The sequence below is a fragment of the Staurois parvus genome, unplaced genomic scaffold, assembly GCF_062004578.1.
Source record: "Staurois parvus isolate SC_StPar_1 unplaced genomic scaffold, SC_StPar_1.0 ptg000324l, whole genome shotgun sequence".
NCBI classification, from domain to species: Eukaryota; Metazoa; Chordata; class Amphibia; order Anura; family Ranidae; genus Staurois; species Staurois parvus.
In genome coordinates, this window is record NW_028318120.1 from 57274 (window position 1) to 302187 (window position 244914).

At 42.1% G+C, this 244914-nt stretch overlaps 1 protein-coding gene and 2 pseudogenes across 1 annotated transcript; 2 read left to right on the forward strand and 1 right to left on the reverse strand.

The window, feature by feature from the left end:
• Positions 1 to 7504: 7504 nt before the first annotated feature.
• On the forward strand, positions 7505 to 236614 carry SHROOM2 (shroom family member 2). Its single transcript, XM_089683832.1, has 9 exons — positions 7505 to 7646; positions 74486 to 74617; positions 81835 to 84385; positions 99287 to 99390; positions 175861 to 176598; positions 182393 to 182935; positions 201701 to 201872; positions 218268 to 218540; positions 235167 to 236614. The coding sequence occupies exons 1-9, from the start codon at positions 7534 to 7536 to the stop codon at positions 235431 to 235433; spliced, it is 4893 nt and encodes a 1630-aa protein (XP_089539958.1). The 5' UTR covers positions 7505 to 7533; the 3' UTR covers positions 235434 to 236614.
• LOC149457346 (uncharacterized) lies at positions 58330 to 60150 on the forward strand (annotated as a pseudogene).
• On the reverse strand, positions 104417 to 104580 carry LOC149457347 (U2 spliceosomal RNA; annotated as a pseudogene).
• Positions 236615 to 244914: the final 8300 nt, after the last annotated feature.

Sequence of the window (244914 nt, forward strand, 5' to 3'; positions counted from 1 at the left end):
TGTGATTTTGCATTTCCGGGTAGGGGGCGTGCTCCCTCCCCGCACCGCCATTTGCGGAAGCGGCATCTATGACAGTGAGGAAGACTTTTGTTTACAAAAAGTCTTCCTCCCTGTCAGCTCAGGCACACTTTTCTGGATGGCTGTGCACAGCACAGCCATCCAGAACAGTGTGCTTACAGTAAAGCACATACCCCCCACCCCCTAGTAAAACACTACCTACACAGTTAACCCTTTTATCGCCCCTCATATTAACCGGTTCCTGTCCAGTGCCATTAGTACAGTGTCAGTGCTTTTTATTAGCACTGATCATTGTATTGGTGTCAATGGGGATGTCAGTGACACCAAGTCAGTTCCCCCCAGTGTCAGAATGTACACTACAGTCCCGCTAAAAGTCACTACTAGTAAAAGAAAAAAAAATCCCAGTATCTATACCGCCCATTTGTAAATGCTATAACTTTCATGTAAGCCAATGAATTTACACACATTGGGGTTTTTTTTTTTTAGCAAAAATATGTCGCAAAATACATTTTGGCCTAAATTTATGCCGAAATTTGATGTTTTTAATTTTTTTTACTGGACTTGTTTAATAGCAAAAAGTCAAAAATATTGTTTTATTCTCAAAAGTATTGGTCTTTTTTTATAGCGCAAAAAATAAAAACCGCACAGGTGATCAAATACCACCAAAAGAAAGCTCAATTCGTGGGAAAAAGAGACGTAAATTGCATTTGGGTGCAGTGTTGCATGACCGCACAATTGTCAGCTAAAGTAACGCAGCACCGTAATGCAAAAATGGCCTGGTCAGGAAGGGGGGTAAATCCTCAGGAGGGTAAGTGGTTAATATCACTTTAATGTGTGCTGTGTTAAGAAAGCCCATTCAAAATACCTACTGACAAAAATGCACAAAAAAAAAAAACAGAATTGTAGCTTTTGTTCAATGCATCAGTACTCATCTTTATGTTGTAGTGCATTTATAAGGTATGTTGGAACACCATTAAAAAAAAAAAAAAAAAAAGGCACTGCAGGATTTAGTGTTGGAACTTAAACGTAATGATATCACAAAGCAGAATGGTAAATGACTACCTTTGTGCACAAATAGGCCATAACCTAGTTCTGTATCCTGATACAAAGATAATCATCAATATAAACTGTAATGGGTATGGTCTGAGCCAGTGGTGACTAGTCCTAACATTATGATAAGCTTGTTGTTTTAAACATTGTATTCTTTGATGTAATCATAAAACACTGCAGGAGGTGGAATTCCCAGTAGAAGGATCTAACTGTTCTAAATATCTTAGAAGTAATAAAAGAGATGGATAATGAGATAAAGGTACCAGTGTAAGTGATGGTAACATATGAAGGGTTCCTTTCAAGGACATGACAGCTGTATAAAAGTTACATCGCTGTTGTCCATGAGGGCTCATTTTCACATTAAGAACATAGAAACACTGATGTTACATCATAAATGGATCAGTGTACAGTCCCATGCTACATTGCATTTTGTTAAAGTGTATGTTACCCTAACTATTTTTTTCTGCATATGTGTTCCAATATGTGTATTTTATAAATCATAGTCTATCATTTTCATGTACTTCTATCTGAAATACCTAGTTGATCCTACCCGTCACCTAGTGTGGTCAGTTTTCATCCTTTTTGGCTGGTTGTTCAGAGGTACAGGACACTGTGCAGATACACAGCATGCCTGTATTGGGTAGTTAGTTCAGCCACCCCCCCCCCCCCCCCACTTACCAGTCACAGCCTGCCTCTGTCATGAACACCCTCCCAAATACAGCCTGCCTTTGGCAGACACCCCCTCCTAATCACAGCTTGCCTCTTGAACATGCCCCTGTTCAAGCACAGCCTGCATCTTGACTCAGGCTAAACAGGCTATGGAATACAAGCGTACTGCACTAATGTATTTTCAAAAATGGCCTGTTCTTTATTGTTGTAATAAGGTAAATCTGTATAAAATTCCCCATTTATCTATACTAATTGGAATGTATATTTTATTCAGTCATTTTAGCGTTGTACAGGCACCTCTCCCTACTGAAATTGCTTACTCTGACTTTGCACACTGAGCGCTCACAGTGTGCATTAGAACCTGTAGCAACTCAAATATTATTATTATTATAATACAGGGTTTATATAGCGCCAACAGTTTGCTGAGCGCTTTACAATATAACGGTAGACAATACAGCAACAATACAGTTCAATACAAGAGGGTTAGGAGGGCCTGATCCTGGGAGCTTACAATCTAGGAATAGAGCTCACCCTATTTCCTGTTTGAAGGATGTCTGGCATCCTCTAGCCATTTCTTCCCTAGCCTTACTGTCCTTGGTCTGCTTTCATTCATTTAATTTCGATACTTTCACTCATCATTATGAAGGCTCAGCATCACGTGTGGACATTACCTAGGGCAGTCTGCATGCAAATACAGTCTCCCTAGGAATTCCCAGTCTTACAGACTGATATCTGTCCATCAAAGCATGTTGACATTTACGTAGCTGCTCCCAAATGCTAGCCCAATGCTTGCATCAAGAATGAAGGCTGCAAGTACTGAGATATGGCGCTGTGATATTTTATAAGAAGTATGTATAGGACTCTACTGGCCCCTTCAACCAGTCATGATTTGCCTGCATTACATAGAGAATCACAGAAACCTAGGTAATACACCACTGGCTCTAAAATTAAGTTTTTATAAGGAAATATTGTATTTAACTACTTCCCTACTGGGCCAATTCTGACATTTTTCTCCGTGTAAAGATCATAATGTTTTTGCTAGAAAAAAATAAAAAATAAAATACAAATATATATATATATAAAAGCAGAGGCCCTAGAGAATAAAATGGTGGGTGTTGCAATCATTTTTATGTCACACAGTGTTTGCGCAGCAGTTTTTCAAATGCAATTTTTTTGTAAAAAAAAAACTTTGATAAATTTTAGTTCACATAAACACAATATAATACCCATTTTTTCGTAAAATATAAAAGATGTCGTGCTGAGTAAGTGAATACATAACATGTCAGGCTTTAAAACTGCATCTGCCCATAGAACAAATGCCAAACTACGGTACCTGAAAATCTCCATAGGCGACTCTTTGAATACTTTTACAGGTTACCAGTTTAGAGTTACACAGGTACTAGAATTATGGCTGTCACTATAGCGTTTGCAGCGATACCTCATATGTGTGGTACAAACACAGTTTACATATGCTTGTGCGACCTACGTATGTGTTCATCTTTGCACATGGGGGACAGGGGTACTTACACATTTTTTTTTTTTAACATTAATTTATTTTTTTTATTTTTACATTGTCCTTTTATTTTTGTAAAATCACTTTTATTGCTATAAGAAGGAATGTAAACATCCCTTGTGATAGTAATACGCAGTGATAGGTACCCTTTACTGAGAGATCTGGGGTCTATTAGACTCCAGATCTCTCCTCTGCCCTTAAAAGCAGCTGATCATGCCAAGATTAGTGTGATCAGAAGCTTTCCCAAGCCACAAATGGCTTTGTTTACATTCAACAAAACCAGAAGTAGTGACAGAATACTTCTAATTTCCGGGTTCTAATACCATAGAAATGATCGTGGATGCTCTGATCCTCGTTCAACCCTAGGGTAAGCCATCGGTAGTGCCGGCTTCAGTCTCAGGCTCCCTGAAGGGACAGGAGAGCCTGGGGTAGGCATTGGAGAGTGACAGAAAGGGAGCACCCTTCCTGCGGCTTGTAAAAGCAATCCAGCAGCTAATTAGCCCCTAGGATTGCTTTTACATTACAGAGGATCAGATGCTGATAAAAAAGATATAGGGATGATGCCTGTAGCTGTAGGCATCATCCAGGTATTTCCACTCAAAGTCCATGACATCATATAACGTCCTACGGGCTGGAAATGGTTAAAAATTTTATTAGAATGTTGATGAGGGGGGGAAAGCATGAACCAAAATGGAAGGCAAAATATAAAGAGTAAACTACAGCAAGATCAGTTTGATTTTAAATAATCCTATTAATGTTATACATGTACAAGCCTCTCTTTCAGTGATATACTGTATTTGTAATGATATTTACAGTATACATGGGGGCATCCATATTTTCTTGTCTATATGTAGGTTCTGCTTTTGCTTTGTAGTGTCACATAATGGTTGTGTTTAAGCCAGCCACAGACAGAACAAAATTTGTCTGGTTCAGCAGGAATCGGCCAAATTTCTATCCGTGTATAAGCAGCCTGGTTGTACTGAAGTCGATCTATTGATCAAATTCAGTACAACCAGCTTGTTTGATTTCTTTTTATATGATCACTGCCGCTGGCTATAACTGGCAGCAGTGATCATTGTATCCTGACAGCGGGGAACCCTCCCACTGTTAGACTACAATAGCGCAGCGGGAGGCATTCCCCCATTAACACTGACTGTGTTGATGGGGGAATCAAGAGATTTTCTTATCTTCAGCCCATAGATGAAGGAAAGAAACAGGCATAATTTTGGCCAGCCTTACTGCCACTTCCACCAATGCAAACCTGTAAGGTGTCTGGCTCATTGAAAACCATATACTCCTTTTGTGGCTGATATGTTATTGGTTGCTTAGTTGTTAGTGCCATTGCAGTAGTTTTCTCTACCTTTAGTGGGTAATCTATAAATTTGTAAAGTGTATCCAACAAAACATTTTTTTTTTATTCGTTATAGAGTAGCGTAGAGTTCTCTGTCAGTCTCACCTGGATTATTAATGAGGGAATCTCAAATCTTTGGTTTGTCACCAGCACAGGAATAGAGGGGAAATTTTCCAATGGGGACACTTGTTGCAGAGACCACTCGGTGAGAAGGGCTCTCCCTCGCTTTTTTGGGATTTCCTCTCACGTCCTCTGTATAGAGGTCAGAACGTTAAGAGAAATCTTTCCCATGGGAAAAAAATTGGCAGGGGTTTTGAATTTTTTTTTCTCCCATGCCCCACTGTATTAGTTAACTGCTTGTTTTGTCTAGGGGTGCACTGAAAGGCTGTACTTATCCAACCCTTCGATCCTTCAGAAAACCACGCTCCCCCATATCCGATGGTGGACTGTTCCTGCTGTCCTTCTGTCTGGAGCCTGTCTTTGGTCATGAAGGAGCCAGGAGCATTCCATTCACAAGACCGCTAATGTGCGGGGGGGGGGGGAGGGGGCAGGAGTGCCGGGGACTGGTCTTCTGGTCTTGCGCTTGGAGGATCAGCGGATTAGGTAAGTATATCTCTGCTCTGCAATCCCCCAATCGAAACGAGCAGTTAACCCATGCAATACAGGCACAGTCTCACTGCATGGGAGGAAACATTTTTTGCTCCGAGTTCTTCTTTACTATTTCTTACTTTATACAGAATAAAAAAAAGTGTGGCTCTTTGTATCTTTTTTTTTTTTTTTTTTTTTTAATATATATTAAAATATCAAGTGATATCCAGTCATGATAGAACTTTTACTTATTGAACTGGGCTCTTCTTGTGATGACATTAGGGGACCCTCTCCTTCACGCACTTCTCCGGTGTTTGAAATTCCTAATGGACTGAAGTCCAACCATAAAATAGGGTATACTATGTCATGACCTTGCTGAAATAAAAGCATAATGTATGACATTCTCATTAGTAAGTATGTTGGCCATACATCTGTAACTTTTTAATTTAAACATTTTTGTTTTAGAACATTTGTTTAATTTTCTAATGGATAGTGAAGTCAAATTGAAGTTTGGTTTCGATCATCCTGACAGGAAAATCCTAAGGAGCAGGATAGAAAATTTTTCTCAAACAAACATCTAACTGTGAATGAGGTTTTCACATTTAACACATCTGAGATTCCATTTAAGTAGCAGATCTGGGCAAAATTTCAGGGCTTTGGAACATTTAAACTTTCTGTGGTTTTGAAAATTGATTCAATGATTGCAAAATCAAATGCTCTGGTGAACGATTTTTCAGACCATCCATACGAACGCTTGAACGAAATTCCACTGTTTGTGGCCAACTTTACTCTTGAGAAAACTCGGAGCTGTGTGAGGTGCAAGCATACCTTCTAGAAATGCATTTTAAACAAAACACAAATTGATGAATGCTGTTTTTCTGTATGTGTATAATTAACCACTTAGCGATCTCAATGTACTGCAGATGGGCGGCCACTGTAGGCAAAGTGGCGAACCCGTACGTCATCGCCTAAATGTGGATTTCGTGTGTACATGATTGTACACAGTGAGAGCCTGTCAGCAATTCCCAGCCAATGATTAACGGCTGGGACCTGCTGATCAGCTGTGTACAATCACAGCCCAAAGCTCTGTATTAACAAACAACACAGAGCTCTGTACAAAGGGGACAATCTGTTTTTATTATCCCTGCAAAGCAGGAATGAGAAAGCTAGAGATCATTAGTAAAAAGCAGCACACTATACACATGTTACACATAGTTAGGCACAGATTTAACTCCTTGATTGTTGTAGATGTTAACCCCTTCCCAGCTATTGTCGTTAGTACAGTGACAGTGTATAGTATTATCACTGATTGCTGTATTAATGTCACTGGTGATGTCAGTGGCAATTGGCCAGTTCCCCCAGCATCAGTTAGTGTTAGATTGCCCGTAGCACTCTCGCAGTGCCGTTATAAGTTACTGATCACCGCCAATAGTTGTATAAAAAAATAAACATTCCAGTATATATACTATAGTTTGTAGGCGCTATAACTTTCACGCAAATCAATCATTATGCACTTATTTGGGATTTTTTTAAATTTTTTTTTATCAGACAGGTATCAGAATACATTTTGGCCAAAATTTATGAAGAAATTTGATGTTTTTACTTTTTTTTTTTTTTTGACGTTTTATAGTAGAAAGTGAAAAATGTTTTTTTTTTGTTTTTTTTAAATCGTTTTTTTTTCATTTATATTGCAAAAAATAAAAAACCCAGTGGTGATCAAGTACCACCAAAAAAAGTTCTATTTGTGTGGAAAAAAAACAATGTAAATTTTGTTTGGGTACAAGTGTTGCATGACTGCGCAATTGCCAATTAAAGTAACGCAGCACAGTATAGCAAAAAATTGGCCTGGGCATGAAGGGGGTAAAATGTTCCGGAGCTTGAGTGGTTAAACAGATGTTAAAATGGAACCAATGTTTATTTTCTTTGGGACAAAGTGAAGCGCAGAACATCTATCATGTTTTTATGAATATCGTTGTCCCGACTGGGGATAATTTTCCTTTACTTTCTTTACCAGTGACAGTGGTCACCAAGATATGAAATGATGTCATTGGTGTCACTAATATGGACACGGTTTCATAAAAAAAAACAAAAAAAAAAACCCTCTTTTTTTGGGGGAGGTAAAAATCATTGGCATACAGTGAAAACTTGGGTGAGATTCTTACCCTTACCCTTGTAATCAAAAGCTTAAAGAAAACATTTTGGCTGGAGCTATGGTTTTAGTGCACATTAATGGAGACCGCACTAAACTGTATCAATACATTCCATAACTTAATTATTTTAATCACCGTTACTGTTCCATTTTGTGTTTCAGGTTGAAGAAGGGAGTAAAGCTGCTGAGATCTTAATGGCAGGGGATGAAATTGTCAATATAAATGATATACCACTCTCAGGTTATCGCCAAGAGGCAATCTGTCTGGTGAAAGGATCGCATAAAACATTAAAAATGGTTATTAAAAGGTAAGCAATCTTTTTTCACATTTTGTTTATGTATGATGTATAATAACTACTTTTTACAAGGTGAATTGAATTCAGGGGTTTAATAGAGAAGTGTAGGAATCTAAAAAAATAAACATACTTACCCCGTTGGCTCTAAACCTGAGAACTGAGGGATTTCATGACCGCTGATCACTCCGTTCTTGGATCTGCTCTGGCACAAAGCTATGACTGTCAGACACCACTCTCTACTCTGCCCCTCCAGTGCTCACTGGAGAGCTGGGCTGGAGAGGGTGCAGGCTCTCAGTGGTGCTGAGAGGCTGAGCCAGCTGTCTGTGGGCAGATCCCAAAATTATTGTCGAGATACATCCAGAGCCTGGAGCGGCTCTGTGACGTCTGATTCTGTGTGCTCTCCTGTGACCCACATGAGAAGTATGGCCAAAAAAGCATTGCCCATACGTCTCTTTTATTTAGTTTTAAGGATTAGTTTAAAGCCTTACTCCAGCCTTACTTTCACTTTAAATAATTTGTTTGAGCCAAGCTGGCCCTAAGAAACTATTTCCCTTACTAATTGTTTCAGTTAGCGCTGTATAAACTGTACAATGTATGCACAATTATTAGCCAAGTTGTATTTTTGAGAATCAATTTAATTAATGAACAACTACAGTGCTCTCAGTCAGTCCAAAATGTTAATAAACCTCAAACCTGAATATTTAAGAAAGTAAGAATAGGGTTTTGGCTTTCCTAGGAGAATATCTATATGTACACAATTATTGGGCAACTATTAGTGAGCAGAATTAGGCAACTAAATGAGAAACAAAAATTTTCCCACTTTTTTTTTCATCTGTGAAAGTGGTACTGCATTGCATCTGAGCACCACAAACCAAAAATGCTATTTAATTAATAGTTAATATTCAGAACAAACTCAGCCATCCACCCATGTCTCAATGCTTTATTTTGCTGAGAAATAATTTTGAAAAACAGCCCCTTGCATTTCTGGTAGTGGCCATCTTGAGTAAGGGCAGATGATTCATGTAGCATTTACCTGCTGGGACCGATCTGCCCATAGCTCAGGCACTGGCTGAGCTGAGAACCATCCCTCCCCTCCTGAAGACTGCTGGGATGTATGACATCATTTGCCTAAGCAGGAAACCAGCAAGTAACTGAAGAAATGTAGAAAACAAAAGTTTAAAACCAGAAAATATGATATACTTCCCTATCAATATACTAAGGCCAGCAGGATAAGGATTAAATCAGTCAATGCTGATTGAGAGAATGAAGTTCCACTTTAAGGCTCCATGCACACTAGCATTTTTGTAAGCTAAAAAAATCTGGTAATAGCTTTCTTTTAGTAGCTGCTTAGAAGCATTTAGGAGCATTAGTGTTTTATTAGCATTTTGACAGTAGACATAGAAAAAGCTAAAAAAAAAAAAGCTATTAGGAGTGTTTTAGTAGCGTTTAGCATTTTTTTTCTTCTGGAATAAAGCTCCAAAAAGCTCTATAAAAACTATTTTATTTCTGCTTCTAGAAGCTGACGCTCAAAAAACGCTAATAGCCTGAAGTAGTGTGCATGAACACATAGGATAACACTATTTAGCTTCTGGGAGCAGAAAAAAATGTTAATTTCGAAGCGCTTACAAAAATGCTAGTGTGCATGGAGCCTAAAGTGAGAATAATAAACAACTCAAACTTTACAAATAAACATTTCTGACACAAAAAAAAAAAAAACAGTGACCAATAATGGCCTGATTGCATTGTGCCAAGTGTAAAGTTTGGTGGAAGGGGGTTTATGCTGTGGTGTTGTTTTTCAGGGGTTGGGCTTGGCCCCTTAGTTCCAGTGAAGGGAACTCTTAAGTCATCAGCATACCAAGACATTTTGGACAATTTCATGCTCCCAACTTTGTGGGAACAGTTTGGGGATGGACCCTTCCTGTTATGACACAAAACAAGGTCCATAAAAGACATGGATGAGCGAAATTGGGGTGGAGGAACTTGACTGGCCTGCACAGAGTCCTGAACTCAACCTGATAGAACACCTTTGGGATGAATTAGAGCGGAGACTGCGAGCTGGGCCTTCTCGTCCGACATCAGTGCCTGACCTCATAAATGCACTTCTAGAAGAATGGTCAACCATTCCCATAGAAACACTCCTAAACCTTGTGGACAGCCTTCCCAGAGCTCCAAATGGTGGGCCAACTCAATATTGAACCCTACGGACTAAGACTGGGATGCCATTAAAGTTCATGTGTGTGTAAAGGCAGGTGTCCGAATACTTTTGACAATATAATGTATGTGTCTTGTTCAGTGATGGTCGGGTTTCAGCCTACCTTAACTTGGCCATCTCTCTGAGCACTGAACACCTTGTACTTCTGGGCACTCCAGGTAGGTTGCTTCACGTTTGATTTTTCTCAGATCTTTGGCAGTTATTTTGCCTCTTCTTTTTTTTTTCTCAACATGTTTCTTGCGACCCTGTTGACTATTTGCAACAAAATGTTTGATGGTTCTGTGATCACGCTCATATATCTTAGCAATTTCAAGAGTGCTGCATTCCTCTGAAAGACTTTTTACAATTTTTTTACTTTTCAGAGTAAGTTAAATCTCTTTTTTGGCCCATTTTGCTTGAGAAAAAAAGCTGCCTAATAATTATGCACCCCTTGATATAGGGTTTTGATCTCCTTAAGCCCCACCCTTCCTCATTACACATGTACACATCACCTGATATGCTTAAATCCAATAGGCATTCAAGTTTATACAGCTTGGAGTTGGACAATATGCATAAATATGTGATTGGTCAAAATACTGGCCTAATAATTGTGCACACAGTGTATATAGCATTAGCTACATACATTATGCAGTGCTGTGTTCCCAGCAGCGATACTAGGACTTCCTAGTGCTACCTTTACAAAATTAGGTCAGGCTACTCAACCATTCACAGTAAGCATTGTATTTTTATAATTTTATCTTTGAGCACTCAGCCCAACTCGATTTTGGTCCGGCAGCAGATGGGAAATCTCTGTACTGCTGCCGGAACACAAAGCTGTGTATAGTTTATAGGCAGCAACTACATCAGTAAGGGAAATAGTTTGTTTGGGTTGGCTGGGCCCAAACAAACTCCCTAAAGTGAAAGCCAACTTGGGATTCGGCTTTAAAGAGTAACTCCACTTCTACTGAGAACAAAATCTTCCTCCCTGGGTGATAAAATGTTCATTGCATTGCAATGATTTAAACATACTTTGTTGCAGATTGCTACCTGTCCTGCTCAAAGAGAATGAGCAAACGATCCTCTCCAGGCGAGTGCCTAATCTGTATGACCCCTCCACAAACACGCAGGTGCTGGCCCGATCCGTGATCACAGATGCAATGGAAAAATAGAATGGTTGGCTGCACAAACAGTAATGTGGTGGATGAAATCCTTTATTGGAATCCTTTACATGCACTCTGATAAGAACATGACAGCTCCAAGACAGGACAGAGGAGCAGTAGACACGTTTCACATAAACACGAGCATAGTCATTTAACTGGTTGTTAGATTGTGTTTTGTGCAAGACTGATTCTGAATAGGAGGGACCAATTCACTACAAGCAACTGATGCACTCTCAGGGCTGTGGTGAGAATAGTTGCAGTGTTAGCGTCTCCATAGAAGTGATTAACCCTTAGGGAGTATACCACCAAAAAATACATTTTTGTTGCAGAAGATGGCCAAAACCTGACTTGTTTCGTAGTGCAGAGTTCTTCACACAAGCTGGAAATGACACTTCTGAGGACAACAATTCAAGGTTGTCATATTCCATTGAATTTTACAGAAAATTACAGAGTTGCAGATTGAAATTGAAAGGTAGTTTAATGACAAATTACAGTATGGCTTCTGTAGCAACTATATATGCTATATAGTTTATTTGCTATATTTTTTTTCCTATGAAAGTGATTAGGTTAGTGTTAAATTTAGAAGCTTAAAGAGTTTGGATCTAAGGAGAGGGGTGCTTGATAGGTTTAGTAAACTGTCTTTTAACCACTTCCTGTACGGCCGTTGCATATAAACAGCCGGAGGGTGGCAGTGCAAGGGCGGGTGGCCTGCTTGTGCGTGCTCCCTGGGAGCGCGCAGCACCACAATCCGGTGCCCGCTGTGTCCTCTGGACACAATGGAACATTGATCGTTGTACGGGACCTCTGTGCGAGGTCCCGATCATGTGATCACTGATTGGCCAATCAGTGATCACATGCAGAGTAGTAAGCAAGATGTCACTTCTGATCTAAGGAGAGGGGTGCTTGATAGGTTTAGTAAACTGTCTTTTAACCACTTCCTTGCCGGCCGTTGTATGGCCTGCTTGTGCGTGCTCCCCGGGAGCGCGCAACACCGCATTCTAGTGCCCGCTGTGTCCTCCAGAACACTGATCGTCGTACGGGACCTCTGTGCGAGGGCCAGATCATGTGATCACTGATTGGCCAATCAGTGATCACATGCAGAGTAGTAAGCAAGATGTCACTTCTGACATCATTGCTTACTACGTGTGAAATCTGTGAATGATCACAGAGGTCACATGGTACAAGGCTATTCACAACAGCCTTGTACCATGTGACAAGCTGTGACCAATCACAGCTCACACAGTATTTCTCAATGGCTGCAAGAATGGACCCAGAGAGGAGAAATGACTGCTTTTACAGCCTTTATGGGTGTAAAAGCAATTAGTGTAAAAAAAAAAAAAAATCATCATCCCCACAAGTAGTACAGTGTCACCATGGTGACACTGTACTGCTAGGGTGACAGTATGTAAAAAAACCCCAATAAATAATAATAGAAAAAAATAAAATAAAAATATAAAAAAAGTTTTAAATTATAATTTTTGGTTATAAACTAATTTGGGTAATTTTTTTTACTATAAAGATAACTGAATACATTTTGGCCAAGATTTATGATGAAATATTATTTATTTGCAAAATTTTATAAGAAAAACACTTTGTTTCAAAATTTTTGGACTTTTTCATTTATATAGCAAAAAAAATTAAAATCCCAGTGGTGAATAAATACCACCAAAATAAAGCTTTGTGTCTCAAAAAAATGCTAAAAAAATTCATATGGATACAGTGTTGCATGACCGCACAATTGTCATTCAAAGTGTGATAGCGCTGAAAGCTGATAATTGGCCTGGACAGGAAGGGGGTGAAAGTGTTCGGACATGAAGTGGTTAAAGACTTCTTCTCTATAGGAGGAACCACTGAACTGTTCAAGCCCCAACATGCACTTTGCAACAGACTACTTATATTGGTGTCTGCTTCCCACTGTTATCTGCAAGGAATAGATTACTATTGCAATAATCTCTTGCCTCAGTTAGATATATGGCAGAGCTCCAACATAACCACTGGAGCTCACAGGAAATCCTGATGATGTCACAGCATATCCCTTGCAGACACTGTGTGAAAGCATTGCAGTACATCGTGCTATAAAGTGTAACAGGATCAGAAACGTATTTGATCACTGTCGACGGCCATAGCTACCAGCAGTGATCATTGAATTCTGACGGCTGGGAAACCTCCCGCTGTCGGAATAAAATAGCTCCGCAAGAGGGATTCCCCATCAACACATTCAGTGTTGATGGGGGAATCGAGCATTTGGTTAATCTATGGCCTGCCTTACATGGAAAGGTAACTTTTTTAATAACTTTAAAACCTCTGGCATAGGTTCCTCTTGTATATGCTGACGCAATTATTCCTGATCAGTTGCCATACTTTTGATACTGAAGCAAAGGAATATGTAACATGGCTGAAGTTTAGAGAAAACCACGCTGATAGATCCCATGACAGATACTGTATATGGATGGCTATAGCTGCCTGTATTCTTTTGGCTGTACTAGAATTTGTAGCTCTCCTGTGTTTTCTTAAAAAACAGAAAACAATTTTCCTGTTGTTGTGTTTAATAAAGGGGTTAAATATACATTAAAAGTTGTGACAGCTCACAACTGGTTTAGCATATTCCAATAAATTAGATAGCGTCCACTGCTTCCTGTAGTTTTAACATTATCTTTTTTTGACCATTCCATCCGGTCTTAACCACTCAATAGTATTCACCAGTTTGAGTAGTAGTCTGCTTTGTGTTTATGATTGTTTGTTTTTATATTTAAATCCTCTTTTTTTTTTTTTTTTTAACATTTTTGCTGAATTCAAAGGGATTTTGTATGCTACATACGTGCTTATAGATCATCAGCTGACCCTTTTATAACCAGCTGAGCCACCTAAAAAATAAGATGAAGTTTGTGAAGGGGGAAAAGGAAGACACTCAGACCTGTACAAATATATATTGTTAACTTGTTAAAATGACATTCAGACCAGCTGGTTTCCTGTTATAAATAATGCTTTTCTTTTTGGGAGGACAGCTTCCTTATGATAAGATAGCCAGTGCTAAACAAAAATAGAAATGCTGTAAAACACTTCCACAATTGTAATGAGACCAAAAATGTATTCTCTGTACTTAGTCATACAGCATGTACTATATGTACATTTTGTTCGTGTCTTAGCTTGTACACAAAAGATGCCCATAGGTTCAGCAACTAAGGGCAATACAATATGATAATTGATGCATACATTCTGGATATTTCACAACAAACGATCAGTGCTTGTACAATGTACATATAGTACTCCCCATGGAAAATGTTGACTTTTTAACATTTTTCAACAAGCAAAATATCAGATCTTGGGTCTAAAATTCCCCACAGATGAAGATGTTTTACAGATCACAGATAACTTTGTTGTATTAATTCTCATAATCTAAATTTAGGGTCCCCAAACTTTACAAGCAAGGGGCCAGTTTATTGGCTTTAGGGGGCCAGAGTGTGGCCAGTGGGAGTTGAAAATTCTCTGGCATCAGTGCCCCATCATTGGTTTTAATAGGCGGAATAGTGTCTCATTGTTGACATTACTGAGATGCATAGTACCCCATTGATGGTGTCAGTTGGAAGAATGGTGCCCCATCATTGGTGTCAGTTGGTGGAATAGTGCTCCAAAGGGCAGATGTAGGCAAGCAAAAGGCCACATCCAGCCCCTGGGCTGCAGTTTGTAGACCACTGATCTAAATTAACGAAATGTATATTGTCATGTAGAAAATGTAAGTACACTACTACATTTACTGCCACTTCAGATCCACAAAAATAAAATCAATTTTTCCAGATTAGCTGCCAATATTTGGAACCTTCTTAGGGAGTATGCAGATGGAACCTGTCTTATTTAACATCTAAGGCATAGTGTTCTCTTTACTATTGACACGTTTAGTGTAGTCATGCCAAGATTAAACAATTCTCCAAGACCTCAAGAAAGAAGGTTGTGGATGCCTATGGGTCTGGCAAAAGTTTTAAAATGATTGCAAGACTATTTGAAATCAGTAATTTCATGGTATTTGCCCATGATTTGCCAGCTCAGTCATGTCAGCCCAAAAGCCAACCATTTGATGCTAAAAGAATTCTCCAAGAACTTCAAAATTGAATGGTAGGATCTGAAGATAACTCTTGTAACCGTTGCTTTCAAAGTACATCTACGGGCTTGGAAGAAACCCTCTGTCTAGTTTTCTGCAGTGAAGAGCATTTTGACCAACATTGTGGTTAATGAAATAACTAGAATTTTACACTCCTTAAAAATGTTTTAAAGTGTGGACACCTTGGTGGTCCTATGCTCTCCCCACCCTGCATCCAACCAGTCTGGGCAACCTATAATTGACTCCACTCAAACCCAGGCCTGTGGAAACTCTACCTAACCCCTTCCCAATTGGTTTATGCCTGCTCTCTATTCTCAACTTCCCACTGTATATTCCTAAGTCCCAAGACTTGGGTCACTCATGCAGCCCCATGGCTCACGCCGCAAGGTTGGGAAGTTGACATTTTATACTTCAAAATTGCTATGTTGTATGTGATCCTACCTACGTTACTACTTTATGCTTCTTCATTATGATCCCCCTGTGTGAATGACCAGCTGCTTTGTTATTATCAAATCTTCAATCAAAAATTATTGGACCAGAAAGTACATGTATCTAAAATCAAAAAGTGTTGGAACAAATTAAACTGCAAGGGAGGTGTGCCAGGAGAAAAAAACAGTTTCTGCCCCCCAAAAAATTAGAGCAAAACTACAATTTGCCTTTGAATATATCACCTAAGACCTGGCCTTATCCGTGCTGTGGATGGATAAATCAAAGTTAAAGTTGGCCAGAGGTTATTTACTAAAACTGGAGAGTGAAAAATCTGGTGCAGCTCTGCATGGAAACCAATCAGCTTGCAGATTTTATTGACAAAGCTTAATTGAACAACCTAAAGTCAGAAGCTGATTGACTACTATGCACAGCTGCTCCAGATTTTGAGTACATCAGTTTTAGTAAATCCCCTCCATACCGAAGACAGTATTTCAGAAGAGCCACCACATACCAACTGTAAAACATGGCAAGGGAAATGTTATGATTTGGGGTTGCTTTGCTGCTTCAGGGCTTTGACAGTTTAAATTAATCAGGTCAATTATAAATCCTATTCTTGATCATATTTTGGGTTCTGGCTGAGTTTCACCAAAGCAACCAATTGTACTAGCAATAGGAACACTACATAATAATAATAATAATCTTTATTTATGAAAATAGCCATCAGGAGCAAGTTCTATTCCGACATGTTTCACACTAGACATGTCGCTTTCTCAAAGAAATTCTGTCACCCTAAAATTGTGAAACTTCTCTTGGCTGGGAATAACAGATTAAGTATACCGAACAATTTTATTTGTTGTACAGAGACATTGACTGGCTAAACTGGTACCATATTGAGCATACAGGAATGTAAACACACCAAGTGAATAAGCCTGTACTTTGCCTCTTCATGTTATCAGTACAATCCTAAAAACCTATGCAACGGAGTCATTGTTCTTCACTGTTAACTTGGTTAGTTTTAAAAAAGACTAAATATATACACCTATAAATTTCACATAAAATCAAAGAGAACTTGATAGAAATATGAGGCCAACAAGGTAAAAGTTGAATCCGAATTGATTTTTCAACATGTTAACGATCCAAAACATACAAGTTAATCCACCAAGGAATGGCTCAAAAAGAATAAATGAACTGGCCTAATTAAAGCCCTGATTTGAAATCCATTTAAATGTTTTGGGGGTATTTGAAATGGGTAGTTCATGCATGAAACTCACAAACCTCTTTCAACTGAGAATTTTTTATTGAGGAATGGTCCAAAATTCACCAAGAGTCATGGGCATTTAAGCAGATCTACAAAAAGTAATTTCTACTAAACGGATCAATACCACCTTCTGAGGCCAATAACGCACTAACCTTTTCCACAGTACATCATTATATCTGTTGATATTTTGGTTCAATAAAGGTAATTTTTTCTTTTGTTTGTCACCTCTTGTGTTTATCACCTCTGAAGCACTGTTTGGATGAAGATCTAATGTTTGCCTGTTCAAATATTTGGGAAAAATCAAACATTTCCAAGGGTTTGCATAATCTTTCACATAACTGTTTTCTACAAAATCCAGCCTTGGTACAGGCATAATATTATCTAGAGCACCTAAATTAGAAACTCTGGGGGAGATACTAAAACTGGTGCACGTAGCATCTGGTGCAGCTGTGCATAGTAACCAATAAGTTTCCAGGTTTTATTGTAAAAGCTTAACCCCGTCACGCCTAAGGGTAAAACAAATCTTAAAGCCTAAGTAATATTTTACAACTTTGACATGTATTAGTAAAACCGTACATATCATCACAACTACTTTGTACATCCCGGTGAATTATTCCTTGTTTTTTTCAGGACAAATTGGTCTTTCATTTGGTGGTAAATGGTAATGGATATCTCCTGATTTTTTTTTTTTATTATCAAAGGAAAACTGGCCCAAAATAGCTAAATAAAAAAAAAAATTTCTTTTTTACTGTGTGTTTCTTGTTACTACCATAACCTACCACCAAAGAACAACCCAAAATAAATTTTCCAGCTCTTGACGATTGCAACAATACCATATATGTGTGATATTTGTTGTTTGTACCTTTACTACAGCCAAGAAACAGTAGTGTTAATTTTTTTTTGTTTTTTTTTACCTAAAACACATTGACACTAACTGACACTGATACCAATTAAAAAAAAATAAATCCTGGCCTTTGATCCTGACCTTGACCCAAACACTAACCCTGGCACTGAACTAGATCAAACTTTGATCTAGGCATTTTTTTCTTTATTTTTTATTTTATTTTTTAATTATTTTTTTTAATATATATATATATATATATATATATATATATATATATATATATATATATATATATATATATATGCATGCGCTGAGCAAACTGTTGGGGCTATATAAATCCTGTATAATAATGATATATATATATTTTTATTTTTTTTACAAACAGTTGTTTTGTTTTCTCTATGCAAGGAGAGAGAGAGATACATCTCACTCCTCCATTCAGAGAGGAAAAAAAAACAAGGGGGCAGGCTTCACAGTGACTGATCACTGTGATATCTAATCATAGGCTCTTACAGCAGTCATGTGACCCAGAATCGGAAGTCCCAGGTCTCGATCGTTAGAACGGAAACCAGGGCTCTCAGTGACATTCCGGTCTTTGTGCTGGGAGAGCGCTGTGCGGCATGCTCCCAGCACAAAGACAGGTACGCAACTATGCGGCCCCGCGGAAAAAAAAACAGTTCTGTGAGGCCACATATTTGTGTGACGTCGGCGTCAAGGGGTTAAAGCATAATTTCACCTTTTTAATGAAAAATTGATAAATGCACATTTTTTTGCAGGCAAAAAAGTAGCATTTACTATTTTTTGTTTTAGGAGCCATGCAGGTCTCCTACACACTGGCAGTGTAATATTATCTGTACAGACAGGCAATTTTACACTGACAGGAAGAATCAATGAACTACCAGAGTGCTCAACAGTGCCATGGTAGTTCACTGAGAACTACAAGCCAACAGCCTCAAAGGCTCATAGAATGGCTGTTTTTTTTTTTTAAATTTATGACAGCTAGTGGGGGGAGAAGATCCTTCGCTAGCTGTCACAGGGCCCTGTTGTACAGTAACGTGTTATACCCTGAATATGGGGGTAACCTGTTACTAAAGGTGAACGTATCCTTTAATTGAGCCAGCTAAAGTTAGGAAATGATTGGTTATGTTGCACAGCTCCACCAGATTCTGTGTTTAATAAATCTTCCCCAATTAAAATAAACCTTTTTCTATAACAAAAAAGGAACACTAACCACTCCTGTAAAGCTAGATAGTTTTTACTTACCTGTTCTGATGTCTGTTTATAAAGAGTAACTTCACTTTTTTTTTTTTTTTAAGAAAAAATGGCAATCCCTTCTGGGTGATCAATGTACATTGCAAGAGCTTTACCAAACTTTGTTGATTCCTACCAGTTTCTGCTCTGAAGAAAAAGCCATTTCACTTTGAGTCTTTGGATACTAGTTCTGAATAGGAGTGACTAATTCATTTTATTCAGCTGGTGCACTTTTTGTGTTCTGATGAGAAAAGTTTCAGTGTCTGCATCCTTTTAGAAGTAACTATCCCTTAGTGAGTATCTGCAGCAGAAATGTCATTTTTAGTGAGAGGAAGTCTAAAATCAGACTTGTATCTTCATGCAGAGTTCTTCACCCCAGCAGGAAATGAAATTTTTAGGGGCGTTCTCTATATCAACTGTGTACAGAACACTGCCAGTTTGCCATATTGCATTACATTTTACAGAATTGATAGTGCTGCAGTGTAAAAAGGAAAGGTAATTTTTTAAGTTACCCTTTAAATCTTCCCTCTTCTGGGTGTGTTAGATGCCTGAGTCTCCCTATGCGCTCCCTCCAGTCCTTGAGTCACTACTGTGTTCATTGACAGGGGATGATGGTAGGAACACAGGCAGTAAGACTTCATGCACACTGAGCGTCATTTGCACACTGAGGGCATTTGACCTTTTTTTTTTTTTTTTGTTGCTGCCTCTAAAAGCCCCTCCATGTTTGCCTACTATATGTGCCCATGCATATATATACATTTACAGATGTCTAGAAGCAGGAGCGTTTATAATCAGAAAAAAAAACATCAGTTGCGTGTTCAGAAGAATAGAGTTTTGGTGGAACACCAGATGTGCCTAAACAGGTCTAAACACTAGGCACATTTTAGCATTCATTCATCTCAATGCCCAGAATAAATGAATATTTTGCCCAATAGAATGAATGAACTCCCAGATGCTTGACTCGCGGAAACGCATTTGCAAAACGCAGCTTTAGGTGCGTGTTTTACGCCGCTCTTCTCCTGCCAAGTGAAAAGGCATTTGGAAGAGCTGGGCAAGTGTCCAATGTGCATAAGGTCTAAAACAAAAAGTTAGCACAGGTTTGGAGAAGTACACTACAAATGGGCTGCAAGAGACTGCATTTCAGGTAGAACTCTGTTTACGGTAAGGCTCCATGTACACGGGACACTTCTGAACGATGAAAACTGCTGGAAACGTAGGTTAAAAACCGTCTGTTTAGCCGCGTTTGCATAATGCGTTTATGCGCGTTTGTGTATCTTTTTTAAAGATAAGCACAGGATAACCTCCCAAATGCCCAGAATGCACTGAAAAGTGGTAAATTAACTATTTCAGACTGTTTTAGAGAAATACAGAGAGTAGAAGCAGAGACAGCAGTATGTGTTGACATTATCTTAGGTGTGAGTTTCTCATTAACATTTCTTTTGTTTCCAAGGGTGGGAAAGGTGTCTGCTGGAGTGAGTCATTAAGGTCACCTGGCAGGGGGTTTTCATGAGGAATTTGAGGTGTGAATGGTCATTAACATACCTGTTGTTTCCAAGGGTGGGAGAGGTCTGAGGTGTGAATTGGTCATTACAATGTGTGACAAGCTTGGTAGGAACATCCTGAGTTCAGTGTTTTGTCCATCTGAGTACCTTGAAAATGCTTTGTATGCATTTTTCATGATGGAAAAAGGCTCTGGACAGCATCGGGAACTGGAAGAGTAAAAAAAAATTGCATACGCTTATAAATATGATTTGACGGGTTTAGCCGTGTTTACAAGCGTTTTGCGTTTGAAACGCTGATAAAATCGACTGCTGAACGCAAGTTTTCTGTGTTCAAAAAAAACAACTGTAAACCCAAATGCCTGTAAATGACTGTAAACAAAGATGTGTACATGGACACATAGGAAAACATTAGGGTGCGTTCAGGGGCTGCTGAAAAAAACACTGAACAGCTCCTAAACGTGCGTTTATCAGCTGCAGTGTACATGAGCCCTAAATTGAGTGAACTTTCTGACATTAGCGCATTTGCGGTGTTTGCAAGAAAGTGTTTGTAGCTTACTGATGCCTTTCACTTGTTGCCTGGAATTGCTTTTTAGGGGCAGCAGTGAGAGGCTCCAATTAGTGTGTTACTTTTGTTATAAGTCAGAATTGTGCTAAGGATAACATTAACCTCCCTAACGGTATTCCCGAGTGTAGCTCGGGGTAAAATGTCAGTACCAAAAGCGGTAACCCCGAGCTACACTCGGGCTTACCATGCGGCGCTGCATAGGGATTTCCTGCAGAGCTTGCCTTGTCCTTCGCTCCCGCGATGTGTCCCCTGCAGCGTCCCCGGCCATCTCCTCCGGCCGATGCCGGCATCTGGCTTCTGTGTTCCGGTCCCTGTGATGTCGGGACGTATGGGCGCCGGCGGCGGGAAATTTTTAAAATTTTAAAAAATTTAATTTTTTTCCAAACAAATTTAACATAGTAAAACATTTCTGTTTTAACCCATTTCACATACATTTTGTCCCTAGTGCTTTGTCCTGTGCCCTGCCTGCATTTTGTCTGTTCTTTCTGCCTGGAAACTGAGAAAAGTCCATGGCGTCCAAAAAGTGTCCCTTTAGGTCAAAAGCGGTTTGAGACCAGCTAGAGAACAGCGATAGTAAATTAGAACCACTTGCAGAATTGAGTGATAATGATTCGTGGGGAAATTCGTCATCAGACACTGAAAACGATTTTGCGACTTTGCTCAGTGATGTGCGAACTTGGCGCTATATTTCAAATTTCAGTGTTTTTGGTTTGATTATATTATTGAATTAAATGTATTATTATTATATTATTATTTTTTATGATTATTTATTAAATTATAATTTATGATTTCGTGTTTCAAATTTTATCATACCCGGGGTGTTTAATAGACTCTTGTTCAGACAGATTTCAGTGAGTTATTCCTAAAAATTACAGCCTACAATAAAAAAACGACATATTTCCATGCAAAATAATGGTACCGCTTTCAGCACCAAAAAGATGAAATAATCATACCGCTAGGGAGGTTAATAAGCATAGGTTTTCTTAAAGAAAATAAATGTTGCGACAGTATATTATCACCCTGGATATCTTCTTGTGCAGTATATAATGATTGCCATTTACATACTTCTACTATTAAAGGTGTGTCAAGTTATACTGCAATGCTGTCCCCAAGTTCTAATACAGGACAGTGCCTGGGATAGATATGCTTCCCAGAAAATCTCCTCCTTAGTAAGCTACATGCAAATTTTAGCTGGGTTGTGGATTATAAAGATGCAAATGCTTGTTCATATATTAATATGTGTAGAATTGGCATGCATTATGGAAGGATAAGGGTTTTCTTACAGATATTACAGTTCATAGGTAATCAACATTTGGACAGTACAGGTCCTTTTTATTCTTTATTGCAGTGGTTTCCAAACCGCGGCCCGGGGGCCGAATACAGCCCTTTACGTGCCTTTATCTGGACCTTGCGGCACTATTCCTCCCATTGACACCAAAATGGGGTATAATTCCTGCCAGTGACACCAACTGTGAGGTCTGTTTCTCGCACTGACACCAACAGTGGGGTACAATTCCTCCCATTGTCACCAGTAATGGGGTACTATTCCTCTCACGGACACCAATGATGGGTTATTGTTATCAAAGCCAGGACATTTTCTACTCCTACTGGCTACAGTCTGGCCCTTCTAAAGTCTGAAGGACAGTAAACTGGCCCTTTGTTTAGAAAGTTTAGAGACCCCTGTTTTATTTAATAGCCGCCTTTAAGTTGGCCATATATTATACAATTTGCCACCATGCACACACCTAGCGCATCTTGGCCCCACCCCCCACTCTCTCCTCATTGGCTCACTGGCTGCAGTTGACAGTCTCTGCCAATGAGGGAGAGACCCAGGAGAGCCAAGGCTCTCATGCACGTCGTCGCTGGATCGAGATACGGCTCAGGGAAGTACTGGGGGGGCTGCAGGTTTTTTTTTACCTTTGTGCATAGAATGCAGGAAGGTAAAAAACCTTGAGCCTTTACAGTCACTTTAAGCTGCACAATTCCAGAAGATCACTGATGGGGAGAGTATTGATTTTAAGCTCCAAGGAGCAGGGCCCTCCTATCCCTCTTGTACAGTTGTGTCCAAAATTATTCAACCCCCACTGAAATTGAGTGTTTTGGCCAGTTTGACATTGCTTTTGATCATTCAGTCATCTTGCTTACATTTACATTAAAGAGGCACTTGTAGGTCAGACAAATATAACATAACAGTTATAATGAAATAACCACAAATGTCTTTTCTGTGCTCACAGCATTATCAGTTTTATTCAACCCCCAAGTGACATTCAATCTTAGTACTTAGTACAGCATCCTTTTACAGTTATAACAGCTTTTAAACGTGAAGCATAGCTTGACACAAGTGTCTTGCAGCGATCTACGGGTATCTTCGCCCATTCTTCATGGGCAAAGGCCTCCAGTTCAGTCACATTCTTAGGCTTGCGCACTGCAACTGCTTTCTTTAAGTCCCACCAGAGGTTCTCAATCGGATTTAAGTCTGGTGACTGCGATGGCCACTCCAAAATGTTCCAGCCTTTCCTCTGCAACCATGCTCTAGTGGACTTGGAGGTATGCTTGGGATCATTGTCCTGTTGAAAGGTCCAACGTCTCCCAAGCCTCAGGTGTGTGACGGACTGCATCACGTTTCCATCCAATATCTCCTGGTACTGAAGAGAATTCATGGTACCTTGCACACGCTGAAGCTTCCCTGTACCTGCAGAAGCAAAACAGCCCCAAAGCATGATTGACCCTCCACCATGCTTCACAGTAGGCAAGGTGTTCTTTTCATCATAGGCCTTGTTCTTCCTCCTCCAAACATAGCGTTGATCCATGGGCCCAAACAGTTCTAATTTTGTTTCATCAGTCCACAGAACACTATCCCACAACTTTTGTGGTTTGTCCACATGGCTTTTGGCATACTGCAGTCGACTCTTCTTATTCTTTGGAGACAGCAAGGGGGTACGCCTGGGAGTTCTGGCACGGAGGCCTTCATTACGCAGTGTGCGTCTTATTGTCTGGGCTGAAACTTCTGTACCCACATCTGACAAATCTTTTCTCAGTTCCTCAGCAGTCACACGGGGACTTCTCTCCACTCTACGCTTCAGGTAGCGCACAGCAGTCGAAGTCAGCATCTTCTTTCTGCCACGACCAGGTAGCGTTTCAACAGTGCCCTTTGCCTTGAATTTGCGAATGATGCTTCCTAAGGTGTCTCTTGGTATGTTTAACATCTTTGCAATCTTCTTATAGCCATTGCCCTTCCTGTGAAGAGAAATCACCTCTTCTCTTGTCTTCCTGGACCATTCTCTTGCCTTCACCATGTTTGTAACCACACCAGTAAATGTCTAGAAGGAGCTGAGTATCACAGTCATTTTAAAGCTGCCTAATTGGTGCTTATTATGCTTGATTGCTGCTCGGTGACATCCACAGGTGTTTTCAATACCTGATGGAAAGCACCTGTATGAACCTCTGTTCTTCAGAGTGGTAGTCTTTAAGGGGTTGAATAATTGTGGCAATGAAGAAACCACATAAGAACCATTTACTACTGTATTACATAAACAATTGATGTCATTTTAGTTGCATTTGGGTAGTTACAACGTCCTTGTAGGATTTGATTCTGAATACAATTCCAAATGTACACTATAGTCCCTAAACCCCTTTACAGCATTGGGGGTTGAATAATTTTGGACACAACTGTATTGAACTGTATTGTTGCTGTATTGTCTCCTGTTATGTTGTAAAGTGCTGAGCAAACTGTTGGCGCTATATAAATCCTGTATAATAATAATAATAGCTGTGATTGGCCTGCATTACATAGAGAGGAACAGAGATCCACTGATGGTATGATTGGATTTTAAAAAAATTATATAATGAAAAGATGATTGGTTTTTTTGTTTTGTTTTTTAAATGTCATTGTTGATGAAAGGAAAAAAATAAATCAGGGAAGCCAGGATATATAAGCAGGTAAAATTTCAGCTTTAAACAATATCTAAATCCCAAACAAACTTTTACTATACTGCGGCTTTTCAATTCTTAGCTGTGATGGCTTTCTTCGTTTTTTTTTTTTTTTTTTTTTAATTTTCTGGCTAAAAACATTTAAGGAAATACCTGTTAATTTTGCCAGAAATTGCATGTCCTTGTCACATCCTGTGAATTGTTCTAAAAGCACAAACTTCCTCATCTTCCTTCCAAGATATCATCTATAAACTACAAGTCCCCCTCCTCCCCATATAATTGAGATGAAGGGAGGGAGGCTTGTTTGTAGTCCAAATCAGATGAGCAGCCTGGGTGGCAATCATGGCTTTCTACATAGATACAGTCAAGTGAGTGAACAGGAAGTGTGTTGTACGCAGGATAACCAGGTAAAAATTAAGGCGAAAAAATAAATAAATAAATGCTAATCTGCTAAGATGCAATATATTGCATTTTTTGGGTGGGGAGTTTTATTATTATTATACAGAATTTATTATTAGTCCCAGTATTTCTGAATTTTGTTTTTCAGCACGCTTATTCATTAACCAGTCATAATTCATCAATTCAATTGAATGAAGTAGGTTATGACCGTTTGTTCTGTCTTATTAAATTAGTTTGATGTAGGTGGATGAAAGGCCTCATTCACACATACGCGCAGAAAAAGTCATGTGCAGATTTCACTTGCAGAGACATCAGTTTACATCAGTTTTCATGCGCACTTCAATGACTTTTATACACTTTGCAGATTCCTGTGCAGAAAAATTCTAGTGTTGTGGTGTGAACAGGGAACAATTGATTTCATTGTGCCCTTGCAGAACACATGCAGAAAAACTGACCTCTCTGTACCATGGTATGAATGAGCCCTAAGGCAGCTGGAGAGGTAGAGGCCTCATAGCCCTTGACGTTTGGTTTGTTAAATAGCTGTGTGCTGAATATCATACTTAATATGCATTGTGAAAGTGGTTGTAAACTAATGTATATATATATATATATATATATATATATATATATATACAGTTGCAAGAAAAAGTATGTGAACCCCTTGGGATTACGTGGAGTTTTGCATGAATTGGGCATAAAATGTGCTCTGAATGTCATCTAAGACACAACAATAGAAGAACACAGTCTGCTGAACATAATACTACACAAACATTAGATGTTGCCATGGTTTAATTTCACATAACATGTAAACATTCACAGTGCAGGAAGGAAAAAGTATGTGAACCTTTGGACTTAATAACTGGTTGACCCTCCTTTGGCAGCAATAACCTCAACCAAACGTTTCCTGTAGTTGCAGATCAGACCTGCACAACGATCTGGAGTCATTTTGGACCACTCCTCTTCACAAAACTGTTCAGTGTAGCAATATTCTTGGGATGTCTGGTGTGAATCGCTCTCTTAAGGTCATGCCACGGCATTTCAATCAGGTTGAGGTCAGGACTTTGACTGGGCCACTCCAGAAGGCGTATTCTGTGCTGTTGCAGCCATTGTTTTGTTGAATTACTTGTATGCTTTGGGTCATTGTCCTGTTGCATCATCCATCCTCTGCGGAGCTTCAGTTGGCGGACAGATGGTCGTACGTTTTCCTGCAAAACTTCTTGATAAACTCTGGAATTCATTTTCCCATCAATGACAACAACCCGTCCAGGCCCTGAGGCAGCAAAGCAGCCCCAAACCATGATGCTCCCTCCGCCATGTTTCACAGTGGGGATGAGGTTTTGATGTTGGTGTGCTGTGCCTTTTTTTCTCCACACATAGTGTTGTGTGTTCTTCCCAAACAACTCAATCTTGGTTTCATCTGTCCACAGTATATTCTGCCAGTAGTGCTGTGGAACATCCAGGTGCTCTTTTGCAAACTTTAAACGTGCTGCAATATTCTTTTTGGACAGCAATGGCTTCCTCCGTGGTGTCCTCCCATGTACTCCATTCTTGTTTAATGTTTTCCTTATTGTAGATGTGTCAACAAAAATGTTAGCATGTGCCAGAGATTTCTGTAGGTCTTTAGCTGACACTCTGGGATTCTTCTTTACCTCATGTAGCATTCTGCGCTGTGCTCTTGCAGTCATTTTTACAGGACGACCACGCCTAGGGAGAGTAGCAACAGTGCTAAACTTTCTCCATTTGTAGACAGTCCGTCTTACCGTGGACACATGAACATCAAGGCTTTTGGAGATACTTTTGTAACCCTTTCCAGCTTCACGCAAGCCAACAATTCTTGATCGCAGGTCTTCTGAGAGCTCTTTTCTGCGAGGCATGGTTCACATCAGACAGTGCTTCTTGAAACCAGTAAACCCAAAACAGGTGTGTGTTTTTTAAGGGCAGGAGAGCTGTCAGCAACACATCCAATATCATCACACTGATTGGAGTCAAGGTTGGCTCACTCCTGGCTCCAATTAGCTCTGGGAGAAGTCATTAAGCTAGGGCCTCACATACTTTTTCCTTCCTGCACTGTGAATGTTTACATGTTATGTGCAATTAAACCATGGCAACATCTAATGTTTGTGTAGTATTATGTTCAACAGACTGTGTTCTTCTATTGTTGTGACTTAGATGACGTTCAGAGCACATTTTATGCCCAATTCATGCAAAACTCCACGTAATCCCAAGGGGTTCACATACTTTATCTTGCAACTGTATATATATAGATATATAGATATATATATAGTGAAGGAAATAATATTTGATCCACTGCTGATTTTTAATGTTTGCCCACTCACAAAGAAATGATCAGTCTAAAAATCGAATGGTAGGTGTATTGTTACACTGAGAGACGGAATGGCAACAAAAAATTCAAAAGAAATGCATGTCTAACAAATTATGCACTGATTTCCATGTTCATTAGGGAAATAAGTATTTGATCCCCTATCAATCAGCAGGATTTCTAGCTACCAGGTGTCTTTCATACAGGTAACAAGCTGAGATTAGAAGCAGTCTCTTAAAGGGAGTGTTGCTAATCTCATTTTGTTACCTGTATAAAAGATGGACAAAATTGTATACCTACACAAGGCTGGACTGGGCTACCAAACTATCGCCAAGCAGCTTGGTGAGAAGGTGACTACAGTTGGTGCAATCATTCGCAAATGGAAGAAAAACAAAACCACTGTCAGTCTCTCTAGGTCTGGTGTGTCATGCAAGATCTCACCTCGTGGAGTGTCAATGACCATGAGAACAGTGAGGAATCATCCCAGAACTACACATGAGGATCTTATCAATGATCTCCAGGCAACTGGGACCACAGTCACCAAGAAAACAATTGGTAACACACTACGCTGACAAGGATTGAAATCCTGCAGTGCCCGCAAGGTCCCTCTGCTCAAGAAAGCACCTGTCCAGGCCCTTCTGAAATTTGCCACTGCACATCAGAATGATGCAAAGGAGGACTGTTTGAAAGTGTTGTGGTCAGATGAGACCAAAATCGAGCTCTTTGGTATAAATTCAACTCGCCATGTTTGGAGGAGGAGGAATGCTGCCTATGACCCCAAGAACACCATCCCAACTGTCAAACATGGTGGTGGAAATACACCTAACATTTGATTTTTAGACTGATCATTTCTTTGTGAGTGGGTAAACATTCAAAATCAGCAGGGGGTCAAATACTTATTTCCTTCACTGTAGTTCCCTGGAGTTCCCTGACAGCACTCTCTGCTCCTCCTCTTCTCTTTGCACTCCCACAGGAAGCTGCTTCCTGTGGTGGCGCACCTGCAGGCTCACTTCCGAGCTGGGTTTTGTTTGTCCACAGATGCATACAGCATACTCCACTCCTTCCCCACAGGATTTGTCAGCAGAATGAGCCAATGGTTCCTGCTACTGCCTCTGTCCCCTGTGCGAGGAGAGCATAGGTGCAGAATGGCACAGCGCTGGACTGAAATGGACCGCAGCTAAATATATGGGGGGTGTGGGGGTGATACAACTGCCAGGACGTTTCTTTACCTTAATGCAGGGAATGTATTAACCACTTCAAGTCCGGACACTTTCACCCCCTTCCTGTCCAGGCCAATTTTCAGCTTTCAGCGCTGTCACACTTTGAATGACAATTGCGCGGTCATGCAACACTGTACCCATATGAATTTTTTAGCATTTTTTTTGAGACAGATAAAACTTTATTTTAGAGGTATTTATTCACCACTGGGATTTTTATTTTTTTTGCTACATAAATGAAAAAGTCCAAACATTTTGAAAAAAAGTGTTTTTATTATAAAATTTTGCAAATAAATACTCTTTCTTCATAAATCTTGGCCAAAATTTATTAAGTTATCTTTAGTAAAAAAAAAAAAAACAAAACAAAAAAACAAATTCGTTTATAACCAAAAATTTATAATTTTTCAAAAATGTATTGTTACATTTTTATTTTTTTTATATTATTATTTTCTTTATATTTTTATTTATTATTATGTTTTTGTGTTTTTTTTAACATACTGTCACCCTAGCAGTATAGTGTCACCATAGTGACGCTTCACTACTTGGGGGTGATGAAGATTTTTTTTTTTACACTGATTGCTTTTACACCATAAAGGCTGTACAAGCAATAATTTCTCCTCTCTGACTGCATTTTTACAGCTATTGAGAAATACTGTGAGAGTTGTGATTGGTCATAGCTTGTCACATGGTACAAGGCTGTTGTGAATAGCCTTGTACCATGTGATCATTCACAGATTTCACAAGTAGTAAGCAATGATGTCAGGAAGTGACATCTTGCTTACTACTATTCATGTGATTGATCACTGAATGGCCAATCACTGATCACATGATCGGGATCTCACACAGAGGTCCTGTACAGCAATCGGTGTTCGGAGGACACAGCGGTCACGGGATCGCAGTGCCGCGCGCTCCCAGGGAGCATGCACAGGCTGTGAATGCGGGCGCCGTTTATAAACAGCAACCCACTCCTGCACTGCTCCCATCCGGCCGTTTATGTACATGGGCTGGACGGGAAGTGGTTAAGGTAAAAAATGTCATTTTGCAACTCCACTGAAACTGCCCTACTAAAACTCACTAATGATCTACTAACAGCTAAAACCAATGGCCACTACTCCGTACTCTTACTACTTGACATCTCTGAGGCTTTTGATACTGTTGACCATCCCCTCCTCCTCAAAAAACTCCACTCTTTTGGTCTCAGAGACTCTGCTCTCTCCTTGTTCTCCTCCTACCTATCGCAGCGCTCCTTCAGCGTTACCTATAACGCTGCCTCCTCCTGTTCACTCCCTCTTTCTGTAGGGGTCCCTCAAGGTTCTGTCCTTGGACCCCTTCTCTTCTCCATCTACACCTCCTCCCTTGGTCACTTGATAAACTCCCATGGCTTTAAGTACCATCTCTATGCTGATGACACACAAATCTATCTTTCTACTCCTCACCTCACCCCTTCAGTCTCCTCTCGCATTACTAACCTACTAAGTGACGTATCGGCATGGATGTCACTCCACTTCCTCAAACTCAATCTTTCCAAAACTGAGCTCTTAGTATTCCCCCCAGCCCGTGCCCCCTCCCCAAGATCAATAACACAACCATCAGTTCATCCCCTCATGCCAGGGTACTAGGTGTAATCCTAGACTCCCATCTGTCCTTTCACCCCCAAATCCAATCACTGTCCATATCTTGTAGACTTCACCTCCGCAACATCTCCAAGATATGCCCGTTCTTAACCTCGGAAACCACAAAGCAACTTATTCACTCCCTTTTATATCTCGCCTTGACTATTGTAACTCCCTCCTCATTGGCCTACCGAATCGCAGGCTATCCCCTCTTCAGTATATCATGAATGCTGCTGCCAGACTTATCCAGCTTACTAACCGTTCTGTATCTGCCACCCCTCTCTGCCAATCCCTCCACTGGCTTCCTGTTGCCCAACGGATAAAATTCAAAACATTAACAATAACATATAAAGCCATTTATAACTCTGCCCCAAATTACATTAACGATCTTGTTTCTAAATATCACCCAAACCGTACTCTCCGCTCCTCGCAAGACCTCCAGCTCCCTTGTCTCCTTCTCCCATGCTCGTCTCCAGGACTTTTCCAGAGCTTCCCCCATCCTCTGGAACTCTCTACCCCAATTTATCAGACTATCGCCTACTTTGCTCACTTTTAGGTGATTTCTGAAAACCTATCTGTTCAGGGAAGCCTATCCTGCCCTCAGCTAATAATGGGATATTCTACTCTTCCAACCAGTCCATCCCCCACAGTTACTACCTTTTGTACCACTAGCCCCTCTCTCCTAGATTGTAAGCTCCAAGGAACAGGGCCCTCCTATCCCTCTTGTATTGAACTGTATTGTTGCTGTATTGTCTTCCGTTATATTGTAAAGCGCTGAGCAAACTGTTGACGCTATATAAATCGTATATAAAAATAATAATAATGCCTTTAATGTTAGTAAACCCTGCAGGAAAAAGTTGCACTATTTATTTTGTATTAATTTTGTCCTTTTTTTTGGAATGCTTTTGTTAAGGTGTTGTTGCCTGACATTACCCTGTACACTAGCATGTACTGCACAACCCCGCCAACTGTTGGGAATATATAATATAGGAGCTGTTACCTGTTTCTTTCTGTATTAAGTGTAATGCCAGAAATGGCTCTTTGCTTTTGTTGTTTTGTTCAGTAACTTTCCACATTTCCCAATATGCAGGAACCTGCAATATCTCTGCTTTCTATCACTCACACGCTGATATGGCCGAAGCCCAATATTAATACTCTTGTCAGAGCTTTAGTGTTTTCCCATTGAGTAGTCTCTTTGTGTCTAGTTTAAACAGACTTCTCCTTAAATGCCTACCACTAATAAATAGCCTGCATTCCTGCACCATCCACATCCTGATAACCTTGGAAAGGCAGATGCAGCAGGTCTGCACCTTTATCCACATGGTTGTTTTCTGAATTTGAAGGCTTCACACACCCTGAGCTTGGAAGATTTTATTAATACGCTTCTGTGTCTAGAAAACGTAAAAATCGATTTGTTTTTGTCTGTTCAGTTTTGAGATTTACATCCTGCCCTGCCACACAGCACAGACTAGCGATCTTATTTTTCTTTGCTGTGGTTTTGCTATGCATGTTGATCACCTCCCTTTCCACAAAAGGAATGAGCTTTTTCTGGTTTATATCAACCCCCAACACAGTTTAGCGTTGTCAACCCCCAACGCAGTTTAGCGTTGTCAACCCCCGACGCAGTTTAGCGTTGTCAACCCCCAACGCAGTTTAGCCTGAACGCAGCCTAGTCACAGTTAAACCAAACGCCAAATAAACTGGCAATATTTTGCTAATTTGCCTGCCCGAATCCCCGGCTGATGTTTGTAAACAAACTGACTGGAAATACCAGATGATGTCTTTGAACAAATATGGTCATGACATCACCCAACATCCACAGCTGGTTTATTTACATACAGCAGATGGGGATTTGCCATATAGTACAGTAGTACTGTGGGCCCGACATTGTCAGGTGACGGGTCATTGTCATTGATGATGGATTTACATTGCTGTACATGATTGATGCTGGTTTGATATTGTGCGAATTTAGTTAGTTTTTTTAATAAAGGTTTTTTTCACAGCAGATTTACCGTTACACTAATGTTTTGCCTTTCATTTCTATTTTAAAGTGAATGGGATGTTTTGCAAGGTAAGGGTTTACATGTACTTTAAGGCATCCACCATGCTTGTCAGGTAAAGGATTTGTGTTTTTTAATGTTGCCCTTTAAGTCAAAGGAAAAGCCCCTCTCCTAGCTTTACAGTGTTTGTTTTACTGTTGTAGTTTTTTTTCAGAAATATTTTGCAGTGGTACATGTCCCCATCACAATGGCGAGTTACCCATGTCATGTTTTTTTAACAAAAACTTGCAAATTAACCTTAAAAAAAAGAAAGAAATTCCAGAAGAAATTCCCATAGACTGCAGTATGGTTTGGTGCAGTGTTTGAGGTTTGTGGATTTGCTCTTGGGTTCACCAAACCTCAGGCAAACAAAACTTTAGTTCATTCATCCCTAATTGCCAGCCTGGGATTAGATAAATAAGGAACAGAAACAAATCATTCATCCTTGTGTTCCCCACAGTCTGAGTTTTGATGTACAGTGGATTACTAGACTCTGAAATCCAGTCAAAGTTGAAAGTGGTTTTAAACGCTCAAGGTTTTTTTTACCTTCATGCATTCTGTGCATGAAGGTAAAAAACCTTCTCTGTGCAACATCCCCCCCTAATACTCACCTAAGCCCTCTCTTGATTCAGCAATGTGCACTGGAGTCTTGGCTACCCCGGGACTCCATCTTCCCATTGGCTGAGACAGAAGCGGGAGCCATTGGCTCTCACTGCTGTCAATCACAGCCAGTGAGCCAATGAGGAGAGGGGGCGGGGCTGGGCCGTGGCTCCATGTGTGAACGGAGCAGGGGATGCCCCCATATCAAGCTGCTTGCTTTGGAGGCACCCCACAGGAGAGAGGGGCCAGGAGCATTGGTGGGGGACCTGAAAAGAGGAGGATCCGGGCTGCTCTGTGCAAAACCACTGAACACAGCAGGTAAGTATTGACATGTTTGTTATTTAAAAAAACAAAAGCCTTTAGAATCACTTTTAAATATTTATACTAGTCACATTTAACCACTTGAGGAACGCCTACAGTACTTTTTACTGTGGGCAGGCGGCACGAGCTGGCTCAGCAACTTAGAAATACGTTGCTTCGCACACTGGCATGCCTCTCCCATAACCACTGTGTCCACCAAACACAGCGGATTACTGTTCCTGGAACCTGGCCACTTTGAGCAGCCAGGGGATCACCTGATCACTATACAATCACAATGTATACACAACTGTTATGAATTGAGTTTCGTTCATAACAGCTGTGCTTTTTGTAGTAATACTGTGATTGGCCCACAGCTATCGCATGGTACCAGGGTCAATCACAGAACCCTGTACCATGTGATTAGCTATAGCCAAGCACAGCATGTCAACAGAAAGCAAGCCCTCATGAATGGAAACCCATTCACAGTTCAAACGATTGCTATACAGTGTTCATCACTGTAACAGCAATCCGTGTTAAAAAATAAATTAATAAATTAAAATCCCTGATGACCCCCTCCAGAATAGTACAGTGTCACTATGGTGACATTAAACTACTATGATGAACGTAAAAACAAACGGGAAAAAAAGAAAATGTTTAAAAAATGGAATACAAAATTTCTTAATTTTCCAAAACATTGTGACAAAAAAATAACTTCAAAAAACTTGCCATGCCTCTTACTAAATACTTGGGATTGTCTACTTTCCAAAAAAGGGTCATCTGGGGGGTATTTGTACTGTCCTGGCATTTTATGAGCCACACAAAATGGGGTAGGCCATCAGTACAGCAGGATTGATACATTTTCAAATATATTATTATTATTATACAGTATTTTTAAAGCGCCAACAGTTCACTCACCGCTGTACATTACAATGGGAGACAATACATGCGACAGTACAATAACAATACAATGCGATACACGAGGGGTTCGAGGGCCCTGCTCCTCGGAGCTTACAGGGAGGGAGGCGATAGTGGTACAGGAGGAAAAGCTGTGGGGGATGGAGTGGTAGGAAGAGTGGAGGAGGTCGGCAATTAGCAAGGGGTGGGGTAGGCTTCCCTGAAGAGGTGGGTTTTCAGGGTACGCCTAAAGGAGAGGAGAGTAGGTGATAGTCTGATGGATCGCGGTAGGGATTTCCAGAGGATGGGTGATGCCCTGGAGAAGTCCTGGAGGCGGGCATGAGAGGAGGAGACCAGGGAACTAGAGAGAAGGAGGTCTTGTGAGGAGCGGAGAGTGCGTTTTGGGTGGTATTTGGATATTAGGTCGGGGATGTAGTTTGGGGCAGTATGATGGACAGTTTTGTACGTCAGTGTTAGAATTTTGAATTTGATCCGTTGAGCAATCGGAAACCAGTGGAGGGATTGGCAGAGGGGGGTGGCAGAAACGGAGCGGTTGGAAAGGTGAATAAGTCTGGCAGCCGTATTCAGGATCGACTGAAGCGGGGATAGCCAGCGGTGAGGCAGGCCAGTGAGGAGGGAGTTGCAGTAGTCGAGTAGTGATATGATGAGGGAGTGGATGAGCTGTTTAGTGGTTTCTGGGGTTAAGAACTTGCGTATTTTGGCGATGTTGCGGAGGTAGAGTCTGCATGAGTTTGTTAGTGATTGGACTTGGGGCTGGAAGGATAGATTGGAGTCAAGAATGACACCAAGTACTCTGGCCTGCGGGGCGGGCCTGATGGTGGCATTGTTGGACGTGATAGAGAAGTCAGTAGGGGGTGGTGTGCGGGCTGGGGGGAAGAATAGGAGCTCAGTTTTGGAGAGGTTCAGTTTAAGGAAGTGGAGCGACATCCAATGTGATATGTCGTTCAGTAGGCTTGTGATTCGGGCGGAGACTGAGGGGGTGAGGCAAGGGGTCGAGAGATAGATTTGCTTGTCGTCGGCATAGAGGTGGTAGTTGAAGCCGTGAGAGTGTATGAGTTGGCCAAGGGAGGAGGTGTAGATGGAGAAGAGAAGGGGCCCGAGGACAGAGCCTTGAGGGACCCCAACAGAGAGGGGGAGTGGGGGGAGGTGGTAGCGTTATAGGTAACGCTGAAGGAACGTTGTGATAGGTAGGACGAAAGCCAGGAGAGAGTGGAGTCTCTGAGGCCAAGAGAGTGTAGTTTTTTGAGGAGGAGGGGGTGGTTGACTGTGTCGAAAGCCGCAGAGAGGTCAAGGAGAAGGAGCACTGAATAGTGGCCGTTCGCTTTGGCGGTTAGCAGGTCATTGGAGAGTTTGAGTAAGGCAGTTTCAGTGGAGTGTAGGGGACGGATGCCGGACTGTAGGGGATCGAGGAGGTTGTTGTTGTTGAGGTGAGAGCTTAGGCGATTGTAGACTAAGCGCTCCAGGAGTTTGGATGTAAATGGCAGCAGGGAGATGGGTCTAAGGTTGTTCGGGTCAGTAGGGTCCAGGGAGGGCTTTTTAAGTATGGGAGTGACGTGCGCAGGCTGCAGAGGGGAGGAAAATGTGCCGGAAGAGAGGGAGAGATTAAAGATGTGGGTGAGGGAGTGTATGATGGAGGAGGAGTGAGGTCGTAGGAGTTGTGAGGGGACAGGGTCGAGGGGGCAGGTGGTGAGGCGGGCTTCAGAGAAGACCTGGGTTACCTCCTCAATGGTATTAAGGTTGAAGGAGTGGAGTGTTGAGGGGGCTTCAGTGTGAGGGATGTTAGGTGGGGTGGAGGTCAGAACAGTGGTGAGGGAGAGTGGTGATGAGGGGGTTGCTGTGTGAGAGGAGATGGGTGGGGAGGAAGTTTGAGCAGCGACGATGTCCCTGTGGATTGTGTCAATCTTGTTTTTGAAGTGATTGGCAATCTCAAGGGCGGTGAGTGAGGTGCTGGGTGGAGGTGGGGGCGGAGAGAGTAGAGAGTTGAAGGTGGAGAAGAGTCGGCGAGGTTTGGAGGAGAGGGTCTTGATGAGGGTCAGGAAGTAGGCTTGTTTGGCAGCGTGGAGGGAGGAGGTGTAGGTGTGGAAGGCAGATTTATAGCAGGAGAACGCTAGTTGGGATCTGGTTTTGCGCCATAGTCGCTCCAGTGCACGACTGCATCGTTTGAGAGTTTTGGTGTGATCAGTCTGCCAGGGCTGGAGCGGTCAGGGTCTGATGTTTCGTGTAGTTAAAGGTGCTAGCGAGTCAAGAGCGGTTGACAGCGAGTTGTTATAGGCAGTCGGGGCAGGACAGGGGAAGGATGCTGTTGTGTGTGTGTGTGTGTGTGTGTATGTATATATATATATATTTCATAGTTTGTAGACTTTATAACTTGAATACAAACCAATTAATATACACCTACTAAGATATTGGTTTTTATTTTATTTTTTTTACCAAAGACTTGTACTAGAATACATTTCGGCCTAAATTTCTGAAGAAATGTGCTGCTTTTTAACAAAAAGTAGGAAATATTGTTTTTTTCAAAATATTCAGTCCTTTTATATTGCAAAAAATAAAAATACCCAGTGGTGATCAAATAGCACCAATAGAAAGCTTTATTCCTGTGAAAAAATGATATAAATTTAATTTGTGTACACTGTTGCATGACCCCAGAATTGTCAGTTGAAGTAGCACAATGCTGAATACTAAAAAAATTGCTCTGGTAATGAAGGAGAAATAACCTTACAGACCGGAGGTCAAGTGGTTAAATACATTTGGCTATGGCAATGGAAACTTTGGTCACAGAAGATGGTCTTGATCCTGAAAAGGTACACGCCATGCGGACATGCTGGGCAGGCCTTTAGTGATTTTTCCACTTTCTAAACCTTAGTGACAATATAATTGATTCCCTCCTGTTGAGGTATCTGAGAGCGTTTTTTGGAATCTTCTTCCCCTTTCTTGTCACCCATTTTTTTCTCCTTAAAAATACCCCTGTACTGTAAGGCCGGCCATACATGGGTCAATTTTCTAACAACTTTTCGTTCGAAAATCGGACCGAACAACAATCGGCCGATTTTCGTTCTGTTAATGGGGCAATGGCACCGACTGATTTTCGTGGTTCCTCCCCATTTCATTTATGGGGCATGCTGGAAAATTTGTGAATTTTCAAAATCATTGGTGGCACCATTGGATTACAGAACATACAATGTTTTTGATTTTCGATTGAAAAATCGTTCAGAATTCGAGCCATGTATGGCTTGCTTAACACTTTTAATGTTTTCCCTTTTACATGATACAGTATGTTTCCAACTATTGATTTTCTTAGTGGTTTTCAACCATCCCACTTGCAGAAAGGTTATTGTATATCCATGGTATCATTTCAATCCTAGACAGATATGTTCCTTGTTATGGTATTACAATCACGTGCACACACACACACATATATATATATATATATGATTTTTAAGAAGGTGCTTGAATAAACCGTTATTTGATGAAAATACATTTGATTATTATCTAGCAAAAACGTGTACATTGATGTGTTACTTTTTTTTTTTAAGTATCTGTCTGAAGTTTAACTAGAATTGGTCAATTTACACAAGCTGCCAACAAATATACAGGCAGTGCCAAGTTTTCCTATTGGAAAACCCATCATGCTTCTTAAACTTGGTGTCATGGAGGCATCCTGTTTGAAAATGTTATAATATAAAAATTCTGTCAATAAAGGTGGAAAAAGAAAGAAAACATCAGTTCAGTGGGATAGTGGAGATATTCTGTGACTCTTAAAAGGTGGATATAGCCATGAACTGCCCATCTGCTGTTAGAGGGATTATAGAGTCAACTGTTAGGCCAGCTGTACGATTTAGGCCAGCATAATGGATGATGGTGGGTGCCTTGGGAAATTCAGCCAGACATGCTTGACAATTTTTATCCATCTTTCAGCCAAAAATTACCTTTCCTGGTTTTTGAAGGTTACACTGATAATTCTACTTTGAGTGGGATCTAGATACATTTTCACACGAGTTCTGTTGATTGGAGACATCTGTGAGTTACAATGTTCAATTCAGTATCTGTGGTGACACCTGCATGTGAAAAGACAATGGCATTGTTTAAGAGAATGGCCATCTTGGAAATTCCTTTCTCTGTTAACACTCCTATTAAACTGTTCACAGGTTGTTACTATTGCAGGCACTTCTAGTTAACCTCATAAGGACTGCAGCAAAAAGAGTGAGCTTTAACTCCCAGCCTCATTTGCATCCATAGTGGCCTGAGGTTGTGTGCTGAGAGCAGGCTTACTGTGCCCTCCCAGACCATTGACTACGCTGTCACTGACAGCTCTTAATAGCAGCTTCTGATGGGGAAATTACCAGGCAGAAATATGCAGCCCTAGATCATGAACCACAACCTACCCTGAGGCCTTCTGGCATATATATATATATATATATATATATATATATATATACACACACACACACACTGCTTACTGAGTGTCAAAGAGGGCAAATTGTTGGTGACCGCTTAGCTGTGCCTTTGTGACTGATGTTGCCAACCTCTGTAGGGTCCAGGTATCACCTCATGCTACCAGTAGTGACATTGACCCTATCCAAATGCAAAACTAGTGAACAGTCTGAGAAGATGAGTAGGGAAATAAATGTCAGTGGCCTCCGACTGTCAAAGCATTCCTGTTTTGGGGGTCGTCTCATTGTTGCCCATCTAGCAGCTGTTTAAAAAAATGTGAGTTGAAATTTTTATGTGCATTTTGGTGCTTTTTTAACGTGTTTGGCTAATTTTTTACCTCCATTTTTGTGTTTTTTGGAAACACATGCAAAATGCATGTCATGTTTGCAGTGCCATTATTTGTTAATGGCACCCAAAAGTGACCAGCAGATATGCAGTTTGCCAAAATATGCATAGAAACCAAATCAAAATACACATTAAAGAAGTGCCAAAACACCTGCTAAGAAAAGTGCCAAAATGTGCGTTACAAACCACACCATAATGCATGTTAAAATAACCTGTGCCAAAATGTGTGTTAAAGTGCCTAGGGCTAGGTTCACACCTATGCAGGTTGTATTTGAGCTGTTTCTACATTGCGTTTTTTACGCAATTTGATGCGTTTTGCGGTTTTAATTTTTTTATTCTTGTTGATAGGCAGATTAAAACACAAAAATGCAGCAAAACACTGCAAAATTGCAATACATGCTTTTCTGCAGCGTTTCCATTGAAGTTTATTGAACCAAAAATGCAACTTTTTGCATTCAAAAAAGTCCCTGACCCTTTCCAAAAATGCACCAGGTGCAAACGCACAGGTGTGAACATGTCCCATAGGAAATCATGTTAAATGGACTGTACTGCGTTTCTGCAAAACACTGCAGAAAACGCTTAGGTGTGAACCTAGGGTAAATGTTTGTTTAGAAAAGCACCAAAATGCACATTAAAAAAACCCACATCAAAATGCATGTTAAAAAATACAGCATGTTAAAAAGTGTCAAACTGAATGTAAATAATGCTAAAATGTGCAATAAAAAGGAGCCAAAATACAAATTTAAAGAATGTGTATAAAAAATACCAGGGGTCAGTGCTTATTACTTTCATGTAATGGTCTTTTTAACTTTGGTTTCACTGTTTAAACTCAGGTGATCTGTAATCACACAATTATCTCAGATCACATGCAGCTCTCCCCCCTCCACAAAGATCTCAGCTGAAAAACTTCTCTCTGCTCCTTCTGAGAACAAATGTTCTCCTCTTCATAAACAGGGGGACAGAGGAGATTTTTCCCTGAGATCTGCAGAGAACTGAAATGAGATAAATTATCTCTGCTTAATGTATGCCTTAACCTGAGATAATCCTCATTGGAGGTAATGTATTTCACTTGTGCTGCGTTAAAAAAAAAAAAAAATTTCCGGAGTTCTTTTGCAACCTTTTTAGATGTATTTATGAAAAATGTAGGCTCCATTTACACCTATGCAAGTGCGATGATGTGCATGTGTTTTGGTGTGTGGCACTTGTATTTATTTCAGTGGGCTACCCTACGCACGACAGTTGCACAACAGAATTTCCGGTATCAAATTTTGTGTAACACTTATACGCATGACAGTGGGGAGAGTGTTACTAAAACTGGTGCACTTAGAATCTGGTGCAGCAGTACATGGTAGCCAATCAGCATCGAACTTCAACTTGTTCAGTTAAGTTTTGGCAATAAAACCTGAAAGCTGATTGGTTTCTATGCAGAGATGTACCAGATTTTGCTCTCCAGTTTTAGTAAATCTCCCCTAATGAATCCCTATATGTAATCTAAAGTAATAATCCTCTTGCGCTTCAAATGAACACGTGATAAACTAAAAAGCTGCTAACACCCAATCCTGTACCCTTAGGTGCATGTGCTAATAAATACAAACAAATCGGTGCAGTGTTCTATCTTTATAAACATTAATAAATAAATGCGCACCCTGAAAACCCATCTCTACAGGGAAGCCTACCCCACCCTCAGCTAACTGCTGATCTCCACTCTTCCTACCACTCCATCCCCACAGCCACTTCCTCCTGTACCACTATCCCCTCCCTCCTAGATTGTAAGCTCCAAGGAGCAGGGCCCTCGAACCCCTCGTGTATTGAATTGTATTGTTACTGTACTGTCTCCCGTTATGGTGTACAGCGCTGAGCAAACTGTTGGCGCTATATAAATCCTGTATAATAATAAATAAACATAGATATACATAAAATACGTGAAAATAATAACATGTGATCTGATCCTCCAGGGATCAATGACATATTGATACGTACCACCAAACGTGAATATGACAACTTGGTCCCAAATTGGACCCAATATATGGTGAATAATAAATACCCCCCAATCCCAAAATTGGGATTAAAGAAACACAGATAAAGTGAAATGACAGTGAATCCAAAAATGAGGGATAGAACCTAAATAAAGTGGCAAGTGCTCAGACTCCAAAATACAATGTACACATGGAAAGCATACTAAAAAAAAACCACTGTAAAATCTCAACAATCTATATGTAGAAAAAAACTGTATAATGAAATATACATATAAAATAATGAAAAAAATATATAAATAATGAAACGTCCAATAAAGTGCAAAACTGCAAGAGGTGATCCAATGTTCCAAGGACATGCAGGTGATACGGTGCATGTGTGTATAAGCTGCTGTGAATCCTTAAATGGCTAAAATGCCTCCACCTCCTTACCGCAACCCAATGGGCCAACGCGCCTTTCGGATCACACCAGGATCCTTCACGGATAATAACTCCTCAATACACTATATGTAATGGTACAATTTAGTGTGAGTGTGCTTGTTGGGGCATTTGGGGTGCCGTGAAGAATGATGATGGGTCTATTATTGCTTGCCTATACCATAATTATTTGCCATTCCTAAAGAAGCTTGACATTTATGATGAGCAGCTTACAGACACATTACAATGGAGCAGATAAATGGTTTCCCTGTAACACTGAATAAACACAAAACAGTTTGGTGTAAGCAAGATGCTACTGAAATTCCACATTGTTCATGCTCCCCCTAGTGGCACAAATTGAGTATAGCGTTGTTTAGTTTTGTGTTGCATTAAAAACAAAATCTGTTGTTATTATTATTATAATACAGGATTTATATAGCGCCAACATTTTGCTCAGCACGTCATATAAATTGGCTTCTTTTATGTGTGTTTTCTGGGAATTTCTATAGGAAGTAATAATAAACCTTTCAAACAAATACAGTTTATATAATAAAACAAAACCTAATAAGACAATAAAACATTTTGTATTATGCGGTTTTTCATTTTAGGAGAGGGACCATTAAATAATTAATGCTACTTAATAAAAAAAAATATATAACCAAAATACTGCATTTAGAAATCACATTTTCCATTCTGCTTGGAGCTGTATGTAATGTGTAAAGTGTATATTTACACTGAATGTCTGTTAAATTTCACCTCCTTGAGCACACATAATTTGACTTGACAGATCAAAGAGAAGAATGACAGGACTGTGGGAGCATTGTTCATATCACAGCCCTAATTTGTAGCACCGAGTATTTAGTGAGGACTCCAAGCAAGTAACAATCTGCACTCTTTGTGTAGTGTAGATCTTTCTTTTCACCCGTGTCAAAAATAATAAAGGTGTATCGTATCTGATGAATATTTAGGCAGAGCAGATGAGACACCTCTAGAATTTTTAAGAGGGCCTGTACTGTAGAAGACTTGCCTGATAAAAAAAGAGACAGATGAAAGCCTAGCCATCGGATTTTTCTGTAGTCTGCCGGTAGCTGACATTTTCCCTAGGAGTTGCTTACCTTGCTTATGTCTTTATGTGGAGGCAGACATCTTGGTAGGAGCAGGAAATTGCTTCCTTGTGTCAGATTTGCCCTCATGATGGCAGGTGATCTGTCAATTGATAAAAATGCAAGCAGCCGCAGGATAGGTTCAGAAAGTGCAAACCCACTAGAGCAGGGGTGGGCAACTGTGGCCCTCCAGCTGTTGTAGAACTAAAAGTCCCATGAGGCATTGCAAAACTGACAGTTACAAGTATGACTCCCAAAGGCAGAGGCATGATGGGACTTGTAGTTCACTAACAGCTGGAGGGCCACAGTTGCCCACCCCTGCACTAGAGTGTTGGATTGCTGCATGTGTACAACTGGCTACATAATAAAGTGACAGTGCTACAGCGGTAATGCATTGCGGGCAGTGCTAAATTCAAATGGAAGCTGATTCTTTGTATCCATGGTTCCTCGTTGAACAGATCATCTGTTTGATTGTTACATTTGCATAAACTGGTTACATGCTACATGGACTCACAGCTATGGCAGTTGTTTATTGTGGAGGGGATTGAATACTCTGTGGCTTTTTTTTTTTAATTACTAAAAGTACACAAGAACTCTGTGAAGCCTCGTTCACACTGGCATTAGTAACAGGCATTTAGGGCTTTTTTATGGCGCTCCCCAAATGCCTAGTAAATCAGCCTACAATGGATAATATGGACAGAGGACAGAGCTGTCCACATTTATTAAACATGTAGCATTTGCTTTGTATATAAGTACCTGTAATAAAATAATAATAAAATAGTGCAGCAGAAAAAAAAATGCTGCATGGTGAGTCTGGGAGGCATTCAAGCTTCTTCCATTCAAGTCTGTGCCCCTGCTATGGCAGTTCTTTATTGTGGAGGGAATTGAATACTCTCCCTGGCTTTTTTTGTTTTTAATTAGTAAAAGCACACAAGAACTCTCTCTGGCTTTTTTTTTAATTACTAAATGCACACAAGAACTTTGCGAAGCCTCAGTCACACTGGCATTAGTAACAGGCATTTAAGGCGTCTTTTCGCTGCTCCCCAAATGCCTAGCAAATCCACCTACAATGGATAATATGGACAGAGGACAGAGCTGCCCACATTTATTAAACGTAGCATTTGCTTTGTATATACAGTCAGGTCCATAAATATTGGGACATCGACACAATTCTAACATTTTTGGCTCTATACACCACCACAATGGATTTGAAATGAAACGATCAAGATGTGCTTTAACTGCAGACTGTCAGCTTTATTTGAGATTATTTACATCCAAATCAGGTGAACGGTGTAGGACTTACAACAGTTTGCATATGTGCCTCCCACTTGTTAAGGGACCAAAAGTAATGGGACAATTGGCTTCTCAGTTGTTCCATGGCCAGGTGTGTGTTATTCCCTCATTATCCCAATTACAATAAGCAGATAAAAGGTCCAGATTTAATTTCAAGTGTGCTATTTGCATTTGGAATCTGTTGCTGTCAACTCTCAAGATGAGATCCAAAGAGCTGTCACTATCAGTGAAGCAAGCTATCATTAGGCTGATAAAACAAAACAAACCCATCAGAGAGATAGCAAAAACATTAGGCGTGGCCAAAACAACTGTGTGGAACATTCTTAAAAAGAAGGAACGCACCGGAGAGCTCAGCAACACCAAAAGACCCGGAAGACCACGGAAAACAACTGTGGTGGATGACCGAAGAATTCTTTCCCTGGTGAAGAAAACACCCTTCACAACAGTTGGCCAGATCAAGAACACTCTCCAGGAGGTAGGTGTATGTGTGTCAAAGTCAACAATCAAGAGAAGACTGCACCAGAGTGAATACAGAGGGTTCACCACAAGATGTAAACCATTGGTGAGCCTCAAAAACAGGAAGACCAGATTAGAGTTTGCCAAATGACATCTAAAAAAGCCTTCACAGTTCTGGAACAACATCCTATGGACAGATGAGACCAAGATCAACTTGTACCAGAGTGATGGGAAGAGAAGAGTATGGAGAAGGAAAGGAACTGCTCATGATCCTAAGCATACCACCTCATCAGTGAAGCATGGTGGTGGTAGTGTCATGGCGTGGGCATGTATGGCTGCCAATGGAACTGGTTCTCTTGTATTTATTGATGATGTGACTGCTGACAAAAGCAGCAGGATGAATTCTGAAGTGTTTCGGGCAATATTATCTGCTCATATTCAGCCAGATGTTTCAGAACTCATTGGACGCCGCTTCACAGTGCAGATGGACAATGACCCAAAGCATACTGCAAAAGCAACCAAAGCGTTTTTTAAGGGAAAGAAGTGGAATGTTCTGCAATGGCCAAGTCAATCACCAGACCTGAATCCGATTGAGCATGCATTTCACTTGCTGAAGACAAAACTGAAGGGAAAATGCCCCAAGAACAAGCAGGAACTGAAGACAGTTGCAGTAGAGGCCTGGCAGAGCATCACCAGGGATGAAACCCAGCGCCTGGTGATGTCTATGCGTTCCAGACTTCAGGCTGCAATTGACTGCAAAGGATTTGCAACCAAGTATGAAAAAATGAAAGTTTGATTCATGATTATTATTCTGCCCCATTACTTTTGGTCCCTTAACAAGTGGGAGGCACATATGCAAACTGTTGTAATTCCTACACCGTTCACCTGATTTGGATGTAAATACCCTCAAATTAAAGCTGACAGTCTGCAGTTAAAGCACATCTTGTTTGTTTCATTTCAAATCCATTGTGGTGGTGTATAGAGCCAAAAATGTTAGAGTTGTGTGGATGTCCCAATATTTATGGACTTGACTGTAAGTACCTGTAATAAAATAATAATAAAATAGTGCAGCAAAAAAAAAAAAGCTGTATGTCGAGTCTGGGAGGCATTGCAGCTCCTTCCATTCAGGTCTGTGGTAATGAGCTGTAAACGTGCCTGGGTAAAAAGTCTGGGTTCTATTGTTTAATGCCTCTTAAAGGCACATTAAATGCGTCAGAAACGCACATTGGTTGCATTAGTGTCTGCTTTAGAATTTTTTGCATGTGTGAACTTAGCCTGATATAGTTTCTGTTCCTGCATTTCACAAATTCTATTGCTACTTTAGCTGTGTTTTTATGAGACCTTGATTTTATCTTATTCTGAAGCCTGGCCACACATAGTAGATGGACTACATAGGATGGGTTTGAAGAATTTGAGATTTTGGGGTTTGATGTGCTGTAGACAACATTATTTGATTTTAGTGCTAAGGGTATGGGTGTCATGACTTCTGATTTCCTCCCACGATACAGCAATGGGTGCCTGAGTGACCAGTTGCCTCCTGCGGAACAAGGGAAGAGTCCTTATCTCTTTGTAAACTTTGACCCAGACTGTACACAGGACTTTTTCTTGTATTGCAAATGGAGTGGTGGGGAACACAGAAAAGGTTCCTATCAACAGCAGAGAAGGCAGGCTATTATGGGAAAGGAACCTAGGAACCTATTACTTTGCCCTAAATGGGCAAAGTACAGGCTTACATTAATTGACCATTTCATGGAAAAGATCCCAATTATCTACTCATTCACACCAGCCCACAGACTAAAATGTATGTTGTGTAGGGGCAGCGAGGACCAGTATGATGTGTTGTTACAATGCAATGCACATTTTCTTTTTTTTTTTAACTTTATTGAAGTGGCACAAAACTTACTCTTTCTTCAATCATTCATACAACATGGTGTGAAGTTCGCATGTAGTGTGGTGGGTTACCCTGTGTAAAAATCCAGACATGGTTTTTATTAGCACGCTGCTCCTCAGCGTTATCGTGTGAAATGGACACATAGAAAACAGTTGTTTTCCGTGTGTCCTTTAGCTAACCCGTTCGTGATCTACGCAGATCAGCACAACTCAGGATATGGATTAAGCCAGCCAGAGACGGTTCAAATCGCAGCCAGTTCAGAGACCAGCCAAGATTGGAGAACCATCTATGGGTATGCTGATTGTACCCAAGTTGATCTAGCGATTGACTTGGGTACAATCAGCATGTCGGATTTTTACAGAAGCTATAGCTGCTATCAGTAAACACTGTGCTCTCCCGGTAGGGATGGCTCCCCTTCCGCAGTGGGAGAACACAATAGCTCAGTGGGAGAGAGAGAACAGAGTGATGAACAGAGCCTGTGGTTGCAGGAAAGAAAATTGTACCATCTATAGCCTGCCTTATGGACAAGCTTTATGCAGGCCAAAGACGGCTTAAAAACCGGGCGTTTTTTCGTCCGATAAAAGAAAAATCGGTCATTCGTTAAACCAACGTTACCACCAATGATTACAAAAATCGGCTGACCAAGTCATAAAGTTCACCCCATATAACAGGCAAAACTTCTGTTCCTTCCAGCTCACTGCTCATGCGCATATTTGTTTTTCGTAGATGAATTAACCCGCTAACAGTGCGAAAATCGGCCAATTAATCTTTCGGAGGTTGCAGGAAGTCCCTTAGCTGCATATTCTTTTTAACATTGGAATGTAAACTAGAATAGTGGTTTTCTGAACCATTCTAAAGTTTTTGTTGCCCCTCTAGGCTAACACTTCAACACAACTTTGAATCAGCTCCATTAGGTTTTATACTTCCTCCTGAAGTTCTAATTTGACCTAAATGAGCCATAAAAGCTGTTTTCTCATGAATGTCATCTGCTTTGGTGAAATTTGGCAGCTAAATGTAAAAATGGTAAATAACTTTTAGTCCCCATGCACACAGGTTTCAAAATATATGCGTCCAGATCAATTTTGGAGCTAATTCTAAGTCTCAGAAGAGCAAATGTAGGTGCACTACTGTCACCTACAAGAGAAGTATGGCCAAATAAAGCTTTGGCCATACTTCTCTTTTAAAGGAGATGTAAACCTTACCTGGATGATGTATAGGCCTGGTTCACACTAGATCAATGCGATTTTGATGCGATTTCAGGTGCAATTTTAGTATTGTGAGTTTGCAATTTTGACGTGATTTTACTCTTTTCCTTTTTTTTTATTATTATATTATTATTATACAGTATTTATAAAGCGCCAATAGTTCACTCAGCGCTGTACATTACAAAGGGGGACAGAACATGTGACAGAACAATACCAATACAATGCAAAACATGAGGGGATCGAGGGCCCTGCTCTTTCGAGCTTACAATCTAGAAGGGATGGGGCAGTGGTACAGGAGGAGATAATATTTATAATAGTTTATTCCTTGTTGCTGCAAACTACTGCTAATACTGCTGCTTACAACTACTACTACTAATACTTTGGGGAACAAGGATTTGCCTGGAAAGCTAGTTGACAGTTAAAACATGAAATCACCTTCAAAATTGCTTTAGAATCACATGTACATGTGATCTCTGTGCAAGTCTATTGAAGTCTAATTGACCCTGGAATTGCATCACAGTAGTACAGGAACCACCTTTTTTAAAAAGTGTTCTGTGCTGAATTGCATTGCTGTGAATAGGCACTATTGAAAAAATGTGAATTCCATTGTCATGCGACAAGTCGCATCAGAAATCACACTAGCGTGAACCAGGCTTTACTTTCACGAGCATAAACGACTCTACTGTTATTTTTTCATGAAATACTTTTTTTTATTGTTTTATCCATCTTAATGCTGCAGATCTCCTTCAGCCTCTTTCAGCCATTTACTGAGCCCAGAATGCAGCATGGCATGGAGGTGACCAGTCTGTAGCACTGCTGATGAGTTATGAAAGCCCAGATTGCTTTCATAGTGGACTTCAGCTCATCTGCATTGTTGGATCTGGTGTGTCTCATCTTCCTCTTGACAATACCCCACATATTCTATATGGGGTTTAGGTGAGGTGAGTTTGCTATCATTGTCAGATGAATAATGATCCAAAACACACTGCAAAAGCAACCCAAGGGCTTTTGAAGGAAAAAAGTGAAATATTCTGCAATGGCCAAGTCAGTCTCCTGATCTCAACCCAATTGAGCATGCATTTCACTGGCTGAAGGCAAAACTAAAGGCAGAAAGACCCACAAACAAAGAACAACTGAAGACAGCTGCAGTTAGAGCCTGGCAAAGCATCAGAAAGGAGGAAACCCAGTCTTTGGTAATGTCCATGGGTTCCAGACTTCAGGCAGTCATTGCCAGTAAAAGATTCTCAACAAAATATTAAAAATGAACATTTTATTTATGTTCATTGTTCATTTGTCCATTTACTTTTGGTCCCTTGAAAAAAAGGGGGGGGTGACTACTCTTAAGAACTGTAATTCCTAAACCCTTCCTGAAGTTTGGATGTACATACCCTCAAATTAAACCTGAGTGTGTGCACTTTCAGCCCATATCCATTATAATTATATACCGTATTTTTCGCTCCATAACACGCACTTTTTTCCCCCCAAAAAAGGGGGGAAATGTCAGTGCGTCTTATGGAGCGAATATGGAGCGGCCGGTCCGGTATTTCCACCGCCGCCGTGTCAGAATACCGGGCCGGCCGCTCAGCTCTGCAGTGGGACCTTACCTGTTCCTCTATCCAGCGGCGCGCTGTCTTCCCGGCTTCTGTAGTGTGCGTGACAGCCGGGTGCCAAGTGCGCATGCGCAAGAAGCGGTGCTCTTTGTGAATGGTAAGGCGGTACCTGGGACACATGAGAGTTCCCAGAAGCCACCGGACCAATCACAAAGCACAGCGCTTCTCGCTCATGCGCACTGGACATCCGGCTGTCTGCCGAGCGCCCACACTACAGAAGCCGGGAAGACAGCGCGCGGCTGGATAGAGGAACAGGTAAGATCAAAGAACAACTCCACGGAAGTAAGAGCGGGTACCTGTCAAATTCAGGTACCCGCTCCCCCCCCCCCTCCCCAAAGGTCAGCAGTCATCCCCTGTACTGTGTCCGCAGTCTCTGGTCATCTCTTGTACTGTGTCCGCAGTCTCTGGTCATCTTCTGTACTGTGTCCGCAGTCTCTGGTCTTCTCCTGTACTGTGTCCGCAAACTCTGGTCATCTCTTGTACTATGTCCACAGTCTCTGGTCACCCCCTGTACTGTGTCCGCAGTCTCTGGTCATCTCCTGTACTGTGTCCGCAGTCTCTGGTCATCCCCTGTACTGTGTCTGCAGTCTCTGGTCATCCCCTGTACTGTGTCCGCAGTCTCTGGTCATCTCCCGTACTGTGTCCGCAGTCTCTGGTCATCTCCCGTACTGTGTCCGCAGTCTCTGGTCATCTCCCGTACTGTGTCCGCAGTCTCTGGTCATCTCCCGTACTGTGTCCACAGTCTCTGGTCATCCCCTGTACTGTGTCCGCAGTCTCTGGTCATGCCCTGTACTGTGTCCGCAGTCTCTGGTCATCTCCTGTACTGTGTCTGCAGTCTCTGGTCCATCTCCTGTTCTATGTCCGCAGTCTCTGGTCATCTCCTGTACTGTGTCCGCAGTCTCTGGTCATGCCCTGTACTGTGTCCGCAGTCTCTGGTCATCTCCTGTACTGTGTCTGCAGTCTCTGGTCCATCTCCTGTTCTATGTCCGCAGTCTCTGGTCATCTCCTGTACTGTGTCCGCAGTCTCTGGTCATCCCCTGTACTATGTCTGCAGTCTCTGGTCATCTTCTGTACTGTGTCCGCAGTCTCTGGTCATCTTCTGTACTATGTCTGCAGTCCATTAGTTCAGAATTTTTTTTTCCTGTTTTCTGCCTGTAAAACCTAGGTGCATCTTATGGAGCGAAAAGTAACTATAGCTTGAATATGTTTTGGTAAATACCTGAAAAAAACTAAAATTGTGCCTGTGTCCAAATATATATATACCTAACTATATTGTGCACATTGCAACTGCACTTTTTCTCCAGAGCTTAATAAATGAGGCAAAGATTCACTTTGCAAAGAATAGCCAATCACATACAAGGGAAAAAAAAAAAACAACAGCATTTTTGTTTGCACATTATTGGATGACGGAAGTCAGCAGCGCATCTGCTCATTTACTAAGCTTTGGAGCAACTTCACTTGCAGGGTACAACTGCACTTTGCAAAGTACACAGTCTATTTGCCTTTAGTAAATCAACCCCTTTGTGTCCATGAACAGCCAGCGTGTTCAGGAGCAGCAAATCGTTGGCAGAAAAAAACGCTGAGCACATGTAAATATGGACAGCACAGTGGCTAAATGGTTAGCACTTCCGCCTGGCAGTACTAGGGTCACCGGTTCGAATCCCAACCACAGCACCACCTGCCTGGAGTTTGCTTGTTCTCTCAGTGCCTGCGTGGGTTTCCTCCGGGTACTCCGGTTTCCTCCTACACGCCAAAGACATGCCGGTAAGGTAATTGGCTCCTGTCTAAATTGGCCCTAGTATGTGTATGTATGAATGTGAGTTAGGGACCTTAGATTGTACTCCCCTTGAGGGTTAGGGACTGATGTGATTGTACAATATATATGTAAAGCGCTGCGTAAATTGATGGCGCTATATAAGTACCTGAAATAAATAATGTGTTTAGCGGGGGGCATAGCTTGGCCGTCCATGTGAGCGGACACACTACTCTACAGCTCCAACTGAATCCTGCCTGTGATCCTGCACTGAGACCCAAATATCATCGGTACCGCTAAGAGACACTGCTGCAGCTGTGTGGTAGCACCCTGCCTCCTCCACCGTTACTCTGGAGTTCCGTGGCCATGACCAGGAAGAGGGAGGATGGTGCTTCTTCTGTGCGGCCTACCCAACATGGCGGTACCCCACTCCCGCAGCGTGAAAGACCTTCAAGAGGATACAGCGGCTAAACTGGGGAAATATGCATACACACCGAATAAGGTACACTCACCACCAGAGCCCTTGTCCCTTCCTCCGCCAAGTCCTTCCGGTGCAGACCAGCCAGCTCTGATAACTCCGATGCCTTCCTTCTCCCGGGATGCTGTGAGTACGTTACGGCCTTCCTCACCTTCACTCATTGAGAATACTGAGGCAGACCACCCAGAACCCACACTGAAAGAAATCCTTACAGCTGTTCATACCTATGGCTCCTCACTCATGCAACTAACTAGAATTTAAGGGCATGAAGGAGGATATACTTCACATTAGATATGATATGCAGAAGATTAGAGAAAGAGTTACTGCTCTGGAGGGTAGGGTGAGCACCATAGAGGATGAGCTGCTCCCTTTTAGAACAAGATGTTTGCACCATTACAGCTAAAACATCTGATCATGCAGAGTTGAGGATATGGAAAATAGACTCAGACGCAGTAATCTATAGATCGTGAGTACGCCTGACAAAGCTGAGTGTAGAAGCCCTGTTGATTTTATTCAGTCTTAGCTTTCTAACACCTTTGTAAAAGATATCCTGACACCATTTTTCTCTGTGGAAAGAGTACACAGGGTCCAAACCCTCCTACCCCTACTCCATCACCAGGGGGCCCTGATAGACCCTTCTATTGAAGCTCCTTCACTACAAAGACAGGGATATTATCCTACGCGTGGCTAAGCAGAAAATCAATATGGAATTTCAGGGCTCCAAAGTGTCCATATTTCCTGATTTCTCAGCTGAGGTCCAGAGGAAGCGGGCTAAGTTCACAGAGGTTAAGATGCCTATACTCTATCCCAGTGTCATACTCCATGTTATACCCTGCAAAACTGTGTTTTGGTGTTGAACAGATCAGTTAAATTTTTTGATTCGCCTACTACCGCGTCCAGTGAACAGAGTCTCTGCCCAGAACCCACCTGATTACTTTGTTTGGTACCAATAATATTGCTTGAATATGTTCTCACATTTTGCCTACAGTGGAGCTCGGAAAGAAAGAATTGACAGCTTCTACTGATCATTATGGATGCTTACATGGCTAACTGCCTGGCATAGTTGTTTTTACGCCCCCCTCCCAACCCTGCAGGGAGACTTGCGCCCAACCAGCTGTGTCCTGGAATGGGCCTTGACTTTTGTGGGTTGTTACAGTTCCTGTTTTTTTTTAGTCTTTTTTTTGCTGACTTCAAATGTCCATCTTGTTCTACCTCCTTTACATGTCCTCACTACAAGTCCTGTCTATTCTGCTGTATGGATCCCTTTGCCTGCTGTTTATGATTTTGAGGATCCCCTCCAATATATTTTTTCCTATCTGCCTGAATGTGGTACTTGATCCGAAGATTATTTTCATTCTCGGTTTGTACAAATGAACACTCATTCAGACACTGTTCTCTCCTGGAATGTGAGAGGGTTACATGATACAAAGAAGAGGACAGCCATCTTTACTATAGTTGGCCAACAAAAGCAGCCTGCTATCCTATGCCTGCACACAGTGGGTAAGAGATGCTGTTGATATCTGGAAAAGCATGGATAAATGCGCAGCAATTTTATTGTGCTACACAATTACAACATGCTGAAAAAAAAGTGTTTTTTTTTCTCCTCTCAGACCTTTTTTGAGGAGGAAGAGAAAAGAGGCCACCTATGCGTGGTTATAGCCAAGTCCCAACAGCCATCAACCTATGCCTCTCTACATTACAACTGTCTCTAACTCAGGTGGCCGATGACACTCCCACCATTTTGCAGGGCTTTAGTTCCTTCTATGCTTCCTTATACTCTTCTAAAGTTTCATATCCCTTGGAACGGCTAACTGAATTCCTTGCTGACAATCTTCCAAAGCTATTCAGAGGCAGATAGGAAGCAATTGAACGCTCCTATTTCCTTAGAAGAATTACAATCAGCAGTGAATTCTTTTCCCAATTCTAAGACTCCAGGTAGTGATGGATTGCCAATCAAAATTTATAAAGTTTTTGGAGAGCTACTTCTTCCTGAATTACTAAACAATACAGGCTGCTATGATTCAAACATTCCTTCCAGCCTCTATGAACGAGGCGGTTGTAGTAGTTCTTTTGAAGCCAAGAAAGGACTCTACTCAAGCAGAATCATACCGCCCAATTTCCCCGTTGCCCAAAGATTTAAAGATTGCAACACGGCTTTCCAAAGTAATTGCTAAACTCATACACCCGGATCAGTCGTGGTTTATCCCCAACAGGTTGACTGCCATCAACCTCCGTAGGCGGTATCTTAATTTACAACTACCACAGAAAATGTGGGCAGTAGAGCAATTCTCTTGATGCCGCGAAGGCTTTCGATAGTGTTGAATGGGGACTAGATTTATCTCTTGGCTTCGATTTCTTTATAAGGCACCCACAACACGAATACAGGTAAATAATGCCCTATCACCATCTTTTGCATTAAACAGAGGCACAAGACATTGATGCCCACTGTTGCTCTTTGCTCTGACAATAGAACCCTTGGCAGTGGCCATTAGGGGTGATCAGAGTATAGTAGGTTTTATTTGAATAAATCAAAGAGTGCGCTAAATATAAGTAAATACAAAAATTATTAGTTTAAAATGATGTCCATGATAGAAAAAATGTTATATAAAAGTCCATCTACCATAACAAAGTAATTAAACAGTTTTGAAATCTTGTATAAATCAAACACTGTGCAAAAAAAATCCACCCCCGAATGAAATGGGTACACTCACCAGAGCTCCATGCTGGCAAGACTATAAGTCAGCAAAGATAGCATTTGCTCTGGGAGCGATGATCAGCAGAAGTAATCCAAACTGGGAGCAATATACTGTAAGCAGCCAATCAGCACAATATGGAATAGCCTTAACAGCAGGTAGTCATCATGTCTCCATACCATAGATCATGTTCGGGGAATCAAAAAAGGAAATCATGGTGCAGTACGTTTAAAACCAAAATGTTTTATTAAAACGTCAGAAATGCACTCACAAACAGGGTGTCTAGTGGACAACAGCAATGACAGCTTCAAGAAAACAGGGACAAGCCTCGCTCACCGCGATGTCACAGCCGACAGTCTACGAGGAGCGTCCAGATGTCCACATCTTAGCTCTTTTTCCGGAGTTCAGCTCTGATTTTCCAAAATTTTTGATGTAAAAACTATAGAATGTGAAATTATGAATTGGTTAATGTTTGCTCTGTATATTTTATATATTTTATGTTTGTACTTTTTATACTTTAAATATATAAAATAAATATTTTATGCTCTTATATGCTCCTTGTCATTATTTGTATTCAATGTGACGTTTGGAGTGTTTTTCTGTAAATGTTATTTATGAGAATTTAATGTTTTCTGATGTCCTCCTCCCCTAATGATTTGTTGAACAGTTAATGTTGAGTATTGTATGGCCTCACAGGTACAGTTGGTCTGCTTTGTGAAGCTAATTATATCCACTAAGCTTCCACAATGGAGCAGATTAGCCCAGGGGATGGGACTGCTGTGAGTTCACCAGCCAGCAGGGGTTGATGCTTTGTCATACTAGGCTCTTGTTAGGTTTACTAGGTAAACAATGATGTTTCCCTTCTTGGGAGTCACAGTTGTCACAGTCTTACAAATGGTGCTACATTGCTCTGAAGTAAAGCAGTTTCAGTCTTCTAATACATTGTTCACATGGGAAATTCACAGGTCCTTATGCTGAACCCCCCCTCGTAAAAGGCACTTGGAATGTTCCATTGTTGAGCTAGGACTGAAGCTGGTCTCGGTGGAACCGGCTAGTTTCATAACAAGCAGCATGAGTTTGGAGAGCTGCTCTACCTGCACTCAGTGTCGTCAGCCTGGTGTATAGGGTGGTGTGGGCAGTACAGTAAGTAGCTGTGCAAGTAATACATGTTATACGCTATGTAGTTTATTATATTTTGTGGCCTGCTTTTGTGTTGTCACTGTTTACATGGAGTGTTTGAGCAACTTTGCAGGTGTAAGAGCTCATGCTCCGTGACTAAGAGTTCGAGGCATTTTCCTGTGTCATTAGATTAACAATGTTATGTATAGAAAGTATGAGGACTTGTTTTAAGGGTCATTTCATACTTATGTGTGCCGTAACAACAGGTGGTTTGCTTCTCTTGTGTTAACCCTGAACTTCGGGAATGAGACAAAACCTTTGCTCCTCTAGAGGGGTTGAATTCTTGTTCAGTCCAAGGATGCATAGATAGGATGTATTAGAACCCATTCACATGGGACACTTGACCGTAAATCCCCCCAGCATGCATCCCTATACTGGTAATCCATAGTAGTCTGTACCCTGTTCGGGGACCTGCACCTGTACGCAACCACATCATGTTTGGACACAGCGGTTCTGTCCATGCATTGTCCCAATAGACTTCTCCAGAATTCCAACATAGGGATACAAGCAACCACCCCGTGCCGGGAAAACATGGATTTGAATGGGGTACGCAGTCAGGCACCCCATGTGAATGGACCCTTACCTACCATATTCCTGGACCCTCAATCCATGCGACCTGTCCTCCACAGTGTCTTCTCTAAGCCGCTTCAGGCCACAATCACAGGCTCGCCACCTCATATACATTGTAAGGTTAATAGTCTTGCACTTACCTGCAAGGTAAGTATTATACCTTATTTCTAGGCTAAACCCACTGCAAGAGTTGATTTTGTATCATTCTTGGAGTACCTTTTAAAAAGCTAACTTAAAGTGTGTCATGGTGCATATCAGTGATCACCACACTCATAGTCCATTGACACATTCTCCAGCTCTCTAACTAAAAGTCTTTTGCTTAGTATTTTTTTTACTTTTTATTTACCAGTTTTTGTAAATGTAAAGGAGATTAAACAGATTTTACAATCAGATTGCATAGTGTATGGCTATAAAGATATATATTTTATACACACACACAATGTAGAACGGAAAATATTTTTTGAATAAAGGGTAAGGTAGTTTATAACCCCTGTTGATTTTCTTTTGCCATCTGTGTCCCACTGGGGAGATATCTCTTCACTTCCTGTCCCATAGCGAATACAGGAAGTGAGGGGAAATCCCTCGGAAATGAGGGACAATAATCCCTAGCTGCCACCAGAATCCATTGAAAGATTTCCTCTCTAGTACTGGCCTTTGGACAACCCAGAATTTCTTTAACTTTCACCATGATAACAGTAAACAGGACAAACAGAGAGGGTGAATCTCCCTGACAGGGGGGCACAGACCGCAGTAAAAACCTGACAGGTTTACTGCTTCTGTTCTGCTCACTTAAAGTAGAACTATAGGCTTTTTTGTTTTTTCATTTTAGATATAGCAAGGGAGGGTTATAACCTCTGTCAGATGTTTTTTGCCATCCGTGTCACATTGCAGAGATTTTCCTTCACTTCCTGTCCCATAGCTAAAACAGGAAGTGAGAAATCCTTGCAAAGAAAATTTGTTGAGGACCCCCAAGCCACCAGAACTAATGACCCATTGGAAGATTTACTTTTACTACTACTTTTCTGTGGACAACCCAAAATTTGGGATTTTCTTTTAATTTCAGATCCAATGATAACGGTACTGGGGGCACAGACAGCAAAAAAAACAGACAGGCGGTCTAAACCCTCTGCACTGTATCCAAAACTAAAAAAAAAAAACCTTTGCCTTTAGTTATACTTTAAGGCTCCTTCACATCTAATGCCAGTATGCTGCTTTCTGTAACACAAGCAGAAGTTACAGTAGGGTAATGGCCCTATTCATATCTTTGTGGTCTGCTATGTTAATGTTTGTTGCATTACGACAGCCTATGATTCTGAATGGTTTGCGAATGCATGCCAAGCATATATTCTTAAGTTCCGCTCTTCCTTCTCTGCCACATTTGGATTTTCTCTCCTTGCCTTTCAGGACAGCACCTGGAGAGAGCACAGCTCCACCCATAACACAGGAAACACCGCAACTTAAAGGTCCGCCTTTTCTACCATGCCCTCAGTTATGGTGTTTCCTCTGCCATAGTGGAAGCGCTGTAGGAACCTGGGTTATGAGGGGGCTGTGCTCTCTCCAGCGGGGGAGTGCATTGGTCTTATACCTCCCAGATGGATCTTGAGTACCAAGTTCCAGCACCTTTTCTCCTCAGGGGAGCAATGACCAGCCGTGGAGTCCTGCCACTTTCTTTCCCCTCGCAGGGAGCGGGTCTCCCGGGGTTCCGGGCCTTGGGAAGCTTTCAGGCGACTTCCGGAGGTCCTGGGGGGATGCCGTACTGGTGGGTGCGACTTATGGTGGGGGCGTGGCGGCATTGGTTCTGGTCACTGGAATGCAAGGGGAGGAGGCAGGTCGGCAGGTGCTTCCGGTTCTGGGTCACCAGCACTCTGGAGACTAGCAGGAACTTTAAAGGACCACAGGTCTCAGCAAGCTGCGCTCTCTGCAGGATGGAGGAGACGGGTTCCAGCAGCAGTGGTGGAAGCAGGCGCATCATGCACCAGCCTAGCCCAGATTAGGGGGTTACAGTGGAGCCTTCTGTCCTTACTGTGGGGTTCCTTTGATTTTTTTTTTTTTTTCCTGGTATGTTTTTGTTGCTATCCCTGGGAAGCCTGCTGCTGTAGCACACAGGTGACTCCGCTCTGCTCCACGGCTCAGAGGGATAACTTGGGAGTATTGTGGACTAAGTCTCCCCCCTCTCCTCTCTCTCATTCTCTCTCGCACCTTTGCACACCAGGTTAGGAGGGGGGCTGAGGAGGATCTGGCTGGATGAGAGCCTGATTTGGTTTTTTCCGGTTGTCTTGTCGCTTTCCTATATTTCAGGTCAAGACAAAGGGGGTCACACCAGTTAAAAGGAAGTGTCCATCTTGTAAGAATCCCCTGAGAGATTCATGGCCAAGACCACTTTGAAAAGCATGTGTGTCAGATTTAGAAAAAGAAGAATCTTCGCAGCAATGCAGTGACATGTTTGCTTCTGTCAAGAAGGAATTGTTGGAGACTCTGGGTTTGGTCCAATTCTTGTTGGATAAACTACTGCCGCTTCACCCAGCTTTGCAGTAGAGCACCTTGTCTAGTCCACGGCCGTCCTTTTCAGGCCAAAAGGAAATCAGCGACTCAGATGAAGAGAGAGAGAGCGTACTTCCATCTCAGAGGAAGAAGACGGTGAGGAGCAGGTTGCAAGCTTGTCCAGATACAAACTATCGCTGGAGGAGGTGGACGACCTGCTGAAAGCAATATGTATGACGCTGGAAATCCAGGAGGAGACTGTCCAGCTGTCAGTTCATGATAAAATGTACCAGGGCCAAGCTAAATGTAGAGTCTTCCCGGTCCATCAGGTATTATCAGACTCCGTAAAGAAAGAATGGAAGGTTCCAGAAAGGGGCCCTTTCTTTTCCAAATCCCTAAGAAGAAGGTTTCCCTTTGAGGAAGACAAGTCCTTGGTATGGAATAAGAAACCGAGGTTGGATGTGCCCTTTTCACAAGTTTCAGGGCGCCCTGACTTGGCTTTTGAGGATATGGGCATTCTGAAGGATGCAATGGATAAGAGGGCAGACTCGCTCCTTAAAAAAGCATGGGACTCTTCCCTGACCAACCTCAAGCCAGCTATGGCCTTTACGGTAGTGGTGAGAAATTTGGAGTGCTGGTTAGAACAGTTGAGGGATCATGACGAGGCAGGGACCTCCGGGAGGGAGCTTTTGGAGTAATTCCCGGTCCTTCTAAAAGCCGTAAAGTATATGGCTGACGCTTCGGCAGAATCTATCAGAATGACGGCCTGGTCTTTCACGTTGGACAACTCAGCAAGAAGAGCAATCTGGCTCAATACCTGGTCGGGAGACTCGGCTTCTAAGGTGAAGTTATTCGGAATCCCCCTTTTCGGCCCAGATCTGGAATCGGTGCTGGATAGAATGGCGGATAAGTAAAAGGCTTTCCCGCCAAAAAATAAGCAACCGGTTAGAAAGAATTTTCGTCCTTTTTCACAAAGCCAAAGAAATCAGGAACAGACCCAGAAAAGAAACTGGAGTTCCCAGAGAAACAGGGGTAAAGGGGGGGGTACTCTTCAGACCCCCAGGGCGGCCGTCCAAGAGCGAATCTTTCTTCTGGTGGGAGGGAGGCTTCAGGCCTTCTCCTCACTGTGGGAAATAACAACATCAAGTTCTTTTGTCAGAAATATCGTGACCCAGGGGTACAGCCTGGAGTTCTCCCGGACCCCACCAACCAGATTTTGTTTGACCAGTCTCCCAAGGAGTCAGGAGATGGCTTCAGCAATGACATCTCTTTTGAAGGAACTGATGCAGCAGGAGGTCATCATTCAGGTGCCAAGGGAACAAGAAGGCCGGGGGTTCTACTCACACATCTTCTTAGTCCAAAAGCCTTCAGGGAAGTTCTGTCTAATCTTGAATCTGAAGTTACTGAACAAATCCATTCAGTGCAAGCACTTCTGCATGGATACAATTTTTTCATTGAGGAAGCTGCTATCCTCGAGTTTTTTTATGGCAACTATCGATCTGCGGGACACTTACCTTCATATTCTGATAGCACAGCCTTCTCAGAAGTTCCTCTGACTGGTGGCCAATCTGGGATCTTCCATCTGGCACCTGCAGTTCAGGGCACTACCCTTCGGCCTGTCATTTTCTCCAAGGGTGTTCACCAAGGCCATGGCAGAAGCACTAGAGTCTCTGAGGTTGAGAGGAATTTTGGTGGTGCCATACTTAGATGACCTACTCATGTTTGCAGAAACCAGGACGCAGGTGCTGTTAGATCTTCAGACAACTCGGGCTCATCTGAGAAGCTTGGGATGGCTTTTAAATCTGGAAAAGTCCAACTTGATTCCAGCCCAGAGAATACGGTTCCTGGGATATATCATAGATTATGTTCAACAGCTGATATTCCTTCCGGAGGAGAAAATAGAAATACATATGCTGAAACTCCTCTTTAACTTAAAAAGTATCTGCTATTGCTCTCACCCTCCTCTGAATTCCTTTATTTTTGCTGCTTTGGTCTGGCTTTGGTAGCTACGTTTGTTTTCCAAGGTCCCACTGTATGTAGGAAAATAGCCACCCTGCCCTGCTCACTCCCGAGATAAGACGATGGGATATGTAGTGTGCATAGAGCACTGTACTGTACATGACCACAACTGATGTGCACTGTTCATTCTAAACAAGAGGGAGTGAGCAGGAAGAGGAGAGGTTTGGGAGCTTACCGAGGATTTTAAGAGAAGGCAAAAACAACAGTAAGAAATTATCTAATGATAAATAGATTACAGGGCCATAAAGTAGTGGATGTGTATGAATTATTTTGGGAAAATAAAAATATTTTTTAGTGTCACTTTAAATACACACACTACATCATAGGCTTAGCTTTAAAATATTTAAAGCCTAAACATTTTTTACCTTAATGCATTCCTTGCATTAAGGTAAAAATTATTGAGGTATTAGTATTGCCCCCTGGCCCCCCTCTCCCAATACTTACCTGAGCTTTCATTAGATCCAGCACTGTGCCTGTTTGTAGCAGAGTTCCCCAATCTCACAGGCTTTGCAGAGGCAGTGGGAGCCATTGGCTCTCACTGTTGTCAATCACAGCCAGTGAGCCAAATTAGGAGTCACCGGGGGGGGGGGGGGGGCTTGGTTTATGGATACATACAGTGGGGCTGGAGAACAAGCATGCACCAGTGCCCCCATAGCAAGCGGCTTGCTATTGGGGGCACTGAACAAAGGGAAGGAGCTACTAGCATTGGCTGGGGGACCTGAGAAGAAGAGGATCGAGGCTGCTCTGTGCAAAAAGAAATTACACAGAGCAGGTAAGTATGACATGTATGTCTGTTATTTAAAAAAACAAAACAAAGTTTTATTATCACTTTTAACTACTCTAAGCTGCAAGTGTAAACTAAGTCTTATGCTGTTAAAACTGCTATTTTATTGTTTACATTTGCCTTTAAGAAATGTTTTCAGTTTTGTTCTCAAAAACAAGAATACAAAGTACTAAAAACACATTTTAAGTTCATTTATAAAAAAAAAAAAAGCTGTCATAATATTTAAGAAACTGTTTTGCTTAGCCAAATACAATGCCCTGGTAATGCCCATTTTTAGCTAGACTATGCATAGTTTTACATTCCTCAGAGGTTGTACAGTTATCAATTCTTCACTTTTTCCAGTTGGCTGCCAATGTGTTACTGACAGTATAATTAATGTAAACAAGGCAAGAAAGGCTGGATTAACACTTTGTCCTAGAAAGAATTTACACAAGATAAAATGCCTGTAAAGCGCATGATCTGACCAGATACAATAACATTTCTGACATACTTTCTACAGATGAATAGGCTTTTGATGCAAGATATATTAGCAGCACTTAAAGAGAACCAGTCATCATGGGCTTATGCAGAATTTGTTAATTCGAAACTGTAAAACTGCATGGTTTTACTTCTTTGCTTTGTCGGATTGTGTCAGATGACAGTGCCTAAAAGTTCAAAGTTAAACAACTATGGGGCTTTGATATAAAAAAAAAAAAAACCCCAACCTTAGTTTTTTTTAATTTCCCCCGAAGGTTAAAAGAATGAACGCAGCTCTGGCTGCAATATTTACCTTTAATCTGGAGTTGCAGAACAGATATCTCTTGTTCACCACAAGATGTCTTCTGGGTTGAAGGACACCCAGGGCCAGTCAGCTGAAAAGACTGTGAAAAGACTGAGTGCAGGGCATCATGGCCCTGCAACGAGGATCACTGGATGAAGGAGGAAAGTATTTGAGTACGTGGGCTGAACTTGGAGGGGGGAGGTATTGATTAAAGGACAATTGTATCAAAGTTACCTGTTGTCATAATATTTAATGTGACTTAAAGGATAAGTCCACCTTTTTGACAAAAATAATAAGTACACATTTTTTTGCAGATAAAATGCATTTATTATTTTTGTCTGCAGGAGCCTGACAAGCATTGTACCAGCGATCAGTAGATCACTGATGCCATGCAGGTCTCCTGCAGACCTGTCAGAATATCTGCTTGCTGTATGGGATGTATGAGCCAGGGGCGGACTGACAACTCATGGGGCCCCCGGGCAATAGGGGATCATGGGACCCCTGTGTCCTTGCCCAAACAAAAAAGCCTATGAAAATGGTACCAGGGTCATCTCATGGGGCCCCCTACTGACCCCGGGCCCTCGGGCAGTGCCCGAGTTTTTCCAAATGGTCAGTCCGCCCCTGGTACGAGCAAGCGGATATTCTGAAAGGAAGCTTCAGTGAACTACCACGGCGCTCCACAGCACTGTGGCAGTTCATTGAAAACTACAAACTGACAGCCGCTAAGGCTGCCAGAACTTGTAGGCACTCATTCACAGACGCGGCTGTGTGGGTGGAGCCCTTCACAGCCATGCTGTGTTCAAATCTGACAGATAGTATGGGGAGAAGTTCCCCATACTATCTGTCAGCGTGAGGGGGGTGCAGCTACAGCTATGGGAACATGTTATATGTTCCACCCTAAAAACGGCGGAACATGTAACATGTTCCCAAATGTGAATTTATCCTTTAAAGCGGTACTAAAGTCTGCTTTTTGATTTATACCTACAGGTGAGCCTATAACATGGCTTACCTGTAGGTACAGTACATATCTTCTAAACATGCTCCATTTAGGAGATATTTACTTTAGTAGCCGTTGGTGATGTCAGTGTCACATACACACTGTGCTCTGAAAGGATAGTGCCATCCATTCAGAGCTCTGTGCCGTGACCGTGAGTGAAGCCTGTGCAAATGCATGGAACTGAAATCAATATGCTGGTAGGTGAATTGGCTCCTGTCTAAATTGGCCCTAGTATGTGTATGTATGAATGTAAGTTAGGGACCTTAGATTGTACACCCCTTGAGGGTTAGGGACTGATGTGAATGTGCAATATATATGTAAAGCGCTGTGTAAATTGGCGACACTATATAAGTACCTGAAATAAATAAATAAATATGGCACGCCCATTCAAACGGCAAAATCCCTCAAATCCACTAGGAAGACTGTGTGAAGATGGAAACCCTGGCAGCAATGACTCATTTTAAGGTAAGTCTGTCATAATGTGCTAGTATACCGTGCATACTAGTACATTATGACATTATCCTGCAGGGGAAATTTTTTTTATTATTTTTTATTTTTTTGTTTCTTACCACTTTAATCTTATTCTATGTATTACTTATTGTAATGAATTCCACTCTCTCAACCGTAAAAATAGCCCATTACTGTGCACTGCACTTCACTGTACTTTTTTGCTGAACACTTTCCAGCCATTATATGTTGACCCTTACACACTAGTTCCCACTACCCACACATGAAAAGTTCAATTTTAAGGTGCAGGTTGGTGCTCGTTACTTTGCTACTACTTTAGGACATCACACTGTTTACAATTTGTTTACACTTTATTGAGAGTGTATAAATGTACACTCCATTCATGTCTCTGCAACACAGAGCTGTAGCGTAAACGGTACACATAGGAAACAATTGTTTTCTATGTTTACTAGCAGTGACCTGCATTGTTGTGTGCAGAAAAATGCCAGTCAACACACATAACGTGAACGGACCCTTACTGTGCCCATCTATCTCTTAAATGTACATTTATTCTTCAATCCACCCCCTTCCCAATAAAACTCTTTTAAAAATAAGTATTCTCATAGTTGTACCAATCAAATAATCAGGTTCAAACTGGTGTTTATACTGTATTAATTTGAAAATTATTTCTGTATGGGGTAAGGTTTTAATTTCGTGTAGGGGGTGCATACTTAGTAAAACAGTGTTTTTTAATTTTCTGACCATTGTGTTATGGTGCTTTCTTTTGGAGTAGCACACCAGGCAACAGAACAAAAGCACAGCCTAAGGGCAGTCCCTGATAGTGCCAAACTCCCATATGCAAAAGGCAACTCAGTTTTTTAGCCTAGTTTCAAGGAGTAGACCTACTGGGAATCTTGGTTCCCTTTCTTTTTGCAGAGATTTTTTATTTTATTTTTATTAACTCTTTGAGACCTTCAGTCAACAATTGAGCTGATAGGATAATATAGATCCTTGTAATCTCCCCAGCCATTGAGCGTATACAGATTCATAGCTATGTGCAGGTTTCACTGTGACAGCCCTATCCTGGACATAAGGAAAACCAGTGAGTGCTCCTCATGGTTTGCACATATAACCAAGGGACTTATTCACTCCGTCCCATTGTTTCCCAAGACAGACAATGCCCCCTGTTCTAGTAAAGGGTCTGTCATAGGGAGCTTAGTCCCTGCATCCTAGCAGGATAAATCAATGATTTATGAAAAAATAGAACCCTCTTTTCTTTATCCCCTTCCCTGTGGGTGGCCTGGAGTGGTCCATGGGTGCTCCTTTTGTCCCCTTTGCTGTGTGTCTGAATAGACTTGCTGTGGTGCACTTGTTGCTATAAGTTTCTCTGCATTTTGTGGGTGGTGAACTTCCCATCTCTACCATCAGACAGGCTCCAGTACTGCCCATTGGTTCAGGGTGTAGAGAGTCTCTGGGGCCCTTCCTTCCATCCTCGTTGTGGCACCATCCTTTGTACTTTCTGCTGGTCACCCTGTATAATCCCTGGGGCTTCTGCATAGTTGTGGGTTGCAGCCAGACTTGAAGAGTTTATTTCAGTTATATTGCGCGGTGTACCATCTCAAACTTGTGGTTAGTCTAGTTTCTACTATTACAGCTACCTGCCTGGGACTCTTTAGAGCCCTAAGACTCCTAAACTCCTTCTGATGCACAAGTTACTCCCTAGTGCACCATATGGACACTGGGATATTTCTGTTAAGCCTTTTCTTTCATACCAAAGTATGAGAGCCCATATTCCTTTTGAGATATCTTATCAGATGTAGATTGCCACACTCTTGATCTGGCAGTGTTCTGTCCTAATATGCACGCATGTTTCTCATTAGGATTCACCTGTCCCTAGGTTTGGACTTTTGTGGGCAGATTCAGCCTCCTTTCACATTAATCCTATATTGTGTGGTGTGTCAGGAATATATGTCTGCAACCCTGGACTATTATGAGATAATTAATAACTTTCCTGTGATTTCATGTGTGTCTGCTATCTGTGTACATGCAGACATTCTCAGTCAAAATTTGGGCTGTGAAATAGGAATGTGTTAACGATTTGAGGTGCATACTTTTCAAGTGGGCAGTCTTTTGGAGCTGTCCTGGACACTGTCATGTCACTGAGGATGGAGGTGTTTGTCTACCTCAGTCCTGAGGCAACAAAGGATTCATTTTGTTATGCCTTGACCCCCCCAAGACCATGCTTAAATCATGAATCTTGGATCTTTAAAAGCCCCAGGTTTGCAGAAATGCCTGTTTTCAGAAGGAAAACATTTTGTTAGTTCTTGCAAACCTCTGTTCATAGCATCTTGGATGCCTGGTTTAGGACATGGTTCCAGGGGCTATAAACTGAGTTCTGCTATCTGCCTTCTCTGGCTTTGTGTTCTTCCACATGTCCATGTCTCTGCACTGCCTTTCAGTTCTCTGTGCAACTTTATGGATCTTTGGATCTAGAAGCTATTGCTGCTGCTCCTGAGGCAGACTGGTTTAAGTATATTTCCTTCAACTTCTCACTGTCTTCCAACCATCCTCTGAGATCTGCAGAGAGATCTTCAGAAGTGTCTAATTCAGAGCCAGATATTCCACCAGCATTCTGTAGGGCTGTCAAAGCCCTTCTTCTTCAGGGAGATCTTTTGGTTTCTGGGGACATTTGGGATGGATGCTTGCATGTCCCCACCTTTCCCAACACATTAACGCCTACTTGAATTCTGTGGGCCTCCAGCACTTCCAGTGTGTAGACCTGCCATGGCCGATCCTCCACATCCCAAGTGCTCTCCTAGGCTCAGGCCCCATGTTAGCATTGCTACTTTCCCAAGAGCTTTCCCCATGGGGGATATCTGGACAACTTCATCATGGGATATTGTCGGTGTAGGTTCTAAATGACTATCTGCTATGAACTATAAAAGCATTTATACTATATACAGCATTGTAAAAAAAAAAAAAATCAAACTACTCTGTTACCTAAAATGACTATATGCAACATATATGTAACTACTCCTTATGTATACTACAACACTAATCCAATCCTTTAAACATATGCTAACTGCACCTAAAGTGTGTGACATATAAAAAAAGAAATATCTGTAAACACACTATAAACACATAATATTAACGTATAACAAGTGAAAATTCATCAAAACATAACTGCAATATTACCTGTACGAAATCAAATTTAAAATGTGCAATTAAACATAAAGAGGTAATTTACTAAAACTGAAATTGCCAGAATCTGGTGTAGCTGTGCAGGGTAGTCAATCAGCTTTTACCTTCAGTTCGTTCAGTTAAGCTTTGACAAAAAAAATGGAGGCTAATTGGTTTCTATGCAGAGCTGCACCAGATTTTGCACTCCCCAGTTTTAGTAAATTAACCCCAAAGTGTCCAGTGCATATGTAGCCACTCTTTCTATGGATGCATTTTTGCAAAAGCCCCACCTTATATTCAATAGTATGCTCCACCAGGAAAAAACTCAACAAATACAATTTAAATGCATGGATTTATCAGAATATATTATTTGTTGCACTTTGTGATCCTTTAATATGTGAATCCATGCAATACATTTTCTGCAGTTTAGTTTTATTTTTCCGCAGGCCATTGTAGTTTCATTAAAATTGTATCATCTCATGCTGTGTACTGAGCTGAAATTCATGTAAATTAATTCTTGCTAGGAAATATCCTTATGCTAGTCCTATGTGTGAACACAAGAGGGCAGGATTCATCTAATAAATACATAGCCATTGAAACCTCATCTTGGCAGCTTTCCATTACCAGTAAACTTGCTTAGGGGAAGCAGACAAATAGGGTGGTTCACACCGGGTAAGCCATCATTTCCAGTACATATAAATGCACCATAGGACAATAGTTTTTCTGTCTTGTTGGTGTATGTGTTTGTGGGTTTTTTTCTGTTGTTCTGCACTCTTAACATCATTATCATTTAGTAACGGCCTACTTTATTAACAGATTACTGTCTTCTGAAATTGCTACACCTTATTCCTTTTACCCAGCACTGGCCTGATCTCCAATTGCTGAACTGCTATTGCTGGCCTACTGGTAGAATAATTGAAAGGGAACTATTGTATTTTTAAATGCATTTGTGAAATGGAGCTAAGGCTGTATTGTTTTATCCCTGAATGCATAGGGCCTTAAATGTGAGTACCACAGTGTTCATTCCCATCCAGGCTGCCAAAGACTTTGCAAGGCTGCAGGCAGTAGAGCTGGATGTTGCATCTATGCCTCCTGTGATGCATGCACCGCAACTAGATGCCCCTGTGTGCATGGGGCGTAGGTGTGTATGGAGCAGATTAGATACTCTGAATGCATCTAAATACATGTAATTGCACAAAAACACATGTAAATGCAGGTAAATCTAGGGCCCCTGCACACTGGCTGGCTGAGCCACTTCCTTTTCCTCCGCCCAGGCAAGCCACGTGTAGCACACAGCCTGTCATTTACTTGTGTGTACAGCAGTATTATAAACATGAGTACAGTGTCCAGGTTTATACGGAAAAATAGAACATGTCTTTTACTTTGAGAGCAGGGTGGTCTAATGTGCCAAAAGAGCAACTTGTTTACTTAATTTATTTCACTGGAATGCTTCAGAATATTCAAAGTCAACATGGAAAAGTGCAATTTCTTTCTTTGATTTGGTTGGTTCTGAATCTCCAAATGGTTTGTCCCTTTTCTTACTTGGCTGTCCAGAAGGAGGCAAGTGATGGTGAATATTATAACAAAGACCATGCCATCAGATAAAGATCTTCTTTTGGCCAGGAGTTTTCTCATGAACATCTTGAGAAGTTCTATGAGGTACAGTATTGGTACCCTGTGCATTGTTCTTGTAATATGGTTGGGTTGATCCACTGTGTGCTTAGTAGACACCTCATAGAGTGCCTTGTTTTCCCATTGTGTAATTGTTTACCTATGTTGTGACGCCTTTTCAGTGTCTATATGTATTAGAGCATACAATTAAAAATACATACTGTGTGATGGTGCCTTATTTAAATGTACCCTTAAACAGAAGTTAAGTCAACACCTTTAGAAAAGAGCTCTATTAAACCCTGTTTGACTTTAAACTGACTGCACAACAAAACTAATGTGGTTTTTAAAAAACCCTTTCTATCGAAAACACATTAGGAATTATCTTTTTATTTTAGATCTAATAAAACGCAACACAAGGACTTCCAGTGTAAGGGTGACAATCCTGTCTTTCTATATCCTGTACAAAAAGATTTCCCACTGTTACAAGCTCTGATAAGTCCAATACCTCCCTGTGGAAATGCCCACCACAAGTCTGATTGCCATTGAATTTCAGTTAGAGGATTGTGAGCTCCCTCCATATGCACAGAAGCTTGTGGCCATAGTTGGCTGCTTGAAGGGAGGTTTCAGGGGCTCTAGATATTTGTGCAATCATTACAGCAGGGTGTTGTTTTGTAGTCTGCTATTGGAGTGAGTTGACATCACTGCAGCTAGGGTATACATCAGCAGCTTTGTCACTCTCACCTATGAAGTCCTGGGTGCCAAGTTTTTTTAAAATTATTTTTAATGTTTTTTTATGTGTTTATATCAAACTGCAAGCCTAGAATCAAGAATGAAGATAAAGTAATAGACATAACTCATAATTAGCCACATATATTTTAACATAAGGGTGTAGATATACTGTATTAAACTTGTTAAATAAAAGATTTATCTTAATCGTACAGTACAGAACACAGGCATTCAGTACAGGACACAGGCAAAGTATTCATAGACACTCCATGGGTGCCTTCCCTATAACCCTATCCCACTCAAAGGTGGTTGACCTCTTCTTCATGGAGAAATCACTCTTAGCTTAACTTGATGCTACACAGATGTAGGGTTCTGGCCTATCCCTATGGAACCCAGTCCCTGAAGACAACTTTCTGTGGGTATGCGCACCAAAAAGTGCAAAGACTGGACTATATATACAGTTCAACATCATGGACAGGTAAAACAAGGTCAACCTGTATGCTTTTGACAGTTACTCTAAAACAAGCAGGTGAAAATTTGCATTATATTTACTACAGTATACATTTCAATTTGGGTGCCAAAACTCAACCACTCAGAGCTTAAGCTCAGGTGGATGACCAGGTGTGACATCACACCATATTTCACACATTTTATCACAACTGCCTAGAAGCCTTATATGGTACTCAGGAATTTCTTCCTGCCCTTTCACCACCTGGAATCTCTACAGGATGGTCAACACCTGTAGTGGCTGTGTTCTCCTGGACGTGCTTATCCTATTGTTCCACACCCTGATCTGTGAGTACCTCACATGGATATACATTCACGCGTAGCTAAGGCAGAGGGGGGAATGGACCCTTCATCCAGATATCTTCAATCTGATGTGTGATCTGCTTCAAGAGAGAGGGTAACAGTGATTCTCATTACACCAAACTGGCCCAGAGGAACCTGGTACTCTGACATACTTGGACTTCTAGCAGACAACCCCTGGCCTCTTCCCAACAGGCCAGATCTGCTATCTCAGGAACCTGATTCTCAGTCTCTGGCTTTAATGGCATGTCTCTTGAAGCCCAGGTCTTAAAAGGTGGAGGGGTCTGTAAATCCTACCTTGCTAAAGGCCTTGCAATCTGGACTTCCTTGTCTTGACCATAACATGACTTTAAACACTTTGAAAGGACAGATCTTGTACTTGTCCATTCTCTTTCAAAGACCTCTGGCTTCACTCACACTTGTAAAAATTTTTCTTCAAGGTGTATATTGCAATAAACCACCTTACAGCATCTTGTACGTCTTTAGGATCTTGATTCGGTTCTCTCTGCCGTGCAGAAAAACACACGTTGAACCCATCAGGGATATTCCCTTAAAGCACCTCTCCTGCAAAGCTGCCCTTTTGGTTAGTATCGCATCTGTCAGATGTGTCTCTGAGTTGTCAGCCCTCCGTCGTAAGGAGCCATTCATCATACTTCACAAGGACAAGACCATCCTTTCCTCCTATGGCGGTATCAGTCTTCCACCGTAATGAGGACATAGCCCTACTATCCTTATGCCCTACTCCAAAGAATTCAAGGAAATCACTCTTCATTGCCTGGATGCAGTCAGAGCTATTAGAGTCTACCTCAAAACTATAGCTTTGATCAGATGGATTCCTTATTTGTCCTGTTCTCAGGACTTTTGCAAGGTACACCCTGCTTCAAAGTCCTCCATCATGAAGAAGATAAGAAATCTGATTGCTAGAGCTTGCACTCTCAATGACAAGTGTGCTCCTGAACTGTACTCCACTGAGTTTTCTGGCCATTTTGGCACTAGGTTTCTGTACCCCAACTGTGTAAGGTTACCACCTGGTCCTCTGTTCAAAGTTCACACAAAGTTTTACCAGGTGGATGTCTAGTCTTCTGTGGATTCAGCTTTTAGTCCCAAAGTTCTTGCAGCAGGTCTTGTTGTTAGGTCAGTTGGCGCAGTTCTGTTTGCCTACTTGTATGCCCTTCCTTTTCATTCACTGCCCGTGTGCTGTACTGTACAATTAAGATAAGAGAAAATATGACTTATCTGTGAATTCCATATCTTGAAATATAGGGCACAGGCCACCTTCTCTTTCATTCCTGGTTACTCTGCATTGCTTGCCACAAAACTGAAGGCTCACAGAGTGGGATAGAGTTATAGGGGAGGCACACAGGGTGCGTGTCCTCAAAAGCTTTGCCAGTGTCCAAACACCTGAAGGTATGATCCTATAATCCAGGGTCTAAGAATATTTTGCTTGTGTCCTGTTCTGTACTCCAAGATATTCATCTTTTCTTTTTTTTCACCTATTCATAAGGAATGTGTAGGATATGGCATAGACGCATACTTTACGTTCTACTCAGGTCACTGACATAGTTACCTCAAAAAAAATGTTAAATGCTGAGATATATGAAAATAAATGAAATCCAAAATAAACTTCTCAAACAGCAGCATGCAGTAATCCATAGCAGCCATTTTTTCACTTACATGAACTAAAACCTGTATAATGAGTTCTGGTTGGTTGCTTACACCATTTATTGGATTTTCTCCAAACTGTTTTTTTTTTTAAGCTTGTATTTGATTTTTTTAAATAATGAAAATGTAAAAGTCAGCACTATCCAATAGTACAACAAAAAGCTGCATGCATGGGTAGAGATATACAGTACACCCCTTGGAACATGTGAATAATAATTGCTGTTCTAAAATTAAATGCATAAATCACTATATGAATTGAGTGCAAAAATAATAGTGTCCATACAAATTAAAATAAAAAATTAAATTAAAATAAAAGTCTTTCAGCACAATAAATCCCAGCATATATCTCTTGTGCATCCACTGAACAACCAATGTATCCTGGTGGTTTAATTCAACCAACAACATCAATGTGACAAACACCAGCTGTGTTAATCCTCCGCCTAATAGGTAAATTGCAGGCTTACCGCAACACAATGCTGTCTAAGGATAGAACAGCACTATGCACTTGTGATTTTATATCATTCAGGGTCTCTTTCTCCAACTTTGTCAAAAATGAAAACTGTACCTTCTCCATTCCACAAGGGGTCAGTATCAGCATTTCAGCTCCATCCAAAAAAATAAAAAAAAAATCAATAAACGTTGAGCATTTACAAATGTTTAGGCATTCTCATGTTTATTTATTTTGTTTATATTGGTATGACACAAAAAAAGTGGAGAAACCTAAAGCCAAATCTGACACATTCCATGCAAAACCCCAAAACTGGACTGGACACCTTCTCAAAATTGTATGAAATAATTGCATTGCAAGTTTGTGATGCTTCTATAATTTGTAATTAAACTCACTTGTATCAATTAACAGGTGATGACAATATAGAAATCACACTAGGAACCAGTTAGCCCTCATGCACAGTGGATGTTTTTCATAATGTGGTTTTCCATTAGCGGCGGTTTGCTGCAATTAGCATTGTTTTCCCATGTTTGCATTTTTTAGTGTTTTTATTGACCCCAAAAAAAGTTTTTTTGGTCAAAAAAGTCCAAAAACGCTGGTTTGCGGCGTTTAACCGCAGTTTGCCGTGTTTTTCAGCATTTTTACAGCTAAAAAACTCCTAGCAACCCACTAGTCCAGCCAAAAAAAGTTGATTGCAGTCTATGTGTGCAAGGACACATGGGATAACATGCTGGGGGTTTACTAGCTATAGAAAAAACCACCAAAAGCCAAAAACAGCAGCTGTAAAAACAAAGTGTGCATGAGGGTTTAAAATGGTGAAAAATTTACTCAACCTTTCTGTTGCGTGTCTCTGTGTGCCACATGTAGCATGGAGAAGAGAAAGAGCAGCAAAGAATTGTGGAAAAGCATGGACAATCTCAAGGTTACTAGGATCTTAATGTTCCTGTGTTCACTGTGCGCAAAGAAATTTACAGCCAATGGCGCTGTAGCTAATCTCCCTGGATGTGGACGAAAAAGGAAAAATTTAATACAGACTGCAACGAAGGATTGTTCGAATGGTGGCTAAAGAACCTTGATCAACTTCCAGACAAATTCAAGCTGACTTTCAGGCACAGGGTACAACTGTGTCAGCTCACATTATACGTCACCATCTGCATGAAAAGGGATGCTATGGTAGGAGACCCAGGAGGACCCCACTACTGACATAGAAACATAAAAAAAAGTCCGATTGGCATTTGCCAAAACTTACCTGAGGAAGGCAAAATCCATTTGGGAGAATGTGCTGTGGACAGACGAAACAAAATTACAGCTTTTTGGTAAAGCCCATCATTCTACTGTGTTCAGACAAAGCAGTGAGGCCTTTAAAGAAAAGAATACAGTCCCTACAATCAAACATGGTGGAGGCTCACTGATGTTTTGGGGTTGCTTTGCTGCTTCAGGCACTGACTGAGTGCATGGCATTATGACATCTGAAGACTACCAAAGAATTCTGGGATGCAATGTAGGGTCCAGTGTCAGAAAGTTGGGTCTCTGTCAGAGGTCATGGGTCTTATAGCAGCACAATGACCCAAAGCACAGGTTGTAAAACACCCAGAAATGGTTTGAGACAAAGCGCTGTAGAGTACTGAACTGGCCAGCAAATCTCAATCCCATAGAGCACCTATGGATAGATCTCAAAACAGCAGTTGGGAAAAGGAACCCTTCCAATCTGAGAGACCTGGAGCAGAGAAAGAAGAGTGATCCTAAATTCCAGTAGAGAGGTGCCAGAAACTCATTGATGGCTACAGGAAGCGATTGATTTCAGTTATTTTTTCCAAGCGGTATGCTACCAAATATTAAATTAAGGGTGCCAGTAATTTTTTTCGGTCCATTTTTGGGGGTTTTGCGTGGAATGTGTCAGATTTGGCTTTTTGTTTCTCTACTTTTTTGTGTCACACCAATACAAACAAAAGCAGGGGAGCCAATATTTTTGGCCATGACTGTATACGTTTGGGTATAAGAAACACTATGTAACTATGATTACAAGGTTAAGAAACCCTAAGTGTCTATTACAGACTATATGCTCCAGATTGAGAGTTGTTCAGTACTGTGTTTCCTAGTCACATGTGGTTGTCAGTTTTGGCTCAGTTATTGCCGTAGTATTTACCCACCATGCATTTCAACTGTTTCCAGTCTTAAGTAGCTTAGAGTTATCAAGAATTTCCCAAGAGTCCGTTTTAAAGGCGCTTTATGTCAGCATCAGTGTATCTCCAAAACTATGGTTTATGTACCCACGTTACCTGTCAGTCACAATCTTCCCTCATGCCAAACAATATAACTATGGAGCCGAAGGATGAGGCTGCATTTCAAAATGTACAATTTAGGAGGATTTCCTGTTTAAAAAAATGTGATGCTAAACTTGCTAAGCACAGGAAAAAAATCATAGCATAACCTACTTTCCTCTTATATGTAGAATGTCTGCCTCTTTTTAATTATTATGATCACCCTTTTATATTTTGCATTGTCCCCTGAAAATAAAAGATTAATGTTCTAATAATTTTTGCTGACACCATTGTTCTAATGCCAGCAAGCCTCAGATTGGGGGGATCCCCCACCATCATAATATAGTAGAACAGCACGAGAGATCCCTGCATCAGCATTACGCAGTGTAAAAATGGCTTACGCAGTGTAAAAATACTTAAACATTTGGCTATCTCTTACCCTGTGACTGTTTAGGGGCAGAGTGCTGAGGAAATGCTTATTACTGCTTGCAGCAAACTGTGCCTAGACCGAGCCACTTGCCTAGAGTTCAAGGAACAGCTTTTTACACATACTTTTGCTGTGTTTTGTGACATGTCTAGAATTAATTCAACTCACTGAATATGCTTGCTTTCATTTCTTTTTGAATTTATCTTTTTCAGGAAAAATGATATTGCTTATAGACCCCATTCCTGGCATTCAGCAAAGTTAATTGAAAGCCCCATGGAAACTCTGACTGCACAGCTATCAAATTCTAACTTTAATCCTTCATGGAGTTCCCAATACCACTCCAGGTAACCTCCTCTCAATTTATCAGTCTAAATGGTTACTTTAAACCTAATAGTTTTATTTGTTTTTAGCATTTTCTTTAACCCTTTTGCTGCCAGAGCCATTTTTTTGCACATGCTTAAAAAATTATTTTAGGCCTGAAAATTACACGAAATCTGCAAATATATATATTTTCTGAAAGCAGACATTCTAGAGCAGAGCCTAGGGTTCCTTCAGAGGTTGCTAGGGGTTCCTTGAACAATGAGCAATTTCTGCCTCTCAGATAAGCTACCAATGACACTACTGATCTTTTTTACTTTTTAAAAGGAGATATTCTTCCCAAAGACCACAAGTGTTAGGAGCATTCTTCCCACTGACCATCACACTAATGCAGTGTTTCTCAACTCCAGTCCTCATGGACCCCCAACAGGTCATGTTTTCAGGATTTCCCTCAGATGAAACAGCTGTGGTAATTACTAAGGCAGTGAAACTGATCAAATCACCTGTGCAAAATAATGGAAATCCTGAAAACATGACCTGTTGGGGGTCCATGAGGACTGGAGTTGAGAAACACTGCACTAATGTATCATGAGTTGTAGATGTAGTGATTTTTAGCAGGGGTTCCCTGCAACCAGAAAATTATTTCAAGGGTTCCACTGTGTTTAAAAGTATGAGAAAGGATGCCCTAGAGCAGTGGTGGGCAACCTTTTTTTTTCAACTGAGCCAAATCTCGCCAAAACCACGATTGAAATTTATTTTGAGAGCCACATTTTTAAAACTGAAAATACATCCCCCATATAGTAATTCATCCCCCATATAGTAATTCATCCCCCATAGTAATTCATCCCCCATATAGTAATTCATCCCCCATAGTAATTCATCCCCCATATAGTAATTCATCCCCCATATAGTAATTCATCCCCCATAGTAATTCATCCCCCATATAGTAATTCATCCCCCCTATAGTAATTCATTCCCCATATTGTGTCAATTCACTTTCCTTTGCTCCGTGCGTTCCTCTCGCCGTGTTCCCGTGCCGTTCCGGTCTTCAGGGCAGACTGTGAGAGGAGAGGAGTTCGTCACGCTGCCCCGCCTACATCCTGACAGCCAATGTTTGCCACGCTCCGCGGGCCGGATTAAAAGGTCCGCCGGGCCGTAGTTTGCCCATTGCTGGGCTAGCTGCAGAGTCCTGACTTTTGGGGCGGCCGCCCGAGAGGAGAGAGGGGAGCGGGCGCCCGGCACACAGAAGAGCCGCGTTAAAGAGTGTAAAGAGCCGCATGTGGCTCGCGAGCAGCGGCTTGCCGACCACTGCCCTAGAGAATAAAATAATGGTAGATCCAGTTTATGTCAAACAATATTACCACAAAGGTGAATTTTAAGGCAAACAAATGCAATAAGTTACCCACATTTTTGGTAAAATATAAAAGACAAGGTTGCACCAAGTAAAGTAAATAGATACACACCATATCAAACTTTAAATTTGTGTGCGCCTATGAAATGGCAACAGTACCCTATATTTTCTATAGGCGACCTTTCAGAAGCCCCTACAGATCACCAATTTAGTGTTACGGAGGAGGTCTTGTGCTAGAATTATTGCTCTTACTTTGGTGTGCATGGCGATTATGTAATATGTGCATCACAATCAAAATGTTCACACGCTGTCACCCCAACGTGTGTGTTTACATTTGTTCGTTTGGAGGGGGGCCTCAAAAAATTTTTTGATGGGGGTGTTATGTGCTTGAGTATAACTTTATTTTTTTTTGCAATAAAATTATTATTTATTTAAATTTTTTTTAATTTAAAGCAGAGTTCCAGTTGAATTACAAAAAAAACAATAAAAGTCAGCAGCTACAAAAACTGTAGCTGCTGTCCTTAGAAATACAGGCACTTACCTGTCCCTCGGTCCAGCAGTGTCCTCACCACAGCTGGTTTCCATGCCTGTCTTTCCTCCCCAGCGCCAGCATCTTCAGTGTAGGCACCCGGCTGTGACAGCTTGCAATTTCACAGCTGGGTGCCCACTGCGCATGCGCAAGTAGCGCTGCACTTTGTGTATGGTCCCGTAGTCTTCTTGGACCTGTCCCATGTCTACGGGAAAGGAGGGGGGAGGACAACTTCTGCTTCCAATTGCCTTAGGCGATTGCAGCGGAAGTGGGAGTGGGTACCTGTCAAATATGGGTACCTGTGGGTCTAAAAGACCCTGCATGTCTCCTCTGGGCTCCACTGGATGTATTGCAGTACATATCGCATTGCAATACATTTCTCCCCAGCTATTCAGTGAAAGTGAAAACGGTGACCAGGAAGTGATGTCATACATGTTACCTTCTGGGTCACAGCAAGAAGGGGAGGAGAGTGGATATTTAGCCGCTGTCCTTTCTCCGCTGGCACCCGCTCTGGGCCCATAGATGGGTAAGGGGAGCCTGGAATACTTGGGGGGAGCATGCACGGGGTTGGGGCACCGTTACCAGGGGGCTGTGGAAGCAATCGGTTGATAGCGCACCCGTCCGACTGCTTCCACCTGACAGGCAGGAGTCTTCCTGTTAGTTTACAAACTATCCTGGTGGCTACAACCACTGGATTATGTATAAAACACCCTGCTGTTAGGTCCATATGACATATGGACCTGATAGCAAAAAGTTTAGCTAAATCCACAAACGGAAAAATGTTTGCAAGGTTAGAAGGTTGTAATGGTGCACAATGAAAACCTATGGCTTTGTGTAAATAGAAGGCAGGCTTGATTCACCTGCTGGCTTGTATACAATTTTTGGGCAATTTTTAGGCATTTTGCCAAGGCTTCCCTGAAGGAACTCCAAGGCACCGTAGGGTGCCTGGGCACCCTGGTTGAAAAAGGCTGCTCGAGAGAATTTTCCAAGTCTCTAATGTGCCTTATAGGCATGCCTTTTAACAGTGAATGCCTCTGGGGAATTTTTTTATAAATTCATCAAGGAAGACACTGGACCCCACAGGAACATTCCTAACTCTCCCACTTCTACAGCTTCCACCTCTACTCTGTGAATTGAGACTTTTCACTCCCCCCAGACACCAACTTCAAAACCAAGGCTCAGCACTTTTTGTCGCACGTCTTGGGCCTCTAAGTTCACCAAACTTGCTAGGAAGCCCTCTTAATAATGAAAAGGCACACTCACTACCTACTGGGGGATGTCTTTTGGTCTTTGTAACAGTCTGAATTCCAGGCATACCAGACCTCTGGGTCCAGTATGTAATTTGAAAGGGATACAAAAGAGAGTTTCTTTGCCCCCCCCCCCCCACACTCTTTCTACCCTCCAGTATGCCAGCATTAGTTCAAAAACAAGCATATTTTACTGGCTGCCTTGTGCCACCTTCAGTCCCAAGGAGTGATTGTACCAATTCCTTCAAAGAGAAAGTTCCCAGGTTTTTATTCAAACCTATTCACAATCCCAAAACGAAATGAAAGCATTCCCCCATTTTGGACTTCAAATTTCTAAATAGATTTATTTGGGTAACAAAATTCTATATGAAACCAGCAAGATCTGTCATTGCTTTTCTCAAACAAGGGTCATTTTTGGCATAAGTAGACATGCAAGATGCCTACCTATACTATCCCATCTTCCCATCAAAGCAACAATTTCTGCATTTTGCGCTGCAAGACCAACACCTCCAACTTGTATCAATGCTATTCAGGTTCTCCTCTGCATCCTGAGTGTTGACAAATAGTGCTTGCTCTTGTTTTTGCTCTTTTGCAGACCCAGGGCATTCATGTTGCAAGGTGCTTAGATGACCTCCTGCTGAATGATGACTCAGCCATGAACTTGTCTGCCAACATTCAAGGGACAATTCCATTCCTTTAAACCCTCAACTGGTTAATCAACTTTCCAAAGTGTGCCCTCCAGCTTTCTGATTGTCTGACACAGCCCAAGCTAGAATTTTCCTTTCTCCAGAAAAAGATTGCCTCTTTAAGGTCTCACCCTCAGATTCAAAAGCCATCTCCCAGTTCACTTCTGTATGAGGGTTCTGAGCATAATGATGGCCTTCTCTGAGGCAGTTTCCTTAGCCTAGTTTCACTCGGTCACCAGAAAATTTCTCCCTGGCATAGTGGAACTCCAAACATGATGAAGTAAAAAAAAAACTAATTCCTTCTCATGTCCTGGAAGGTGATGACAGTGGATCCCAGCCTTACTATCTTGGGAACGGTCGAGGGGACCTGGTTCTCAGTAGTCAAGACTCTCTATCAACAGTCTGGAACTGAGAGTCATCAATCACACTTCACAACACTGAACCCCCCTTCTGCAAGGTCACGTAGTCAGGGTGCAGTTGCACAATGCCACATAACTTTTACATAAACCATGGAGGGGTGGGGAGAAAAAAATGTTATTCTCTCTTGGGTTGAAACTCAAATTTCATCCACGTTTTTGGTGTGGACAGTTGGAAGGCAGACTTTCTAAACCACCAATGTCTGGAGCCAAAAGTGCATCCTCTGCACTCTGAGATCTCTCTGTCAAAGGTGGAAGAAACCAAATGTGGACATCCTGGCCTTCAGGTTCAACAACAAATTGAACAGATTTGTAGCCAGGGCCAGGAACCTTCTGGCCTTTGCAATAGTTGCCCTCCGATAAAGATTCTCCCTCAATTGCTGCCCAAGATAGAGGTAAAAAGGGTTCCGGTGTTCTTCATTGCATTGAATTGGCCAAGAAAGATGTGGTACACAGGCATACTCGAGCTCCTGACAGATGAACCTAGGTCTCTTCAAAACAGACCAGCAGTACTGGCGCAAGGCCCCACATTCCTGCTTCTCAGTCACTACATGGCTTTTGAAAATCAAGTCCCGAAGAATAGGGGTTTCTTTGATTGGCTATCCTCGCCTTATTTAGGGTAAGAAAATCTGCCTCCCACAAGGTCTACCACATGTGGAAGGCTTAGTTTGCCTGGTGCGAGGACAGACAACTAAGTCCCAGGGGATAATTAAGTTCATATTTTGACTTTTCTTCAATCTTTTCTTGGCCAGCAAATGACCCATTGTACAATTAAGGGACAGGCTTTGCAATCCTCATCAAGACTTAAAGGTGTTGCTCATTCAAATCCCAAATTCGACCACCTGTGTTACCTTGGGTTCTTTGCCTGGTGCTCTCCATACTTCAGAGACCCCTCTTTGAGCCAGTTAGAAATATCCCTCTGGGAGACCCCACATGTAAGTTTGCTTCCTGCTGGCCATTATATCTGTTGGGTGGGTTTCTGACCTGATAGCTTTTTCTTGTAAAGAGCCCTTTCTTGTATTACACAGGGACAAGGTGGTCTTGAGACCAAGAAATTATTTTCTTCACTAGGTGGTCTCCTTTCCTTCTCAATGAGGATCGCATCCTCCCTTCCCTGTGTCCTGCTCCAAAACACTCCAAGGAGATTTTTCTGCATTGCTCGAATGTTTGCCTAATAGCCACAGCTTCTGTTCACAAACCTGAGTATATTTCAGTGCTTCCTGCAGGCTGTTGTAGTGGACACCCTCTGACTACACCATTGCCAGGTTGATCAGACAAGCTTGTCTGCACTCATTCCACCAGGTCTTTTCATGTCTCTTGAGTTTTTCAGCATGAAGCATCCGTGTCCCAGATTTTCAAGGCCACCACCTGGCTCTTTCACATGTTCTCCAGGTTTTTCTAGGTGGATACTCAGGTCATCAGTTGCTGGTGCAAGATTCAGCCGCAAGTTGCTTTAAGCTGTCACCTGAGTGTGTTCTGGTTTCTTAACCTTGTTTTTTTCTGTTGGCAGTTCTGTTTGCTACACCCCATCTCTCATTTTTTTTGCTTTGATACATCCCATGGTCCACCTTGAATACAAGCCCCCTGTCCTGTACTATACTGGGAAATTTGACTTACCTGTACATTCCTTATCTTGATGTACAGAACACAGGACCCTCCTCACTGTGTCACTGTGAGACTGGAGTCTCACGGAGTAGGTGGGGTTATATGAGCATACCCTAGGGGTGGCCCTAGCAAGTTTTTTTTTTTTTTTTTTTTTTTTTTTTTTACACTGTCCAGTCTGAAAGTAGCCTGCATATTACCCACAATCTTTGAATAAAAGCACTGTGTCCTGTACTGTACTTGAATATAAGTCTATTGTTTGATTTTAAAATATGGAAGGTTTAATTATTTAATACATACTCATACAGCTCCCATATTGCTAGGTATTATACTTATTTCATGAAAATTAAAAATAGCACTAGTGTTTATATGTAATATTTATTTTTTAACCTTCTGTTAGAGTTTTTTTTTTTTTTTTTTTTTTTAAATCTTGTTCATAATGATCAAAATGTACAAAACAGGAAATAGGAGTCCTTAGGTGCCAGTACCTGATCCACTTAAACCCACCTTTTTCCAGCAAGGTTCCTCATAAATACCATCAACCATGCAACAAATATCTTTAACCACTTTTTTACCTCTGTATTTAAAAAAAAAAACGCAAATGTGGTTAAACACTGTCCACTGTGCACAGGCAGCTCCATACACAAACGCTGAGTACAGAGCCTATTTGATTTCAGATCGCTCTGATCATAGAGACACTAGTCAGAGTGACCACATGATGTAAACAGTGTGTTTTTACATCTATGTGCCCTCCCCTTTCTCTTACAATAGAGAAAAGGGAGGAAAAGGAGCTAATAAAAGTATCATTCATATTCACTCAGAGTTTTTTGCCAAATTTTTTGGTCTTTTTGTTTCCCTTTAAAAAGTAAAACAGTTTAAAACCACAATGTTCATTACAACAAAAAGAAAGCTCTATCGGTCTGAAAAATATGTAGAATCATTTAGGTACAATTTTGCATGACAGTAATTGTCATTCAAAACATCACATTGCTAGAAATTGAAAAATAGCTTGGTAATGAAGGGTTATTAAAGTCTGGTTCTCAAGTGCTTTAAATATGTTTATTCAAGTAGTAATGCCTACCTCTTTTATGTGGTTTGACAATCTGGAAAATATAGAGCTCTGAACTTATTTTACAACACAGTGTAAGCAACAACATTGTACTATAACCCTGATTACTCTAGAAAATTAACTTTCACTTGCTTACAGTGGACTTGAATTCAGTATTTTTCTTTATAGTTGAGGGAAAATGGTTCACATGTGGGTCGACTCATGTAAGTTGTGTTTTCTGTAAATATTACCATACAGCAAATATGAATAATCTATATTATTTATGCTTAGTTTGTATTAAAATTGATTTGACCCTGACATGACTTTTCTATACTTCTAAAACTTAATATGTTCATGTTTATAGTTCTTCATCGCATGACTTGTCAAGCTCTTGGGACCAAGCCAACTTACAGAGAAGTTCTGGGCATTTCAGCTCTGTGGGAAGTATGGACAGTATTGATCAAACCTACCAGTCTGGAAGATTGTCTTCTTCCAAATCTAATAACAGCATAGACTACTTGGGTAACCAGAATAAGAGGGATTCAGCATATGGTTCTTTTTCTACAAGTTTTATCACCCCTGAACACAGTTTATCTAAAAACAATTCTGTTTCTAGTGAAAATATCTTATATCAAATTAATGAATTGGACAATGGCAAACCAAAACACAGCAAAGCTGGACAGCTTTTACAGGATCCCAGAAGAGCAGACGATAAGCAGGGATACCAATCTCCATCTGTATCTTATGAAAGTAACAAACAACAAAGAACAGAGGACAATGTTGAGTCAAGACATTCTGGACGCTCAAATTTTGGGCCTGTATGGAATGTTCCTGATAAGAGAAAAACAGCTTCTTCACCCCCTCCCCCACCTCCTCCACTTCGCAGTGACAGTTATGCTGTTACAAAAAGCCATGAGAAACCTGCACCTATGCATTCAGAGTTAACAAGCACACAGCACTTTAATGTTGCAAATAGGTCTCATCCACGACCTGACTGGAATTCAGAGATTCCAGATTATCAACAAAGACTTTTAAGAGCCCCTGATAGGAGAATAAGTAATTCTTCGTATCAGTCTGAAATCAATTTGGATCAAATAGCATCTTATAAAGAAAAACACCAAAATAGTGTACCACATTCCAGTAGGTTACAGTCTTCTCAGTCTACAAATGATGTTAGGTTTGCTCAGCCCTCCTATAATTACCATCACCAGCGTCAATACAGCGATGAAAGCACTTTCTTTCAAAATACAAGAGTGTCACAACCACAGCAAGTGGCCTTTTCTTCTGGAAGTTATGAGATGGCTTCAGACCAACCACATGTTTACAGTGTGAATCACACTAGAGCTCCCAGTTCTTCTGAGTGCAGCACTGGGGAAAGGGTAAGAGGGGATAGTAATGCACCAAGCCGAACTACCACTGCAAGTTCAAAACAGCCACCTCAGGTACCCATCTTGCATCATTCATATAAAGAGGAATATGGCAAATCTGAAGTCTCTTCTAATACATGGTCCACACAGCAAGATGTTGAGGACCTAAAGACTGGTTATTCTCTACCTCAGCAAAACAATCATCCTTCATTAGAAAACTGTGACATGTATAATTCAAAAGTGGTAGAGAAAAAAGATATTTACTCAAGTAGTAATGAAAGAATGAAACCTAAAAAAAATAGCGACTACCATGAAGGACACTATAGTAATCATAATACATCACAAGACCTTACCAACAAGCAAGTGTCACCTAATAAATACAGGTCACATCATGAAGATTATTGTTGGAATGATCAGGAGGACAGCAAGATCACACCTCAAATTACACCAATGCTGCATTCTTTAACTCAGGAAGGAAGAAATCGATCAGTTAGCTCTCCAGACACCAATGAAAAATACTCAATCACTGATCTAGCTAAACAATCCCGACGAAGTGATCGGTTTGCAACCACTTTGAGAAATGAAATACAACAAAGAAGAGCTCGTCTTCAAAAAAGTAAGAGTACAGCAACTTTAACAGAATCTAACGAGGGTGACAGTTTAGAAAACTGGAATCAAGATTCTCCAGAAAGTGTGACACCTTCCTCTGATGGCACCTTTTCAAACACATACAAGAACCATTTAAAGGAGGCACAAGCAAGAGTTCTTAGAGCTACTTCCTTCAAACGTCGAGATCTAGAGCCTGTGATTGTGGATTCTTCACTGTCTCCAGAGCAAAGAAACCAGGGATATAGTATTTCAAAACATGCTTTTCATACTGATGTCACTTCCTACCCTAGTGAGCAAGTTCAACCTAAGCAAAATGTACCAGTGAGCAATTCTCAAAATATAACTCGTATTGGTGCCAGAAAAAGGTTTACATCACAGCAAAAGCTTAAGTCTTATTCAGAGCCTGAAAAGATGAATGAAGTTGGAATTTATGAGGATAGTAAAATAAGTGATTCTAGTACATCACAAGTAGCTGTTGGGTCTTTTGCAGACCGATGGAAATTTTTTGAAGAGACTAGCAAGTCTGCACAGTCCAAACCTGCTCCAAAACCAACTCCCCCTATATTTACAGAAGAAAATAATGAAACATACTATGCTAAGGATTATGAAAATGTACCAAAAGAATCTTGGCTTGAGAAAAGGTCTCGTGCTGCTTCTCTGGGAGCTGAAAAAATAATTGATAGGGATAGGAACCCTAATGATCACCATCACGGGGATAGTTCTAGAAGTTTTGATACTGTACAACAGCCTCAGAGGTTAGGGACTTTTGCAGAATATCAGGCATCATGGAAAGAACAGAAAAAGCCCCTAGAAAGGAAAAATTCAGGACGATGTCATTCTGCTGACAATATTCTCGATGCTGGTCTTGACCAAAATGAAAGATCTCAATATGTCCACGAGAGATCCAGATCATCTCCTACAACAGATTTCTACGCACAGGTAAGCTTTATACTTTGAAATCTTTTATTTACCTGTTTTACACACTCCATGTTATAATCTTATAATCCTTGGTGTACATGTAGGTCTTCAGTATAATTTTCCAGTAACAAATTCAAAAGTTAACTCACTTGCCATTTGGAGGAGTCTTAACTTTTTGCATTGGTAATTTGTAAATCAAAATGTTTGATCATCAGCAAATCACTTCTATTTTTTGGACTAATGATATGAACGTCTGTAAGCTAATTCTCCCAAAGCCAGTGGGTTAGTTTGTTTTATTATGATATGATTTTGATTCACTGTATGGCGAAAAGCCTATGGACTCTGGACCAACACACCTTTATTAGTTTGTTCGATATCCCATTCCAAAATCATTGGCATTATTTGAAGTCTGTCCATCCCCCCAGTCTACTGCAGCCTCCATTCATTTGGAAATGTTCTTCACAAATTATTGAAATATCTGTTGGAATTTATGCCTATTAAGCTAAAAGAGAAATTGTGAGGTCAGATACTAATGTTGGGTAGGAAAACCTAGTTTGCAATCAGTTACTTTATATAGGGTTCAGGTCATAGCTCTCTGTGACCATACAAATTTCTCTACATCAAACCCAACAACCTTATCTTTATGAACCTAGCTTAGGGGCAAAGTCATGCTGGAAACGAAAAGGACCTTCCCTATACGGTTGTAACAAGGTTTGAAGTGTGTGATTATCTAAAATGTCTTTGCATGCAGTAACTGTTTCCTTTACTTGAAACATCTGAACTCAATAATTTGGAGGGCTGTCCACATACTTTTGACCACATAGTGTAGCTTTAATTTTGAGGAACAGAGAGACACATCTACCACATGTACCTTTTTAGATTTAAAACAATTGTAAAACTAATGCTTTCTAACTTTACTTCTCAGTCGATATGTACAAAAGTACAGTAGTAGGGTGATACCAGGTAAAAACATTTATTTGTGAATAATCCTTTCCAGAGTGTGGTTTATGCACATAAAAATGATTGCGGGTTTGTGCTTGTTCTCATGACATTTTCCTTCTATCTCTGCTCTATTCTTCTATTAAAAAAATATTAGACAATCTGTTGGTTAGAGTTATGTCTTCCTTTTATCTGCCTGATATCCAATTTGGCCTGACCACTATGGGGATGCATGACCCCCTTCTCCAGAGACTTCAGTCATCTTGATGTATGACCTAATCTGTTTTCTAGCTTTGTAGTATGGCCTGCAAAGCTGTTTAGATGGAATATGCTTGTACACACAGGGTTTGATTTACTAAAGGCAAATACACTTTTCAATTTGCAAAGGATGTTGCGCTTTGCAAGGGAATTTTCCCCAGAGCTTAATGAATGTGATGCAATATAATTTTGTAAAGAATACCTAATCATTTTTTTTCTTGAACTTGATTGGATGATAGAGGTCAGCGTTTACTAAGCTCACTTCCTTTACGAAATTCAACTTCCGTTAAACTAAAGTCTGTATGACTTTAGTAGAATCAACCTCATAGTTTTATTCATATTGCTCTACACATAGATTATGGTAAAAAATATCTGAGTATTAATGTGTCCCTCTCACTATGGAGTAATGTAAAGGCAGCCTGTAAAAGCAGATGCTGTATACTTATCTTTCCGGTAGACGCTGGGGGCGCAGGTAATCAATTCACCCAGAAATGTCAGTTACCTGCAGCAGCTGGGGATCTACTATGCAGCAAGGTAGGTATGCAGCATCCCCTTTCACTGGCTACCTTTATATTACTCTGGACCCCGTATTGACAGGTAACTTTAAAAAAAAAAAAAATAAATGGTTATGAAAAAAAAACTGCGGTCCACAACAACCAACAGGTTTGGACTTTTTCCTTTGTATTCTATCCTAGAGACTTGAAGATTCACAGCTGTGAGTAACAGACAGCTATTTTATAAAGTGCTTCTAATTTTAGGGTACTTCATGTGTTAACATTTTAAGTAGAAATCCTATAAAGGAGAAGTACAGCCAAAGCTCTTTTGGCTGTGCTTCTCCTATGGATCACAGGAATGCAGTTTGTTCTGCACTTCTGTGACCCATTTTCAGCTGACAGCAGGATCCACCCCAGAGTCTGGATCGGCACATGGCTCAGCCTCTCAGCGAGTCACTGCTCTCAGTCACTGCTGACAGTCACCGCTCTCTGCTCAGAGTGGCTGTGAGAACTCGGCGATCAGCAGTCATGCTGAGTTCTCACCCTTAGGACCGATGCTACATCTACCTAAGTAAGTATGATTTAAAAAAATAAAAAAAGCAGTCCCACACTTCTCTTTGACTTGACTCTTTTTCCATTGGGAAGGTTTCTCTTCATTTTCTGTGCTCTAGATACAACAGCAGTGAGGGGAAATCTCTCCAAAGTGAGGGAAATCCCTTCTTAGACAGTTGTCACTGGAACAAATGCCCTATTCTAAGTAGAGATGCACCAACATGTTGGTGGCCGAAACATATTGGCTGAAAATAGCCAATAGTACAAGTGAGCTGATACAGGCGCCAATAATAAGAGACCCGGCCCCAAGGAGGGGTGGACTGACAGCGATAAAATCATAACTTCTATGTGATAGCAATAAAATCATAAGTTTAAAAAAAATAATAAAAACACACATTAAAAGTTAAAAAAAAAAAAAAAAAAAAATTGATCCTCCACATACACAGACAATTCGGTTTTGGTTTTCCGCCAAGTGCATCCTGAATTTTCGGTTTCGGCACCAGAATTTTCATTTCCATGCACCACTAATTCTAAGATTTCCCCTCTATTCCTGTTTCTGTTACAACTTTAAAGTACAGTTGTGCTCAAAAGTTTGCATACCCTGGCAGATGCGGTGACATTTTGGCATTGATATTAAAATTATGACTGATCATGCAAAAAAAATGTTTTTTATTTAAGGATAGTGATCATTTTAAGTAATTTTTTGTGCCTTTTTAAGTCATAATGGAAATCACCCAATTGATCAAAAGTTTACATACCCTGGAATGTTTGGCCTTGGTACTGACACACAGAGATTAAAATGGCCATTAAAGGTTAATAGCCCACATCTATGGCTTTTTAAATTGCAGTTGGTGCCTGTGTATAAATAGTCAATGAGTTTATTAGCTTTCACATGGTTGCACTGAGCAGGCTAGATACTGAGCCATAGGGAACAGAAAAGAACTGTCAAAAGACCTGCATAACAAGGTAATGGAACTTTATAAAGATGGAAAAGGATATAAAAAGATATCCAAAGCCTTAAATATGCCAGTCAGTACTGTTCAATCACCTATTATGAAGTGGAAAATTTGGGGATCTCTTGATACCAAGCAAGTGCCAGGTAGATCAAGAAAGATTGCAGCTACAACTGCCAGAAGAATTGTACCGGATACAAGAAAAAACCCACAGGTAACCTCAGGAGAAATAAAGGCTGCTCTGGAAAAAGACGGTGTGATTGTTTGAAGGAGCACAATACAACAATACTTGAACAAAAATAAGCTGCATGGTCGAGTTTCCAGAAAGAAGCATTTACTGCGCCAGTGTCACAAAAAAAACAGTTACGATATGCCCGACAACACTTTGACATGCCTCACAGCTTCTGGCACACTGTAATCTGGTGTGCCAAGTCCAAAATAGATCTTTATGGTCAGAACAAAAAATGCTATGTTTGGATAGGGGTCAACAAGGCATATAGTGGCAAGAATACCATCCCCACTGTAAAGCATGGTGGTGGCTCACTGATGTTTTGGGGTGTGTCTTGTGAAAATTGATGGTAAGATGAATTCAGCATGTTATCAGAAAATACTGGCAGACAATTTGCATTCTTCTGCATGAAAGATATGCATGGGACGCTCTTGGTCTCTCCAGTACGTCAATGACCCTAAACACAAGGCCATGTTGACCCTACAGTGGTTACAGCAGAAAATGGTGAAGGTTCTGGAGTGGCTATTACAGTCTCCTGATCTTAAGATCATTGAGCCACCTTGGGGAGATCCCAAATGTACGGTTCATGCAAGATGACCAAAGACTTTGTATGATTTATAGGCATTTTGCCTAGATGGATGAGCAGCTATACCACCTGCAAGAAATTGGAGCTTCATACACTATTACAAAATACTGCACACTGTCATTGATGCTAAAGGGGGCAATACACATTTTGTTTTATGATTGTGCCATTCTGTTATGACCTACAGTTTAATATGAATCCCATAAGAAATAAAAAAAAAAGTGTTTTTCTTTAAAAATGGTACATACTGAATATTACCAATTCTCCATGGGTGTGCAAACTTTTGAGCACAACTGTATATATAAAGCAAAAATATTTTTTTTATGTAGAGTAGGAAGGGTTATTTGCCATCTGTCTTGTTATTCAAATTTCTCTTCACTTCTTGTCCTGTAGGTGAGAAAATATCTTTCCAATGTGAGAAAAATCCTCTTTTAGGCAGTTGTCAGGGGAACAAGTGTTCCCACGGGAAGATTTTTCCTCTATTTCCGTTTTGATGGCACAATAGCACAGGAAAACACTAAATATTTACCAAAAGGATTATATTTCAGTCTGATGAGTTGCTTTTGAATTGTATAAATTGTTTAATTGGATGTTATTAATTATTATAAGAACATTTTACTTTATTTTTAGCTCACTGACTTGCATCGTAGCATTTTTTTTACACTTTAAAAATATATTGGCGCTGCACTTATTTTGATTTTATTATTGGTGGTTGTGCAACATACTGGTGTGCTTAGTTTAGATTAGTTTAGACCCGGTGATATTTGGTCACCAAAAGAAATGGGATTATCTCCCTAAAGGGATACAAAGGGATCGCTAAACCAAGAAAGACATATTTGAGAGGTTCTGGGATTGCAGGGCTTATTCAAACTACCAGGCACAAAGAAGCACCTTAAGGTATGAGAATACATAAACAGGCACCAAACCAAAATGTAAAAAAATGTTTAGGTCTAAACGGCCAAAGAGCTCTGGGGGCAATAATATATCAGGACTTAAAAAATGGGGCAGACTTGGATGAAAACTCAGTTCTTTACTGCAAATGTGTCCTGTGGTCAGCGGCAGTACTGCTTAAAGTGGAACTCAAGGTAGACAACAAAATACTTGCTAGTCAAAATACTTGTATGCAAGCTGTTTTTTGTCAAAGGGACTCTGTGGTTGTGGTTTACAAACCATTTACCTGGATTACACATCCAGGCATTAACACTCCTTTATTTTAGGTTTCGGTGTTACCTCTCCACCTCCATCTTGCTCATTGGGCAATGTTGTCTCTGCAGTAAGCTGTCAGGTGATGTAAGAATAACTGGACCTAGAGATAGTGAAGCAGTGTTCCAGGATATGCAGTGTGGCGTAGTGTGTAAAGCAGCAAACTGGCTTATAGTGGTTCTAAAGGCAGAAGGTTTTGTACCTTTAATGCATTCTATGCACCCTTCTGGGTGCAGCTTTCCCCATCACCCTCCCCCTTATACTTACCTAAGCCCCATCTCAATCTAGTGATGTGCACATGAGCCATGGTTCTCCTGGGTCTCTGTCTCCTCAGTGGCTTGCACAGCAGCAAGAGCCATTGGCTCCTGCTGCTGTCAATCACAGCCAGTGAGCCAATGAAGATGGAGTTGAAGGTAGTGCTAAGCCTCGCACTGTGTGTGAATGGACAATGTACTTTCACTAGAGCGTGTCTCTGGAGCGGGCCTGCCTGAGTGCCTCCATAGAAACAGACTTGTTATTGGGGGCACTCAGCAGGAGGGAGGAGCCAAGACTTCCAGCGAGGACCCAAAAAGAAGAGAATCGGGGCTGCTCCATGCAAAACCATTGTAGAACATGTTTTTTTAACCGTTCCCCTGCCACGCTATAGCACAAATACTGCTACAGGGTGGCAGGGCTGCGCAAAATCACTTGTATATATACGTGACTTAGCATTTCTGGGTAGGGGAAGTGCGCGCCACCCAGCCCGCGCCGCCATCGGCAGCTACGGCTGTCAATCACCGAGTCCCTGCCGGAGATTCCCCGCCGGCACTCAGCAATCGCAAAGAACACTGACAGAGGAGAGGTCTGTATGTAAAAAATACAGATCTCTACCCTGTCAGCTCCAGCATGCTGCTTTGTTTTGCTCTGCATAGCGGAGCAATACAAAGCAGCATGCTTACCCAGTAAACCACACAGTTAACCCTTTGATTGTCCCACATGTTAACCCCTTCCTGCCCAGTGTCATTATAATACAGTGTCAATGCTTTTTTTTTTTTTTTTAGCACTGATCACTGTATTAGTGTCACAAGGGATGTCAGTGGCAGTTAGTCAGTGTCAGAATTTTTTAATTCCAGTATATATACTGCCATTTGTAGACGATATAACATTCATGTAAACCAATTGATTTACATATATTGAGAATTTTTTTTAGCAATGACATAGCAGAATACATTTTGGCCTAAATTTATGACGAGCTTTAATTTAAAAAAATTTTTTTACTGGATATGTTTTATAGTAAAAAGTAAAAAATATTTTGGGTTTTTTTTTTTCAAAATTGTCAGTCTTTTTTTGTTTATAGTGCAAAAAATAAAAAATGCACAGGCGGTCAAATACCACCGAAAAAAAAGCCCTATTTGTGGGAAAAAAGGACATAAATTTCATTTGGGTGCAGTGTTGCATGACTGCGCAATTGTCAGTTAAAGTAACGCAGCGTCGTATCGCAAAAAATGGCCTGGTCAGGAAGGGGGGTAAAGAAAAGTGGTTAAGAAAAAAAAAAAAACAACCTTTAGAATGACTTTAAGAGCATTACATATCCTGTAGGTGGTAAGACAGCAAACATACGGTGTGTACTGTATGTTACATAGGATTGACCTCCCAGTTTTTGGTTTTCAGTCAGCCAATCAATGCCCTATATATGCAGATGTCTGAATTAGAACTGAGCCCACAAGTTTGTGTGTGTTATGCCAACTCCTTCCCCACTGCTACACACCCTTGTTGTACTATGTCTCCAGATGACACACCCCTAGCCACAAAAACAGATCCTTGAAAGTAAATATTGAGCATGAGAGATTGATGATTTTCTTTATCCTCCTGGTTTTGAATGGATTATGAAAATGTGTCTGAAATAATTATGTTTTTATGTGGAATTAATCATCACTACATGAAAACCTAATTCTCGAACAACAGTCATTTTATGACACATACGTACATGCAGATTTATTTATATTGCTAAAATGTAGGTTTATTATATGTACACTGTAGTCGGAAGGACCAGGGGACCAAGAAACCTGGCACACCTCCTGGGAGCACCCTGCATGCTTTCCATAGAGGAAGTGGTTTGTTCCTTTAAACAAGTTAAATTAAGCACTGGATGAAATATACTATATTTATAAAAGTCATATAGATAATATCTCTGAAGCTACAGTCATGAAATGTGTCAGCTGGAGGCCTAATTTAATTTTAAATCTTGCCAGCAATGAAGCTCAGCGACCTGAATTTTCCATTCATTCTAGCTAAGAAAGTATTGACCATTTTTCAACATGATGCTTTATCCCCTTAGGTAATGGAAATAACACATCATAATCAACGGAGCACAAGAACATACAGTAAATTAATAGCAGAAAATATGGTCATGTCAGGCTGGTATCATATATTAACATGAACGTTTTTAAATGGCTCTGCCGCCCTCTTAACAATTCACAATTTAAATACCTTTTTATGCTCATCTTTCTGTATGGTAATACGTTTGCATAGCCCCAACTTCTCTGTGTAATGTGCAGGGCTGACAGTAGGGCAGAATGTCCTAGAACTGTGATGTCACCCACTGCTCCAGACATTCTGAGAGGGAGAGAGTTTTCTCCCACTGGTGGTGCCCTCGGTTCGGCTGGCCATACATTATACAATTTTCTGTCCAATTTCCTTTAGATTTATCTTCAACTATGTAGTGCAAGAGCCTGCCTAATTGGATACAATGGAAAGTGTTGTCAGGTTTCACTTCATATTATATGGTTATTGGTAAATCTAAACCAAAAATCTCAAAATTGTATAATGTAATATACTTCCCAGATATATTGACATATATTTGAAATGCTACAATTTTGCCCATATTCAATATATATATATATATACAGTGGGGATCGAAAGTTTGGGCACCCCAGCTAAACATTTGTATTAATGTGCATAAAGAAGCCAAGGAAAGATGGAAAAATCTCCAAAAGGCATCAAATTACAGATTAGACATTCTTATAATATGTCAACAAAAGTTAGATTTTATTTCCATCATTTACACTTTCAAAATAACAGAAAACAAAAAAAATGGTGTCTGCAAAAGTTTGGGCACCCTGCAGAGTTAATATCTTGTACTGCCCCCTTTGGCAAGTATCACAGCTTGTAAACGCTTTTTGTAGCCAGCCAAGAGTCTTTCAATTCTTGTTTGAGGTATCTTTGCCCATTCTTCCTTACAAAAGTCTTCCAGTTCTTTGAGATTTCTGGGCTGTCTGTCACGCACTGCTCTTTTAAGGTCTATCCATAGATTTTCAATTATGTTGAGGTCAGGAGATTGTGAAGGCCATGGCAAAACCTTCAGTTTACGCCTCTTGATGTGATCCCCCGTGGATTTCGAGGTGTGTTTAGGATCATTATCCATTTGTAGAAGCCATCCTCTCTTTAACTTCAGCTTTTTCACAGATGGCATCAAGTTACCATCCAAAATTTGCTGAAATTTTATTGAATCCATTTTTCCTTCTACTCGTGAGATGTTCCCTGTGCCACTGGCTGCAACACAACCCCAAAGCATGATTGATCCAACCCCATGCTTAACAGTTGGACAGAGGTTCTTTTTATTAAATTCTGTGCCCCTTCTTCTCCAAACGTACCTTTGCTCATTCCGGCCATAAAGTTCAATTTTAACCTCATCAGTCCACAGAACTTGTTTCCAAAATGCATCAGGCTTGTCTATATGTTCATTTGCAAAGTTCAAACGATGATTTTTGTGGTGAGGACGTAGAAGAGGTTTTCTTCTGATGACTCTTCCATGAAGACCATATTTGTACAAGTATCTCTTTATAGTGGAATAGTGTACTACAACTCCAGTGTCTGCCAGATCTTTCTGGAGGGATCGTGCAGTCAAACGTGGGTTTTGAATTGTTTTTCTCACAATCCTGCGAGCTGTTCTGTCTGATATTTTTCTTGGTCTTCCAGATCTTGCTTTAACTTCCACTGTTCCTGATGACTGCCATTTCTTAATTACATTCCGAACAGAGGATATTGACATCTGAAAACGCTTTGCTATCTTCTTATAGCCTTCTCCAGCTTTGTGAGCGTCAACTATTTTCAGTTTCAGTTTTCTAGACAACTGCTTAGAAGAACCCATGGTGCTGATTGTTGGGGCAAGGTCAGATGAGTCTGGGCATGTAAAACCTTTGAGCTTAACATCACCTGGTCTTCCCAGATGATGATTGAGAACAATCCATGACACTGGCAGGTCTCAGCTTTGCAAAGGGGGCAGTGCATGCTATAAATTCTGCAGGGTGCCCAAACTTTTGCAGACACCATTTTTTTGTTTTCTGTTATTTTGAAAGTGTAAATGATGGAAATAAAATCTAACTTTTTTCGACATATTATAAGAATGTCTAATCTGTAATCTGATGCTTTTTGGAGATTTTTCCATCTTTCCTTGGCTTCTTTATGCACATTAATACAAATTTTTAGCTGGGGTGCCCAAACTTTCGATCCCCACTGTGTGTGTGTATATATATATATATATATATATATATATATATATATTTATAGGGGACTGGTCTAAAAGTTATGCAAGCAATCTTAGCAAGAGGCTGTCTGAGGCCAGAAAAAGTGAGGGTAGAGGATATGAGTTAAAGGGAAGAGCAGTGTGAGAAGACCTTGAGGCTAAAGTCAATTAGAGTTGGTGAACTTTTTGATTGGAATCATTATGTCCCTCCCTCTATGAAGTTCTCAAAGAGAAAAATATGTGTGGTCATTCACTGTTTGAAGACTAGAGAGGTACTATTGAAGCTCTGATGACCTTGATTCTAGTGTGGCCTTGTCAGTGACAGAGAAAGAGTTATGTGTTGAGTGCACTGGCTGGAGTGAGGTCCCGGGCAGGGACGGACTGACAACTCATGGGGCCCCTGGGCAATAGGGGATCATGGGGTCCCGGTGTCCTTGCCCAAACTCAAAAAAGCCTTTGAAAAACGTACCAGGGGCATCTCATGGGGCCCCCTACTGACCCCGGGCCCTCGGGCAGTGCCCGAGTTTCCAAATGGTCAGTCCGCCCCTGGTCCTGGATTATGTGCTGCCCATCCCCGGTGCTGTCATGGAAGGATGCTAATACATGGCATCCTGAGTTGTTGTGCAAAGAAAACTTTCTCATCCACAGTACAAAAACCCCACAAGAGCTGTCTCTTAAACCCTTGTTTTAAAAAAAATATAACTGACTTATTGAGAGGATTGTTTTCCTTAACAAAACTGGTGTTTCTAGGGTTCATCACTGTTCAGTTTGCCATCACTATCAGGTTTTTAAATATTTATGGTATTTTAAATATGCTGGGGGGGTGCAACTAAACTGTTGTTAACTGATGTCAGTCAACACATGTATTTTAGGTACATTAATATATGGTTGCCATTCTTCCCCGTTTCTCTGTGACAGTCCCAGTAGGGTTCTGGTTGCAGGAGATGACCATCTCCTGGAGCCGTCAGGTAGACCAAAGTTTGTAGCGCATAGGCGCAATCGGTCACACTGCATAAGCGGCAACTCCAAAATAGTGCCACTAGAGCTTCTTGCATGTGCGTGTTGACACATGCTGCCGTGCATACTTGGACTGTGCCAGGCGTGTCATTTAAAAATTAGATTGGCACTTGCAGTGGGAGTTGGGGCCTGCACATTGCAAATTTATTGTAGCTGGTGGACCGGGGACAAGTCCAGAGATGAAGCTGTTAAAAGCAAGTCTGTTACTGTGAGTAACTACTGCTGACATGATCCCTGTTACCCTGTTACAAGTGTGTTACTTATTCTGATCCCAGAACTCTGAGTAACAGACTGAATTTAGAGGTTGAGATTAGATTGCACACAGTTCAGGGTTCAAGATTAAATAGTCCCTTGAACACTATGATTTAGACCATCTTGACCCATAACAGCATGGTTTCAGGTTTAAATTGCCATACCCTTTTAAGCCCCACTCACAATTTGCCAACATCCACAATTTGCCATGGTGCGCTATGCACACCGCAACAGCTTCCATGTAATTTTTCTTTTTTTTTTTTTTTAACTTTAACAAAGAGGATGTAATTTGTGAGTGTGGTTGCAAATGAGAATAGTTTTCTAGGTGTGGTCAGTAGGGTGTCCCTGGATTTCACTTTCAAAACCTGGTAACCCTCCAGTGGAAATCTAGGTAAAATTGGGTGGACATGCAAGAAGTTTAATGCAGAAGAGATATGCTTTGTCTCTTCTGCATTAAAGCTACCTACCTGCCTGTCCACCGCTGTACAGTGAGCCACGCAGGTGCAGCTCACTGTACAAATTCGGCAATGCCAAATTTGGCAGAACTCCCACGCATGCACATGAGCGACTTCATCCCCGGCTGGCCAATGACCAGGAGGCCGGCCACCTGAAGATGTCAGCAGCCAGATGGGGAACTTCCGGACAGTACATCGCAGTATCAGAGGTGAGTATTGTTCCCCTTTAATTAACAGCATATACTTAAGTCTGGGAGAATGACATTCCACCAACAGTTCTTCAGCCTTTTATAATAAGAGCAAGGTCAGAGCTTATTCAGGGGAACCAAAGAGTGAAAATATGGAGAAGGTTCTGCTAAGTAGAACTATTTATACAACAAAAGTATCAACTATGCTAGTGCACCTGTTGTGCTTCAAATACTGGTCAGAACTACCAACCATGGGCTAATGAGGTCCACAAAGATTAGGAGTGCCGTTTATGGGTAGGTCTCATTCAGCAGAGGGCATCTGATTGCTTTAAATGTTTACTTACAGGCCTACAATTATATTAATGTCCTTTTTTTAGTGGAGGGTTATTGTTCATGTTTATGGTTAATGTAATTCTTTCATCTATGAAAGTTCATAATTTACCCAGCCATGTTCTGAGATTGTGCTGGTTTTCCAATAAAAGTTTACATACACCTGTCATATGAGAATTATGGCATTGTTGACCCATTTTCTGAATATGTGAGTTACCCAAGTATCATGTTTTGTGACCTGGAACAAGTATTCAGGAAAGCATTTCTAATGTTACTTTAGTGTGTCAGCATGACAACCATGCAATTAGTATTTTCAAAAGGTCAGACACAGAAATGTCAGCCCCTTTATTTAATTCATGATGGGGTTACTTTAAGGATAGATTTTTGGGGTTTTTCAGTTGATAAACTATACCATTCATTAACAAAAACTCAAAAAGTCCCAACCTGAGCCGAAATCTCTCAAATCTATCATATTTGGTAAAAACCATTGGCCTGTCCATTCCATAATACATATACTAATTGGCATAGTCCTGCTAAAACAGGGAAAGCTAGGAGTTTTGATGTTGAAGTAAACCTACAAACAAGATAGCTTCTCTAGGTTTGTTCTTAAAGCATTGTTCCAGTGAAATAAAAAATAAATTAAAGTCGGCAGCTACAAAAACTGTAGCTGCTGACTTTTAAAAAAAACAGTCACTCACCTGTCCCTCAATCCCGTGGTGTCCACCGACCCACCCCCCCACAGCCCGTTTCACCGGCCTCGCTGTGTTCCCGGCGCCGGCATCTTCAGTGTGGGCACCCAGATGTGACAGCTTGCGGCACATGCCTGAGTATCGCTGCCCTTTTGTGAATGGCCCTGTCATGTGTCCCAGAAGACTACGGGGAGGGAAACTAGGCGATCGCAGTGGAAGTGGGAGCAGGTACCTGTCGATTTCGTGTACCCGCTTCCTAAAGGTGCCAAACCTTAATGGGGAGTGGGGGACCAGTCCTAAAGTGGAGCTGACCCTTTTGGGTGTTTTGCTGTCTGTGCCCCTGTTCAGAAGAATTCACCTCACTTTCTGTCCCTGTGACAATTGGATTTTAAAAATTTGGGATGTCGTGGAAACAAGGATTGGTGATAAAGCTTCAGTGCAGACAATTTTTTCCCATGATAACTCTTAACGGAGTGAATTTTCCTTTCTAGGGGTAGATTTCCTCTCACTTCTTCTTGTCTCCTTCTGTTCTTAAGTATGAATCTTATGTAAGTCAGATGTATGTAACTTGAGGACTGCCTGTACTGGTAAAGGGCTGTGTTTTATTTTTGCATCTAAGCCTGGGTTCACATATATATATTTGTTTATTTCAGGTACTTATATAGCGCCATCAATTTATGCAGCGCTTTACACATATATATATTGTACATTCACATCAGTTGCTAACCCTTAAGGGGCGTACAGTCTAAGGTTCCTAACTTACATTCATACACAAGGGCCAATTTAGAGAGGATCCAAATAACCTACCAGCATGTCTTTGGAGTGTGGGAGGAAACTGGAATACCCGGAGGAAACCCACACAGGTACAGGGAGAGCATGCAAACTCCAGGCAGGAGGTGCCATGGCTGGGATTCGAACCAACAACCCTAGTACTGCCAGGCAGAAGTGCTAACCATTTAGCCACTGTGCCTCCCTATGCGGTTCGGCATATCGCATGTGATTCGCATCCTTTAAAATGTTTTTTAAAGGATAAAGCACTATATTTTGCTTTCTTTTTTGGCACTATATATGTGGAGTTTTGGAGTGAATATAAGGAGGAATAGACCCCTGGAGGAGAGAAGGAGAAATATCCATCCATTTATCCTCAGACCAACATAGGATAGTATAAAGTGGAGAAATACCAGGTGGATGATTAGAAAATCATAGCGTGGAACCATCCAAAGGAAGTTAAGAGCAACATTGTACTCATCTATCATTTTAGGATAAACAGCTATTTTAGCCTATACATTGGGCTAGAAAAGGAGGTGAGCGCACAAGAGAGCATTATTTATTTCGCAGCCATCCATGTGTTGGAACAAATTCATTTGTCTGTTTTTATGATATTTCATGAAAGGAGGACTTTTCTTTATTATATGTTTTTGGACACATGCTGATGGGATATATTGCTTATGGATTGTTTGTTTTTGGTCATTAATACATTTCATTTATTTTAGGAGGATGATATAAATAATTTTTTTTTTTTTTTATACAATTGTATGGTTAAAATATTTTTCATATATAATTAATTAGCACGGGAGCGCAGCACTATTGTTTGATTATTTCTGATTCGCACAGGAACCGCATCGCATTCATGTGCAAATGACATGCGAGTTCTGTGCGGTGCGATTTGAGCCATACATTTTGTATGGATCAAAACGCACCGCATCCGCGCCAATCAGGTGCAGGACCCTTTTTGTGGTCCGGACTAGAATCAAATCGCATGGGTATTCACACCCATGTAATCCAAGTGTGCACATTGCACCGCGTTTTGCCATCCAATTTCGGAGTGTTGTTAACATACACACCCGAAGCGGTTCGCATGAATGGGGTGCAGTTGTGATGCGGTGCAGAATTCGTACAGAAACTGCTGCAAATTCTGCACTACATCAGTGTGAACCCAGGCTGATTTGCTAGTATTCTGCACATTTTAAAACAAGTGGCTGCAAGTGTTTGAAGTTTTCTTGGCCCTGAATTGTGTGCTGTTTACATTTTCCTTGAAGATAAGCGCACGATGAATAATAGCAAAGTCACAGCAAATCTGGTAGTTCACAGCGAGTCATGTGGTACGGTGCTGCACTTTCAGCCAAACCAGGGTGATAAAGAGAGCATACTATTGGCTTCATGTTCTGTCAGGCAGACCAAACCCACAAATACAGGGTTCCATAATAACAGATTTTCTCCATCCTGAAACTTGATGACTGGGTGTCTGACTGCAGGCTTTGAAATCCTTTCTGCAGGGAGCAATTGTCGATTCAAAGAAGCAGACAGCCGGCGAGAGGGAAAATGCTGAGGACGCTCGTTTGTCACACTGCAGCAGTAGCAGAGGGAGCTCTTCAGTAAGGTAAGGTGCTCTTCCTGCTCCACTTACTACACAGACATGACTGTTCGAAAGAAATGCATTGATCATGATTGCCGTTTAGGTGCTGTCACAGACAGTAATCTCTATGCTCAGAACCTGAGATGATACAAGCTGTAGTTATGCTTGCTAGAAAATGTTTTGTTTTTTTGTTTTTTTTTGTGATTTTTATTATATGCTACTTAAACTATACATTTGTGAGTATAGCAGTTTTATTTAGCTGTGATGTTGATGAATATTTATGTAAAAATAAAAGAATATTAAGACTGTTCCATTTTAAAACATTAAAGCTTACACATGCTATTGTTAGCCTTGGGCTGTGTGGTTAAACCAAAATGTCTTTGATATGTACTGTATTTGTATTCGATTTGCCTTACCATGAGCTTAATAACACTGTAAAGTGCACTGAAAATGAGGCATATTGTAGACGCCGATTTGGTCACGTATTATGTATTGCACTAAAGAGTCAGAACAAGCAACATTTCAGCACCATTCACACATTCACATACGCAGTCCAACTGAGGACATCTATCAATGCACTTGGATATGGCTCAGGCTTTCTGATCATCTGATCATACCTGCGTGAAGCTGAACTCCAGGCACATATATGAAAAAAGCATTGAATGCAGTTATAAAAGATCATTAAAGTGATTGCAAAGGTTCCTATCTTATTTTTTTTAAATTTTAAAGATGTAATACTTACATGGTCTGTGTAATGGTTTTGCATAGTGCAGCCCCAATCTTCCTCTTTTGGGGTTTCCTGCTGGCACTCCTGGCTACTCCTGTTTTCCGAGTATCCCCATAGCAAGCCTTTGCTATGGGAGCACTCTTGCGGGCTCTATCCGGAGCCACACAGTGTGCATCTATTGACACACACAGTTCAGCTCAGCCACGTCCCCAATGGCTCCTGCTGCTCTCACTGAGTCCAGTGATGGGGGAGAGAGAGAGCAGCAGTGCTGCTTTTGGGCACAGGATTGGGATCAGGCTCAGGTAGGTATTTAGGGGGGAACAGAGGGGAGCTGCACATAAAAGGTTTTTTATCTTAATGCAGAGAAAATTAAAGAGAAGCTACAAACTCCCCCAAAAAATACAGTATTTGGAGCTGCTGACTTTTAATATAAGCACACTTACCTGTCCAGGGGTCCACGCCGTCATCACTCGGACTAGTTTTTCACTAGCCTCCAGGTTCTCAGTGCCAGCATTGCAAGTAAGGGAAACATAATCTGCAGGGTGGATAGGGGGTGGGTGAAGTGTCAAAAACAGGTAAAAAAAGTGCCAAATGGCAATGGAGGGGGAAGGGGAGGCGGAGGGTGAGGGTGCAAACAAGCGGAGCTTCCCTTTTTGGGGGGAGATCCGCTTTAAAGTGAGAAAAAACCTTTTAGCCTTTACAACCACATGATTTTTTTTAAACAACTGGTATAAACATTGACCTTTACTTGATATAAGCCTATTGTAATCATTTGTACAGGAGAACTTAAGTTGGCCATAGATGAATCGAAATTTGGCCAGTTCAGCAGGAAGTGGGCAAATTTCTATTCTTCTATGGCCATTCCTGCTCCAGAAAGAAGTGAATCTAACGATCAGCTTCTCTCGAACGAGACTGTTGGAACATTTTCACGTGATCAGCGCATACAGCCAAACAGCTGCAGCGATGATCGGTGTATCAATGTATTCTGATGTCATCGTTGCCAGAATGCAATAGTGCAGCAGCGAGGTTTCCTCCATTCACCTTGATAGTGTGGGTGAGGGAATCCTTTGTGTTTTTTCTTTTTTTTTTTTTAATCAGTTAGCCAGCTGGCTGTTAGATCTTTCTTTTTTTTTATCTATGGCCAGCTTAAGACTGAAAGAGAAAATGGCAGCACAAGGGGCAAATCAGGTAACCTGCATGCACATGCGATCATAATGAACATGCTCACAGGAGCAAATAGCTGCGTTTTCAGGCAAGGAGATGATTTTTCTGTACTGTTTAACGGCAATAGAGAAAAGTCATGTAGGCTGTGTAAACTTGCATAAGATCTATAAATTCACTGATAGTTAAAACTGCTCCCATATGTGTATTTCAGTGATGTATTGCTGTTTACCTGGAGTTCAGCTTTAACATGCATTTTCCTGTGCCATCATATTTCAGATTCTTAAACATTTACCCCCAAGCTACACGATACACCCAGAATTCATTAATCCTGTGTGTACTTAATGGAAATGTTAAATATACTATTTTTATTATGAAAAGAAAAAAAACTATTTTCATTTCAGGTCTTTCTAAAATATTTTGTATTACTATTTAATAATATCCTATTCTAGCCAGTATGCTGTCTTCAACATTTTCCTAGATAATCATAACTGCTTTGCTGAAAAAAAAATTCCTTGTTTAGGCCTCATTCACAAAGTCAAAACACCGGTGTACAAATGTTACAAACCATTAAGGCAAGGAACCTAATGACCATTAAATATATCCATTTTTTTAATGTGTAAATAATTTCATGTTCTTATTTTCAATGATGTATACATGCAATCAGACACAGATTTGTGGATTCTGAAGACAGTGCATTTTTACACAGCTGCGTGAATGCCTCCATTGAAAACAACGCAGCTGCATTCAGATCCATAAATAAAAAATAGTGCTAAATGTGTTTTTTTTTTTTTCTTTACGGCCGTGTGAAGGCGGCCTTACATTGCTCATTGTTTGAAGCTCAGCTTAAACACACGGCTGAATAAGTCAGAAAAAACCCATATGCTCAGCAAGGCTCCATCTCAGGCTCTGACCTATAGGTCGGCAGAAAACAATGTATGCTGTGCTCTCTAGTTAGAAAACCCCTAATGCAAAAACAATTGAAAACAGAGGAGTATATGTAGATGTGTATAATGTGTGTGTGTATATATATATATATATATATATATATATATATATGTGTGTGTGTGTGTATATATGTGTGTGTATGTATATATGTGTGTGTCTATTGAAAGCAGCACTCCATTTTGCAGATCAATGAGTTGTTTCTGTTTTGTGTATGGATGTATGTATATGTATAAAACATATATATATTTATATTTGTGGGGTTTATTTTTTACCAGTGAACACAGTGCATTACATAGGGGAACATAGTGAAGGATCTTTCAATAGAACATCCTGTATGTCTTACAATGAGCCCTTGTTTATAACAGAACCCTTCTTCTGCTGTATGTGAAGATGTGATCTCCCTGCTCTCTGCTGGGTTCTGAGTCTGTAGGGAAAGCTCAAATCAGCCTGACATAAGCCTGCAGAGAATTTTTGGTTGCTGCATAACCAGGGCTTTAAAATGTGTATTCCACCCACGGGATGGACCCGTTATGGCAAAGAGATTTCTTGTGTTTCCCTAAAAGTAAATGGTGTGATTTTAATTGAAGGAACAATTTGTGGAATGCAGTATTCTGAAACAATGTACTAGTGTGCTAGTACTGCAGCTTTCATTTCATTATATATTTTATTAGGTTTTCAGAAATAAGAGATGAATATGCAAGATTATTAACTCTTTGAAAGCTTGCAGCAAGCGTTGCTTGGATTTACTTAGGGATTTTTAAATCTGTAAAGAATTTTTTATATTTTGTAGTTTATAACATTAAGGGTTTGTACATTTACTTTGAAAGCTGAACTTCAGGCAGATACAAAACACCAATTAACATAGCAAATTATTCATTAAATGTATTTTTAAATACAATTAGTGTACAAAAACTAGAGGTGCGGGGAGTCTGATTGCATACTGGAGCCTTGGCATGTAACAAGGGAGGTATGTATATTATTTTATGCTTTTTTGTAAGTGTACACTTGTGGCGTGCAGTTCAGAAGAAAGAACCAGTAAGGCTTTATGCATACCAGGCATTTTAAATGCCACTTTTAGAACCATTTTTCTTTTTTTCTACCCTAAAAGCCCCTCAATGTTGGCCTAGGTGTACACATAGGCATTTATAGGCGTTTAGAGGCAAAAAAAAAAAAACCCCAGAGCCAGCTCATTCAGGAAAGGAGCAGTCCAGTGGCAAAGAAATTCTAAAGGTTTCTAAATATGTTTTAGCCCTAGGTGTGTCAATCCCTTGAGTGTTCATTCATTACAGTGACCAAGATAAATGAATAATCTGACCAATGGAAAGAGTGAACACCCAGGCACTTGATGCACCTATAGTCTTTAGGTGCGTTTTTGACACTGATTTTTTCCTCCCCTGGAGCATTGGCATCCAGGGGAGAAAAAAAAATTGTCCTGTGTGCATGGGGCCTAAAAGTTGTGCAGGACCAAGAAAATCAACACTCCTGGAAGTGTTGGTTACCTGGTGGACTTGGGAGGCAAACAGCACAGGCGGCAGTAGATGTACATTTTTTGTTAGTTATTTAATCTGCAGTGATGCAGAAAAACCCTTTAGTGAACAAAGTACATGTGACCACACACAAAAAAGTACACTTAAGGGTGTGCCTTTGTTAGTCCCCCGAAGGGGTAGGACGTTACCCTGAACCCCTGGGGCGCAAGGCTCCTGATGGGGACAAGGTTTTGAACTTGGTCCACCCAGCCAAAAGGCCTGGGGGAGCCCTCTCTTCATGGTCAGCCAAAGCCGACCACGGAGTACTGGGTCGAGGGGTAGTCCTTAGGACCCACACCCTCCATCTAGTGAAAAAATATGCACCAAAGTTCCGAAAACCTGTAGAAAAATTAATTAAATAAGTGGCCGTGCAATTGTGCACTGGCTAGGACCTGAGGCCTGGTAGCAAACATTGCCCTGGACTTAGCCAAAAGTCCTATCCCACAGAGGCGCAGTGCAGAAAACGTTTTAGTGCCATGACCATGTGCCCATTCACACTGTGGGTTTCACACACCCAAGTGCTACTAAGAGCACCCCTGGGGTGACCACTACCAGGGATCACAGACAACGCGGACTCTCTGCTTTCCCAGCCCATGGCCAGACAAGGTAGACATGCTCAAATCAGGAGAGCCCCTCCAGTTTTCCTGGGGGAATTACTCCCGTGCCCCAACTGCCTGCGACCTAGTTTGTGTTCTAGCCAGTACTAGTCATCAGAGCTCCCATCATACCAGCAGAGATACTATACAGCAAGCCATTCCTACCAAAAGGCAAGAATGTTGGCTGAGCACCCCTACTGGACACTAATAAGAACAGATACTACACTTGATCTTAGCCAAAAGACCGAGAAGCGATAGGCAGTAGATGTAACCAATTTACTTTTTTTTTATATACAGGTATTCCTTTCTTTTGAAAACTTTAGCACAGTGACAGGGTCACTTTAACAGCCCTTTTACACTAGTGTGTTGCAGTAATGCATGTCAAAAACGTGTTACCACAACACATGGTAACAGATATAACATTTAATTTGTGAACCATCTGGGAGTTGTGGCATGCTATCTGGTTAAATGTGTGCTTTCAAAATGAATGTGTGGGTCAGTGAAAAGCACATTAACATATGAATACTTCACAGTAAGCCCTGGTTCACACTGATGTGATGCGGAATTTGCAGCGTTTTCTGTGCGAATTCCGCGCTGCATCAGAATTGCACCCCGTTAATGCGAACCACTGCAGGTGTGTATGTTAACACCCCGAAAGCGGTCCACAAAATGCGGTGCGATTTGCAGAATTGGATCGCGTAAGTGTGAATACCCATGCGACCCGATTCTAGTGCAGACCAAAAAAAGGGTCCTGTACGTTTTTGGTGCTGGTGCTTTGCAATTAGAGCCATACAAAATGTATGGCTCCAATCGCACCGCACACAAATTGCATGGGATTTGCACAGGAATGCAGTGTGAATCACATGCGATATACCACACGGCATATATGTGAATCCAGTCCTACGGACTTGCCCATTACCTTTCCTTAGTCCTGATATGCACTTGCTACTGTTTCACTTTCTGTTTTGCTGTTTGTTCTTTTTTTTGCTACTTAGAGAGATATCAGTACCTAAGGAATTACTCCTTGTGCTGCTTTGATTAGGTACTCTCTGTGTTATGCCTTACCCAAATAGGGTGTACCTCGTCCATGATTCCAGGATTTAGTCTGGGTTACTCATGTGCCTATATGGTGCAATATATGCCCGGTTTCCCCGGATATTTTCTGGGGGGACAGAACATTTTATTTTATGGTCTCACCTTTTCCCTCTGATTTTCGTAAAGGTGTACTGTTTTACTCACTGTCTTTGTTTTCTAGTATATCTGACTATGGCCTTCGGCCTATGCACCTTCACCCTGCTTTTTGCTGCGGCGCTATGCTTTTCATATTATTGCTGAGTATTGTGATTGTGCATCTCCGTAATTTTTCTTTTGGAAAAGCAATACATTAAAAAAAAAGGGGGGGGGGGGGGGGTTCTGCAACTCACTACTGCGAGCAGGCCCATTATCTGCGAGTTTGAAGACTGCCTTATTGCCTTAGGAAACAACCTAGGAGACACTACTATTTAAAGTATAACTATAGGCAAAACATTTTTGTTTGTTTGTTTGTTTGTTTGTTTTGGATAAAGTGGAGAGGGATTAGAACCCATTTCAGATTTTTATTGCTTCCTTTGCCCCTGTTAGGGAGATTCACCCTCTCGGTTTCTCCTGTTTACCATTTCATTGAAAGTGAAAGTAAAAATTTCCGCTAACTTCCTATTGGACAGGGGTTACAACCCTCCCTTACTATATCCAAAAAGGAAGAAGTTTTAGCTATAGTTCTACTTTAAGGGCCAGTTCACACTACATGGGTTTCAGTTGCTTTTTTTCTGCATCCAAAATGCACAGAAAGTAGGTCATACAGTTGTCAATGTCATAGTTCACATCATTGCTTGCAGTTCAAATGCGTTCCAGTTGCAGAGTAGAACATGCTGCATTTTTTCTGCACAGAACTTTACTGGAACGCAGCAAAATGCATCAAAACGCACTAGAACACACATGTCCCTATTTAAATTGAAGAAAAAGAGAGGGTGGGGGGGAAATGAACTGGAATGCATAAAAAACGCACTGGAACGTGGCGAAAACACATCAGAAACGAACCGGACTGCGCATGTGGAATCACATCCAGAAAGCATCTGGACTGCATTCCTATAGTGTGAACTGACCCTTAAGGTTATACTGTATGTTCTTTGGTGATTTATCAGTGAGCTATGTTAGTATCCATTATGGAACTCAGCAGTTACCAAAACAAGGATGCAGCATGTGGCTGTAATGGTATGCTTGGGACAATTAAATACTTGCTTGAGCCTAAAATCACATTCCTAATGAGCAAAAATACAAAAATCTATTCTTGTTAAATCATATTATTATTACTTGTGTTTTTCCAATTAGAGTAGAACGAGGTACAGAAGAATTTAAAATCCCTTGTTTAGGAAATTTTATTAGGATGCTGCCAAGTATGGAATTTCCATTTGGGCAGATAATGGTATGCCAGAGAAAGAATTTTAAATTTGGTTTAGGCTGAAAACTAATGCAGCACATATGTTCTGTACAATTAAAACTGAATTTCAGGCAGATAAGCAGCTTAACTTTTTCGTGCTGGCCGCATGCAAATGTGCGGCTACCGGCGTCTGGGCCATGACGCCGAGCGGCCGCACATTTGCGTGCAATTAACAAAAACATATGTGCTGAAAGAGCGCACCCTGCGCGCTCCCAGCACACATGCCCGGTACTCACGGAAAGGTCCCGATCTCCTCTTTCGATTGGGACCTTTCCTGATCATGTGGCGGTGAAGCACGGCGGTCACATGACCTTAAATGCCCGCCCCGCCTCCCGAAACCCTTAAAGGGCCGGGAAGCGTCGGCGCCAAGGGGTTAACTATAGCAGAACTTGACGAATTTGTTTTGAATCTAGGAGCCAGCTAAAAAAGTTAGGAGCCAGGTGGGGGAGCAGTGGGACAAGAGAGGGGAGTGGGACAGGTAGCGAAAGTGCCATGGGTGGGGGCCAGCGGCACAGGTGGGGGGCAGGAGGGGGAAGTGTCATGGGGCAGTGTCACAGGAGAGGGGCAGCAGGACAGGTGAGGGGCAGCTGGATAGGTGGGGGGGGCACTATCTCTTTCACGAAGGACCTTGTTCCTCCCACTGATACCAACACTGAGGCACCACTCCTCTCACTGACATCCGTAATGGGGCATTATTACACCATGGATTCCAGTGATGGAGCGTCATTTCTTCGGACACCAAAACATGGAGCATTATCCCTTTTACTTACACCAATAACAAGGTATAATTCCTCCCACTGACACCAACAATACAGAATTATCCCCCCCCCCCCACACACACACACACACACCTACCTTGATACAAATGCTGAGGCACTATTCCTCACATGAAAATCCAGGGAACCTCATCACCTCCACCACTATACAGTGGTCCCACTTCATTCCTCCTCCACTGAAGCTTGCGCACATCCATCCCATACTGCATGCTTCAGTGGAGGAGACATGATGTGGGACCACTGTATGGTGGTGGAGGCGCTGAGGTTCCCTGGATTTCAATTAACTGAATTTCAAGGAACCTTTGCAACTACACATGTTCATATTTTGCTGCTTATAAGATCTACTTGATGTAAGAGGTCAACCTGCTGCACCAGGAGTGCGTGATTTCTGAGCCCCGCCTGATCAGCTGCAGAGGGAGGAGATCTCTGTCTGTAGCTTGTGCCTGGTGTGAAACATGCTGCACCTGCCGGATAGGTCACTGTCCGTGATCGACCGTGATCAGCTCGGGAAAGTTCGAGACAGTGTTTGACAGTGTCCCCCCTTGATGGCAGCCCTACTGGAGGTAGATGGGCTAGAGGGGGCCCAGGCTTCGGGATGTGGTTTCTGGTCGCCATGGCAACCTGGCACCTGGGATTTGTTGAGTTCTGAACTATAGTGTACAGCAGTGTTTCTCAACCTTTTTCCAGTCGGGACCCCTTGGAAAGTATTTTCAGTCACGAGGCACCCTTGTCCAAGGATTGGTTCACGTTACTGTGTGTCACGGAATGCATGCAAAATCACGCTCATTCCTGACATGCAGACAAATGCTCTGCTCTGTAGGGGTACTCCATACATTGGCAAATGTGGGGTGTTTTTGGTGTGGTGCAATTTTAAAACTAAGGTCAGGGATGACTTTCCCTGCATCTCTGCAGGTAAGGCAGCCTATTGAAATCAATGGGCTGCCCTACACGCAGCCACACAGATGTGAACCAAGGGCCTGTTCACCTGTGAGGTTGGAGGACGGTAAAACCACGCAATTGAGCTGCTTTTACCACCCCCCAACAGCTCCCCCTTTAACTGCAGAAACAGCAGCTATGGGTACACGCATGCTGTTGCCACAGCTGGAAGCATACCTCCAGGTGAATGGAGTTGAACTACAACCACCCCGCAACTGTGTGCGCATTGCACGAAGTTGTGGTGTGGTGATTGATGCTGGGGTTAAACCATGTGGTGAGGAGGCAACATATTGCCTCTTTACCACCTGTCAAATGCCTCTGAAAAGCGATCTGAGCATGGATTGCTTTTAAGAGGAGCAGCTGTCCTTGCTGCTATTACGAACAAGTCCTAAAAAAGCAGTTCTGAAAGGACAGGAATAGGAGGGTGAGATTAAAAGTAAAATACATATACACACATATAAAAACAAACACACACACACACATGTACAAACACAAACACATACGTACATACACATGTACACAGACACATATACATGTACACAGACACACACACATACACAAGTGTGTACACATACACACACACTCGTACACATACACACACACACTCGTACACATATACACACACACATATACACATACACACTCGTACACATGTACACATACACAGGCACATGTATACAGCATTATGAAACATTACAGTACATTAGCTGCCATCACACAGCCAGGTACTGCACTCTAGGGGGAAGCAGAGAACACAAAAGACACCCCCCTTCCCTTCCCTTTGCTTTCACTTTACTCAGCGGTCTGACAGCTCCCAGTGCTGACGTACAGTGCACCCCTGAAAACCTCTGGTGGCACCCCGGTTGAGAAAGGCATGTGTACAGTATATGTGGGTTTTAAATATATTTATATTACAGATACACTCACCGGCCACTTTATTGGGTACACCTGTTCAATTGCTTGGTAACACAAGTTGCTAATTAGCCAATCACATGGCAGCAACTTAGGCATGTAGATGTGGTGAAGCGGCTTGCTTAAGTTCAAACCGAGTATCAGAATGGGGAAGAAAGGGGATTAAAGTGACTTTGAATGTAGCATATGGTTGTTGGTGACATACTGGCTGGTCTGAGTATTTCAAAAACTGCTGATCTACTGGATTTTTACACACAACCATCTCTAGGGTTTACAGAGGTGTGGACGAAAATAACTGGTCGATGTCAGAGGAGAATGGTCTTTCGATTTCAGCTGCAACATTCGGATGGTAGGGTCAGAACTTGTCGTACACCACATGAAAGCATTAATCCATGCTGCCTTCTATCAACAGTTCAGTCTGGTTGGCGGTGGTGTAATGGTGTGGGGGATATTTGTTTTGTCACTAGTAATGCGTATCTAATAAAGTGGCAGGTGAGTGTAATACTGTACAACCCCAATTCCAAAAAAGTTGGGACGTTGCGTAAAATCTACATGAAAACAGAATGCAATGATTTGCAAATCTCATAAACCCATATTTTATTCACAATAGAAAATTGGAAACACATCAAATGTTTAAACTGAGAAAAGATCATCTTGAAATATATGGCAACAACACTCCTCAAAAAGGTGGGACAGGGCAGCAAAAAGCTGCCAAAATAAGTGGTACTTCAAGGAGGAGCTGGAAGAACATTTTGCAACTGATTAGGTTAATTGGCAACAGGTCAGTAAAATGATTGGGTATAAGCCCTCATGCATACTTGACATTTTTACAGCTGCTGTTTTTGGCTTTTGACGATTTTTTTCTACAGCCAGTAAACCCCCCCAGCATGGTATCCTATGTGTCCATGCACACAGACTGTAATCAACATTTTTTATCTGGAAAAAAACCCCAGGACTAGTGGGTTTCTAGAGGAGTTTTTTAGCTGTAAAAACGCTCTAACACTGAAAAACGCTGTAAAAAGCCACAAACCTGCAATTTTAGCCTTTTTATGACCTAAAAATTTTCTTTTTTGATTACAAAATCCGCAAAAAAATGCAAACGCGGGAAACCGCTGCTAATCGCGGCAAAACACCGCTAATGCAAAACCACTAAAAAAGTTGAAAAACTCACGTTTTAACGTGACTTTACACAGATAACATTACCAGCGTTATCAAAACGTCCAGTGTGCATGAGGGCTAAAAAGAGCATATTTGAGAGTCAGTGTGTCTCAGAAGTAAAGATGGGCAGAGTTTCACCAATCTGTGAAAAACTGCATTTAAAAATTGTTGAATGATGTTCCTCAATGTAAAATTGCAAAGACTTTTTGAAATTGGGATTGATTAAAAAAAACACTATTACAGCTTGCCTTTACAACATTACTTCAGGCAAACTGCTAATTACACAGATAAAATACATGTATAGGAGCTGTATACTTGCCAAAAGAATTGCATTTCTGTCTATTACTTTCTGAGACTTCATACCACAATAGCCAGCCTGGATATCTGACTTTACTAGTTATTATTATTATTCAGGATTTATATAGCGCCAGCAGTTTGCTCAGCGCTTTACAATATAATGGGAGACAATACAGCAACAATACAGTTCAATATAACAGGGATAGGAGGGCCCTGCTCCTTGGAGCTTACAATCTACTAGTTAAATTAAACTTCTTGTCTTCACCTCCATCCTGTAACTGGATAGTGAAGGAGAAGCCGCACAATTATGAACTCATCTTTCTGTCACTCCTCTCTTTCTTTCCATTAGCATGTCTTTTGTTAGCGCTGCAGCACCACTGGCTGGCTTCTTCCTCTCCCAAACTACCGCTGTATAGTGGATTCAGAGGCTACCAGGTCAAATTAAGTTACCTACATTAGTTTCCTTAAAAATTACACGCAATGATTATTACCTACATACCTGCATTATTTGGTGTGGTTTTTTGTTTGCCTTGTTTTTTATTTGCCTTAGTTCAGCTTCATTGAATACAAAACTGGTGGTGTTTTATAGCTAGCTAGAGTTCCGTTTAATAAGCAGATACCGTAATAACAATTAACATAGCAGAACACATTTATTAGTGAATGTGGCGCTTTGTCTGCAGAAGAACAGGAACACCTTCCTTCCAATAACTGGCATAGCCATAGTTCGTATAATTACTGTAATAAATGCTATTGTTATTCTTGTGGTATGAATGGTATGTCTTCTTACTGTGAGCTTACATTTGCCGTTTTTATGACCAGCTGCCTTATACAGTAAAATACTGTAAGAAACAAATTAGAAAGTGCTAAACCCATAGAAATTGATCACAAACCATCATGAAGTGGTCTGACTTTAGTTAAGTGAGCATAGATTGGGTGTTATAATTACCTGCACTGTGCACTTAGTATTTTGTTTCTTGCTCTATTTTTATTTCTAGATTGTTTTTTTTAGGGGAAAAATTGCCAACTTTTTTTCTGCAAATTCGAATTTCCTGGCAGTCATACTAAGCCTCTTCCTCCAGTGTTCTGATTCACTCGCCCAGAACAAGTGTACAAATAAGGCTTCTTACTTGAATGATGCCAGAGAATCAGTATACAAAAGTCAGTAAACTAGCATTTTAAAAATGAGGTCAGTATTGACAGTCTTCATTTTTCTTAGGGAGGGTTTATTTTAACCTTGTTGGCGTTGTATAACTATGATAAATCATGAGAAAATGTTGATGTAGGCAGCTAAGTGCAATGAAATGGTACGTTTGGCACAACAGACACCCTGCAATTCAAAAGGATATGTTTTATTTCTTCAGTAAATCTTAAGGTGAAAAATAGAAACACTTAATTTAATCACATATATCAAATGTAAAGCAGTATTAAACCCCAAACCAAATATGTAATATATTGCAGCTTACCAATCATTAGATGTGGTGGCTGCATTAGTTTTTTCTTTTGTTAGGTTTTTATCCCATTGTATTCACCTGGTGATCTGGCCAGTAACACACCTCATGTATTATAGAGCCCCAAATTTGGAAGGAGCACAGGGGCACCTTTGGACAGCAGCATTGTCACTCTGGGGGGAGGAGAGTGTTAGATATACTAGCAGATTTAAACAACCGAAAGTGTAAGATTGGGATAAAGGCTTTACATGTGACAAAACTGTTGAATGATTGAGCATGTGCAAAGTAGACACATTAAAAACAATAAAACTTGTGGCACTTTTCTGGCGGTATTGTCCCTATGAAAAGTCTTGCACTTATTCATGGAAGCCCTTCAACAATTTCATTAAGAGTTACAACTTGTGCAACAGATTCCAGATCTTATTTGCACCACTCGTACATAGGGAAACTGGAAGACATTATGACCAATTCTATGTTGGTGTACAGGAACAGGCCAGAGTGTTTAGAGTGGGACTGCAGTATGCGTATATCTTTGCATCCATAACCCACTACAATCCCCCACCACCTGGCACTAAGACACTGTCACCTACACAGAATCAATGGTTTCTAAGGCACACCTACACCGCCAACAGCATCCAAGTAAAACAGTGACGTTGTATAGCCAACAGTGTCCTTGCAACTAGTGATACTGCTGACAGGGGTTGAAATAAGTTTGGAGGTATAGTTTAGAGCTTATTTACTAAAAGACACTCAAATATTTTAAGATTGCTGTTCATAAGAAGCATCAGCTGATGTGACCCATGCCTTGAAAAAAGGAGCTCTCTGAAGACATACGATCAAGAGTAGTTGACCTACATAATACTGGGAAGGAATACAAAGCAATCTGAAAGTGTTTAGGCATCCTTCAGTTGATAGTTAGAAAATTATCTATAAATGGAGACAGTTTAGTACTGTGGCTATTCTTCCTAGAAGTGGGAGCCCAGCCAAGATGACTCCCAAGGCACAAAGGCTTGAATACATCACTAGAACTGGCTGAAATTCCTATTCATGAGTCTACCATATGTATGTCTTTGAACAGTCGAGTGTGTCCATGGCAGAACACATTGCTGTGTGCCTGAAGTTTGCCAAAGAACACCTTGGCAAACTGTTGCGCCACTGGGAAAATATTTTGTGGACTGATGAGACAAAAGTTTAATTGTTCGGGAAGCATAATATCCGCACAGTATATTGCATAATAGGCACAGCTTACCAACATCAAAACCTCATTCAAACAGTTAAATATGGTGGAAGGAACATCATGATTTGGGCTTGCTTTGCTTTGCTGCCTCAGGGTCAGAACCACATTAGGGGGAAATAAATTCCCAAGTTTACCAAAATATCCTAAAGGACAATGTCAGGGTGACTGTATACCAGCTGAAGCGTAGTAGAGGTTGGGTGATGCACCAAAACAATGACCCTAAGCATTGAATAAATTCACAACGGACTGGCTTAAGTAAAATAAAATGTGACTTTTGAAGTGGCCCAGTCAGAGCCCAGACCTTCAACCCATAGAGATGCTGTGGAATGACCTCGAGAGTTGTTCACACCATACATCCTACAAATGTGTCTGAGCTGAATCAGTTTTGTAAAGAGGAATGGTCAAAACATTGACATGGTCCTGAACTTTGTGCAGGTCTGATCCAGAGCAAAGTTGTTGCTGCCAAAGCAAGTTGGACCAGCTATTAACTTCAAGAGTTCACTTACTTTTTCTCACAGCACTGTGAATGTTTGTGTGTTCAATAAAGACACGAGAATCAGAATTGTTTGTTAGTTATGTTAAGCATATTGTGTTTGTCTGTTGTTGTGACTGATGAGTATTAGATCACATTTTATGATAATTTATTGTTGAAAAAAACGTTAATTCCAAGGGGTTCACTGACTTTTTTGCCACTGTACTTAAATCACTTTCCATTGTACAAACCAAGCACAAGAATGCAAAGGAACATACAGTTATGTTCCGGCCTGTAATCCTGGCCACATAGGCCTACAAAAAGGTAAGAGAAGAAAGAGAGAGAAAAAGCAGCGAGGAATAAGGAAGACTCAGGTCTCAAGAGTCCATGGAGTCCATATTTTTCAGTTTATTTATTTTTGTAATTCTTAATTTCGGGCATATCGCTACATAAATATGTCAAGCGTAATACACATCATATTGTGTAATACAGTGATCAAAGTTATTCTCATACAGGAAACCACAATGATCACATCATAGTTTTACCTGCAGCAGGGTGTCCTTTACATTCTCAACTGTTAGTTCACTGGTCATGGTTACCTGCCATGTAATACCGCGAACTATGAGCTGTGTCTGCGAAGTGTCCATTATTTTCAGAATTAGAACTCTAGGGAACAGCTGAAGGTGAAGGGGATGGAAGAGAGCTGGAGGGAGGGGCAAGGAACCAAATAGTGGGGGGGGGGGTGGGGTAATGGAAAATAAGGCATTGGGATCAATGGAAAGTAATGGAAAGAATGGGTGAAAGAAAAGAAGTTTTCAAAAGAAAAGAAAAGGTTGGGTAGAAAATCAGTTCTTTTTTAAGTTATGAAGCATGGATTTGTTATTTACCATGATCTACAGTCAGGTCCATAAATATTGGGACATCTACACAGTTCTAACATTTTTGGCTCTATACACCACCACAATGGAATTGAAATGAAACGAACAAGATGTGCTTTAACTGCAGACTGTCAGCTTTAATTTGAGGGTATTTACATCCAAATCAGGTGAATGGTGTAGGAATTACAACAGTTTGCATATGTGCCTCCCACTTGTTAAGGGACCAAACGTAATGGTACAGAATAATAATCATAAATCAAACTTTCACTTTTTAATACTTGGTTGCAAATCGTTTGAAGTCAATTACAGCCTGAAGTCTGGAACGCATAGACATCACCAGACGCTGGGTTTCATCCCTGGTGATGCTCTGCCAGGCCTCTACTACAACTGTCTTCAGTTCCTGCTTGTTCTTGGGTCATTTTCCCTTCAGTTCTGTCTTCAGCAAGTGAAATGCATGCTCAATCGGATTCAGGTCAGGTGATTGACTTGGCCATTGCATAACATTCCACTTCTTTCCCTTAAAAAACTCTTTGGTTGCTTTTGCAGTATGCTTTGGGTCATTGTCCATCTGCACTGTGAAGCGGCGTCCAATGAGTTGTGAAGCATTTGGCTGAATATGAGAAGATAATATTGCCCGAAACACTTCAGAATTCATCCTGCTGCTTTTGTCAGCAGTCACATCATCAATAAATACAAAAGAACCAGTTCCATTGGCAGCCATACATGCCCACGCCATGACACTACCACCACCATGCTTCACTGATGAGGTGGTATGCTTAGGATCATGAGCAGTTCCTTTCCTTCTCCATACTCTTCTCTTCCCATCACTCTGGTACAAGTTGATCTTGGTCTCATCTGTCCATAGGATGTTGTTCCAGAACTGTGAAGGCTTTTTTAGATGTCGTTTGGCAAACTCTAATCTGGCCTTTTGTTTTTGAGGCTCACCAATGGTTTACATCTTGTGGTGAACCCTCTGTATTCATTCTGGTGAAGTCTTTTCTTGATTGTTGACTTTGACACACATACACCTACCTCCTGGAGAGTGTTCTTGATCTGGCCAACTGTTGTGAAGGCTGTTTTCTTCACCAGGGAAAGAATTCTTCGGTCATCCACCACAGCTGTTTTCCGTGGTCTTCCGGGTCTTTTGGTGTTGCTGAGCTCTCCGGTGCGTTCCTTCTTTTTAAGAATGTTCCAAACAGTTGTTTTGGCCACGCCTAATGTTTTTGCTATCTCTCTGATGGGTTTGTTTTGTTTTTTCAGCCTAATGATGGCTTGCTTCACTGATAGTGACAGCTCTTTGGATCTCATCTTGAGAGTTGACAGCAACAGATTCCAAATGCAAATAGCACACTTGAAATGAACTCTGGACCTTTTTATCTGCTCATTGTAATTGGGATAATGAGGGAATAACACACACCTGGCCATGGAACAGCTAAGAAGCCAATTGCCCCATTACTTTTGGTCCATTAACAAGTGGGAGGCACATATGCAAACTGTTGTAATTCCTACACCGTTCACCTGATTTGGATGTAAATACCCTCAAATTAAAGCTGACAGTCTGCAGTTAAAGCATATCTTGTTTGTTTCATTTCAAATTCATTGTGGTGGTGTATAGAGCCAAAAATGTTAGAATTGTGTCGATGTCCTAATATTTATGGATCTGACTGTAGTTTAACTTGTGTTTGACAAAGTCAAGTGTTTCCAATGTTTCACAATCGCCATTCTGGCAGCAGGAATATGTATGACACTAGTCATATTGAATGTTTGAAAAAAGGCTGTTCCAAGTGATTTAAGTACATTCATCCTAGTAGCAGAATAGATCAAATTATATAGTCTGGTCCAGAATCTGTATATTTTGGGGCATTGCCACCATGTAAGAAGCATAGTGCTGAACTGGCCACAGCCTTTGTAACAAGTAGGTAAGGGTGTAACTTGGCAAACCTCATGAGAACTAGATCCCATCTCTGTAATGTTTTGTTGTTGGATTCTATTAGGACAGTGTTGATAGATATCTGAGACAAATTGCTAGCAATTTCCTGCAAGTCCTGGAGGTTTAAAGTTTTATAAAGGCTCTGTTACCTCTAGAGCGTGTATGGGGTTTTTGTATGTACTCTGAAAGCACAGTATATATTGTTGAAATGTGCCCATTCAATGCCCGTATAAACCTACAGGTTGTTCAAATAGTAATAGTTTGAGCAGCAAGTTTACATTTAGACTTAAAGTATATGTAAACCCTCACATTGTAAAACAACCCATTCAGTTTAAAATATAAATGAAAGGCAAAACATTTGTGTATAGATATAACAAACATTATAAATGCCTTTTTCCCTGTTTTATAAGAAAGCACATACCCTCTAGGCTTCTTTTGCAGATGAGAACAGAGAGCTGGGGGAGGAGAAACTGCAGCAAACTGAGCTTTTTAGTGAATGGCTGTGCTGGGATGGGGGAGGAGGAGGGCTTGTAAGCAGAAGTCTGATCATTGGAAGGGAGCACACTGAGTTCCCAGTTTTTAATAGGAAAGCAGAGGAACTGGCAGGAACACCAGGGAGTTTACACAAAGGAAACAATACGAAGAGAACAGGAGGTTTTTTTGTTATACAAGTACATGGTACAGCACGCACATATCAGGAATATGACATTTTGGGTTGACATATTCTTTATAAGAAAACTATGATCACCGCATATATTTTCATTTTAGAACATAGTCATTGTAACAACAATACAATAGTTATTTTTGACAATCAAGTATAAGCTTACTTGAGAAAAAATCTCCTTTCATGTTGTGAGTGCTGCCTTTTGCTGGCCATCTCTTTCCACAACTTCCTGGATTGCCTGCATGCTTCTCCTCTGTTGTGTATTTTTATTATCTAGGGACTACATATCCCATGGTACCTTGCTGCCTTCAAGCAGTGATTTCTGTACCTCCTGAAACTCCTGAAAGGGAAGCAAATGTGGGGATCTTCACAAAGTTTACAAACTTCAGGATCATTCAGGAGGAATAGAAGTAAGCTAGAAATTGAAATACACTGCTCAAATAAATGAAAGGAACACATGTAAAACACATCAGATCTCAATGGGGAAAAATATCATGCTGGGTATCTATACTGATATGGACTGGATAATGTGTTAGGAATGTAAGGATGCCCCATCTTTTGATGGAAATAAAAATTATCAACCTACAGAGGACTGAATTCAAAGACACCCCGAAATTCAAAGTGAAAAAATGAGGCAGCAGGCTAGTCCATTTTGCTGAAATTTCATTGCAACAACTCAAAATGGTACTAAGTAGTTTGTATGGCCCCCACATGCTTGTATGCATGGTTGACAACATCGGGCATGCTCCTAATGAGACGATGGATGGTTTCTTGGGGTATTTCCTCCCAGATCTGAACTAGGGCATCACTGAGCTCCTGGACAGTCTGAGGTACAACCTGGCATTGTCATATTGACCGAAACATGATATCCCAGAGGTGTTCTATTGGATTTAGGTCAGGCGAGCGTGGATGCCTTTCAGTGGTATCAATTCCTTCATCCTCCAGGAACTGACTGCAGACTCTCACCACATGAGGCCGGGCATTGTCGTGCACCAGGAGGAACCCAGGACCCGCTGCACCAGTGTAGGGTCTGACAACGGGTCCAAGGATTTCATCCCGATACCTAATGGCAGTCAGGGTGCCATTATCTAGTCTGTAGAGGTCTGTGTGTCCCTCCATGTATATGCTTCTGCAGACCATCACTGACCCACCAAAAAAACGGTCATTTTGAACTGTATTACAGGCAACATAACATTTTCACAGCTTTTCCAGACCCTTTTACGTCTGTCACATGTGCTCAGGGGGAACCTGCTCTCACCTGTGAAAAGCACAGGGCGCCAGTGCTGGATCTGCCAATTCTGGTATTCAATGGCAAATGTCAATCAAGCTCTATGGTCCCGGGCAGTGAGCACAGAGCCCTCTAGAGAACATGAGGCCACCCTCGTGAAGTCTGTTTCTGATTGTTTGGTCAGAGACATTCACACCAGTGGCCTGCTGGAGGTCATTTTGTAGGGCTCTGGCACTGCTCATCCTGTTCCTCCTTGCACAAAGGAGCAGATACCGATCCTGCTAATGGGTTAGGGGCCTTCTACAGCCCTGCCCAGCTCTCCTAGAGTAACTTCCAGTCTCCTGGAATCTCCTCAATGCTCTTGAGACTGTGCTGGGGGACACAGCAAACCTTCTGGCAATGGCACGAATTGATGTGCCATCCTGGAGGAGTTGGACTGCCTGTGCAACCTCTGTAGGACCAGGTATGGCCGCATGCTGCCAGTAGTAACACTGTCTCTACCCAAATGCAATACTAGTGAAAAACAGTCAGAAAAGATGAGTAGAGAAAAAAATGTCAGTGGCCTCCTCCTGTAAAACCATTTCTGTTTTGGGGGTTGTCTCATTGTTGCCCATCTAGTGCACCTGTTGTTAATTTCATTAACACCAAAGCAGCTGAAACTGATTAACAACCCCTCTGCTACTTAACTCACCAGACCAATATCCCAACCTCTGATAAAAATAGTGTTCCTTTTAGTTTTTTTGAGCAGTGTATATGAATATATGATTTTGCATGTCGACCATAGATAAGCGTTAAATAAAGGATGCTCTCTGAATGTAATGGTGGATCTCAGGTGAGGGCAATTTGAATTCCTTTTTATAATTATCCAGGCTATATACAATATGATGTTGCCTGACAATAGTCCCCATTACGAATCAGGCTTTTGTTTTCCCACCGCTGGAAATAATGTGGTTTTTTGGGTTTTTGTTTTTAAACTCAGGGCTACCAATGATGAGTGCCAAGGGGGTATTACTGAATCTAGCTCTGTACCATAAAAAAGGGAGTAAGAAAGGGTTGGACACATTTTAGGAGGCCGCTTTTTGTTCGGGATGCACATAAATGGAAACCAATGGCAAACCAATGGCAAGTCTGCCATTTAAAAACCAATGGCAAGTCTGACATTAATGGAAACAAATGGCAAGTCTGCTAGTAATCTGCACTTTTTTGGCTATTTTTTGCTGGCTGATGATATCCATGCAGAATAGGGACTCGTAGACCTACCCTGGCTTTAGAGGTGAAGAGTATCATTCTGTAAAACCTTTTCTTTTTTTTGCTCCCCCAAATAAAGTATAAAGGTACATTCACTCCTGAAAATGCACCCGCACTTCAATTAGATGTTAAAAACCCAGCAGAGGTTTCAGTGATTAGCTGAGGATAGAAGCCCCATTGAAAGCAATGGGAGGCTGCCAGGTCCTGCATCTAATCATGCCCACCCACATGTAATCTCTCATGCAGTGATCACATGGGAGTGATTGGCCTTAGACGTAGGCAGTCTGCATCCAGGGCCAATCACTCCCATGAGATCTCTGCATGTGTGATTACTTGTCAGTGGCTGCAGTTAGCTGCTGGAGTCGGCAACCTCCCATCCCTGTTAGTGGGGCTGCCTCCACTTCTGGGATGATTTGAATATCGATTGGTTCAGCAGGGGCTGGCCGAGATTCAATCCATCTTGTCAGGCTGGTTGTACTGAAGATGATCCATCAATCAACTTCAGCACAACCAGTCTGTCAGATTTGTGCATGTGATCACTACTGGTGGTAGCCACCAGCAGTAATCATTGTGTTTTGCCAGGATGGGGGGGGGGGGTTGTCAACAGGGGAATCAAGCAATTTTTCTTTCCTGCAGCCATGAAAATCTCATTATGTATGGCTTGCCTTAAGGAGAAGGGTGGTTAGTGATTATCTGAAATTCTTGGGACCCTATGGTTAGCATGGCATGCTGGTTTATTTTTTCCTGCTGATAGCCTATTGTTTAGAATTGTGGCCAGAAGCGCCCCTAAATATTCCACTTGCAACCCCCAAATAAATCCCACTAATTATGGCTGGTTTTAACACGCAGGATGTGAAATAGTTCAGGATTGTGCTTGTTTTATGTGCTTGTTTTATTACTGACCTGCACATGCCCTTTTCAGCAAATCTTATGATGATAGCATTCCTCTTTTCTGACTACTGCATGCAGGAATTATTCCTATCCAGCTTACTTTGCACTGTATTCTGTGCCGTAATAAAAGGGGATATGTGGTTTGACAACATTGCACATGTCTTGGAATATATGTTTTCTATTTATACACTGAATGTTTTCTTTTAGCATACCAATGTGTAGACTATTTTTTAACTTCTCTTGTTTTAATTTGAGCGAATTGGATTTAGAACATGTACGCAAATTTTCTGATGTTAAGTATAGAAAGGCAATGTCTAAATGGAAAAAAATTTGTGCTAAGTAAAAAAAAAAAGTAGCCTGCCTTTGGTAAAAATGCTAGCTACCTGTCTGTCATGGTGATCCAGTGGCTTCTATATTTTTTCTGGTCAACAAGATGCATGGAAATCAAGTTCTAAATTTACCCAACTTTTCTTGCTGCATGCTTGCTTCAGGTCTATTGGGACTTAAAGGCCAAATCTAGACTCCTGTCCCTCCCACTCTTGCAGCCTCCACTTGCAGTATTTTATTACTTTTTTATTGCAACTGGAGCTGTTTTTAAATCGCTTATTAAAATTAGAAATGTAGCCTGGAGATAGGCTTTAAAGACTAATTTTTTGTAGTTTGTTACTTAGATCAGCATAAACATAATCTACTCATCTCACAGCCTAACTCCAAACAAGTGTCTGTGTGTTTTTGGTTTTAACTGAGGAAGAGTTTGAATTTGAGTTAAGATTTCTATCAGGTTGTTGTTGCGCTCTTTGACCCTATTGGGGAGATTTCTCTTCACTTCCTATGTGATGCTCACATCAGAATGTCTCAAGGGTGGATCAGATTCATGACTGATGGAGCACTAAGCTCTGAATTGCCTGGAAAGGAGGGCATGAAATGGCTATAAAAGACATCACAAGGACATGAAGCACTGCTGCTTAACCCAGCCTCTAACCCTGGTATTGCTGGATGGAAGAAGCTTGGTTACGTGACCTAAAAAATGAAGATGAGAACAATATGGTAATACTATATCAATATTTTTTTCTATAAATAAATGGCTGGTGGTGAGCCCAATCCATACAAGTTAGGATAACTATCGGATTTTACAACCACTTTAAGTAGGGGAGTTGCAGGGGTATGTCCTTTGAATGTGTAACTCATTTCCTCTGTCTTGGTTAGCCCAACACTGTTAGACAGGACCGGGGAAAGAATTGAAGCCCTGTGTGAACTTTACACAAGATTTTTTTTTTTCCAGTCCTAGTGGCTAAATGGGAGTGTAGACAGAGCAAGGAATGGGGAGTTTCCACAGGTAAAAGGAAAAGTTCACTTTAATGAACACTAGTCCTAACTAATCACATTTCATTCATCTGCAAGGGAGTGTTGGTTTGTATTGTAATTCCATTTTTTTTTTGCTCTGAACCAGGATTAAAGCAAATTCAACTCAACTAAATTTTTCTTTTTAATGGGCCCCCAGGTGCCTTATGGCATAATGTGCTAGACTTACTGATCAAACGAAGATCTCCAGTGCTGCAGTGTCAACACTTCAAATAATCCCGGGTGTTTCCATCTTTACCCGGTCTTCCTTCTGGGTTCACTCTGTTCGGCCACCTGTATGTCCGGGCTGCGATGACATCATTCATGGTACAGAGCGGTGCCATTAATGTTCTCTGAGCTGCACATGTACAGTTCAAAGTACATTACTGCTGACAGGCCAGGAGAAACATTTAAGACAGAAGAGACCGCTAGGGTCTTTTTTTTTAATAAAAATCCTGCCTGTCAGCATTTTTTCAAAAGTGCAGGTTTAATTCTGTTTCAAAAGAGATATGCTGACAAACAATTTTGAAAAATAATTTTTCTTTAAACAATATTTTGGTTCTACTCAGTTGGCCTGTTTTCTTCTTTTGATGGATTTATTGTAATCCTTGATAAAATTATATACATTTGCCCATCATAGCAGACTATTTGTGAAAATTGATAAAACAGGCAGGTCTGCTTGAGGTTACAGCACATAGGCAAAACATCTGGTTCTAGAACATTATATTTGTGAATACATTAAATGCCCAGACAGAAATGCTGTGCCTTATGACTCAGTGTTGTGTTTTTTGCTGGTTAAGGAGATGTATAATGTAGAGCATATGTAAATTATGCTGACATTGTCATTTCCAAGAAAGTTTCTAAAGTTTGACAACCTTTTGAGAAGAAAAGGGATCCTTCTTATTTACCGTAAGTAGTTAATGATCTGCCAATTGGGGAAGCACGTGGCATGTTAATTCCTTGGTGGTTAAAGTGGACCTGTAATCACAAAAGAACAATTATAAAATCAGTTCCAGGTAAACATTTATTAATAATTATTTTCTCATGATATATAATGAAGAACCCTAGTTTAAGCAGAAGCTTTTCTTAAATTTCTTTTGACATACCCGCTTAGATGTGTAAATATACCCTATTAGATGTTTATTGGCATTAGAGCTGCTAATTTACGAATCTGCTGATCTCCTAAACTAGGCATCTAGAATGAATTATTGCTTGCTATTGTCCTGTCCTGAAGCTGATCTAAACTCAGGCTTTCCTATCCCTAAAAGTCTCTGTCTGGGCAAATTGAAAACCACATTTTCAGCATATAACACATCCAAAAAATTGTAGCAGTGGACTTTTTAGGGCATATAGTAATTGGCAAGAAAGGAAACTCTTTTCTTAAAACCATAAGATTATTTTACACATATTAAACACGTGTATAGCACCTTGTCCAATGCTTTCTGATAGAGTGTAGATATTTTCCAGCACACCACAGAACGTCAAGTTGAGTCTAAACGTTTTTTTTCTTGAAGTATGATCATACCACAAACAAAAGGGTGCAACATTTTGGAGTCATGCATGGCTCTGAAACGTTGCACTCTCTCATTTGTGATGTGACCATACTTCAAGAAAAAAATGTTTGGACTCAACTTGAAGATCCATGGTGTGCTGACAAATATCTACACTGTTATGCTTGATCCAGTCTCCAGCTGTGGCGGTTGCTGTAGCACCCAGCATCCTAGAGCCTTTTTCAGGAACATGTGCGATGGAAATATGGATGGTTATGCTTTCAGATAGGGTTCACAAATCTTTTTCCATTTCACAATCCGTAAGTCAACTCAATGAGTTTTGAATGTTTCAAACATCTTCATCAGGAGCACATGTGAACAATGTCCGTATAGTAGAACCTGTTCAGAACCACAGTAGAACCATACAATCACAATTTTATACAGTTTGCTGGAACAAGACTAATGCTTTCCAAGAAGGGGCAGCCAAGGAACGAAATACAATAACGGAGTACTTGAGCCTTATACAAGGAATGCCATAGGTAAGTATCCCAGCAAAAAATGTGTCCAAGGGTCAATCCAGTCACCCAAAGGGGAAACACTACCAGTTCTAGATATCCCACCAGCGCTCAACATACACAGAGAAAAGTAGTTCAAATAATCAGCCATACACACCAATCCGGCAGATCCATCCAGAGGCCCCATCAAATCTTATCCTTAAAAGTCTATATCTGAGCAAAATAAAAACAACATCTTCAGCATATGGCTGCAAAAAAATGCCCATTTATCTGTGTTTTATTCCCTAAAACACTGTGTGTACAGAAAAATACCTGTTGATCTGCCAGAAAACCTGTGTGCTCCTAACCAGATATGAGCTTGGGTTCTGTCCAAACCCATAATGAAGCTGCCAGTGCTATGCCAATCAGCTGCCTGCAGGGCTGAAATAACAAAAAAGCCAAAATCTGGCACATTTCATGCAAAACCCCAAAAATGGACTGGACAAAATTATTGGCACCTTCTCAAAATTGTAAGAAACAATTACATTCCAAGTTTGTGATGCTCCTGTAATTTAAACTTGCCTGTATCAAATAATAGGTGATGATAATATAGAAATCACTCCGGCAACCAGTTAAAATGGTGAAAAATTGACTCAACCTTTATATTGTGTGTCTCTGTGTGCCACATGGAGCATGGAGAAGAGAAAGAGCAGCAAATAATTGTCTGATGATTTGAGAAGAAAAATTGTGGAAAAACATGGACAATATCAAGGTTACAAGTCCATCTCCACAGATCCTAATGTTCCTGTGTCCACTGTGCGCAACATTTTCAAGCAGCTTACAGCCCATGGTGCTGTAGCTAATCTCCCTGCACGTGGACAAAGGAGAAAAATAATTAAAGATTGCAACAAGGGATTGCTCTAATGGTGGATCAGGGATGTGCAATTAACCCTGCTGAGGGAAAGCAGCAGGGCTTACTTGACAGGTGGAGGCATTCAGTCAGCTGCGCTACTGCCCGATTGCTTCCACACACCGCGCTAAAGTACCACACCTCCGACAGCACAGGGCACAGGGGAGACATGCAGTGACTTTGAGACCCTGGGTGTCTCAAAGAGAACCTGTCACCCAAAAATCATCAGATAGGGGACTTTGTCCCCTATCTGATGGAAAAAAAAGTTAAAGCGGAGCTCCACCCAAAAGGGGAAGTTCTGCTTTAATGCTTTGTCTCCTGCTCCTGTTAAGGATTGGGGGGGGGTACCCGGATTTGACAGGGACCCGCCCCCACTTCCGATGCGATCGACTAAGGTGATCGGAAGCTATCCTCCCCCTCCGTCACAGAAGACTATGGGACCATTCACAAAAAGGGAAGCTCTACTCGCGCATGCGCAGTGCACACCTGGCTGTGAAGCCGAAAGCTGTCACATCCTGGTGCCCACACAAAGGATTCCGGTGCCAAGGAGAATAGACGGCTGGTGAAACCAACTGTGGTGAGGACACAGCTGGACTGAGGGACAGGTAAATGTCTGTATTTTAAAAGTCAGCAGCTATAGTTTGTGTAGCTGCTAACTTTTTTTTTATTCAACTGGAACTCTGCTTTAAGTAAAAAAAAAAAAAAAAAAAAAGTTTTTTTAATTGTAAAATATTACAAAAAGAGTTACACCCAAACATAACCCCTGCCCCCCTAAAAATAAATGGAGGCGCCCCCCCACCCCCACATATACGTACATACAAACATAAACACACGTCAGGGCACCTATGCTTGACATCATCAATTTTGATACACATTACAGTGTCACCTATAGAAAGTATAGGGTGCTAAAGTTTGTCGCCATTTCACAAGTGCACGCAAATTTAAGGTTTGGCATGTTTGGTATCTATTTATTCGTTGTAACCTCATCTTTTATATTTTATCAAAATACTGGGTAATTTATTGCCTTCTTGTGCCCTAAAATTAACAAGTGTGTTTTTTACTGAAATTTTGTGTCTCCTAGACCTTTGCAGTAATGTCGTGTGTAAAAAAATATTTCAACTACCACTATTTTATTCTCTAGGGTGTCTGCTTTCAGAAAATATATAATGTTTTCTGGGGTTGAGTAATCTTTAGGCCTAAAGTGATTTTTTTTAAATGTGTGCAAAAAAAGACACAAAAAGGGCTCTTGCAGCGAAAGGGATAAAGAACAAGTTCACCTTTGGAACACATTACATGTTCCACCCACTTTTAGGGTGGAACATGTAACATGTTCCCGCTTCTGCAGCAGCTCGGCTATCCAAGCCCTCTGTGTGACAGCAGTACGGGGAGAAGTTCCTTGCACCTGGCTGTCACTTTTTGAAAATCAACTAGAAGTACCCACATCCTTTCCAACTGTCAGCTTGTAGTTCTCAATGAACTGCTACGGTGCTGTTCAGTGCTCTGGTTTTTCATTGATTCTTCCTGTCTGTAAAACTGCTTGTCCATATGAGGTCCAGACAGACAGATTACACTGACAATCTGCAGGAGTCCTGCATCACACTGTGTTGCTGATCGCTGGTGCACTGCCTTCCGAGCTCCTATAAAAAATAAAAGGAACATTTTTTTACCTGAAAAAAATGTGCATTTATTAATTTTTTTAAAAGTTGAACTTATCCTTTAACAGAGTGGACACCAGAGCATGATTTGGCTGTTCAGCATGTGCTTGTACTGAACACCCAAGTGTTTCCGTGTGCAAGGGTAACCTGAAGGAATAATTTTTTTTTCAATTCTCATTGGATTCGGCGCCTCATTTACGCGCTCAGCAGATGCGCTTCTGCTGGGCGTTAAGAGAGCCTGACGCTCCCCTTTCTTGATGAGCACCCAGTCCGTGTTCATCACACTGCAACGTCTTTCCCCTCCCTGCTAGTCTCCAGGTGCGGTGCTGGAGACAGGCAGGGAGGTGAGTGAGAGATAAACAGCACAGTGTTAAAAGTTTTACATCGCCATAAAGCCCCTTCCATTTTTGAAAGCCCCAGACATTCTTAATAAAACCTCAGATTTAAATATGGCTTTGGTTCAAATTTTTTTTTTTTTATCAGGACAAGTAGATTGGGACCCCCTTTGACTAGTAGTTTTTTCAAAAATGTCCACACCCCTGGTGAATAAAGAACCTCAATAAACTTCCAGACAAATTCAAGTTGACTTTCAGGCACAGGGTACAACTGTGTCAGCTCGCACTGTGTGTCACCATCTGAATGAAAAGGGACACTATGGTAGGAGACCCAGCAGGACCCCACTGCTGACACAGAAACATAAAAAAGTCAGATTGGAGTTTGCCAAAACCTACCTGAGGAAGCCAAAATCCTTTTGGAAGAATGTGCTGTGGACAGACAAAACAAAATTACAGCTTTTTGGTAAAGCTCATAACTCTACTATTTTCAGACAAAGCAATAAGGCCTTTAAATAAAAGAATGCATTCCCTACAGTCAAACATGGTGAAGGTTCACTGATGTTTTGGGGTTGCTTTGCTGCTCCAAGCACTTTGTCTTGACCATGTGCATGACATTATGAAATCTGAAGAGTACCAAAGAATTATGGGGTGTAATGTAGGGCCCAGTGTCAGAAAGTTGGGTCTCTCAGAGGTCATGGGTCTTACAGCAGGACAATGACGCAAAGCACATGTCAAAAAACACCCAGAAATGGTTTCAGACAAAGCGTTGTAGAGTACTGAACTGGCTTGAAATGAGTCCAGATCTCAATCCCATAGAGCACCTGTAGAGCGATATCAAAACAGCAGTTGGGAAAGTAAAGAGGTGTAAGAAACTCATTGATGGTTAAATTGAGAGTACCAATAATTTTGTGCAGTCCATTTTTGGAGTTTTGCGTGGAATGTGTCAGTTTTGGCCTTTTTTTTTCTCCAATATTTTGTGTCATACCAATACAAACAAAAGCAATAAACATGAGAATGCCTAAACATTTGTAATTGCAACGATTTGTCTGGGTGAAGTGGTGCATTATCTGACAGAAATGCAGGGGAGCCAATATTTTTGGTCATGACTGTAATTGGCCACAGCCATATTAGATCAATTATATTTGGGGAATTATCTGCCAACAGCTGATTGGCCCAGCACTGACGGCTTCCTTCCGGTTTCAAACTAACATGAGTTCATCCCTACTCATCCCTACTCCTGATCTTCTGTTTGCGCTAAGAATACACAGTGCCTATGCTTAATTGAAATTCCAACCAGTATTGTCAGCCCTGAAAGAGAAATAGTGCGCGCCAAAGAAATAATAAAGGTAAGAGCGACCATGCATAGAAAGGTAACCAATAAGACACCAAACTGACAACAATAAACAAATATGTGCAGCGCTAAAATGTTGTGAGCGAATAAAAATCAATAAAATTATTATCAATAGAAAGTCCCAATATGATAGTGACAGGATGCTTCTTATGTTGTGATGACACTGGACCCGGTATCAGTGCAAAAATGGTAAGGTAATGCACAGTCACCAGACACGCATAATATTTGCGTCTTGTAATATTAATCCAGATGTCATCAGGTAGAGAACCGGTTTGGAGATGGTCTTCCCTCTATGGGCTAATGGGTCATCACATAGGATAATAAGAGGCTGACGAAGACACTCTTCGCCCACTAGGTGTCTCTCTCGCCAGTAGGTGTTTCTCAGGATGTATGAGTATCCTCTAGGAAGTACTGGTCCGTCCCTGGTATAGTGGGTCTGCAGGGTTAAAAAGCTCCCCAGAGGCTAGCAGCAAGCGATCACCCACCCTATAGACACATTCAGTCCTTGACATTGAAGATCGGACAAGTGGATGAGTGAAAAGTTTATACGATGCAAGAGATCTGCCTGATCCAGCCAAATGTGTGCGATGTGGAGCCCCCCCTGGGTGATCCCATACGATGTGGGTCTGCAGTGTTCAGATGAAAGGATGATCAGGGCGTAGCTGTCTATGCAGTATTTTCAGCCCTGCCTGCTGAACTACAGGACTCTGCCTACCTCTGAACCCTTTCCTCCTCCACATGCATACATTGATTTATTTCTCCGTAAAATAATGCTGCTGCCTTGACTCTCAGTAGCCTGCCCACACTACCGTATATACTCGAGTATAAGCCGAGTTTTTCAGCACATTTTTTGTGCTGAAAAACGGCCCCCTCGGCTTATACTCGAGTCAACGTCTGCAGATAGTGGGGCTCCGTCAAGGGGGGCGCGTACAGGGGTGGGCAGAGGGCTGCTGTCTCTTACCTGGCTCCCACGATGATCCATCCAGGAAGCGCTGCTCCTTCTGTCACTCCGGCCACTCCCTCACTCCTGCCGCTCGGCTCCGCCTCCTCACCGGTGATTGGCCGCCAGAACTGTAGCTCAGGAAAGGTACACAGGCGGCCAATCGCGGGCGAGGAGGCGGAGCCGAGCGGACCCGCGAAAATCGAGTGAGGGAAAAGCCGGTAAGTGTGCAGTGCAGAGGTGCTGTTGCAACCACATCTGCTGGCTGCAGCAGCACCATACTGCAACAGTGGTCAGCAAGTGTCATTGGTGTCAGTGGGAGGAATAGTGCTGCATCATTGGTGTCACTGATACTAATGATGGGGCACTATTCCTCCCACTGACACCAACGATGGGGCACTATTCCTCCCACTGACACCAATGATGGGGCACTATTCCTCCCACTGACACCAACGATGGGGCACTATTCCTCCCAGTGATACCAATGATGGGACACTATTCCTCCCACAGACACCAATGATGGGGCACTATTCCTCCCACTGACACCAATGATGGGGCACTATTCCTCCCACTGATACCAATGATGGGGCACTATTCCTCCCTCTGACACCAATGATGGGGCACTATTCCTCCCACTGATACCAATGATGGGGCACTATTCCTCCCACTGACACCAATGATGGGGCACTATTCCTCCCACTGATACTAATGATGGGGCACTATTCCTCCCACTTTATTTTTTACATTGACTAGTAGGTGCCTCATTTCCCACCCTCGGCTTATACTCGAGTCAATAGTTTTTCCCAGTTTTTTGTGGTAAAATTAGGTACCTCGGCTTATATTTGGGTCGGCTTATACTCGAGTATATACGGTATGTGTAGTTAGAGAGCTCCCGGGAGATATAGTTTTTGGGGCTTGCCTGCATCATTATAAACCGAGGTCCTAGCAGATGACCCTGCAAGAATTTTTCAATTCTAGTAAATACGTCACAGGGCTTAAAAGAAAAAAAAAAGCTTTCTTGCTACAGGAATAAAGGGAAAAGAGAAATGACCTAGAGAAGTCCACTCCTGATCACAGGATCTAAGAACAGAAAAGTTTGCTTTGAGATAGACAGGCCTTCAATAACCTGGGGGTTGCCTTGCAGCCGCATGGTACTGTTGTTGAATGAATTATAAAAAGTGGACCCAAGCAAAAGAGCAGTCAAGACAGTTGATAGCTGATAGACTTTTTCCACCAAGGTAGATATTGCACCTGACGTGTCTGCAAAGCAAAGAAGCACAGTTGCAGTGAAAATGTATTGTATAAGATCAGTTTTTTCTTAGTTTTGTATAGAGTAGGGAGGGGTTAGGCCTGCCATATGCGGCTTAGATTGTGGCCAATCCTACTGAATTTGCAAAAATCTGTTGACACCAACTGGTTAGACCAGCTTCAACTGCTAAATCGAAGGAGCAGAGAATTGTCAGCCAAAATGTGACTGCACCCAATCAGATGTGGTCACTGTTCGGGTAATCAGACAGCCGATGGTACCAGTTGTCTGAATACAACAGCTGGCAGGAACGATTCATCTATTCACTTTCTCTCATTCAGCCTGCTATCATTAAACCCTCATATTTGGTTATCATCATTGTCTGTACCCCCCCCCCCCCCAAGGTAAATTCAGCCCTTTGTTTCTCCTAGTGGCTATTGTCACAGAAAGCAATGGAAAGTCCAAAATGCTGGAGTTGTCACTAAATGAAGAAGTGAGGGAAAATCCTTCAGTTTGGACACCTGTTCCTTTTGACAATATGTGAGTTGGAAATTCTGTTCGGTTTATAAAAATTTTGTCTAATTTCCTGTTGTGTCTCCATGACAGGAAATGAAGGGAGATCTACCAAGTGGAACACATGCCACAAAAAATAATCTGGCGGTTTAAGGTGTTTGGTTATGTATGGCTGTCAGGTGGCTGAAACATTGCCTGCTCTACTCTTCAGAACCCAACAGTATGCATAAAACATATGGCACTTTCCATTCATGGAAAAAAATCACATTAATATTATTATTATACAGGGTTTATATAGCGCCAACGGTTTGCGCAGCACTTTACAAAATGAAGGCAGACATTACAGTTCCAATACAATTTGATACATGAGGACTCAGAGGGCCCTGCTCATTCGTGTTTACAATCTATATAAAAGAATTATGTTATTGGGACAAGATAAAGCAAGTTTTGCTATGTTATGCAGTTGTTTGGGAATCAAAGAAAGCTTCACAAAATATTGTGAATGAAATATCTGCGTTACATTGTTTCATGCTAATACATGTTTTGTGTAACAGGAGAAGACATACAACTGTGCACAGTTTTGATTTTCTTTTTGAAGTAAATATTTACATAATAGAATGTGTACTTTATCTAAGAGGCTGAGATGCGGTTTTAATCGAAGTTACTTAACTTATCTTGAAGATAAATACATGATACTGTAAAACGGACAGTATAGGATTTCCTCATAATTCATGTCACCTCTTAGACTTCAGCACCGCTGTCTGGACCAGGGGCACTCAACCATTTGCGTGTCACTGCTTTGGAAATCCAAGTATGAATTGATAGTGCTGGGAAATGTGATTTGCAATCCGCCATATATCTGTTATATATATTTAGATCTCTGCACCTGCGTTCCCAGGTTTCCATGTAAACTAGCTGTTCTTAACCTAGTTCCCAGGTACACCTCACCTAACTCTGCTTAACCTAATCCCAAGGTATATTGGCCTATTTCTTTTTAATCTAGTTCCCAGGTACACATAACCTAGCTTTTTACGTTAGTTCCCAGGTACACCTAACCTAGTTCATCTTAACCTAGTTGCCAGGTACACATAACCTACTGTAGCTCTTTTTAACCAAGTTCCCAAGTATACCTAACCTAGCTCTTTTAACCAAGTTCTCAATACAGCTAACTTAGTTCTTAACCTAGTTCCAAGGTACAACTAACTTAACTCTTTCTTAATTTAGTTCTCCGTACACCTAGCCCTTTGTCGTCTTAACCTAGTTCTTAGGTACACCTAACCTAGATCTTTTCAACCTAGTTCTCAGGCATACCATCTCTTCTTAGCCTAGTTTCCAGGTACAGCTAACCTAGCTCTTCTTAACTTGGATCACAGGTATACCTAACCTAGCTCTTCTTAACCTTGTTCCCAAGTGCACCTAATCTATATCCTAACCTACTTCTCGGGTACACATAACCTAGCTATTCTTAACCTAGTTCACAGGTACACCTAAATTACTGTGGTACTGTGATAGGTTGCCACCTGTGCAATAAGTCCATCTCTGAAATTTCATTGCTACTAAATATTCCATGGTCAACTGTTAGTGGTATTATACCAAAGTGTAAGCAATTGGAAACAACAGCTACTCAGCTATGAAGTGATAGGCCACATAAAATGACAAAGCGGGTCAGCGCATGCTGAAGCACACAGTGTGCAGAAGTCGCCATCTGTCTGCAGAGTCAATAGCTAAAGACCTCCAAACTTTGTGTGGCCTTCAGATTAGCACAACAACAGTGCATAGAGAGCTTCATGGAATGGGTTTCCATGGCCGAGCAGCTGCATCCAAGCCTTACATCACCAAAAGAAAATGCGAAGCGTTGGATGCAGTGGTGTAAAGCACGCTGCCACTGGACTCTAGAGCAGTGGAGACGTGCATTCTGGAGTAACCAATCATGCTTCTCTGTCTGGCAATCTGATGGACATGTCTGGGTTTGGCAGTTGCCAGGAGAACGGTACTTGCTCGACTGCATTGTGTCAAGTATAAAGCTTGGTGGAGAGGGAATATGGTGTGGGATTGTTTTTCAGGGGTTGGGCTTGGCTCCTTCGTTCCAGTGAAGGGAACTCTTAAGGTGTCCGCATTCCAAGACATTTTGGACAATTTCATGCTCCCAACTTTGTGGGAACAGTTCGGGGATGGCCTCTTCCTGTTCCAACATCACTTCGCACCAGTGCACAAAGCAAGGTCCATAAAGACATGGAGCGAGTTTGGGGTGGAGGAACTTGACTGGCCTGACCTCAACCTGATAGAACACCTTTGGGATGAATTAGAGCGGAGACTGTGAGCCAGACCTACTCGTCCGACATCAGTGCCAGACCACAGAAATGCGCTTCTGGAAGAATGGTCAAACATTTCCATAGACACATAGAACCCTATAGACTAATGCAGGCCATAGATGGGTCGAAAACCGGCCGTTTTTTAAAAACAAAAACGAAAAATCGGTCGTTCAATAGGCCGATGTTACCACCAACGGTAAAAAAAATCAGCCGATTTTCGTCCCGTCTACGGCTGGCATTTAATTACTTCTGTCCCTGCAGAGAGCTCCGCTATTATATTTGACATGAAAAGGTATAGCGGTTGCAACATTGTATCTATTTGTATCCATTTCGGATACAGATGTTTTTATTCGGATACAAATAGATACAATGTTGCAACCGCTATACCTTTTCATGTCAAATATAATAGCGGACTGGAATTCTTTTTCTGCTTCTTCTTTTTCTCTTCTTTTTCTTCTTCTTCTTCCAGGTCAAGGCTCATGCACAGATTTTTTTATCAGTAAACAGATTGGCCGATTTGACCATCTTTGCCGCGAAAAACGGCCGACCAATTAACCCACTAACGGTGCAAAAAAAGATTTTCGACCCGTCTATGGCCTGCATAAGACTGGGATGTCATTAACGTTCATGTTGCATGTAAAGCAGGCGTCCCAATACTCTTGGCAATATAGTGTGTGTGTAGGTATGTATGTGTATATATATATATATATATATATAAAATGATGGTGCATGATTGTTTTTATTAAAATGTTGGTCATTTATTATACAATATCATGAAACTGTTCGGTCGAGTGAGCGACAAAATTGGAAGTAACTTATTGCAGTGAAGGGACTGATAATTACTAGATCAAAGTTATATTTACATAATACATAACTGAAGCAGCAAAGGTGACCTGAGACATGACATTGGAACTTGTAATGTTCCCAAAAGGGAAATACATTATGGTGATGGAACACTATATTATTTTTATTTCAGGTCATTACTTTTTAAATGTGAATATGCTGCGCAAAGGAAATAAAATCTGCTGCTACAGTCTTTGTTACACATTTTTAGTATGTCAGCGTTATATACCTGTATTTGTAAGGTTTATGATCTCTCTCAAGTTTGCTACAAGGCAGAAAGTGTTGGTTTGCCCTTTAGATACCTTTTCTCCACTGTAACATTATACACATGACTCAGGAACTGACAGATCAGATATATTTAATTAGAGAAAGCCAAGCACCTTTTCACTTCAGATATACAAGTGACGGGAAAAAAGTGAATTATCACAATTTAATTTTCTATTTTTTTTTTTTTAAATTATCAAGGTCAGGAGTGGCATTTAGGCAGCTTTGTGCTTGTTAGAAGTACCATTCTGTCTGAAAAAATATTTGAATTTGTGTCAAATATGCTTGGTTGAAATGAAAAATTTTGCAGTTACCTATGCATTAAATGCCCAAATCCCACAATGGCTTTATCATTATTGACCCAACAGACTTGGCAAACATTGATCACTACACAAAGGTTGGCTGTTTGTTTTTATGATCTGAAATTCTTTTTGCTCCTAGATTTCAGTTGCTTTACACAGATTGATTGCAGAGTATTTTCTGAATTGTTATAACTATTTACTGATATTTTTGGGCTGATTAAAAAAAAAAAAAAAGAGGTATTCATGGCCAACCTAAAGCTGGGCTTACATGGTTTGAAATTTGGCCACTTCAGCAGGAACCAGACAAGATTCGATCCATGTATGGGCAGGCAGAATGTACCCAAGTGGAACCATTGATCAACTTTGGTACAACCAGCCTGTCGGAATTTTTGACATTTGATTACTGCCAGTGACTATAGTTACTAGCAGTAACCGTTGTGTTATGTCTGCTGGGAAGGCACCCTTCACTCCCCCCTCCAGCAAAACACAATAGAGCTGAAGGAGGAAACCCCCCATCAACATTGAATGTGTTGATGGGCAAATTGAGCAGTTTCTTTCCTTCCACCCTTGGAGGAAGGAAAGAAAATTGAGTTTATTGAGCACGGTTTAGCCAAGTATGTGTTTTTTTTGTTCAGAGGGGAAGCAGCTGGTGCCAGTTATTGTAGGTGGAGCAATACCAATTAAAGAGACATTGTCACCTTGCTCATGTATGGCTGTTAGCAACCCAGGGGAGCACTGACATAACTCCCATGGTTATATGACCGAGCACAGGCCTTGTGATCAGTTACTATGTCTGAGCACTATCACAAGGAAGGCAGGTCACATACCCCCCAATTACTGAGAAGCACTTGGAAGTATTGCCAACTGTGGCAAAAAAGAGCAAGCATAGTGAATCTAAGGTGGTTAGTGAGGTGTGGTGGTGGTGGGTGGGTAAGGGGGTTATTCCCTTTGCCTAAATGCTGTCACCTTTCCCTGCATAGACAAGGTGGCAGTGTCTCTTTAGGAGAAGACTTCTAATCCACCCAATGAATGTTCCTCTAGGTCTGTATTTGTGTGACTGTGAACATCAGGCAGATGTTCTCTCTTATCTATAAGCAGCTTCTTGCATCACTCCATCCCCAGAGAAGGAGCCTGCAATGGCAACAGAAAGATTGGTCTATCTTTACCTTGCTGGTAAATAAGTTAACTGATGCAGTTATTTTTTCAATAACTTCTCTTAATAACCTTTGTCAAAACCTACACTTAACAGAAGCTAAATTCAAGTGATTGGTGGATATTTATGGGCACCACATCCAAGCTTTCATTGTTAATGGAATTTGTTAGGTGCCCTTTTTGGTTAGCCATCCTATGGGGCAGCCTGTGTGACCTTGCACTTGCGCAGAGACACCAGCCACCCATCTGCTTCTGCTCGGAGGCATGTCCTCATGTGACATACTGAGTAAGCTATGTGTCCCTGAATACTATATTACGTTCCTGTGTTCAAAGTTAGTCACGCAGGATCCCAGCATCACGCATGTGATAACATACTTGAGAAGTGGCCCTGCCTGTCTCTGAAAATGGCCTCATATTTTCTTAGAGGTTCCCTTTCCTCACAGACCATAGCTTTTATCAGAGCTATCATTTCTGCATTTCATCTGGTAATGCATATGACTATGCTATAGGTGGCTGTAGCCTTAGTGTATTACTAACAACACAGTTGCGTGCTGTCAATGATATTTTTTTTTATTTGCACTCAGGTACATTTTCAGGATAAGCTTTTGGGGTACCCCCTTTTTCTAAAGTCCAAGCTAAAGCTTTTTGTATCAGTGCTGCATGGATCTTAGAAAAACTAGGTTACCCTCAAAAGCATTTCCTGAAAATGTAACTGTTAGTTTAAGGGATAGTTCCCCTTCACCAAGAACTGCCTATGCAGGTAAGGGGCGCCTGTGGATAAAAATAAACTGTGTCTCTTGATTAAAGTTGAATAATGTGCTAGCTATAGTTGTAGGCCATTTATGTACCTCATGAAGCTTGGCTCGAATACTCCCAGGACGTTGCTAAGTGAGGCCTAGTCATTACTGCTCACCCCTACCATCACAGGAGTAAGATTTTTTTCTGATTTAACCATCTCACATACTCTATCCCTCCCCTGATACAGTAGCTCTGAGCTCAGCATCTGAGAGCTAACCGCTGTGATGGAGGAGGTGAGCAATAACATGTAGGCCTCACTTAGCAATGTCCTGACAGTATTCCAGTCAGGCTTCATAAGGTGTATAAATGGTCTACACCTATAGCAAGGGCATTATTCAACTTAAGTCAGAGGTACCCAGTTTGTTTTTATCTACAGACATTCCTTATAGAGATGAGCGAAGAAATGAAAAATTCGATTCGACTGATTCGGCGAATTCGTGGACAATATTCGATTCGAGTCGAATAAATTCGCTGTGAATTTAACTTAAAAAAGGGTGTTTCTAGGCTTCAGAGAGACTTAATATTAGTGCAGAACACTGTACCTTTAATTTAAATGCCCTTGGAGTCTGCTGGGGAAGAGAAATAATACTGTCTGTCAGTATGACATGCAGATGAGTGCCGTCGATCTTAGAATCACTGCACACTTCACTCCTTTGGCCAGTCACGGGGCCAAAACCAGTGTTTGGAGCCACAGTGTGGCGGTGGAGGCAGCAGCAATGGGAGGCCATACAGCAACCTATGACAAAATGGAAACCAGCAGGAGCGTGAGGAGACCTGAAAGTGGCACATGGCAGAGTGGGAGCAATGGGAGGCGGTACAGGGACCCAGGTCACACTATGGGCCCAGCAGCAGCGTGACCAGGCGGTACGGGGGCCCATGGCCGATATGGGGCTTGGTGGCACCTATGGAAGGCCTGTAATCTGCCAGCAACCTATGACAAAATGGACAACCGCAGGAGTGTGAGGAGATTTCAAAGTGGCACATGGCAGAGTGGAAGCAATGGGAGGCCGTACAGGGACCCAGGTCACACTGTGGGACCAGCATCAGCGTGAACAGGCGGTACGGGGGCCCATGGCCGATTTGACCTCATTCATCCCATAGTCCTGCCGACTCACGAATAGCGTGGCCTCCTCAAAGGGCCTGAGCAAGCGCAGGTGTCACACATGAGCTGACAATGGCTGACATCTAAGTTACACAGGGAGTACCTTTATCCGCTTTTAACATCAGGAAATCTGTGATGGCCTTTAGCTGTTCGTAAAGGCGGTCTAACATATGTAGGGTTGAATTACACCTTGTTGCAACGTCACAGCATGAGGAGTCGGTACGGGGGCCCATGGCAGATTACATGTCTGGCAGCAGCTATGTGAGGCCCGTAATCTGCCTGCACCCTATGTCAAAAAATTTAACACACCAGCAGTGTGAAGAGACCTGAAAGTGGCACATGGCAGCAGAGTGTGGCGATGGAGACAGCAGCAATGGGAGGCCGTACAGGGACCCATGAGAGACTCTAGACTTGGCAGCAGCATGAGGAGGTGGTATATAGGGGCCCATGGCAGATTAGGGGCCTGGCAGCAGCTATGTGAGGCCCGTAATCTGCCTGCACCCTATGTCAAAAAATTTAACACACCAGCAGTGTGAAGAGACCTGAAAGTGGCACATGGCAGCAGAGTGTGGCGATGGAGACAGCAGCAATGGGAGGCCATACAGGGACCCATGACAGACTCTGGACTTGGCAGCAGCATGAGGAGGCGGTATATAGGGGCCCATGGCAGATTAGGGGCCTGGCAGCAGCTATGTGAGGCCCGTAATCTGCCTGCACCCTATGTCAAAAAATTTAACACACCAGCAGTGTGAAGAGACCTGAAAGTGGCACATGGCAGCAGAGTGTGGCGATGGAGACAGCAGCAATGGGAGGCCGTACAGGGACCCATGACAGACTCTAGACTTGGCAGCAGCATGAGGAGGCGGTATATAGGGGCCCATGGCAGATTAGGGGCCTGGCAGCAGCTATGTGAGGCCCGTAATCTGCCTGCACCCTATGTCAAAAAATTTAACACACCAGCAGTGTGAAGAGACCTGAAAGTGGCACATGGCAGCAGAGTGTGGCGATGGAGACAGCAGCAATGGGAGGCCGTACAGGGACCCATGACAGACTCTGGACTTGGCAGCAGCATGAGGAGGCGGTATATAGGGGCCCATGGCAGATTAGGGGCCTGGCAGCAGCTATGTGAGGCCCGTAATCTGCCTGCACCCTATGTCAAAAAATTAAACACACCAGCAGTGTGAAGAGACCTGAAAGTGGCACATGGCAGCAGAGTGTGGCGATGGAGACAGCAGCAATGGGAGGCCTTACAGGGACCCATGACAGACTCTGGACTTGGCAGCAGCATGAGGAGGCGGTATATAGGGGCCCATGGCAGATTAGGGGCCTGGCAGCAGCTATGTGAGGCCCGTAATCTGCCTGCACCCTATGTCAAAAAATGTAACACACCAGCAGTGTGAAGAGACCTGAAAGTGGCACATGGCAGCAGAGTGTGGCGATGGAGACAGCAGCAATGGGAGGCCGTACAGGGACCCATGAGAGACTCTAGACTTGGCAGCAGCATGAGGAGGCGGTATATAGGGGCCCATGGCAGATTAGGGGCCTGGCAGCAGCTATGTGAGGCCCGTAATCTGCCTGCACCCTATGTCAAAAAATTAAACACACCAGCAGTGTGAAGAGACCTGAAAGTGGCACATGGCAGCAGAGTGTGGCGATGGAGACAGCAGCAATGGGAGGCCGTACAGGGACCCATGACAGACTCTAGACTTGGCAGCAGCATGAGGAGGCGGTATATAGGGGCCCATGGCAGATTAGGGGCCTGGCAGCAGCTATGTGAGGCCCGTAATCTGCCTGCACCCTATGTCAAAAAATTTAACACACCAGCAGTGTGAAGAGACCTGAAAGTGGCACATGGCAGCAGAGTGTGGCGATGGAGACAGCAGCAATGGGAGGCCGTACAGGGACCCATGACAGACTCTAGACTTGGCAGCAGCATGAGGAGGCGGTATATAGGGGCCCATGGCAGATTAGGGGCCTGGCAGCAGCTATGTGAGGCCCGTAATCTGCCTGCACCCTATGTCAAAAAATTTAACACACCAGCAGTGTGAAGAGACCTGAAAGTGGCACATGGCAGCAGAGTGTGGCGATGGAGACAGCAGCAATGGGAGGCCGTACAGGGACCCATGACAGACTCTGGACTTGGCAGCAGCATGAGGAGGCGGTATATAGGGGCCCATGGCAGATTAGGGGCCTGGCAGCAGCTATGTGAGGCCCGTAATCTGCCTGCACCCTATGTCAAAAAATTAAACACACCAGCAGTGTGAAGAGACCTGAAAGTGGCACATGGCAGCAGAGTGTGGCGATGGAGACAGCAGCAATGGGAGGCCTTACAGGGACCCATGACAGACTCTGGACTTGGCAGCAGCATGAGGAGGCGGTATATAGGGGCCCATGGCAGATTAGGGGCCTGGCAGCAGCTATGTGAGGCCCGTAATCTGCCTGCACCCTATGTCAAAAAATTTAACACACCAGCAGTGTGAAGAGACCTGAAAGTGGCACATGGCAGCAGAGTGTGGCGATGGAGACAGCAGCAATGGGAGGCCGTACAGGGACCCATGAGAGACTCTAGACTTGGCAGCAGCATGAGGAGGCGGTATATAGGGGCCCATGGCAGATTAGGGGCCTGGCAGCAGCTATGTGAGGCCCGTAATCTGCCTGCACCCTATGTCAAAAAATTAAACACACCAGCAGTGTGAAGAGACCTGAAAGTGGCACATGGCAGCAGAGTGTGGCGATGGAGACAGCAGCAATGGGAGGCCGTACAGGGACCCATGACAGACTCTAGACTTGGCAGCAGCATGAGGAGGCGGTATATAGGGGCCCATGGCAGATTAGGGGCCTGGCAGCAGCTATGTGAGGCCCGTAATCTGCCTGCACCCTATGTCAAAAAATTTAACACACCAGCAGTGTGAAGAGACCTGAAAGTGGCACATGGCAGCAGAGTGTGGCGATGGAGACAGCAGCAATGGGAGGCCGTACAGGGACCCATGACAGACTCTGGACTTGGCAGCAGCATGAGGAGGCGGTATATAGGGGCCCATGGCAGATTAGGGGCCTGGCAGCAGCTATGTGAGGCCCGTAATCTGCCTGCACCCTATGTCAAAAAATTAAACACACCAGCAGTGTGAAGAGACCTGAAAGTGGCACATGGCAGCAGAGTGTGGCGATGGAGACAGCAGCAATGGGAGGCCTTACAGGGACCCATGACAGACTCTGGACTTGGCAGCAGCATGAGGAGGCGGTATATAGGGGCCCATGGCAGATTAGGGGCCTGGCAGCAGCTATGTGAGGCCCGTAATCTGCCTGCACCCTATGTCAAAAAATTTAACACACCAGCAGTGTGAAGAGACCTGAAAGTGGCACATGGCAGCAGAGTGTGGCGATGGAGACAGCAGCAATGGGAGGCCGTACAGGGACCCATGAGAGACTCTAGACTTGGCAGCAGCATGAGGAGGCGGTATATAGGGGCCCATGGCAGATTAGGGGCCTGGCAGCAGCTATGTGAGGCCCGTAATCTGCCTGCACCCTATGTCAAAAAATTAAACACACCAGCAGTGTGAAGAGACCTGAAAGTGGCACATGGCAGCAGAGTGTGGCGATGGAGACAGCAGCAATGGGAGGCCGTACAGGGACCCATGACAGACTCTAGACTTGGCAGCAGCATGAGGAGGCGGTATATAGGGGCCCATGGCAGATTAGGGGCCTGGCAGCAGCTATGTGAGGCCCGTAATCTGCCTGCACCCTATGTCAAAAAATTTAACACACCAGCAGTGTGAAGAGACCTGAAAGTGGCACATGGCAGCAGAGTGTGGCGATGGAGACAGCAGCAATGGGAGGCCGTACAGGGACCCATGACAGACTCTAGACTTGGCAGCAGCATGAGGAGGCGGTATATAGGGGCCCATGGCAGATTAGGGGCCTGGCAGCAGCTATGTGAGGCCCGTAATCTGCCTGCACCCTATGTCAAAAAATTTAACACACCAGCAGTGTGAAGAGACCTGAAAGTGGCACATGGCAGCAGAGTGTGGCGATGGAGACAGCAGCAATGGGAGGCCGTACAGGGACCCATGACAGACTCTGGACTTGGCAGCAGCATGAGGAGGCGGTATATAGGGGCCCATGGCAGATTAGGGGCCTGGCAGCAGCTATGTGAGGCCCGTAATCTGCCTGCACCCTATGTCAAAAAATTAAACACACCAGCAGTGTGAAGAGACCTGAAAGTGGCACATGGCAGCAGAGTGTGGCGATGGAGACAGCAGCAATGGGAGGCCTTACAGGGACCCATGACAGACTCTGGACTTGGCAGCAGCATGAGGAGGCGGTATATAGGGGCCCATGGCAGATTAGGGGCCTGGCAGCAGCTATGTGAGGCCCGTAATCTGCCTGCACCCTATGTCAAAAAATTTAACACACCAGCAGTGTGAAGAGACCTGAAAGTGGCACATGGCAGCAGAGTGTGGCGATGGAGACAGCAGCAATGGGAGGCCGTACAGGGACCCATGAGAGACTCTAGACTTGGCAGCAGCATGAGGAGGCGGTATATAGGGGCCCATGGCAGATTAGGGGCCTGGCAGCAGCTATGTGAGGCCCGTAATCTGCCTGCACCCTATGTCAAAAAATTTAACACACCAGCAGTGTGAAGAGACCTGAAAGTGGCACATGGCAGCAGAGTGTGGCGATGGAGACAGCAGCAATGGGAGGCCGTACAGGGACCCATGAGAGACTCTGGACTTGGCAGCAGCATGAGGAGGCGGTATATAGGGGCCCATGGCAGATTAGGGGCCTGGCAGCAGCTATGTGAGGCCCGTAATCTGCCTGCACCCTATGTCAAAAAATTAAACACACCAGCAGTGTGAAGAGACCTGAAAGTGGCACATGGCAGCAGAGTGTGGCGATGGAGACAGCAGCAATGGGAGGCCGTACAGGGACCCATGACAGACTCTAGACTTGGCAGCAGCATGAGGAGGCGGTATATAGGGGCCCATGGCAGATTAGGGGCCTGGCAGCAGCTATGTGAGGCCCGTAATCTGCCTGCACCCTATGTCAAAAAATTTAACACACCAGCAGTGTGAAGAGACCTGAAAGTGGCACATGGCAGCAGAGTGTGGCGATGGAGACAGCAGCAATGGGAGGCCGTACAGGGACCCATGACAGACTCTGGACTTGGCAGCAGCATGAGGAGGCGGTATATAGGGGCCCATGGCAGATTAGGGGCCTGGCAGCAGCTATGTGAGGCCCGTAATCTGCCTGCACCCTATGTCAAAAAATTAAACACACCAGCAGTGTGAAGAGACCTGAAAGTGGCACATGGCAGCAGAGTGTGGCGATGGAGACAGCAGCAATGGGAGGCCTTACAGGGACCCATGACAGACTCTGGACTTGGCAGCAGCATGAGGAGGCGGTATATAGGGGCCCATGGCAGATTAGGGGCCTGGCAGCAGCTATGTGAGGCCCGTAATCTGCCTGCACCCTATGTCAAAAAATTTAACACACCAGCAGTGTGAAGAGACCTGAAAGTGGCACATGGCAGCAGAGTGTGGCGATGGAGACAGCAGCAATGGGAGGCCGTACAGGGACCCATGAGAGACTCTAGACTTGGCAGCAGCATGAGGAGGCGGTATATAGGGGCCCATGGCAGATTAGGGGCCTGGCAGCAGCTATGTGAGGCCCGTAATCTGCCTGCACCCTATGTCAAAAAATTAAACACACCAGCAGTGTGAAGAGACCTGAAAGTGGCACATGGCAGCAGAGTGTGGCGATGGAGACAGCAGCAATGGGAGGCCGTACAGGGACCCATGACAGACTCTGGACTTGGCAGCAGCATGAGGAGGCGGTATATAGGGGCCCATGGCAGATTAGGGGCCTGGCAGCAGCTATGTGAGGCCCGTAATCTGCCTGCACCCTATGTCAAAAAATTTAACACACCAGCAGTGTGAAGAGACCTGAAAGTGGCACATGGCAGCAGAGTGTGGCGATGGAGACAGCAGCAATGGGAGGCCGTACAGGGACCCATGACAGACTCTAGACTTGGCAGCAGCATGAGGAGGCGGTATATAGGGGCCCATGGCAGATTAGGGGCCTGGCAGCAGCTATGTGAGGCCCGTAATCTGCCTGCACCCTATGTCAAAAAATTTAACACACCAGCAGTGTGAAGAGACCTGAAAGTGGCACATGGCAGCAGAGTGTGGCGATGGAGACAGCAGCAATGGGAGGCCGTACAGGGACCCATGACAGACTCTGGACTTGGCAGCAGCATGAGGAGGCGGTATATAGGGGCCCATGGCAGATTAGGGGCCTGGCAGCAGCTATGTGAGGCCCGTAATCTGCCTGCACCCTATGTCAAAAAATTAAACACACCAGCAGTGTGAAGAGACCTGAAAGTGGCACATGGCAGCAGAGTGTGGCGATGGAGACAGCAGCAATGGGAGGCCTTACAGGGACCCATGACAGACTCTGGACTTGGCAGCAGCATGAGGAGGCGGTATATAGGGGCCCATGGCAGATTAGGGGCCTGGCAGCAGCTATGTGAGGCCCGTAATCTGCCTGCACCCTATGTCAAAAAATTTAACACACCAGCAGTGTGAAGAGACCTGAAAGTGGCACATGGCAGCAGAGTGTGGCGATGGAGACAGCAGCAATGGGAGGCCGTACAGGGACCCATGAGAGACTCTAGACTTGGCAGCAGCATGAGGAGGCGGTATATAGGGGCCCATGGCAGATTAGGGGCCTGGCAGCAGCTATGTGAGGCCCGTAATCTGCCTGCACCCTATGTCAAAAAATTTAACACACCAGCAGTGTGAAGAGACCTGAAAGTGGCACATGGCAGCAGAGTGTGGCGATGGAGACAGCAGCAATGGGAGGCCGTACAGGGACCCATGAGAGACTCTGGACTTGGCAGCAGCATGAGGAGGCGGTATATAGGGGCCCATGGCAGATTAGGGGCCTGGCAGCAGCTATGTGAGGCCCGTAATCTGCCTGCACCCTATGTCAAAAAATTTAACACACCAGCAGTGTGAAGAGACCTGAAAGTGGCACATGGCAGCAGAGTGTGGCGATGGAGACAGCAGCAATGGGAGGCCGTACAGGGACCCATGACAGACTCTGGACTTGGCAGCAGCATGAGGAGGCGGTATATAGGGGCCCATGGCAGATTAGGGGCCTGGCAGCAGCTATGTGAGGCCCGTAATCTGCCTGCACCCTATGTCAAAAAAATTTAACACACCAGCAGTGTGAAGAGACCTGAAAGTGGCACATGGCAGCAGAGTGTGGCGATGGAGACAGCAGCAATGGGAGGCCGTACAGGGACCCATGAGAGACTCTGGACTTGGCAGCAGCATGAGGAGGCGGTATATAGGGGCCCATGGCAGATTAGGGGCCTGGCAGCAGCTATGTGAGGCCCGTAATCTGCCTGCACCCTATGTCAAAAAATTAAACACACCAGCAGTGTGAAGAGACCTGAAAGTGGCACATGGCAGCAGAGTGTGGCGATGGAGACAGCAGCAATGGGAGGCCATACAGGGACCCATGACAGACTCTGGACTTGGCAGCAGCATGAGGAGGCGGTATATAGGGGCCCATGGCAGATTAGGGGCCTGGCAGCAGCTATAGGAGGCCCGTAATCTGCCAGCACCCTATGTCAAAAAATTAAACACACCAGCAGTGTGAGGAGACCTGAAAGTGGCACATGTTTGAGGCATGATTCATGGCGGATTTAGTCAGTTGTGTCAGGAACTGGTGGTTTGAAATCCAGACTAATCCACGCCTGATTCATTTTCACAAACGTGAGTCTCTCCACACTTTGGGTGGACAGTCGTGTCCTCCGCGGAGTTACAATACCTCCTGCCGCACTAAACACGCGCTCCGATGCCACGCTACTGGCCGGGCATGACAGCCTTTCAAGGGCAAATTCAGCTAGTTGGGGCCAAAGGTCAAGTTTCGTTGCCCAGTAGTCAAGGGGATTGTCTACCTCGGTTGGCAGGGTGCTGTCCAAGTAGGCCCAAGCCTGTTGTTTGAGCTCCTGCTCCAGGTCCACCTGATGCTGCTGCTGCTGCTGCGGCTGGTTAGTAGTTTCCTCACTGCGCTGGTGAAGAAAGCTACTCATCATCGACTGCAGACTGAGGCAGCCACTGCTGGTGGAGCTGCCACTGCTCCTACCACCCCACCCCTCCCCTGCTGCCATGCCAGCGGAACGCGAGCGCACAGGGCCCACAGTGTCTGAGGATGGACGTTGGCGCACAAAGGCAGAGACCAACTGACTACATAGGTGGTTTTTATAGTACGTAATTTTGGCCTCCCTCTCAGCAGGTGTGAAAAAGGCCACCATTTTGGACCGGTAGCGAGGGTCCAACAAGGTGGACAGCCAAAAGTCATCCCTCTGTCTGATGGTTATTATTCGGCTGTCGCTACGCAAGCAACCGAGCATGCTATGGGCCATTTGTGCCAAGGAATGCGAGGGACTCCCTGCCTCCATCTCCACAGCATACTGCCACGGTGCGTCTGGGTCCTCTGTCTCCTCCTCCTCCTCCTCTACCAGATGCTCCTGCTCCTCCACTCCTGTCCGCTGAGTGGAAAAACCACCCATTTCACTCAATAATTCCTGAGCACAAATGTCGTCCTCTACCTCCTCCTCTTCTTCCTGTCCTGCCCCCACAGGGGTCATGTGGCGTTGAGATCTGTGCGCCACGTCTACCGCACCCTGACCAGCCATTGTTAACAGCATTTGTTCCAGGACGTGCAACAGAGGAATGACGTCGTTCATCCCATAGTCCTGCCGACTCACGAATAGCGTGGCCTCCTCAAAGGGCCTGAGCAAGCGGCAGGTGTCACGCATGAGCTGCCAATGGCTGACATCTAAGTTACACAGGGGAGTACCTTTATCCGCTTGTAACATCAGGAAATCGGTGATGGCCTTTCGCTGCTCGTAAAGGCGGTCTAACATGTGTAGGGTTGAATTCCACCTTGTTGCAACGTCGCAGATCAGGCGATGCTGTGGAATTCCGTTCTGCCGCTGCAGCTCAATGAGGGTGTTCTTTGCGGTGTAGGAATGGCTGAAATGCATGCACAGTTTACGTGACATTTTAAGGATGTCTTGCAGTGGGATGGTGGATTTTAGGAACCGCTTGACAACCAGATTGAACACGTGAGCCATGCATGGCGCATGGCACAACCTTCCTTGACGCAGAGCAGACACCATGTTCTTTCCGTTGTCAGTCAACATGGTTCCGATTTTTAGTTTGCGCGGAGACAGCCATCTGTCGATTTCTCTGTTCATTACACTCAGCAGTTCCTCCCCTGTGTGACTACGTTCGCCAAGGCATACCAGGTGCAGCACAGCGTGACACCGTTGCGCCCTGCACATGTGATATGCCGGTCGGGTAATGGGACTTGGCACGGGGGTGGCGGCTGAGGACACGGCGGAAAAAGAGGTGGTAGAGGCGGACATGCTTGCTGGACCAAGGACGTGCAAACGTGGAGGCAAAAGCGTCGTGACCTGTCCAAGTTGCTGGTGCGGCTGTGCCGGCACCACGTTCACCCAGTGGGCCGTAAATGACATGTACTGTCCCTGACCGTAGTTACAGCTCCACACGTCGGCGCTGCCGTGCACTTTGGCAGAGACCGACATGCTCAAAGACTGGCCCACCATCTCTTCTACATGTGAATGCAGGGCTGGCACTGCCTTTTGGGCAAAGAAATGACGGCTTGGCACTCTCCACCGCGGCGCGGCACAAGCCATCATTTCTCGGAAAGGTGCTGAGTCCACCAGTTGGAAAGGGAGGGACTGCAGCACCAGCAACTTGGACAGGAGGACGTTCAGCTTTTGCACCGTCGGGTGCGTGCTCGCAAACTGTTGTCTCTTGGATACGGATTCCAAGAAAGACTGTTGACGGAATCCGAGAAGAGGAGTAGCAGGAGAAGGAGCATCTGAACGAGCGGAAGATGCCAATGAGCGACAACTCCCCTCAGCAGAGGTGTTGGAGCCTTGACTGGCTGATAGAGGGCGATTGACGACGTCGGGTGACGGAGCAAGTAACGGAGCGGGTGATGGAGCGGGGGCTGGGGCAGGCAGAACCGCCGTATGTTTATCACGGTTTTCCCAGGCCACCGAATGGTGACGCTGCATATGCTGACGCAACGCTGTAGTCCCAACATGGGCCCCCTGGCCACGCTTGCATTTCTGGCCACATAGTCGACATACGGCTACGTTTACTTCCTCGGGCGGCTTGAGGAAAAATTGCCACACCACCGAGTAGGAAACTTTGCCCCCGCTACTCTTCACTGGTTGACTGCTACTTCCTCCGTGCGCACCGGCACCACTACTGGCCGTGGTGGTAGGCTGCAGTGGAGCTGGTGCTCTACTCCGTGGACGTTTGGCTCCACTGACACTGATGCGACCCTGCTGCTGTCTCCTGGGCAACCCACCGACTGTTTTGCTCGCTGCCAAGCTGCCACCCTCTTCTCCTGATGATGCGGAAGAAATTGCCTGATGACGACGAGGCTGCCAAGTGCGATCAACCTCCTCATCATCAAGTAGGGTCTCCGCCTCACTACTAGCCCCCTCGGCTGCGTCTGGGTCAGGAGACAGACCTGTCTCTAGACCGGCTACCGAGCCACTCTCCTCGCCAGTACTTGTTCGCTTGGCTGCTGAAAAGGCCGATGTCTCCCCCCGTTCCTGACCGCCCTCTGTTAGCTCTTCCTCACTGTACAGTGGGGCTGAGCCCACAGCATGCGATACTTCGCTTGGTGAGGGAACAGCAAAGGACAGGGGCAGGTAGAGGACACGTGATTTCAGTGGGCTTGCTCCCGGGCCATGCCAACTAACGGTTGTGTCTGACGTACCCACCGACCGTTGGCTGTAGGTGTCAGAGGTGACCTGGGAAGAGGAAGACGACCGAGCCAACCAATCAATGACGGCAGGGTTGTCGGTGGAGACACGACCGCTGGATGACACCGGGAGCACTGGCCTCTGGCTGCGAATACTGCTGCCTCGACCCCTTCCTCTGCTGCCACGTCTGCTCGCTCCTAAAACATTGCCTCCTCTGCCACTCCTCTGCATGTTGTCTGACATACTATTTAATTCAACGATTAGGTGTCCCTGAGTAACAATTCTCTGGCACTCAGTAACAATTCTGTCTGTCCCTGAGTATGAATTCTGTGGCCCTGAGTAACAATTATGTGTCTGTGCGAGTAACAATTCTGTGTCTGTGCGAGTAACAATTCTGTGTCTGTGCAAGTAACAATTTTGTGTCTGTGCGAGTAACAATTCTCTGGCACTCAGTAACAATTCTGTCTGTCCCTGAGTAACAATTCTCTGGCACTCAGTAACAATTCTGTCTGTCCCTGAGTATGAATTCTGTGGCCCTGAGTAACAATTCTGTGTCTGTGCGAGTAACAATTCTGTGTCTGTGCAAAGTAACAATTTTGTGTCTGTGCGAGTAACAATTCTCTGGCACTCAGTAACAATTCTGTCTGTCCCTGAGTAACAATTCTCTGGCACTCAGTAACAATTCTGTCTGTCCCTGAGTATGAATTCTGTGGCCCTGAGTAACAATTCTGTGTCTGTGCGAGTAACAATTCTGTGTCTGTGCAAGTAACAATTTTGTGTCTGTGCGAGTAACAATTCTCTGGCACTCAGTAACAATTCTGTCTGTCCCTGAGTAACAATTCTCTGGCACTCAGTAACAATTCTGTCTGTCCCTGAGTAACAATTCTCTGGCACTCAGTAACAATTCTGTCTATCCCTGAGTATGAATTCTGTGGCCCTGAGTAACAATTCTGTGTCTGTGCGAGTAACAATTCTGTGTCTGTGCAAGTAACAATTTTGTGTCTGTGCGAGTAACAATTCTCTGGCACTCAGTAACAATTCTGTCTGTCCCTGAGTAACAATTCTCTGGCACTCAGTAACAATTCTGTCTGTCCCTGAGTAACAATTCTCTGGCACTCAGTAACAATTCTGTCTGTCCCTGAGTATGAATTCTGTGGCCCTGAGTAACAATTCTGTGTCTGTGCGAGTAACAATTCTGTGTCTGTGCAAGTAACAATTTTGTGTCTGTGCGAGTAACAATTCTCTGGCACTCAGTAACAATTCTGTCTGTCCCTGAGTAACAATTCTCTGGCACTCAGTAACAATTCTGTCTGTCCCTGAGTAACAATTCTCTGGCACTCAGTAACAATTCTGTCTATCCCTGAGTATGAATTCTGTGGCCCTGAGTAACAATTCTGTGTCTGTGCGAGTAACAATTCTGTGTCTGTGCAAGTAACAATTTTGTGTCTGTGCGAGTAACAATTCTCTGGCACTCAGTAACAATTCTGTCTGTCCCTGAGTAACAATTCTCTGGCACTCAGTAACAATTCTGTCTGTCCCTGAGTAACAATTCTCTGGCACTCAGTAACAATTCTGTCTATCCCTGAGTATGAATTCTGTGGCCCTGAGTAACAATTCTGTGTCTGTGCGAGTAACAATTCTGTGTCTGTGCAAGTAACAATTTTGTGTCTGTGCGAGTAACAATTCTCTGGCACTCAGTAACAATTCTGTCTGTCCCTGAGTAACAATTCTCTGGCACTCAGTAACAATTCTGTCTGTCCCTGAGTAACAATTCTCTGGCACTCAGTAACAATTCTGTCTATCCCTGAGTATGAATTCTGTGGCCCTGAGTAACAATTCTGTGTCTGTGCGAGTAACAATTCTGTGTCTGTGCAAGTAACAATTTTGTGTCTGTGCGAGTAACAATTCTCTGGCACTCAGTAACAATTCTGTCTGTCCCTGAGTAACAATTCTCTGGCACTCAGTAACAATTCTGTCTGTCCCTGAGTAACAATTCTCTGGCACTCAGTAACAATTCTGTCTGTCCCTGAGTAACAATTCTCTGGCACTCAGTAACAATTCTGTCTGTCCCTGAGTAACAATTCTCTGGCACTCAGTAACAATTCTGTCTGTCCCTGAGTATGAATTCTGTGGCCCTGAGTAACAATTCTGTGTCTGTGCGAGTAACAATTCTGTGTCTGTGCAAGTAACAATTTTGTGTCTGTGCGAGTAACAAATCTCTGGCACTCAGTAACAATTCTGTCTGTCCCTGAGTAACAATTCTCTGGCACTCAGTAACAATTCTGTCTGTCCCTGAGTAACAATTCTCTGGCACTCAGTAACAATTCTGTCTGTCCCTGAGTATGAATTCTGTGGCCCTGAGTAACAATTCTGTGTCTGTGCGAGTAACAATTCTGTGTCTGTGCAAGTAACAATTTTGTGTCTGTGCGAGTAACAATTCTCTGGCACTCAGTAACAATTCTGTCTGTCCCTGAGTAACAATTCTCTGGCACTCAGTAACAATTCTGTCTGTCCCTGAGTAACAATTCTCTGGCACTCAGTAACAATTCTGTCTGTCCCTGAGTAACAATTCTCTGGCACTCAGTAACAATTCTGTCTGTCCCTGAGTAACAATTCTCTGGCACTCAGTAACAATTCTGTCTGTCCCTGAGTAACAATTCTGTCTGTCCCTGAGAATGAATTCTGTGGCCCTGAGTAAGAATTCTCTGGCACTCAGTAACAATTCTGTCTGTCCCTGAGTAACAATTCTCTGGCACTCAGTAACAATTCTGTCTGTCCCTGAGTAACAATTCTCTGGCACTCAGTAACAATTCTGTCTGTCCCTGAGTATGAATTCTGTGGCCCTGAGTAACAATTCTGTGTCTGTGCGAGTAACAATTCTGTGTCTGTGCAAGTAACAATTTTGTGTCTGTGTGAGTAACAATTCTCTGGCACTCAGTAACAATTCTGTCTGTCCCTGAGTAACAATTCTCTGGCACTCAGTAACAATTCTGTCTGTCCCTGAGTAACAATTCTCTGGCACTCAGTAACAATTCTGTCTATCCCTGAGTATGAATTCTGTGGCCCTGAGTAACAATTCTGTGTCTGTGCGAGTAACAATTCTGTGTCTGTGCAAGTAACAATTTTGTGTCTGTGCGAGTAACAATTCTCTGGCACTCAGTAACAATTCTGTCTGTCCCTGAGTAACAATTCTCTGGCACTCAGTAACAATTCTGTCTGTCCCTGAGTAAGAATTCTCTGGCACTCAGTAACAATTCTGTCTGTCCCTGAGTAACAATTCTCTGGCACTCAGTAACAATTCTGTCTGTCCCTGAGTAACAATTCTCTGGCACTCAGTAACAATTCTGTCTGTCCCTGAGTAACAATTCTGTCTGTCCCTGAGAATGAATTCTGTGGCCCTGAGTAAGAATTCTCTGGCACTCAGTAACAATTCTGTCTGTCCCTGAGTAACAATTCTCTGGCACTCAGTAACAATTCTGTCTGTCCCTGAGTATGAATTCTGTGGCCCTGAGTAAGAATTCTCTGGCACTCAGTAACAATTCTGTCTGTCCCTGAGTAACAATTCTCTGGCACTCAGTAACAATTCTGTCTGTCCCTGAGTAAAAATTCTGTGGCCCTAATAACGTTTCTGTGGCCCTAAGTAACAATTCTCTGGCACTGAGTAACAATTCTGTCTGTCCCTGAGTATGAATTCTGTGGCCCTAACTAGCGTTTCTTTGTCCCTAAATAACGATTCTGTGGCCCTCATTAACAAGTCTGTGTCCCTGAGTAATGGTTCTCTGTCCCTAAGTAACTTCTCTCTGTCCCCAATTCTCGTTTCTGTGGCCCTAACTCTGTCCCTGTCCCTAGTACAGAGCGGTCTGCCTCTGTTCAATGACTGCAGGCAAATGAAGATTTCCAAAATGGCCGCTATATATACCTCGACCATTACACAGTGCTGGCTGGCTGGCTGCTGATTGGCTGATGCGATCACATGTCGTTGAGGAATGCATTATGGGGCAGCGCGCCTTGTCTGCGCGCCTTCCCCGACATCCCCGCTCCGTCGCCGCACATGTCAGCCGCCATTTTCGGAAAAATTTCGATTCGCGCGTCCGAATTAGGCTGTTTTTCGGATTCGGCACGAATCGAAATTTTTCCGATATTCGACTCGAATTCCACTTCGGATACTTCGATTCGCTCATCTCTAATTCCTTACCTGCATAGGCAGTTCTTTGGTGAAGATGAACTATCCCTTTAAAGAAAATAAAAAGTATCACAGTACCCAATCGTGTTGTTGTGAATGACTACAGGGACTCATTCACCTGACCATTCATGACCACACATTGCCCAGTTTAGTATTTCTGTATTGTGATTGCACATGGTGCGATTACCTGCACTCTGAGTACAGAGCTCTTCATCTGTCACTCCTTGAGCTATTACATGCAAACCGCCACTGTCAGTGCTAGTCTGTCATTGATTTGTACAAGCTTCCAGTCTGCAGCTGGAGTAAACACCTAGTCTCACCTGCTGCCGAAATACAGTTATATGGGCAGTGTATGGCTTTGAACAGGCATGTGAATGAGACCTAAAAAATCTTTGGCAACCCCTTTGTTTTTGAGGCTGAACTAAAGTGTATGGAAACATCTATTTTTTTGTATCTCTGGCATCATGCTTCAATGTATATCTGTTGCAAAGTTTCTTATTTGGAGAACCTGATAGTAAGGGTTCATATACACATATGAATGGAGAAAGAGGGTGTAAAACATCATGGTTGAATTGCGTTTTTACCACTTCCCCTTTTTTAGCAGAGGCAGTGGGTGGGGGTATACAAATGCCTCTGCCGCAATGCTTATACCCCTTGTCTCACTCGGTGGGCAACCCAAGCACGGTTTGAGCATGGTTGCCTGTTTGGGACAATTAAAACAGGAGGTGATACAATGCCTCCTCACCGCCTGTCAAAAGCTCTCTGAAGAGTGATCCGAACACAGAGACAAAGCGGGTGTAAACAAGCCAGAACTGCAATTTCTGTTGCAGGCTGATGAATCTAAGCCACTGGATCTCAATATGTAGCAATTTTTGCAACAAATGTACTAAACATTTGCTTAAAGCTGAGCTCTAGACCAGTGATCTCCAAACTATGGCCCTCCAGCTGTTGAAGTACTGCAAGTCCCATCATGCCTCTGCCTCTGTTAGTCTTGCCTGTGGCTGTCCAGAGTCTTGCAAGGCCTCATGGGACTTGCAGTTCCTCAACACCTGGAGGGCCATAGTTTGGAGACCCCTGCTCTAGACAGATACAACTACATACATTAAATGCAACTCTGTAATCATTAGTACATCGTTAAATATATTTTTATATGTAGCATTGCAGTTACCCAAGTTTGACCTGGTATCAGCCTCCTGCAATTCCTGTACAGCAGGGAGGGGAAGAAGCAGTGAGGATCTAACCATTTTATGTACTGACAAGAACTATGTTGCTATTAAAGCAGAGTTTCACCCAAAAGTGAAAGCTCCGCTTGTTTGCCTCTTTCCCCTCCCCCCTCCACTGCCATATTTGGCACCTTTTGGGGGGGAGCGGGTACCTGGTTTTGACAGGTACCCTCTCCCACCTCCGGCTCAGTTCGCCATGGCGAAGTGAGCTGGAAGTTCAGCCCCCTCCTTCCTCCCACAGTCTCCTAGGTCCCAGATGACTGCCGGATCAATCAGGAGGCTCAGCGGGCACTAGGCTGTGAAGCTGTAAGCGGTCACAGCCTGGTGCCCACAGTTGAGATGCCGGCACCATGGAGGAGAGAAGGGATGGCGTGGGTGAGAACATTACTGGATCCTAGGACAGGTAAGTGTGTGTGTATGAAAAGTAAGTAGCTACAGTTTTTGTAGCAGGTGACTTTTAATAAACACAAAAACAGATGGAACTCCGTTTTAACAGAAAGCAGTCTGACAGAGAGATGATTGCAGCACTGTGCTGCTTCTCCTTTTGCTGGCCAGGGACAGGCCGGGGTGTGTCAATGATGACCTGGGCTCAGAAGACGTAACCACTTCAAGTCTGGACACTTTTACCCCCTTCTTGTCCAGGCCAATTTTCAGCTTTCAGCACTGTCACACTTTGAATGACAATTGCACGGTCATGCAACATTGTACCCATATTTCATTTTTAGCATTTTTTGAGACAGATAAAACTTTATTTTGGTGGTATTTATTCACCACTGGGATTTTTTTTTTTTTTTTTGCTCCAAAATTTTGAAAAAAATGTTTTTCTTATAGCATTTTGCAAATAAATAATCTTTCTTCATAAATCTTGGCCAAAATTTATTCAGCTATCTTTTTAGTAAAAAAAAAAATAACCCAATTAGTTTCTAACCAAAAATTATAATTTTTCAGAATTTTTTTTTTACATTTTTATTTAATCTTTTTATATTATATATGTATTTTAACATATTGTCACCCTAGCAGTACAGTGTCACCATAGTGACACTGTACTACTTGTGGGGGTTGATTAAGATTTATTTTTTTTTTTTGTTTACACTGATTGCTTTTACACCCATAAAGGCTATAAAAGCAATTGTTTCTCCTTCTCTCTGGCTGCATTCTTGCAGCCATTGAGAAATACTGTGAGAGCTGTGATTGGTCACAGCTTGTCACATGGTACAAGGCTATTGTGATCATTCGCAGATTTCACAAGTAGTAAGCAATGATGTCAGGAAGTGACATCTTGCTTACTATTATTCATGTGATCACTGATTGGCCAATCAGTGATCACATGTTCGGGATCTCACGCAGAGGTCCCGTTTAGCGATCAGACACGCAGTGTTATGCGCTCCCAGGGAGCGCGCACAGGCTGAAAATGCAGGCGTTGTTTATGAAGGACAACCCGCTCCTGCACTGCTCCAGTCCGGCCATTTATGCACATGGGCCGGATGGGAATTGGTAAGGACAGCTAGTAGCAGTAGCAAGTTCTGAATTGTAGGTGAACTTTGCAGCGAAAAGCTGGTTTTATTTTATATGTCAATGCACTCTTCATCTTAACCTTGTTATTTTTGGATGTATACAATGAAGTGTGATGCCAAACATATTAAAAATAAAATTTGGGTTTACATACTATACACATTGATGCACAAAACACTGCACAGCATAGCAAGACCGGTTCTGCTATATTTTACAGGTTAGCTCTTGGTTGAAGACCCCTATATATTACAGATGGATTATTTTTCTTGGAAATCCCATTAAATTAATAGCAGAATTTCACAGACTGTGTGAAATCCTGTTTCAAGACAGGCCATCCCTTTAAAATGTACATTTGGCTGCACTGTTGGATCCTGCAGATGACCTCCTGTCGACAAGGTTAACGTTGACAGCACTTGCATAGACCATCAGTCAGGCGATAGCTAAAAGAAGTATACTCTGTTTCCCCAGTATTTGAGTTATAGAAATACAGTGGTTGCAATCTTCTTTCTTTTCTGTGCTCCTTGGAGCGGTTGCTATCTTCTTTCTTTTCTGTGCTCCTTGGGTGTATTGGCTGAACAATCCTGATATGCAGTCGGCTGTGCTAGCTGGCAGCACACTGCTTAGGTGTGTGTATGTATCTCTTCCACAGCGTGACTAAACCTCATAGGTTGCTCTGCACCAAGGGTTTGGCTTGAGGTTATTTAGTAGTGCCAAGTAGGTGGATGTTGTAATCCGTTCAGGGTCTTTTGTTGCAACAAATCTTGTTTAAACATAAAGCGAACTTGCCCAGCCCAATCCAGCAAGCAACAGTAGCAGCTCTCAAATAACACGACGTGGAGGGATTTCGAAGTGTCTTTTAAAGAATTACTGTACTCTCGCTTCTCCAAGGCCACAGCAGCCGGTAGGCATAAAGAAATGGATGATTCTCCTTTCTGCATTTTGCTGGGATTTTCACGACCGTTTAACAGAAGGCACATCTGACAGCCTAGACATCACACTGAATGCCGAATTTGTGTTTTCTGGGCTGCTTTGGACTATTAAGAGAACTCAATGACCTGCACAAGATCTAGAGAAGGAAGTCGTTCAGTCTGAGCAATAACATATGGAGATCAAAGTTTGTAGCTGTTTTATGGAATGCAAATTACATCTGTTTTCTTGTCTGAAGCTTGTATGTTGTCATCCCTTGGATGATAGTAAATCAGAGGAATAATATGTCCGTGGCAGGAGACCCATTAGTGGTGTGTGTGTATAGTTCAATAATAGCTGGGGGCTGTTGGTTACATATACCTGTAGACATTCTCTAAACATAAGGTTTCTTTTTAATTTGATATACTTCACTTGTTAAGGTATTTCTTTTAGGAAGCATTTTCTGAATTACTTTACACATATGGTTATAGGAATTTCTACTAAGCAGCAAATAGTTGTTTGCAACTATAGACATTAGACTGATCTATTTTGGTTTATTAGTGTACATCTGCGTTCAATAGATTCAGAAAGTGAAGGTTAATTTGACCTATTTCCTGATGTCTCTACTGCTATGGTATAAAAACACTTATGCTCAGTTCACACCTATGCAGGTGTGATGGAGCATACATGCCATTTTGGGCCTTTCGGGCAGTCCATTCATTTCAGTGGGCTTTCCTATGCACCAAAGAAGTGCATGACCCTTTTTGAAAAATTGTGCTGCACCAAAATGCATGGTACTTCGGGAACAGGCACTAAAGTCTGCAGCCACCAACAGCCTGTCAATGCAGTGTACAGATTCAGTACTGCTACCCACACACAGCTGTCAATCCCAGAAATAGGATTCAGTAGGTTTTTATCCTTTGGGGTTTCAATTTTCCACTTGGCTCTATCAGTTTTTCAATCAAAAGATCTCAGACAGGAGGGTGCCAACAGGGCCACCTACAAAGTCTGGTGCAGCTCTGTATGTTAGCCAATCAGCTGCTAACTTCAGGTTGTTCAACTAAGCTTTGACAAAAATTCTGAAGGCTGATTGGGTTCTATGTAGAACTACACCACATTTTGCACTCTCCAGTTTTGGTAAATCAACTCCATTGCATGGCCAGTTTAAGGGTTTGCAGTTTTAATCCTAGACTGGAGTAAAAAACAAAACAATTCATGTTATGCATTTTAACTCTTTTAGATCAGTTATGTTTTTGTTATGCCATTTCGTTACATACAATTTTAAGGTTTTTTTTATAACTTGGCACAGCTAATGCAAACAGTGATAGAATTCATTTTATTAATTCCTTTATTTTGTTTGCTCCTTTTCTTTATACTTGCATATTAGCTAAGCTGTCCAGAAATACAACAATGAGAGGGGTTAGGACAAACTAAAATGCTTAGCTTTTATTCATGTTTTGAAACTTTTGCTGCAAGTGCTCAAGCGCCCCTAACTGTGTCCTCCCTCAATGTCTTGTTTTTTGGATAGTGTGGTCATCTACATATAAGGTTGATGTCAGACGGACGATTCACCTACTAGCAGTCCTGCCAGGGCAGATTTCAAGTAACCACTTGACCTCCTGTAGATTTACCCCCCTTCCTGACCAGGCCATTTTATGCAATATGGCACTGTGTTATTTTAACTGACATTTGCATAGTCATGCAACGCTGTACATAAATAAAATTTGTCATTTTTTTTTCCCACAAATAGAGCTTTCTTTTGATGGTATTTGATCACCACTGGGATTTTTATTTTTTTGTGCTATAAACAAAAAAAGACCGAAAATTTTGGAGGAAAAAACATTATTTTTTACTTTCTGCTATAAAATATATACAATAAAATCCCAATAACCATATGTTGATTGGGTTGCGCAAAAGTTATAGCATCTACAAACTATGATATTTATACTGGAATTTTTGTTTTAATTTTTTCCTATACTACTAGTGATCAGTGACTTATAGCTGAACTGCGATATTGCGGCGTGCAGTAAAGACACTAGCACTTTGTGGGAACCAGTGACACTAATATGATGATCAATGCTAAAAATGTGCACTTACACTGTACTAATGATGCTGGCTAGGAAGGTGTTAAACATCTAGGGTGATCAAAGGGTTAACTGTGTGCCTAGCTATGTGTTTTGTGTACTGTGTTTGGTGTTTTCGCTAGGTAATGTGCTGGATTCTATTCTTTGCCTTGCATGGAAAGAAAATCCAACACATGCTGCTGACAGAACACAGTTCTGCCTTGTTTACATAGGCAGATCTGTGTTCTGTCAGTCTTTTAGACGATTGGTGGGTGCCAGCACTCATCCATTGGCTGGCACCCGATGACCGGATTCTGCTGTGACCAATCACAGCAGAAGCGGCACTCCGGCGGCGCGCACCCGTGGACAGGAAGTGCAAAATCTTATTTATATACGTGATTCTGCACAGTGCGATCGTTCTGTAGCAGTATTCTGCTGTGGAGCGTTCGCCAAATGGTTAATCACTAAGGATCACTAAGAAACTGCCTGTTTGTCTCTATGGAGTTGCTCCCTCTGTAGCTGAAGCAATGAGATGTTGCTCCTATTGCTAAGGACAGATTGAAATCTCGCTGCATCTGTCTACAGAAGGATTGATTCCCTAGGGACAAACAGACAGCCTCTTTAGTGACCCTGCCCCTGTCGATTTATCTCTTAATTGCAGAATTGCCTGTCCAACATCAACCTAAATATGGAAGAAAATATAAAATGTAAAATGAAGCCTTTAAGCAATGCTTTTTAAAATATATTTTCATTGTGTTTTCCGCTGTCTTTCAAGATGGATTTTTTTGGTTAACAGAATAATTTTTATAGTAAAAACAGGGAGTTCTATTTATATGGATTGTTACCTTCATTGTGTTGCATACGAGTTAAAAAGGAGATAAAACCTGTTCTTGTGCACATTAGTTTTTTTCAAAGCATTAGGTAATAGTAATACAAAGTCCAAACAGTCTCTGTAAGTATTCTGTAGGTTTTTAAATGACCTAAGCACTAGACTTTGACATGTATGACGTGTTTAGATAATGCAGCCGCTGTTTTAATATGCATTTCTGAAAAGGTAATTGCAATTTCTTTATTTCTCAGTTTTGTCTAAAACATCCTTATTACTTGGCAACAGAGAAATCTCTTTACTAGATACAGTTGTGCTCAAAAGTTTTCATACTCTTACAGAATTGTAGACCGTATGTACCATTTTTAAAGAAAACGTGAGTGAGCAGGCAAAACACATTTCTTTAATTTTTTGTGGAATCCATATTCAACCATAGGTCATTACAGAATGACACAATCATAAAACAAAACTTGGCAACAAGTAAACAAATGAAATGATCCCTGTTAAAAAGTCTGCGTACCTTTAGTTCTAAATACTGTGTATTGCCCCCTTTAGCATCAATGACAGCATGCAGTCTTTTGTAATTGTCTATGAGGCCCCAAATTCTTGGAGGTGGTAAAGCTGCCCATTCAGCTTGACAAAATGCCTCCAGGTCATGCAAAGTCTTTGGTCATCTTGCATGAATTGCACGCTTGAGATCTTCCCAGAGTGGCTTGATGATAATAAGATCAGGAGACTATGACAGCCACTCCAGAACCTTCACTTTTTTCTCTTTAACACTGGAGGGTCAACTTGGCCCTGTGCTTAGGGTCATTACCACTTTGAAAAGTCTGAGAGCGTCATGCAGAAGAATGAAAATTGTCTGCCAGTATTTTCTGATAACTTGCTGCATTAATCTTGCCTTCAATTTTCACAAGATTCAACATCAGTGAGCCACCACCAGGCTTCAGAGTGGGGATGATATAAAGCTCTATTTTGGTCTCATCTGTCCAGTGTGCCAGAAGCTGTGAGACATGGTTGCAGAAGAGAGAAACGCACCATCTATGGCCGCTTAATACACAACCTTTCTCATTGTTTATGGTACATGTATACTTAAGTAGTCTAAAGTACAAAATCTCCCTTAATTTTCATTTCTTTTTGTGACTCTTTGGAAGTTTTCCCCTGCTACTGTCCCACTTACATCAGATAAAGAATAGAAGGGAATGGTTGTCCTGGGACCAGTAAGACCAACCGCAATGTAAATGTGACAGAGCTACTAATCTTTGCCTGGTGTACTGAAAAAGAAAGTGTTTCTATTCTACCTCTGAGAGATTTTCCAAAAGATTTAGCACAATGTGAACACAACCAGCAATGGTTTTCCACTCTTACCCCTTTCATCAAGAACCAGCCATCAAATCTTATATTAATGGTACGTGATGCCCGACAGGAACAAAATAGTAGACTTAACATTTAAAGTTTGGATTTCATTAGACATTTGTAGGACTGGTACAGTAACACAGGAAAAAATTTAAATTAGGAGACAGGAAGCCACAACATTCTTCACTGATCAGTTTTTGGATAGTGTGAGGTGGAAAAAAAAATCAGCTACGTTATTAGTAATGTTGAATGAAAACAGCAGCCTTACACTTCACAGAACACATATAATTAGATGCAGATTTATGGAATTCTGTGCTATAAACCTTTATATTAAGAAAAGTCTCTGTACTTGAGGAAATCATTTAAAATTTAAAGTGACTACCTTCTGGTCCCATGTACATTGATTTGGGCAGTGATTATAATTAGTGATGGGATAATCATCTGTCTCCCAATCTATCTGGAAAACAAACGACAGATTGCAAAAGATAGCAGAACCAACCCCAAATTCTTCAAATATATTAATAGTAAAAAGGTCCAGTCCGAGCATGGAGGCCCTTTACAAAACAATCTAGAGTGAGTGACTGGGGAAAAAGAGAAGGCAAATTTATTTAATACCTTCTTCAGCTCTGTGTATACAAAGGAGCATGGGGGAGCTCTTGTCTATAATTGGCATGGTATTGACACAGCTCCAGATGATCCACATTGGCTCACAATTGATATGATCCAAAAATATTTAGACAGTATAAAGGTGAATAAAGCACCTGGGCCGAATAGCATACACCCACGGGTCCTTAAAGAATTGAGCGCTGTCATTTCAAGGCAATTGTTTCTAATTTTTAGGGACTCTTTAATAACTGGCATAGTACCACTGGATTGGCGTAAGGCCAATGTGGTTCCAATATTTAAAAAGGGGTCAAAATCTTTACCAAGTAATTATAGACCTATTAGTTTAACTTCTATAGTTGGGAAGATACTGGAGAGTTTAATAAAAGACCACATAGATGAGTTCTTGCTGGAAAAAATATTTTAAGCAACAGACAGCATGGACTCATGAAAGACAGAAGTTGTCAAACAAATCTGATTTCCTTTTATGAGGAGGTGAGCAAAACCTTGGACAGAGGGGTGGCGGTGGACGTAGCATACTTGGATTTTGCAAAAGCGTTTGACACAGTTCCCCACACACGGCTAATGTGTAAAGTAAAGTCTACGGGTTGGAAAAATCCGTATGTAAATGAGTAGAAAACTGGCTAAAAGATCGTATTCAGAGAGTAGTGGTTAATGATTTATACTCTGAATGGTCTAGGGTTGTCAGGGGTGTACCCCAAGGTTCAGTGTTGGGACCCTTACTTTTTAATATATTTATAAACGATATAGGGTCTGAGATTACAAATCGCATTTCAGTCTTTGCAGATGACACCAAGCTGTGCAGTGGAATAACGTCCTTACAGGATTTCTCCAACTTATAAGCCGACCTCAATGCACTGTTTAATTGGGCAACTATGTGGCAAATGAGGTTTAATGTTGATAAATGTAAGGTCATGCACTTGGGGGCTAAGAATATGCATGCATCATACAAACTAGGGGGAGTACAACTGGGGGAATCAATGGTGGAGAAGGATCTGGGGGTTCTGGTAGATCACAAGCTTAATAATGGCATGCAATGCCAAGTTGCGGTTTCTAGAGCAAGCAAAATTCTCTCTTGTATTAAAAGAGGTATAGACTCCAGAGAGAGAGAGAGAGCTATCATATTACTGGTAAAAATAGAAAAATTAAGGGGCTTAAAGAGTAACACGTATTGCTAAATGTACATTATCTGCCCAGTAACCAAAACACCATACAGCAAAAAGGAAGCGTGAAAAGAAATTCACAGAAAAGCGGTTACATAGTGGATAGAATGCGATACTCAAAAGTAAAAAAATTATGCTTTAGTACACAAATGGACATATAAGGTAAATAACTCAGTTCACCATCACCTCAGTATGAAATAATACATCAAAATTGACCTAAAATCACTTAAAAACAGACGTCATGACCGGTCAAAGTAATGGAGTGCTGCAGATATAGTGACAATAGGTCTAATACAAGTGCAGCACTGACACAATGGTTACACTGCCAAGCAGGGGGTGTTTCAAAAAATTGTACCAATTATGGCATAGCAAACATAGCAGTATATGGCTGATATATGCACCAGGTAGCGGATACATTTGCCCAATAAACCTTTACAGGTGTATATTGACTGTAGAAAATATACATGTAAAAAGACAATCTGCCTCCACAACCACTAACTGGGTAATAACCAGAACAGATAGTAGTTACGGTAGGTTAATGTAGCAAGAGTAGGTGGTGGGATCTCAAACAGCAGCAGTCATGTCTATAATACTAAATAGAATGAACTTGATAGCCATAGCACTGTCACTGTATGACTTCCATGGTATTGTAGAAATGGCAGGGCCCTGCTACAAGGGGGTTCTTCACCGCAACATGTGGGCTGCACACCTCCTTAATGGTAATGTTGTAATATAAAATACAGGATCATCCGTGCCTTGTAATAAACATAGGGTGCGATGCACCTTCAGATAATTTGACAGATGTCCCCATCCTGAAATAAATAGGTGACAAGTGGGAAGTCAATAGGTGAGTCACTTAAACTGGATAGGCAATGGCGTACATGCGCCGTATTCCCGTTTATATGTGCTGCACATCACTCACCACCCGTGCCTTAGGTGATACTCTTGCAGAGTTTCCTTCATAGTTATAACCGCCCATTGTCCCGGAGGCAGCTGCCACCGTTGGAACTACAGGTAAATGGGCTCCGCTCCCATCCTGGTGCTTGCACAGCCTGACACCGCTCGTGGCCAGCGTGTATTGCCGCCTCCCCTAGAGGACTGCGTGTGTGGCGCCAATGCGTCCGACCGGAAGTGACGTATGGTGTCAACGCGTTTCGCCGATGGGTGTATCTCACTCAGCTTCGTCAGGACCAATGAAATGCCTACCTTATTTGTATTATTTATAAAGGGCTTGTTAATGCCCATATATATAAATCAGCTGGTGGCAATTAAGCTCAATGGAAAAAAGAACTAAAATAATAAGCAAATAACTGGTCATATAACACAAATAAATATGCAGATACCTGGCTACACAGTGGGAAGAAAATGTTCTTACATTCCTACAGTGTCATTTTAATGGCCTTCTCACTAGCTATCCTCAACACCCACAGATGACAGGGAACAGATTTGCACTGAAAGTCTTATTTTTGCAAAAATACTTGGAGGTCAAATCTAAGAATATGCATGCATCATACATACTAGGGGGCGGGGGTACAACTGGGGGAATCAATGGTGGAGAAGGATCTGGGAGTTCTGGTAGAAAACAAGCTTAATAATGGCATGCAATGCCAAGCTGCGGTTTCTAAATCAAGCAAAATCCTCTCTTGTATTAAAAGAGGTATAGACTCCAGAGAGAGAGATATCATACTACCCCTGTACAAATCATTAGTAAGACCTCATCTGAAATATGTAGTTCAGTTTTGGGCACCAATTCACAAAAAAAAAACATTGGGGAACTGCAGAAAGTACAGAGAAGGGCAACTAAATTGATAAGAGGCATAGAGGAGATCAGCTATGAGGAAATATTAGAGGAACTGAATGTATTCTCTCTTGAGAAGAGGAGATTAAGGGGGATATGATCAACAGGTATAAATACATCAGTGGTTCATATAGTGAACTTGGTGTAGAGCTATTCACCCTGAGGTCATGACAGAGGACAAGGGGTCACTCTTTCTGTCTGGAGGGTGCAGGACTGGGGTCACTGCTGGCAGGGCAGAGATTAGGGGTCACTGCTAGCAGGGCATTCAACAGAGCTCTTTTTCCCATCCCTGCACTACACACAGCCTGGGCACAAGCAGCAGAGCTCCTCCTCCCCACACAATACATAACTGAAATCAGATTCCCTTGCAAACAGACACAATCTGCTCAGTTTATAGTTGTCTACTGCAGCTGTGCTACCGTTCTGACCAGGGAATTTCACAGGTCAGAACTGCAACAGCAGCCAACTACACACTGTGCAGATTGTGGCTGTGTGTAAGGTAAACCAATGTCAGCTATGTGTTATGTGAAGAGGAGGAGCTCTGCTGCTGTTGCCCAGACTGTATGCTGTGTGGGGATGGGAGAAGGCATTTACCATAGGTGCTAATATTTTAAAAACATTTACAAGGTCACCTTTTTTCGCTGTACATCTAGAAATCTATTGTAGATGGGGAATTATGGATGGGGCATTCATTTAAAACAGGCATGGTTTTACAAGCAGCATATCATTAATGCCATACTTTAATTAAACATATAAAAGCACTGTAGGGCAGCATAGTGCCAGGCTAGAGCAGGTATAGGGGTGGTACAGTGGCAGGTTAGGGCAGTATAGTGGCAGGTTAGGGCAGTATAGTGGCAGGTTAGGGGAGTATAGTGGCAGGGTAGGGCAGTTTACTGGCAGGGTAGGGCATGAAAATGTTAGACTAGGGCAAGATGTAGTGTCATGGTGTTGCCCCATAGCTTGGGATCAAAGTCTCCCTGGATGGGTGCTCTTCTTTCCCTTTCTTCAGCAGCAGGATCTGCCTGAATGAAGGTGTCTGTGGGAGGAGTGGAGGAGGCATCCAAACCCCGACCACACCCAGCAATTATTGCTGCCTTGGGATATTGTAAATCCCCAAGGAACAGCCTAACCAGATGACTGGGGAGTATTACAGGCAGCATCCCCCACCACCCTGGACTCCCTACTCGGCTGATCATTAACTTAGCTGGACAATACATTGTTTTACGAAGAGGCCAAGACAGGGAAAGTACAGCTGTCTGAAGTATGGTTCAGCTGCCAGGCACAGTGTCCAGGGTGAAGGAGGGCAGTGGTTGACTTTGGGGGGTGCCCAACTTAAATCTTGAGGGGCATAGCCCTCCCCTAGATTCAGTCATGGAGCAAAAACTGAATTCAGGAATAATACTGCAGAGCTCAGGTTTAAATTGCCCGCTTGGAGCCATTAAATGTGTGATCACAACCTGGCAATGCCTATTCTGCCAAAACAGAGGGTAAGTACTGCAATGCCAATTCCAGCAGATAACTAAAATGAGTGTCCTGACCCTTTAAAGTAGCCGTTACCAACCAGGGTTCTGTGGAACCCTGTGATTCCTCCAGAGGTTCCTAGTGTTTCGTTGAGCAGTAACAGATCTTTTACCTGAGTGTGCCTGCAAAGTTCCAGCACCAATATTGTTTTGTACAGACAGCACGTAGGACCAGTGGATCCTCTCTCCTCAATTTTCAGGTAAGTAACCACTGAGGCCAGTGAAGTTTCTTGTGAGCTGTCTGTAAAGGAGCTATTGATCATACCTATGTACTGTGAGCTGTAGATAAAATAGTTTTTAGCGTGGTTCCCAGACATCTATAAACTATTTTAAGGGTATTTCCAAGGTTAAAGGTTTAGAAAGGCTGCTTTAAAGATTGAGAACATTTTCTGAGTTCTAGAAGTTAATTTCTTGCAAACCCCCGTTGTGTCACATTGTTAATAGTTCCTTGTAGTATATCGCTTTGATAACCGCATTGCTTTGTGTAAGGTTTACAATTTAGCCTGTTGACTTTGCACAGTATAATCATGCAGTCCTTGTGTACTCTTAAGTACTGAACAAAACAGTATAATACTCTCTCAACACTCTTTTATAATATTTACTGATTGCAGGCAGGTCCTTTTTTCAGCTAGCTTTGTACACATATTCTTGGCAACATGGGTCACCTAGGTTCTTTGAAAGCTTTCACAAGCTGTTAATAATTTTCATCTTCTTTGCTTTTATAGTATTTTGTAAAATAAAATGCATAGTACAAACTGACAGGAAATACTAGGACAATGTTATGCATGCACTTATATTGCTTTTGGCAATGGTTGTTCCTGACTCAGAAAACTCCAATTGGTTGTGTTAGTTTAAAGCAGGCAAGGACAGGTCCCCAATTTTGTACTGTGTAATACATTCATTCCGGTTTAACCCAGAAGCAACATGTTTTTGTTTGACTAATTTAGTTATTACTTCATGTTTGTGTGATACGTGTAGAAATATAGACAGATACAAGTGCTAGGATATTATATCAGTTTCAAGCTTTCCTAAAATTGTGTAAAAATCTGCAGCATCCACTTCAAGTAGCAACATTTAAAGACCCCGTCACCCCAGCAGCAATATTTTCGTTATGGAGGAACCTGGGGAGTTGAGCAAGACCCTGGCATCTTTTATTTCGGATAGTCCAGCAGTAACATCTCCCTGCTCATAATTCCCGACCAGACTGTTCACCTGGTATTTTGGGTGTTTCCATTCACCTTTTGCATGTTCTAGCTCATTCTGTTACATTCTTCATATTAAAAGATAAGAAATCTAACAGGAAGTGTAGGAACCCGTCAATTCCCTCAAAATGGAAACAGACATAGCAAAAATGTGTCACTTTAACCCAGAGGTGTCCAACCTTTTGACTTTTCTGGGCTATATTGGAAGAAAAGGAATTGTCTTGGGCCACACGTAAAATACACTAAGGATAGCTGATGAGCAGAAAAAGTCAGGTAGATCACAAGGTGATATCACTGATGTAGATAATGTAACTATCTGAGTAATAAAACTTCATTTTTGTGATTTGTTTTCATTATAATCATAAACATAAAACTAGTGCAATATTTGATATTGTTTTAGATCAACTAACACATCCATATCTGGTTCGATGGATGTAGTAGTAATTTCAATTAATGCTCAAGGTGCTCATCAGATATTTTGGTTCTAATTTTACTCTTTGTGTGTCTCATCCTTGGAAATAGTTGCTTACAAATATAGGTGCTGCCGAAACTGATGACATGAATAAGGCAAGATTGTGAAGAGTGGAGATATTTTTCTTTTGATAAAACTTCAGTAAAGAGACACTATCAAAGCTCGCTATTTGTAAATGCATTTTAAAAAGAAATAAATAAATAAAAAAATCTAAATTTTTAAGTAAGTTTATGATTTGTGTTGTGCCTCCTTCATGGCTGTCTTGAACCGAAAGGTTTACCACCCCTGGTCTAACCCTTGTCCGATTAATCCTGAGTGCACACACAATGTCATAGTAAAAATGATTGTATGCGCTATGTTACCCTCTGATCTGTTTGCCTATTCTAAATGTTCAATTATTGACCATATTCTCAGATCATTATTATTATTATACAGGATTTATATAGCGCCAACAGTTTGCTCAGCACTTTACAATATAACGGGAGGCAATACAGCAACAATACAGTTCAATACAAGAGGGATTTGAGGGCCCTGCTCCTTGGAGCTTACAATCTAGGAGATAAAGCATATGTAACTTATCCACCTTTCTCTGAATATTCTTAGTTATGGAAAGCCGTAAGGGAGCATTATCTGTTAAATCACAGTGTAAGTAATACTGCAAATTATTATTTTTTAATGCTCATGATGGCCCAGAAGACAAGTGTAAGCAGTGCATCATGTATACTGGCGACTTTGCTCTTGGCTTCCCTTCTTTTTACTCACAAATTGCTGCTGGACTGCTCAATGTGTAGACAGCAAGGGAACTCCCTGAATACTATCACCAATGTGGTCAACATGGCTACCTGTGACATAAACAGCAGACTGAGCGACTCTGAAAGGGAGCTAGTGTGAAAGGGGTGACAACACCAATAAAGGGAGAGCTGCCTACAAATTGCGTTGTCACCCCAAACTGGGAAAAGAATGAAACTGGAAGGATTAACAAGTATTTTTATTAACCATAAAAAGTAGTAGAGAAAAACAAGTGTCATCACTTGAATGCACTATAGATGAGTGATCCATTTTGATTATTTCTTCTTTGGGTTCACAGACACTTTAATAAAAATCATATTTATTGAATATGTTGCATGTTATCTGAGGGGAAATTGAATATGGCTTTTTTGATCCAATGGGGTTGATTTACTAAAACTGGAGAATGCAAAATCTGGTACAGCTCTGCATAGAAACCAGTCAGCTTCCAGTTTTTTTTGTTAAAGCTTAGTTGACATATACAAACATATGAATGTCCCTGCAGATTGCCTTTCTATTATCTTTTATGAACTCTCTGCACCTTAGGGTGGTTCACTAAGCTGGCATACTAGTTAAGACATTTGGTTACATGCAGCTACTTTTCCCACACCAGACCTAGCATGTTCTTAAAGCAGAGCTCCACCCAAAAGGGGAAGATCCGCTTTAAGGACTGCTTTCCTGCTCCCCATTAAGGATTGGCAGCTTTGGGGAGCGGGGGGGGGAGCGGGTACCCGAATTTGACAGGTACCAGCTCCTACTTACGGTCCGATCGCGTGGAAGGTGTCCTCCTTCCCTCCCTCCCTGTATTCTTTTGGGACACATAACTGGTCCCAGAAGACTACAGGACCATTCATGAAGCGCAGCGCTACTCGTGCATGCGCAGTGGGTACCCGGCTGTGAAGCCGCAAGCTATCACAGCGGGGTGCCCACACTGAAGATGCTGGCCTACTGGAATACAGGACGGCCGGTGAAATTAGCTGCGGGGGACACACCACGGGACCGAGGGACAGGTAAGTGGCTGTTTTTTAAAAGTCAGCTAGTTTTGTAGCTGCTGACTTTTTTTTTTAATAGGTTGAGTGGAACTCTGCTTTAACCACTTGCCTACCAGGCACTTATACCCCCTTCTTTACCAGGCCAATTTTCAGCTTTCAGCGCTGCCGCACTTTGATTGACAATTGCGCGGTCATGCAACATTGTACCCATATGAAATTTTGATCATTTTCTTCTCACAAATAGAGCTTTCTTTTGGTGGTATTTAATCGCCACTGGGCACTTTACTTTTTGCGCTATAAATAAAAAAATTGCAAAAAAATTTGAAAAAAAAAAAAGTTTCTTTGTTTCTATTATAAAATTTTTAAAACAGGTATTTTTTCTCCTTCACTGATGTGCGTTGATGAGGCAGCACTGATGGGCACTGATAGGCAGCACTGATGGGCACTGATAGGCAGCACTAAAGGGCACTGATAGGCAGTACTAATGAGGCGGCACGGATAGGCGGCACTGATAGACAGCACTAATGAGGTGTCACGGATAGGCGGCACTAATATGCAGCACTGATAGGCGGCACTGATAGGTGACACTGATGATGGGTACTGATAGACGGCACTGACTGGCATCACTGCTGGGCACTGACTGGCGGAACTCCTGGGCACTGACTGGTGGCACTGACTGGCAGCACTGCTGGGCTGCACTGGTGGGCGGCACTGGTGGGTGGCACTGGTGGGCGGCACTGGTGGGCACGGGTGGGTGGGCACAGGTAGGTGGCACTTCTGGGCACAGGTAGGTGGCACTGCAGAGTGGCACAGGTGGGTGCACTGCTGGGCACAGGTGGGTGCACTGCTGGGCACAGGTGGGTGATCTGCTGGGCACAGGTGGGCGGAGCTAGTGGGCGCACTGCTGGGAACAGGTGGGCGGAACTTGCGGGTGGCACTGCTGGGCACCAATCATCAGGGCACTGATCATCAGTGTCCTGATGATCGGTGCCGATCTCCGCTCTGACAACTGCCGGTTCTCGGCAGTACTTTCCTCACGATCTGACAGCGTGAGGAAAGTGCAGCCGAGAAGCGGCATTTGCATTTCCCTCTGATCAGCGTGTCATTGGACACCGCTGATCACGTGGTAAAAGGTCGCTGTGATTGGCCTTTTACCACATTACGTGATCAGCTGTGTCCGTAGGACACAGCGATCACGGATATCGCCGGGTGCGCGCCCCCTGGAGAGCGCATTCTGGGAGGACGTCATATGACGTCCACTCAGAACTGGCCGGCCGCAGTGCAGCCGTCATTCGGCTATCTGCGGTCGGCAACTGGTTAAGCAGGAATGACATCTGTTCAATAAGGCCTTGCATGTTTTGACCCTATGTCTTCTGGTTTGGAAGAAGTCATTATTGGATGTTAAAGCCCAATTATTTGAACCCAAGGAAAGCTTGAGATCCGAGGAAAACTTTAGATCCTCAGCCAGGTTTCAAATTATGCGAACCTGGCAAGTCTTCATTAGGTACAGTAGGGCAAAAAAGTATTTAGTCAGCCGCCAATTGTGCAAGTTCTCCCACTTAAAAAGATGAGAGACCTGTAATTGGCATCATAGGTAGACCTCAACTATGAGAGACAAAATGAGAAAAAAAAATCCAGACAATCACATTGGCTGATTTGGAAATAATGTATTTGCAAATTATGGTGGAAAATGAGTATTTGGTCAATATCAAAAGTTCATCTCAATACTTTGTTATATATCCTTTGTTGGCAATGACAGAGGTCAAACGTTTTCTGTAAGTCTTCACAAGGTTGGCACACACTGTTGCTGGTATGTTGGCCCATTCCTCCATGCAGATCTCCTCTAGAGCAGTGATGTTTTGGGGCTGTCGCTGGGCAACACGGACTTTCAACTCCCTCCAAAGGTTTTCTATGGGGTTGAGATCTGGAGACTGGCTAGGCCACTCCAGGACCTTGAAATGCTTCTTACGAAGCCACTACTTCGTTGCCCGGGCGGTATGTTTGGGATCATTGTTATGTTGGAAGACCCAGCCATGTTTCATCTTCAATGCCCTTGCTGATGGAAGGAGGTTTGCACTCAAAATCTCACGATACATGGCCCCATTCATTCTGTCCTGTACATGGATCAGTCGTCCTGGTCCCTTTGCGGAGAAACAGCCCCAAAGCATGATGTTGCCACCCCCATGCTTCACATTAGGTATGGTGTTCTTTGGATGCAACTCAGCATTCTCTCTCCTCCAAACACGATGAGTTGTGTTTCTACCAAACAGTTCTATTTTGGTTTCATCTGACAATATGACGTTCTCCCAATCCTCTTCTGGATCATCCAAATGCTCTCTAGAAAACTTCAGACGGGCCCGGATATGTACTGGCTTAAGCAGGGGGACACGTCTGGCACTACAGGATCTGAGTCCCTGGCGGCGTAGTGTGTTACTGATGGTAGCCTTTGTTACGTTGGTCCCAGCTCTCTGCAGGTCATTCACTAGGTCCCCCCGTGTGGTCCAGGGATTTTTGCTCACCGTTCTTGTGATCATTTTGACCCCACGGGGTGAGATCTTGCGTGGAGCCCCAGATCGAGGGAGATTATCAGTGGTCTTGTATGTCTTCCATTTTCTAATTATTGCTCCCACAGTTGATTTGTTCACACCAAGCTGCTTGCCTATTGCAGATTCAGTCTTCCCAGCCTGGTGCAGGTCTACAATTTTGTTTCTGGTATCCTTCGACAGCTCTTTGGTCTTCACCATAGTGGAGTTTGGAGTGTGAGTGTTTGAGGTTGTGGACAGGTGTCTTATACTGATAACAAGTTCAAACAGGTGCCATTGATACAGGTAATGAGTGCAGGACAGAGGAGCCTCTTAAAGAAGAAAGTACAGGTCTGTGAGAGCCAGAAATCCTGCTTGTTTGTAGGTGACCAAATACTTATTTTCCACCATAATTTGCAAATAAATTCTTTCCAAATCAGCCAATGTGATTGTCTGGATTTTTTTTCTCATTTTGTCTCTCATAGTTGAGGTCTACCTATGATGCCAATTACAGGCCTCTCTCATCTTTTTAAGTGGGAGAACTTGCACAATTGGTGGCTGACTAAATACTTTTTTGCCCCACTGTATGTATGTACTTATATATATGTGTGTGTGTGGAGTGTATATGTCTAGTATGCACACCTTTGGGAAAGGGGCATATGTGTTTACAAAACATCAGTGTTGTGATTTTTTTTTTTTGTACTTTCATTATGTCTTTGCAACTATGGTTTCAGTAAAACTTTTGAGGTCTGAAAACTTTGATGTGCTGGCAAGGTTATAAATGTTGTCTAAATCTTAAAGAGATTCTCCTTCCTCCTTTTGTCTGACACCCATGACCTGGACAGGAAGTCAGGGTAAATCTTTCAAACATGAATACAGAGGTTCTACACGGGTTGACAGGTTCTAAACCTTCCCAGTGGGTTTTTATTGCTGTCAGTGTGTCCTCTGCTCCTCCATGCAGCTGGGCCTTTAACCAGGGAACAGTCCACCTCCAGAGCATTGGGGGGTGTCATCTGCAGGGAGCAGGGATCAGGTAAGTAAAACTGCTTTTCCCATCCCCTAGACATAAGTAAGTATTTAACACTTGCAGTGTGGATGCAGCCCAACTGCAAGGAAGGGTATTTACGTTTATTGGAGTTGGGCTTTAACTAAGGGTATCATTTTTCCTACTCACTTTAGCGTCTAGTTCTGGCTTGCTTGCTTATGGTAGGCTCGCCATGCCAATCAGGCTCCAAATATTTGACAGGGGTATGGGATTTAACCCACTCATAGGGACTTTGTTGGTTTTAGCTTGATCAAAGCATATTATACTATAGCTGAGCAAGGGACATACTTAGTCATTCCAAACATTTGAAGTGAGCACAGTTGAGAGCTTTCCACCAGTTTTTTTTTTTTTTTTTTTTTACATCTTTCTAATATACATCAATAGTGGTTTTATATATTAGGCAAGGGGAGGATACTTCACGTGGACGGCTTTATAAATCTCTCCCTTGGTAGACAATTTCCAGCTGTTTACTGACTCATGAGATGAGAGATTATATGAGATGAGAGCAATTTTATGTCTAGAAGTATTGTATTTGCTTGCTTTTAATTTTTGGAGGTGGTGTATATAACGTTCATTAGCATACTGGATGTGCATGCAGATGCAGTATGCTAATAGAACCATTTAATTCTTAGCAGATTGTGCTGAACTCTTGGAATGTTTTCTACTGCCTTGTGAATTTATATCTGGCAAGCATCAACACCTGCTTGGTGTGATTATTCATAATTTGCAAATAAGTGCCAGAGAAGAATTGCAGTCTCTCAAGAAAGATAATTACTCTTCTTTCAGCACGTTCTAGATAACCCTTCCGTTTGCTGTTTTTCCAGTTAATCTTCAATGGCTTCATTATAAATTTAATAGAAGTTTACTGGCAACACGAGGATGGGGAAAGTAAAGATAAGCTACAAATCCTTTCACAGGGAAACAAGATAGTGTAAAGTACTGTTAGATGTTATCCAAATAAGTGAATACTCACAGAAGTTTGGTGGGTATGAGATTGGCCCAAGACCAAATAAGCCAGTCAATAACAGAATATGACATCAGACATCTAACAACATTTTAAAAATAGGTATATTTTATTAAAGGAGAGGTATGGGCGTTATGTAAAAAAACTGCATACTTGCCTCCACAAATGCAGCATCTGTTTGATGCTGCAACTGTTCCACGTTAGCTTTGAGACTGAGAAATGAGTGATCACGTGACCATTGATCACTCAGGTCTTGGTCTGCTCCTAGCAGAAATAGTGACTTTCAGTCATTGCTCTTCTGGTGTTCACTGGAGCACCGATCTAGTGGAGGGGTAGATCTGGCTGTCAGCTGCACTCTGAAATGTGGAGCGTGCTTTTAATTAGGCAGTGACATGGACCCCTACAATATTGTCAGGATCCCTATAAAGCATGATGTGATTCTGCCCATGAGCTGATAGTGGGCAATAACCCACTATCAGCTGACTCCAGCTCACAGAACAAATGTGAATGTACTCCTGTGGCCCACAAGAGAAGTGTTGCCAAAAAGTACAACTAAAACTTACTGTTTGTCCTGTCAATAACTGACAGGTACCAAAATCAGTTACTATGTGATGCACAGCCTCGTAAAGTAAAGAAAAAAACTACCATTACCTTATGAGACACATCCCCCTTCGTTTGTATTTTATACACTCCACCTCTCAGACACTGCAGCTTATAGTTGGAAGTTTCCAGCAACAGAGACAGTGCTGTCATTCTAGAAATCAGTGGGCAGAACTAGGTGTGGCCAGGTGTTGGGTGACAATCTACACTATGGCCATACATTATACAATTTTCTTTTAGATACAGCCTACATGAGAGTGGCAACTCTGCTCTGTATTCAGAAGCAGTGCAACATTGTTTCCACCCTCTAGGAAACTGTAACGTATATTAAGTGGACTTCACTGAGAGATATTTTTGAGACTTTGCAGGGAGACTAAGATAAAAATTTAAGTGCAGATGCACTTATAGCAAAAGTGAAATTCCAAGGAAAAAAAGGTTTTTTGAGGTTTGTTGGGTCCTCTAATGCTGCAGTATACACAGTTTATCTAAAAGAAGGTATGGCATAGTTAAGGAGGAAATAACTCAAACTCTTGAAAATCAGTTTGTAATTCCAATATCATTAACAACTAATTAAAATGTATGGTTCTTACTGGGAGCGAGAGCGAGCATGAGAGAGGCGTAAATCCACAACTTGGATTCAAATAGTGAGACCCAAACTTTTTTAAAGGACAAAATCCACATGGCAGAAACAAACGAAGAAAATTGACAGTCTAAATTGCTGCCCCAATTTTTTTTTGTTGTTGTTATTGTTAACTTTTTTTTGCCTTAGTCTGACTGACACTTTATATCTGCTGAAGGTCAGTTTTGTTAAATTACACCTGTCGATGCCCACAAAGGCACTAGGCTCTATCTCTAGAATGTGGGCACCAAATGTTGCCTTTTTTTAGATGCTTTCTTCTATGACCTAGATCCCCCAGATCACAGAATGCTAACACTGGCAGGTTTCAACTCCCCTAGTATGGTTGCTAGGTAGGTAATACTACATGTTTCTTTCAGTCCATCACTCAGTCCATCAAAGAAACACTCTGGATGTCATGGGGTGGTACACCGTATTAACCGGATGTATTTAAACTTGCCAGTTACGTTAATCTGATACTTAAATGGTTCTAAAGGCAAAAGGTTTTTACCTTAATGCATTCTCTACATTAAGCTGAAAAAAAAATGTTTCCAATGTCAACCTCCTCTACTTCTGGGACATTTACTGTGCATTTAATAGACGTGCAGCTGAACTTTGCAGATGGTTGTATACGCATTTAATGTAGATATACATGGAAAGTAAGAAGCAATGGATTCTCAGCTATATTTTTACAAACTGAACTAATATTAAACATTAAAATGCTTCCTGTGTTTCATTGCAGGATTGCAAAGACAGAGGAGAGAGGAGACCCGTCAGCAGAAACAGAGGATAGATTACGTGACAACAAACACAAGCCGACAAGTAAATCCTCTGAAATCTCAGACACAGTGAATGTACCCCAAGAAAGCAGGGCAAGATCTGGGACCCTCCCCAGTGATTACAGATTTGTGAATGAAAATGTGAGGCATAGAAGCAGAGATTTCAACCATTCAGCTTCTCCTATTTCAGAAAATCAGTCTGACATCAAGGATTTTCCACAAGCTAGCGAAGGAAACCAGTGGCAAGATGTATTGCCTGTGAATAAGAAACGGGGGCCAGCACCTCAAAGACCACCTCCACCCAAGCTTGACAAGTACTGGAGGCAGAGTGGTTCTTCATCTTCTATTGCCACTTCCACGGAGTCCTTACTGACAACAGCACAAGGGAAAAGTGTTCCTCCTTATTCTCCTGCAAGCCTAGATGCCATTAAGCCTGAGACGACACCTGGCCATAGCCCTGGGGTGCCTTCGGATAAACACTTAAGTGTACCTTTGCACAACCCCCAACTCTCTGGGTCACTGGAGAATGTTGGGCAGCACCTAGAGAAAAAACACAGCAGTTCTGAGCCTGAAAGGTCTTCAAAGCCTTGCTATCTGCAAAAACCTGGGATGGAACCTTCACGATCACCTTCACCTCAGTTTGCTCCACAAAAGCTTACGGATAAACCTCCACTCATGGTTCAGGATGAAAATCTGGCCAGGTAGATATTTTAAAACCTAACTATAACCTGTAGACAACATTTTTACAGTCTGTGTTGCCCACTATCATTCAGATTTAAATTTAAAGTAGAATTCCAGTCTAACACTAACTATGCTTATAAATGTTCCTTATATAATTACAAGTCCTGCAACTCTGTCTCCTGTGCATCATGGTAAGTGGTGGCTGCAGGGGAGCGGAAGGAGTGCCAGCAACAGCTGGGACATGGAATCCTATGAGTGACTTCACAGTTCCCAGAATTCCCAGCTATTAACGAGTGCTCCCTCCTCTCCTCTGCAGTCATCACTCACTGACCCGGGAGGAATAAGGGTAATCATGGGACTGTAGCGGAGTAAAAGTAGGTGGGGGGGGGGTGGGGTTGGTGTTGAGAACATTTTTAAGTATAGTTACCGTTATTTTGGAATTTCACTTTGAACATGAATTTAAAGTCTAAGTGTATTGGGTGTTGGGAATAACATGTATCCAGGAGCTGAAATTGACTCTATATATGAACATGTACCATTGCCACATAATTAATTACTATACAGTGTATTTAAAGAGCAATTACATTTTTGTTGAGAGGAAAAAAGTGTGTGTGTGATATATATATATATATATATATATATATATATATATATATATATATATATATGTTAGCAAATTGAAATGCACATTCTTGCCTGGTTAAGGTTCTTTTGGATGAAATGCTGTCTGTGCTCTTGTTATCTGCAGATGTGGTGAGAAATATTTCTAGTGGGGACACATACAGTCAGGTCCATAAATATTGGGACATCGACACAATTCTAACATTTTTGGCTCTATACACCACCACAATGGATTTGAAATGAAACGAACAAGATGTGCTTTAACTGCAGACTGTCAGCTTTAATTTGAGGGTATTTACATCCAAATCAGGTGAACGGTGTAGGAATAACAACAGTTTGCATATGTGCCTCCCATTTGTTAAGGGACCAAAAGTAATGGGACAAAATAATAATCATAAATCAAACTTTCACTTTTTAATACTTGGTTGCACATCCTTTGCAGTCAATTACAGCCTGAAGTCTGGAACGCATAGACATCACCAGATGCTGGGTTTCATCCCTGGTGATGCTCTGTCAGGCCTCTACTGCAACTGTATTCAGTTCCTGCTCAATCTTGGGGCATTTTCCCCTCAGTTTTGTCTTCAGCAAGTGAAATGCATGCTCAATCGGATTCAGGTCAGGTGAATGACTTGGCCATTGCAGAACATTCCACTTCTTTCCCTTAAAAAACTCTTTGGTTGCTTTTGCAGTATGCTTTAGGTCATTGTCCATCTGCACTGTGAAGCGGCGTCCAATGAGTTGTGAAGCATTTGGTTGAATATGAGCAGATAATATTGTCCGAAACACTTCAGAATTCATCCTGCTGCTTTTGTCAGCAGTCACATCATCAATAAATACAGGAGAACTAGTTCCATTGGCAGCCATACATGCCCACGCCATGACACTACCACCACCATGCTTCACTAATGAGGTGGTATGCTTAGGATCATGAGCAGTTCCTTTCCTTCTCCATACTCTTCTCTTCCCATCACTCTGGTACAAGTTGGTCTTGGTCTCATCTGTCCATAGGATGTTGTTCCAGAACTGTGAAGGCTTTTTTAGATGTCGTTTGGCAAACTCTAATCTGGCCTTCCTGTTTTTGAGGCTCACCAATGGTTTCCATCTTGTGGTGAACCCTCTGTATTCACTCTGGTGAAGTCTTCTCTTGATTGTTGACTTTGACACACATACACCTACTTCTTGGGGAGTGTTCTTGATTTGGCCAACTGTTGTGAAGGGTGTTTTCTTCACCAGGGAAAGGATTCTTCGGTCATCCACCACAGTTGTTTTCTGTGGTCTTCCGGTCTTTTGGTGTTGCTGAGCTCACCGGTGCGTTCCTTCTTTTTAAGAATGTTCCAAACAGTTGTTTTGGCCACGCCTAATGTTTTTGCTATCTCTCTGATGGGTTTGTTTTGTTTTTTCAGCCTAATGATGGCTTGCTTCACTGATAGTGACAGCTCTTTGGATCTCATCTTGAGAGTTGAGAGCAACAGAATCCAAATGCAAATAGCACACTTGAAATAAACTCTGGACCTTTTATCTGCTCATTTTAATTGGGATAATGAGGGAATAACACACACCTGGCCATGGAACAGCTGAGAAGCCAATTGTCCCATTACTTTTGGTCCCTTAACAAGTGGGAGGCACATATGCAAACTGTTGTAATTCCTACGCCGTTCACCTGATTTGGATGTAAATACCCTCAAATTAAAGCTGCCAGTCTGCAGTTAAAGCACATCTTGTTTGTTTCATTTCAAATCCATTGTGGTGGTGTATAGAGCCAAAAATGTTAGAATTGTGTCGATGTCCCAATATTTATGGACCTGACTGTATATGTAGCAAAAAAACAGGTATTAAGGTTCTCCCTTGTAATAAGAATATTTTTGCTGCTGTTGGAGGTTTTTTCTCACTGCCTTTTTTAACTCCCTGTAAACAAATAAGAAGTGAGGTTCTAACATTCCCCTGTTCTGTCAAAAATGAAAACATTTGGTTGCGTTGGGCTTTAGTAACTACATTAATATGCAAAGAATCTCAGGGGTATGGAAAAAACTACTTGTCCAAGGACTAAATCTGGGTCCCAATCTACTTGCCCCTCATGACAATCTACTTTGAGAGGTGCTTTTAAAAATGGCTTTATGGCGACTTAAAACTTTTAATGTTTTTTATTCTTTGCTAGAAAATGTCTTTGAATCCTCAAACATTATATAGATGGCCCTAGAGAATAAATTAGTGGGTGTTGCAATTTTTTCTGTCACACAGTATTTGTGCAGCGGTTTTCAAATGCATTTTTTTAAAACAAAACACTTTTTAATTTGAATGCAAAAAAACACAATATGTAACCCAGTTTTCTGGTAAAGATGATGTTTGTTTGGGTAAATATCAAACATGTCATGCTTTAAAAATGTTCCCTCCCGTGCAATGGCAACAAACTATGTAAATTTTACTATCCATAGGCCAGTATCCAAAAGCCTTCATAGGTTACTGCTTTAGATTTACAGAGGAGGTATGGTGTTAGAATTACAGATGTTCACGGTGATATCTCACATGTGTGGGATGATCGCTGTTTGCATGGGTGCAGAACTGACACATGCATTCGCCTTTTCGTGCAAGCACAGGGGGATGGGGATGCTTTAAAAATATAGTATTTTTTTATTTTTACACTGTTGCTTTTAATTTTTTTTATCACTTTTATTGCCATCACAAGGTATGTAAACATCCCCTGTGACAGCAATATGCAGTGACAGGTACTCTTTATGGAGAGATCTGGGGACAATAAGACCCCAGATCCTTCCTCTGCCCTTAAAATCATTTGATCACACCAAGATCGATGTGATCAAATGCTTTCCATTTTCAAAAATGGTGCTGATCCCAAATGGAAATGCATATGTCCACCAGGGATCTGCTAGCAATGAAATGGTTAATCATACACTTCCAACACAGATCGGAGAGGGTTAATCATGCACTTCCAACTGGGGTATCATCTGTCAGCAATAAAAGGGTCAACCATGTCCACTCGCTATCCTCTAGCAATAAAAGTGTTAGCATGTGTTTCCTGATCACTATCTCTCCATTCACTGCTACACAGCACACATACCAGTTCTGCAGCCTTCTCACAACAGCACACCTGTGGCAAGGAGTGATCACCTTCGAAGGTGGCCACACCCGCTCCTCAAGTCCCGCCCAATCAATGTGTGCCTCACAGCAGGCTCCACCCAGGGGTCAGGGATGAGTATGACACTGGGGAGCCGCCTGATATCTGCTGGGGGAGGAGCTGCCGATCTGTCCCCGGCATGCTCTGCAGTGGGTTCTGCCACTGCCGCCTCTATGATCAGCTGGCGGAAGCGTGGCTAGTCAGCCTGCGGAAGACGACATGAGGGTGACTCTAAACCCTGCTGCTTGCCCACAGCTGAGCGAAGTGTAAAAAAAAAAAACAGTTGTGACTAAGGATTTCATAATGCGGAAACCGATTTCAAAATTGATGGTTATAGAAAATGTATGCTAAAGTCGACCATACATGGATCGAAGTTTGGCCGGTTAAGCAGGGCCTGCCTGAGATTCAATTCACGCAAGGGCAGGCTGATTGGTACCCAAGTCGATCCATGGGTCGACTTTGGTACAACCAGCCTGTTGCATTTTTTTACATGTGATTTACAGCCAGCTGCTATAGCCACGTGCAGTAATCATTGTGTTCTGCCAGCCATTAAGGCTCCCCATGCCCCCCTGCTGGCAGAACACAATAGCGCTGTGGGGAATCAAATAGTTTCTTTTTTTCGGAAGGAAATCAAACCAAATCTGGGCTGGCTTAGTTTAGTACATTATTTATAAATACATATTTAGTGCATATTTTTCATATCGTACGTTTTTATGCTTAAAATCTAAAGATGATCATATTTTACACTGCTATAAGTAATTGTTAATGGGAAGCCAGGGGTGACACAGAATGCCTTCTGTTTCAAACTACTGGGAAAAAATGAGTCAGGAAAATGATTATTTTTCCATCTGAAGGCATACACTGTAAAGAATGCTTCATATTTCCTTATTGGCAGTAAGCAGGTACCCATTCTTTTCATTGTGGTCTTTGACTTTCAAGAAATAGGATTGTCCATTGTGTTCATGAGTACTTGACATTGCTGTTTCTAGAATCTATGCTGTGCATACATGAATGCTCTGTTTAAAAGCATAGTAAATGTGATTTTATTTTTTCTATAACAATATGATTTTGAAAGGCAGTACTAGGCAAATGATGGGTTTTCACACAAGCAATAAATGGCTTGAGTCCAACAATGCCCCATTGCTCAGCTTATACATTAGCTAAAGTATCGACTTCCAGACTAACACGTGCTACACCCAGGTTTCTCTGGGTGCTTGCATTAACATCTTGCTGGCATTTGCATTATTAAAAATCAGTGCAGGCATGCTTTAAGCTGGCAGTGGGCCCATAAAACAAGTATCTTCATGTATTCTATTCGAGGTATCCTGACATCCCAAAAATATGGTCACTGGAAAATATTTTGGTTGAGCTCTGGTCTGCCTCCACCCTTGTTCTAGGCTCCACACTACAACAGTCCCACGCTCTGGTTTGAAATTCTCATGGGTTTAGGGGAACACCTGACACTCCCTAATTCAGTGTGTGGTGTCTAAGCAATCAATGTTTGTTTCCAGACACTGTCACGTGGGGCAGTGCTGCCCATATCAGTGTGTTCTGTATTTGCCATGATATTTTTGTGGGAATCCAATTAAGAGCAGTGACCAAGAGCACTAATATATCCAAGCACCCATAGGTGTCTGCCAGACAGCTGGGGCTTGTTTCTTCCCCTCAACAACTGGTTTGATTTAAAAGTTTAGTCTCCAGTTTTACATTTACAGCATTACCATTGTGCTGTGTACTGTATTATGGCAGAGCTGTACTTTGCTTGACCCCTTTTTTTTTACCCTAGCGGTTTTTGCTATGTGTATGTTCAGAAGGAAAGTTGAGCTCGAAACACGGTAGCTTATATTTGTGCTATCCTTCCATGTAATTTTATAAAACCAAACATAGCGTTTAGATCTTGTGACATCTTAACTGTAGTGTATCTGATTTCGTGGATGCCTTTCTAAATCCAGTTTGTATGGCAATTTCAAAATGTTAGTTCTTTTTAGAAATACCTTATTATCCAGCACTGTAAAGATAGGTGAACAGAATAACAATGTGTTTTTTGTTTTTTTTATTGTCAGGATTGAACGAGTGATAGACAACACTACAGTAAAGATGGTTCCCATCAAGATTGTTCATTCTGAAAGTCATGCAGAGAAGGAAAGTAGGAATAACTTGCTGAGTGCCATTGAGCCTTCTGCCTTACACGCTGCTGTTGGAAAAGATCAGCTCAAGACTCTCAGCATCTCTGAACAATCTTACTCTCGCTTTTGTGCTTACACAAGGCAAGGGCCAGATCCAGAAGAACAGTTCAAACTAACAGAAAGTCAACCAGATCTGGAACCCTCTGAAAACATAAAAGAAGGAGCAGGCTCTTCTCTACTAAGTAGTAACTCCAAGAGCAAGGATTTGATTTATGCAGACTTAAAATCAGAAGAGCTGGTAAGAGAAATAGTAGGTAAAGACAAGTCTCTTGCAGACATTTTAGATCCTAACACCAAAATGATGACCACAATGGACCTCATGGAAGGAATATTTACAAAGGATGAAAATCTCCTAGAAGAAGCCCAACAACGCAGAAAGCTGCATCCAAAAGTTCCTTCTCCAAGACCTCCAGATGAAAAGTATGTACATTAAATAGCTTTTATGGTGTGATGGCATATAAACATGCTAATATTGGTTAAATTTTACTGGTCATGTAGTAAAGACCATTGGCTTTTATTTTTTTTTTTTTTACTTCTGGCATTTACTAACAAATTGATAATAGGGCAGATGGGTAATGCTCTAATGACATATGTATTATTTTATGTGCATTTACACAGATACCCATATGATAGTCAGTCTGGTTGAAAAAAGGCAAAAGTCCATCCAGTTCAACCATAACAATAAAAAAAAGAGTTATAATCCTACACCCACAGTTGATCCAGAGGAAGGCAAAAAACCCAACAAAGCATGATGCAATTTGCTCCTGCAGGGGAACACAATTCCTTCCTGATCCCCCGAGAGGCAATCGGATATTCCCTGGATCAACTTTACCTATAAATCTTAGTATCCAGTTATATTCTGTGTATCCAAGAAAGAATCCAGACCTTTTTTAAAGCAATCCACTGAGCTGGCCAAAATGAACTTTTGAGGGAGTCTATTCCACATCTCTTACCGTATTTATTCGAGTATAACGCGCAAAATTTTCTACCAAAAAAAGAAATCAAAGTTTGGGTGCGCGTTATAAACGAGGGCTGGGGTGGGGTGACGCAGTGGCGGCCGATCCATTGAGGGCGCAGGTGCTCACTGTACGCGAAGAAAAAAAAATGTCCCCTGTGCCGGCCCCGCCCCTTTAAGGGGTGGCGAAAACAGGGGATCGTTTTTTTTTTTCTACGTCCCCTCGTCGCGTACAGTGGGCGGCCCGAACTGGCTAGATGCACTGGGGGTGAGAATTCTTATCCGCTGTAACGTATGGTCGCCTCTTCATTTCCTTTCCTCGCCTCGCCCACACGTTACGGTAAGCATGTTAGAGAATGGAGAAAACAGAAAGTCGTCCTTTTATTTTATTTCGGTATTGTGTTCATAGTTTACGTTGTCAAATGATTTTTATCATGGCCGCACGTGTTCAACAACGTTTGTCACTTACAATGCTTGGTCTGAGCCGAGAAAAAGTGAAACAAAATTTTATACCGATTTTTAATCGAAAATTAGGGGTGCGCATTATACACGTGTGCGCGTTATACTTGAATAAATACGGTACTTCTGAAGAAACCTTTCCATATTTGGAGATTACATTTCTTTTCTTCCAGACGTAAAGAGTGCCCCCTTGTCCTCTGTGATGACCTTTTGGGAAAGGCACTTTTCTGTTCAAGAGGAAGGCAGCACTGCTCTAGGTAGGCCCACTAATCTAACACCCCACACTCGTTCAACGTTTTGTGCCGGCCCAGTTCGTACACCTGTGTTAGTAGTAAAAGGAAAATCCGGAAAGCTTCAATGTCGCACACGTCCCCTTTATTTTACTAGAAACAGCATAAAATATCATACAATACACCAGTGGGGGAGAAAGGTTTGCATGTTATGATTAGGCGCGGTGGTTAGCATGAAACGCGTGAACCTTTCTCCCCCACTGGTGTATTGTATGGTGTTTTTATGCTATTTTTAGTAGAATAAAATGGATGTGCGTTTCAGTGTGGCCAAATTTTCCTGTCACTACTAGCCCTGTTCTTTTCCATCATGACTATGCCTCTGTGCACGAAGCTAGATCCATTTGTCCATCCAGCTCTTTCACATAGGCAGTAAGCTTACTACCCTCCGAAAAGTGATAACAAGCTGACAGGTGTTCAGGAGGCGCTACTGCAGCCTCCTAACACATGTTTGTTTTTTTTAACTTTAAAACCAAGTCACCCCCATTTATGTCCAGGGTGACTACAGAGCTTTGTACGAAGTGTACAGAACTAAAGAAGTTTTAGGTTTTAAGGAAGGTGATGGGTAAAGACAGGATTGGGATTGTCTAATACTTGTTTGCTATAAAAGATCACATTCGCAGGGTGCTCTTGCTTTGAGTTACTGTATGGGAGGCACCCACAGGGGCTATTGGACATTGTCAGAGAAGCATGGGAAAGTGTAAGTGCTTATATAGAAGTATGATTGAGCATGTAGTGCAAATGCAAGACAGAATTTCACAAGTGATGCCTATTGTGAAGGAAAATTTGGCCCAAGCCCAGTGGGCTCAGGAGAAGATTTACAATTATGGTGCCCAGGTCCATTCTTTTTCACTTGGATATCACTTTTTCAATAGGATGTTGAAATTGGTCCCCATATTTAAGAGTAATAGAATGTGTTGCTAAACCCCCTATGGGACTTTATAGGCACTCATATCACAACTTTATGGTAAAAATACATTAGCCATTTTATTCATACAAATTTAAAAGATAAGAACCAAACATATGGCTTATAGTGCATTACATCATACATAGAGTATACAAAACAACTTGTCATAGGTAATGTCATAAATTTGATGTGTTTCCATTCACCCAATGCGTTTCAGAGATACATAGCTCTTTGCTCAGGGGTATCAAGGATTCAACATCTCTATATTATAATCATATCGATATTATACAAATTGTGAATAGAAATTCATATATTCTGTTTAATGTATGGTATAATGAATCATAAGTGTTTACTAGATTACTTTCAAAGATGGCAATTTTTGCTTCGAGAAAAAGCCAGAATGTATAAAAACAACAAATTAGGTCTCACCGTTCAACCCAGATGTACAAAGAAGGCATGCAGATAACCAAGGATCATTGGCAGCTGAAGGGAGAAAAGGCACCCAAAGACCGCTGAGGCCCAGGGTGTCGGTCCTATAGTAGAAAAAAACAGATTTCTAATTCAATATCCATACTTCTTACAACATTCTTATTAATCCAGTGGTATCCCAGAAAAACCAAGAATCAAATACAAATCCTACCCGTAGTATGTTAGTTCTTTAGGGTTTGTTCATAAAGTTTTTAATATTCTCAAGCTTCAATATCATATATTTGTGACGGTGAGCGGCGTCAGACCCCAGCCCTTCTCACCAACTTGTGACTGAAGGACCAGCCGTTCTAAGACCGCGTTGCCACTTGCATAACAATGCCACTCTCAGCTGCGCCCTGCACAAAGAGTTTCCAGCTCACTGGACCACAATCTATGTGTCAGCAGCCTGAGAGCGATTGTTACTGGGTCAGGTTAATTACGCAATTAACCCTTCACACTGCCACCACCACATGTTTACAGAGGAGGAGGAAACTCACAAATCTTAGCAGTAACACTATGATATTTGAATAAGAGTCTGTATACACACTGCCACGGCAGACAGATGTATGCAGAGAGTTAATACATACAGTAGCACTCTCCAGAGACAGGAATTCTTTTAGTTTGCATTAAAAGCTTTAGAGACAGTTTCAACACTTTTCAGAAAATAGGATTTATTACTAAAAAGGTCAAAATGGTGCAATTAACATATATTTACAGAAAAGATGTAACAAATATATATACAGTTGTGTTCAAAATAATAGCAGTCAGACATCACTAACCTGATCAATCACTGTTTTTGGTAGAAATGATATTTCTACATGGCAAATAATTTACTAGCAGGTGTAGTAGAGTAATAGAAATCCAACAGACCCAACAGTCATGACATGCATGCTGCTGATTCTGTGTAATTGAATCACTAATTGAAAGGGGCATGTTCAAAATAATAGCAGTGTGGAGTTCTATTGGTGAGGTCATTCATTATTTGAAAAACAGGTGGCAATTATTGCCTTTATTTAAAGAAGGAAGGCAGCAAATGTTGTACATGCTGGTTACAGTGCATTTCTCTCTGAAATTCTGAGGAAAATGGGTCGTTCCAGACATTGTTCAGAAGAACAGCGTACCTTGATTAAAAAGTTGATTGGAGAGGGGAAAACATATAAAGAAGTGCAGAAAATGATAGGCTGCTCAGCTAAAATGATCGCAAATGCTTTAAAATGGCAACAAAAACCTGAAAGACGTGGAAGAAAGCGAAAAACTACCATTCGAATGGATAGAAGAATAGCCACAATGGCAAGGACTCAGCCAACAATCAGCTCCAGGAAGATCAAAGAAGGTCTAAAGTTACCTGTGAGTACTGTTACAATTAGAAGACGCCTATGTGAAGCCAAGCTATCTGCAAGAAGCCCCCGCAAAGTCCCACTGTTGAAAAAAAGATGTGCTGAAGAGGTTACAGTTTGCCAAAGAGCACATTGACTGGCCTAAAGAGAAATGGCGCAACATTTTGTGGACTGATCAAAGTAAGATTGTTCTTTTTGGGTCTAGTGGCCGGAGACAGTTTGTCAGACGACCCCCAAACACTGAATTCAAGCCACAGTACACTGTGAAGACAGTGAAGCATGGTTACACAAGCACCATGATATGGGGATGTTTGTCATACTACGGTGTTGGGCCTATTTATTGCATACCAGGGATCATGGATCAGTTTGAATACATCAGAATACTTGAAGAGGTCATGCTGCCTTATGCTGAAGAGGAAATTCCCTTGAAATGTGTGTTCCAACAAGACAATGACCCCAAACACACCAATAAATGTGCAACATCTTGGTTCCAGACCAACATATTTTTCTTTCAAGTTTTGGTTACTGAGGTAATGCGCAAGTTTGGTGCACTTCCCGTTTTTGTTTTGCTTTGCCTTATGCACTTGTGACCCCAGTGCATACACAGACCACATTCCATTCAAAGGGGAGGGGGGGACGGAGTGGAATGATATATTTTCAGATCATGATACAAGATGGTAGACCTTAACAAAATGGTTGTCAATGTCCATGTGTCTAAGCGCACAATTGCCACAATATTCTACCTGAAAATGAATAAGCAAACAATAAACACCACCACCAGGTATAACTACTCTACCAGGTATCAATAAATCAGCGGGATGAGATCAGCCAAGTCTTTTTTATGAATAATAGTAAATAAAGTAGAGTGAACTACACTAAAGTCTTCATGCAGATGAAAAGGTAAAGAACTACAGTCCAACAAAGAAAATTTTCACTCAGAATTACTAAGCTTGTTGCATATCAGAGCATTCATATAGCAATGAGACAAACTGCTGAATTTTCTTACCTAAAATCTCAGAGGCATGGAATAGAGTCTGGAGCCACCCATAAGAATGAATTACCCCCAAACTGCAAACACCTGAGTCTCACACTTGTTGCCCATTTACTGTTATCTAACATCCAAAAACATAGTCCCCCGAACTTGTGCATTGTGTCACCCACCCTGCAATCCAACGCATTTGCAACATCATCTCGACGTTGCGGGATGACGACATGCACCCAAAGCCCATGAGCACACACTTCCACAGGCCCATAAGACACACAGGATAGGTGAAGGGAGGGGACAGGCACCAAAAAGACAGTACCCGCCCACAACCTCATCACCATAGACGCTGCCTGGAGTAAGGGCAAAAAATGTCCTATTCTCACCAAGCAGAATGTGCATGCCGGGCGGCCATTGCATGCTTCCTTCCTCTCCCCCATCCACCCAATAAAGCAAAAGATATGTAATCTAGGGGCCAGGAAAAAAGTGATACCGTACAAAAGAAAAGGAAAACAAACAAGAAAACAAAGTGACTAAATATAAAAAAAATGTATAAGGCACAGTATATATCTTGAGAGTTGAAATGTATAGAGGCCTGTAGGTTGATAGTTATCCCCAAAAGGGGTAAAGATGTAACTATAAAAGTTGATTATCATACATGTACAGCTGTCAATGCCCAGATCAGTACAGTAGCTCATATAATAATGAGTTGCACATTGGCAAGACTAAACACTGAAGTTTGTATTTATATTTCCGCTCCCCCCCCCCCCCTTCCCCAAACAAAACCCTTTCGAAAGGTCTTGAAACTCACTGCCTCATTTAACCCTGGAGGCGAGGTGGCCTTTAATTTGAAAATCCATTTTACTTCCATTTGGAGGAGGGTTTTATTCCAGTCTCCTCCTCTACTGTTAGGGTGTATGCGATCCAATATCAGAAATGTAATTCTGGGACATTTGCCATTACATGTCTACCAAGGGGTAAATCTGGGTCACATTTTTACATACTCTTAATGTGCCTGTGGCATGTTTCCAAAACTCCAGCTTAGTCTTGCCAATGTAGTAACAACCACACTCGAAAGTAAAAGATAAATCACACCAAATGTCTTACAGCTGGCATAGTGTCTCGGAAAAAACATTTGACCATTAGTAGTTTGATCGTTTTACCAGTTCACGTGTATTTGCAGTTTTTGCAAGAGCCACATATAAAAGTACCCCTATATTCGCAGGTGTCACCTCGCATCTCCCCTTTGTTCTCACTGTCTACAACGTGGTCACGAATTGAGGTTACTCTCCTCTATGTGGAAAGTGGATTCTCTGAAATGAATTTACCCACAAATGGAATCCATAGTTGGCATATGCCAGTATTTGCAAAAAAGTCTTCTAACATTATGATGTTGATTTGAATACTTTGTAAATATTCCTATAGTGTTGGACTCATCTTTTGTTTTATTATTGTAAAGTAATTGAGTCCTGGTTTTAGAGAGAGCTTCTTTATAGGCCTTTTTTAGGGAGGTTTGTGAATGGCCTCTTTCTAAGAGTCTTTAAGCTTCAATAGAGAAAGATGCATTATATTGCCAAAAGTATTGGGACGCTTGCTTTTACACACACATGAACTTTATTGGCATCCCAGTCTTAATCCGTAGGGCTCAGTACTGAGTTGGCCCACCCTTAGCGGCTATACCAGCTTCAACTCTTCTGAGAAATCTGTCCACAAGGTTTAGGACTGTGTCTATGGGAATGTTTGACCATTCTTCCAGAAGCGCATTGTGAAGTCAGGCACTAATGTCACACAATGACGGGAAGGCCTGGCTCGCAATCTCCACTTTAGTTCATCCCAAAGGTGTTCTGTTGGGTTGAGGTCAGGACTTTGTACAGGCCAGACAAGTTCCTCCACCCCAAACTCGCTCATGCATGTCTTCATGGACCTTGCTTTGTGCACTGGTGCACAGTCATGATGAACAGGAAGGGGCCACCCCCAAACTGTTCCCACAAAGTTGGGAGCATGAAATTGTCCAAAATGTCTTGGTATGCTGACGCCTTAAGAGTTCCCTTCACTGGAACTAAGGGACCAAGACCCAACTACTGTAAAACAACGCCACACCATAATCCCCCCTGCACCAAACTTTACACTTGGCACAATGCAGACAGGCAAGTACTGTTCTCCTGGCAACTTCCAAACCCAGACTCGTCCATCAGATTGTCAGACAGAGAAGCGTGATTTGTAAATCTAAAGAACACGTCTCCACTGCTCTAGAGTCCAGTGGCAGTGTGCTTTACACCACTTCATCCGACACTTTGCATTGCATTTGGTAAGGCTTAGATGCAACTGCTCGGCCATTGAAACCCATTCCATGAAGCTCTCTGTTGTTGAGCTATTCTGGAGGCCACATGAAGTTTGGAGGTCTCTAGCTATTGACTCTCCAGACAGTTGGCGACTTCTGTGCACTTCAGCATGCGCTGACCGTGCTCTGTCATTTTACTTGGTCCACCACTTTGTGGCTGAGATGCTGTTCCCAGTTGCTTCCACTTTGTTATAATACCGCTAACAGCTGACTGAGGAATATTTAGTAGCAAGGAAATTTCATGCATTGACTTATTGCACAGGTGGCAACCTATACACCTGTGGCAATGGAGGTGATTGGAACACCTGAATCGAATGATTTGGAGGGGTGTCCCAATACTTTTGGCAATATAGCATATGTCGTCTGAACAATTTAGTCTCAGACTTAAATATTGGCTATAGGGAATGTAGTTAAGGAAAGGCTTTGGGTGGAAGCTAGAGGAATGGAGGATGACATTCCCAGCCATTGGTTTGCGGTACAGGTTACTGCAAAGAGCGCCATCCTTTCCCCTAGAGATCTCCACATCCGAAAAAGTAACTATGTCTTTGTTCCATTGCATTGTGAATGTCAAATTAAAATCATTATGGTTCATCCTACCAATGCATTTCATAAGCAATTCAGGGAAGCCCTCCCATACAATGAAAATGTCATCGATATACCAATACCATAATGATATATGGTCAGTGTACATCGATAAGGTCTTATTGGTCATAAGCATCTGTTCCCACTCTCCCAGGTACAAATTGACGTAGGATGGGGCACACAGGTCCTCATCGCTATGTCTTGTACCTGGAGGTAGTGTGAATAGTTGAAGGTAAAGACATTATGGTACAATATGAATTCCAAAACTGAAACTATGAACTCACTGTAGGCCCATTCTTGTTGAACGCTTTGAGCGAGAGTGTGTTTGACAGCTGCTAGGTCTTTCTCATGTGGGATGGAGCTGTACAAAGCTTCAACATCCACTGTGACCAACAGAGCATCTTTGGAGATGTGAAGCCCATCAATGATCTGAAGGATATGTCTGGTGTCACAGACATAGGAGGGCAGACTCGTCACATGTGGCCTGAGATGTTCATTGACAATTCTGCTGGCATTTTCAGTCAAAGCACCTTTTCCTGAGATGATGGGTCTCCCAGTTGGGATGGTATTATTTTTATGGATATTGGGCAAAGCATATAATGTTGGAATAATGCAGAAGCTTGTTCTAATTAACTCTTAGTTGGATTTGGGAATTATTCCATTGAGATAGGCTTATAATATTTTTAAATTTGTCAACAAGAGATGCTGTAATAGGGCAATACGAATTTAGATTAAGAATTCACACATCTTTACATATTGTATATTATTCATGAGGACAATATTGCCTCCTTTGTCCGCTGGCTTGATTGTTATCAAAGTATTCTTGGATAGTTGTGTTAAAGCCTGTCTCTCCTTTTCACTTAAAATAATGTTTCACTTAAAATAATGTCTGACTTACACCCTGTTCCAAAATATTATGCAAATTCTATTTAAGTGTCACAAAGATTAAATATTTTGTTTTTCAGTTTAACTCATGGGTGGCATTGTGTCTCAGGGCTCTTTTGATCACTGATAACAATCTTGGACACCTGTGATAATTAGATTGGCAGGTGAGCCCAATTTAAGAAAAAACTACTAAAGGAGGGTGTTCCACATTATTAAGCAGAGCACCATTTTCAAGCAATATGGGGAAGAAAAAGGATCTCTCTGCTGCCGTAAAGAGTGAAATAGTTCAATGCCTTGGACGAGGTATGAAAACATTAGATATTTCACGAAAACTTAAGCGTGATCATCGCACTATTAAGAGATTTGTGGCTGATTCAGAGCACAGACGGGTTTGTGCAGATAAAGGCACATTGAGGATGATTTCTGCCAGATCCATGCATCGGATCAAGAGAACAGCTGCTAAAATACCATTACATAGCAGCAAACAGATATTTGAAGCTGCTGGTGCCTCTGGAGTCCCACGGACATCAAGGTGTAGAGTCCTCCAGAGTCTTGCAACTGTGCATAAACCTTCTATTCGGCCACCACTAACCAATGCTCACAAGCAGAAACGGCTGCATTGGGCAGAAAAATACATGAAGACTAATTTTCAAACAGTCCTGTTCACTGATGAGTGCCGTGCAACCCTGGATGGTCCAGATGGATGGAGTAGTGGATGGTTGGTGGACGGCCACCCTGTTCCAACAAGGCTGCGACGTCAGCAAGGCGGTGGTGGAGTCATGTTTTGGGCCGGAATCATGGGAACAGAGCTGGTCGGCCCCTTTAGGGTCCCCGAAGGTGTAAAGATGACCTCTGCAAAGTATGTGGAGTTTATGACTGACCACTTTCTTCCCTGGTACAGAAGGAAGAACTATGCTTTCCGTAATAAAATCATCTTCATGCATGACAATGCACCATCTCATGCTGCAAAGAATACCTCTGCATCAATGGCTGCTTTGGGGATAAAAGGAGAGAAAGTCATGGTGTGGCCTCCATCCTCTTCTGACCTCAATCCTATTGAGAACCTTTGGAGCATCCTCAAACAAAAGATCTATGAGGGTGGGAGGCAGTTTACATCCAAACAGCAGCTCTGGGAGGCTATTCTGACATCTTGCAAACAAATTCAAGCAGAAACTGTCCAAAAACTCACAAGTTCAATGGATGCAAGACTTGTGAAGCTGCTATCAAATAAGGGGTCCTATGTTAAAATGTAACGTGACCTGGTAAAATGTTTAAAAGGTTAAAATATTGTTAAAAGTTTGATTGAAATAGTTTTTGATTTCAGTAGATATGCTGCAAACACAACAAATGACAATTTTCAGTTCTTTACAACCTATAAAGTGTTTTGAAACTTACTGTGCAAAATAATTTGGAACAGTGCATTGGAAGTTTTTTATGTTTAAAAAAAATACTGTTATCATTAGGAGGTTTGTTCAATAAAATTTGAATTGTACTCTTAATAGTTGATAACATGGGAATTATGCTGACTGTTATTTACATCAATTATTTGGGTAAATGAGAAAAATATAATTTGCATAATAATTTGGAATAGGGTGTAGATTAATTTCTTTACTTAGTTTTTAGAAGACTGTTATATTTGGATTGGAACTAGGGGGGGGGGGGGGGTTCAGATGTCTTCTTGAGAATAGAGTTCTTTTGCTTGCTTTGATTTGTTGTTCTAGAATTTTCTATAGATTGTAAGCGTTGAGTGATATCCAACCAATCTATCAGATTGACTGGATCATTCTCTTCAAGAAAATATATAAGGTGGTCAACCATATTTTTATCTTGTAATGTTGTATGGTTGTCAACATTTTGTTTATCATATAAACTTTTAAGTATGAGTTTACGGATAAATAGTTGTAAATCCTTTTCAAGTTTGAATTTATCCTAATCTTCATTGTAACAGAAATGTAAGCCTTTACCTAAAACCTTCAGCTCATCCTCAGTGAGTTATGTGATGACAGGTTAATGATGTTAAACCTGCTGTTCGTGATGGTGGTTTCCCTACATTGATGTTCATTAGTGGAATTGCAATTTTTTAGTTTGTGTTGGTGGATGTCGGCTCTGACAAAAAGTAGTGCCTCCTTTTGTGTTTTGCCCTGACTCTCCATTAATCTTGGAGGGGGGGGGGGGGGTTGTGGTGTCAGAAGAGAAATTAGTGCCATAAGTTTTGCCAGAGAAAGAAGTGGACCCAATCAACATATGCGGTACAAAGATATGTTGCAACGTCACTTCGGGTACCTGTTGACAGATTTCCTGGCCATCCAGATTGGGAAAGTGTGTAATGTGGTGCACTGCATTACATTCAATGGAAGCCAGAGGAGACATGCATGGTGCATGTCTCACTAAAGAGAACCTGTCACCAGAAAATCATCCCCTATGTGGTAAAAAGTTAGGTAAAAATTTTCTTTTTATTCTTAATTGTAAAAAGTTACACCCAAGCACATAACCCCCGCCCCCCCCCCCAAAGGCCCCCCCACCCCTGCATATACACAGTGTGCACTGCATTACATTCAGTGGAAACCAGAGGAGACACGCATGGTCTTTTAGATCCTGCATGTCTCAGTAAAAAGAACCTGTCACCAAAAAATCATCCCCTATGTGATGAAAAAAAATGTTAGGTAAGCCCAGGATACATGCGGGGGAATGGGCCAAAAAAAAATGCTGCTTGCCCACAGTAAGGCTAAATGGGGAAAAAACACCTACCTGGCGCCCAGAACTAAATGTCCCAGGCATCAGGAGATATAAACCGCTCACCCCTAATTGGCTAGAGGAGGCAAAGTATCTGGGGTATACCCATGAGAGAGATTGAATAAGCAAAGTGGACGCTATTCAAAATGAACCACGCCCCACCAACAAGAAGCAGGTTCAAGCTATCTTATGGATCGCTGGCTGTTACTGGCGTTCTACTTCCCACTTTGCCAGGCTACTCATCTGATCAGTTTGACAAACAGGAAGGAGTCTGTTATGATTAAGTGGTCCCCTAACACAGAATCAGCTTTCGAGTCATTAAAATAGGCCTTATGTGGTAAGCCAGAGTTGTACTCTCCTGACTTCTTGAGCGATTTTATTGTCCAGACAAATGTGTCAGATGTTTGGTCGGGAACTGCATTGTCTCAGTTTGGAAGGGGAAAGAACATTCTGTTATTTACCCCAGCAGGAAACGGAAGTCCCATGAAGTAAATTATGCAACCATTGAAAAAGAATTCTTATCAGTAAAGTGGGCTTTAGATTCTCTCTGATACTATCTTTTGGGTAGACACTCTGAGCTGATTACGATCATGCTTCATGAAGTGGATTTCCCAAAACAAATCGGAATGGTTTGTGGTGTGCTGATGTGAGCTGGGTGGCAATTAATAATAAATGACAATGCACCTTAACATACATATGCAGTGTGTTAACATAAGATGCATTATAATGAATGTTGTGGTTTGAACAAGCTCTACAGAACTTATTTTTTTTAGCACAGCTGAAATAGCTGAATATGTGAAAAGGAGACTGGATCGCCATCTGCTGGCTGAATAGAAAACTGCATAATGTTAATAAAATGTAATATTGACTTGAGTAAAAAAAATGCTCTCACCATAAGGCCCCTTTCACATCGCAGGTCCACCTGTCAGTTTTTCAGGTGGACCTGATCGAATGCTCCGTTCACCCAGATGGACAGAGGTTCTTTTACACCCGCCTACCTCCGGGTCCAATCCGTTCTGCTGAAAAAAAATTGAAGGGTATTTCGCAGATCAGATCGGAGAGTAGTCAGGTGTAAACAAACAGCAGAGTCCGTTTGCTCCCTGCCACTCATAGAGCAGAGTGGGCTCTGTCTGTATCTGCTCTGCATAAACTGCTCCGATCAGCAGGGGATCTGTAAGTGGATTCCTTCCTGATCGGGATAAAGTCTCCCCTGTCTGAAAAGGGCCTAAGAAAAAAATATATAACAACTATACCACCTTTTCTGTATTTTTTTTTCTTATCACAAAAGAACAGTTCATTTACTTCATTTTTATGTAATGCACACCCTCATTTCTAGCAGCGACAGATTAATTGTCAAGATAATTTCAAATATGCATATATTTCCATGAGATGATCTACGGTGCTACATTTTCAGAAACAATTTTAGTACTACAATTTCCGGTACTACACAGTTTCACCACAGTGATAGGACACTACTCCTATGAAAGGTTAGAAAAATAATTTAACTGTTGGATCATTAGCGAATATCCAACTATGATTTAATGTTTATGGGATTATATTAGTTGAAAAAGCAACACACCGCAACACACAGAGCATTTGAATGTATGGTTTAATTGTTCTACTGTGCTAGAATGGTAGGTAAAGACGATAGGCTATCAGAATAACACCAAGCCCTTTGTCAATGAGACTGGTATAGTAAGTTTGTCAGTTTTAATCAGCCACATTGTGGTATTTATATCAATTTATATAAACTTAATTGGCAGTCATTTTAAGAGAGTTGAAAATCTGGTTTGTCTAGGCGAGTCCCTGCCTGAGAAACGATGTGATTCTGTACCTTTGAAAAGTATAACAATAACCACCAATTATATTTACTGTATGTGTGACTGTTGTAAGCAATAAAATAGATGCAGTGTGACTTTGCTCACATCTAGGCTTAGGCCTGGGCATTTGGGTATCTATTTGAAAGTATCTGCAGTCTCTGCAGAATGCAGGCCTTTGCAGACAGGCCACTGCTTCCACACAGAGAGCAGGGTTACTTGTTTGCATCATGCTGGCTATGGCTTCCTCAGGCACCCAGTCTCTGCGTTGGGAACGGTGCACCTGTCCCTGTGTAACTGTCAGACTGTGACGTGCAGATTAGTCATACAGCCGTTATGTCTCAATTCACTTATATAGCCTGCCTGCAGACTGCAACCCTGTAGTCCAAAAATGATCTTCACCTGGCTCTGCGTCTGTGTGAACGAGTCCTTAAATGGAGAGTTTAGTTGGTATTTAAAGTGTGTGCAAAGTCAAAACATTTTTTAGTTTTGGATTCAATACAGAAATGCAGGGGCCCTTGTCAAGCTTTTCCTATGTGTAGATTTTTGGCGATGGAAATTTCCCATGGCCAGGATATATAATTATCAATCTAAATCGTATCATGCTCTTTCCAGGTTGGATTACGCTCTGGTGTCCACTGCGGTTCTACCCTGGGTGCTCTCTTATTTTGTATGTTCCCCAAACAGTTTCAGACCATTCTCTGCTGCAGTTGGAGTTTCAGTTGGGTCATAGGCCTGCCTTTTGGTTATGGAGGCTCAGTCCTCTCTGGATCTCCATGACTGAATTTTAGGAACCCATTTGTACTGACATGATCAACTATTAGGCTGCCAATGAGCACTCCTCTGAGATTGGATATCAGTGGGATGCCTTTAAGGCAGTAATTCGTGGTTCCTATATTTCTAATGTAGTTCTATACTGTACTGTTTCTGGGGCTACCCAACAATGGCTGGAGTCCTCGTTGGCATCTGCACGATCTCAATATGCCTTTTCCCCTTTGCTCGAGTCACATGGTGCCTTGATTGAGGCGCATCGTGCCCTACAGCTCCACCGTGTTGACTTGACACATAAATACCAGCTATGTTTATCTGCTAAGTTGCATGAACATAGTGTTAAGAATGGCAAACTGTTGGCCTATCTTTCCCGTACAGAATCCATAGACAGCTCAATACCTGCAATCAAATTGCCCAATGGCACGATCTTCTCCGACCCTATAATTATTAATCAGACTTTTGCTCATTTCTATGAATCCCTATACTTGGATGCTGGAGACCCTGCTGAGGACTTCTTTGCAGGCTTTTTTTGCTTCCCTTAAATTTTCCACTCTTAGTGAATACAACCGTTCTCTCCTTGACAAACCATTGACTCTGGAAGAAATATCAGCAGCTATTCGCTCCCTACCCCCAAACAAGACACCGGGGCTAGATGGATTACCCTCTGAATGGTATCAGACATATGTGGAGGACCTGACCACACACTTGCATAGTCTTTTCAACTCAGCATTCGAGAATAGATTAATTCCTGATTCCATGAATGAGGATCTACTAGTATTAATACCCAAGCCTGATAAGGACTTGGTGCAGTGGGGGTCATATCGTCCCATATCACTACTTAATAGTGATGTTAAAATATTGGCCAAGCTTCTAGCCACCCATTTACAGAAAGTGATCTGAACCCTAGTGCACCTGGACCAGTCTTGGTTTATGCCTGGAAAAAGCACCTTTGACAATAAACATCGCCTGCATCTGCACATTTATAGGGCCGCGGCAGAGTGGTTTGGTGCTCTCTTTGTATGTGCAAAAAGCCTTTCACAGTTTGATGGCCATTTTTATAGGAAACAATGTCTCAGATGGGTTTTGATTCCAGGTTTGTACATCTATTGTATGCTAATCCCAGAGCCCGTGTCCGTATAGGGATGTGTCTCCAAACTTCCCCTTATGTAGGGGTACGAGGCAGGGTTGTCCCCTTTTTCCTCTTCTGTTTGCCCTGGCCATTGAACCTTTGGCTCTGGTGATTCGATAGACAGCAGCGATAAGGGGCATCCGGGTTGGTTTGCTGGAGGAGAAAATCTCCTTGTATGCAGATAATGCACTGGTATATTTGGATGGCTCTGTGGAGTCATTTTCTGGTCTGATGTGCGTGGTGGAGGAGTTTGGGGAGGTGTCAGGCCTTCAGGTTGGTTGGGACGAGACTTTAGCTTTTCCTATAGGCCCCATGGTTCCCTATGATTTTTTATCTACTTCTAAATTACAACTTGCGACCCAATTTCACTATCTAGGTGTTCAAATTCACTCTGATCGCACTAACTTTGAATCTTTTAATGTTATACCCCTTGTTACACATATGGAAACTAGACTCCATACCTGGGCTACGTTACCCCTTAATTTAAATGGAAAGATTAACATTTTCAAGATGATATATTTACCCAAATTTGTATATGTATTTAGGGCCTCTCCAATTTTTTTCCCTAGAAAATTATTTTAAAAAATTGACTCCATTTTGACTTCTTTCCTTTGGAATGGATCACAGCTGCGAGTGGCTAGGTCCTCGCTTCAGGCATCTAAGGAGGATGGGAGCTTGGCGTGCCCTAAGCTCCGCAACTATTTTATTGCCTCCCAACTTGCCTGTGTATGCTTTGTTTAATGACACCCCTCCCGCCTCCTCCACCATTCTCCTGTCTGCCCAGTATGGTTCTGCAGCCTCTCTTCAGGACACTCTTCATAGGTCTGTTGTTTCCCGGTGCTCCCACCATTCTCAGATAGATACTAGCTGGCTGGCCCGGAGGGAGGGGGGTAAGGTGTTATCCCTATCTGCTTGGTTGTCCCCACAAACTCCCCTGTGGCACAACCCTTATATCCCCGAGCTTCTAGGTCACCCAGACTCATGTTGGTGGAGTCGTCTTGGTGTTACTCATCTCTCACATGCTTTTATAGATGGTTGCTTTCTATCTTTTAATGACCTAAACACCTGGTATAAGACCCTCGAACTTTTGGAATTGTCCCTGGAAATGTTGTTAGAACCAGATATTGCTAAGCTGGTCACTACCTTTTATTCCCGTCTCCAGGAAGCCAGGACTCTCCCTTTTCATATTGTTCATAATTAAGTGGAAGGCGGGGCTTCATGTGGTGCTTGAAGAGGGTTGGGAGGAGATGGCAGAGGTTTGTTTCCAATATCTCATCAGCACTGCTGATAGGTTTACTCAGTTCAAGTTCATCCATCTTCATTACACCCCAGCTAGGTTGGCCCGTATGGGCTTTGGGTCTGCAGCCTCTTGCCCTCATCGTGGCCTTGGGGGTGCGGATCTGTTGCACATGTTTTGGGCATGTCCAGCTCTTGCTTCATACTGGCAGGACCTCTTTACATTTGTGGATAATACTCTACATTTGCCGGTTCCTTATACACCAGAAGTTGATATTTTGAATGATTTTGTACCTCAAACTCAGCCTAGAATATTAATATGTATGCTTCTGTTTTATGCTAGAAAACTTGTCTTGCTAAATTGGAAAAAGTGCTAATCCGCCCTCTATACAGAGATTCTATTGTATGGGTAATTTTGATCTGCCTAAATATAAGATGATCTACAAAGGTCGGACTTGCCCTAAAAAGTATACGAAAATATGGCAACCCTGGCTGGACATATCAGACTCTTTCTGGGGGGATATTCCACTATTGCAGGGTTCTACAACTTGAGAGTTTTTTTTTCTGCGCTACTGCTGTTTTGGCTATGGACTTTTTATCTCTCCTGTTGTCAATGAGGAATAGGTTGCGCATGTGTGTTTGCTTTTGGTTCCTCTATTCACAAGGGAATGTTTCTATATGTAACTGACACCATTCTTTTAGGTGGGCTCAGGGTAGCACCTGGCAACAACCTGTTTACTGCTTTTGCCCATTTTTATGTAACCTTTACTCTGATGTTCTCAGTTTGGGGCTCTTGTTGTTTTTTTTTTTTCTTTGCTCATTGTAAATGGTTGATGAAAGCAAACTAAACATATAAATCCTGTATAATAATAATAAGCACCTTTATAACAAAAAAAGTTTTTCCTGTGCATGTCCTTGCTGGCGAGATTCACCCCTCCTTCCTGTGTGGAACTCAAAAAATTCTAAGTTGTCATCAGAGGAAAAGGTGGGGAAAAAACATCCAATGGGGACAGTTATTCCTGTGACAACTCTCCAAGGTTTTCTTATCTTCTTTTGCATCTTCCGGACAGGAAGTGAAAGGACATATCCCCAGCGGACATAAGCGGCATGAAGTAAGCCAATAGTGGTTTTAAAGTGGATCTAAAGCTAAAGGGTTTTTTTTATCCTTAACTCATTCCCTGCATTAAAGCAAAACTTCACTCTCTCAGTCACCAAGGACTTTTTAATCCTTAATCTGCTGGCATTAGTAAATATATAGGACAGTATATCATATTTACTTGGTTTACTTTTTTTACATTCCTTCAGTTACTTCCTGGTTTCCAGGCCTAGGCAAATGATGTCATATATCACAGCAGTCTTCAGGAGGGGAGGGAAATTATCAGCTCAGCCAAAGCTAAGGGTAGATGAATTCCAGGAAGTAAATGCTACATGAATCAGCTGCCCTTACTCAAGATGGCCACTGCTAGAAATGCCAGGGGGTGTTTTTCAAAATGATTTCTTGGCAGAATAAACCATGGAGACATGGACGGATGGGGGAGTTTGCTCTGAATATTAACAATTAATTAAATAGCATTTTTGGTGTGTGGTGCTCAGATGCAGTGCAGTTCCACTTTAAAGTTAAACAATTTGCTACTTGTGCCCCATTTTCCCCCTTAACATTTTCCTGAGTCCTGTATCGATCCAGCACTGTGAGTCTCTCCTCTCTCTGTCTCTTCTTACAGGATGTTTGTGCAGCAGCGGGATCCATTGGATCCTGTTGCTGTCAGTCAAATACTGTGAGCAGAAAGCGGAAAGTGGGGCTGAGCCAGGCTGTGTGTGTCTATAGACACACACAGCCTGGCTCAGGAGCAAGCCTGTGCGTCTGTCTTCATGGCAAGCGGCTTGCTATGGTGGCAGACACAAAAGAGCAGCAGAGAGTGCCAGCGGTGGACCCCAGAAGAGGAGGAAGGGGCTGTTGTTTAATACCATTCCACAGAGCAGGTGAGCATAACGTTTATCATTTTAATTAACAATGAATTTAGAAATGCTTCAACTCTTCTCCACTCCTAAAACTAACATAAAAGATTGTTGGTTCACATATTTGTTAAAAGCATCTCTATATCCTCTGTGGATCTCAGCAGATGTTTGTCACAGAAATAATGCAGGGGTAGGTTTTTGATTCCACCTTTTAGTGAAATTTAATAGATAACAGCCAATTGGTTTGTCTCAGTTACAGTTGATCATTACTTAATAGTCAGAAATGGTATAATACCTGTCCATTATCCATTTTATAATGGTGTATTATGTTATTCTACAGAAAAGAAGACCAGAATATGGCTGCAGCAATCTCTTTGACGACCAGTTCTACATACTACAGCACCTCCGCACCAAAAGCCGAGCTTCTCATTAAAATGAAAGATATGCAAGAGCAGCAGCCCATTGAGGAGAGTTCTGAGGAAGAGCTGGACCACAACTTATATGAAAAAAAGGTAACCAAACCCATCTTCCTATCTTCTCATGAACCTACAGAAAGTTGTTGGATAAGCAGATCATGTCATCATGGGGACAACATCAGTTCCAGTTCACAACTAAATAACACTGTTGAGCTGTATTTACATGGCTACATATTGAACCCTAATGCAGTGTCTAAAAAATCCAGAACTTTTCTTTAAAAAATAAACAGATGTTTGTAGGGTCCGCATACTTGGAACCTTTATGTTACCAGTCTTCCTTCTTGGCATCTTGAAGGAGATGAGAACCAGGAGAAGAAATCTGCTGACTTATTACAACAGTGACAGTCAGCCATTGTGAAGTTGTGTAGGTGTGGAATTAGACATAACTTTTTTAGGGTTTCAGGTCCTTAGCTGCACATTGCATGCAAAGTGAGCAAAAGCAGTCATCGACTATAGAGTCCTTTCATATGAGTGGTCTGATCAGGTCTCCCTGATCAGTGTTAGTTTATGGGCGGGCAGGTGTAAGGGGACTTCTAGGTGCAAAAAGAAAAGGAAAAGGTTTTGAACTAAGTATGAAAGATTCGAGATTATAGGATGTATTTGGATGTACGTCTGTATACATCCGCCTGCCTATAGACCTAACGTGTGTCTGTTTGCCTCCGATCACAAGCTAGAGAAAAAAACTGAACGGACACAGATGACACAAGAAACGACCTCTATTCTGACAGCTTCGGTTCAGCAGGGGGTTAGTGCACAGATCCCCTGCTGATCAGAACAGATGATCTCCTAGATTGTAAGCTCCCAGGATCAGGCCCTCCTATCCCTCTTGTATTGAACTGTATTGTTGCTGTATTGTCTCCCTTTATATTATAAAGCACTGAGCAAACTGTTGGCGCTATATAAATCCTGTATAATAATAATAATAATAATGATGATGTTTGAAAGAATACCTTGGCTCCATTCACAGCAGCCACTGTGTTATCAGTGTGATCAGTGCAATGCAGGTGCGCAAATCCCGGTGCATTGAACTAGTCACTTTTTTATGTTACACAAAATGTATTGACCTGTCAGCCAGTGTTTGGTGAATGCACTGCGCTGGAATTAGTCCAGCCAGCTGTACTCCTTTTTTTTTTTTTTTTTAGCAAATTCCACCACCACCACAATGCGGTGGTGTGAACCAGCCACACCAGATAAAAGGTAATTGCCTTGTCTTGCAGTGCAGGTGTGGTGGAACTTTGCTGGAATGGTTAGTTCAACGCAGTCCCACCACACCTGGTGTGAATGATCTTTCAGTGATTTCCACAGCTTCTTATTTTAAAACTAATTGTCTTTTTATAGTCTAGAAATCTACAACATGTATTTTGAAACTGTATACACTGCAAAGCTTACTGCATATCCTTACCTGCTTCTGTTCTGTTGATATTGAAAAAGGCCATTGCAGTGCTATTGCTGAAAAAAGTGGGAGAATCTACCAACTTTAATCACATGACCAATACCAGTGTATGAAGAAACATAGCACCTTTGCATCACTGTTTGTTTTCATCTGAATAAAGATGAATCTGCTTGAACATGGATGCCTGTTGCTTTTAAAGCCCTGAACACATTGGGAAAAGCTGTGCAAATATTCAACTGATAAAGATCTCTTTCTACACACAGCTGAACAGTAGTCCAACTAAAGAATGCCAGCATAGAATAGTATTTCCCCAAGTTTTACTAGTGGTATCGGGCATAATTTCGTAACTAAAGGAGCACTGCTAGAAACAGTGCAAGAACACATTTAACACTGTAAAAACATGTAAAACTGTAATTAACTTTTTTTTTGCCCTATCAGACCAAGCTTGCCCTTATCTGAGTGACGATAGGAACGCTTATGGGATGTTATATCAAGCATATCTGATGTCAGAAAATCTCTGTCTGACCTGAGTGATCCCTTCTGCTTTTTACAGAGGGGAAGGAAGGTATTAGCAAAAGGGACTCAATTCACAAAACTTTAAACCCTAAGAGCTTGTTCACACAGGTGTCCAGGGTGCAGTAAACACAGGCAGTTGACCCACGGTTTCAGCACCCCCCCCCCCTCCTTCCCGGCTGCCCACCTACATGCAGCAATTCAACTGCACAGGCCTATACCCATGCCCAAGCAGATATGAAGCACCATTGGTCAGGCAGTGCAACCGCCAAGCGTGACCTATTCAAATAGATTGGGCTGCTTGGCAACCAAATACAGTGTGTGCAGTTGTGGTGTAGTGGGTCAGCGTTTTGAGGGTTAAAGCAGGCTGTGAAAAGGGGACATATCACCTCCTGATCACCAGTTAAATGCCTCTGAAAAACAATCTGGATTAAGAGCTGAAAGAACTGCCACATGTGTCAATGAGCCCTAAGACACCATGCTTTCAGCCATGTGGCTGGATTTGTCAAACCTCATTGGACTCCACTAAAATGAACTGTTATTTAAAAAAAAAAAAAAAAAGATTCCTTATCCTGGGATTTTAGCTTAATGAATTGAGCCTAAGGTATGCAATAATTTACTGTTCATTTTTTTTTCTTAGAAAACGGTTTAAGCAGAAAAGTCTGTCCGCTGCCATCACGCTGCAGAGAGGAACACTTGTTTTTTTGTGTGAAACCAGTGGTCTTTCTGCAAAGGTTCAACATTTCCCCCTGCTAAATCAGACCCATACCTCTGCAAACAGTAAAAATCATGTTCCCTGCTGATTGGAGAACTAATTAACTCTGACTCAACAGTGTCTTACAATAGCCATTTAATGCTGTAGAACACCAGCCTGTCTGGACACTGTGGGCACTATTTCAAAAGGTGTGTTGTAAATGAAATTCGCAACTCTTACTTAAAGATGACCTGTATGTTGGATTTATTGGGTCTTTAGAGACAACAAATCACAAACCTGGACAATTTAAACCTTTAAATGAAGTGTTGCAGAAGCAGGTATACCGGAAGGGTGTGTGGTATGAATTTGGGTATGGAAAAAAAAGTATAGGTACCCTCCAGTGAAAACCACATGTTAAAGTGACCAGTAGATTCAGAGATATGGGGAGCCAAAGTCATATATACCGTAAATATGACATAAGATTACACTTGTAAATTCCTTTGTAAATCTACCTTCAAACCAACCAGCAGGTGGAGCTCTAGTCTTCTTTTTCAAGTATTCAGCTACTTCTGTTTTTCAGGTTGGCTAAAAAGAAAGTTCATTGTTTACAGACCTGAAATGAGTTCTCACAGTAGACAGCTATGTTGGGATGTTAGGACAAAGGGACCTTTAAGGCAAACTTCCCAATAAATAACCACTTCGTGAGCAATGCACTGCAGCAGATTAGCCTTTTATTTTTCAGATTGGAGCCACTGCTCTGCATCCTATGAGACAAACATTGAGAAATTAAACCTCTAGATTACACTGTAGATAACGTATTTCAACACACCTTTTCTGTTTCTGTCTGTTGCAAAACCAGAGTCTGGAAATCTATGTTAAATTACATGTATAGGCAGTGCATATAAAGACATTTGTGAATTCAGCTTTAAAGTACATGTATAGGCAGTGCCTATAAACATGGGCGCTGGGCAAGAATACTAATAGCGCACACATCCCTTGGGGGGACTAGTTTGTATTGGAGGCTTGTGGGAGACATGAAACTCTGGTATGGCTATGCCAATCAACTGAATTATGTGGATTTGTGGCAGTAATAGGCTGATGTGAATTGAGAAGCACTTCTGTAGTAATGTCAGCTCTCTAAAGGATGTGCTGCAAAAAGGGCACTGTGGTATGAACGTAGGGATGTAAGAGGAAGAAAGCACTAGCTGTTTTAGGGCACATGCACACTTGAGCTCAAAAACGCTGCTTTTACAGACGTGTTTTTTTTTTTTCCTTTTTCCTCTCCCTCTAAACACCCTTCCATACTATCCTATGTATCTATGTACACTATAGGCATTTAGAGGAGTTTAGCAACAGAGAAAAAATCCTATGAAAGTAGTGTTCGGGAGCGGAGTTTGTGACAATAAAAATGCTCAAAAGCTCCTAAACGCTCGTAAATGTGTGTTAACGCTAGGTGTTTATGGGCATTTACGCATTAATACATGGTAAAGGCCAGAATAAATTTAATATTCTGGCCAATAGAATGCATTAACACCAGACAATTGAGCGCATGCAAAAGGGCCTGTGTTTTTCTGCTACTAAAAAGGAATGGCATCATAGAGAATGGAGTGTGCATATGGCCTTATAAAAGTAACTTGGAGAAATATACTAGTAAAAGGAAAAAGTAGATTTTGCCTGGAAACAAACTTTAAGGCATACACAAAAAATAACTACCATACATGCTGAAGATGTTGTAAGTGTTGTTATTGAAGCCACGGGAGATTTTTGATACCAGTTAAAATATTTAACCTAATTTGTGGCACACAAAGAGGAGAAATTTTCAAGATGTTGTCATCTTTCTTAATATTCCTTTCCAAACTATTCCAAGTTTTTATGTTAAGTATAATACGTGTCACATCCATGTTTCAGTACTGGGTATTCCGTAGCAATAAATTTCTATTAAATTATGGGATCACATTTTATGTGTTCTGCTAAAAATATACTGAGCTAGATGAGAGATGAAGCTCTAACTTTAATACAGATCACAAGCTAGACTTTCCATGGCTCCAATTTTAGATAAATTAGGTGTTTTTAAGTTTCCAAAGGTTCAGTTTTAATTAATAGCAAAATGTTGGCTTAACTTTCCATTATGGAGGGATCATTTGCTTTTTTAGTATGATGAAATTCTGAGTTTTCCAGACACCCTGGGTCAAAAGTATCTGCCTTTGGTGAAGAGTAAATGATTGAAGATAATCACCGCTCAAGGCTGGTCTCCACCTGTATCACCTCCACTGCACACTAGCAGGTGCTGTCCCTGTTCATAACAGTTATCATGGTAGAGAAGAAAAAACAGTCGGCCGCACATCCAATTAAATCACCTTTATTTGGACATATTCAAAATAGACACTCAACAGTGTACAAAAGAGGGAACATAGCACTCCAGCGAACGCATTTCACGCTACCATCAGCGTCTAATCATAGCTGATACTGAAATGTTCACACAAGTATATATATACACATACTTGCACAGATTCTCCTAATGGTCTCTTCATTGTAAGCAATCTCGTGTGAAACAATGAGACACAGATATCGACAAATATTGGTAATCGGCTGTGTCTCTGAACCCAAAGAAAAAAATAGAATAAAACCAATGACACAGTATAAAGTATCTCATATGTAAGTAAATTATGTACATTAGCTACATGAACACACTGCATAGGAATATGGAATACCATTATTCATGTATATTCATAACTTACTATATGCCCATACCATAATACCCTAAATGGGTGTCAGCACCAGGGCCGGATCTAGCCTGTCTAATGTGAGGGGTACAGTAAAAAATGCCAGTGGGGCAGAGGATGGGTGGTCAGCAGGGCAGTGTACAGAGGGTCAGCAGGGCAAAGGATAGGGTCAGCAGTTTGTAGAGAAGAGGTCAGTAGTAAGTGACACAGAGTTCAGGGGTCAGGTGTAAGTGACGCAGAGTTTAGGGGGTCAGTAGTAGGTGACACAGAGCACTGATTTTGAAGGAAAATAAAAATTGCATAATGTATGGCTTGCCTAAGAGTAGCCAAACAATTGCATAGAAGTAAAGGGTTAAATTAAAGTAAATTTTCTCACCTGATAATAGAACAGGGCCCTCTGTTTCCTCTTGTACCAAATTGTATTGGAACTGTAATGTGTACCTTCATTTTGTAAAGCACTGCCTAAATTGTTGGCGCTATATAAATCCTGTATAATAATAACCTTCAGTGTGCACAGCCTTATTTACTGTTCAGCTGATTGTGTACCTCCACATCCACTCTATACCGCTCAGCTGATTGTGTACCTCCACATCCACTCTATACCGCTCAGCTGATTGTGTACCTCCACATCCACTCTATACCGCTCAGCTGATTGTGTACCTCCACATCCACTCTATACCGCTCAGCTGATTGTGTACCTCCACATCCACTCCATACCGCTCAGCTGATTGTGTACTTCCACATCCACTCTATACCGCTCAGCTGATTGTGTACCTCCACATCCACTCTATACCGCTCAGCTGATTGTGTACTTCCACATCCACTCTATACCGCTCAGCTGATTGTGTACCTCCACATCCACTCTATACCGCTCAGCTGATTGTGTACCTCCACATCCACTCTATATTGCTCAGCTGATTGTGTACCTCCACATCCACTCCACACTGCTCAGCTGATTGTGTACCTCCACATCCACTCTATACCGCTCAGCTGATGGGTGTACCTCCACATCCACTCTATACCGCTCAGCTGATTGTGTACCTCCACATCCACTCTATACCGCTCAGCTGATTGTGTACCTCCACATCCACTCTATACCGCTCAGCTGATTGTGTACCTCCACATCCACTCCATACCGCTCAGCTGATTGTGTACTTCCACATCCACTCTATACCGCTCAGCTGATTGTGTACCTCCACATCCACTATATACTGCTCAGCTGATTGTGTACCTCCACATCCACTTTATACCGCTCAGCTGATTGTGTACCTCCACATCCACTCTATACTACTCAGCTGATTGTGTACCTCCACATCCACTCTATACCGCTCAGCTGATTGTGTACCTCCACATCCACTCCATACCGCTCAGCTGATTGTGTACTTCCACATCCACTCTATACCGCTCAGCTGATTGTGTACCTCCACATCCACTCTATACTGCTCAGCTGATTGTGTACCTCCACATCCACTCTATACCGCTCAGCTGATTGTGTACCTCCACATCCACTCCACACTGCTCAGCTGATTGTGTACCTCCACATCCACTCTATACCACTCAGCTGATTGTGTACCTCCACATCCACTCTATACCGCTCAGCTGATTGTGTACCTCCACATCCACTCTATACCGCTCAGCTGATTGTGTACCTCCACATCCACTCTATACTGCTCAGCTGATTGTGTACCTCCACATCCACTCTATACTGCTCAGCTGATTGTGTACCTCCACATCCACTCCACACTGCTCAGCTGATTGTGTACCTCCACATCCACTCCATACCGCTCAGCTGATTGTGTACCTCCACATCCACTCTATACTGCTCAGCTGATTGTGTACCTCCACATCCACTCCACACTGCTCAGCTGATTGTGTACCTCCACATCCACTCCATACCGCTCAGCTGATTGTGTACCTCCACATCCACTCTATACTGCTCAGCTGATTGTGTACCTCCACATCCACTCCACACTGCTCAGCTGATTGTGTACCTCCTCATCCACTCTATACTGTTCAGCTGATTGTGTACCTCCACATCCACTCTATACTGACAGGTCCGGCAATTAGGCATGAACGATCAGTGCACATTTCAGCTCAGCTTTATTTACTGCTGAGCTGACTGTCAGTGTGCAGCCATCGTTCAGTATAGAGTGTAGGTGGAAATACACGATCAGTCTGGCAGTAAATCAGACTGTGTGCAGAGAAAGTTCCTATGATCAGGGGAGAAGATTTCCTTTAATTCCACACTGTATTCTGTGTCTTCTTTTACAAGGAGGCGAGAACTCCTGGAGCTCTCAATGGGGCCCTGCCTCTATGCAGTGCACCTTCCTTGTCACTTTCCTGGAAGAAGTAGTTAGCGGCTGGGCACAATGTCCTCGGATGGAGGCAGGAGCGGGGGCTGTTTGCTTTGGCTGGGGCAAAACTAAAATCTGGGGGTGCACAACCCCAAACAGCACCCCCCTAGGTCAGGCCATGGTCAACACACTAATAAAACAGACAAGGATAGGAAAACACCAACAACAGGCCTTTGGTGGGCCGATAAAAGCAATCATTTTGAAAATGTCACCAAACATGAGAGAATGGGCTCATTGGTGTAGCTACACAGCATCAGCCATAGTGTAGCAGTATGGAAGCCCTGAAATTTCAAATGACCCTGGATTATTTATGTATGTTATTATTATACAGGATTTATATAGTGCCAACAGTTTGCGCAGCGCTTTACAACATGAGGGCAGAAATTACATTTATAATACAATTCAATACAGGAGGAATCAGAGGGCCCTGCTCACTAGAGCTTACAATCTATTTCCCTTGTATACTGAAAGGCTAGTTGTAAAACCGTTTTTTTCATCCTTAAGGGGCCCTTCTGCGCAAAGCCCAAATCATTTTTTATCTTATTGCAGAACTATACTATACCAGTGGTCATGTAAATTTGAATAGCATAGTTTCCACTTCCCAAACTAATATGCTTTTGTATTCTACCTTCTGTTACATTTTGAAACTTTCAAGCACATCGTTGCCTAGTGCACTTCAGCCTGTTTACCTTCTGCTAGTAGAAGGGATTGAAAGCAAAGGTAAGTATCATCACAGAAGGGAGAATGCAGGGTGGACCTTGGAGGAACCACATCAATCCATGCAGCATTAAGGTTTTTGCTTACATTTCACACCACACTCTGATCCGGTGTGTTTTTGATGCATATTGCTGTGTTCCAGTACAGTACAGAAAAAATTCAGCATGTTCTACTGTTTTTTTCTGCATCACAAACCGACTGGAACTGACTGCACTGGTGTGAACTAGGGCCGTTGGAATACATGGAAAACATTTGGTGCGAACCAGCCCTTATGCTGTGTTCCTTCTATAAAGAGCTGAGTGCTGTGATGTGCACTGAAAGGGGCAGAGAAAAGCTCATGACCTCTGAGATAGGTATCTTGAAGAGATGACAGCAGAGGCCATATAATTACCAGTATTCCGCTGCTGTACACTAACAGGGATACATAAAGGTGCACCCCCTGGGTAAAAACCCGTGCAGCCTAAATTTAGTTGAAAGCGTTTAAAAAGAAAAATCAACCCTAGGGATGTTATTAAAGTTATAATCTATTCAAGTCTATGGGGACACGACAGTTGCACAGACACAGCCCTTTGTCCTGGTTTGATCTCCATGCTCATGTGAATGAAAGCCTAAGGGCCAGTTAACACCATGAATCACACAGGAACAGGCTGTGCTATTCACATGCAATCAGGGTGTAAAGCAGTTTCAGCATTTGAATGGGCTAAAATCACATTGGACCATTCCAAACAAAGTGCATGCACTACATTAAACAAACGCACAGTAACCAGATCACATAGTACTACTGTACCATACGATCCAGTGCAGGCAAATGCACTGCATTTGCAACCTGCATTTGGGGTGTCATTAAGTTAACATTGACGCTGCAGATCCCTATTGCCTTGTATTTCAAACTTGGTGCAGGAAACGCGCACGGAATGCTGGTTTCCCACACCGCAGTCTAGTGTGAACAGGCTGTAAGTGTGTTAGGTAGTTATGTGGGTGATATAGGGTTTTATAAAGCTACATTCACATCGGAGTGCATTGTAACGGCAGGAATCTTCTGATTCCTGCTGCATCTCTGAGCTGCTAGGTGTGTTTGCCTATGACAGGTTACCGGCTGCCACAGCTATTCGCGGCTCTCTGCACAGCCAGCAATTACCTGCTGTGATTTCTGTTGAACGCATTAGAATAATGTAAGAAGCACTAAGGGTGCCACTCCACTTGTGTCTAGAGTTTTCTTTTTTTAATCAGTAGAATAATAGGGTTTGTGCATTTCAAATACTCCACCTTCATCAGGGCTTATATTATTTTGTAGCTGCAGAAGTGCTTGGACTTGAGGAGTTTTGGAAATATTGATACATAACACCAGCTAGTTGCGTTTGAAGCTCTTATACATTTATCTACAGCGGATATGAAAAGTCTACACACCCCTGTTAAAATGTCAGGTTTCTGTGATGTTAAAAAATGAGACAAGGATAAATAATTTCAGAACTTTTTCCACCTTTAATGTAACCTATAAACTGTACAACCCAATTGGAACAACAAACTGAAATATTTTAGGTGGAGGGAAGTAAAAATAAAAAACTAAAATAATATGGTTGCATAAGTGTGCACACCCTTAAACTAATACTTTGTTGAAGTACCTTTTGATTTTATTACAGCACTCAGTCTTTTTGGGTATGAGTCTATCAGCATGGCACATCGTGACTTGGCAATATTTGCCCACTCCTGTGCACAGTCCTTTTCAAATCACCCCATAGATTTTTGATCAGATTCAGGTCTGGGCTCTGGCTGGGTTATTCCAAAACTTTAATCTTCTTCTGGTGAAGCCATTCCTTTGTTGATTTGGATGTATTCTTTGGGTTGTTATCATGCTGAGAAATGAAGTTCCTCTTCATGTTCAGCTTTCTAGCAGAAGCCTGAAGGTTTTGTGCCAATATTGACTGGTATTTGGAACTGTTCATAAAACCCTCTACCTTCACTAAGGCCCCACTTCCAGCTGAAGAAAAACATCCCCAAAGCATGAGGCTGCCACCACCATGCTTCACTGTGGGTATAGTGTTCTTTTAGTGATGTGCAGTGTTGTTTTTGCGCCAAACATACCTTTTGGAATTTTGGCCAAAAAGGTCAACCTTGGTTTCATCAGACCATAACCCATTTTCCCACATACTTTTAGGAGACTTCAGATGTATGTTTGCAAAATTTAGCCGGGCTTGAATGTTTGTTTTTCTTTGTAATAAAAGGTTTCCATCTTGCCACTCTACCCCATAGTCCAGACATATGAAGAATACGGGAGATTGTTGTCACATGTACCACACAGCCAGTACTTGCCAGATATTTCTGCAGCTCCTTTAATGTAGCTGTAGGCCTCTTGGCAGCCTCCCAGATCAGTTTTCTTCTCACCTTTTCATCAAATTTGGAGGATGTCCAGTTCTTGGTAATGTCACTGTTGTGCCATATTTTCTCCACTTGATGATGACTGCCTTCACTTTGTTCCATGGTATATCTAATGCCTTGGAAATTCTTTTGTACCCTTTTCCTGACTCCTATTTAACATGATTTTGAATATGATTGCTTAATTCTGCACACAGCTACATCCCCAGTTAAAAGAGGGTGTACACATTTATTCAATCACATTATTTTAGTTTTTTTGTTTATCCCCCCCCAAAAAAAATCAGTTTGTCTTCCAATTGAGTTGTACAGTTTATAGGACACATTAACATTTAACACAGCCCCAAATGGCAAACAATAACCTGACAGAAGGTTTAACCCTTCCCCACTCTATTCAAAGATGGAAGAAAAACTGTTTTTTGCTTGAACTATGCTTTTAAATCACTTTGCAGTATAGATGGAAGCTGGTGGTGGGTTGAGAAGTACACTGTTGTGTATGGACAGACGTAAGAAACACAAAGTATGCCATTGAGATGCTTTAAGATCAGATGACATACAGCCAGTGTTTCAATTCACTTGTGGGCCTTGTGTTCTATTTGGTATTTTATTAGGCTAGAATTGTAAATGCTTATGCTGTAGATAGTATTCGTTCTTGAATAAAATAGAGAAAACATGGAAAACACATCCAGAGAGACAGATGAAATCTAGGTTGTTTTGCATCTTCCTTCATACATAACCCATGCTCTGTCTTAGTTATCATCCAAGGAACAAAGTACTGGCCAGAGTGGCTCATCTAACACATGGTGTTCAGTATTAGATGGGCTGCCTGGAGTGAAACAGCTTGATGGAAACACACTACTGGAATGGAGCACCACAGAAAGCATTTCCATCTCATTGTTCTTTGTAACCATTTTCCATATCTGTGCACTATTTAAAGGAGCAGAGTGTTTAATGGACACACATATCCAAAAATAGAAAAGCAAACATTTGGCTAACCACATTGAACATTAATATTTTCTATGGACAAACCTGTTGCTTACCTATCTTGTTGCTTATGGCACACTGCTTTTCACAGATATTTATCTTGGCACTGGCATCTTGGCATCTAGTTAACACACAACTCATGTCAGTATCACACACTGAACTTACTGAAGGAAAATTCTACATTTACACCCCAGAACTCATAAATGATATGTGTATGCCTTCCTTTTTAATCTCTACCTTTTTTCAAAGACGAGACTAGGTTACCGGTTGTCTTAAAAAACAACAAATTAAGTACTTTATTATTCACAGTGGGGTTGATGTGCTAAAGGAATAGAAGCTAGTCACCTAGCAAAGTATATGTTGGTAAAACTGTTTAAGTGACACTAAACTATCATTTAAAAAAAAAAATTCTATTCAAGTATATATTCTTGACTCAGAAAAGTACCTTCTGTTGCTTTCAGCCTTCCTCCAAATTCTTTATTTTCTGCTGTACTCTGACTTCCTGTTAGAGGGTGGCTACATTGGTTCTCAATGGTCCCAGTGTATGTAGGAACGTAGCCACCCTCTTTTGCTCGCTCCTAAGATGAACTAGGGATGGACTTCAGTCTTCTCTCCTAAAGGAGAAGGTGAATTTCTGTGAGTGGTAATTAATACCTACAAGTCTTAAACATGACTTGGTGTGCATGCACTTAAGCAAAAAAATATACATGATGCATGACTACATGCCACTTTTGACAGTCTCACTGGGAGGTGGATTCACACAGGTGCTGTACACATCAGTCTTCATCCAAGTCAGACAGAGTTGTGTCCAACTACCACAAACTGCTTTACCTCTAAACAACATGTGAATTCAGCAGTGTCAAAGCAGGTACCCATTTTGCGCAATTACACTGGGGTGATATCATGTTTAGTTGTGTAGAGTACAATCTCTTTTAAATTTAACAAAAATATATAATAGGAGGGCACACCCTAGGCAGTCCGTTCAATAAGTATTAAACAAGGCAGAGTCTTGTACTACATAAAGTTGGGTACACACGGGCCAAAAACGGTCAGTTCAGCAGCTCAGTTCAACAGTACAGCCCCTTACTGAGAGAAGTCGGTCTCACGAAAAACCAGCATCAACCAGCCAATGGTTGTGAGCGCTGAGGGCAGGGGGGGGCCAATCCCTCTGTGAGAATACAGTAGCTCAGCGAGGGAGATCTTCTCTTTGACATTAGTACAAGGTGTTTTCCGTTTTTTGGGTTTTTTTTTCGTTCAGCTCGCTGGATTGAATGAAAAAAAAAACATAATTGTATAATTGATGGTAGATCTAAAGAAGATTGTACAGTCAGACAGTGTATGGGCATCTTTCTATCTAGCAAATAGTGGAAAAGCATAATTTGCCATCAGCAATAAAGTAGGACATACAGTCTGCTTTGCTTGCTTGTCTATTCTCAATATATTAGTACTTATGCAGCTTAGATTTTAAGGAGAACTAAAGGGAGGATACACACCATCTTAATGCTCCTTTGCTGGTGTTGGCATAGTCTCCTGTGTGCTGGGTTTTAGTCATTTTCATTGACCAGTGTGTGATAATATTCCTCCATATACATTATCCAGTCATTCTGGCCCACTTGAACGGCCCGGCCACTGTAAGCTGAGCTGAACTAGCGGGGTGGTCCTTACTGCTGGACTGAATAGCACTTATGCAGTGACATGTAGGCTCTATGCAGTTCAATAGTACTCTAAACCCAAGCAGCATGAAGCTGGGCTCAGAGGAAGTGGGTTGAATGATGCTGGTTGTAATTCATCTCAGAGGACTGAAGGCATCTAGTGGTGCAAATGTAGAACTGCAAGTAGCTGCAGATTATTACAGATTTTATATTTTATTTTGGCTGTTTTTTCTGTTTTGGATAGAACTGGGGAGTGTTAAACCTTCTGTTATGTTTTTGTTGTTGTCTGTGTCCCCACTGGAGAGATTCACCCTCTATGCTGTAAGGTGTCATGATGACCACTGCTGTGATTGGAAATCCCAAATTTTAATGTTATCACAGGAACAAAAGTTGAGGAGGAATCTTCCAGTTTGGAAGCCTGTTCAACAGACAGCTGTATAAAGAGGCATTTCCTTTTTACTCCCTTTTGTATCTCTGAAACAGAATGTGCAGGAAATCTCTCAACATGAATTGTACCACTTCCTTATTGTGAAAGAAATTTTCACATGCAGACATACAGTCAATGTTTTGGGTCCTCGCACAGTCCTTTCCACTAAGAAATATAGTGACAGCATAGGAGACCTAATATTCATTTTCAGAACTTAAAAAAAAAAAACGTTTTGGCTTTGCCATTAATTTTGTTTTCTTTGCTGGAGTTCGGCTTTAAATTGTGCCAATGATTTTGATATTCTGCAAATATGCTTCACATTTCTTGGGAATTTTCACACAAGCTTAACAGCTCCCAACGTATCCCTGGGGTAAGTGAATTGCTGTACTTGATTCTTGGATATATATACTGTATACTGAATTCAAAGACACCCCGAAATCAAAGTGAAAAAATGATGCAGCAGGCTAATCCATTTTGCTGAAATTTCATTGCAGCAACTTAAAATGGTCCTCAGTAGTTCTTATGGCTCCACGTGCTTGTATGAATGCCTGACATTATCGGGGAATGCTCCTAATGAGAGGACAGATGGTGTCCTGGGGTATTTCCTCCAAGATCTGGACCAGGGTATCACTGAACTCCTGGATAGTCTAAAGTGCAACCTGGCAGCGTCGGATGGACCGAAACACGATATCCCAGAGGTGTTCTACTGAATTTAGGTCAGGCGAGCTTAGGGACCATGCAATGGTATCAATTCCTTCATCCTCCAGGAACTGCTTGCATACTCGGGCCACATGAGGCTGGGCATGGTCGTGCACCAGGAGGAACCCAGGACCCATTGCACCAGCATAGGGTCTGACAATGGGTCCATGGATTTCATCCCAATACCTAATGGCAGTCAGGGTGCCATTGTCTAGCCTGTAGAGGTCTGTGCATCCCTCCATGGATATGCCTCCCCAGACCATCACTGTCCCACCACCAAAACGGTCATGCTGAACGATGTTACAGGCAGCATAACATTCTCCAAATGCAAAATTAGTGAAAACTGTCAGAAAAGATGAGTAGGGAAAAAAGTGCCAGTGGCCTCCACCTGTAAAACCATTCCTGTTTTGGGGTCATCTCATTGTTGACCATCTTGTGCACCTGTTATTAATTTAATTAACGCCAAAGCTACTGAAGCTGATTAACAACCCCCTCTGCTACTTAACTGACCAGAACAATATCCCAGGAGTTTAATTGACTTGATGCTATATTCTGATTAAAAAGTGTTGCTTTATTTTTTATTTTTTTTAGCAGTGTGTGTGTGTGGATATGTGTGTAGATATATGTGTGTGTGTATATGTGTATATATATATATATATATATATATATATATAATTTATTTATTTAATGAAATCATCCATAGTGGAGCCAGCACATACACTGTTCCTCCTGTGGAATTCCCTGTATACACCTGCAGAGACCACAATGGATTTGCTCAGTCTGATTAGGCTAGAATGTGTCACAATCATTACTGATCCTGGGGAGGACTCAGATGAAGTGGCTCCTTAGCAGCAGGCTCGGTCTTACCTGCCTGTACACATGCCAAAGCAATTAAAATAAATCACGTGTCATACCTGGGAACTTTTGAAATCCTGTGATATGAAGAGAGGCGGGTGGCAGCATGCCAAGCACAGCTAGAACAGTACATGTATACAAAAGGGGTTTAATTGAGCCAGGTACATATTGCACTATAACAAATTGACAATGTGATCAAAATATTGGTGTTTCAGGAGTTTTGGTTTATTAGCCGGCCTTTATAAGAAGGGTTAAGGCAGCTGAGGTAATACATGAGCAGTTCTGGATCTACATGGGCAGCTTTGACACTATGCTGGGAAATAAAACACTGTGTGAGCTATGACAGAATGGAGCAATGCATGGGTAGCTATAACAATGCACAAGCATCTGTGGCACACAACATAGCCACCAATGACAATACACATGCCACTATGGTATCATAGGTGCAGCAGTGTCAGTGAACATGATTGTTGCAGTTATCTCCCCTCTGAAGTTATTGTAATCCCAGGTACAGCAGCACGTACCTAGTCTAGCAACATGTGTGTCCTCCTCCAGCAATGACATTCTGTCATCAAATGAAGCGGTGATGATTTCACTCCTCCGGTCATCCACTTGGTAGGTTGGACGGGGTATATAGCAGGCACAATAAGGGCACAGTTGCTCCCCGACTCAAGTACTGTGTGGAAGCTAGCCAGAATTTGCAAGACCCAGTTACAGAAGGATGTGAGTGGACATTAGCAATATTAATGTGTTAGATATCATTTCTACTGTGTACTGTGCTTCTACTTGTTGCTAGGAGTTGCTTTATTTTATTATTGAGTATTAGTCAGTACTGCCAGGTGGTTTATTGTGGAATTGGTAGAGGAATAAGGAAATTGTAGTTTTTCATTTTTTCTGCCTCAGTGAGGTATTGTAATTACTAATGCATTTATTGCCATATTGTAAAATAGAAAGTCTGTACATTTTCATGATTTGTTTATACCTATAATCAAGTCCATATCCTATAACAGCTTTATTTATTAAACTGACTTGAACTGTCTTCCTCCACAGCAAGAACTTATAGACAGTATAAGCAGGAAGCTGCAAGTCCTGCGGGATGCTCGGGAAACCCTCTTGGAGGATATCCAGTGTAACAATGCTTTAGGCGAGGAGGTTGAGGTCATCGTCAAAGAGGTCTGTAAACCAAATGAGTTTGACAAGTTTCGGATGTTCATTGGGGATCTGGAGAAAATCGTCAACCTTCTACTATCTCTATCTGGAAGGCTTGCTAGAGTGGAAAATGCCCTAAATAACCTGGATGCAACTGCCTCGCAAGAAGAACGGGTAAGCTACAAGTGAAAATGTGATTGTGGGAAAAGATGTAAGGCGTATATATAAAATCCATTAATTTTAATGTAGAAAATTAGGAATGTGGCTTTAATAAACAAAGTATTTATTAAGCAGACAATCTGATTGGCCAATATGTGCCACAGATCTTTCAAAACGTGATAAGCTTTTCACCAAAGTTAGGGTTTTCTGAGGCTTTGAACTTTTTTAAAAAATTTTTTAGCTGTGTCAACATTTTTAAACATTTGCAAACTCCTAAAGTTCATACTGTGAGCCTCTTGAACATCCCACTCCAAAACCATGAGCATTAATGTTGTATTGGCCCCTTATTGGGGTTTTTAGGGTTTCTGTGAACATTTGTGCCCCTTCAGCCAAAAGAGATGTGAGATTAGGTGTTGATGTTGGACAAGAAGACATGGGGGTTGATTTACTAAAATTGGAGAAACTGGGCAAAATCTGATGCAGTTGTGCATGGTAGCCAATCAGCTTCTAACTTCAGTTTGTTCAATTAAGCTTTGGAAAGAAAAAAAAAACTGGAAGCTGACTGGTTTCTATGCAGAGCTACACCAGATTTTGCACTCTACAGCTTTAATAAATCAAACCCATAGTATTCCTATTCATTCCAGACATGTTCAACAGAGTTGAGGTGAGGGCTCTTTGTGGGCGAATATAATTCAAACAAACCCAAACATATGTTTTACCATTAACAGTATCATTCGTTGGAAACCTTAATAATGTGTAGGGGTTTCTACTTAAATTTGGTCATACAGTGTAGATGTGATGGTCAGATGCCCACAAATGTTTGACTATATAGTGCATACAGTGCCTTGAAAAAGTATTCATACCCCTTGAAATTTTCCACATTTTGTTATGTTACATCCAAAACCACAAATGTATTTTATTGGGATTTTATGTGATAGACCAACACATAATTGTGAAGTGGAAGGAAACATTTTGATGGTTTTCAAAATATTTTACAAATATCTGAAAAGTGCATTTGTATTCAGCCCCCCGAGTGAATACTTTGTAGAACCACCTTTCGCTGCAATTACAGCTGCAAGTCTTTTTGGGGATGTCTCTACCAGCTTTGCACATGTAGTGAGTTAGCTTTTTGTCCCTTTTTCTTTGCAAAATAGCTCAAGCTCTGTCAGATTGGATGGAGAGCGTCTGGAACAGCAATTTTTTCAAGTCTTGCCATAGATTCTCAATTGGATTTAGGTCTGGACTTTGACTGGGCCATTCTAACTCATGAATATGCTTTGATCTAAACCATTCCATTGTAGCTCTGGCTTTATGTTTAGGGTCGTTGTCCTGGTGGAAGGTGAAGGTCTGCCCCAGTCTCAAGTCTTTTGCAGACTCTAACATGTTTTCTTCTAAGATTTCCCTGTGTTTGGCTCCATCCATTTTCCATCAACTCTGTCCAGCTTTCCCTGTCCCTGCTGAAGAAAAGCATTCCCACAATATGATGCTGCCACCACCATGTTTCACGGTGGGGATGGTGTTCAGGATGATGTGCAGTGGTAGTTTTCCGCCACACATAGCATTTTGCTTTTAGGCCAAAAAGTTAAATTTTGGTCTCATCTAACCAGAGCACCTTTTTCCACATGTTTGCTGTGTCCCCCACATGGCTTTTTACCAACTGCAAATGGGACTTCTTATGGCTTTCTTTCAACAATAGCTTTCTTCTTGCCACTCTTCCGTAAAGGCCAGATTTGTGGAGTGCATGACTAATAGTTCTTCTGTGGACAGATTCTCCCACCTGAGCTGTGGATCTCTGCAGCTTCTCCAGAGTTACCATGGGCCTCTTGGCTGCTTCTCTGATTAATGCTGTCCTTGTCCAGCCTGTCCGTTCAGAAGGACAGCCATGTCTTGGAAAGAGTATGGCACAACTGCAAACCTACCATTTATACTGAGATTAAATTACACACAGGTGGACTCTATGTACTAATTAGGTGACTTCTGAAGGCAATTGGTTCTACTAGATTTTAGTTAGGGGTATCAGAGTAAAGGGATGAATACAAATGTATGCCACACTTTTCAGATATTCATTTGTAAACATTTTTGAAAACCATTTATCATTTTCCTTCCACTTCACAATGATGTACCACTTTGTGTTGGTCTATCACATAGAATCCTAATAAAATACATTTATGTTTTATTGAAACATGACAAAATGTGGAAAATTTCAAGGGGATATGAATACTTATTTATTTATTTTTAGCCCACATTATGCAAGTCTATTCTACTAAAACCAAAGGTTTTTTCATTAATTCCATAGACCCATGTTTCACAAATGTCTCCTAAAGAGTCTCCAGTAGTTTATTTTTTCTATTTAGGAAACTAAACAGCATTACCAAGGCAGTAATTGCTTGATCTGTAGATGGGAGATGACCTACAAAACATGCACTTTACACCCTGTTCCAAATTATTATGCAAATGATTTTTTTCTCATTTACCTAAATAATTGATGTAAATAACAGTCAACATAAATAACTTCCAATGCACTGTTCCAAATTATTACGCACAGTAAGTTTCAAAACACTTTATAGGTTGTGAAGAACTGAAAATTGTCATTTGTTGTGTTTGCAGCATATTTACTGAAATCAAAAGCTATTTCAATCAATGTTTTAACAACATTTTAACTTTTTAAACATTTTAACAGGTCACGTTACATTGTAACATAGGACCCCTTATTTGATAGCAGCTTCACAAGTCTTGCATCCATTGAACTTGTGAGGTTTTTGGAGAGTTTCTGCTTGAATTTGTTTGCAAGATGTCAGAATAGCCTCCCAGAGCTGCTGTTTGGATGTAAACTGCCACTCCCACCCTCATAGATCTTTTGCTTGAGGATGCTCCAAAGGTTGTCAATAGGATTGAGGTCAGGGGAGGATGGGGGCCACACCATGACTTTCTCTCCTTTTATACCCATAGCAGCCATTGATGCAGAGGTATTCTTTGCAGCATGGGATGGTGCATTGTCATGGATAAAGATGATTTTATTACGGAAAGCATAGTTCTTCCTTCTGTACCAGGGAAGAAAGTGGTCAGTCATAAACTCCACATACTTTGCAGAGGTCATCTTTACACCTTCGGGGACCCTAAAGGGGCCGACTAGCTATGTTCCCATGATTCCGGCCCAAAACATGACTCCACCACCGCCTTGCTGACGTCGCAGCCTTGTTGGAACAGGGTGGCCGTCCACCAACCATCCACTACTCCATCCATCTTGACCATCCAGGGTTGCACGGCACTCACAAGTGAACAGGACTGTTAAAATTAGTCTTCATGTATTTTTCTGCCCAATGCAGCCGTTTCTGCTTGTGAGCATTGGTTAGTGGTGGCCGAATAGAAGGTTTATGCACAGTTGCAAGACTCTGGAGGACTTTACACCTTGATGTCCGTGGGACTCCAGAGGCACAAGCAGCTTCAAATATCTGTTTGCTGCTATGTAATAGTATTTTAGCAGCTGTTCTCTTGATCTGATGCATGGATCTGGCAGAAATCTTCCTCAATGTGCCTTTATCTGCACGAACCCATCTGTGTTCTGAATCAGCCACAAATCTCTTAATAGTGCAATGATCACGGTTAGGTTTTCGTGACATATCTAATGTTTTCATACCTCGTCCAAAGCATTGAACTATTTCACTCTTTTTGGAAGCAGAGAGATCCTTTTTCTTCCCCATATTGCTTGAAAATGGTGCTCTGCTTAATAATGTGGAACACCATCCTTTAGTAGTTTTTCCTTAAATTGGGCTCACCTGCCAATCTAATTATCACAGGTGTCCGAGATTGTTTTCAGTGATCAAAAGAGCCCGGACACACAATGCCATCCATGAGTTAAAGTTAAACTGAAAAACAAAATATTTAATCTTTGTGACACTTAAATAGAATTTGCATAATAATTTGGAACAGGGTGTACACTTGACTTGAGGACAGGTATAAAAAGAACACTGCTATGGACTGCACTGACCACGAAGGCACTTCAGTATGATACTTGATCATCTAAATGCACGATCTTAGCTCCATAATAAGAATAAACAGGTTTACTTGTAAGAACAGGCTAGCTTCACAAGATTAGACTCAGGTGCCTTTTGTATACTTAGGTTAGCATCATAAGACTGACTGGATTCAATCTATTATCGTATATTGGACTTTATAAGTGTAATTACAGTTTACTGCCAAAAAGATCTGATGGTCTTCTATGGGATACAGTACATAACTATGTCTTACACTGTTGAGATTATTCAGCAGATGGAGCAACGTGCAGTAACTCATAGCAACTTCTCAGAATTTGCTTCAAGACAGACCAGGGAAAGCTGGCGCCTCATTGCATAGAACACTGCTCCATACATAAATCCATACGTTCCTCAAAACAGCCTAGGTAAGGTAAGCCAATGAGGATGGAGTTGCAGTAGTTGGGAGTAGCTATAACCAGTCCACTCCCTGGTTATCTCTCATCTCGACTACTGCAACTCCCTCCTTATTGGCTTATTTTTACATAGGCTTTCCCCCCTTCAGTCCATCATGAATGCTAGACTTATCCACCTTACCAATCGTTCAGTGTCTGCTACCCCTTTTTGCCATTCCCTCCATTGGCTCCAACTCACCCAACTAATTCAATTTAAAATACTAACAGCAATTTACAAAGCCATCCACAACTCTGCCCCGAGCTACATCACTAACCTTGTCTCAAAATACCAACCAAATCATTCTCTTTGTTCCTCCCAAGACCCCCTGTTCTCTAGCTCCCTTGCCTCCTCCTCCCATGTTAACATCCAGACCTTCTCCCAAGCCTCTCCCATCCTATGGAATTCCCTATCCCAATCTTTCTTACTAGGCCCAAACTGGCCATCGGGCGCACTGGGCATCTGCCCAGTGGGCCGAGGGCCGCATGGACAAGGCAGCTGGGCTCCTCTTTGAGCCCGCTCTACTCCCCTGGCCTCTTCCCGGCCAGCCGGCCGTTTATTCAATTCATTGCATGGTCATCAGGGCCGGGGGGCAGAGATAAGAGGTCAACTGACTGTGAAGTGGAGGTGCAGGAGAGGAGACCCCATTGCCGCATGTCGGGATAGGGGTCACTGCAGCCGCAGACACCACAGACCCCAGTTAAGTGCTTCTTTACTTGTCAAATAATGTAACTGTGATGAGATCTCTCTCTCCCCCCCCCCCTCCCAAACAAGGTGTCCTGCACTTAACCACTTCCCATCCGCTGTACATTTTATGAACATCCTCGGATGGGAAAGGTGATATCTCTGCAGCAATGATCGAGATAACATTCTTTAGCCCCAGTGATTCTGCAGAAGATGATAATCCAGGTGGCTAACAGGCCGTTGAATTACCTTTACAGGATTCGGAAGGGGATCCCACCCCCCTCCTGCCACTGAGGCCTTTTCCAGGCTCTCCCGTACGATCAGGGAGCCCGGTAAGGATGTGACCAGTGGCATCCAACTCTAGGCAGACAGTGAGGGGAACGGATATTGTTCCTCCCACTGTGTGACATCAGAAACCGGAAGATACAAGGATTTTGGCTCTTTGTTTACCTAGCTGTTAGCGGCCAGTGAAGTAACCAATCAGACTGATCTGTGTCTGATCGCATGCATTGATGACCAGAGGAGAGATTTGGGGTCTGATAGACCCCAGATCTCTCCATAAAGAGAACCTGTCATGGCCCATGCTATTACAAGGGATGTTGTTCAGTGTTAAAAATAAAAAAAAAATAGCAAAAAAAAAATTTAAAGCACCCCTTTCCCCGTGCTCACAGGTAAATGCGAAAACACGCACATAGGTCCTGTACGCATATGCAAATGTCGATCGCACTAAACTTGAGAGGTATCACCATGAACGTCAAAGTGAGAGCAAAAAATTCTATCACCAGACCTCCTGTGTAACTAAACTGGTAACTTGTAAAGGTTTTTAAAATGTTGCCTATGGAGATTTTTAGGTACCGTTTGGCGCCGTTCCACAGGCAGACACAGTTTAAAAGCATGACATGTTTATTATCTATTTACATGTATCTATGTGCAACATCATCTTTTATATTTTATCAAAACAATTGGGTATTATATTGTGTTTTTGTACATTAAAATTAATTTGTGTATTTTATCCACAAAAATTTGTGTTGAAAAAACGTTGCACAAATATCATTTGAAATAAAAATATGCAACATCCACCGTTTTATTCTCTAGCAAAAAAACATGTAAGAGAGGAATGCCTCAGACTGGAAGGGGACAAGCTGACAGGAGGAGTTTACTTGACCAGGCTGTTGCTGGTCTTTTATTGTCCAGTCATAAATTACTTAAGCAGGGTAAATATAACTAAAAGACATCAAGAAACCAGTAGTTGTCATTATTTGTAATTTTGGTTTAAGAAAAATAAATAAATAAAAGGGCTGCTCAGTCTTAAATGCCCATGCCTATTTTTTTGTCCTAGTCTGGGACTGTGTCCAACTCCTACTCCATTCTTTCTCATTCGGGGTACCATGGCGTCCTGGTAGAGAAAGGCTGTCAGTTGAGCCCGATCCCAAGCCACATAGTACATTGGCACTGAAAGCTGTCAGACTGCTGAGCAAAGTGAAAGCAAAGGGGCGGAGAGTGTCTTCTGTGCTCTCTGCCTCCCTTTAGAGCGCAGTACCCGGCTCTGTGAGGGAAGGTAATGTACTGCAACTTTTTATAGGGCTGTATACATGTGTGTTTTGTGAGTGTACGTCTGTGTGTGCTTGTGTGTACACGTGTTTGTATGTGTGTACATGTGTTTGTGTGTGTGTACATGCGTTTGTATGTGTGTGTTTTAATGTACAGAATCTCATAATTGAGTACACCCCTTACATTTTTGTAACTATTTTATTATATCTTTTCATGTGACAACACTAAAGAAATGACACTTTGCTACAATGTAAAGTAGTGAGTGTACAGTTTGTATAACCGTGTAAATTTGCTGTCCCCTCAAAATAACTCAACACAGAGCCATTAATGTCTAAACCACTGGCAACAAAAGTGAGTATGCCCCTAAGTGAACATGTCCAAATTGGGCCCAATTAGCCATTTTCCCTCCCCGATGTCATGTGACTCCTTAGTTTTGCAAATCTCAGGTGTGAATGGGGAGCAGATCTGTTAAATTTGGTGTTATCACTCTCACTCTCTCATACTGGTCACTGGAAGTTCAACATGGCACCTCATGGCAAAGAACTCTCTGAGGATCTGAAAAAAAGAATTGTTGCTCTACATAAAGATAGCCTAGGCTATAAGAAGATTGCCAAGACCCTGAAACTGAGCTGCAGCACGGTGGCTAAGACCATACAGCGCTTTTAACAGGACAAGGTTCCACTCAGAACAGGCCACGCCATGGTCAACCAAAGAAGTTGAGTGCACGTGCTTAGCATCTTATCCAGAGGTTGTTTTTGGGAAATAGACGTATGAGTGCTGCCAGCATTGCTGCAGAAATTGAAGGGGTGGGGATCAGCCTGTCAGTGCTCAGACCATACGCTGAACACTGCATCAAATTGGTCTGCTTGGATGTCGTCCCAGAAGGAAGTCTCTTCTAAAGATGATGCACAAGAAAGCCTGCAAACAATTTGCTGAAGACAAGCAGACTAAGGACATGGATTACTGGAACCATGTTCCGGGGTCTGATGAGACCAAGATAAACTTATTTGGTTCAGATGGTGTCAAATGTTTGTGGCGGCAACCAGGCGAGGCATACAAAGACAAGTGTGTCTTGCCTACAGTCAAGCATGGTGGTGGGAGTGTCATGGTCTGGGGCTGCATGAGTGCTGCCGGCACTGGGGAGCTACAGTTCATTGAGGGCACCATGAATGCCAACATGTACTGTGACATACTGAAGCAGAGCATGATCCCCTCCCTTCGGAGACTGGGCCGTAGGGCAGCATTCCAACATGATAACTACCCCAAACACCTCCAAGAAGACCACTGCCTTGCTAAAGAAGCTGAGGGTAAAGGTGATGGACTGGCCAAGCATTTCTCCAGACCTAAACCCTATTGAGCATCTGTGGGGCATCCTCAAATGGAAGGTGGAGGAGCACATGGTCTCTAACATCCACCAGCTCCGTGATGTCGTCCTGAAGGAGTGGAAGAGGACTCCAGTGGCAACCTGTGAACTCCATGCCCAAGAGGGTTAAGGCAGTGCTGGAAATTAATGGTGGCCACACAAACTTTTGACACTTTGGGCCCAATTTGGACAATTTCACTTAGGCGTGTACTCCCTTTTGTTGCCAGTGGTTTAGACATTACTGTCTGTGTGTTGAGTTATTTTGAAGGGACAGCAAATTTACATTGTTATACAATCTGTACACTCACTACTTTACATTGTAGCAAAGTGTCATTTCTTCAATGTTGTCACATGAAAAGATATAATAAAATATTTTAAACAATGTGAGGGGTGTACTCACTTCTGTGAGATACTGTATATGTGTGTTTCTTTTTATACTGTATGTGTGCATGTATGTTACCTTTAATCTTGACTCCCTATTCCTGTCCTTTCAGAACTGCTTTTTTCGGACTTTTTCGTAACAGCAGCAAAGACTGCTGCTGCTCTGAAAAGCAATATGTTGCCTCCTCACCACCTGTTTAAATCTTGTAAATGCAGTATCACCACACCACAACCGTGTGCAATGCACACACAGTTGTTGAGTGGTTGTAGTTCATCCCCATTCACCTGGAGGTATACTTCCAGCTGCGGCCACAGCATGTGTAGACCCCTAGCCTCTGCTTCTGCAGCTAAAGGGGGAGCAGTTGGGGGTGATAAAAGCAGCTCAACTGTGCGGCTTTACCATCCTCCAATCTCACAGGCGAACAAGCCCTTGGTTCACATCTGTGTGGCTACATGTAGAGCAGCCCATTCATTTCAATGGGCTGCCTTACCCGCAGAAATGTAGGGAACGTTGTCCCTGATGCTTTTTTTTTTTTTATTGCACCTTAGCAAAAACACCCCGTGCTTGCCAATGTATGGGATACCATTAAGAATTAATAGTACCTCTGAACATTTGTCTGCGTTTCAGGAATGAGCGTGATTTTGCGTGCATTCCGCAACACACAGTAATATGAACCAAGCCTTGGACAGGGGTGCCTCGTAACTGAAAATACTTTTCAAGGGTGCCCGAATGGAAAACACTGTCCTATTCTGTCCACTTTTAGGTGATTCTCTTCAGAGAAGCCTATCCTGCCTGCACCTAACAACTGTACTTTTATTTTCTCCATCAGCTCATTCCCCACAGTTATTAACTTTTTGTATCACTTGACCCTCCCTTTTAGATTGTAAGCTCTGACGAGCAGGTCCCTCTGATTCCTCCTGTATAAAATTGATTGTAACTGTACTGTCTAAAAGAAATAAAGCGAGCGCTAAGTTGTGTTAGCAGCAAATGCACTGAGGTAAAAATCCTAAATCCTTCAGATGAAACATACAAATAAAAGTGCAGCGCTTAGAAATATAAATTCACAAATCTATCATAAATATAGAACTTAAAAAGTTAATAGTACCAAATAGATGATAAATTAGTCGAGCGTTCATATCCTTTAGGCAACTGTACTGTCTGCCCTCCATGTTGTAAAGCACTGTACAAACTGTTGGCGCTATATAAATCCTGTATTATAATAATAATTTATAGTTCTGTAAAATTCTGGTCTTTTCTGACATGATGCCAGTTCCCTTCTTTGCCTTTTTATATGTTATTTAAAGGTATTTTAAATTCACACATTTTTACAGTGCCTGAAGGCTTCATGTAAAGACATGCTCATACAATGCTCATATTCAAGATAAATATTTTATAGTTTTAATAATAGATTCTGGATAAATGACATTCCTGCAGGAGACAGCATAACTAGCACCCACCACTTTGTACACTTTATAACACAATACCAAGATGGACAAATTGGATGTTCTACTGAGCCTGCCTGGCGTTGCATTAATACAAACTGTCAAGCTAACAGGCTTGTCAAGTAGATTTCATCCAGACTATGAAGATTTCAGACCCTTGAGGGCGTGTGCAGAAATTGCCACTTAGATACATTGCTGAATAAGCGATCAGTGTAAGAGTTTTATATGCATATATGGTAACTGGAGGGACGGCTGTGTATGTTCACCTAAATGGCTCTTGCTTTCAGCTGTTGTAAGTAAGGTGTGAACAGGAATTGTGTCTCCCTAATAGACCTTAACATTAAAGTACATGTAAACCCTCACATTGTAAAACAACCCATTCATTTCAAAAGAGAAATGAAAGGTAAAACATTTGTGTATAGAGATATAAATTAAAAACACATTTTTTTTTATTTTATTTTTTTATAAGTGACCACATTCCCTCTGTTTTCAGCTGCATAAGAGCTAGGGGAGGAGAAACAGCAACACTGATCTTCCCAGGGAATGGCTGTGCGGAGGGGGGGGGGGAGAAATGTGAGCAAAAGTCTGATCACTGGAAGAGAGCACACTGAGTTCTCAGCATAGCTGGAGAACTGACCATGCTGTGCTGTCAAGCCTAGTGTTGTCAGTCTTTAATAGGAAAGCAGAGAGACTGACCAGGAACACCAGGGTTTTCACACAAAGGAAGCACTACAAATAGTACGGGATACTTTTCCATACAAGTACATGATACGGCAGGCACATATCAGGAATACGAAATGTTCGGTTTACATACCCTTTAACCACTTGCCTACCGGGCACCCCCTTCCTTACCAGGCCAATTTTCAGCTTTCAGCGCTGTCGCACTTTGAATGACAATTGCGCAGTCATGCAACATTATACCCATTTGAACATTATACCCATTTGAAATTTTTATCATTTTTTTTCTCACAAATACAGCTTTCTTTTGGTGGTATTTACTTGCCACTGGGTGTTTTACTTTTTATAAACAATAAAATTGCAAAAAATGTGGAAAAAAAAAGTTTCTTTCTCCTTCACTGATGTGCGTTGATGAGGCTGCACTGATAGGCAGCACTGATAGGTGGCACTGATGGGCACTGATAGGCAGCACTGATGGGCACTGATAGGCAGCACTGATGGGCACTGATAGGCAGCACTGATGGGTACTGATAGGCAGCACTGATGGGTACTGATAGGCAGCACTGATTGGCACTGTTAGGCAGCACTGAGGTGGCAATGATAGGTGGCACTGATAGGCGGCACTGATGAGCTGGCACTGATAGGCAGCACTGACTGGCGGCACTGCTGGGCACTGACTGGCGCAACTGCTGGGCACTGACTGGCGCAACTGCTGGGCACTGACTGGCACAACTGCTGGGCACTGGCTGGCAGCAATACTGGGCACTGACGGGCAGCACTGCTGGGCTGCACTGAAGGGCACCCACAGGTGGGTAGCACTGCTTAGCACTGGTGGGTGGCACTGCTGGGCACTTGTGGGCAGCACTGCTGGGCACTTGTGGGCAGAACTGGTGGGTGGCACTGCTGGGCACTGATCATCAGGGTACTGATCATCAGTGCGCTGATGATCGGTGCCGATCCCTGCTCTGACAACTGCTGGTTCTCGGCAGTACTTTCCTTACGCTCTGACAGTGATCAGCATGTCATTGGACTCGTGGTAAAAGGCCGCTGTGATTGGCCTTTTACCACCTCACGTGATCGGCTGTGTCCATAGGACACAGCGATCACAGAGATCGCTGGGTGCGCTCCCCCGGGGGCGTGCAGGAGAGCGCATTCTGGGAGGACGTCATATGACGCCCTCCCAGAAGTGGCTGGCCACAGTACGGCCATCATTCGGCTGTCTGCTAGTTACCGTAGCAACATACTTTTACGTAGCAACTGACTGGCATCAGTTCTTCAAATACTGACATACAGTAACTGTAGGTGCCACGTACAGAAGCACGCTTATAGCCAACCCACGACACTGCTGTCGGGCTTCATAGCGTGTCGGAAGGGGGATGGATGAGGGTTTAGGCTTCACTACATAAGTTATTCCCATAGCAAGAGCATTAACCTATTGACGCTGACAGTACACAAATGTGTACCAAAAGCAAACAAACGTACTGAGAATGTGCACCCTGCATATTTACTGGTGCCTTAAGGAAAGGTCCCGATCGGTACTTGCGTTCGGGACCTTTCCAATCATGTAACAGCCAATCACAGTGGTCACATGACCCTAAACCTCACCCCACCTCCTGGCGTCACAAACCCCTTCAAGGGCTGGGAGACACCAGCGCCAAGGAGTTAGGAACTTCTGGGAGACTGTTTTGCCACATATCTGGAGAACCGCTTTAGAGCTGAAGTTTAGGTATGGCAATTTTTACATAGATACATTAGTCCAGCCTGGATGTAGGTATGTATGTGAAGCTGCATTTCCACTATCTTACGGGTCCTGTGATGAGCAGCCGAACAGGTGCCTGAACATTCGCCATTCAAGGAAAACTTTGCATTTTCTCAATGAATGCAAAGCATTCTGTTATTGGACATGGTGGAGAGGCAGTGACATCATAATCTCCACCTCGTCCAATCAGAGAACACTTTGCAAAAGTGCAAAGTGCTCTCTGCAGAGTTCCTGTGCCAAGTAAGCTACCTCTTGTATTCAGTAAACAGCAGAGCAGCTGCTCGACTCAGGACCCAGAAGCTAGTGGAGATCATTGTAGTAGTGGTGTCTTCCATAGGGATCCCACACACACATGCAGTACATACTTCCGTTGGTCCAAGGTGAACCAATGTAAAAACTGTCATATCTAAAGTTCAGCTTGAAGATGGGAACCCTGCCCCCTTCCACTCTACAACTGATCAACTTTATGACAGTATCCTTCCCCTGTCCTACCCTGACCTGGCCACTACTGCTTATAACAACTCGCTGTCAACCGCTCTAGACTCGTTAGCACCTCTAACCACACAAAGCATTAGACCCCGAACGTTTCAGCCCTGGCAGACTGAACATACCAAAAATGTCAAACAACACAGTCGTGCGCTGGAGCGACTATGGCGAAAACCAGATCCCAACTAGCGTTCACCCGATATAAATCTTCCACCTTCACTTCCTCCCTCCACGCTGCCAAGCAAGCCTACTTTGTGACCCTCATCAATACCCTCTCCTCCAGTCCTCGCCGGCTCTTCTCTACTTTTAACTCTCTACTCTCTCCACCCCCACCTCCACCCAGTACCTCACTCACCGCCCACGAGATTACCAACCACTTCAAAAACAAGATCAACGCAATTCGTAGGGACATCGCCGCTGCTCAGACTTCCACCCCACCTAGCACCCCTCACACGAAAACCCCCTCAACACCCCTCAACCTCGCCACTGTCCGAACCTCCACCCCACCTAACATTCCTCACACTAAAACCCCCTCAACACTCCACTCCTTCGGCCTTGCTACCACTGAAGAGGTCACTAAGGTCTTCTCTGAAGCCTGCGTCACCACCTGCCCCCTCGACCCTGTCCCCTCACAACTCCTACGATCTCCCTCCTCCTCCATCCTACGCTCCCTCACTCACATCTTCAATCTCTCCCTCTCTACTGGCGCATTACCCTCCCCTCTGAAGCACGCGCACATCACTCCCATACTTAAAAAAACCCTCCCTGGATCCCACCGACCTGAACAACTTTAGACCCATCTCCCTGCTGCCATTTACATCCAAACTCCTTGAGCGCTTAGTCTATAATCGCCTAGCTCCCACCTCAACGACAACAACCTCCTTGATCCCCTACAGTCCGGCTTCCGTCCCCTACACTCCACCGAAACTGCCCTACTCAAACTCACCAACGACCTGCTAACTGCCAAAGCTAATGGCCACTATTCAGTGCTCCTACTCCTCGACCTCTCCACGGCTTTCGACACAGTCGTCCACCCCCTCCTCCTCAAAAAACTACACTCTCTTGGCCTCAGAGACTCCGCTCTCTCCTGGCTCTCTTCCTATCTATCATAGAGTTCCTTCAGTGTTGCCTATAACGTTGCCACCTCCCCCTCACTCCCCCTCTCTGTTGGGGTCTCTCAAGGCTCTGTCCTCAGGCCCCTTCTCTTCTCCATCTACACTTCCTCCCTTGGCCAACTGATACACTCTCATGGCTTCAACTACCATCTCTATGCCGACGACACACAAATCTATCTCTCTACCCCTTGCCTCACCCCTTCAGTCTCCGCCCAAATCACTAGCCTACTGAACGACATATCGGATTGGATGTCACTCCACTTCCTCAAACTGAACCTTTCCAAAACCGAGCTCCTAGTTTTCCCCCCAGCCCACGCCCCCCTGATTTCTCCATCATGACCAACAATGCCACCATCAGTCCCACCCCGCAAGCCAGAGTACTTGGTGTCATCCTAGACTACAATCTGTCCTTCCAGCCCCAGGTCCAATCGCTGACAAACTCATGTAGACTCCACCTCCGCAACATCAAAATACGTCCGTTCCTAACCCCGGAAACTACTAAGCAACTCATTCACTCCCTTATCATATCACGACTTGACTACTGCAACTCCCTCCTCAACGGCCTACCTCACCACAGGCTATCCCCGCTTCAGTCTATCCTGAATACTGTGGCCAGACTCATCCACCTTACTAACCGCTCCGTATCCACCACCCCCCTCTGCCAATCCCTCCACTGGCTTCCGATTGCCCAACGGATAAAATTCAAAATGCTAACACTGACATACAAAGCTGTCCATAACACTGCCCCAAACTACATCACCGACCTGAGATCCAAATACCACCCAAAACGTACTCTCCGCTCCTCACAAGACCTCCTACTCTCTAGTTCCCTGGTCTCCTCCTCCCATGCCTGTCTGCAGGACTTCTCCAGGGCTTCCCCCATCCTCTGGAACTCCCCACCCCAATCCATCAGACTATCACCTACTCACCTCTCCTTTAGGTGCACCCTGAAAACCCACCTTTTCAGGGAAGCCTACCCCGCCCTCTGCTAATTGCCAATCTCCTCCACTCTTCCTACCACTCCATCCCCCACAGCTATTCCTCCCGTACCACTATCCCCTCCCTCCTAGATTATAAGCTCCAAGGAGCAGGGCCCTCGAACCCCTCGTGTATCGCATTGTATTGTTATTGTACTGTCTCATGTATTGTCTCCCATTGTAATGTACAGCGCTGAGCAAACTGTTGGCGCTATATAAATACTGTATAATAATAATAATGTCAGAATAGATATGATTTCTCATTCTGAGTTAGGTGTTGGGTATTTTAGCTGTACAGAATGTCATCCAGGACCTCTAGGTTGGGCATTAAATAAATCTTTGCAAAATACTAAATTGTTTTATTGACAAGATGGTTGTCACACATTTTAAACAATCTTGATTGAAGTAATTTTTTTTTTAAAGGTACCGTTTAGCTGGTCTGGAAACAAAGACTTAATTAAAACTGAATTCCAGGAATTCAGCTACTTTGTAAAAAGCATACCTTGCGTTAAGTCTAACAAGGTGCCTGTTGCCTTGTAGACTTCTCTATTATTCACATCTGACAGGTTTATTGTGCTCCAGGAAGATAACTTCATGGAACTGCTATGTCCCCTCCCCTCCTTCATAGAAGCCTTTATATTATGTAAACTCATTCACAAAATAGGCTTCTGTGAATGGGTAGCAAAGGGGAGGGGTGGACATAGCTGCTCTGTGTGCTTCTCTGCTCTCACAGTCCAAGGGGTCAAATTATTAAAACTGGTGCACTCAGAATCTGGTGCAGCTGTGCACAGTAGCCAATCAGCTTCTAACTTCAGCTTGTTCAATTAAGCTGTGGCATTAAAACCTGGAAGCTGATTGGTTTCTGTACAGAGTTGCACCAGATTTTGCAATCTTCAGTTTTAGAAAACAACCCCCCCAAGTGTATCTTCTAGTAGTAATAGAAGCCTGTCACATGTAAGTAATAGAGATCAGTCTCAGAGGTGACATGCACTTAAATGGGCTTACAGAAGAAGTACAGCCAAAGATCTTTTGGCTGTACTTCTCCTGTGCATCACAGGAGTGCAGTTTGCACTCCTGTTGTTACCTGTTTTCAGCTGACAGCAGGCTGAAGATCAAATCCCCTTTTGGAGACGCAAAATGCAATGAAAACCCACGACGTTTTGACACTTATGCAGGCCATAGACGGGTCGAACATCAGCTGATTTTTCGAAAAAAAAAAAAATTAAAAATCAGTTGTTTGTTCGGCCGACGTTACCACCAACGGTAACAAAAATCGGCCGACAAAATCATAGAGTTCACCCAATAACTTTTGTCCCTTGCAGGTCACGGCTCATGCGCATATTTTTTTATCGGTAAAACGATCGGTCAATTAGCCCATCATTGCCGGGATAATCGGCCAATCATCAAAATCGGCCGCAAATTTTCCAACATGACGGATAAAAAAACTGTGCAAAAAACCCAAAAAACGGCCGACCAATTAACCCACTAACAGTGCGAAAATCATTTTTTTTGCGGACGATTTTCGACCCGTTTATGGCCAGCATTACTTGATTTACCTGAAAAGGAAAGTTTTGGCTGGCTTTGGTTGAAGGTGTTTTTGCTACATAAAACAGCCCTATAAGTGGCACTAATGGCATTTCAGCTATTGCTTTGCGCCTCATTTGGTATAAACAAAAACAAACAAAAAAAGAATCAGTTTTTTTATACAATGTGCTTATTATATTTCTTGGTCTGTATTGCTGTGAAGTTAATCACATTAAACATATTCATCTCTTTACAGCGGACGCTGGTTGAGAAGAGGAAGCTGCTGACAAGACAACATGAAGATGCAAAGGAACTGAAAGAGAATTTGGACCGCCGAGAGCGTACTGTTTTTGAAATTTTGGCGAACTACCTTAATGAGGAAAACCTTGCAGACTATGAGCACTTTGTGAAGATGAAATCTGCCCTCATCCTGGAACAACGAGAACTGGAAGACAAAATAAAGTTGGGAGAAGAACAACTCAAATGCCTAACTGATAGTCTCACCACAGAACGTGTTAAATAGCGAACGGCAGCGCCAAAGCTGGACTTCTGGCCGGCCCATACCACACATTTCCTCATTTCCACGTGACTGTATTACACAGAATGAAAACACACCTTACTAGCAATAATGTTTGAGCTGATTGGAAAACATATTTAATTTTTTTTTTTTTTTTAATTGTATGTCGGACTGTACATGGACTCCGTATTTTAGATAAATAGGTGTTTCTATTAGAAATGCAGATTTAAATGTACATTTTTAAATTCTCCATATAGTAAATTCTGTTACAATATTCTGCATGTAGCCAGCATCCTTGTTTGTGTCACATATAATGTCCGATTACCTGTAGGGTGTCCTACTGCACAGTGATGAATCAAGTGACCACAGATTTAACTTTCTGGAAATTTGTTCTCTATAACCCTGGCAAAATGAATAGTTATGACAACCTTTTTATTTTGCTGTCTCGTTTTTCTTTTCTGATCTCATCCCACCACAGTTATGAAGAAGTTTTATCAAGTTGAAAATCTGCTGTTTTCGTTTTTTTATGGAAAAAAATAATAAAAAGCATAACGTGCAGTCAACATCAATTTGATTTCATGGAGTGAGAGAGAAAGAAAACAATAAAAAGTTTGAATTCTCAAGGCACCAGGATTTAAAGCACAACAAAATCGTTACATTCCTAAATGTTTTGAAGTAAAAACACTCTTCAGTTATTTGGTTTTGGCAGTTTTTCATTAAAAAAACTTCTTGATTCATACCAGAATCCATTTCTTCTTGTTTTTAGCGCAGGGATATTCAGATCGATCTTTCGATCGACTTTGCTACAACCACCCTCTTGGGGGAGTTTTTTGTACAATCACTGCCGCTGGCTATAGAAATGATCATTGTATTTTGACAGCAGAGAAGGCTCCCGCTGTCAGAATACAATAAAACAGAGGGAAGGGTTCCCCTAACAACACTGACTGTGTTGATGAGGGAATCAAGCAATTTTCTTTCCTTCAACCTGTGATTGCAGGAAAGAAATTGTATGATGTCAGCCTAACACTTTTTGTGGCTTCTTGGACTGAACAGTCATACTTAGACAACTTGTACAACTGCTGTAACAAGCAAATTATTATAGGTTGTTAGTGCAGTGTCTATCTGACTGAATATCTATGTCTTTGGCTTCAATTGGGTTTTAATAAAAGGAACATTTTTGGTCTGTTGATCCGCATTTTACAGGGAACTAAATGTCGTACTTCACAATGCGTCTAAACTCACAGCAGTATCGGAACGTAAAACAAAGAGAGTTATGATATTGTTACCTATGTTATACCTCATTAGTTTGCTCAGAAATAGCCTGATGCAAGGGAATATGGTGTGTAATAAGTAGCCTACTGCAACCAATCCGTGTTAGTGTACAGAACAGTAAAGGTAAGTTTTGGTTGCTGTGGGTTACTGCAGTTTACACATCATTCTGGCTTTATTAAATGAGTCACATTATTCTGAGTTTCCAGACTTTTTTATATGTAATAAAAAAAACTATCTTCCTTAACTAATCAACACCTACAGTTCTATGGAAACGATACCCAAGATTTGCAGCTTTTGGTTACAGGGAAACCAGACCTCAAAGTGTTGGTGAGCAGAGGGATAATTCTAAAGGTGTCAGTAGCCATTGCTTGAAATGAGGGTTGTTCTCAAGTGGCCAGATCACAGTGTGTGTGTAGTGAAAAAAAAAAAAAAATCATTTGGGTATAGCGTTGCATGACCGAGTAATTGTCAGTGAAATTATCAAATCACTTGAAAGTACAGGGTTGTGTTTCTAGTGATACACACAGTTCAGAGAAACAGTAATATCTGCATGCAAGGTTCCATAGGACACTGTAAAAGAAAGAAGACCCCACGAAACAGAAAAGCTGGGGCAGCAATCAATGCACCAATTTAAACTGGAACATAGGCAAGGATTAAAAGATAAAGAAACTGCATACTCAGTAAGTGATACATTATCTGCTGAATGTTTGTGAAAAAGCTGAGGGTTTAATATAACTGTAACCACTTGGTACCAGCCTGTAATAACCCTTTATACCAGGCCATTATTCAGTTTCAAGTGCTGTAATACTTTCACTGACAATCACCAAAATATACCCAAATTAATGTTATGTAATGTTTTTAATGTGCAGCTGCTGCAATGATGTGTGCAGTGTTGTGACTTAGTACATTATTTATTCTTTAGTACCTCTTTCCTTTTGCTGTGAAATGATTATAGAGATAATTATGCCAGTGCTTCTACCAGCATTTTTACATTTAAAGTCCAATTCTAATCAAAACCTTTATTTTTAGTTTTCAAAAGTGTTAGTCAAAGTCGGAACTTCTGTCAAGTTTTTATTGCTGAGTGGTCAATATAAAGATTTTAAGTGACACCATAATATGAGAGGGTGTGGCTATCGCTAAGACAGAAGGAGACAAAGTAGAAAAAACCTAGAGAGATATCTAATCATTTTCTAAATAAATAAGAAAATCTCATTTTTAAAGGTAATGCACTCGGCCTGTGCGCCCTCTTTTTGTCTCTTTATATACAGTTCTTTTTGGATTTCCCTGGTCCGTTGAGGGCAGCAAGGCTTGCATTCCTTTCATACACATGTAGGGATATTGACATTGTGGAGTCCAATGTCCAGGGCAGGATCTCAGGCATTTGGTTGTGTTTTTCTTCTTTCCAGACCTTTACAGGTCAGCCTAAGTTAAATAGAGGACAGAGTTCTATCTTTATTATGGGCCGTTAGAAGTTTTTCAACCAAGTGGGAGGTAAGGGTTATGGATCCAGAAACTGCGCATGAACTAAGCTGTAGGTAACTAAAGTACTTCCAGGGGGGGAGGTGAAATTGACGTTTCATCTCTGTAAAGTGAAGAAGACACCCTTCAGGCAGAATATGTCGCAGAGTTCTGATGCCATACCAGGCCCAAACCTGTGGGTCTGGAACCGACTGTAAATTAACCAATAATGTATTGCCCCGGAAAGGGGTATGAGGGGAAATAGTTCGAGGCATACTAAGAAATGCATTAGCCTGCTTCTAAACTTTCACTGTGGAATATAGAATATTTAGATTAAAGTGTGGCACTCTAATCTATATACCAGGTTGCTAAGAATATACCAGGTTGCTAAGTTCTGAGCAAGACCCAAGAAGCACTGCCTCCAAATCTACCACAGAGTTAGTGATCTTGGGCAAGCCAATACTTTTCAGAGACCAAGACCACTGCCCAGTAATATTTAATAAAACAAAGTAAGGCCAGGCCTCCTTCAGTCAAAGGAAACTGCAAGATGGAGCTGGCTACTCTCGGAACAGAGCCTGCCCAGACAAAAGAAGTATCAGCCTGATCCAATTTAATAAAGAAGGTATTAGGGATAAGGGCTGGGTATGTCTGAAAATATATAGAAATTTAGAAAGAAAGATAATTTTGATCAGATTCACCCTACTCACTGGAATAAGAGGGAGTGCTTTCCAGGCAGAGCATTTCCGAAAAAACTGTTGAAAGATCGGATACAGGTTATCTTCCAAAAACAATCTCAGGTCTTTCTGCACATAAACACCAAGATATTTAAAGTGAGTTACCCAGGTAAGGGGAGCAGGCAGATTCACAGGGGGTGCCTCGCAGGTCAAAGGAAATCGGACCGATCTATCCCAATTTATCCTAATACCAGAGAATGAGCCAAAAAGGTTAATAATCTTCAAGACAGCTGCCAGAGACTGTTGGGCATCATTTAATTATACATTCAAAGTGCAATTGTGCATACAATATCAAACCATATTATAGAGAAAATAGATAATGTGAGCTCATTATATGCAATAATCTGAATAAATCTAAACATATCACAAATAAGGATGTGTCAAAACACCATACTCCTTCAAAAAAAAAAAATAATAAATCTAAAAGAGTATTTTTCCACACAGATGGACAAATCTGTGTATGGACAATAATAAGCTAGATGCCTAAATATGTCGAAAACATGCAAATTTAAAAGGTGTATGTGATATAACCCAGTACTCCACTCTCATTATAAAAGTGTGTATGCATACAGATGGACAAAAGTTAAATGAACAAGCATAAATATTGCAAAAAATGTGGAAGATGAATAAAGCAATCAAATGTGCAAAATATCTGTACAGATGAATAAGTATCCAGGTGAACAGTCCAAAGTCAGGATGGAAAATCCCAAATGAAAAGAAGACACACTTCAAAGTGTAAGATGGAGAGCAATCAGTGCAACAGAAAAAGAGGGTGCCAGGAAATCTCACCACCCATATGTAAGATGAACTCCTTACCAGAGACACTGATTCCACATAGAGATCGTGAAGCACCTTTCTGTCCCACAGCACAAAATATTCAGAGGATAGAGGCATGCCTCTATCCTCTGAAGACACTGTTTACTTTGAAATGCGTTTGTGCAGGGCCAAACATGGCGCTATTATGCACACTGGCAGAATCCGGTGATGCTCATCGTTTGTTATATGCTTGTGATTCTTTTTTTTTATCATATCCAAATGGAGTACTGTGAATATGTTGTACTGTGGGACAAAACCAAATTTACCAGCCACAAATTTTTCCACTCTTATCGAGTCAAAGATTTTCTCATCATCAAGGGAAGTCACCACCCCCGAGCCCTCTCCCCCCCCCCCCCCCCCCCGCAGTATGGGAAATGATGGTGGATAACTTCCGCAAGTTAATATCAGTGCCTTTACCCGGCATAAACCCTGTCTGGTCCTTATGCACTATAGAAAGGATCATCGTAGGCGGGTGGCCAAAACTTTAGTAAGGATCTTGGCATCCACATTTAGAAGTGAAATGGGCCTGTAGGAAGAACAGAGCTCCAGGTCCTTGCCCGGTTCTGGCAGAACAACCATAATGGCCCTCAGCATGGAGAGCGGTAAACGAGTCAAGCAACGATGCAGTCAATACCTCATGTAGTTTGGCATCAAGAATATCACTGAGTTTTAAAAAACTAATCTGGTAGGACATCATCACCTGCAGTTTTACCAGCCAGCAGGGATATAATCGCAACTTGGATTTCCTTCAGGGTGAGCAGAGATTCCAATCTCCGGTGGGCCTTCTCAGAGAGTACTGGAAACAGCAAAAACTCCAAAAAAAGCTAAGAGATCAGTAGCTGAGTAGGTGACTCTGGAGAAGTATAACTCAGCATAAAAGGAAGCAAAATGGGAGTTGATTTCTCTAGGGTCAGACACCAGCCGCACAGTCACAACTCTAATATTGGCAATAGAAGTAGAGGTCATCTGTGCCCTAGAAAGCCACGCCAGCAGCCATCTTAAATTATTATTTTACATTAATATTTTAAATACATTTATAATTTTAACTTATTATACATCCTTTTTCTTTCTGTAATTATTGCACAAAGTTTTGTTTTGTTTTTTTTCATTGAAATGCAAAGTGAAAAGTGCAGTAAAACAACCATTTCCTTTGTGTGCCATGACAGCTCTTTGCTCTGCTTGGTAAATAAGTTTAATGAGGAATTAGAACCCCGATTCCTTTGTCCAATGTAGTAATCACTAATTGTGGTTTTGCAAAGTTCACAGTAAAATGTTTACCACCTTCTCAAAAAGGCCAAGGTCCATTTTCATGATCGATTAAACATTTCTAAAAGCAGGAAATTAGTGTTTACAAAGAATGATTTATAACTTCACAGATCTCTATTTTATAACATGATTTGTCATGTTGGCCACAACATTTTATTAAAGGTTGAAAGATGTGTTCGTGAAGAAAAATCAATAATGCGCATTTAAACAATTTTTGTAAAAGTGGACCTGCTACCTACTTCAACCTGTTACGTATTAATTAGATATGCAATTAGATTCATTGTTAAAGGAGCAACTCCCATTGCATCTACCTTTGCAGAATATTGAATAAAGTTGGGCATGTTTTGAATAAAGCAATACTCCAGTCACAGAACTCTATACAAATTCATAAGAGGAAATAAAATGTCCTCTTGGGAGGTGTGTCAAATGTTCAGCTCGGTCCTGTTTATTGTCAAATTCATTCATTTGTACCTGCTGGATAATACAGCCGATGCTGAAAGTTTGGCAGCTATGGGAGCTTTGACACTCCTACAGTAAAAGAATCCTGTTGTTTACCCGCTCCTCCTCTCACCTCTCTCTCATTAACAGGAGGGCTTGCATTCCCTATACAGAATATAATGCATTCTATGAATGGACAAGGTGAGAGGAAAGGGAAGGTAAATAACGGGATCCCTTCACTGTTTGAAATACATATCTTTCACAGCCACAGCGCTGGAGGTACAGCCCCCGACTGTAATATTTGGTGAGTATAAATGAATGAATATACAGTTAACAGGGCCGAGCTGACCTTGTAACATGTCTCTCAAAGGGTAACTTTTTTTTTTTTCTTAATCAAATAGTACAGGATATCAGGCCATTAACAATGGGTTATATGCAGCTACCTACAGGTGATTGGACATCAGCAGAAAATTAAGAAGCATATAAAAGTGACGGCAGAAAAAGACCGATTGGTTCATCGACTCCGCCCATTTTTTTGTTGTTGGATTTTTTTTCATTAGCTTTTTTATCTGAGTTTAGATTTATGCTTGTCCCAAGCATATTTGAAGCTATTTAGTGTTGACTGGCTCACTACCTCTGTTGGAAGTTTATTCCAAACATCAACTACTCTTTCAGTAAAATAATACTTTCTGAGATTAGTTTTGGACTTTTCTCCAGTTAGTTTAAGGCCATGTCCTAGTGTTCTTGATTTTGATTCCCTGTTGAAAGTACTGCCTTCCTGAACCTTATTTACCCCCTTGATGCATTTAAAGGTTTCTTTCCTCCAGACTGTGCATATTAAGTTCCTGAAGTCGCTCTTGATAAGTTTTATCCCTCCAGACCTTTCCCCATTTTTTGTTACCAGTCTCTGGACTCGTTCTATCTTGTCAATATCTTTTTTTAAGTGAGGTCTACAGAACTGGACACAGTATTCTACATGAGGTCTAACTATAGATCTATATAGAGGAATCAGGACCTTCTTCCTCCTGCTGGTGATCCCTCCAGTGATGAATCCTAGAATTCTATTCGCTTTCCCCACTGCCTGGCCACACTGCTCATTTTGCGATCATTTGAAATAAGTATTATTATTATTAAGTACCCCCAAATCCTTTTACTCTGTAGTGCTGGCCAACAATGTGCCCCGATATTGTACTCTAATGGATTCTTTTTCCCTAGGTGCATTATTTTACATTTAGAATCATTGAACTGTAATTTCCATGTTTTGGATTTTGACTAATCTTCAGGCAATGACAAATCATGTTCCATGTTGCAGACACCTCCAGGGATATCGACCCTATTGCACACCCTTGTGTCATCAGCAAAAAGACATACCTTACAAACAACCCTTTAGTTATATCACTTACATATAGATTAAATAGAACAGGCCTAATACAGAGCCTTGTGGGACACCACTAGTGACTGGTCTCTTTTCCGAGTGAACTCCATTTACAACCAAACTTTGGTATCTATCCTTTAGCCAGCTGTATATCCACTGAACCACACAAGGGCTAAGTCCTAGCTTGTACAAATGTTGTATTAGATAATTATGTGGAACTGTATCAAATGCCTTGCTTAAATCAAGATATGTTATGTCCACAGCACCACCCTGGTCCAAAACATTGGTAATATAGCAAACAAAATCCAATCAGATTAGTCTGATGTGATCTGCCCTCAGTAAATCCATGCTGCCTTGGGTCCAGCAAAGTGTGTGTTTTTAAGTGATCAATGATCCTTCTTTTCAGGAGTGATTCCATTAACTTGACTCCAAGTGATGTTAAATTCACTGGCCTGTAATTGCCAGCTTCTACCTTGATGCCCTTCTTGTGGATAGGTACAATATTAGCTGTCCACCAGTCATTGGGAACTTCTCCTGTAAGAAGAGGTTAATTAAAAAGATCTGTTAATGGTCCAACAACTATACCTCAAAGTTCTTTTAGAACTCTGGGATGAAAACCATCAGAACCCATTGCTGTATTATTACTCTTTAATTGAGCCAGTTCCTCTGCTAGCTATGTCTCCAGAAATCCTAAAAATGAATCATTACTAGAACTAATATTATTTCCCAACTTATTATTGTTAGCACAATTTATTTCTGAGAAGACTGAATAGAAGTAATTGTTTAGGTGGTTTGCTTGCTACTTCCTCATTATAAATGTTGTTCCCAGTTTTCATTTTAGTGATCCCATCATATTTTTTCTTTCTTTCACTAATGTACCTAAAAAAGGTATTATCTCCTTTCTTAATAGAGTTACAATTTCCTCCTCTCTCTGTGCTTTAGCAGCACTGATAATGTGTTTGGAGTCCTTTTGTCTATCCTTATTCTCTTCTCTGTCGGCTACACCTTCTGTTTCATGAATCTCCTATATGCTGTTTTTTTTATCCTTTACTATCCTACTTATCTCTTTAGTGAACCATATTGTTTTTTTCTTCCGTTTATTCTTACCAAATTGCCTGAAAATAATCTAGTTGCCTGCAGGATGGTAGGCTCTAACAGTACCTACTGATTACTTACTCCTGTCATTTTTACTCCAACATTTCAATTCATTTTTTTTAGTAATTCACCCATTTCAGCAAAATTTGACCTTTTGGAATCTAAAACATTTGTTTTTGTATATTATTTTTCAGTTCTTATTTTAATATCAAACCAAAAGACATTGGTGATCACTAGAACCTAAATTTACTCCCACCTTAATATTAGACATTTGATCCCCATTTGTCAATACTAGGTCTAGAATGTGATCACCTCGGGTTGGACGTTTTCCTGTTTTAGAGAAAGCCCATTCAGTGCTTCCATTACATCCCTGCTTGTAATAGTAGTTTGAGAATTCCAGTTAATGTCAGGCATGTTGAAGTTGCCTATAATCAAAACTTCTCTCCTCATTGCCATTTGAGTTACAGTATCTCATCAATCAACAAGTTATCATAATCTTCAGTCTGTCTTGGGGGTCTGTATACTATAACAAATCTAAGGGAAGATCCCTCTCTGGTTGGAAGGCAGACCCAGAGGGTTTTGAGTATTTCATTAGTTTTTTTAATTGATAGCGTTATGCTATTTTTGACATAAATGGCAACTCCACCTCCCCTCGTCCCTATTCTGTGTTACCTGTAAAGCATATACCCTGGTATAGTTTTTTCCCAGTCATTTGAATCCTTGAACCACATCTCTATAATTGCAACAACGTCCAAGTTGTCCCTAGACATAAGAGCTGTCAGCTCACAAAGCTTGCTGTCTAAACTACGTGCATTAGTGCACATGACTTGACAAACACTTCTATCTGCTGCTTTTTTTATACTACCAGAAATTTGAACTGAAGTGACCACCCCATCAACCCAGTCCTTAGCAACACAAACCCTCACATTTGTTTCAACCCGTTGGGGACAGATATGCTCAACAATTACATCTCTGCCCCCATTTCTCAGTTTATATGCATGTCCGAAAAACTCCTAAATTCTGAGCTAAGAAG

What these genes read in the sequence shown, in the direction of transcription:
- SHROOM2 (XM_089683832.1), top strand. Translation starts at nt 7,534, where the DNA reads ATGGCAGGGGATGAAATTGTCAATATAAATGATATACCACTCTCAGGT. An exon ending in CAACAGATTTCTACGCACAG is followed by an intron (nt 84,386 to 99,286) that starts GTAAGCTTTATA and finishes TCCTTTCTGCAG; the next exon opens with GGAGCAATTGTCGATTCAAA. An exon ending in AGAGGGAGCTCTTCAGTAAG is followed by an intron (nt 99,391 to 175,860) that starts GTAAGGTGCTCT and finishes GTTTCATTGCAG; the next exon opens with GATTGCAAAGACAGAGGAGA.